Raw genomic sequence first — 288,358 nt, forward strand, 5'->3', positions numbered from 1 at the left:
TTAATGTTAGCATAGTTGCATGTTGACACAGGAAATACACATATACATATCACAGAGGCGCTCGGAGCTGGGGGAAAAGAAAATGTAGACACGAGCAGTCTATGAGTGAAAGTAGCTTTGCCAGGAGATTTCTCTTTTAGCTGTTATACTATTTACTATGATTCCGTTTTGCCACTTTCCATTCATGAAACCACTCAAACCTCAGGGCACTCTGCGAGCTGAACAAAAAAGTAGACGCTTTCTGACTTAGCGATATCAGGCTAAGCAAATTGGGATTCTTACGTAATTGTCATGAGCACTGGAATGTGGATACAGTTATTACAGTTATTACAATGATAGCGAGGAGCAGATGGGAAGATAATGAATGAGAGAGTAAGAGACTCAGTGAGTGCTCCTTCTCCTTTCAGTCTCCAGCCCTTACGGGAAATAAGAGCTGAAGAGAAGAGGAACCAGACAGGGAGGCAGGAAGCTGGAGATGGTGTGTTGCAGGAGATGTGTTAAGTTGGGGGGTTGATATGATCATATTTTATGTTTACATATACAGAATTGTTAAACCTAAAGAAAAAATATGGAATAATATTCTATAGAGAGACAAATTACATTGTTTCTTCTAGAACATGGATTTTTTTCAAGAATTTGTTTAACTGACAGTATCTTAGCAATATTGTACATTAAAAAAGTTTGTGTTTTGTTTTTTAAACAGTCTAAGCAGCAGTGAAGCCAGTGTCCCTGAGTTATGGTAGTAAAAATAATTAATGAAAAAATAAAGCATTTTTTGCAACTCGAGGTTATTCATTTATATGTCTGTTAAAATATGGAGCAAGAGTGATTCTTTTCATTATATGTGGACAAAATAGAAGTCAACTCCTTGCTAGAAGTTTAGGAAATGTGGGAACTAAGATATTAAAGCAACCAACAGCCTCTACTTCTATTACCTATTAGCAAACAGTTCCTCCCAGTAGCTACTCATTATCCCTGAGATTTCTGTCATTTATTCTACAACCGCATGTATATCAAACAAGATAATAATTATTCTATGATACAATAGCAGGCATCTTTTATTTTGAGATAGGGTTTCTCTGTAGCTTTGGAACCTATCCTGGAACTAGCTCTTGTAGACCAGGCTGGCTTTGAACTCACAGAGATCCACCTGCCTCTGCCTCCCAAGTGCTGGGATTAAAGGCGTGCACCACCACCTCCCGGCAGCAGGGAAAATGAATAGATTTAAGCATGATGCTATCCTACTTTGGTTTTCTCTGGTGTGGTAAGACACCACGGCCAAGAGCAGCTTACAAAAGGAAAGGACGTATTTCATCTACTAATTCCCAGGTCACACTCCGTCACTGAGGGAAGTCAGGGCAGACCCGCAAGGCAGGAACCTGGAGCTAAAGCAGAGACCGAAGGAAAGCTGCTTACTGGCTTGATCTCAATGGCGAGCTCATCATGCCCTCTTATGGTACCCAGGACCCACTTCAGGAGTAGCACCGCCCACAGCAGGCTGGGATCTTCAGCATCAAGTAGTAGTTAGAAACGCCTTACAGGCTTGCCCATTAGCCAGTCTGAGGCAAATTTTTAAGTGGGATTTCCTCACCTCTGGTCACTCTGATTTGTGCTAAGCTGATTTAACTAAGCCCACACATACATCCTTGATTTGTTTCACTTACCGTTTTACTTAATATTTTATCATAAAATTATTCAATTAAAAATAATTACTTTAAGGTTCTTATTTTTGTTTCCATGTAGAATTCTATTATATGAATATATCCTACCCATTTTTTTTACTGAACATTGAAGCTGTATTCATTTTTTTACTCTTAAAATTCAAGCTGTGAAGACTATGTAGAATATCAGTGTAGGCCTTGTTAGCAACTGCAGACCAAAGTTCTATGTGTGAGGATCATGGATCAAGTTTTACAACTGTACATAGTGTCCTTCATGAAGTAATCATATTGTTTTTTGAATATGGTTCCATTTGCCATTTTTTTAAACAATATAGGTGCATGCCATCTATCTTAGAGTTTCTATTGCTGTGATGAAATACCATGACCAAAACTCAAGTTGGGGAGGATAGGGTTCATTTGGCTTTGACTTTAGCATCGCTGTTCATCACTGGAAGAAGTCAGGACAGGAACTCAAACATGGCAGCTGGAGACAGGAGCTGATGCAGAAGCCATGAAGAGATATTGCTTACTAGCTTGCTCCCCTGGCTTGCTTGCTCTACCGGTTTTCTTATAGAAACAAGAACCAGCAACCCAGGGATGACACCACCCACCATGGTCTGGGCCCTCCCCTATTTATCACCAAATGAGAAAATGCCTTACAGCTGGATCTTGAGGTGGCATTTCCTCAACTGAGGTGCCTTCCTCTGATAACTCTAGCTTGTGACAAGTTGACATTCAAAACCACCCAGTACACCATCCATTCACAGTCTTCCCAGAGTGTGTTCTGTTTAAAGTCATACTCAGTGGTAGAAGTAACTTGGTTCTGTGATGGCTGCCTGGTTTTCCCTATTTTCGGGTACTAGACCTAGTCTCTGGTATTCCATTCTGCTGATGAGTGGGCTCCCGAGAAGAACACCTCAAAGATGGATCAGAGCCTGTGGAATGGGCAGTCAATTCTGGTGTGCTTTTGGCTTGAGAGCCTAGTTGTCCCCAGCTAGTATGCTGCCACAGGTAGTACAAGGATTCCAAAGGTACAGTGCCAATACAAAAAATATCACAGCTTAGGGACTGTACTGGGATGCAGTGAAGGATGTTCCATCATGCCTAATGTACACACTGAAGCCTTAATCTCTAGGACCTCAGGATGTGACTACATTTGGAGACAGGGTCTTTGAAGGAATAATCGATTAAAATGAATTAATTTCAGTCGTCCCTAATCCAGTATGGCAACAGTGTTCATAAACAGAAAGAACTGGGACACATAGGGAATTTGAGCACACAAAGAGAGAGAATACACAAGGAGAGAGAAGAAGATGGCCACCTGTACACAATGGGGGAAATATACCCTCTTAGTCTGGCTCTAACAGTGACCTTGGTGAATCTGGAAATGTTTTTAGACTATTTCACTAAAACTTTCCGCCCTAGATTTCAGGGCAAAGCACAGGTTTTAACCCCTTCAATGCATTCCTCAGCATTTTAGTTTAAGGAAAGGAGAGGGTAGTTTAGAAAGTGATTCTCCTGAGCCGGTCAAAATAAGCCCCCTAGAAACAGTGAAACATTTTCACGAACACCACACAATTACCTTTGCTTTTTCAGTTTACAGTGTTTAAGAAAGAACTAATCCCCTGTTCTCTTTCTAAGTCCCCATTGCGACAGTATTGTTAATGGTTCAAAATAACAACCTGAATCCTATGATGGCATCTAACCACAGGAAAGTGAGCCAAAGGCAGGCTTATAATGAACCCGTTCTCAGGTATATAGAGACACAATCACTTCTAGATAGCCTGAGCTCATTATAACTTAAATCCTTCCTCCTCTTCACCCCTTAATTTGTCTACTCACAACATGACTAAAACTGCCTGGGACAAAGTTATTCTCCTCGAATGAGTTAGAAGCCTTCAGGGATATTCTGTTAGGGAAGCAAGGAAATGAAAAGCACAGGTCAATAAGGAGCTATGATGGAGTGCTTTATATAGTCTCACAAAAATGTATACAAAGACACAGAAATCCAGAGGCAGCTTCGCCTGTGTCTTGGTTGCTGGGGAGAATTTAAAGAGAAGAAACCTCGAGGCTGTGTTTTGAAGGTGAGAAAAATAAAGGAAGTGTTTAGTTGGTAGAAATTGTTATAAATGAAGAGCCTCATGGTGCAGTCTCAAAACCTGGCCAGGGCATTGAGAGGAAGACTGGACTCAGGAGCCCTGGGCTGACTCGGTGTGGTGGACATACAGACAAAGTGCCCTGTGATCTCAGAGGCAGCGTCTGGTCCCATGGAGCTATGAAGATGAACAATCATTGAATTTTAAGCCTTTTCTGTTCTAGAATAGAAAGCAGGAGTGAAAAACCACTGCCCTTTCTATATCTTAAGACCAGGAGAGATAGATAACTCAAAGTTGGAGGCTGACCCAGTGCTCGGTGTTTCTGCAAGTCCTTCCTAAGCAGAGGCCAGCAGGTGGTTTGAGGGCCATTCTATGCTCGGAAATGCTCTAAAGCATAATGACCGTTTGTGAGTAAAGTACATGTGATCCGAAGACAACAGGTTCATGACCTGTCTCTGCTGCACACACGTCCTTCTCCCACACTGGTTTTCTCTCTCACTGGGGACTGTGAACTCACCTCTTCAGGCCGTCTTCCTGAATGCAGGCCAGGAGAATCCACAGCAGTTACCATTCAGACTGTGTCCTGTCTTGCTGGTGATTTCGTTTTGTGACTTTTCTTTATTACCGGGCAAGGCCTCCGATTGCCAAAGGACACAGAACTCACGCTGGTGTGAGTTCCACCTTAGCATTTTAGTGCTGCTCCGTAGACTTCTGCTCATCTCGGAAGCGGCATGGGGGCCTGAGCTGAGTTTCCTTAAGGCTTTAATACAATGGAGCTGCTGTGGGGAAACTGGGTCTCGTTGACATTTTCCTTCAACGACTTTAATATTTCAGTAGTGGGAGGCAGGGCCATGCAAGACAATTAACTGTTACAAGGCCTTGGACAGGTAGACAAGACAAACTGATGAGTGATCCTAATTAGTCTTAAAAATAAAAACCAGAGCCAGGTATGGGATAAAAGCTAAAAGACGAGAGAAGTAAAAAACCAGCCACAGTCACCTCTCACCTCTCTGACTTCTCAGTCTGAAAAGGGCCGAGATCCTGTCTATGTTCGCCTTATCTCTTCCTGTCTGTCTGTAGAGACTGCTAGATCGCTATGGTTGACTAGTGGTTAGCTCCACCTTCTGATCTCCAGGCAAGCTTTATTTGTCAGAACACAGCCAAAATATCACAGCAGCAAACAATGCATCTTAGGACTGAAAATCTTCCCCAGTTTATGTTTTATGAAAAAAGGAAAACCAAGAGAGTTCAAAAGACAGGAACACTCAAATTCAGAGCCCTCTACGGACTCCTGTTAAAGCACAGAGCCTTTTTATTGCGCTGTCTGAAGATATTGACTGTGCTGTCTCCAAGGACTGGAGTTAAGGGTAGAAATAAGAAATCGTATGGGACTTAAATTACTTTAAAGAAATAAGACCTAATTCCCTTTCTGCTTCCATATTTACCTTTTATAAGAGACCCATTTACTTCAGAGAAAAGCACTATCCTCATCATCTCCCTGGCTCCCACAGGGAGGCTCCACATGGTGAGAAGTTAGAGCACGGGAAGTCGGAGTGAGGCAACCTGATTGCCATTCTGGCTGTGGACTTACAGGGGTATCACAGCTCGGCACTGACGGATCCGCTCTTTGGGAATCAGAGGAACTGCTGACAAAACTAAGTTGGATGGTAGGGAGAAGCTGATTAAAGGTATTATGTACACGACAGAAGCCAGGGATGTGGTTTGTGACCTGAAGAAAAACAGGAGGAGCAGAGAAGAGAATTGACATCAGCTACAAATTCAAAGGAGACAACAAAACTCAAATCGCTCTGAGGGAAACAAGGATGCTCAGTACCTTCAGACAGTCAGGTCCTAGAAGGACGATTTTTGGTGTCAGAATCTCTGCAGATGACTAGAGTATCTCTTAGTGAGGGGTACAAGGGAAACAGGCAGATAAAGTGGCATGTAAACCCGAGCTTACAAAAGAGAAATAAAGAAAGTGCGAATATGTAAAATAAATAACAGTTAAAAGTGAACGTGGTTCAAGTGACCCAAATACAGCTTGAGATGGATGAGAGTGTCACCTGGTTATAAACAGGACAATGTTCTTTGGTGATGCAAGCCTAGGGCTCTGACCCTTTCTTAAAATCTCACACTGTGCCGGAAACATAGCAGCCTGTGCTCCTGGCACAAGTCACTCTGTGGAAGATGCTCACTCTCCAGCTCCCAGCCCACGCCTGAGCTGTGTCATGAGGGGAATGCCCTCTAGATGTGTCACTTGTGAAGTCATCCCTGGCTCCATCATCCTTTGCTTCTGATACCATGATTTGCATCTGTCTTCTTAGAATCCATAGCCAGACATTGGGGGTGAGCTAGGGTATCCCTGCTGACGAGAGGGAGGAAGGATTCTAGGAACCAGGGGCGCCAGGGACATTGCAGGAAAATCCACAGAAATGGCTAACGTGGCTCATTGGGAACTCACAGAGTCTGAATCAACAACCAGAGAGCCTGCATGGGACTGACCTAGGCCCTCTGCATATATGAGTCAGTTGTGCAGCATGGTCTATTTGTGGGACTCTTGGCAATGAGAGCAGGGGCTGTTTCTGGTGCTATGGTTGACTTAGGAACTTTTCCCTCATGCTGGATTGCCTTGCCCAGTCTGAGTACATGGAGAGGTGCTGGGTCTTAAGGCAACTTAATATGCCATGCTTTGTTGATGCCCATTTCTTGAAGAATAAGGAGGAGTGGTAGATTGAGGGGGGAAGAGGAAAGGTAGGGGAGGCAATGGGAGGAGAGGAGGGAGAGAAAGCTGTGGTCGGGATGTAAAATAATTAAATAAAATTTAAAATATCCTATAACGTGGATTATACCATTTGTTTAGTCTTTTATCAAACTGGATTGCTTTAAGTTGAATCAATAATTAAGAAAGCTTCTATGGACAATCAATATGTGTGTGTGTGTGTGTGTGTGTGTGTGTGTAAAATGGTTACTTTCGGTTTAAATGACTAGGAGCCTATCACAGATGCATCTAGTAAGTTGGCATTTGGAAGGAGTTACCCTTTTTTATTCCAGAATTGCTTTCCTACTTCACATTTCCATTGGTAATGTGGGAAAGATCCCAAGCCTCCATATTCTAGCATTTAGTGTTGCCATGCTGTTAATATTATTCTATTCTACTAAGAATAGAGTGAAAACTTCTCATGGCTTGTTTGATGTTTACTTAATAATCATCAACACAAAGCCTCCTTCTTTGTACTCCTAGGCTGTCTCCACACTGTGTTCAATGAGATGCCTCTTCATGTCTTTATTCTTTCTTATGTTTGAACTGTCTTCCCCCCTTTTTTAAAAAAAAATATTTACTTTTGCATGTATGTTTCCAGGGCTGACCAATTAGCATTGGACAACTAGTTGGTGTGATTTTACCAAGACAAGACCCCCTTTCCAACTATGAATTTTCCACAGTTGCCTATAGATTTTTAGTGTAACATTAAGACCTCATAGGCTTTTCCTCATCCACTCCGGCATGTTCATTGATTTCATCCTTTTCAACACACATTTGAGCAGTCATGCTGGTGAGACTTTATAGGTGTAGTTACTGACATTACTAGGATACACAAACTCCCAACAACCTTCCTCGTACTCTGGCCCTTACCATCTTCCCACACCCTTTCCGGCAATGTTTTCTGGGTCTTAGGTTCAGCAGTGTTTCTTTATGTAGATAGGAGTCTTCTGGGTGAGATACAGTGTGCAAACACTTTCTTCCTTTCCTCTTTCATCTTGCTTGAATTGTTTTATGGGGCAAAGGTTTTAAACCTTGGTGTAGTTCAGATTCAGTTGAACTATTTTCCCTTTTAAGTCTTATTAAATGGTACTTTATGTGTGTTCACTTAGGAGAGAACTTCTAATTTTAGAATAGCTTTAGACACACTGAAAAGTTTCACAAGACTGCAATGTTTTAATGTGCCCATCACCAGTTCTTTCTACCAGTAACATCTTATAATACTGCAGTAAACCAGACATGCCTGAAAATGCAAAATTGGTCTTTGCTATGAACTAAACACCATAATTTTACCAACCCTCCCCCTTAAAAAAACAAAACAAAACAAAAAAAGCTTCAGTTTTCCCCTGACCTCACCTTTCTGTACTGGAACCTAAACAATAGTCCTGCAATGGATTTATTAGCCTCATTTTTTATGTGGCAAGTTGTCAACTTTTCTGACGTCCAAAGTAGCTTCACTCTAGCACCGAATGAGGTATTTGGGCCCCATAAATAACATGCACTCTGCAGTGATGGTAGAACAGGTTTGATCTCTTTCTCAGTAGGCATCTCAGCTTCTGAAGTCTGCTTAAAAACTACTGTCTTGAATGTGCTGTGCAGTAACTAACTTTGTTCTCTTCCCAGGACCGAGAGGGTTCTGGTTTTAAGGGCTAGTCAGTGCTTGGGACTTTGGAACCTGTAGAGACTACAAAGGATGAAGCAGGACGGAGACAGCAGGGCAGTTAACTGGAGATAACCAAAGGATTTCAGACCCTGATGAGCTAGGTCTTGAGGTGCCTTGCTCTGGAACAGTTTAATGTGTGAAATAATTGCTGCACAGTACTGTGCTAATTCGGCATTGGTGTATGTTGCTTACAGTCTACTTGTCGCTAAAGATGTGTATGTTGAAACAAGGTTTGATATAAGCATGCATACCTTCGGGGATACAAAGCTTATGTGTTACTTAGAGTTTAGAACTATGTACATCAGAGCATGTGATATTAATGCCTTCTTTTGACAGATCTGTTCCCTGTAAAAAGAACAGATCCATATGGGTAGCAAGTAGTCTGCTGATCTGTCCAATCTTTTATCTCTTTATTCATTTTTATCAGTTGTTGTGTATTGACAGCAGTTTCATACGTATGTTAGGCTCTGAAGATACAAAGGGTGTCACAGGATGTCTGGATCCCTGGAGACTCAGTGTAGGGTAAGTGGTGTCTTCAGCAATATGGCATTGCCATCAAGTTGTGGAGGGTAATCAGTAGCCTTGGCAACAACCTCTGATGTTCATAGAGTGGCATATATGTGAACCCTTTAGCTAACTACCCAAAAAGGTGTAACCCACTCCTTCCACTATATATTTTACTTGGTGATATAAGATGTCTAATTGGGGCATTGTCCACCTCATTACGTGGTGACTCCACTTAAGTTCCTTTCACTTATGTCTATATTTTAGAAGCTTGTATGATAATAGGCTTCAATGTGACTTTTCCAAAGGTCTTTAGAGTTAGTTGTCCCTCCCCATAGTCCATAGACCATCCTTTGTTCTGTCATCCCTTTCCTTTTCTCATTTAAACCTTTTAACCACTTTAATCTCTCTCTCTCTCTCTCTCTCTCTCTCTCTCTCTCTCTCTCTCTCTCTTTCTATCTCTCTCCCTGCCTCCCCTCTTTCTCTCTTGGCAAGGTTTCTCAACAGCTTTGGAGTTTGTCCTGGAACTTGCTCTGTAGACCAGGCTGACCTTGAACTCGCAGCGATCTGCCTGCCTCTGTATCCTGAGTACTGGAATTAAAAGCATACACTACGACCACCCAGCAATCTCTATCCTCTTTCTCTTTATAACACTATATTCTTTCCCCTCATTTTATTGAAAATAGTCATTTCTCAGATAGTATACCTTGGTTATGGTTTGTCCTCCCTTCACTCCTTCCAGTTCCTCCCATCCCTCCCATCTGGATCAGCAACTCACTTTCTGTCTCTCATTAGAAAAGAGTATTAAAATATAGGAAATTAAAATAAATATAGAAAAATAAAATGAAACAACAACTGTCACACAAAAGTCTCCAGGAAAAACCATCAGAAGGAAAAGCTCAAGAGAATGCACAAGAATCAGAGACTCACTGATTTAAGTACTTAGGAGTCCCACCAAAACACTAAACTAGAAGCCATGATGTATATATAGAGGACCTGGTGTAGAACCCTTATAGGTACTGTGTTTTAGTCTCTGTGAGCTCATATGAGCTTTGGGCCTTGTTTTCTTGATGTACTTTATATCCTTTGGCTCCCATACTTTTTCTGCCTTCTCTTTCAAGGGGTTTCCTGACCTTTGAGGAGTGATTTAATGGAGCCATCCTTTTTTAGGGCCAAGTATTGCTATATTCTTTTGTGTTGCTTTTATTTAGGTGTTTCGTTGGATTCCAAAATAGTAGACATTTAACTTTTCCAAGTTGAAACAAATACAATTAGGAAACCCTTCCTTCCTGTTAGGTTATCATTTGGCATCCAAAAAGAAAGCTAATTTTATATACAGCCCTTAACACTTGAGATTTAGAGTTCAATTTCCCGTGTAAAATATATTTAGCAATGGTATCATTGCCTTCAGAAATTACACTTGACTTTATGCTAATGATACCATTCTACAGTTCTTCAAATAGAACATCTGGAAAGCTGGGGAAGCAGATGGAGGATGGCTCATTGATAGATATGCCACCCAGGGCAAATCTCTGAGAGCATCTTCGACTTTTCTTTGTTCTATGTATCTGATGTATTTTAATGCCACTGTTGCTTTAGTTTCTTTCTTTTTTTTAACAAGTAATAAAATCCAGGAGAAATGTTTCAGTGGGACTTTAAAAAAATCTGTGCATTGGCTAACATGTTAAGCAATTTATGACACCTTTTTATGTTTTGTAGGTTAAGGATGTGCAAATTATCATAAATACCTTGGGTTTTTCTTGGAGCAAGGAGGAGTGATATAAATATGTGTGTCACACTGTGCAGAGCTGCGGTATCACCAGTCTGGTCTCCCTTTCTCATATTCTTGTGACATCTGTTCTTCATCAGTGAAGTCTTCACTGTTCTTTGTTCTCTCTGTTGCCTTAAATCCCACAGACATAATGACTCTAGCTGTTGGTAGATCAGTTTCCAGAAGAAGTTAATGCTGTGTATGCAGGCACGGAAACAGTGGTGCAATCATTTATACGTGAGAAAAGCTAGCTAAGAATTTGATTTCTTCAGGTCAAATCCATACTGCCTGGTATTTATATTTAATTTCTCAACTTCAGGTTAGATTAATGCCCTTTGGAAGTTTGAATAGAAACAAGATATCAACAATATGAAAGATCAAGTCAGTAAGTATCTTATCTCCAAACCCTGTCAGTTCTGTAGAAATCTTTATCAATAAGGATTAACCTAGATGAACTCCAAGACACAGAATTTAGAAGAACAATCGTAAACTTCATCAAATGATTCAAGAAGCTTAAAGAAAGCACACACACACACACACACACACACACACACACACATGCAGAGACATGTACACCATACACACACACACACACACACATGCAGAGACATGTACACCATACACACACACACACACACACACACACACACACATGCACAGACTCTCTCCCTCTCTCTCTCACACACATGCACAAACAGATAAATGAAATCAATAAAAAAAGCATAAGGGTGATAAAAACCTGAGCGATTCCCAAGAAAATACAAATGTAAGTATGATGGAAATGATGAGGACAACCCAGGACTTGAGAACTAAATTCAATAAGGAGATAGGGACATTGAAGAACACTCAAACAGAAGTCAGGTTATCAGATTGTAAAGATAGAGTAACAAGGCTAAATAGACAAGGATATTAAATAAAATGGATAAGGAACATGGGGAAAATGTGGGACACAATAAAAATCCAAACCTTTGAATTATGAATCATATATGAGGGAGAAGAATGCCAAGTCAAGGGCATAGACCAAGCCTTCAACATGATCATAGAAGAAAAGTTCCCCAAACTTAGGAAAGACACACCTATACAGATATAAGAAGCCCAGAGAGAACCCAATAGACAAAATGAGAAGAGAAAATCCCCCTGGTCTCTCATAGTTAAAACCCTAGAAAGACAGATCATAGAAAGTGTATTGAAATCTATTAGAGATAAAAGTAAGTAATTTATAAAGAAAAATCTATTAAAACACAGCTGATTTCTCAATGAAAACTTTGAAATGCAGAAGAATCTGAAACAATGAATTCCAAGTCCTGAAAGATTATGGAAGACAACCTGGAATAATACAACCAGCAAAACCATCTGTTATGATTGAAGGACAAAGAAAAACTTCCCACAATTTATACAATATATATCTCCAACAAAGAAACCTAAAGATAATAAAGGACACATTATTTCTGGATTAAGAAAGGAATTAATATTGCACACCAAAAGACTGTGGAAAGAAGTGTGAAGCCGTAACTATTAAAATAAAACCCCAAACACCACTGAGAACACAAAGAGCACCTAAAACAACAACTTGGTGATCATAATTAACACACACACACACACACACACACACTTCAATAATAATTTCCAATATCTATAGCCTCAATTCTCCAGTCAAAACACGCAGACTGAATGGATTAAGAAATAAAATCCATGTATCTGTGTCTCAAAGAAGCAGATTTTAGTATTAAAGGTAGGAATTGCCTTAGAGAAAAAGTACTGCAATAAAATGAGAAAGCAAGTGTGTATTGATATCCCAATATCTGACAAGGGAAATTTTAAACTAAAACTAACCGGAGAGACACTTCGTTTTAATCAATGGGCCAACTGACCAAGAAGACATTACTATATTAAAGAGTAATGCATTGAACTCAGTGGCACTCGATTTCACAAGAAAATCTAATAGTGGAGAAAAAGATAGATATTAATGTCAACCCATTTAATAGTAAGTGATTTCAGTACATCGCTTTATCCATTAGACCAAATCCAAAACAATTCAACAGAAAGAAATAGTAGAAAACCAGAGCAGAAATAAATGAAAGACAAACAAAGAAGACAAAACAAAGCACCAACAAGTCTAAGAATTGGTTCTTTGACAAGACACCAAAAATTGTCAGACCTTTGTCCAAACTAACCAAAAGAATGAAAAAAAGCACACAAATTAGCAGAGTCAGGGATGAACAAGGAAGCATTACAGTAAAAAGTAAAAAAAAAAGTTCAGAACATTGTAAGGGACTATTTTAAAAACCTATACTCCTTTAATTTAGAGAATGTAAAAGAAATGAAAGAATTTCTAGATTCAGCAAAACCACCAAAATTAAACCAAGACGTCAACAATTTAAAGAGACCCATTCAAGAAAGAAAATTGAAATGATAATGAAAAGACTTCCAGCCTAAACAAAACAAAACAAAACAAAACATAAAAACCTCCAGGGCCAGATTCATTCAAAGCAGAATTCTACCAGACATTCAAAATCTACAGCCAATCCTTATCGATATATATCGATCTATCTATCTATCTATCTATCTATCTATCTATCTATCTATCTATCTATATCTATATATATATATAGAGAGAGAGAGAGAGAGAGAGAGAAGGGGCAGTATCATTTTAAATTGCAAACCAGGAAGAGATAGCAAAAAAATGCAAACAATATCCCTGATGAAAATAGACTAAAGAAATTCTCAACAAAAACCTTGCAAACAAAACAGAAAAATAAATAAAAAATTGATCATACACTGTGACCAAGTTGGATTTTCCCTTGAAATTCAGGAATGGTTCAACACAGCAAGTCAATAAATATAATAAACCACATAAATGGATTTAAAGGCAAAAATCACAGAGCCATCTCAACAGTTGCACAAATAGACTTTGACAAAAGCCCATGTGTCATCATCATAAAAGTCCTAGAATGTGTAGACATAGGGGGAACATTCCTCAACAAAATGCAAAGTGTGCATGAGAAGCCCATAGACAACATCATCTGACATAGAGAAAAGCTTGAAGCAATTGCAAAAAAAAGTCAGATGCAATAGATGAATTTCCATTGTCTCCAGTCCATTTTAGTACTGTGTTAGGAATACTAGTTGGAGCAATAAAGCAAGAGAAGGAAATTAAAGGGGTACAGACAGGGAAAGAAGTTAGTACAACCTTATTTGCAGATGAAATGATTTTAGACATGAGATATCCTAAAAATTCTATCATGAATCTTCTAGAAACAGTAAACCATCTCAGCAATAGAAACAGTAAACCATCTCAGCAATGTGCACGATACAAAATCGATGTGCACAAACTGGTAGACTCTATACACCAACAGCAAAACATACAGACAAGGAGATTGTGAACACCCTCTCATTTACAATTGCCTCAAAGAGAATTATCTAGGAATAAAGCTAACCATGACAATGAAAGACCTCGATGGTGGATACTTTAAACTTCTCAAGAAAGAGACAGATAAATACTCTATAGAAAATGGAAAGATATTCCATTCTTGTGGATTGGTAGAATTAATATTATGAAAATAATCATTCTACCAAAAGTTATTTATAGATTCCATCAATCCCAACCAAAATTCCCATCTGATTCTTCACAGAAACATAAACTAACCCTAAGAGTCAAGTGGAGTCACAAAAGACCCCGATGGCTAAACAATATAGTATGCATGCATTATGGAATACTATTTGGTTGTAAAGTAAAATGAAATAATGAACATTAAAGGCAAATGGTTGGGTGAAATAACGCAGACGCAAAATGACAAATATCTAATGTTCTCTCTCATTGGAGGTTCCTAACTCCAAATCTTCAGATATGAGTAAACAGCCTAGAATGATTACATAAATCAGAAGAAAACAAAGACTAAGAGAATTACCGAAATCAGAAAAGAAAATGGGAGCATTTACAGGATAGGGGTATTGGAAAGGCATATAGGGGGGAATAGCAGGGTATGGGAGATCTGTCACAGAAAAGGGAAAGGGGGTCTCTTTAGGAGAGATGTAGGTAAACGCAGAAGGGAAGGTAGATGGAGGATAAAGGAGAATAACAGGATGACTGTGTTCTGATAGGAAAAATTGGGAAAAGGAGGAGGTAAATACAGAGAAAGGAGGGAGGAGGGGTAAGATAAAGAGGATGGCTAAGAAAGCCACAAGGAATCAGGATATTAACTATTTGCCTAAAGAACAAACTTTATAATACATGTAATTGTGTTTATAGATGTATATATACATTTTTAGTGAACTTTTCTCATTTGGTTGATAGTGCTCCCTATCCAAAGACCACTTAACAAAACCACAGTACAGACGATCGTTGCCTTCCATAGTGAGTTCATTACTGTTCTCATCACTGCCACAATGAGGGGTTACTGTGCGCCACCGTCGGGAAGGTGTGGGAAGAGATGGTTTGAATATCTGGGGGCTGCTTATTCATATCTCAGGTAAAGAATACAAGCAGGAAGTAGGAAGGAGTATAAACCTATCTTCCTGGATTCACAATTCTTCCATAACCAGTACTCACTTGACAAAATTTCCACAAATGCAGCAACACCAGGAGCTGGGGATGGAAGGTTCCAGCGTTCAGTCCTGTGACGGATGTTTCTCATTCTCTGACACTTGGTGTCCAGAAACCGAAGACAGAAGACAAAAATCTCTGGGTGGTTCTCGGAGAGAATAGACACTCCTCATAAGTATTTTGTGACGAAGGAAACTCTCTTCAAATGAAGCATTCAATGGAGACAGATTCATTTCTTGCTATAAATCCAAGCATACATCTTTAAAAGTGCTAAAATCACTAGCAGCACTTTTTATTTGCATTTGTAATGATCTCGAACGATAATGAGATGCTCATTTTCACGGAACTGACAGGTTGGCATTTGCACAACTGCTGACGCTGGCACATTGAGAACTGTCTCCAATATTGAAAATAAACATTTAAAACCAATTGAATTAAAGCATGGGATGTTATATTAAGCAAATCTTTCGGAAGGTTCTTCAGAAATCATTTAAAAATTAGCTTTTAAAGGCTCTTCAGTTTCAATCCTGCACAAAAAAAGCAATTTAAAACATAAATACAATTCTTTTTCAGCTCTAGCCATCAATTGGATTGCTTTGGAATGTCATAACTGACTGAGGTATAGATCTGGGCAAAGTGTAGCTTGTATTAAGTACGACAGTAACTCATTTTTAACAACCACCCATCAACAAGGTCCTGCCTCACGGAATGAGCTCTGGTGTGTCGCAGTTTTGTTCGTAAATCTTGGCAGAGGCTTGAGAACAGTCTGGCAGGCCTTGCATTCTCACGACCAAGGTCAAGATTCAATTTACAACCATTCTATAAAATATTTGCCCCTTCTTCAGGAGGAAATAAAGCATGCTTTCTACCCCCGGTAATCTCAACTTCCCCGAAATTTATGCTGGCCACCATATTGGCCACGATTCCACTTGGCATCTCGTTATGTAAATGTCAACTCATTCTAGATACTCAAGACCAAGCAACACTATTTTCATTATTCCACTGAAAGTCATTGGCTGAGCTGCAGTTGCTAGTTTTGAGATCTATAGTGTGAGAGGTAGGTCAAACCAGTTCACCCGTTAGGTGTTGCAACCATGTCATAGCATCAGCTATGTGTATACACCCTTCCTGTGTGGCATTAATTGAGCCAGAACAAGTCTAGACATTGACCGTGGCTGCCAAGAAGATGGTTAGACAGGTGGTCAGACTGAATCAATTTGCACGCTTTCCATCTGCTGTCTGATTCATTCTGCGAAGCTGCTGGAAACAGCAGAGCTATACAGATGACTGTTACTAAAACATGACCATCCGTGTGTTTTTTTCTATCAAAAGATGTCAGTGTGAACAGTGCCATGCTCATGGCTCCAATCCATGCTTGTTAGGAGGCTCAAGATAAACGCCTATAGCTTAATATTTTCTAACAGCGAGGACAGCCAAACATAGGCTGCATACTTCAGGACTAGACACACATTTTTATGGAAGCGTTTATACACTGCCCAAACTGGGAATAGGACTCTTAGATAAGCCAGAAGGCTCCTGAGAGATCTTTCAATGATAATTGTCACACTTTAAAGATGTACGTATTGCTCTAGGAGGCCTGCTAATGAGGTAAACTCAGAAATATTATGATTTTCTCCTTCGGATTGTGCCCTCTGAGGGCCAAATATCCTGAGCAGCTCCTGTAAATGTTAGGACTGTTTCTGCTAATAGAAATTCAACATGTAGACCCCTGGAGACTCAGTCATTATTTAACCCAAGGTTGTTGCTTATTTTACTCAATTAAATCAAAAACCTGTAAGATAAAAATAAAGGATTCCATGACCACATCTATGTAATTAGTTGGGTAAGTCTGCCAAAAGTGCCTTGGGGGTCAATAAGAGCAAAAGAGAATGGTTTTCATCTTTAACCATATAGGATTATGGGGTTTGTAGTTGTGAGCCATAGTGAGATACTGCCTCGCACACCTTGGAATGACCATTGTCACAACAAATCAGGACTAAAATTGGGATATGGAGAAATTGTAATTCAGTTTTTAAATCTTTATGTTTTTTTCATGTTTACTCATATGAGTGCTTATGCCTCATGCCACAGTGCATATGAGGAGTCCAAAGGGAGGCCTCTGACATCAGCACTCAACTTCTACCATGTTAGAGACAGAGTGTCTTATTCTTTGAACTGGCTTTGTCCAGGTCAACTGGCCCTTGAGATTCTATAGGGTCATTGAAATTATGATGTCTGCTATCACTTCCATATTGAAGGAAATTCTGAGGACTTGAATTTGCCACACTCACACTTGTGTGGCAAGTGCTTTACCCCTGATTTGTCTCATCAGCCCTACAGTTATGGAACTGGAATTCTGTGACTGCCCACGGGAAAGTATAAGGGCACAACTTTTGTGAAAAACAAATCAGTGGTCAGTCAACCAATTAAAGATATAATTCCCATGTGATCTCACAGTTCTGCTGGTGGATATTTACCCAATATAACTGAAATTGGAAGCCAAAACAGGTATTTGTATGCTGACACTCATAGAAGTTGTATCCATTATATTTGAAAGGAGAAGAAACAGTTGAGATGTTCATGGATGGATGGATAGATGAACATAGCATAGCATACATATAAAATATTGTTCAGACTTTTAAAATTTAAAAAAGCAAAAAAAAAAAAACAAAAAAAACCCACTGCTTGTTGATTGGAGGTTTCTGTTCTGCCCAGTTCCTGCAATTGTTAGGTCCCAAAGAAATCACACAGAGGTCTATATTAATGATAAACTGATTGGCCCATTTGCTCAGGCTTCTTATTAACTCTTAAACTTATATTAGCCCATTATTCTTGTCTATGTTAGCCATGTGGCTTGGTACCTTTTTCAGCAGGGCAAGTCACATCTTGCTTCTTCTGTGGATGGGTCAGGTCTGCAGAATAAGCTTTCCTATTTCCAGAATTCTCTTGTTCTCCTTGACCAGCCTCTACTTCCTGTCTGGTTGTCCCATCTATACTTTCTGCTTGGCTACTGGCCAATCAGTATTTTATTTAAACTGCTGACACAAGCTACACTGTGGATGAAACTTGGAAACATGTACATCAAATAGGCCAAAATCATAAGCACAAGTTCCATTCATAGAAAATTCCTAGAACAGTCAAGTCTAAGAGACAAGAAGAGCAGGGGTAGCTAAGGACACATGGAAGTGAAGTATGGGTAATTATGGTTTAATGGGTGCAGACTTCCAATAACCAGGATGAAAAATTCTGGAAATGGTTGTTGAGGATAGTTACTTGACAATAAGAATGCACTTAATGTCACTGAATTATACTTAAACAATGACTAGAATAGTAAATTCTATGAAGGTAACTTTTCAGCTCATCTGGAGCCTGAGAAAGAGAATCATCGAGGTTTGGTTTTGATGTTCTAGTTGACTCTGCCTTTGAGTCCATCCTACAGAGACTTTGACAACATTCTGAGTAAGCTCTAGTAGTTTGTTTAGTAAGTTATACATTCTGCATAATTAGTAAAAACACCATTGTTTGCGTCTCTGTTGATAAGGAGATTTTCCATTTGCTCTGGTTTTCCCTCTTTGACTCTTGTCAAGACAACCAAGGAGCAGCGGCTCATATAGAGTGCAGTGAGAGTGTGAGTGAGAGCTGTATTTGGTTTTAAAAGGTGCATTTATTTCTTTTCTTTTCAGTTGTTTTTGTATGCTATCTACTTACCGTTAACCTCCAAGTATGAGATAATCTCTAAGGAAGGGCGCTTGAGCAGTCTTACGCTTCCAGGGGCAGCAACTATAAGTGTAGTGATGGGCTGCAGGCAGGCCTGCTTTTTGTACCACCCGGCTCCCGCACGGCTAGCTTAGCCCCGGAAATAACAATACACAAATTGTATTCATTTAAACACTGCCTGGCCCATTATCTCTAGAGAGCTAGTTACTGGCTAACTCTCACATCTTGATTAACCCATTTCTAATAATCTGTGTACCACCACGAGGTGGTGGCTTGCCGGGAAAGATTCAGCATGTCTGACCTGGTGGCTGGTTCCATGGTGTCTACCTCATTGCCCTCTTCCCAGCATTCTGTTCTGTTTACTCCGCCTACCTAATTTTCTATCCTATCAGAGGGCCAAAGCAGTCTCTTTATTAACCAGTGAAAATGATACATAGACAGAAGGCCCATATACATCATATTAGGATAAAGGGTAGTTCGACTCAAGTATCCTATCACATTTGATATAGAAAAATCAATAAATGTGGAGTCAAAAATACCAATCGTTTATACTTCTAAGAGAATCTAAGATTTGTCACTGTGTGTAAACTCCCAAATCTCTGCAAGTTTATAGTTTCTCTTTCAAAGAAACATGATCAAATATTTTCTATAACGCTAGACCTTAAAAAATATAGTACTGATTTTGAGTTAAATTGTAAAGAAGAAAGACACTTTTCTAAGCTACCAATGATAGAAACAAATTTGATCATTAAGCTATAAAGAATTATATTTCTATTTCTTTGACAGAAAATATCACTAGTCTGCTACATCCACGGCTGTCTCGCCAGTGTAGCAGAAATGCTGACTGGACTGGGCAGGTGTTGCCGGAGGATTGGGATCTGTGCTCCTTGGAGCTGTGTTCCAGGCTGTCCCTTGGCAATCAGTTGTGGTGTAATGCCACCTGAGTCGCCATTTATACTGACTCAACCTGGCTGTCCTTGGAAGCCATATGTGTGTCCTTTTCTTTGTCTTTGTGATCCTTGCATATTGCTAACAGATCAGACTATTCTAGGCAGTTGTGGATGCAAACAAGACTGCTGAGGACATTTTTGAGTTCTGCCCCATTATTCATTAAAGCCTTTAAGGATATAGCCAGTTCTGGAAATAGGGAAGTCATCGTTAAAATAATTCCTTAATGATGTGGAGCAAAAGGAGTTGCTCTTATCAGGAGAAACCTTAGAAGCCTTCTGTAGGAAAACAGCTGCAGCAACACTAGATGTTTGCCTGAGAAGTACGTGCAGGAGGCCTATGCAGCCTTCATTATGGCCAGAATAAACCTAGGCTAATTACAACATCTGACCCTGAGAGTCGGGGAGGGAAGAAAGTTGAGATTTATGGTATGAGACCAGTTTCAGACAAGTTTGAGATCATGTTTTTAAAATTTCCTTGCAGAAAGTTTTCCCAGGAAGATAGTGGCCTTCTCCTCTCACACCCCAAGATATTCTGAGCACAAGGTCACTTAGCCCAGCCAGCTGCCTGGTACAGACTGGGCAAAAGTCCTTGTGCCCAAGTCAAAGCATTTTCAAAGATTCTTTTTGTAAACTGTTTTATGCTTTTTTTATGATCTGATGATGTATGCCTTTGCCAAGTTCTTTGTTTGTAAAAATATAAAAGCCTCGCACTGAAAAAGTAAAATCGCCGCAGCATTTTCAAAATACATTGAGGGTGTCTGCCTGTCATTCCTCTGCCGTATCCTGAAATCTCCTGTCCCTTCGTCCTGTTCCCCCATGGTCTGAGTGGCTCCCCTGAGCCGGTCCATAGCACTAGTCATGGTGGTCTAGGCCTATGAATCTAATCCCTGGAAGGTGAAAGCAGGCAGATCAGGAGTTCCCCATCCTTGGCTACATAGAAAGTTAAGGTTAGTTTAGACTACATGAGATGCCGTCTCAAAAGAAAAATTAAAGAATGAAAAAGAAAATATTTGGAAACTGTAGGAAGAAGGGGTCAAAGAAAGTACAGATGAAAAAAATTGGGGGAACAACTCAGTAGGCAGCTGATTAAAAAAACAGTTTGAGTTTTTAGGAAATTTCCCTATTTGCTTTTGCAAATCATAGTTTTTCTTACTTTTCACTGACATTTCTACCTTGCATGTGATTTTATATTAGAGACTCTGGAGACTGTAGAAAGTCCCTTGGCCTTCTCTTCTAAAGAGAGGAATTTTCTAGATTTTGCTTCTTTAGACTTAAAACTGGATCACAAGACCACTGCAGAGTCCTGGGGTGAGACTAGAAAAAGCAATGTGTTAGAGTTTTTAGAATACAGTACAGGTCCTTTTCCTCCTTATCTACACTCTGATGGTACAAATTCATTCTTTTAACTTTTGTTCCTGGTTGCTTTTCATTTCCTATCTCCTAGTAGTGTCTGAGTTCATCACCTTAACACATTTTTTATATTTGGCCCTTTAATCCTCTGCTCATCCTTGGCTTGTCTTGATGCAGGGAGCAGTCAGAAAGTCTGAATGAATAAATTTCCTAAATGGATCCCTTGGATAAAGTGAAAAATGTCCCAAGACAGTATTTAGTGTTCATAATTTAAGGTCCTGACTCTGATGAGGGGAAGCCATAAGACAGGGATCTAAACTCAGAGGCCAGGAAGGGCCATCCAGCCTTGGGTGGAGAAGTTGGAGTTGTGATGGAAAATCTCCACTAAGCAGGAGGAAACAAAGTTCTTTTGGGGGAATGATCATCACTTGATGCTGGCTGATGTATCAATAAGGCATGAAAATCTTGGGAAGGGGGCCAGATGTGAGAAATGAGTGTCCCGGAGTGCCTTGATTTGGATGTACTTGTTCCCCCTGGTTTACAAATTGGAGGCAGAGTCCTTACCTTGGCATTATCAAAAGGTGGTGAAGCCTTTGGGAGTCAGGGATTAGAGAAGAGTGGTTAGATCATGGAGGCCTCTTCTGTCCTAAGGGATATTTCTTTCAAGCACGGATTATGAAAAAGAACTAATCCATTCGCCATGCTTTCTGGCTTCCTGGCCCTCTGTGTGAGATCTTCTTCTCACATCTGCTACCACAGGGATATGGCTCATGCACCTCAGGAGGCCTTCATCATAGCATGAACACATGGGGGTGTCCAACTATGGATTTCGAGTCTCTATATTGTCAGATAAACAAATGTGAATAGCCTTTCTTTAGAAAACGTTTAGCTTCCAGGCATTGTAAGAATGACAACAAAGAACGTCGGCAACAATAAGAAGCAGTCAAAGACTTGCTGAATTCGGAAGTTCTGAAGAAAATGTGGAAAGAACTTTAGAATCTAACTCTCCCACACTGGCCTCCTTCCGGAACTGAGACGCTTAATTTTGTGTTTTTCTACATTGCTGAGTATGGTAACTAGATATTTATTCAAACATTATTTTAAAAGTTTCTATAAAAGTAGGATTTTTGGTGATGAGATTTAATATAGTGGATTTAGGAAAGAGTGTTTAATGGGGAAAATCTTCACTCAAGTGGTAAAGATCAGAAGGAAAAAAAGAAAGTCGCCCTAACAAGAAAGAATTGTGACAGCAGGACAATGCGCAGCTCTCCTGAGACTAAAGTATTTTGGATTTGCTCACCCTTATAAAAGAATGGACCATTGAAAAAAACACATAACTTTTTATATAAACACACATACATAAGATATATGTATATCTATATATATTTATAGAGAGATATAATATTTACATATAGATGAACATTCAGGACATTTTATCACATTTCCCCATGACCCAATTCAAATGTGAATGGTACAGGCAGAGCAAGGCTGGCACTATGGGCAGTGATTTCTTATATTGGCATGAGTTAAACTCTATTCTAGGCTCTCAAAATACCCTGAACCTTGTACATGCCCACGAACATCTATGGTTATTAAAAAAGACTCAGGTAAAGAGTTGTCGAATTAACCTATCTCCATTTATTTTTTCCACCCTAAGAAAATCAAGCAGTAAACCTTGAGTTCCTTTGTTTCTAAGACCATGAAGGTCTGGGAGCTGTGGAAGGAAGATGAGGACACGGACAAAGAGGACACCAGAAGGCAAGGGGCTGGAGTGGCTAGAAGGTCACTGAGGCAGCTTTGGCTTCATAGAGTCCTGCCCAGATCTTTAAATGGCTTAAAGTACCATGTGAGAAAACCAGTGCTTCTTGGTGCCTGCCTTTGGCCTGATGTAATTTGAAAGATCACACAGGCTAATCAAACCCCAAGTAGGCTTTGGGGGAAGGCTGGAGGAAACATAACAGGCTGGGAGAAAACAAGGTCATCAATCACAGATTGTTGACACCTACAGTCAACAGAGATGACTAAAATGTGCTCGTGATTTATTCTCTTCTTTGAAAAAGTTATTTCTTACAGTGTAAACATAAGCCCCTTGGAAAGAAGTAACTACCCTATTTGTCACTGCAGCTCTAGGCATAGCCTCCACAGGAAATCCAAGCCTCCTGGGGCGGGCGTCTTCAAGTGGAAGACAGTAGAAATTGGGCGAAAGATAAATCGCTGTTCGCTAGACGTTCTGGAGGAGCAGGTCCAGAGAGAATACCAGGGGAAATCAGGTTTCTTGTTCTGGTCCTCTCTGGAAGTGTTATGTGTCTAAAGGCTGTCTGTGGTCTCATGCCTGAGACTGGGAGTCAGGGGAGTACCACATAACCTTCCCCCTTGTTTTCCTTTGCTCGTCCACTTGCCAAAAGTTCTCACCCAAGCTGATTTACTGATTTTGTTAAACATGTGGGAAAACTGATAGGAGAAAGAAAATCACACAGGCTGGAGCAATAAGAAGCCCAGCCATGACTTCTCTGCACGTAACAGAACCTATTGGAAATGACTTTGTAACTTTGACCACAAAAGGTGAATATGGTGTGATTGTCTCAGAATGGCCCCAACAGACTCAAAAGTTTTAATACTTGGTCCCCAGGTTGTTGAACTGTCTAGGATTAGAAGGTGTGGCTTTGTTAGTATGTCACTGGAGGTGGCCTTTGGGGTTTCAAGACTTGCCCCATTCCAAGTTAGTACTCTGCCTCCCACTTGTGGATCAAGTTATCAGCTCCCAGCTACTGTTCCAGCACCATGCCTGCCTGCCTGCCTGCTAGCATGCCCAGCCATGAGAATCATGAGCTCTAACCCTCTGTAAGCCCCAAATAAACTCTTCTTTAAGTTGACTTGGTCAATATCTTATCACAGTAAGAAAAGTAAGTAGGACATATGGGGAAGCAGGACTTATGTTGTAGAGTGATTCCGCCTATGTCCCAACCCTGTCCCTAATAAATAGTATGGAAGCAGGTGAAAAATAAACAAAAAGCAAAGTTATAAAGGTCTCCAGATCTTTGACAACATGCTGCAGACTGACTTCAACTCTTCAGTGTGTGCCTGGATGCATTACAGCTGTTGGCAATTAGCACCCTGAGAAATGCAGGACACTTGTTTCCTGGAACACATTCTCCATCAGCAGCACTCACGAAGGAAAGATGCAGAAGGAGCGTAGCTACCTGGCTCTGCAGACTCTGCATGCGGTACAAGTATCCTGGAGTTAGTGACTGCACCCTAGTGCTTTGTATTTTCCCTGTTCTCTTGGGCATGCCCACCCCTTCCCAGCTCTAAAATCCAAGGTGGGTTTTGCTCATTTAGTGGTTTAAAACAGATAAAACAAATCACTTAATCATTATAATGAAAGGAAAGAATAGTCAGATAAAACTGCTTTGCTGATCGCTTTCTGTGGAACAGGAGTTTCCTGTTATTATCCCCCTCCCCTTTCCATTCCAAAGGAGCAAGCCCAGTGGCTTTTATTTTCTCTTTTTTTGGTCAGACTCAATGGCAGCTACCGGTTTCCTCTGAAATTCACGAGCCTCAGAACATTTCCAGATTGGAGTCTCTCTGCTCCCAGAGCAAGAGTGTGACTCTCTGACAGCCTCTAATTGTACAACTTGTTAAGTATCACAAAGTCACAGAAGAGTAATATAAATAATAAAATGTGGTCTATTATGATGAATATATTTTCAATAAAAAATGAATTGGGGCAACTGAACCACTTAGCTCAGCCAATATTACATATACTCAGAACACATAATTCTGGACTACAGTTGGGAAAAACCATTTTATGATCTCAAGTTCTATTTTGTAATCAGTCCATGGCTGTTAAGTGATGTGTTGTATACTGGACCACAAGCATGGGTATACTTTTGCAGAATAGTAAAGTTAGAAAACCATAAGTCAAGAGCCATCTGTGTGTGTAAGGATATTAAGGAAGTCACAGTATGGTGGGGATTGCTTTAGCTTGGATATGAAAGATCATTATATTTCATTAATTCCAAAGCTTAAGACTTGAAACAGATAACCACGGAAAAGGGAGGCTTGATTTTGTAGTGCCAGTAACTTCAGCAAGTTTTTTGTACTTGGCGTACAAGCACAACAAGTATCCTGAAGTAGCAAACAACCTATAGAGGGATGGAACTTAAACCTGAGGTGGAGATGTGTAATAGTGCTGGGCAAAAGAGCTATGGGGACACTGGGAGGGCCAGTTAACTCTGCTCAAGGACTAGGCCATGGAGAGTGTCAAACGAGAAAAGATAGTTGATGAAGCCTTTAAAGAAGGAAATAATGGCTATAGTCTGATCGTGAAAATTTGACTGATGGCTAAAAGACTAGTGAAGAGAAGACTGTAAACCTAAAGAGGGCATTCTAAGATTCATCTCAGTTACCATTGGGTAAAGAGTAGGGGAGATGGGCAGAAACAGGGAGGAGCAATTTGGATACTAGCTGGTGAGGAAGAGGAGGTGACAGGGCAGCCCTGAGTATCTGAATTTCCTTGGGAAGAGTGATGGCATTTGAGCTTAGAAAGAGAAGCATGCATTTCCGGGTTGAACTGGAGATGGTGTTCCGGACGGTGCCTTGCTTATAGCTGAAAATGCAGAAGTAGAGTTTGAGGGTGGCACGTGATCTTGATGGTAGCTACATAGCTGATATTTAAATTCAGTGATGAATCATTCAGGTGGGGAGAATGAATCATTCAGAGAGTAGGGAGCAGAAAGAATGAATGGGGGAGGGTAGGGTTATTTTGATAACTCTTAAGAAACAGAAGAAAAAGAAAAGGAAGAATAGCAGAGAGGGATCTCTGAGGTGGCTACCAGGCACATAGATCGCTCCCTCTCCATAGAATGACTTCTAATTACTAAAACAACAAGATGAAACTAGAAGGAAGACTCAGTGGCTAAGAGCACATCCTGCTCTTGCAGACCTGAGGTCCTTCTCAGCACCCACATTGGGCTGCTCATAAATGCCTTTTCCTCCGCTCTAGAGGATCCTATACCCTCTTTTGCATTCTGCAAGCACCTACACTCACATGATATGCATTGTATTGTTTTCCCATACATCTCAAATTCTTTTAAATTGGGTCTTATCTTAACATGGTTACCACTGCTGTGATAAAACATCATGGTCAAAAGCAATTTGAGAACATTTATTTTAGTATAGGTCTAGTTCATCATGGAGAAAAGTCAGAGGGACTCATGGAAGAAATCTGGTGACAAGACTGGAAGCAGAGGCCATGGAGGAATGCTCTCTGTCTTACTCCTCCTGGATTGCTCTGTTTCCTTTGTGTACTCTAATAAACCACTTGCCCATCCATGGTATGATGCACAGTGGGTTGAAATCTTCCTTATTAATTATCAATTAAGAAAATAGCTCACTGGCTTGCCTTCAGAGCTTTCTGTTGAGAACACTTCCACAGTTGTGATTCCCTCTTGTCATATGGAGTTACAGACGGTTGCGAACTGCCATGTGGGTGCAACATATTGAACTCGGGTCCTCTAGAAGAGTGGTCAGTGCTCTTAACCAGTGAGCCATCCCTCCAGTCCCCTTGTACTGTATTTTTAACTTGTTTTCTTAAAAAAAGAACCACATGCAGGATGAAAAAGTAGAAGACATTTTCAGATATAATTCCCCAGTCAGTTGATTTTGTGTTAAACGGTAAGTATTTTTGTTAGCCATCACCTAATAAACATTTTTAAAAGATAGTTAACAGGCAGTAACCTCTGTCTTGCTGGCCTTATAAAGGCTGTGATCAAGTCATAAGGAAGCGATTTAACCAACTGCTATAGGTATGTGGCACAAAGCCCTGGGGTTTAGAGGATACACACCAGGCCCAGCTCACACCCCAGCTGCAGTCTTATGAAATCCCAAGGAGCTGAGCTGTGCATTAATTGGTAGTACATGGGTAAATGAGATGAAAAATATATGTTGTGTTGCATGTTGAATGTGTCACCAAATTGTGTAATCTGTTATGTAGCCTAGAACATGAATACACCATGCTCTTGATCTGAATCTCTAAATAGCTTCTCAGAACCTGAGACTGTTGCTAGGGGCTGGCCACTCACTCTGTGGTATGGATAGAGCTGGGAAGCAGCTCAAATAGTAAGTGCCAAGAAGCCGGCAAGAGGTAGTGCTGGCTGGCCCTGGCCCCTAAGAAATGACAGGTATACAACTTACCTGTTTGTATAATGAGAAATCAACATACAGTATAAATAGAAGACAGAAATCCAAAAATACCAATTATTCCCGGGCACTGAGGACAAAAATAGCATCTGTGGATTGCCTGGGATCTGACATAAAGGGCATTTCTGTTGACTGTATAAGAGCATAGGTGACAGGAAGTGAAAACAGATGAGAAATCCCCATTCTTTGCTTGGCCATCTATCTCCATAAAGATTAATTTCCTCTCTTCTTGTTGAGGATATACGGGAAATGTTTCCTGAATTCTGCCTTTGGTGAGATTTTATCTGGGTGAAGAAGGCTGAGTGTCACATGATCTTGCTATGCTAACAGCTCCCCAAACAGCCCATAGATCTGGGAGCTCCATTTAATAAGACATTGGCAGCTGTGGTTCTAGCGTCCAAGGAACGTTCGTCGGTCTCCATCATGCTACCCAGGGCATCCAATCCAATCACTCTTAAGGAGAAACTGCATTTTTCTATTTTAAAGAGAAAGATAAACTAAAACATCTTCATCAATTTTTACTCAAGTTTTGTGAAAGTTTAAGCACTGAGAGAAAATAAAATGTGATTGGGCACCAAGAAATTTGCTAACTTTGTGAATTGCCAAGGTTATAATATTTAACATTTTATTATAGAATATTTGAAATTTATAGCAGAGTAGAAACAATACTATATTTAATTGTATTACGCTTTAAGTTTAAGCCTCATGTGATATCCTGAGAGAAGGCTTCAGGTGTGGCTTTGAGAAGGTCAGTAGAGCTTTGTCCTCATGGATTTCATGCAAACAATGAAGTAAGTGTCTTGAGGACAGGTCTCTTGTGAGCTTAGTGGTTACTGCCCTGTGATGTCATGCTGTTTGACTCTGAGACCCTGGCATTCTACCAACAAAAAGACATCGTCAGATGTGACCCTTTGACCTTGGACCAGAAATTAGATCCAAACTCTGGCTTTTTTCCTATACCTACAGTATTTGTGATTGAGTCTTTTTAACCATGGAAAACAAGTCCATGGACCCAGCTCTGAGCCTCGGTTATTATCAGCTTGTGTCCAGTGCGGTTTCATTTCTCCTTCCCCCATTTTCTGTGCCCTATCCTGAGTTAGAGAATTAAGTTTACCTATTCAATTTTCAATGGTTAGCCATGGCTCAATATTTTTCTTCCCTTGTAGAACAGATTTCAGAATACTCACTAAGCTTCCAATGAGCATTTGAAGGCTTGAGGAGACATGGACCACCTGGACCCCAGGAAAAATTGCTTTTTGTGTTCTGTTTCAGCTTCTCTTCCATATGCCTCTATTTTTTTTGACAAGGTCTTGCTCTGCACTTTAGGGTATCTACAAACTCAATCCTGTTGCTCTGGCTTCCCAAATGCCAGAGTGTTGGGATCACAGGCCTGTACCATGATGCTCACAATGCCTACTAGGCATTCCATGTCCCTATGCCCACTATGTCCCCCATGTCAACTATGTCGCACCATGTCCTCCATGCCCACTATGCCTCACCATGTCACCCATGCCCACCATGTCCTCTGAGCATTAAAGTTGACTATTCTACTTGGGAGACAGAGATCCTCCTGTCTACAGATAAACAGATCCAACAGGGGCGGCGTAAGTAAAACAGAAGAACAAGCTTATTTTCTTTTTTCAAGTAGCGTGTGTGCTCCAGTTTGCTGGGGTCAACACAAATGAGCCACTTGTTCTGCCCAGGCAAGGAGAACCTCTTCAACCTCTGCCTTTAGGATGGCCACTCAGAAGGTGACTCTCTGCTTCCACCTGTGTCATTCTTAGGAAACCAGACATCTTGCTTCTTGTAGCTGAGTCTCTTCAATATGCTCATTTTCTTGGTTTCACTTTGTTCCTCCCTTCTCTCTCTTGTGTGGGCGTGGGAATAGGGTTGTGTGCATGTGTGTGTGTGTGTGTGTGTGTGTGTGTGTGTGTGTGAGTGTGTGTATGGGTGTGTGGGGGTTAGATTAAGTCATGTGCTTTATTTGCAGATCTTCCCACATCCTCGCTAACCATCACACTCTGCCTACATTTTGCATTAGCACCCCTGATCCTTCTTAAGTTAGGGATTGGTTACTGGCTTTAGAATACTCTCTTCAGCCATATTCATAAGTCTCTAAATCTTTTCCAAGCTTACACACCCCTCCTAAGGTGTCAGACTCTACATGGAGAAAGATGCTGTAGACGAAGTTGAGCATACATATCTCATGTGAAATTTCACCGTCTACGAGGATCAGCCTATTTGGAAAAACTAAATGATGCAAATGTCATAGGAAGGAAGAGGAGGTGATATCTGCCAGGATGTAAGACTGTTTATCGCAGTTACCTTGGAGACCATTTGTAAAATGAAGCCTGCAGAGCACTTTCCCAAGTTCCTGATGCATGGACGCAGGAGAATGTGAGCTCCTTTGCTCCCCACTGTCACCATGGCGTGTCTCCCAGAGTCATCTAGCAAAATGGTGGCACTTCTTTTTGTCAAGTCAAGGTCAGTGTTTTAGTTGCTTTCCTAATTACTGTGACAAACTACCTGTCAAAACACACCCAAGGAAGTAAGGGTTTACTGCTGCTCACAGTATGAGGCTGTAATCCGTATGGAGGTGAAAGCAGCACGGCCTTGTCCCCTATGGTGGTAGAAGCATGATGCGGTTGGCCATCTGTAAGTCAGGAAGTCACCTGCTTTGCTGGTTTCCTAATGTTTTCCCTTTTGTTTATTCAGTCTGGGATCACAGGGATTATTCCGCCTACATTCACTGTGGCTCTCCTGCCCTCAATCAACCGTCTCTGGAAACTTAGTGACATGCTAGAGGTGTGGCACACAGGAGCTGTACATCCAGTCGAGTTGGCAATGATGATCAGAGCCAGTTGCAAATAGTTTGGGATTTGGGGTTACGGTCTCTAGCAACCGCTCACTTTCCTGTCGCAGGAAGCCCTGACAATGCACAAGAACTGGCTCTCCTCTCTTCTGGTGGAATCTTACTTATGAAATATTTTTATCATTTAAAAAAATGTAAATATGTGTTTGTCTTCTTAAAGGCCATGAAAGCAGGTAGCTGGCTTGGATTTAGTTTGGGGGCTTCCCTTTACCCATCCCTGATCTGACATCTTCCGATAAGCTCAGGAGTAAAAGAGTGAATAGCTGAGATTCTCTGCTTCTTTAGTTCTTTTTTTCCCTACTGCATCATTTTACCTCTTTAGATGCTGGGGGATGAACTCACATATGATTGGTATACACTTTACCACTGAGGTATACCCCAGATCAGTTATTACAACTTTTAAAAATAGAAATGACCAATTGTTATTCTTTTATTTGAGCAGATAATACACAGGAAAATGCTATAAAGAGATATTAGCTGCTGGGCCTTCCTGCAGTTCATCTGCCTGATCAGTTAGTTAGTCATCCTATGTGGTCTAGGGCTCTGCTCTATGAGTGGCAACCATGCTTTAACGCATCCACATCAAAACTCACTGTTCAATACACATTTAACTTTCAGATCTGTACACTTTACAGGAGACACTTTAGCATCCCTGGACCTTAGCATCATTGAGGATCCTGGAGCTCATCACCTGTAGACACAGAGGGTGCTTTCGTGAAAAACTGATATAAATCCCCTGGAAGCATTGGAATCTCGGTCATTCGGAAGAGGTTCTTCAAGTGTAACTTAGGAAGATGGTCTTTGTGAGTGAGCAGTCCCATGCTCTCTTACACTGCCCACCATTTGCCTTCCATGTCAGAAGTCAGAATCTGCACCCCTTTTGTGGAAGGAGGGTTCAGAATCCTGTTGACACCTGTCTGACTCACTGTTGATGTTCTGAGGGTTTTTAAAAGCTTCAAAACATGGTCGAGAATAACAGTACATAACATGCCGTAAATACACGACGTCACTTTTTGATCTGTAGTTCAGAAGAAACTGTAAACTCATTTTGTTCTTGGGAAATGAGTCAGTTTTGCCTGAGCGGAACCAGTTGACTTTATGCACTAGATGGGTAAACACAAAGGCCAAAGCATTAGTTCTTGGGTAAGGCACTGAAGATCAATCTAACTGCAATGATGACATTTCCTAGAGCTTGTGGCGGTCTCGGAAATATGAACTCATGTTGGCAAACTCCACTCCAACATGAAAGGCATGCTATTTGCCTCATAGAAAGTAATCGTTCTATGAGCGAGATCTATACTGTGTTTGGGCACAGATATTGATTGCTGTCATGATACATTGAGGGTCCTGTGAATCTTCAGGAAATTCATCACCAAAAATAGTCTTCCATACTTGGAATACTGTAGTATGCAGACACATGGACAATTTAGTGGCTTTTACTTAACGTTGGTAGTGTTTGGGGGTAGAACCCAGGGCAACATGCGTAGTAAACACAGATGCACATCAAATCCTGAGCTGTGTAAAAGGATTATCTCACTTGAAACTACCACTTGAAACAACAGGAAAGGACTAGGCACTTTAAGGGAGTCATTCAGAGTATGTGCAAGGTATGTGTGCGGTCTCATCTGCTATGTTGTTCAGGAGAATCAGTCTACAATCAGTGCATCCTCCCCAAGCAAGAGGAGAAGGTTCTAGATTGTGGCCCCAGGAAATACGTTATGGGAGGTCACCACATCCTAGACAGTGCAGGAAGTTTATCTCAGTGAGAGCAGGTTTTAACATATTCAAAGTGTCTCAGGGAAACCATTCTGCCCTTCCCTCTAAAGTGTGAATTCTAGAGAGTCTGCAGCACCCAGGAACACATGTACCATCAGAGATGACTGACCTGAGAAAACTTCCTTTTGCTTAGGAGTTAGAAGTGGTGTAGAAATTGTACATTTTAGAAGGGAAGAGCCTAGGGGGGGGACCCCAGCTCTCAGCTTGACATAGTAGGGAACCCATCTCAGCCCTGTTTTTCTTATGGTTCTTTTGTTGCTTGCTATTCATTTGCTCCTGGGAAGGGAAGAAAAGCACCTCCAACGCTTGCCAGGTTGGGGAAGAAACTTTTGCTGAAGCTTTGCTTCTAGGACTTTACTTTTGAAGGTCAACAGTTAAACTTAATTACACCTTATTACTGCCTCATATCACGGGTGACTTAAAGTTTGTATATGGCGATGCTTCCCCGAAAACCTGTATTCCCTCTTTTCCTTAGCAACCTGCAACCATAGCTTCTACTTTCACGGCTTGCTGAGTACCATGCATGGCAAGATCAATAGTCTCCAGGTTCTTCCTGAGAAAGGTACAGGTTCTAGAATGTTGATGGTTAATCTTATATGTTGACTTGACTGGGTGGTGGTGTCCCGATAGGTGGTTAAACATTATATTAGGTGTTTCTCATGTATAAAGGCTTCTTTCAAAAGCCATTTAGCAGGTGGGCGTGCCATATAAAATCAGCTAAAGGCTGGAATCAAAGGAAGAACTTATTTCCTCCAGCAGAATATTAATTCCATCAGCAGGTAGATTGTATTGAACTAGATCATGGGCTCTATTGGGTCTCCTACATGATACCTTAACCTACAGGGCTTGCACTTTCTGGTCTCCAGAATTCTTCCATCCATTTCTTAAGAGAAAGTTCCTTTTCTATATGTACTTCCATCTGGATCTGTTTCTCTAGATAATTCCCTCTAAGAAAGCTATGTGGACAGCTTGCCATCCTGGGCTACTGGCATTGACCACCACAGGGTTCTCTCTAACTGGGTTGGCTAAGTCACTATGTCAGCATGACTTGTATATCTTGATCTTCATGTTTATTCAACACTTTTCAAGAAAAGAAAAGGTGACTTACACGGCATAATATAAACTACAAAACAGCGAGACATTGGAGACTCTGCTGAGGTAGCTGTATTTCAGTTCTCCGCTAAACACCCAGGGGTATAGTTCCTCTACATTGAACCTTGGAACTATTTAGTTCAGGTATTGCTTGACTTATGATACATTTTTGTCCTAGTGACCCCAGTTGTCAGTTGAGAATGTAACTGAAACCCACAACTGAGACATCTAGCCTCCAGCATCCCCTGCAGTAGCAGGATCTTTCTTCACAGTCAATGCAGGCTGTTACCCCATGACCACCAGCCATGTCGTCTGTTAGCTGCCATTACTTCCCTGCCCAGAGTGAGGAGAGTTTGACCAGATATTGCTAATGCAGGAAAATATCCAAATTCAAACTCCGAGGCACAGTTTCTGCTGAAGGTGCGCTGCTTCTGCACCATTGAAGGAGCACTGCTTATGAACCACTGAAGGAGCACTGATTCTGCACCATTGAAGGAGCGCTGATTTTGCATCAGTGGAGAAACACTGTTTCTGCCCTGCTGAAGGAGCATTGCTTCTCCACTGTTGGAAACAAGGACAATACATTGGTAGCACTCGGAAGGGTTCGGTGGGCAGCAGTCCCTGTGCTTCCCTCATGCCACCGTTTCAGGAGAGCAGAGTGCAGGCTGCTGGGAGAAGTTGGTGGGGGCAGGCAGAGTGGGGAATTGCCAGCAACAGTGCAGGCTGGGCCAGATGGTGCTGAGGGGGAGGAACAGAAAGTCGTCCCTCATTTCTTTTCATCTTTCCCAGGATCTTCTCCCGACTCCCTGGAAAGTGAGAGTCTCCACTTTTCCTCCCAGCACCTGCCATCTGGGCCTCATTCAGCACCTCCCACAACCCACTGCTTAGCCAGGCACAAGCATCTCAAACCAGAAATGCTCCAAAATCTGAAACTTCATGAGTTGTACAGCTAGATGAATTTCCTTTCCTCTTACGTCACTAAGTAGAGTTGAACCGAGGAAGTTTAAACGAACCCCCTACCTCAGCCCTGTGACTTTAGGAACCCCTAACGGTGGGGTCTGGGAACCCAGCAGTGCATTATTAGCCCTACACTGGCCCTATTGAAAATGAGACTTCTTGGGTGGGTTAGGATGATGGTGGATAAGGCTACTCTTCAGAGACTAGAAGGCTGTCTTGTTCAAACCACTGGCACTTCACGTGGACCTGTGCACATGACTTTGGACTTGAGGAGGCTAAAATTCCACCCCACCCTCAGCCCATGCTGCTGCCTATATTTTGTGAATGTGTGTTTAATGATGAGTTTATACCGGGACTGTTCTCTGAGGTCATCTTTCCCAAACCATATTGCCAAACCACTTACCCTTTCTGAATGATAGAGGAGGAGTATGGGTATCAGAGGGGACAGGCAGAGGAGGGAGGGGAAACTATGGCTAGTATGTAGAAAAAATAAATAGAGAAATTAATTAAAACAAAAAAAAAGATGATGGCCTAAGACTCAGGTCTCCCACCTTCACTCTTGGTCAATTTATGAACAAATTCTCCTTCCCCTAAACTATTTTAGTGCTTAGTGTTCTTTATTTAGGTGGACAAAATAGTCCCGGTCTGGTACACAATGACCTTGAAAGTATTCTATACCTATCTCAGGTTATTTGAATGTGTATATGAAACACTCATGAATGTTGTATTTAATTTTGGAGTCACTCTAATAATGCATTGGACAAAAAGGCCCCAAACAGCAACAGCTCCTTAAGCACAAAGGCTTCAGATAGAAACAGTTTGGGGAAAAGGATACCTCCTTGAGCAACAGAATGCAGAGTGCTGTCCTTGACATTGTGGAACACACATTCTGGATTCTACTCATTTCAATTTCATGCAGCTAATCACAGTGCCTAGCATCAAGCAGGCTCTTGGGAAATATGTGCTGGATGAAAGACGGAACACCTGGCATCGAATGGCTGGCATTGAGATGGCAAATGTGAAGAGTGGAATTTATTTGGAGAAAAAGAAGAGTGTATATATATATATGCGTGTGATACATATGCATATATGTACTTGTATGTGCATATATATATTTATTAACATGTTTTGTACAGAAAATAAAGTATGTGTTATTTCATATTAAATGTACAAAGCATCCTGGAGGTCGTGGGGATGAAGGAGAGAAAAACAAAGAGCGTTTGCACATCAGGTGGATCCAAGCTGGAAAGCTGGAAGAACAGAAATAGTCTGAGGTGCTAGAGTCTTAACTTCAAACTGTGTCCAGGAAACTCAGTGCCTAACTCAAGGCCAGAAAGGATCATCCAGTGGCCAGTTCTCTCGGTTGCAGAGCAGAGTTCTTTTCATCAAAGGCCTGTCCTTTGTGACAGCTTCTTCCTTCTGAGCCGCCACAAACAAAAGCTGCCACCCGTTGTATCACAGCCTCACTGCTCTGCAGACCCTAGGCTGATCTCTCTATAGCCAGGTCTGAAACTCAGCAGTTTGACATATCATGAAACAGAACTTTTGCATAAGTAACAATTCAAAAAGTGCAGTGTGAAACAACCTTGAAATACTTTGACAACTGAGAAGGGCAGTTTTTTGTGTGGGAGTGGGGTAGGGGTAGACCCTTTTGTTATTATTGTTATTATTTGGGTTCTAGACAGACCACTGCAATGCTGGAAACACACACACACACACACACACACACACACAGAGAGAGAGAGAGAGAGAGAGAGAGAGAGAGAGAGAGAGAGAGAGAGAGAGAGAGGTTTCTCCCTCAGTGTGAGTTTCATGAAACTCTAATACATACGACCTTCCCAGGCTGTAATTTTATAAATGTGGACTTGGGTTTTTTTTTTTTTTTTACTGATCAGTTTTTCCTCACTTTAAATCCCATTCTAAGGACAGCAATCATCTCTATCTCCTCCCCTCTCTCAGCTTTTTTGCCTCTTCTTTCTTCTTCTCCCTTCAGCCCTTTCCCTTCTCTTCTCTCATTTTTTTTCCTCCTCTACTTTGCTGTCTCCCACTATTTTCCTACACCTTTGTCATATTTTCTTTGCAGTTAACCTATAATTCCGAGAGTGGTGTTGGCATTCACCACACATGTGCTGAGCGATAGAGGAGGGTATTGGTGGAGGGAGTCAGACAGAGATTTCCCCAACCCCATCCCCTGAACTGCATAGCCACCTATATGTTTGTTGATTTCCTCCATGTGGGAGAGCAGCTGGGAGCTTTCAGCTCATCCCTTCTTATCGCTGGGTTGTTATTATGGTTCAGCACCTCACCTCCGCAGGTCGCTGAATTCTCAGCTTGCTGTGCAACTGCCATCAGAGAAGACCTAGAGACACCTACCTCTGGTCTTTGAATGTAGTCACACAGGTAAATGTGACAACAGTGAAGGTGTGTGCTTGGACTCGGTCCGGACATAGACAGTGCCCAGAGGGTATGTCCTGTTGCTCCTGCCCGAGACGTACCCACTCTGCCACTGTGCCTGTGGTTGACTGGCTTTGCTGCGCTTTTGTACCAAGCATTCACTTAGCAGAAGTGGCCTCATAAATCAAGCTGCATGTGACAGGACAGGGAGGAAAGTGACAGACTTGGTATTATCTGCTGGGAGGGATTATGGCAAAGAGCTTAATTAGAAATTGGTAATGACAAGTGGAGGATGCTTGGCTTTGTTATTTTATTATCGTTGTACCCAATATCCTCGCATCCTAGGAAGCCCAGAGACAAGATGCTTCATATTGCATAAAGCCCTGTAGTCCATCATGTGGAGGGGCCAGAGAGAGGAAGACCTGTAAGGAAATCATTCCTGTTTTCTTTTTCAGTTACTAATATGTGGGCTTTTTTTTTGATTTTTTATAAAGAAACATAATTTTGATGTCATTCAGATCTAGGAGGAACAAAGAGGGTGCAAAATGCCTACTCTGATTTGGCGTGTCATTCATAGACATTTGTTTAAAATACAAAACTAAACCTTGACCCTCTGCAAAGGAAATACGATGCAAAGATGTAAAGTGGAATTTTCTTTAATGGGCAGGAAGGAGGAGCAACAATGACATGCAAAAGCGCAGAGCATTTAAGAGGCCCCCACACCACCATCAAGGCAAACTCCCCAGTTCTCCCATGTGCTGGGCTCAAAAAGAACTATGAAGCCTGTGTGAGTATACAGCTTGGGAGTTTTCATCTTTGGGCAGCTATAGGGCAGGAACTCAAGTATTTTTATGTCATCAAAACATGCAAAACACAAGGTGCCCAGCACATCTAGTGATTAAAGACCCTTGCAGCAATGAACAGAAGACAGCCCTTCAACTTCAAAAGCAAAGGATCCTCCCAGTCTGCACTGATGCTAAATCAGCAGAGCTGTCAATCTTGCAAGAACTGGTAAAAATAGCACTATTTTAGGATGAAGGGACCTTGTCTGAACCGGCAGCTCTATTTTGAGACACAGGTTCCCTGGGGGAGGTGTTGGCACACCTAGGGGACATTCAATTACTACTACGTTGGCTGATCATCCGTACTATAGCAATTGCTTTGAATTTCCAGGCTTTCAAACCTGCCTCTTTCAAATGCCAGGCAAGGGCCAAAAGTATTCAGAGATAGCAGCAAGGCAGAGGATGTGTGGTTGTGCTGCTCTTGTCTTTTTGCTGTTTGTTGGGAGTGAAAGACACAATCACTTGCAGTTTGAGACCAGAGGTGGATGCTTCCAAGGTCCCGGCAAACTCTATTCCTCAAACATCTTTATAAAGGAGCCAATCTGGTCCAAAGAGGTGCACACACTGACATCCACTAGTTCAGATGGGGGCTTGCCAAGCTAGGTTGGTGGGACCCTTTATCAGCAGATGAGAAGCACTGCATTCCTGTACTTTCTTCAAGCTGCCAAATGTTTATGCAGAGACAAAGCTCATATGCAGGTTTCTAGGTTGCCTCTGCAGGTCAGGAGGAGGAGATGGATCTGGGACTAGTACAAACTGGAGGAGGGATTCTTGTAAATTTAGCATGTCTGGTAAAAAGGATAGTGAAGCAGAAAGGATGTGGGGCTTTCAATTTTACAAGAGCCAAGTTTTAATGACAGCTCCATTATTTTCAGGCATGCACTTATTGCTGAGTTATATTTATGTTCTTTTTTTCAATTTTCTTTTCTCTCCTTTTCGTGACTTGGAGAGAAAATTGATATTCACACTACATGTTCTTTAAGGACTAAACCACTGAGTAGAACACTTGCCCAGTGACATGTCTACAAGTAGGGACAGCTGCTGTGTAGGGTTATTTTGCCTGATGACACACAGATACTTTAAAAATCTGTCATTTTACCTTGTAGTCTTACTTATTGATTTTGTAATGCGTAATTGTCCTAAGAGAAAGCATAAGTTGCAAGCAAAGGCTAATTTTATAATTGAAATGTTTAATGTCCTCCCTGTCTTATTTTGCTTTTCTTTCTTCTTGGTTATGCTGTTGCATTTCTTCCACTCAGTTATGCAAAGTTCACATTGTTGAAAGCTGGATAGTAAAACTGCTTCATAATTGAGATAAGAATCCCGTGTTCTCCAATCTAACTTCGAATTATTCCCTCAAGCCCAAGGACCTAAAGGACAAACAAAGCAGTTATGAGTCTCTTAGCATCCTGAAGAAGCTCCATGTATTTCATTTTGTTTAAGTGATTCCTTTAAATAGTGGTAGAATGTGCATGTCCTCACTCTTACCATCGTAGTGGTTTGACTGACATCATGGTATGTTGGGAGCATTTGCAGTGCTGTGTGACCGATCATCACTACTGTTCATTCACAGAGCCTACTCATCACCTCGAACACAAACTCTCTACACTATTAAAACTTTGGTTTTCCTCCTCTTGGCCCCTAGAAATACTGTTATGCTGTCCGTCTCAATGTACCTGGCTTCTCTAAGCATCTCATGTAAGTGAAATCATTAGATATTTGTCCATTTGTGATGGATCTATTTCATATAACATAATTGTTCTAAAATTCTACCCATATTGTGCACATCAACACTTCATTTCGTTTTACGGCGCCTGTTAGTCCATTCATTCACTGATGGCATGAAAGTTGTTTCTACCTATAAGTTGCTGTATATAATGCTATTATGGACAATGGTGTATGCATGTAGGTTGTGTTCTTGAGTTCAAATATTTTGACTGTTTAGGTACTCAGAAATGGAACAGTGTGATTCTATGGCAACTCCATGTTTCAGTTTTTAGTTTTACTTTCCTGTTTCTTGAAAGGCTGCACCATTTTAGACTCCCATCAACAAGGCATAAGACTTCTAGTTTCATTCATATTAAGCTTACTGAGTCTTGTCATTTTATGGTTTATCCATGATGGGTATAAAGTAGTAGCTCATGGTATTGTCACCTGTAGTCCCTACATGAGCATCTGTCTACACACACACACACACACACACACACACACACACACACACACACGGGCTATTTAAGTTCTTTGCTGAAGTCCCAATTCTGATTTCAATTGCCCATTTTACATTGTTGAATTCTACGGTTCTTTATATACTCTGTATGCTGTTCTTTGTTGGGTGGAGTCTTAGCAAATATGCTCTTATTCATTGCGCTGATAATATCCTTTCACAAACAAATCATATCTTAGTGAAATCACACTTCATTGTTTTGTTTTCCTCCTTGGTTGCTGTGAGCTATTCTGTTTAAGTGATTAAGGAAATGAAACCAAGGAATTTATTAAAGACTTTCAATGTACCTCTGAGAAAGCAAAATATTTTCTCCAAAGATACTAACATGAGCCACCAGCTGAGCAGAGTGACCTTGCTGACCTGCCATGTGGGTACATCTGGTCTCCCGTGTCCACACCTTCAGCTAACACAGATACCACCTTTTCTTCTCACCAACTGTCAAGAGGACAGTTTCCTTGGTCTGTAAGGACCACTGCTATCATCACGCTGACTTTGTGCTCTTAGCAATCTTGGGCAAATTCCCCAAATGATTCAGTAGCAGATTTAAGATTTGTTTCATTTCACTCAAACAAAGTCAATACAACGAGACCAATTATCACATGCAGAATATGCAGGAATATGTTTATGATAGTTTTTTTATTAATCCTGTTTTAATAAACTCACACAATTTGTGTATTAATATGAAATACTTTTAATATAAAATTTGCTAAGTATTCTACAAGGATAAACATAAAATATTAGCCCACAGTAGCTGCTATAACCCTTAGTGTACATTTGCTTTCCTCAGACAGCATAAGGGTTGTTTTTTTTTCTCCCAAAAGTAGGTCATAAATTTCTCATTCTTCAAAGTAACTAGAATTAGATTACATGGCTCCTACTGTATTATTCTTCAGTTCCCTCCTCACCTGTCAGCACTCCCAGGAACTCTCAGGAATTATTAGTTGTCTTTGTTGATGATTCAGATTCTTTAACACAAAGTTCACCCCAAGGCAGAACCAACTGAAATTGTAAAATTCTGGATTGAATCAAGCAACAAAGTGTCAACTTGGAACAACAAACTCCATTTTTTTTTTTTGTACCTCAGTAGAGCTTGGCCGTGAGAGAGGCGACCTTAAACTAGCACCACAGTGGGAGGAGGGAGGAGCAGGATCACTTTCCATTATGGTTTCCCTGGCTGAATCTGAGGTGTCATGAGACAGAGGTCATGCTAGCTCACGTGCAGAGGAGCTGGCATGGGAGAGTGGCTCCATCTGCAAAGCTCGGGGCTGGTGAATGAGCCTTCTCCTTAGGGTTACTGTGTCGTTGCTCATCATACCATACTGCCAGAGCATAGTTCTAAGGTCAGGATGTCAGTACGCCTGGGTTCTGATGAAGACCCCCTTCTGAGATGCTGACAATTGTCTTCTTTTCTGCTCCCATGGAGTGAAGATAGCCAAGGAGCTCTCTGTTGTGTCTTTGACAAGATACCAATCTAGTTCTGGTTCTTTTCCTTTTTCCTTTCCTTTCTCTTTTCTTTTTCTGTTTTCTTTTTCTCTCTCAGTGCTCCAGCTGGAACCTAGGACCTCAGACATGCTGTGTAAGTACTCTGCCACTGAACTATATCCCCAGTCCTTTTCAAACATTTTTTTTTGAGACAGGGCTCCACCCACAAGTTGCTCTCTAACTTCTAGTTTTCCTGCCTCCTCCTCCCAAGTAGTTGGGGTAACAGGCACCCATCCTTCCTGAGGGTTCACATACTTCAGGCACCCATCCTTCCTGAGGGTTCAAATATTTCAGGCATCCATTCTTTCCGAGGGTTCAAATATTTTGGTCTGATTCTTCCCTGACAGCATTCCATCCTGTTGCCTTCACTATGGAGGTGATGACATTAACATTGGGTTTCAAGGGACCATCAAGGTTTATTTCACAGTATGCATCAAGAAACAAAGGAAGAACTTAAACTTGGACTCCCTGATTGGAATGGATCTTTTTTGTTTTTGTTTTTCCCACTTCCAGTTAGCCGGGACTTCTTCAGAAAGCTTCTGAGATCTCAGAGCTTGTGTCTGTACATCTGTGCTCTGGAATTATACCCTCCACCCGAGTTGCCATAATATTTTTTAAATGCCACTTTAGAAATGCATCCCACTGCAGAGGTAGCTTCATAAAAAGACAACAGGGCTCAGGAGCATCCTGGGTGGCCCCTGAAGGAAATTGGGCTCTCAGCTGCTTTTGAAACATTATTATGATGACTATGCAGTGGGAACATCTGTTGCTGGTGGGCAAAGATACATAATGGAGAAAGGAGGAGGCTTAAACATCCTTCTATGAAATATACATGTCGTTATTTGTGACTATAGTTATGAACGTGTTCGTTAATAAATTATTTTAAACTTTTATTTGTGGACATACTGTGTGTTGAGTCTATTTCTCATCACACCCACTGTAATAGAAAAATTAAAAATTGCTGCAGGATCCCCAGAGGCAGCAGGCAGTAGAAATGCTGTAGGTCCCTAAGCAGTGGTAGCGGGCCATGTGGTGGCAGGCAGCAGGCTCTGAGAGCAGTCAGTCCCAGGCAGAGATGGCTGCCTCTCCCCGAGCAGTGGCTGGTCCCAGGCAGAGAGACACGTCGTGGGTGGGCAAGAGACAGAGACATGGATAGGCATGCCATGCAGTGTGAGTTTGGATATTTATTCAGGGGTTTATGGAGGGGGAAGGGAGAAGAGGAGAAGAACAGAGAGAGAGAGAGAGAGAGAGAGAGAGAGAGAGAGAGAGAGAGAGAGAAGAGAGAGAGAAGAGAGAGAGAGAAGAGAGAGGGGAGAGAGGGGAGAGACAAAACGACAAAACGGGTAAGGGGAGAAGTGGGGAGAAGCAGAAGCTGCCTCTCCGAGAGGAAGATGGAAGAGAGAGGGAGAGAGGAAGAGAAGGAGAGAGGCTGCCTCTCTGAACGGAGGATAGAGAGAATGCAAAGTTGGGTTGTCCAGCTTTTTAAAGGCTGCCTAACACATGCTCACAGAGGGAAGACATAGTTACGTCACATGCTGATGATGGGCGACCCATGCCTTGCACATGTGCATAAGGGGTTTGCATGAGTGTTTCACACACTGATAATGCAGATGATGGGCGTCACATGCCTGCTCCCAAGGGTTTGTGTGAGTATGTCACACGTTGATGATGGGCAACCCAGAAGTTCAGCCTTATGGGTGGCTGAATAATTACACCCACCTCTTCTCTTTCTCCAGAACTCCAGTTAGCCTTCTTTGTCTTCCTAGACAATCTAATTCTTCTCTCTCTCTCTCTCTCTCTCTCTCTCTCTCTCTCTCTCTCTCTCTCTCACACACACACACACACACACACACACACACACACACACTTTTATGAAACTATATATAATTAAAAATTTTTTGGTTTTGCTCTTTCATAGATAGAAGCTAATATTCAATCAATGTGTTTTCTTAGTATGTTAAATGTTCTTAATCAAAATAGAATTATATCACTTCTCTTTTATTCCTCCATCTCCTCCTAGTTACCCTCTTTTATACCTCTCCTATATTAATAAAAGCCGGTTAATTTAAGTTAAAAGAACTCATGGAACAATCTTAAGCTAAGACTGAGCTTTCATAGCTAACAGTAAGTCTTTGTGTTTTTATTTGTGAGCTGATGGCCCAACGAATAGTCCAACTACTCTCTCTCTCTCTCTCTCTCTCTCTCTCTATCTATCTCTCTCAGAGACAGAGAGAGACAGAGAGACAGTCTGCAGAGTTTATTTTTATTGTATGGTTTCAAAGCTGCCTGCTGTGCACTGACAGTGAATAGGAGGCTCATCCCTGGGAGAATTCTTTAAACAGTTAATAATCACTTGTAGTTCTTTGTCTTGGGATGGGATCCTGTGAACTTTTTCCCTTCCATGCTAATGTCTCCATTGGTTGTTTCAGTCTTATTTATGCCAATCTTGTTTATAGAAAAAAAATTTTTCAAGCAGATTTTCTGATATTCTGGCTCTTAAAATCTTTCTTCACCCTCTTCCTTGATATTTCCTGTTCCATAGATGTATGAGCTATGATTTAGGTATTTGGGCTTAGCTACCCATAGTTTGTTTATCTCTGTATTGTATCCAGTTGTGGTTTTCTGAAATGGTCTTCATCAACTATAAAGAGAGGCTTCTTTGATGATTGATGATAGTTGCATCTTATCTTTGTATAAAGGTAAGATTTAGAATATAGTAAGGAATTAAGCTGGTCTAGCAAAATGACAGTAGTAGAGTCTTTTCTATGGTCCATAACCCCACTAGCCCCACAAAGCTGGCTAGGTTTCCAGTATCAGGTATGATTTCCCTCCTGTTGAGTGAGCCTTAAATTCAATTAGACAGCTGTGGGTTGCCACTGACATGAGACACATTTGGTCTTTAATGCATATCTTATCATACCTGAAATATGTGTTGTAGTTGCAGCTGGGTAGAAAGAACTGTTTAACTGCTTCTCTCACTTCACAGCTTGCACAATATTTTCTGGTACCATGAAATCTGGACCACAGCAGAGATGCTTTCAGGTCAGATCCAGCTTTGGTGATCTGAGTGGTCTGCCCTACGTGTGTGGTGTCTTCAGCAACAGGACCCTACTCTCAACCCCTGAGAGGGACTCAGGAATACACTGATAACTTACTTTGTATTGTGAGTCATTTGAACTACCCTGACCAGCTCTTTGAGACATGTTTTCTTGTGTCTGGTTCTAGGTTCATGTATGGTTCTTGATAGGGGCAATATTACCCCAAGTCACTTAACTTCCTTTAAGATACCCCAGTGCTTAGCTTATATCTCTCTCACCCCAGTCAACTTCTTCCTGGTCCTCCCAATTCCTGCTTCCTAACAAATTCCTTTTCCACATTCAAGTCATTTTGTGAAACACTGAATTTTGCCAGGTTCATCTGTGGGACCAGATTTGGAACTACCTATTGGAATCTAGTATGCTCATCAGTAGGCACTTAACTGAAGGCATTGACTTTCCTGTGTCTAGAATCCATCATTAGCTGCTTTATCCAAGCAGAATAGGGCTTGGAGCACTCCTCCCCAATCCTTGATTGACTGTTGTTAGGTTAAGTCTTGGGAAGGGCCTGTGCAGACAGCCATATTTGCACTGAGAAAAGGATGGGTTATATTTTTACATGTCCTAAAGAAATGATGAACGATGTTCCATGCTCTACCAAGGCCCCACTGTAGACAGCAACTGTCAGGAGGTCTGGTTGGGGAATGAAATCCACCAAATGAGGGAATTTTGTCTTTGAATGATGAAAAGGAGATCCACAGAGCCAAATCCTTAAACATGCAGCTGCTCCTTCCTCCAATGTCTGCCGTACAGGAAAACTTGCATTAGACCCGGCACTTAAGCCTCATGCATTTATAACATATGTTTTCCTTTGAATAAACAGTAAAGTGTTTATGAAAGAGGCATTCTTTTTTTCTACAGTAGAGTGCTAGTTTGAGATACTGTCACACTGTTTGCTTTTTAAGCTTGAAATATATAAACCTGAAATCTTGTTGAAGTGAATTGACCTGGATTGGTTGAGATTCACACACCCACACTCGCATTCATTTTAATATACTGTTCCCAAGAAGTGCTTTCGGGTTTGATTATCCTTCAGTTTTCAGAAGGTTTACTGCTTGTCCATGAACTTATTTCTTTCATTTTTCTTCCTCCTCTTCAGCTGCATAGAGGTTTTCATCTCCTGGAAGACATCTAGAGTGCACTAGCTCTGGGTCTATTGGGAAGTGGGGTCTGCTGGGTGATTAATCAGAGCTATGATCTGTTTATAGCTAGTGACAGTTAATCATGTGTGTTGCAGCCCTGGGAAAAGAGGAATCCCCACTCCCTCCATCTATCTCTTCTGCTCCGAAGCAAGGGTCAGTAAGCAGCATTTCACCGTCCCAGTGAATCTGCTCAACTTTACATCAGGAGTCTGTTGTGGTTAATGCCTAACATAGCAATAATGCTTTGATCAACACAACATTAGCCATCGGTGCTTGCAGAGATACAGTATCAGGAGATTCCATTAGGACATGTTCTGGCATCAGATAGAAATAATCAGTTGCGTGTCTGGAGCGAGTAGCTCAATCTGCCCTGGTGGAAACAGTGCTGATTCTCTCAGGCTTTAACAGCCTGGTAAACAGAGTTTTGTGATCCTGGTCCAGGCTCAGCTCAGCGTATGAGAACAGAGTGCCAGATGCTACATCAGGTAAACCCATAAATTTTATGGAATCACAGAAGAGAATTTATCACTTATCTAAGAAAAATATAGTTAATGTTTTGGACTTTGATCCATGAAGTCATTTGGGGATCCAGGGAGGGAGGGAGGGAGGGAGGGAGAGAGAGAGAGAGAGAGAGAGAGAGAGAGAGAGAGAGAGAGAGAGAAAGAAAGAGGAGAAGGAGAATATTACATCCACTTTCCTTTCTTGACCTTTGTCTCATTAACAACCAAGGAGACCACAAAAGCAGCAGGGATATGGAGTTTGGTTGTGTATCCAAAAACAATGGGAAAGAGCTTTGGCACACAAATTCCTCTTCTTACCAATATGTGAGAACCACAGACAGCAGTTACCCTGCAATGATCTAGAGGGAGAGGCGAGAGAAACAGAGGAAGACATCCAAAAATAATTACTTGGAAAAAATGTACAGTGCTGACACTAGATAAGAGGGGATGAGAACAAAGAGATCTGTGTGCTAAATTAAGTAGGAGAGTGTTTTCTGGCTATGAGGCTGGCCATCTGCTATAAAACTTGGAGTTCTCTTAAAGAATAACAGGCAGAGAGGAGGAAATGGGACAGTTCAGAATATTTTATTTCCATGTTCCAAACTCTTTGGTGGTTTTCAAAATGTTCAAAGTTAAGCCTAAAGTTTCCACCCATGAAGAGAGACAGGCACTGTCTTCTACTCTGCCTCTTGACCATTTTCTTATTTGTTCCTTGGTCTTTGGTGCTTTTAATTCCTTCTAAAATAAAGACATGTCTCCCATGAAGTCCACAGGCTATGTCCTGACCTTGATTGAAGCTATTTATATATTGGCTCCTGAAATGGGCCTTTTCAGTCCATCTGTCCAGAAGGTCCCACCTAGAACATTATTCAAACCATCATGATCTTGATGTTTGTCTGTGAAGATGACCTCTGTAGAAAATTTGTGCTTTTTCTTATTTATTTTATCTTTCACAAGAGTCCATGAGGGCTGAGACCTCCATCCAATGTATCAGGACTCTAGAAGGTATCAGCCATGACAAACGCTTTGTGGACAAATGCTTTGGTGGACAAATCAATGAATAATGTATTTTGAGAAGAATTCAAAAGGTATTCAGTCAGAACTCTGAACTTACATAACATACTAACTAAGACACTAATCTTTGCAGATCTGGGAACTGTTGGAGCCTCAGAAGCGCTGCGGTGCACACAAAGCAAGAAGACTTGGAATGATGGTGCCACATTTCCAGTTGAAGTAGATTTTCCTCACTTTTGGGCAGAGACACAAGATTTGGGAATCCTAGGTTGTCTCCCCTGAAATGATTCAATTATGTCTCCACTACAGAACTCTGAATTCATCACACTCCGTGAAGGAGTCTGATCTGCATGATGTCTTATGAAGTTTCTAACCAAGGCAACTCTGAGGGGAAAGGAAACCACTCAGGTAGACTTTGCAAAATGGAACCTGGAGATAGCAAGAGGATTGTACGCTCTGCTACTAAAGACCAAATTAAAGTATGTCTACAGAGAGGAAGCTGAAGTCAGAGTTAATTTCTTGTTCCTCATTACCTATTGGATGGGAATACTTGGGAAACTGGTCAGTAAGAACACAAACTATCCTCCTATCCAAGTATTTTAAAGAATTTCCAAATGAAAATCCTCCATTGCACATTCCTTAAGAATATTATTTAGGGGTACCTTGGATGAAAACAACCAAATTGCACATTTTTTTTTTACAGCATGAAAACCATGTTGTTGTTTTATCAAAACTAATTAGCAACAAAGTGTTTTGGAGATAGATACAACACACTTATTTCGGCATTCATATACATATATCAATACATTACAGTGTATTCTGTAAATAGAGATTCAATTTAACACCAATTAAAATTTAAAATGAAAAAGTCAGTTGAGAAAAGCCAGTTATGATAAAATTTTAACTTATTTAATGGATATTTGTCATTGTGTATTTATTCTTAGAAGTTGAACTACTACTTGGCAGACAAGGAACCTCCTATCTAAGATCAGTCCCTACGGGTTGTGGGGCCTGAACAAGCAGCCTTTGTAGGCCTTTGTCTTTGAGCTGGTGCCAGATCCTGAGGGACATAAAGCAGGTAGGAGGAAAGAGGGCCACAGGGCAGGAGAGAGTAAGCACAAGCTGGAGATAGGACAATGAGCTGCGCTCGGGTCTCCTACCCCATCCTTGCTGGTGTGTGCTCTGGAGGGGAGGTCACACCGTCTGTTCCAGACCTAAACACATACTGGTCACTATGTCAGAGCAACTGAAGGAGGGTCAGGGGAAGGGAGTGCAGCTCCAGCAGCACAGCTATCCCCCTCAAGCCAGTGTTGTGATCTTGTAGATAAATGGCCCTGTGTGTGAGCCATTATACTGACAGTGGTTTGACCTCTCCTTCCCTGTCCTGCACTGCAGGGCCTTCTGTGGTTCTCTTGAAGCAGAAATGTAATAAAGAGACTGACTGCTTTTCTGGGTCAGCTTGATACAAGCGAGAGTCATCAGGGAGGAAGGAGCCTCAGCTGAGAAAATGCCTCCCTGCGATCCAGCTGTAAAGTATTTTCTCAATTAGTGATCAATGGAGGAGGGCCCAGTACATGGTGGGTGGTACCATCCCTGGGCTGGTCCTGGGTTCTGTAAGAAAGCAGGTTGAGCAAGCAAAGGGGAGCAAGCTAGTAAACAGCACCTCTCCAAGGCCTCTGCATCAGTTCCTGCCTCCAGGATTCTGCCCTATTTGAGTTCCTGTCCCTGACTTTCTTCAGTGATAAACAGCGATGTAGAAGTGTAAGCAGAATAAACCTTTTCCCCTTGAACTTGCTTTTTGGTCATGGGGTTTCATCACAGCAATAGAAACCCTAACTACAATAGGATTTCAAGTTCCACAATGTAGCCTAGCAGGTGACTTGTTACTTTAAGAAGTAAGCATGTGACAAGATAATTTCCCAGTGTACATGGAAAGGAACCATATCTCTATTTTGTAGGTTTTTGAATCTCTGGATAGTATAATGATGAGATTTACACATGGGCAAATATAATATTGCATGTTTATATTTAATTCCACTTTCTGCTTTGATTTGTTTGCGTTAGATGCTGGGGACCACCATACATAACCAAGAAGGGGTAAAGAAGTAATGTAGTCTGCTCCCCATTAGACAATTTAAGGCAAGGTGTGTTGGCTATTTTTGACTCTTAACTTGTCACACACAGAATCACCTTAGGCCCTTTTGTAGTAAAGATGTTTAAGAAAGTATCTTGATTTTTTTTTTTTTGTAGGAGCACTCAGTTAAGAGTCTTTGGAGTTTTAAGAAGCCTTTGAAATAAAAAGCAAAAACAAAAACCAAACTCAGACAACAACAAAATAACTTGGTGGGGGAAACCAATGACACAAAGCCTTTTAAACACAGCATGACCTACACACGTATGAGCGCAAACAGAGAGACTGTGGCAGCATGCATAGGGCCTGCATGGGTCCGGACAAGGTGGGGTCCTAGAACTGAAAGGAGACGTGGACGCATGGCTCCATCCTTAACCCAGAAGGTTGTCTCCAATTGATAACCATTTGCAAGTGAAAATTTAGGGAGTCTCCCTGGGGAAACAAACTACTCCTTTTTTTATTGTTGTTTTGTTTTTGTTTTTGGAGATAGGGTTTCTCAGTGTAGCCCTGGCTGTCCTGGAACTCACTCTGTAGACCCGGCGGCCCTCGAACTCACAGAGATATACCTGCCTCTACCTCTCAAGTGCTGGGATTAAAAGTGTGCACCACCACTGCCTGGTGAAACAAACTGCTCTCGTGGGTAGGCTGTGAGCCCAGCAGTAAATGGTCAACAGAAAATGAAGTCATTGGTCAATGGCACCACAAGGTTTCTTGTCTCATAACTTTGTGACAGGCTTTTCTTTTCTCTTGAAAATTTTATTTTTTATTTCATTCATTTATTTTATCCTATAGGTTCTTTATTTATTATGACTTCTGATTTTGTGTTTTGATGTGATTTCTGAGTGTGCAAACGAGTATATCTCTGTATCTATATGTATTTTTGTGCCTTTGGGGGGGATCTGTTCCTCCAGTTTGTTCATTTTTCCTATTCCAATTTGTTTTTATCTTATTATATTTTTTATGATCTTTTAGATGTCTGTTTGTTTTCCAATGACAGATAGAAATGGGATAGACAGATGGGATGGGAAGAAGGGAAGAACTGGGAAAAGTAGAGAGAGGGGAAAATTATCAGAGTATATTATATGAAAAAAGACTCAAATTTTAATAAAAGAAAGAAATTCTTTATTTAGGGTGAAGAAAAGGTAGCTGGGTGGGTTTCTGCTCTTGGAGAAGGCCAGAGATTGGATTCCAGCCTTCCTTAAGAGACTCACAACTGCATGTAACCCCAGTTCCAAGAGATTCAACACCCTCTTCTGGTCTTCGTGGGTACTGTGTATGGTTATCTGTGTATGTTTCATGTGTGTAGGTGACTATGGAATTCAGAAGAAAGAATCAGAGCCCCTAGAGCTGCTATTACAAGTGGTAGTGACTTGCTGAAGTTGGGTACTGGGAACTGAAATCCAATTCTTTTCTAGAGCAGCAAGACTTCCTAATTGCTAAACTGTATAAATCATAATCGTATTTTAAATTCTGATGCCCACAGATGAGTGTGTCCCTCACCCTTCCTTAAGGAAACTTCATTTTGCAGTAGACAGAGACTATTGCAGAAAACCACATAGGCCAAAACTTGTCACAGCTGGCTTCAATGTAGAGAACAATCCACTGTGGGGTTCCACCCACCCACAACCCACACATTTCCAACACAATTGTTATACCTAAGGCTCTGGGAGCATCATAGAAGAGGGGATGAAGGAGTTTGAGTACCAGAGGACCAGGATATATGCTGTGAGATCATGTCTTCTGAACACAGAAGTTTCAATCATAAAATCACAAAGAGATGATTCTCTATTCAAGATCGAATGACAACACTATAAGTTAACACACCAATGTGTATGGGGGGAATCTCACAAGGTTGCACTCCTAAATGAATAACTATAGACAATTAATGACTCCTGAGAGAGGGAGGCTTAATCATCCCAGATATAAGCCCCTAACTGGCCGTATAATTCCAAATGCTAAGCCCTGAAAATATATACATATAAGCAACACTAATAAGACTCAGGTTATGTTTATAAAATTATTCACACATATGTGAAAATAATAATTATCCAATAATGATTTAAAAGAAAGTAGGCCACGAGATTGAAATGTTTGGAGGAGGGTAATGATGTAATTTTATTTTAATTAAAAAAATAAGAGCGAATCACATGTGTAACTTTGTAGGCTGCACTCTGCCTAGCTCTGGGGTTTGCTATTTCTAGGTGCTGAAAGAGCTGGCTCCTAAAATAGAAGTGGATATAGGGCATGTGGGATGGGATCAACATATCAAACAAGGGAGAGGCATTATTTATCAGAAAGATCACAGAGGATGCTCAGCATGGGGTGGGGTCACCCCAACAGGCTCTTCCAGGGATGAAGTTTTTTTCCTTCTGCTAACAAATTGAGAATCAGGCTTTTGTTGGTTTCTTCCCAGAACCTGTTGCATGTGGAGGCAGATGTGTTGTGTGTGAAGACCTGTCCCTCTTGTCAGCAGTCCTTATGTCTACCTGTGCAGTCAGTTACCCTTGCAAATTCCCTTCCCACCCCTCTGCCTCCTGTAGGCTTTGGCTTACCACCCCGATTCACCAGTTATGTTGTTAAATTGTGTTATCAACAGGTTAGCTGTGCAGCCCACATTTGACTTACTGTATTGATGATCTTTACACAAATATGCATAACTCTCTATGCACTTAAAACATGTAGCATTATTCTGACAATGTCTTAAAATGCACTGTCAAGAATTAACGCTCTATTGTCATTTTCCATTATCAGGTAGACAGTCCATTTCAGTCCCATGTGAAGTCCAGTGGTATAGGACTCCAGAGAAGTTAAAATTGTGTTAAAGCAGGTGAACCAACCTGATCTGTAGACCCCCCACAGTGGTGGAGCAACAATTTCCCACGAGGGTGGTTCAGCACAGGACTTTATTTTGGTACACATGACTGTGTCTTGCCTCTCAACAGTTTAGAGTCTTCATCCATTTCAAGGCAGGTGATAAGGGGTTGAACATGTTTCTGGTTGTGTAACTGTGGCATCCTGTTTTATGACATACAGCTCATTTTTCTACGAACTCTATGGAGGTTGAGTGTGGATATCAGAAAACTCAAGGTTAAGTGATATGAATTATAAAATCGTGTGTCTCTCATCCCAAGTAAGCAAGAAGACAAAGGTCATTTTAAAATCCTTGTTGCTTGATTTTATTCTTGGCAATTGAACTTGGAGTACATTCCTTTCTAAACAAAAACAGACAGGTACTGAAACTCATTGTCTAAGATGTTCTTCAGTTGAGCTCAGTCCTAAGGATCAGCTAACTTTATGATAGAGTTGTCTGTAAAGGCATGGCTTCCATACCACTTACAAGTTGATCAGACATTTTCTGGTTTTGTAGCTCAGTCCTGTGTGTTTAATTTTGTCCATCTTCTTTTTCTTCAGTTTGATCTGCTATTGACAAGATCTTCTTTGGGACCACTAGAAATCCTTGAATGAGAAATTCTCTGTGCATTGCCACATATAGAATTCATCTGGTATACTACAAAACACTTCAGGAACTTACTCTGAAAACTGTTGTCCTAGGTAAGTATTCCAAAGAAGTGACATGGAGCCAATGTGTTTCCTGAGGGTGGGAGCAAGGTTGGAGGTAATTTACAGGTCATAGATGGAGAGAAAGAGAACAAAAATGTATATTTTGAATAACCCACCTCTGGATAGTAGCCATTTCCTCTGTGGAAGATCTTGGATTTTTAGAAAAAGATGGGAAAGAGCAATTAGAGCTAAATATGAAGTGTGTCACTGTGTGGCTTTCTAGAGTCTTGGGGACAGTGAAACCCTATGATCCTTAAGGACACTCATCAAAATTGAACCCAATCTAACAAATAAGCCTGAAAAACCTAACATCTTTCAGAGTCTGATTGTTTGTACTGTGTGTGTGTGTGTGTGTGTGTGTGTGTGTGTGTGCACGCTCACAAATAAAAATACTGTTATAGAGTAAGAAAAGTAGTAATAATTTCAAATTCAGGGCCGCAGGGTGTCTGGCTGATGATAATAGGGAGTAGACAATGAGATGGTGCAAATGTTTTGGTTAATTCTAATAGTCAAGCTTTGTTAAGTATTCATTTTACTATAATGAACACTTCTGTCACATATCAAGTTTATATATAATATACATTCTATTATAGGAGCTGATGTATTTATTATCTATAGTATACTATAATATGAACACAGAATATAAATAATATGGATTATAGTGCTATAAAGCCAGCATATACACAAGCATCAACTATTATGTAAAACATTTTACTAAAAAAAAATCCCAGTCTCATGGTCTAGCATTTGTCTAAGGAATGTTTGAGTGGCTTAACATTAGGCACCTATTTATGTAAATCACTATATTACTCATTAAGAGACAAAAAATGATTAGCCCAACTGATATCAGAAAAGCAATTAATGAAGTGCCACCAGGATCATTTGCTGTAAAATGTGAACTGAGATTGCAAGAAGGAAATTTCCTTCCTGTCATAAATCACTCACCAGAAAATGACAGCAAACGTATTGAGTGCTAAAATCTGAGCACCATTTCCATTAGAGACTGGAATAAGGAAATATTGTCCACCATCAGCATTTTAATGAATGTTCAACAAAAAAAAGGAAGGAAGGAAAAGTAATGAAATAAAAGAAAATTAGTCTAATTTGTAGACAATCAGCAATCTACTTAGAAATTACTAAGGGAGATATGAAAAAATATTAAGTATGATGGCTAAATCAAAATTGATATCCAGAATGTGGTAGCTTTTTACACTTGAGTAGTAGCCAATCTGAAATATGAGAGACAGTGTGTCTCACTTCACATAGCAACTTGAAAATTTAGATAATATATTTAAAAGTGTGTTGAAAGGTCAAATGAAAGATAATACATTTTCAATGTCATATTCCTGAATGTAATGCTCAACATTTGTCTATTGAACAAATGTTTAACTTATCCCATACTACTTGTCAAACTCTTTTCTACAGTTTAAGAAAAATAATTCTTAAACGAGGAGCATAGGCATTAACCAAAGACACACAAAAAAGCAAAATACCATGCAGTGATAAGCATTATGGACAAAAACGTTGATTGGAGAAAGAGACAGGCAGGACAGGGTTCCTATGTAAATGGAATGTTCATGAAAACACTCACCTTGGAACAGGGCATAGAGTTCAGTGGTATAGTGTTTAACTAGTACCAAGTTCCAGGTTCAATTCCAGCTCTGGGAAAGCATTCTTTATAAGGGAAATTACCATTTTAGTCATAGTAGCTGCTGGGAGGAAGGCTGTGTAGATAGGGAATCCTGTCTGAGGAACAATGGCAAGCCAGGGGCCTTGGTAAGAGCCTGGGAGACCTGGCATGGAGCTGTGCAGGCTGCTGTTAAGCACTTGGTTTGCTTTGGGGAGGGAATGACATGAGAACTGATAGGACTTCACTTGAGGAAGAGCTGTGCTAAGGGCGGTGACAAATGACACACAGAGTTAAGGGTGGGTCAGTGAACCTGAGCAGGAGCTCAGGGGACAATGATCAGATCCTGGGACTACTGGGGAGATAGAGAGGCAGGAAATCATTTGAAAATGGAATGTGCAATGTGATGAAGGGGAAGGACAAGTAATGAAACTAGTGACATCTTAGTCGTAAAAGATAGTGTTGTCATTTTCTAAGGAAAAAGCTATGGCAGACTGGACATAAGTAGGAGCAGCCTTGGTAAGTGGGATGGATAGCAATTCTCCCTAAATTAATTCTTAAATTCATTGCAACGCCAACATGGATTTCCATAAAGCCCTCTATACAACCACAAAGGCTTTCACTGAAATTCAAGTGGTAAATGAAATTGAGTCCCTATCTCACTCTCCATGCACATGCACATACACAGTCCAGGTGAAAGGAAGATGGCACGATCACAATAGAGCAAATGAAGTCATTTCTAATGCTAATAAAAGGTACTGGGTTAATATGCAAAGTGTACAAACTAAGTCAACATATAGCATGGAGTGCACAGTGGTACCAATATCTGCACAGTTTGGTGCCTTGTCTCTACTAAAGGAAATGAAGGAAGAATGCACATTAAAGAAATGACAGATAAATATGCAGAATAACTGGGGTCAGGTGGGCTGTGCATGCTCTGGTAGGGCAACATCACCTACCACAACTAGAACCTCCATGTGTTTAGTAGGTATAGCACAGAAGGAAGGAATTAGTTAGTCTTGGTAGAAGATCTCTAGGTGAGTTAGTCTCAGGCGTCAAATGTCCAGGAGGAGGAAGATGCATTCACTAGTTTTGGCACACACTGACCAATCATTCATACATACTCTTACTTAAGACTAGAGGAAGGCTTTGTCAATTCTTACCCTATTCTGTATTCACTCATGGTATGCTATGCCGAATGATAAGTTGATGAGGTAAGTTGTAAAATTTTTAAGATTTAAAACATCTAAGAATAATTTGAGAGTCTACTTAATTTTTCCTTGATTTGTAATGCTTAGTTAATTGATATTTTTAGTATTTGTTATTTAGTAAAAGCGAAAATTTGTCTCCATAATATTTCATCTTATTCTACACAAATTCTGCAGTTTCGTAAATTGCACGTTATGACAGCTATTCACATCTGCATCAAGGGAAGACAGAGATATCACAAATAGCCACTCACTTGAATAATGTTTTCCATATAAGTTTGGTCACTGCTTAGAGAAACTGAGTGTGTTGCCAGAAGTTTTGAGGCTGGAGAATACTAAACATAGTTAACCAGTACATACCCGCTTTAGGACCAGGAGGTTCCTATGTGAAACCTCTCTATTTTCAAACACCAATATTTGGTGTGAAATGACTTGAAAGTTATACAATATTGCTTCCTCCAGCCTCAGCCTGCTGGGACAACTGATCATTTGTCAAGGTTTTTGCAACACTGAGTTGGGAATGTATTTACTGGAGACAATGAGTTCTTGCTGGGTTACTGAGTGTTCATTTAAGGCCTATGGCTGTTTCTAAGCATGCCATTATTGTCTGTTGAGGTTGTGCAGCTTGTCACCTGTAATTGGATGTCACATCCATTAAGTGATGGAAATTGTCTTGTCTGCGTGTTACACGTCTAACAATGTTTTAAAGCCAGTGCATGCAGATCTAGTCTTAGTGTTGACAATATTTGCTGTCAGGCCAAGGTTCATCTCTCAACTTCAGGTTGTATCTTGTGTGTTGAATACTGTCCATCAGGTTGAAGTATCTAAAACTTTTCTGAAATCTCCTAGCCCTACCTTTTAGAACGTTAAGCGGATTTGTCCAAGTGACATAATATTTTCAGGACAGTAAGGGAGCTTAAGCAGCAAACTAACCATGGAAGTTGATATTGACAGTTGTAAGTCAATAGTTATCCACTTCTATGGCATTCCTTATTCTAAAAAATCAATTAGAAGGTATCTTATACACAGTGATTTGATCCTTCATATACACACATAAAAATAGTTAGGTTTAATATTCAGCTGCTGAATTTTAGTTTCAAAGACTATTTCATGTGTCACATTGCAAAATATTATTAGAAGATTCAAATGAAAAGTCACAACCTTTCAACTCAAGGTAGTCCTCTCTAAAATTGTTATGTTAATTGTTATGTATGGTAACAATACATGGCCCTTATCTGGACAGAGAAAATAATTTACTTTAACAGAAATATGAGGAAGTAGAGACCCGGGGATTGGATTGTGGGATATACTGTAAGCCACAACACTCTGGAAATACAGGTTATGAATAGAGGCATATGGATAGTTTACAAAATATAAGATTTCCTTAGCAAAAAGATGCAAAGCCCAGGGAAGTGATGTGAGATGCCCTTCTGTATGTGTATTGCTTTTATTGTTTAATGAATATAGCTATTTTGGTCAATGGCTTAGCAGAGCAAATTCACTTGGGAAATTTGAACAAAGATATACAGAGAGAGAGAGAGAGAGAGAGAGAGAGAGAGAGAGAGAGTGAGAGAGCAGATTCAAGGAGATGCCATATAACCATCAAAGGAGAAAGATGCCTCCAGATGTTGCTGGAAGCTTTCCAGTAGGCCACAGCCCCGTGGTGATACACAAAATAATAGAAATGAGTTAATTTAAGATGTAAGAGCTAGCTAGCAAATCATTGGCCAAGGAGATTTTATTAATATAGATTCTGTGTGATTATTCAGGTCTGGGAGGATAGAAACAAAAGGGCAGTCTGTTTACAATGTAGACAGAACATTCTCAGGTGAAAAGTCATACATGTTGTTGGTGATTCTAAAACAGCTTGACTAAAATTAAACTCCTCCTTGTGGCTTCTCCCAATGTAGACTTTTCCCAGGATTAAAGAACATTCCTGTTTTGTATAGAGGGGACAGCTTTCCTTGGAGAACTCTTTAAGAGACTGGAAAATGTCAATGCTCTGATATACAGACCAGATTCTGCTCACAGTAAATTCCTTTTTGTGTTTGTAGACTTGCATGAGTCAGAAAAGGATAAGAGAAATCTCTTTTGAAATCAACCTACATGCTAATAATAGAAGAAAAATATTCAAAGCTATAAAGTAGAAGACAAGACTTTTCAACCTATTACCAAAGTCTCACATTCTGTTCCAACTTTAACATACTTACTTATGATACTTGTTTTTGAATTTTTTTGTAGTTAGATGCTTCAAGGAATGGATCCCATATTAACAATCAATATTTGCCAGTAATGAATCAATACCGCTGACCCTTTGTTGATTTGGGTGCCTGAACCAGGGTCTAACACAAGATCACACAGGCTGTCACTTAACGATGCCTTTAATCCTCTGGCTCTGGATCAATTAACTTTAGACAATGTGGCAACTGTCTACAACATATGGAATTAAATAAAACCTAAGCAGCTGGGCAAAACTGTGTGGGATTTTTTTTATTGATTGAATAATTTGTTGTGGGAAGACACCCTAATTTCAGATAATATGAGGGGAAGAAGACACACCCTGAATCAGGGCCACACATTATAATGGTAGTCCACAAGAAAGGAATGGAAGAAGGAAGATTTTGATTTTCCCTCACTCTTGATGGCAAATTCATTTATTCTGATCCTGGGGTGTTCCTTTACTGGTGTCAGAATGTAGTTCTTAAAGATTATAATGTAGACTGAAGGCTGGCAGTCCTCTAGAGCTTCTCTGGGACTTCAACATCGGATTGGGACTGCTGAGACATTTTGTATCATGGACTGAAAAACTACTGTATTCTTGGCTCTTCCAGGAGACAACCATTATTAGACTACTCAGTCAGCAGCCTGGAAGCCGATCTCATAAATCTTGTGTGTGTGTGTGTGTGTGTGTGTGTGTGTACGTGTATATATAAAGTTCTGTTTCCTTACAGAACCCTGGCTAATGCAGACAGGATTTATTGACCCTGTACTATGAAAGATGACACATAAGATTTACTTATAGAGATACTCTGTCCTGACTTGGGTGCCTTTAGAGCCATAAACTGCCTGTCTCCTTTCCTAAATCACCATGATATTCCGCTTTATCTCCCTTTATTACTTTTCTGACTGTGTGTCCTGCATTGTGTGGGGTAAATGCTGGACAAAGGTACAGCATTATCTCGTCCTGTGCAGATCCTACTTGTTTTTGCCCCAATTCTCTTATATATCTGCTGATTTCACAGGCATGGGGTATGCACGTGAGGAATATGCATATAACCCTGCCTCAGTTTGGTTCCATTTGTCTCTTCGGGTACCTGACCTATTTGTGCACACTGTACTGTTATTAAACCTTGATTATCATGGCTCTGCAGTGTCTCTAAATATTCAGAAAGACAAAGGCCACCATGACTAGTCTTTTTTAGAACTGAATTAGGTGATATTAGCATATCACAATAATACCAAAATCAAGTCGAATCTCCCTCGCAGATTTTTAGATGTGATGTTTAGTTAAGGTCACCATGGCTGTGATGAAATACCATGTCAACTTGGGCATGAAAATGTTTATTCAGCTTACACTTCCATATTCCTGTTCATTACCAAAGAATGGCTTATGCTTCCATATCAATGTGCATCACCGAAGGAAAGCAGGACAGGAACTTAAACTGGGAAGGAACCTGGAGGCAGGAGCTGATGCAGAAGTCATGGAGGGATGCTGCTTAATGGTTTGCTCTTCATGGCTTGCTCAGCCAGATTTCTTAAAGAAATCAGGACCACCAGTCAAGAAATAGCACCACACACAGTAGGCTGGACCCTTCCCCATCAGTCAATCACTAACTAAGAAAATGCCCCACAGCCAGATCTTATGAAGGTGTTTCCTCAATGGTGGTTCTTTCCTTTCAGTTGACTCTAACCTGTGCTAACTTGGAATCAAACTAGCCATCAGAGAAGATAAAAATGTTTCAGATTGAATTGATGAAAGCTGACCCCCTAATACTGTGAAGTAGCTTTTCCTGGATATGATTTAGCAGAGCTTACATCTTGCCTCTATGAATCTCAGGACTTGCTATCTTAAAATTTCAGTTTCTCTGCTTTTTAGTTCTGTGTTTATCATAGTAACATCTTATTTTGCTTATGTTTTCTAGTCGGTTAAACCTGGCATAGGAAAAAATGCTGTTGATTGTGTAGGATAACATTTACCAGTCAGCCTGTGGTAATCTCTTCTAATCTAATTTTCATAGTATAATTTCATGCTGCTACATAAAATTATAGGTATATATCTCTTCTTTCTCTCTACTTCATGTTTGTTTTTCTTTGCTTATAATGTTCAGTAATCTGCTCTCTTAGTTACTTTTCTATTGCTGCAATAAGATATTATTGCCAAACAAATCTGGAGGAGAAAGAGTTAATTGGGATGGGAGTTCACAGTTTCAAAGGGCAGCCCATGACCAACATGGCAGCAGGCAGGTATGGCAGGATACTAGAGTGGCAGCTAAAACCTTATATTCTTGTCTGTAAGCAGGAGCAAGAGAGAGAGAGAGCTATCTAGAAATGTTATAGACTTTTGAAATCTCAAAGGCTACCTCTAGTGACACACTCCTCTAATAAGGCCATATCTCCTAATTCTTTCCAAACAGTTCCACCAACTGGGGACCAAACATTAAATATATGAGCCTATTGGGGGCATTCTTATCCAAACTGCCACACCTACTGTAATCCTTGTTAAATGTAAGACAAAAAATAATGTTTCAAAAATGTATATTTATTCCTCATTCAGCATGATTATTATTGTAAGAGTTAATGTAAGGGTGTTTTGTACTATTCTTAATTGGCAATCCTACTTTTAGATGACAGGTATCTGATGTTATGATAGTCTATTTATAGGCAGTCACACATTGTTCTGATCATCATGAAATGATGAAAATGTTGACTTAATGACTCTCCACTTATTGATTTTTTTCACATTACCAAATGTGCTTATTTATGTCTTGCTTAGAATCTACACTCTTCCATTCTCCTTTGCTTGGGACTTATTAAATTAAAGATTAAAGACAATAATTTATAATGTGTGATGGTGATAGACAGAATATTTGCCGTGGAGCCACATGTTAAGTTTGGGTCCTCAAAACTGGTCAAATGTAGAATTCAAAGACTAAAGTAAGATTATTTCTATTTTCTGTGTTTTCCAATTGTGTAATATCATTTTGTCTTTTAAATTTCTCCAAGGTTATACAGCACTATTTTGCAATGTGTTTTATTTTCCTTGATTTTTTAGTAATAGTTTAGTTTTATGAGACACTCAGCATTACATCTCCCTTCCCCCCCGAGACAGTTTCTCAATATGTAATCTAGGTTAGCCTTCAGCTCCCTTTCCACCTTCCTTAACCTCCAGAGTTCTGGGATCATTGATATGTACCAATTTTGTTGGTACATAGAATGAACAATTGCTTTCATGTCTTAATTCTTTTATCTATCTATTCAAAGAATGTATGTTTTTCCATTGGAAATATTTCTCTCATTTCCATGACAATAATAAGACTATGAAGTAATGAATATATTAATTAAATCAATTTAAATGAATACATATTCAAAATATTAGGTTGCACATAATAAACATTTAGTTTTCACTTGTCAAATAAGTGAGTACACAAAATTTTCCTACTTTTCTCTTCCCCCTGCCATGTGTGTGTAACTAGTCAGTCTAGTCAAGTTGACAGCCAAATAGTTGGTTGTTGAATTGGGGAGCTATCTGGTCATCTGCCTCTCTAGTTTATAGACAGCCTTTGGTGGACGTCTTGGTCCCCATTGTGTAAGATAATACAATAACCTCCCTTTGTCTAATTTATACATACATTTCTATTGGTTCTGATGTTACAGAGAGCTCTAATACAGTAGAAATAGACAATTTTGACATTTATTAAGTTATTCTGTATATAGGCATGGGGCCTTTTTTCTAACACAGTAAGATTTACAATTAATTTTTATATTTGGAAATGATCATTCTACATGGTGACAGAAATGTGTGTGTATATTTTTGGGTTCTTGGGATTGTATTATTCTCTTGTAGAATGTGAAAATAACTATGTTCCCAGGAAAATCATTAAATGATGAGATGCATCTACAAAGTGAGTTTGAGAAGATTAGCTGAATTCCAGAGAGCCTAGTGGAGGATTACTAGTCAAAAGTTGTAAATATACTGATAATGAGGCCCAGCTCATTAACTTCTCTGGGACTTGCTTCCTGTGATGGTTAGGGCTAATCGAGAAAAAAAAAAAAAATCTAGGATTATCTCAGAGATGTGCCTCTGGGTGTTCCTGGGGGTGATTATCTTGCTTATGTTAATTGATATGGAAAGATCCATCTTAATGGTGGATGGGACTATTCCCTGGGCAGAGGATCTTGGACCTGCATAAAATACAGACAGGAAACTGAGCAGTTGCATGCAATTCACCCCCGCCTCTTAGTTCCGGATTGGGGGTGTGATGGGACAGCTCTCCCCAGATTCTGCTGCCTCTATTCCCTGCTGTGCTAAACTTCACTCTGAGATAAAATATGCTCCTCCTGTCTTAAGTTGCTTTTGTGAGCAAGCATGTTTTGTAACATAACAAGAGGAACGTAACTATGAATGCTTATAAATGGTTCTAAGATCAGTTATGCTCGATTTGCAGAACTGATACTTTTGAAAAATCCACTGAAATAAATGCATTTCTCTCCCCCAAAAGCTCATAAAGGGGAAATCCTTCCATCCATATTATGTATATACACAGGAGTTTCACACAGAAAGAGATATACCATGGAGGTAGTCACTATTATATCACTTGAATGGACAGTCACTTTTTGTTGGCAGTTACAGATGGAGGGAAAATGGACTAATACTCCAATGATTCACTTCTCTAGAAAGGATTACTTCTCCTCCCCCAAAGTTTCCACAAACTTCCAATACAGCGCCACTCATTGGGGACCTAGTGTTCAAACATGTGAGCCTGTGTGGGGGACATTTCACACTCAAACCACACAACTATGTCAGGATCTGTCTTGCTTAGGGCCTTGTATCCAAGATTGTGTCATACTTCTGCTGCCTCATTCTGTCCCTGACATGATGATGTCATTTCTTCTTAAAGTGCTAACCCTAAAGTTGCTAGCATTCCATGTGGCCTCCTCTTGTTCTACCCCTCCAGTTCCACTTTTTCACTTGTCTTATTGCTTCCTCTCCCCACCAGACTGTCCCCCTGAATCTTAGAAAGGCATAACCTGGTAAAAAAATATAAACATGAGTTAAATGAGTGATTCAAATGGGCCAAAGCATACAGGAAGACATAAGAACCACATATGGGTAATGTGGGGTCTTTGAACCCCTAAGATTCTTTTATTCTTTTGGGAAATCTGACGGTTTAACTTTCTCAATGCATCTGTCACCCCAGGTGTTAAAGTTTAAAATGGAAAAATAATCCAGTCCTCTGTTCCCATGTGCAGGGACTTACTAAATTTATTGTATTTGTTTTACCATTTTCCCCTGAGAAATTTTTATGTGACCCCAGCTGTAGAGATGTATAAAGCATACATACAACTCAGACATTTGCTAATAGCAAGACATTTTAAACAATTCTTTGGTGCACATGTACGTTTACTATTTATTAAAGGTTAAGGGACATTTGAACAGCAGTGAGATGATGTATTTCCTTCTACATCATGGCCTAAGTCTTGGCTGAACAGTTGATGTTACAGGATGTCCTCATAGGGCTTTTCCAGTGTTGACTGGCCTTTCCATTTATAATATTCAAGACAAAAAGCAGCACTTTCCACAAGCATGGACATGCTTAGGGTCACCAAAAATTGTTGAGAATTTCATTTTAAATACTTTGATATAAAATTCAAATCAGTTACTCAAACAGCATTAAAGTTGTTTTAAGAATTACATTTATCTGTCTATTTATTTGTGCACATTGGCCTGTGAGAGTCAGCACTCTCCTTCTCTCATGTGATCCCCAGAGTTTGACCTCAGGTTTTCAGGGCTGACAGAAAGCACCTCTACCTGCTGAACCATCTCCTTAGCCCTCAAACTACAATTTAAAAAAATAAAAAACCATTTTAACATAACATAGCAAAGGCATATTAATTTGGCATATGCTTAGAAATGATGACTAAAGGCATTAAAAATCATCGCTCTTTATAGTGTGTTACTTTGCTAAGAGCGGAAACCTTGTATGTGCAGTGACTACTGCGCTTGATAACATACAGTGATCTGGAGTCTGGCCAAGGCCTTTTAGGCAGCATCACCCACATTCTGTGCCATGATATCATGGGCAATGCAGAATGCAAGTGCCCTGTGCTCAGAGCCATGGCCGCCGTGAAGCCGCATGATGCAACACAGGTGAGCACTGCCAGAGATACTTTGGGTTGAATACATATTTTATTTAAAATTAACTTTTGGTTGTTGGACCTTTAGAAACTTTTTATTATTGCCATTTTTTTTCTCCCCTCTTCATTTTGCTAAGCTATCTGCACATGGGCCCACAACCTACATGCTGAGGAGCTGTGGCTTGGACCACTCTTCTGATCTTGTTACCATTTGCTTACGTTTTTAAAAACTTAGTTCTGGCTAAATAATTTTGGATGTATGGGAAAGAGTTGAGGAAACAGACAAAAGAGGTTTAAAGATGTTGAGTGATGTGGAAAAGAAAGGAAGGATTTCTCCAGAACAGCACACTCGCTGGTTTTCAGGGAGCATGTGAGGATATAAAGATAATGCCTTTGGACAGAGACAGGACTTCTCTGGACATGGGGCTCTTGGGGTGAGTGATGCAGAACATGATGCAGCAGTAGGCCTTTCTTGAATATACAAAACTACAAACTCAACATAATTTAGAGGAAAGTCCTCTTCCTGCAGTGGGTATCAAGTGGGGCACCCAACATTAAGAGATACCTGATTTTTTTTTTTTTGCTTAATCTTGTGACTCGTACCTTGCTAAATTCAGCTCATATTCATTTTTGTTTCCTTTCTTAGTTTCCCTTTGTGTGGTATGAGAGTATCTTGGCACACAGTCTGCATGTTTTTATAAGAATGACCTTCTGCTTTCAATGCCAAAGCCTTAAAGTTTTAGGTAACTCACCTTGTCACAGAAGTGATAACAGGAGAAAGATGAAGAGCTGGGGAGTAATTGGCTTCAGGGGTGCAGACCGAATGGAACCCTTGCATTTCGGTGCCCCCAGAAGAGCCCCATTGCTCTGAAAACTGTCCTTAGAATAAATATTGAGATATAAACACAGCAGCAGCAAAGCAAAGCACTGTAGGATCCAAAACTCTATCATGCTTCTGGGAACTAAATCACTGCCATCCTTCCTGGGCATCTCTACTCACTGTTTCTTCCAAGGAAAGGAGAGAGTGGGGTTTGTGTGAGTTTAGTGTACCTTTGCTCACTCAGCTCTGCGCTTCAGGGCAGGGTAAGAGTTTCCCTCTTTAATCAGACATTGATTATAAAACAACAAAACAACGACAACAACAAAGCACTTGACGTGGAAGTCTTGGAATGGGCAATTTTGTCATCGTCATTATTTCTTCCTGTCAAGAGGAATTCAACTTAATAGCATTCCTCTCACTGGCACGGCCATAAAATATGTCTAGCTGGAACATGAGAAAAGCTAGAGGTAGGTACAACTAATTGCATTTATGTCAGGTGTCGAGAATAATCGATATGCCCTTGCTTTATTATTTGCATCTGGTCCAGCAGATACAAACTTAATGTTCAATATTACTCTTACTATGTTCTCATCGGTGGAGTTATAGAAAGATGACCCAAATAATTTAGCACCAGATATAGAAAACTGTGCAACTGTCTTCTGTAGCCACAGTTTAGCTTGCTTTCTCCAGATAATTCTTTGTTCCGGAGCCCTTGGCCTCAGTTGCGACTTGAAAGTCAGGTTACCGCTTTATGTCTTCAGAGGAGACTCACTGCCCATTCTGGGGTTTTGGCTCTCAGAATATGGCATATTTCTCAGTAGTGACCTGCTATTCTCTTGTTTTGGTGTCAGTAATCTGAAAGCCTAATAACCCTTTTGTCTGACTCCCTGGGTTTCTGTATGCCTAAGAACCTGTCTGTGTGCTTGCTAATAACCCATTTGTCTGACTCCCTGAGTTTCTGTATGTCTTAGAACCTGTCCGTGTGCTTGTTTCTGAGGTGGCAATGTCTCTTAGTTGACTTCTAGGTGGTCAGGATGATTACCTGAGTAGTAGGTATAATGGTCTGTCCTGTCCAATTAAGAGACAAGCCCTGCCCACTCTCTCCCCCATCCACCAAGGCAAAGGCTTCCAGCCTGAGTTCTTTCTCCTTTCTGTAAAAGAGGTAGCTTCTCTTCTCCCCTCCCCCCCGTGTCTCTGTCTGTCTCTCTCTCTTTCTGTTTCTCTTTCTCTCCTTCTGCCTCTCGCTGCTCTTCCCCCTTCTCCCCTTTCCCCTTTCCCCTTCCCTTTCCCCCCCATAACCCAGTAAATAAATATCCAACCTCACTCTGTATGGTGTGCCTATCCATCTCTGTCTCTCACCTGCTGCGGCTCTTCGTGGGACAGGCTGATCAGTCAAGCCTCTCCTTGCCTGGTGCCCACTGCCCCTCATGGTCGGCTGACCCTCGGAGAACTGCACAGCTTTTATTTTTACCATTACAGTAGGTGTCCATGAGGCCTACCCTTGACAGTGAACCTATCTCTATTCTCCCATACCCTTCTTTATTTCCCTAACCTAGTTTCCAGCTTGTCCAGTCCTTCCAGAGTCCTGCCACTCATGCCTACCATTAGGATGCTTCTTAGTTGCTCTGATGCTGCATGGACAGTGACATCTCCCTTTACTTCTAGGCTTATCAACATCATTTCATTATTTATGACCAGGCAATGCTTAAGCATGTATGGGCAGCCCGTTTATGGTGATTCTCCAGTTGTTTCTATCCTGGACAGTCCTAGATGTCTGTGTTACTGTTATACCCAAGGTTCTACAGTCTTCCTTAATGCTGTCTATCCAGTGTTTTGGGGCCTTCCTTTTTGCATTATCCCGTGCACTCCTCCAAGCAGTGTTATATTCAGATATCTATCATCATTCTTTATCATAACATGGCCAAACTATCTTAAGTGCCACTGCCCTATCTTGTAGTTTACTTGCTTCTGTAGATGGAGATGCTTCTTAATGTTACTGTTGCACAGCCTGTCTCTTCACGTGATGTCTAAATCCTCCAGAGACATTCCATCTCAAATACAGTCAGCCACTGTTCAAAGGAGTTTTTCATTGTCCAGGTTTCAAAGTTATAAAGAAGGCAGCTAAACAAAAGTGTCTCATATACTTTTAATTTTGTTGTTGTTATGTCTCTTGCTGACCAGACCTTTCTTAGTGCCTGGAATGCAGCCCTCACTATCCCTTTCCACCTCTTAACATCTGAAATAGTTTCATCCTTTGAACTGTGGTTTCTTCCAGATAGACAAAGTTTACTGTTTGCTTGAGGTTCTGTTTCTTTATTATTATTGTTGTTGTTTTTTTAAAAAGAAAACAAAGCATCTTTTTTCATTTTACATACCAATCCCAATTCCCACTCCCTTACCTCCTCTCATTCCCTTCACCTTCCATTACCCCACCGCCATCCGCTCTTCAGAGAAGGTAAGGCACATTGTTTTGGAGAAGGTCCAACACCCTCCCTACTATATCTAAGCTGAGAAAGGTATTCATATAAAGAGAATGGGTTTCCAAAAAGCCAGGACAAGCAGTAGGAGTAAACCTTGGTGCCACTGCCAGTGGCCCTGCAGTCTGCCCCAGCCATATAGCTGTCACACACATTCAGAGTGTCTAGTTTGGTCCTATGCTGGTTCCTTCCCTGTCTGTCTGGAGTTGGTGGGCTCCCATTAGCTCAGGTAAACTGTTTCAGTGGGTGTACCCATCATGGTCTTGACAACTTTGCTCATATTCTCATTCCTCCCACTCTTCAACTGAACTTTGGGAGCTTAGCCCAGTATTCCGATGCCGGTCTCTGCCTCTGTTTCCATTTTTTCTGTATGAGAGTTCTATGGTGACATTTAGAAAATTCATTGATCTGACTACAGGGCAAGGCAGTTCAGGCACCCTCGCTTCTGTTGCTTAGGATCTTAATTGGGGTCATCGTTGTGGATTCCTGGGAATTTCTCTAGTACCAGGTTTCTTTCTAACCGCACAATGGCTCCCTCAATCTAAATATCTCTTTCTTTGCTCTCATCTCTGTCCTTCCTCAATCTCGACTATTCCATTCCCTCAAGTTCTCCTCCCCCTCCCCTTCTCTTCTTCTTCTTCCCTCCTTTCTCCCTCCAACTCCATGCTCTCAGTTTTGTCAGGCAATCTTGTCTATTTCCCCTTTTCAGGTGGATCTATATGTTTTTCTTAGGGTTGTGGTTCTGATTCTTTATTACAATGTTAAATAAATCTATCAGCTTCTCTCATCCCGACTACTCAGGTTTATCATCTCATACCAAGTCATGGATCAAATATAGAAGAAGCAAGAATTTATGTTTGGTTTGGGGCTGTGAGGAATTTATGTTTGGTTGGAACAGAAAGTGTGGAACTGCCTCCCTCCTCAACAGAAGAATGATAAACAGACCAGATTTAGAGTCAGTCCTTGACTTCTCCCTCCTTCTTGGAAGCTGTTGTTGAAGAGTCTCCATAGTGCCAGGGCCAGCAGTTGTGAGTACTGTTCCACCCTGGCTAAAGGTCAGAGAGTTTGAGTTTAGTTTTGCTCTTTCAAAGTTGTTGACAACAGGTGTGGCTACAATAAGAGATCCTGACGTAGGGAGCGGTGGTGGATACACCACCTTGACCAATGGTCAGAGAATTCAAGCCTATCCCTGTCCCTTCAATGAGATTGGCAGGAGGTCTATTTCTAATATCATGTTAATAAAGTCTGTGGCCTCCACACTCTTCTTCTGGAGTGAAGTGTATAAGCATGTGGAAAATAAACATGGGCAATTTTAATATTCAGTGCATTTTCCTCCTGGTGCTGTTCTGTGTTTCTGTCTTTATTTCTCTTATGTCTCTGTTCCCGTTGCTTAATAATTCTAATCCTCACACCCCTACCCTGGGACATGCAAATCCCATTGAGGATTGACCTCTACAGATGTTACCTCAAGAAATCAAGTGTGTTCCTAGTAGGAGTCACAGATCGCTTACATGGCTCATGGTGATGGACAATATCATTCATAACCACTGTGTTTTCTGTTGGCATGTTCTGGCCCAGAAAACATTGTAATGTGGATGGGATTCCTTGTAGAGGAATCTCTTCCTCTTGCAGCCATATCACAGCCAATTCCTGGTTGCCAGTGTGAGACCAGTCCACCTGTGTCCCTCAGAATCACCGTGCACTCTGTCCCCATTACAACTTGGCAACACTACAATGCCACTGATGCTTTTGCTTGTTTCTTGTTGCCAGCTGGTTTTTGTTTTGTTGTGGTGGTTTACGAGCATTGTTCTCTTATGAGCTCAGCAGCTCTGTGAGGAAAATGAATCGAACTTCTGTTAGCAACACAAGCAGTTATGGATCATAGCAGTGACAGGATCTGTTCCACTGAGCATCTACTAAATGACAGCTTCTATTCTAGAGTTGGCCCCTCATTCAGTCCTCAAAACAGTGCTAGAAGACAGACATGATTAACATATCTGCTGTGCAGAGAAAGAAACTAAAGCCAAAGAGCTCAAGTAGATGCCCAAGGCTACCCCGAGACATCAGCATGGGGGGAGATTTGATGTTTGGTACCTAGCTGGGCTCTAGACCCCTGCACGGAAGAAGTGAGTTCAGGCTGAGGGCAAATAATATATGGTATTCAGGGCAATTATCATAATTCAGGACCTTTTTCTCATGGTCCTGGGTCACTATGCCATATCCAATGCACCTCTGTCTGAGTCCCTTAGATGTTCCCACACAGAGGACAGATAAGATGTCACCATATCTGTCTTCTTGTCACACAGGAAAAAAAATAGCTGTTTATTACATCTTTTCTGTACTCAGACTTGTGAGTATTTTAAAAAATAACTAAATACATTTTTTTAAATTTTCATGTATACATTTGTGGAAATATGTGTGTGCGTATATGTGGATCTGTAGGCATAGACACCATGTGTGCATGGCAGAGACCATTCAAGAGTCATTCCTTAGGAGCCATCTTCCTTGTGTTTTGAGACGGAGTATCTCATTGGGGTCTAGGAAGGCTACTGGCCAGCAGACCTCAGAGGTCCTTTGCTCCTCCCATCCCTAATATTGAGATTACAAGTGCACAGCTCCATGCCTGTCTACTTACACGGCGCTGCTGACTGAACTCAGGAACTCATAGCTGTGTGACAGGTACTTTACCCATTTACTCTCTCCCAGGCTCAGTTATGTCAGGTTCTAGTTCTAAAGTTAGGTGGCATCCCCGCGGAGTTACAGCTTGTGGAACTGTATCTCCTAGGAGTTTTGTTGTTATTTGTTTGTGACATTTCTGAACACTTGACAGTTGCCTTATATGTATCCTAATTTTGTGGTTCACTTATCTCTATTTTCCTTTTAACAGTCACCCTATTCGTTTATTAGAGATATTGTAAAAATACATATGATCAATCATACTTTCTAAAACATAGCTATGATGTTAATAGTGTAATGATTAAAGAGCTTTGGATAAGTCTAACTGAGCTGGATTTTTATAACCACTTAAATAATTCTTCTTCTTCTTAATTAATTAATTTTTTTCATCCCAATCACAGTTTTCCCTTCTTCCCTCCTTCTTTCCTCTCCTCCCAGTACCTTCCCCAACTTTCTCTCTCCTCCCCTCCACTATTCCTCCTTTCAGGTCTCCCATGTATATCAGCCAGCCATGGCATATCAAGTTGCATTGAGACTAGGCACCTCCTTTCCTATTAAGGCTGAAGGAGGCAACCTGGTAGGAGGAAAAGGTTCCAAAAACAGCCAACAGAGTCAGAGACAGCCCTGTTCCCACTGTTAGAAGTTCCACAAGAAGACCAAGGTACATGACTGTAACATATGTGCAGAGGGCCTACATCTGTCCCTTGCAAGCTCTGGTTGGCCATAGTCTCTGTGAGCCCCTATGAGCTCAGGTTAGTTGATCCTGGGGGTTTTCTTGTTGTGTCTTTGACTCCCACAATCTTTTCTCTGGCTTACACAATCCTTCTTCCCCCTCTTCCACAGGATTCCCAGAGCTCGGCCTAATGTTTGGCTGTGGGTCTCTGCATATATTTCCACCAGTTGCTGGACGAAGCCTCTCTGATGGCAATTGGGCTAGCTAGCAATCTATGAGTGGAGATTATCATTAGGAATCTTTCCATTTACTATTTATTTTTTTTATTGCTAGTCATGTTTGGTTTTATCCTAGGTCTCTGGGCTGTCCAGCCTCTGGGTCCTGGCCTTCCAGGCAATATTGGGGTGAGCTCTCTCTTATGGTATGGGTCTCAGGGTGGATTAGTCATTGGGTGACCACTCCCATAATTTCTGCACCACCTTTGTCCCGGCACATCCTATAGGCAGGACAAATGATAGGCCAAAGTTTATGTGACAGGGTTAGGGTACTTCCTCCATTGGAAGTCTTGCATGGTTACAGGAAATGGCTGATTCAGGCTCCTTACCCCTATTGCTCGAAGTGTTAGGGTCACCCTCATATATTCTTGGGAGTTTCCATTGCACTAGGTTTCCAGCTTACCCCAGAGATGCCCCCAGATTCTGGTTGTCTCTCCTAGTACTCTCTTCCTCCACCCACTCCCCATTTGATCTCTCCTGTTCCCATGCCAACCCCATCCACCTTTGATGTTTATTCTATTTCCACTTCACAATGAGATTTATGAGCCCTCCTTTTTACCTAACTTCTCTGGGTCTGTAGACTGTAGTGTGGTTACCCTTTACTTTACAAATACAACCCACTTAAAAGTGAGTGCATATCATGTTTATCTTTCTGGGTCTGGGTTACCTCACTCAAGATGATCTTTTCTAGTTCCATCCATTTACCAGTAAATTTTATGATGTCATTGCTTTTAAAAGCCGAGTAACACTACATTGTGTAAATGTACCACATTCCTTTGTCCATTCCCTGTTTGGTGGACATCTAGGTTGTTTCCAGTTTCTGGCTATTACAAATAAACATCAATTTATTTTAGAATAATTGCATGGTATTTTGGATACTTTGATACCATTCTTGGGGCATTTTTATTATTTATTACTAAGCAGAATTTCTCATGACTTTAATTCATTCATACTGCAGAGCTGACTGCTAATATTAATGAATTTTCACTGTCGTCTGCTCCAGTTCTATAATGCCTAGTTGGATGTGAAGCTAGGTTTGTCTAATTTGGATGCTCCAAATCCATTCTTTTTTTGGTCATTCACAAGTGCTATGGGTTACTGTGTGCTCTATCTAGTCAGTGCATCCTTCAGCCAAAATTGCAGAGTCCAGGGTATTTAAGCATTTAAACATACTTCAGCTGACTTATTCCCACAGGACAGAGGGAATGGGAGATCTGCCCCTTGATCGCTGGGATACGGACCCATATTTCTGCTAGATAACCTATATCAGCATCCACTATGGCCTTTAGATGCACTATGTACACCCTGTGGGTTTTCTTTAGAGTCCTTATGTTTGGGGCACACTGTCCTTGTTCAACAGCATCTTAACCAATCGAAGATGCATTAAATAATGGTTTCATTGGTGACTTCCCAGCTCCGATACATAGCTAACCAACCTGGGGTTGATTATAGGAGGGAGTTTCTGTCTCAGAATCCACCAAGCTATCACTACATCTCATTGCTCCATATGAGTGTTATCAGGTGGCTCCCAGCTTCCCATGTTGGAGTCAGTATTTGGATATTCGAATAGTGTAAAATATGATGAACTTCGGTAGATGCTGCACTTGCCGTTTTGAATTTGGATTTTTCCCCCAGGTCAGTGATTTGTAGACTAATCCTAAAACATGCTGCTGGACAGCAGCAGTGAGCCCAGCTCCTAGTCAGTGCAGAAAGCTGTGGGGAAGCAGCTGAACCTGTACTTCCTTGTTGCCAGGCTTCCTTTGGATACAAGTATTCAATTAATTACATGAGAAATCAGACACCCTCCTATAACATAGCCTTTGCGTCAGAAGATTTTTACCGATCAGCTGCGTATGTTAGTAAATTAGGATCATTCAATGCTTTCAGGACGTATTCAATTTACAACGAATCAATTGAGACATGACTCCACTGCAAATCAAGGAGGAATTCTACTTCAATGTGTGTGGTTATTGTTGCAATTTCGTGACAGCTATACAATATTGCATCTCATGATTTTGAGAGGCTGACGCAGGAGGATCACAAGTTCAAGGCCAGCCTGAGATGCATACCGTGATTATGTCTAAAAAAAAAAAGTAAAAAAATAAATAATAAAATCTAACAAGCAAAATTGTGTGAAAATGGTGGGCTGCTCATTGTCCACCTCCATATGCAAGTGTGCTGATGGGGGAAGAGCTAGGAGAGCTAGGAGAGGAGGGCTGGACTCAGCAGAAAGCTTACAATGTGTTTTCGCATACAAATTTAATGAAGAGTTTTTTCTCATGTGACCTTCAACTCTGCAATTCTTCTACTTACCCAAGGAACCAAATCCATCCTATTCAGACTTCATCCTCTCTTCAAGCTAGGGCTTGACTTTGCAACGCTTTCCACAGCAACCAGGGCACCTGTGTGAATGTGCCCTTTGAAAATCGTAATCCCGTCTTAGGGAGCTTGCTTCAAAAATCAAAGAAAAATGTTTAAACAAAACTTTGAGATTTCTATCATTGCTTACAAGATAAAACGATGTAGTTAACTTGGCCTGAGAGGTTACATTCTTTCAAGCTTATCCAGAAAACACTTCCTTTTGAATGAAAACCGACGCATGCAGGCAGAATAGCTGGTTTTCTGAGTTGTCATTAAAAGAGAAAGGAACAGAGGCAGAAGCAAGGCTGTGGAGACACCCTCACCAGGTCTTTGATATAAAAGTAATAGAGGAACAAAAAAAGATATGAGATTTGGCATCCAAAGAAAAGAACATTATAATCTTCAGAGATTCCCTGGATAAGAAATAGGCTTTTCTTTTGTGGCTTTGAGCAAAGTTAAGCTGCAAGGGGGAAACTGTAATGAAAATTGATTCTTTGCATCTTTTGCTCTCTTTTGACTTTCTGTGTTTTCTTTCCCTTTTCCTAAGGAAAGACTGTTGCAAATTTCAAACTTTTGTGAGTTAATAGCTACAGGGACTGTTTGCTAGCTTTTCCCTATGGGGACTGCTTTGCTTGACAAGTTAGAGGAGCTGTCTTCAAGCAGAGGACTGGGAAGCTAGCTGGCAGGGTCTGCAGTTGCCACTGAGCCCTGAAGCTGCCTGGGGGCACTGATGCATCAAGATCCCTAGCACTGCCTTTGCATGTCTGTGAACTTGCACTTAGATGTCCAGTTATCAAAGAGCTGTAGGAATTCTTTCTTGTACTCTAGACTCTTGAACCCTCTCCTTCATGTCAAAGTATACCATAAAAATAACATTTCTTGTACGCTGTCTCTAGGTTGGGAATGTTTAGACTTAAGCCTGTACATTTAAGGCTCCTTGTTGGGTGAATTTTCTATGAGGGGTGAAGGGCAGTGGAGGCCAAAACACCCTTTGCAGTGTCTGAAGGACACTTGTCTTGGCACTCTCGCTCATGAGCAGAAGCGGCGCACAATGGCTAGGTTCTCTCAGAGTAGGATGCCAGTCACACTGGCACTTCAGAAGTTTGGGAAATAATAAGTTGCTACTGTAAGCTCACCTATAACAAGGGGGGACATGAATGCTTGTTTCCCAGGGTGGTTGTGTTTCACGTGGAGTAGTAGGTTAATCACACTGCGCGAACAATTAAGATTTGGCACAATCAGCAGGCTCAACCTCCTGACTTTGGCCATAGGTTCCAAGAGGGGAAAGAATTGATGATGCTTCATAGTCCCAGATCTCCATGACAATATACACATTCTACATATTTCCCTTACATCTTCCAGTCTTTACTCATAGTAAACTCAGCATTGACCGTCTTATTTCTAATTCTAAGCCCCTTTTTCTTCATGCAACAAACTCCATCTATATCTGTTTCTTCCTCTTGTCCTACTTTATGTAACCATTTTTCATTTTTTTTAAATTTTGAGATTATCACATAATTACATTTCTCCCTTCCCATTCCTCCCTCCAAACCTTTCATATTCACCTCCTTTTTCTCTTTAAATTCATGTTCTTTTTTATCAATTGTTATTTGCATATGTATTCCTAAAGTATAATCTTCTCAGTCTGTATAATGTTACTTCAGGGCTGATCATTTGATATTGGAAAACAAATTGATGTGCTCTTTCTGGGGGAAGACTATTTGTTCTGGCTCCCTCACTCCTCAGTTGCCTTTAGATTTTCTCTAGGGTTGAGACTTTGTGGACACTTCCCCTTGCACTTTGGCATGTTCATTGATGTCTACCTTGTTCATTTCAAGTTTGAGGAGTCATGTTGGCCAGACTTTATCTGTACAGATTCAGATATTACTAGGAGACACAATCTCATAGCAAACTTGTTAATGCTCTGGTCCTTGCAAACTTTCTGCTTTCTCTTGTTCAATGTTCCCTGAGCCATGGATGCAGAAGTGAACACCTGGCAGTTTGTAGCAGTGACAAGGGTACCCTTGTTAAAACATGGAAGTTATCCAGGGCTATCTAGATGAGCATTTATCTTGACAGACCTAAAAAGCAGAGATCTTCCTGTGGCTGGAGTCAGAGAGAACTTGGAAAGGGAAAGCTGCAGTAGTTGGTAGAGTGAGGATGATTGTACTTGGAGAGAAGAGGTTCACAGAGAGACCTTGTGGAGCAATGAGGGGGCGGGGGTAAGGACACCACTCATATAGACAAAAGTAGGAAAGTTAGTAGAAGACCAACCAGGTCTTTTAGCTGGATTCTTGCTCATTATCTTGTAAATACAAGGCGCTGAAGACCCTTCACTTTTAGCCTTGACGAACTTCACTTTAGGCAGCAGAAGGAAGTACTACTCCATGCCAGCCCAGACAGCTGTATGGTCTGCAGAGGTTCACAGAAAATAAATTTGAATTGTTTTAAGTTGTTCAGTTTATGATGATCTGCTATGACAGCAATGTAATTTTCATAAAACATGCAGTTTACTTGAAATGAATGAATTTTATAGCATGCAAGTCATCCTGCAATAAAGCTGTTTAAAAAGACAAAACAACTGTTTTTGCATTTCAAGAGTGGACATCATGTCATGAAGGTAAAAGTAACCTATTATACTTTGGAGAAGATTCTGGAATTAATAAGATGGTCCAAGAGGCCCACTGTAATTCCAGAATGCCCTTGGAATTTCTCAAATAAATGCATGAACATTTATGTACTGTTAATGTGCACATGTTTATAGAGGGAGAAAAATGAAGTTCCTCTTGGAATATTCTGAAAGTGCTGTCTTAATTTTATGAGTCAAGGTGGAAAAGCTGAAATCTATGGAAGGGAAAAAACAGCAAAAAAAAATAGGTATTAGATTTTAGTTGTTGAAAAGCAATCAGGTCAGTGGCCCAAGAAATACTTCCTGAGATTCAGCTTCAGAAGGCCATTTTCTTGACTCCACAGTAAGGAGCAGAGTTTTCCTCAAGCTAGCACCCAGGAACCGCCCCTCCCCCCCGTCATGTGGTTTTGTTAACTAAAACTCTTTACTATTAAGGGTTAGATCTGGGCAACCAGGCTCACTCAGTGCTGAGCCGAGGACCTGGCTGTCAGTCATTGGGAAACAGAAGTTTTTCTCTTTGAGATGTTAACCTTCAGATTTTTATGTTTCTCATTTCAAAGTGAGGCCGCTGCTCAATTTGATTTTTTGTGTTATTGTTTTAGGAAAGATCTGGGCATCTTATCAGGGGCATCTATCCTGATAAGATGGCTGACAATTCTTTAAGACGATGGTTGATTGAGGAGAAATCTCAGCTACTGCACCAGAAAAATAGACATGGTGCTTTGAAGATAAGGCTTGACCTAGTGGGGGACCCAGTGTAGAAGGAGCGGTGGGCCTCTTCCCGCTACCCGCCTCCCAGCTAGCTTTACCCCTGAAATAATTACACGGAAACTGTATTCTTTTAAACACTGCTTGTCCCATTATCTGCAGCCTCTTATTAGCTAACTCTTACATATTGATCTAACCCATTTCTAATAATCTGTGTAGAACCACAAGGTGGTGGCTTACCAGGAGGATTTTAATCTGCAGCTGTCTTGGAGAGGAGAATCATGGCGACTGCCTGCCTCTGCTTTCTTTCTCCCACAATTCTGTTCTGTCTACTCCACCCACCTAAGGGCTGGCCTATCAAAAAGGCTAAGGCAGTCTTTTTATTAACCAATGAAAGTAGCATGACCCTTCTCCATCAACCCAGGGTGTAAACCCAATTTGTTTGAGAGGAAGGGGCTTGAAAAGATGGAATCTTCAGGAACCCTTCTCGAAGCAATTGCCTGCGGAAGCATTTTCACAGCTGTGGTCATAAACGTGCGAGAAGCTGATGCAGCTGTGGTCTGAGGGTGAGGCTGTTTCTCTAGATGGCAGAGTATCAGCATCATCCATGTGTTACCAGTTTTTCAGTCAAAGATGCAAAGATGCAAAGATGCAAGAATGAGGAAGCATGGAGGCTTGCACTAAGATTCCAGAACAGCTTCCAGAAAAGATACAGCAGGACCGGATTCCTTGCAAGGAGACCTTGAGTAGATGTTCCTTAATGTTGTATAAGTGAAGACCAGGTTTTCAGTGGTGATGTCAATATATGGGAGATACCAGAAAGGGGATATGTATGAAGGGCAGTTCAGGTACTGAGTAGATCTAGTCCAAAAGAGAAGTCACATGTGTTCTATGCCCCAGAGTCAGAGGGGTGAGGCTTTTCAAGCCAGTTAGAAGCCAGATGATGACACAGTGAATCCTGGATATGCGTCATGGAGCCGCAGTGTTTAATATTTGCTAAATGTTGGCTTTGTTTGGTTCCAGTATTTCCTTGATTCTCCCTATTCTTCCCATTGTAATGGGTAAGTTTACCCTGACTACACTGGGAACATGTCGATTGTTTCTTTATTTGACAAAGGACCACAATGAAAAGATTGCCATGAGTCACAGAGGGATTTTGAGTTTGGGCTTTTGGACAGGGTTAGAACTGTAACCCACAAAGAGTTTTAAAGCAAAATAAATGTGTTTTATATTATGAGGTAGCCATGAGTCTATGGAGGTTGGGGGTGGAATGCTGTGGTTTGAATTTGGAATAGCTATCATAGGTCCGTAGATTTGAAAATTTTATGCTCAGATGATTACACTGTTTTAGGAGGGAATTTGATTAGAGAAAATGTGTCACAGGGGTCGGGCCTTGACCTTGGTGGCTTTACTCAGTGTTCAGACTTTTGTTTTCTCCTTTGTGACAGAATGAATTTCAAGTCATGAACCAAATAGAACACATCTCCCCTACCTCTTTCTTGCCAGGCAGTTTGTTACAGATAAAAATATACCTAATACAAACAGCAATAGTATTTACTATAAGGTGTTATTGTCCTCAAATGTGACCATAAATGCTAAATACTTAAGAAGAATGGAAAATAGACCTCAAATCATTCTTTTCTTGTCCTTTCTGCCAGTGATGTCAAGGAGATGGTGCTCTCCTCTTTCATGGGTTTTACTAAAAGCTTTAGGACGCCACAGGCATAGGGTAGGATTCTGGTCCTGGCAATTAACTACTGAGTGTTCATTGGCATGGTAATTAGTCCAACAAGTTCAGACTTCTTGATTTATGCCAAGAAGATTAATTTGTGGCAACTGCTTAAATTAATGAAGTTTCCCTTAGCTGTCCCCAATGTCAATTCAATGCAGGCTCCACTGAAACCAATTTTCTAAGTGATAAAATAGTTGAAATCACTGATCATCAAGAAAATGCCAATCAAAATTATAATGAAGTAGCACCTCTGTACAGCTAGAATGACTATAATTAAAAAAGATAGAAGACAATAAATATTGGTGAGGATGCAGAGAAAAGGGAAGTTTTGCACATGAAAAGATAAAATCTTATTGTTAAAGAAAGGATGAACGTAGAATACATCACAAATACTGCATGACCCCATTCATATGTGGAATACAAAATGTTGATCTCAAAGAACACAAACACAGCTTGACTCTAGATGGGTTCCCAGGTGTCCACGGGGATGTCCCCAGCTAGAACCCTGGGCAGTAGAGGAGAGGGTGCCTGAACTGGCCTTGTCCCACAGTCAGACTGATGACTATCTTGAATATCACCATAGAACCTTCATCCCGTGATGGATGGAGATAGACAGAGACCTACCCCAGAGCACTGGACTGAGTTCCCAAGGTCCAATTGAAGAGCAGAAGGAAGGAGAACATGAGCAAGAAAGTCAGGACCATGAGAGATTGGTCCACCCACTGAGATAGTGTGCCTGAGCTAATGGGAGGTTGAGAAAAAACAGGATGAAGGCAGGGATGGAGAGAATTAGTTAACTGGTTTACAGTTGTATGTTAGAGGAATAAGATCAGATGTGCCACAGCATGGTAGTGGTGACTCTAGAGTCAAGCCTCTTGCCAATCCCAAAATGGCTCCCTTAATTAAGATATCTTCTTCCCTGCTCCTATATCTGCCCTTCCTCCATCTCAACCATCCCACTCCCCCAAGCTCTCTCCAATCCTCCTCTTCTCCCTTCTCTCTCCTCCTCTCCCCTCCCCCCACCCTGCCACCCTCATGCTCCCAACTTTTGCCAGGCTAGCTTGTCTGCTTCCAATTTCCAGGAGAATCTATATATGATTTTCTTTGGGTTTACCTTAGTACTTAGCTTCTCTAGGATCATGAACTATAGGCTCAATGTCCTTTGTTTATGTCTAGAATCCACTAATGAGTGAGTACATACCATATTCATCTTTTTGGGTCTGGGTTATCTCACTCATGATAGTGTTTTCTAGTTCCATCCATGTGCATGCATGCAAAATTCAAGATGTCATTGTTTTTTGTTTTGTTTTGCTTTTTGTTGTTTTGTTTTGTTTTTCTGCTGAGTAGTACTCTTATATGTAGATGTGCCACACTTTCTTTATCCATTCTTCCATTGAGGGGCATCTAGGTTGTTTCCAGGTTCTGGCTATTACAAATAATGCTGCTATGAACATAGTTGAACAAATGCTTTTGTAGTATGATTGGGCATCTCTTGGGTATATTCCCAATAGTGGAATTGCTGGATCCTGAGGTAGGGTGACTCCCAATTTTCTGAGAAACCACCACATTGATTTCCAAATGCACAAATTTGCATTCCCACCAGCAATTGATGAGTGTTAGGATTTGGAACATTTCATCACAAAGAAATGCTGATTAAAGGAGAATAAAGAGGGACACCTGACAAAGTTTGTCAGAGGAAAAGGAAGGGGGGAAGAGGAGCATGATATATATTTTCTAATCTCAAAAATTAAAAAAAGATTAAAAGTAGAAATGATAAATATTTGATCTGATATGCTAACTACCAAGATTTGCTCAATGTAAAATATACATGTGTATTAAAACATCACACAGTAACTCCGAACTTTATGTAACTAGCACAAACAATTAAAAATATACAATTGGTTTCTCTTTCCTTTTGCTTATTCTTTTGTGCCTGTGTCTTCTCTGGAACACTTGCATTTATTTGTTTAAAATATTTTTATGTTGTAAAATTTACTCTTGAGAGCATGAAGCTCCTTGAATTTCAACATACGTAGAGCTTTTTATAGTCAGAATGTTTCAAACAACCAAATTCCCCTGTGCTACTTTAGAGTCCAAACTGACTCCACTTCTACCTTCTGCCAAATACACGTCTCCTCTTACTTCGCATGGCCTCTATCCTTTGAGACTGACTTCTTTTACTCGGCGTGTTTCCTTGGCATATAGCTACATTTTAAAAAACGTCAATAGTTTGTGTTTTCTTTTGTGGTCTGTTACATGGAGTTTATGCTGCTACTTGTTCAAGAACATTTTAATTTGAGTTTAAATGATATTTTTGAACGTGTTCTCTCTCGCTCCCAGGTCCTTGCGCATTATTATTGTGGAGAATAGGAATGTACATTCCTCTTCTATCCCCATTTCTCTCTTTTGCGTGCTGCTGAGGACCTTAACTGGTATCATATAAAGAGAAAGGGAGAGACGCTGTTTAGCTATAAGCTCCATTGTTTCTTCACTGATCCCCAGCAACAGATCGAGCATTTCCCAACCCCCACTCCCATTTTCTTCATGGTTACTCTGAGTCAATTTTTTTTTTCAGTGCTGTGACAAATATCTGAGAAAATCAACTTAAAGAAGGAAACAGGTTTTGGTCAGGGATTCAAAGTTTCCGAAGGTATCAGTTTGTGGTGGACTTAATTCCTTGTTTTGGGCCCGATGTAAGGCAGAATATTTTTTCTGATATTTTACTGATAGGAACATAGGATTGAAGTAGCTTCTCAATTCATGGTAGCCAGGGTTGAGTGTGTATGTCTGTCTCTCTGTGTGTGTGTGTGTGTGTGTGTGTGTGTGTGTGTGTGTGAGAGAGAGAGAGAGAGAGAGAGAGAGAGAGAATAGATCTTCTCATGATAGACTTTTTTCCCCAACTAAGCCCTACCTCTCAGTTCCCACCACCTAACAGTCTATTTGACTATTATTTTTGATGATTATTGCTCAGGTTTTGGGGTGTTTGGGTTAGAAGGCTAAAGGGAATCTTCAGCTGCTTCACAAGTAAAGGTCAAGTTCTTCAAGTTTTCAGGTTTCTCCTGCTGGATCTGGGTTTTGTGTTCATGTTTGTTTATGCATGTACACATATAGAGGAAAAGTGGCCTAACAAAAAAAGTTTGTGTGTTGCATGATTTTGCTAGTAATATTCCTTGGGTTGTCTAAGCTATTTTGGAAATACATTGGTAACACAAATCCACAAAGGGCAGACATAGAGGATTTATCTGCTGATCTGGTGAATCCATCATCTTGTCCTCTACTCATTCATTCCTGCATCCGCATGCAATCAGCTTCAGTCGAAGAAAAATGGTGAACTCCTCAGGGTAGCTCAGAGCATCTCAGAAGGCGACTGAGGGTGAAATCCCATTTTTCAGAGGACTGATTGCTTGTGCCCAGACTACTTTATTCTAATCTGGTACTTTGCTTTGACTGTAGATATCTAATCAGACCTCATTTGGGGGTATTAATTACACAAAAGGGTTGCAGAAGTATTGAAAAACCTTTCCAGACCCATGGCTCTCTGTTTCTTTTTCCTTTCAAGCACTCATGTGCATTCTCCAACTTAACAAATGTCTCTTTTTATTTCTGGTGGTTTTGTGGCATTTCTGGGGCACTTTGGGAAAACTAGCTCTACTCCTTGTTTTTCACAATGCTTATGGTGCCACAGATCTTAGGGGTGTAGAAGTTTGGGAGGAAATCCACCGGTGTTTGCTCAGCTCCTGATGCATGGGAGGCACTGAATGGGAATGAGCCATCTGCTCTCTGCATCCTTCTCACATCCATCCTGTTGGGAAACATAAGGGCGTCTGCTTTTCCAGTTGAGGAGACAGGTGTTCGGAGAAGAAGCAATTCTTGTTGCCAATAGCTGCAGTATGAGGATTTTGGTCCAGGTCTGTTTGACTACAAGGTGTGCCCCTTTCCTTGGCAATTCCGACCCTGCTTTCTAGAACATGAGACAAGTAGCATCAAGTAGACCATTGACATTATCTAGTCTTGGAAACAGAACATTTATATTTTGGGAGAGTAGAGGTTTGTCTTGGAGAACGCTCACCCATCACATCCCCAGCACATTATGTTTCATGATCCGGGTGTTGCAATACTCAACTCCTGCTGGATGAGGAATGAGATGCAGCAGAAAATGGTTCATGGTGAGCAGATTATCCATATTCATAGTAAGCAAAACCCTCAGGAACTTCCTTGAAGGCACAGAGCACCTAAAGGCCTTAGAGTTGCAGTGGAAATAATTGTAGAACGTCAGTGTAGCTTATCTGAGAAACCCAAAATACGTCAAGGAGATTATACCCATTTGCCACTTTGCCTTCTACTTACGTTTTAATATAAATGCTACTTAATGACTTTATTTGTGTACTTTTGTTTGAACTCACAATTCCCCCACTTTGGAACATCGGATTCCTGAGTGTTTCTAAAAGTCTGGACTTATACCACTAAAGAAGGCACCATTATTATTGAAACAGAGGAATCATCACTGCTTCCCAACCTCTTTCTTTGATATCTATCTGCTAGGCTCAGAATGCAAATGCAAGAGTGTCATAGTGTTGCTAGGAAACCCATTTGTCTTAAGTCTTGAAGACAAAGGATCAAGCACAGCTGAGAGATGTGCGAGCAAAGTTAAAGGACTGAGGAAGGTTCAACATCACTTCGTATTCCCCACATATCTCTTTCCCTCTCCCTTCCATCCAGCTAGCTAATGAATGATGGGGCTGGGCTGACTTTCAGACCCTGAAAACAGTTAGCTTCTGGAATTTGGGATGATGTATGGAGGTTGCTATGGACTGAGAAGGCAGTATTGAGAATGGCAGGGATATAGATTTTCAGCATCAACCTGGACCCAGCATGGGTCATCCTGGAAAAAGAGAGCAGGTGTATTGTGGTTTGTTACATTCTGTTAAGGGCTATAAGCTTACTTGTGATCTCCAATGTCTATTCCTCACCTGCATTTGTTTTGGATCTTTCAACCCATAGAGAATCACTGTAATTTATAGGTTGGATCATGTGCAGGCTTCTTCTTCTTCTTCTTCTTCTTCTTCTTCTTCTTCTTCTTCTTCTTCTTCTTCTTCTTCTTCTTCTTCTTCTTCTGTTGTCAACTTGACACAAGTTAGGATGATCTGATGTTGAAACACAGTCAAAAGAATGGCCCATGGTGAACAAGGCCTTGAGGAACTGTAAGGAAGGTTCCGGGAGAACAGAGCCTTTTATCTCAGGCCATTTTGTTCCCTGGCTTGTTCTTGGGTGTGATTTCATACATCCTGTGACATTTACACTTATCTTAAGACGCATGTTTATTCTTGAATATCAGAACACAGCTACAGAAACCAATCAGTGTACCCTGAATCTGAATATGTCCTTCTGCCTGGCCTTTGTGCTTGCTTCCCCGATAGAATCTCTAGTACGTGCCTGACAATTGTGTTTCAATTGGTCTGTCCTGAGAAAGTCCTGGGAAAGAGCTGCTCTGTTAATATTTAGTATGTGCTTACTGGGTTCTATTTGCTTGTTTCGCTGATCACGTTTTCCTGAACTCAAACAGCCTTCCTTACATCGCTGCTTTCTTTGTTTCATTCGTGTGTAAAAGTACACAGAAACTGAAGTAATGTTGTCCACAGCATTAGACTAACCTTTCAGGTCCTCAGATCCCAGGTTGAGATCTGCACAGGTGGGCTGAAAAGCCAACAACCTGAGAAGAGGAAAAGTTACTTAAGGCTGTGTCTATCACACTAGCCTGCAGGCAAGTCTGTAGGAAGTTTTCCCAATTCATTAATGCAGAAGTGTCCAACCCAGTAAGTGGTCTTGGGCTATTTGAAAAGGTAAGCTGAGCAAACTGGGGAAGAAAGCCAGTAAATTCATTCCTTCTGGCCTCTGCTTTAGATCCTGATACTAGGTTTCTACTTGAGCTACTGGCCAGACTTCCTTTCACGATGGGGCATGATTAGGACAAAGAAGTCAAACAAACGCCTCTCTCCCAAGTTTCTTCCGGTCATGCTACTTGTCACAGCAATAGAAAACAAACAGAGACAGCCTGGCTTCTTAAATAGGAAGCAGTTTAATAATGGCTGTCTGCGAGGGGGTGAGGTAGCAAATCCAGAATGATGGATACCTCCACAGTGCCAACCTGACACAAAAGGCCTTTAGAGAGGAACTCTATGGAAAGTGGCCTGTTTTGAGTTCATATTAAAAGTCTGACAAAGCAGGACTCTGATGTCCAGAGAGAATTGCACAGAAATAGGCCCACTTGTTAAGGAAGAAAGGGAGCTTACACACCCTAATGCCAGGTTCCATTTCTCCAACTTTTCCATCAGGGCCTCCAGTCTACTGAATGGTATCTCCAGTATTCATGATCCTTCCCGTTAGTGACTGTCCCATCTGTCAGACCTCCCTTGAAATGCCCACACTGACTCACCCAAAGTTTGCTTTGATAGTTCTAAACCTTTTCACTCCAGTCACATAACTATCAAGACCCATGCTCACATTCCCAAATCTGCTTCCATCCGAGTTGGGGGTCCTCTTTGAGTCTGCCTTTGCTGTATCATTCACATCAGCTGAAAAATGTTCCCATATGGCCCTGGTTTATTTTTAGAGACCGATTTAAATGATCTCTCTCTCTCTCTCTCTCTCTCTCTCTCTCTCTCTCTGAGAAGTTTGTATTTCCAAAGATCACCTTCATTTGGTGAAAATATATAGGAAGGACTCTCTGAACGAATAATGATGCAGGAGACATGGCATGAACTTTTGAGCCAACCACACCCCCACCTTTTCAGGACTTTCCAGAAATAAAATGCACAGGGCAGCTCAGCTTTGAACAAACAGCTGGCTGACCCACGGACACATGGACACCAACCCCTCACCAACATCCTACAAAGCGTTCACCCACTGAGTCACTTGCCGATCCAGAAACACCGCTCAGTGTTTACTACTTCTCAGACTCTGGGGATTCTACAAGAATACAAATGTGACCTTGTCCTTGGGAAGCCTATGGTCTGGGAATAGAAAGACGTGAACTTTATTTTTGTTACATTCTCAGAAAATTGGGGGTGAAGTCACTGCGGACAACACTCCAGACTTCAAGCAGCTGGGGAGGTCATTTAGTTGCTTTCTGAGCTAAAAGTCTTGATGCCTGTGGTGATACAAATGGGCTGGCAGGCAGAAGGGCTGCCCCGAATCAGGATGTCATTCTTTTGCATATGAATCAGAGCACTGGGAGTCACCTATCCAAGGGCAGAGGTTTGGTCTGCAAAGTGGCTGCTATTTATAGAGTTCTTAGCCAAAGCAGAAAGCCAGGTATATTGTCATTACCATCATTACCACTGGGAGGAAACTATCCACCCAGCAGTACCACTGATATGTACTGACACTGGTAGTTGCTGATTTACTTTCACTTAGATGTTAACTGCTCTGTATGCCAGGGCATCCTCTTTCTCTGAATAGGTAATAGCATATCTGGATTCCAATTTTTCTTTCATGTCTCCAGCTAAGAAATGTATGCTGGTTTTAGACAAGTATAGCTGACCAGTTGCAACAGCCTCATGATTCCATTCAAGGTAAGAACAGGCTGGTGAAGTGAGGCTGTGGAATGAGCATTTTTTTCCTCTGACTTATTGTTCAGATGGACTACAATTTACAGCATAGTTCAAGGTCTTTACACTTATGGTGAGAACAGAGGATGGAGTATCTGCTTTTGCCTGTGAAAGTTCTGGAAAAGCTTAAATAGGTGAAGGACATAGAAGAAGCAGGTGCCTTTCAAGGAAGAGGGAACTACTCCAAGGTTAAAGAGAGGTTTGGGGTCAGATAGAGTCCAAATTGTAGGCTAACTTTGTTGCTTGCTAATGAATTGGCCAAGGCATGACATTCCTAGAACCCTTGTTTCCTTCCCCTACCAAGTATACACCTATACTTATTTGTCAGACCAGATTTATATAATCCTTACTTACAGGAGGCAAGGTAACTAACTACACTATAAGTAGCTACATTGAGGGCTGGTAACAGTGTCTGTCACTATTGAAAGGTTCGGAGGCCAAAGGTCGGACAACATAGTCAGCCCAAAGGCTTTATATTTTCAAGAGTTTGGAATCTCTAGGGATGTCTAATTTGGGTTAAGTATAAGCATTTATAGGTGATGGACATCAAGATGGCTCAACAGATAAAGACACACATTGACAAGACTAACAGCCTCAGTCCAAGACCCAGAAGTTACGGAGTAGAAGGAGAAAACCAACTCCATATGTTGTCTTCTGACCTCCACACATTTGTAGTGGTACAGGCACACACACACACACACACACACACACACACACACACACACACACCAACCAATCAGTCAATGACAAATAAGTAAACATTAAAGAATAAAAAATATGGCTGATGAGATGTAGACAGGAACCCTGGTGTAGACAACCTCAGTGACTGGTTTAATCTCAAGAGAGAACCTGGAAAAGGCAAAATTGCAAATCTTCCCCTGGGTAATTTCAGAAGTCAGGAACTGGAGAATATCATGTATTTTAACAGCTTTAATTTGAGCAAAAACAAATAATCTGTTCAATAGACTGTAATCGTGTTTATTTGCTAAACAGACCCAGTAGGACTGGCACTTGGCAGCATGTTATCAGGAGTTAGTTAGTCTGAAAGATTCCTTCTGTATTTAAAGCCATAAGACTCTTTCTTAAAATACTTGATAATTTGAGTTTACTGCTAATTTCTCTCAATTAGGTCTAATTAGTGTTTCTTCGCTGTGCCATATGTAATGTTTGCTTAGCCTGGCAAGGTGATAAATTACTTTGGTTTAGTATTTTGTCTCAAGGCTATTTATAAAGAAAAAAAACGACACCCCACCAAGTATCCTTTTAATGAATTAAGGTTCCATAATAAGGGTAACAACATCTTAACAAACCTTTAAACAGGGATGTAACAGCACAGGTATGATTGACATCATTCGTTTTTTTAATGGATATTCCTGGATTAGAATTTGTGATTTTAATATAGATAAATACTTGGAAATAAGCTATTTAACAAATAAGTATATCTATCATATGACACCATTTATGATTATCCATCAAAACATCATGGGGCAGGAATCATGTCTACATGATATAGAAATGAATGAAACATATTCGTTCTTAGTAGGCTGATGTAGGAGAGTCTTTTGTATTTCTGTTACTTTCATTGGTTAATAAAGATACTGCCTTGGCCTTTTTGATAGGCCAGCCCTTAGGTGGGTGGAGTGGACAGGATAGAATGCTGGGAGGAAGAAGGCAGTGTGGCAGTCGCCATGACTCTCCTCTCTGAGACAGATGCAGGTTAGGATCTTTGCTGGTAAGCCACCACCTCGTGATGCTACACAGATTACTAAATATGGGTTAAAGCAAGATGTGAGAATTAGCCAATAAAAGGCTGAAACTAATGGGCCAGGTAGTGTTTAAAAGAATACAGTTTCCGTGTAATTATTTTGGGTAAAGCTAGCCGGGCAGGCGGTGAGAAGCGGCCCACCGTTCCCTTTACAGTAGGTTTTAGAATCCTCTGAAGGCTCTGAGGTACATCAAGTAGATCTCCTGTTGTATTTTAAGAGGTTAGGCTAGATGCTGAAGGACTATAGAGAGGCTGGTGTTAGGGTTCAAGGGCTTGGACTGGGTGGTGAAAGGTGACCATTTTCTTGGGAAATCTTGGAGATATCAAATTTGAATAGGTCTTGAAGAATAGATGAGATTGGTACTCTAACTGTGGTTGACATAGATTTTGGTTTTTACCTCTCTACTGTTTTCTTACTTGTAGTTTTTTATAACTTTTCTTTGGAAAATAACCAGACTTGCGTGCATGTTGGAAAACATAATACAAAGAATCAGGACAAAATAGCACAGAGACAGACCAAGTCATCCTTGGTGGAGGATGGTTCCGACCCCTTGTAGTTACTAAGATCCATGGCTGCTCAAGACCCTTACATAAAAGGGTAGTATTTATGCAGATCCTGTGACCATCAGCCAGACATCTTTAGATCGTTGTAATACCTAATTTAAATGCAATGCAAATAGATATTCTGCTGTATTGTTGTGGGAAAGATGACAAGAAATAAAGTCTCTGATTGCTCAGTACAGTTACTACCTGGCTTAACTACATAGAGGACAGATCAGCTATGAGGCAAACAGTTCTTAACCTGGAGCCCGAAAATCTGTGGCCTGTATCTTAATGAAAATGAAACACTGTAGCTGTATCTTACTGCCACTTCATCCCTCTAGATTCAAAATAACTAGAGCTCAAACCAGAGAAAATTCAAGTTTTCTGGAGCATTCTGGAATTTTCATATTTCAAAACTTTTCAACCCAAGTTGTTGGATCCTTAGAGGAAGGGCTTGTGAAGATAGATGACAAATGAGTGCTTTATGTAACCATCCCAAATATGCATACAATGTGAAAACAAATATTCACACAATACATCTATGCATTAGTACCCAATCTCATTGAGCATTATGTTCTGCTGCAGGGAGTGAGTGAGGTCGTGAGCGAATTTGCATTGTTGACGTGGCACAGACAGGTCAAGAAGCCCAATGTTTCAACCCCATGGGGATGACCAAGCCTTCCCTATGTGATGCTAAGTGGAATGGCAAATCCCTTCTTTAGTCTCAGTACAAATATTAACTGTGTTCACAAAAAACATCGATTTCTCCCCCTGAATGTTTACTGTCTGAAAACTGCTCCAGTACAGAGACTGGTCCTGCTGATGAGCTAAACCTGCCTCCTTGTGCAGCTGTATATAATAAACACTCTGTGCTTCTGGCATGCTATGACTTTTCCACCCAAGAGCACCTGCTCCCAGTCTTTTGTAAGTGTGTCTGTCATTTCACTAGTGTCTATCATTGTTTTACATCCTTTCATTGCCCTGAGTCAAGGTTCTGCGGCACAAGCTATAGAAGATCACTGCATTCCTCCTTTTTACTGTTTAAATAGCATCATAATTAGCAACCTACATAACACGTACATGCACTAGTGATTTTTTTGCAAGTGTTGGAAATGAAAGGCTTTCAAATCAAAGGGTAAAAGAACATTTTAAGATGATCAGGTAACATTCCAGAGTCATTGTAGCCACCCAAACCCTTGACGCGTTTGTTAGAGAGCACATCCTTTATGAGAGTTGCTATGAGACGCAATGTTTGAATTCACAGACTGGTTAGGAGAAACCTCAGCTTTGCTTGGGTACAGTGAGAATTCTAGAAATTAGGAAGCGAAAGGCAGAGATAAACAAGGAAAAGAAGATATGGTGGAGTTACTGTAGTAATGGAATCACTCTACAAGATCATTAAGTAACTTCAGGATGGTGGAGAAATAAGATTTATCCAGAAGCTGTGTTGCATGAGTGCTGAGCTGCTTGTTGGTTCTTGATCACCCAGCTGTCTTAGACCTGAAATAATCACATAGAAACTGTTTTAATTAAATCATTGCTTGTCCCATTAGCTCTAGCTTCTTATTGGCTAACTCTTACATATTTATTTAACCTATTTCTATCAATCTGTGTATCACCACGTGGCTGTGTCTTACCAGCAAAGTTTTGGCACTTCTGACTCTGACGGTGGCTCTATGACTTCTCTCTGACTCTGCCCTTCTTTTTCCCAGAATTCAGTCTAGCTTTCCCTGCCTACCTAAGTTCTGCCTTGCTATAGGTCCAAAGCAGTTTCTTTATTTATTAATGATAATCACAGCACACAGAGAGGACTCCCACATCAAAACTGTATTCATGAGGTAGCATGGTTATCACAAAGTGTTTGTAACAGACAAATACACATTATTATACTTTCTTTTTTTCCTGTATATGTGTTGCTTTTTATTGATTTTATTGAGCTATACATTTTTCTGTGCTCCCCTTCCTACCTCTCCCCTCCCCTTCAACCCTCTCCCAAGGTCTCCATGCTCCCAATTTACTTAGGAATTCTTGTCTTTTTCTACTTCCCATGTGGATTAGAACCATGTATGTCTCTCTTAGAGTACTCATTGTTGTCTAGGTATCGGCGAATTAATCCCACATCAGTTATGCTTTAAGGGGTTATTTATTTTGGGGGGTAAAACTTACATACATCATAAACTGTCAGGAAGGGAGCCTAGTCGCAGGAGCCGGGAGCAGGAGCCAGGAGCAAGCATCGGAACCAAGAGCCGGAACCAAGAGGGCCTGATCCGGATATGCTTTTCTTTTTAAAAGAGAAATATACCATGCCCCAGTGGGCTGGTATTTTAGCAGCTATTGGCTGACGGAGCGGAAGTCGCTCCCCGCTGCACTGTGGGCTCGTATTTTAGCGACTATTGGTTGAGGCAGCGGAAGTTACTCCCACAACATCTCCCCCTTTTGTTTAAGTAAGAGAGTTTTAAGCCTACCATGAAATTATATACAGTAAGTATAAACCTATATAATTATATATAATAAATATAAATATCCTATTCTAACTAGCTTAAGTCTTGTATAAGAAATAACTTGGCCACGTCATGAAAAGAAAGTAACTACGTTTATATAATCTTTAATCCCATCAAAGATCTGAGAAGGGAAATAATGTTACCTGAGTAATTAGGAAGTGTAATCAAACTTTTAGAACATGTAACAAATCACATAGACAACTGGCTACCTGGGCAAACTTCCAAAATCATGTTTGCAGTGTTGAAGCAACCAACTTTGGCTAAGGCCTAACGTAATTGACATACCATTTTTAAAGGCAAGGAACTTTTTAAAACTATCTTATCCTGTTTTGGCAGGATATGACAGTCCTGTTTTATCCATTTACGGATACTCTGTAATTCTGTCAGTAGTTGAGGTATGGGCATTTTTTTACCCAAAGGCCAGTTCTGCCAAGAAGAAAGGTTCCAGGTGGAGTGTCTTTGGTGCTCAACATTTTCTCGGGAATAGATCAGTGTTGTCAGGAGTGATTGTGTCTCCCTACCACAGAACTCTGAGTTAGATTAAAGGCCATTTTTTACAGCTCTTTGAAGAGGTTGAAGATTATCTATCTATATTGAATATAATGTCTATGTATCTAAAGAACCTGATTAGTCTCATTATAAATGACAAACTTAGATGACTATTGATCTATATTATTTTCAATATCTATCTAACTTAAAGATTGAAATAGTAAACAACTGTGTAATAAATGGGGACAATATGGCCTCCAAATATAAACAATGTGCAAGTATATATTGCAATATGGTAAATATATATATCAATATATAAACAATATATAAGTATCTTAATCAGAGGTAGAAGTGTACAATGCAATATGGTAAAATATACATATATTAATACAATATATATGTCAATACATAAAAATGTTTTAAACAAAGGTAGAAGCATGCATGCCTAAAATAGTCAACATAATTTAAGTTTGTATCAATATATAAGAATTAATACCAATATATTTGTCTAAAAACAATAACTCACAAGTACAAAGCTATTATCCCATAATCCAATTATCCTTTTTTTTTTAATCTGTCTATTGTGTTATTTTCATTGGTCAATAAAGAGACTGCCTTGGCCCCTTGATTGGACAGAAAATTAGGTAGGCGGAGTAAACAAAACAAAATGCTGGGAAGAGGGCTATGAGCCAGATGCCATGGAGCCAGCCACCAGGTCAGACATGCTGAATCTTTCCCGGTAAGCCACACCTCATGGTGTGATACAGATTAATAAAAATGGGTTAATATCAAGATATGAGAGTTAGTCAGTAACTAACTCTCTAGAGATAATGGGCCAGGCAATGCTTAAATAAATACAATTTATGTGTTATTATTTCTGGGCTAAGCTAGCTGTGCGGGAGCCGGGCAGAATGAAAAGCAGGCCTGCCCGCAGCCCCTCACTACATCTAGGTTCTCTGGGATTGTGATTTGTGGGCTGGTTTTCTTTGCTTCATGTTTAAAAACTACTTATGAGTGAGTACATATGATAATTGTCTTTCTGTATCTGGGTTACCTCAGTCAAAATAATGTTTTCTAGCTCCATCCATTTGTGTGCAAAATTCAAGATGTTGTTATTTTTTCTGCTGTGTGGTACTCCATTGTGTAAATGTGAAGAAAGGTGGAGCAACAACTGGCTCTGTAATTGTGACTTACTTTAGGAAGTGGAGTTTCAGGAGTCTGTGCCAAGGTTAGCACATGATAGGCACAGATATCTAAATAGGATAAAGAAGAGAGAATTCAATGGAGAGTGTTTGTAAAGATTTAGTACCCTGATAACTTTGGTCTGAAAACTAAGTCTTTGGAAGCCAGGAAAGACAAGAAGAGGCATTAGTCATAGATGATGAATGTAAGAAAATGATGGCAGGAAGACATGACTCTCAGAGACTTGTTCCATCTGAGTACAAAACTCCTGTTTTTTAAGAAACTGAATTCTTTCCTTTCCATTCCTTGGTGCACAGCATGCTCACCAGCACACATTCATCTCAAGTTCACAAGAAGGTTGTTAGGAGATGTGGGGTGCTGGCAGGTTTGCTGGACTTAGGGATACGCAGAACTTCATGTGGTGACCTTACATTCTGAGAGCCTGAGCATATCACAGCAAAAAATCTCAAAGAGATGGTAAGACAGTCAATTTAGAAGTGAGGAAGCAATGGGGACAGGCACAAAGTCCCAAGTAAAACAGTCTCTAAAGCAGATATTACTGTAAGAAGGTTAATTTATGCCCAAAATGCTACTTGGAGCTAAAATTTCTCTTATACCTGTTATTTGGAGTGTCTCTGCTCTCTAGAGTTCTTTGGAAGAGATTTCTGAGTGCAAGCTTCAGCCCCCACTGAGCTAAAATAGAGGCTATAGCTTTGGAGTTTGAATTAGAAGGTATTGGTTCAAGGAGTCTTCCTTTTCCTTCTTCCTCACTCTTCCTCCTTCTCTGGGATATTAATTATGTTCATTACAAATTAATTAATTTAACATAGTCTTGGCCATGTAATCCTGTCCAGCCTTGAACTCATAAACCTCCTGCCTCAGCCTCCCACATGCTGAGACTACAGGGACTGGCCACCACATCAAAAATTTGTTTTGCTTTTTAATTAAATATCTTTGAGACAGGGTTTCACCATGTAGTCCACATGGCCTTGAACTTGAAATCATGATGCTCCTGACTTGGCATTCTGTGTGTTGGGATTAAAGGCATTCAGTAGTATGTAAGGCCAGGGATATTCATTTTTGATGTAAAGATATGAACACATGCATGCAGGTGTGTGGGGGTGGGGTGGGGGGATGGGTGCTTGTACATGTGTGCCTGTGTATATGTACAAAGGAATCATTGTCTTTATATTTAAATACATATAAGGCCATTCATGGGGGGGAGAAAATGGCAGTGTTTATTAACATCCTCCTGGACTTTTTAATTACTGTGGAGAAACTTTGTCAAAATGTTTTATAAACAGAAAGGAATCATAGCTAACGATGAACTTCAAGAGCAGGCAAAAGTTAGTCAGGATTCCTGACAGTGAGTGGTCTCATCACTGGTTGGAAGGATTTTGGGGCTGTAATGGACACAGTGACAGAGCAGTGTTCAAGCTTCAAGCACAGATTCAGATAGGCTTTGTTTTGTCGTCAGTGAAAGCCTTGTTTAATGGAGCTAAAATGCCATGCAGAAAGTATCATTTTGTAGACATTGGAAATGGGATGAAAGAAATGGTATTAAGCAAGAGCAGTATATCATGCACATTAAAATGTATGAAAGTTAAATATGTTTATGCAGCACTGACTGAGTTCGAGTGACTACTTAATCAAACTATTGTGGTCAGTACGAAGCAATAAAAAGTAAGTTGCTTCCTGATATTTAATGAGGCATGCTTATGAATCTCCTAGACTTCAATTCATAACTTTCAAGATATTACAATAATTAGGTACTGTCTGCAGGCTCCATCTTATGTTGGGAGAGTTTTCCGATTGCTTGTCAAGCTTTGAAAATGTTCTAGAATTATTCTGCCATTTGTTTGAATCCCGAGTCGTCCTGGCAGTGGAATCAATTTGTTTTCCGACAGCAGTGCTCTAGTTACTTTAAGTAGTAGTTGTTGCTACTATTTGTGAAGTTGGAGTTGAGATTTCAGCTGAAAATCTACAGCTTGTTGTTACTCACTCATCCTTCTCCAGGTTGACTGTGGGTGGACTGAGGAGTGTGATCCTTGGAGACGTTATGCGACACCATTAACGTTCAACTCCCTGCCAACGTAGGCCAATGTCTATGAAATTCCCCTGGACTTCCACAGACAAGCGTTTATGATTTGAGTAGTAAATATCAACACCCAATAGCTTTACTGCGGACTTGAAGGTTCATGGATTGCCTGATGTTCCTAGATGTCCAAATAGCCATTATTATTTTACGAGACACACAGTGATCTCAATACAACTGAAGTAGTATTTTCATCACGTATAGACAATGCTTAGAACAATTTATTTTCTCTTAAGAGATCTTCGCTTAAGGTTAACCTTCAAACTTCCTGACTTTAAACTTCATGAGTCTTTGACTTTTTCCGTGATGAGCCAATTCCGAGACTACTTTGTATGCATGCCACTTTCAGAAACTACTAGTTTTCAGGCATATCACATAACAGAAATACAAACTCACGATAGCATTTCATTAGCAGCAAGTCAAAAGTGAAGCAGGCTGTGTTTCCTGCTGTTCTACATGAGAGTGTTTCACTAAATTTCCAGGTGGGAACAATAGCGATGCTGTTTAAAGTATGTGGAACATGTGCTTGAAGACATGCAGATGGCACATTCTAATGATTCCTGATAAAGTAGGCTATAATTTAAGAGAATAGCTATAGACTATAAGGCAGAGGAAGACAGGGCAGAGCAGAATCAATCCGAAAATTGTCCCATCTCTTGTTTAGGTGTTATGGCCTATGGCTAGCAGCTCAAAACATACCGTGCTTTATTATCATGTAAAGCAAGCCTACCATAGATGGGAAGTGCAGAGCACCAAAGCAGAAAAAAAAAAAAACAAACAACAACTCAGCAACCATCCAGATTACTGAAGCCCTTAAAAGTAACAAAAAATGTATTTGTCTAAGCTTGTAGGGTAGAGGAATGGATGTGGGAGTAGGGTGAAATGGCTAGGTAGAGGGAAGGAGAGGAGGGGAGGGAGTAGGAACTGGGATTGGTGTGTAAAATGAAAGAAGATTGTTTTCTTTTTTAAAAAATTTAAAAGCAAATTACAGAGCGAATTAGGAGTCTAGAAAGACGACTCTGGTTAACATTGTATACTGCTGTTCTGGAGGACCCCGCTTTGAGAATAATATCCATGTTGAGTGACTCACAGCCACTTGTAACTCCAGGACTAAAAAAGCTGATGTTGTCTTCTGGGCACTTAAAAAATTGTGACATATGTGGACACATAAACACACAGACATAAATGAAAATAAACCTAAAAAGCAGAACAGATTAGAAAATCTGTTACAGATTGTATAATCTTAAATACTCAATGTAACAGAAAAGGGTGAAAATAATATCTAAATATCTACTTAGAAAGAATCAGAAACAAAACAAGAAAAGCAACCCCTCAAATGATTGAGCCCAACACATATAAAAAAACAATAAAGATAAACAGATATTAATGAAGTATGAAATAAACATTATTAGGGCTATCAACAAACCCAAATGTTATTGCTTTTGAGAGCTTAATCACACTGATAGTACTATGTATTTGTCAAAACGGCATGAGAAAAATACCCACAAGTCAATATAAGATTGACATGAAAGAACATTAGTGCCTACACCAAACTCCCAGCTATTGTGGGTGCTATACAAAGCAATACACAAAATCATAACACATTTAAACCTTTAGATAGCACAATAATGTGGACTACTTTGTAGCTAAAATTTTAATTCACTGTGAAAAACATTTGCAGAAGGAAATAGGAAGGTCAGCTTCATTCACAAATTATATAGATGTTAAGGTAAGGGTAACTATAGTACTTTGTATGTCTTCCACAATATAGGAATAATTTAGATCTACTGCAACTTCTTAGATGAGGAAAGCAATGCCGTTTAAGGCAGTTAACCAGCATCTAACATGACATAAAATAGAATAAAAGGTCAATTTTATCTATCTAAAATGTATGCATAAATTCTAATAGAATAGCAAGCTAAATTTAGTATTACACAAAGAACAGCATGTAATGATTAAGTCACATTTTTTAGTAGTAATGCTAGTTTGCTTAATGTTCATTAATTAATCAGACATCTGGAGGTGAGCCTCTGAGGCACCATGTTGTTGTTTGCCCTGTAAGGTCAGGACACTTGCTAAGATTTCATCCCCAAACCACAGGTCAGCCTTTGAGGAAGTACAGTGCATGGCCCTTCAGCTCCCAACATACACTGCCTTCAAAGGTCAGCCTGTGTGGTTAGACATTGGTTTCCATCACAGGTTACCCTGTGAGGATGAGGGAGAACACTGAAGAAGAACAGTGAGACCTCAGTGCTCACCTTCCAGGTTCAGGAAGCCTGCTGAACCTGGGCCTGACGGACTTTCACCGAGTTTTCATCCCCTCTTTAGCTATGCTTTATTTATATGCTATCCAAAATGACTACATCAGGTAACTCTGATAGTTGAACCTCTTCTGCTTCAGAACCCCTTTCCCCCTTCCTGGGAAATAGTTTGTGTTCTGATTTAAAGGATTCCTGTAATTCAGTATCTGGAAACATGAGAGTCTGCTTTCAATCAAAACTCCATCTCCAGTATAACCTTGTCTCTACTGAACACTGAAAATACCTCCACTGCAAGATAAAGATGACCTGAATTTACAATAACAATAAATGTACCCAGTAAGCTAGCTTGTGATGGGAGGATTTCATGATAAAATTACAAGTAATATGAACAACTAAGGTCTCCTGCAAAGACACCATTCCTGCAGTATTAGTAAATGAGAGCTACTTAAATGAAACTCTAGGCAAAGAAGTTAAGTAACACTTCTTAATATTTTTAAAGAAGTAAGACAAAAGGAATAATATGAATGAATTCCAAGAAAACACAAATAGCTGAATGAAGTAAGAAAGTTAATTGAGGGTGTGAAAATAGAATTCAATAAATAGAAATAGTGAATAAAACCCAATGAAACAATGATGGAATTGGAAAAAAATCAATAAATTAAATAAAACATTCAATGAGAAATATTCAGCAATAGAATGGAGGATTCACCAATAGAATGCATATGAAGGATGCACTATCAGGACGTGAAGACAAGGAAGAAGACCTGAATCATTTAGTTTAGACCAATGATGTATTTAAGAAATGTGCAAATGGAACATGCAAAATATTTGGGACACCCTGAAAAGACAAAGCAAATTATAGATATAAAAGGAAAAGGATTTTATGCCCAAACAGAAAATACTATCAATTAAATCATAAAAACAAATGTCTCAAAGCTAGGAAAAGAATTGCCTATGAAACTCAAAAGACACAGAGGACACCTAAAGGACAGGAACAGAAAAGAGACTCACCAAGTCTATCCTAATTAAGTCACAGAATTTTAACATACAGTTTAAAAAGAGAAAAGGGTATTGAGCTAAAAGAAAGAATGACAAATCACATACAAAAGCAAGCCCATCTGAGTAACAGCCGTGTTTTTTTTTAATTAAGATTTTTTTTTTAGTACAATCTTTTCTCATTTTACATAGCTATGGTCATTCCGACACCCTCTCCTCTTCCTGCCTGACCTTCCCCCACTCCCTATCCACACCTCAGAAAGGGTAAGGCTTCCCATGACTGACTGAGTCAAGCATCCCTCCAAAGAGAATGTGCTCCAAGATGACAGTTCAATACTGAGAATATATCCCGGTCCCACTGCCAGTGGCCCCACAGATTGCCCAAACCTTACAACTCCCCCACACCACACACACATTCAAAGGGCCTAGTTTGGTCCTATGCAGGTTCCCACAGGTTAAAAGCCAGAAAGAACTTGCAAAAATTTGTTTCAAATTTTGAAATGTAACAACTGTCAAAGCATCATACAAAGGAGATAAATACATCTAACAGGCTACGGGGAAGTAAACAATACTAACATTATGTTTAGCAGAAGAGAACTGAGAATTAAAAAAGACTACAATTTGTTTTAAATGACAGAAATTGATACACAATGTTCATTAATAACTCTGGATATAATGGTCTTAATCCCATTCCAAGCAAATGGAAGCAGGAAATAATTTTTCATCACTGTTTTAATATCTGAAAAAATAGACTTCAAGCCAAGGCTAGACAGAAAAGATAGGCACGTTCATTTCATGTGATCAAAGAAACAATCCATCAAAATGACATTGCTAATTCTAAACATAGGTATATCAAACACAACTGTGCTCAATTTTGCCAAACAAATGCTCCTACATATAAAGACACACACAGGTTAATCCAAACACAGTAATAGTGGTGACGTTCAATGCTTGACTGACTTATAAAGAAGTCACTGAAACAAAAATAGAGAAACACTGGATTAAATAAATGACATGATAAATGAAATGGACCTAACAGACATCTGTGAAAAGTTCCATTCAGATGCTAAAAATATACATTCTTCTCAGCAGTCTATGGACCTTTCTCCAATATTGATCTCACATTAGTACACCGAAAAAGTCATAACAAGTTTAGGGAACTTCAAGTAATACCCTCTGATTTCTTGGATGACAGTGGAATAAAACTGGATAGCAATATCAGCAGAAGCTCAGAAAACACACAAACTCATGAAGATTGAAAAACACACTATTGACTGATGAATAAGCTATTGAAGAAATAGAAAAAAATTCTATAACTTAATAAAAACTGAAAACACAATATACCAAATTCTTTGGGATGTCATAAAAGTAGTACTAAGAAAAATTATATAGTTGTAAGTGCCTACATTAAAAAAAACATAGCTCAAATAGAAAGCTAGCTGGCTCACAGAAAGGCATTTAGAAAAGAGCAAAAACAACAAAAACTAAGTCAAAAGTAGATACATGAAAGAATAATTAAGAAAAGGCCACAAGTCAAAGAAAAAGAAATGATTAACATACTACAATGAATGAATGAAGTATTTATTGCTTGAAAAGAAAAACAAAATTGACAAAACCATAGCCAACTTTACTAAAAGAAAGCATTAAAAGATTCAAAATAGTAACACATGGTTTTGGTCAAACTGGATGTCAGAATGTAGAACAATGCAAGTAGATCCTATCACCCTGCATAAAACTCAAGTCCAAGTGGATCGATACACTAAACCTGATAGAAGAGAAAGTGGGAAATAGTCTTCAATACACTGACACAGGAGTCAACTTTGTGAACAGAACATCAAACACACAGACAATAAGCTCAACAGTTAATAAATGCGACCTCATGAAACTGAAAGACATCTGTAAAGCAAAGGATACTGTCAATAGGGCAAAACAGCAACTTACAGAATGGGAAAAGACCTTCACCAAAAGCCCATCTGACAGAGGTCTGATCTCTAAAATGCATAAAGAATTCGAGAAACTAGATATTAAAAAGCCAAACCAAAACAAAACCAATCCTGTTGGATGAAGGCCGCTTGTTTGTTTCCAGCTTCTCAATCCCAAAATAATCACACAGAAGCCGTGTAATTTGCAATGCTGTTTGGCCAATAGCTTAAGCATACTTCTGGCGAATTCATATCTTAAATTAACCCAACTCCATTAATCTGTATATCGCCACGAGGCTGTGGCTTACTGGGTAAAGTTCCGGCATCTGTCTCCAGTGCAGCTACATGGCTTCACCATACTCTACCTTTCTCTCCCCCAGAATTCAGTATATTTTTCCTCACCTAGTTCTACTCTGCCCTATCAACAGACCAAGGCAGTTTCTTTATTAACCGATGGTATTAACATCAGACAGAGGGGAATCCCATATCACAATCCAATTATAAGCGGGGTATGATTCTAAACAAAGAATTCTAAACACAGGAATCTCAAATGGTGGAGAAACACTTAAGTGTTCAACATCTTTAGCCATCAGGGAATTACAACTCAAAACAGCTCTAAGATTCCATTTTACACCTGTCAAATGGGTAAGATAAAATACACAAGTGATAGTTCATACTGGCAAGGATGTGGATAAAGGGGAATACTCTTCCATTGCTGTTGGGAGTGCAAATTTGTGCAGCTACTTTCAAAATCAATATTCCAGCTTTTCAGAAATTTGGGAATTGCTCTACCTCAAGACCTAGCTATACCACTCATGTGCACATAGGCAAAGGACACTCTACCATACCCAAAATACATGTGATCAACTATGTTCACAACAGCTTTATTTGAAAACAACCTAGGTGTTCATCAACCAAGGAGGGATAAAGAAAGTGTGGTACATTTGCACAATGGAGTATTACTCAACTGTTAAAAACTACGACATCAGGAAACTTGCAGGAAAATGGATGGAATTAGAAAGGATCATCCTGAGTGAGGTAACCCATACCCAGAAAGACAAACATGGCATATACTCAATTAGAGATATATATTAGCCACAAACTAAAGGATAACCATGTTACAATCCACAGACCCAGAGAAACTAGGTACTAAGGAGGCCTAAAGGGGTAGGAGGGAACATTAATTTCACTGTGAAGAGGAAATAGAATAGACATTACAGGTGGACAGGGGTGGGTGGATGAGCATAGGATCGAGGGAAATGAGGTGTGGGTGAGGATGGAGAGAGAGAACACTGAGATAGACAACTGGAATCAGGGGACAACTCTGGGATGAGCTAGAAACCCAGTGCAATGGAAATTCTCAGGAATCTATGAGGGTGACCCTAGATAACCCTCCTAACAATGGCAACAAGGAGACTGAATCAGCCATTTCCTGTAACCAGCAAGTCAATGAAATGTTTCCTAATGATATTCTGCTAAATTCGTAGATTGTTGCCTAGCCCAATTGTCATCAGAGATGCTTCACCCAGCAATGGACAGAAACAGAACAGAGACTCACAGTCAAACCTTAGTCATAGCTCTGAGAATCATGTGGAAGAGGGAGAGGAAGGATGGTGAGTGCCAGAGGGGTCTAGGATACCACAAGAAAACCCACAAAATCTATTCTGAAATCATAGGGGCTCACAGAGACTAAACCAACAACCACAGATCTTGTATGGGTCTGACCTAGGCACTCTACATATATGTTACAGTTATGTAGTTGTATACCTTGGTCTTCTTTTAGGACTCCTATCAGTAGGAACAGGGGCTGGCTCTGGCTCTATTACCTGCCTTTGGAACCCTTTCCTCCCACCTTGTCCAGCCTCAAAAGGAGAAGAGGCGCCTAGTTTTACTGCAACTTGTTATTCCATGGCTGACTGGTTTACATGGAAGGCCTGCCCTTTTATGAAGAGGAAGGCAGAGTAGTAAATGGGGCGAGGGAAGAAAGGAGGTTGAGGGGAGGGACTGAAAGGAGAAGAAGGAGGAAAAATGTAAGAAGCTGTCTGGATATCGCCATTACAAGATGGCACTGGCGGTCCTGAAGCTTGGAGGTAAACAAGTCCTTCTTTGGTATTGCTGTGTGGGGCTGAGCACCCTTTGCTTGTGCATGCGCAATTGAGTCTTGTCCCTGGCCAATCCCGAGGCTTCGGGCATCAGCAGACTGGTATTCACCAATCAGGACAGTACCCGAGTCCCTTCAACCTATATAAGCAGATGCCGCTTGGCTTTCTTTCTCTCTCGCTCTCTCTTGCTCTCTCTCTCTCTCTCTCTCTCTCTCTCTCTCGCCTTTTCTCTCTTCTTGTTTGCTTTCTCTCTCTCTCTCTCTTGCTTCCCGCTCTCTCTTCAACCAAGAGGTTCCAATAAAGTGTGATGTGAGAAGAATCCTTGACTCGTGGTCGTTTCTTCCTTGCTGGTCAAGGGGTCCGCCACAACTGGTGCCGAAACCCGGGACACCAGACAACGTATTGGTCACCGAGCGAGAGGGCAGAGGATTCAGAACTCGACACACGGAGCGGCGACGTCGGTAAATCCTCCAGAATCGAGAGGATCCAATCTGGATGCCAGCAAGGCTAACCAGAGAAGTGAAGGATGCTGCAAAGGATGAAGATGATCCAGTGGATGCTGAATGCCCTACTGTGGACGATTCATGTGGAAGCAGCAAGGATGACCCTCTGGGCGGTGACAAGGGTATGGCCCATACAGATACCAGTTCATGTTAACTCATCCCATTTGCCCACATTATTTTCCACCTCCTGTGACATGAGTGCACCATGTATGCCTACATTATCACCTTAAGCAGCACCCGTGTGCAGCCTCTCACCTTTGAGCAATTTTCTGACTGGCTTTCTTCTGCCTTTTCCTTCTTTAAGGAATGGGTGGGAGTAGGGATATTTTTGACATGCTGCCTAGGTGGATGTGCGGTATGTCTGTGGTTGGTGTGCTGTCTGTGAGCCCAAACGAGGAGGGACAAGGTCATTGTGGCACAAGCCTTGACTGCCTTGGAATGTGGATCCTCACCCCAAGTTTGGCTTTCAGCCTTAAAGAGCTCGTAGGCAATATGCTATGCATAGCCTTTGCACCCTCAAGGGACCTGACAGTCCCATTGCACAGAGGAAGGTATGCATAGAGGAGAGTGTGTAGATACAGCCCTTGCACTCCCAGGGAAGTATTTTTCCCATTGCACGGGGAAGGTGTATCTTGCTTATTCTTTTCCCTCGATCGGTTCACACATCATGAGGTGGGGACCAGATTGGGAAATAGTTTTGCCTTATTGCTCTTAAAAACAAAAAGGGGGAACTGTAAGGAGCCGTCCGGATATCGCCATTACAAGATGGCGCTGGCGGTCCTGCATCTTGGAATTAAATAAGTCCTTCTTTGGTATTGCCGCGTGGGGCTGAGCGCCCTTTGCTTGTGCATGCGCAATTGAGCCTTGTCCCTGGCCAATCCCGAGGCTTCGAGCATCAGCAGACTGGTATTCACCAATCAGGACAGTACCCGAGTCCCTTCAACCTATATAAGCAGATGACACTTGGCTTTCTTTCTCTCTCGCTCTCTCTCGCTTTCTCTCTCTCTCTCTCTCTCTCTCTCACCTTTTCTCTCTCTTCTTGTTCACTTTTTCTCTCTCTCTCTCACTTCCCGCTCTCTCTTCAACCAAGAGGCTCCAATAAAGTGTGATGTGAGAAGAATCCTCGACTCGTGGTCGTTTCTTCCTTGCTGGTCAAGGGGTCCGCCACAGAAAGGGTAAAACAAATTTTTCAGGGAAAATTAATCAATTAATTAAAAACAAGATCCACATCTTTTCCCTTGGTGCAGGGGAAAATGGCTGTCAGTCACAGGAGAATGAAGCTAGATCTGCATCTTTTCCTCTGCATGAAAATAATGACCAAAAGAATCCTGACCTTAACAACATAGGAAACGGAACTCAGAAGTTGCTTTGTGAAAAATTCAGGAATACCTGTCAAGATATAGAAATAGGTAAAGGTATAGGAATATATATATGTAAGAATAATAAGAATAGGAACAGGATTTTGGGCATTTAAGGATCCCATTGGAAAATAAGATCACAAAAGTTAAAAAAAGAAACTGTAGCAAAGGAAACTGCCAAGTGAGAGTTTTCAGAATGAAAGGAACGCTTTACAAACTGAATATCTGACACAGGATTAGTGTCTAGAATATTTTTTAATATACAAAAATATCCCACTGAAATCAAGGAAACAAACAACCCAGTGCTGGTGAGATGGCTCAGTTGTTAAGAGCACTGGCTGCTATTGCAGAGGACCCAAGTTTGATTCCCAGAACATAGAGTGGGTCACACCTCTCTGTAGCTCCAGTTCCAGGGATTGAACCCCTTTCCGGCCTCTTCTGTCACGGCACACACACGATATACAGATGTACAAATAGGTAAAACACTCACATCCATAAAGAAATAAAATAAACAAATCCAAAATTATTTAAAAAAATAAAATAAACAACCCAATTGCAAATGATACATGAAGCTGAATAAAAGAGTTTTCAAAGAAAAAGCTAACTTACAAGTGGCTAGGAAGTATTTTTTACAAGTTATTCAATACCCTTAGCCATCATAGAAATGCAAGTTAAAACTATGTTGAGATTCTGTCCCATCTAAGTCAGAGAGGTTGTGATAAAAAACAAACTACAATTGTGGGTAAAGATGTGGGCAAAGGGGAACTCTTATTCTCTGTTGGATGGGATACACAGTGGCATAGCCACTGTGGAAATCAGCATGGAGATTCCTCAGAAATCAGAAAAAGATCAGCATTGTGACCCACCCATTCAATTTCTAGGCACAGACCAAGGTCTACATTCTATGGCAGAGATAATAGCATACCTGCAGGTCCATCTTCCCTGAAGCTCTGTTCACAACAGTAAAGACACAGAACAAGACTAGAGGTCCATCAAGTAAGAAATAGATGATGAACATACATAGCTACAATATAATTTTATTCAGGGTAAAAGAAAATGAAGTTATAAAATTTGTAGGAAAATGAACGAGACAGAATAAAAAATTATACCAAGTAAGGTAACCAGGCCCAGACAGACGAATGTCACATTTTCCTCTTATTTGAGGATACTAACATTGAATTCTTAGACTTTTGTGTTTAACTTGGAATGCCTGTAGTGAGATGGGAGCTGGAAGGGGCCATTAGAAGCAAGAAAGGATACAAAGGTGGTTGTTTGGGAGAGACCTTAACAGAGAGGAGGTAGCAGAGTACATGAGATATAAAAACAGTGGGAAGAACACTGAGGGTTCCTCAGTAAAAACTTAAGTGGGGATAGAGGTTGGAGTACAGGGAAATGTGGAGATGACTTCCCAAAGACTAAGGCTATATGGAAAAGCCCTATGGAAACCTATTGTTTTCTAAGTTTATTAAAAATGTAATTAAAAATATTTGATAGAGACACCCTGTAGGGTAGCTAATGCCCTTCCCAGGAGCCAAAGTTATTAAAGGATCACACCCCAGTATTAGCTGTGGAATTCTTACTTATGAGTTATTGGTTCAGGAGGCCCCTGAGATTCCCAACATTACAGGCTGTTACCATTGCTCTTCATTGCCCCCAGACCCGTTTGCATGGACTTGTTGCTCCAGGGCCAGAGAATAGCCCACCAAAGAGATTTTACCTCACAAAATTCCTACTGCCTCCCAGTAGTGCCACCAGACTTTTACCACAATGGTCTTGAGATTATTCACAAGTCACTTCAGAGCACAGATACACTATCATACTCTTGGGTGCATACAAGAGACACCCCTGGAATCACTTAATCTGTTGTGTGACTCTTGTCATGAAGATTTTATTTTGGGAGCCCCCCTACTTATTTCATGGCTCTGTGTGGAAGCTATTTAGACGTTTCACGGAATCTTCTGGCTAATGCTTTGACAAGGACAGCCTTGAAACATATAAGTCAGCTTCCTGTCAATTTGAATTGTACAGAAACCATTGCACACTGGGAAGCAGTTCCCCCTTTCAGTGTGAACATATTTCCTTCCTCTGTGACTATTCTGTTATCCAAGTTGATTTATTCAAGTACCAAGGTGATAATATTCTTGAATTGGTACAAATATTGAATTAACAGAATCAATCAAATGCATTCGCCGGAAAACTTGAGTTAGAACAAGCTTGATGGAGCTTCAAGGTCTCTGTGGTATTAGACATTTCATATACATATTTCATGGAGAAGATGTATTACAAAGCTTAGAATGCATTTGGCAAGAAGGGAACATTTTCCTAACACAGTTTTCTAAAGCTCTTTTGTTAAAGGAGCTACAAGATCCCAGACTTTCCTGTGAAGACCAGGAATAGAGTAGTCACGTTAACACCAGCTCCAGTGACTGGGCTACCATTCACACCTAGGGCACTGAATAGATATTAAGTTTCTTTAATAGATAAATTTAATTAGGTTTCTTTAATAGATCAAATTTCATTTTGTACACATTTCGCTAAATAATTGTCTTTTAACCACAACATTGGAGAAACACAAGTTTGGAATCGCCCTGATGACTCTTGTCTTACAGTCTTGTCTCAGATACTGACTCTTACTTAATGTTTTTCTTCCTCATTGTAAGAAAAAGAGGAATTGGCAATGGCCAGTTCTGCGTAGACATATGTGGGGAAGGAGACCTAATAATGTTTATGCACATGTATGTATGCTCCTTCTCTATTTTAATCTTTTTGCTTTTCTTCTTTGCAGATTCTCAAAGCAGTCTATCAAAGCTTCCTCTTGCTCACTAAGAAGTTGATATTTCATCTCTCTTCTTTTTTGTTAATGATTCTCTGTTTGAGTTTGTTTAGGCTCAAAAAACTAAATTGATTGTGAATCTCAATTTCATCTTTTAAGGATGAAGCTGAATAGAGGACTATCGTTTCTTCAAAGAAATGAGTTTGGTTTTGCCAAAGTACATCTCATGTGTGGAAATCTGAATTCTGCTTGTAAATATACATTGAAGACTCAGTAAAGAATCTGTATTGTTTAACCTTGTAGGAGCCTAGAGGAATACAAGAGAAGGTCTCTGTGATCACAAATCATGGAATATGTGCACACACGCATAACACTAAAAAGTAAAGCAGTATATACATAAAAACATAGAAGACAGAGAATGATGACCAGGGTCATCAGCATAAAGAAAGAAAAATTCCTGGCAAGGCAGCAAAGTTTAATAGTAGAACTAACACTTGGGAAAGACTCTACAGTAGAAATGATATTGCTGGACAAAGAGAAGGGAAGGCATGAATGTCAAGTATGGTAGGGGCACTCACATACCCTACAAAATGACTCATTACTTAAGTCTTTTTCCTTCACAGAATTTCAAGGAAATGTCACTTTAGACTGTGAGTCAAAACATTAAGGATGTGAGATGTGACTTGACTGATACCCAGTTTCAGGAACACTGAGAATATAAAACAAGTTAAAAGCATCATCTAATAGATGCTCTACAACTACCACTCCATCTGCCAACTCTGGGGTTTTACTTTCTATAATGGCTATCTGGATCAGCTAACGAATGTACTGCAATGATTTGTTCAATGTTCCAATCGCACATTTCCTTACCCTTCAAATTCAGCTGAAAATTCTCTTCCCGGGTAGTGTCTTAAGCCCCCAAACAATGCCAGGTGTCCCTCTCCTGCTTCTCAGAGCACCCTGTGAGCTTTTGCCTCATGATACTCCTCCTCAGTTCTCTTGAAGGCATTCTTTATCATGTTCCATCGTTCATCTTTTCCTATAGCATGTATATGTTTAACATACAGTACCACTAATTACTCCATGCATTAGATAATATGATGTGTTATATCCTTTATCTCCTTTAATCCCCACCAGCCTATATGTTATTTCCTCTTTTTATATGGATCTGAATCTAGATTGGGAAATCAATGCATAACAAATGAAACAGCTTGATGGAGGTCATAGCATTGTTAAGTATTGGAGAAAAGACCCGGGCACAGACATCATGGTAGAATGTATGCTCTTAAATATTGTACCACCAAATTTGCCATTCATTCATGCATGACAATTATGTTGTAAATCAGGGGTCAGGGAGTTAACAAATTATATGATTCCCTTACAGTTTGAGAGATCAGTGAGAGAGACATGTAAGTAAATAACCAATTGTCAGTTGGAATTGGGAAGACATTAATAAAAGTACTGCAGAAAGGGGTTGAAATGTCACTCAGTGGTAGAGTATCACTTGCCCGAAATTTGAGTATTTCATCATGTAAATGTGAATTGTAGTTGATTGCCTAAGATAGTAACTGGCAATAGATATGGGGAAAATCAAGTGGCTTTTGGAAATATTATATTAGGTACAAGATTAATTGATAATTGATTGTGTAGGTGATGCTATGAGGGATGGAGATGACTGAAGAGTTCCCCAAGTTTTTATCTTGGTTAAAGAGATGGTAGATGATAGTCAGGAAGTCAGAGAATACAACAGACAAAACGGAATGTAAAAGGGAAGGAGTGTGAGACTATATTCATTGATGTTCTATTGCTGTGATAAACACCATGACCAAAACCAACTTGGGGAGGAAAGGGTTTATTTCATTTCATAATCTATCAGAGAGGAAAGCCAGGAAAGAAATTAAAGGCCGGAACACATACACTGGAACTGAAGCAGAGGTTGTGGAGGAATGCTGCCAACTCGCTTGCTCCTCATGGCTTGCTCAGTTTGCTTTTTTATAGAACCCAAGACCCTTGGTCCTCCCAATCAATCATCAATCAAGAAGTATCCAAAAGATTTGCCTACATACTAGTCTTATAGAAGTGATTTGTGAGTTGAGGCTCTCTCTTCTGAAATGACTTTAGCTTGTGCCAAGTTTACAAAGAAAAACAAATTAACAAAAAACCAAATAAGCAGAAAAAAGAGAAAGAAACCAAAAACAAAATGAAGGAAAACAAAAACAAAAATACAGCAGAAACACAGGGACAGGCTGAATTCCAGAAATGAGGAAATTTGATAGTGCATTTAAGATGGTGACTAAGAATTTAGATTTTAAACTTAAACTCTGGGACTCAAATGCTATGCCCCCCCTTTTTGAATATTTTGTTTTGTTTTGCCTTTTGAGACAGGATTTTTTTTCATGTATCCCTTGGTGTCCTAGAACTAGCTCTGTAGGCCAGGCTGGCCTTGATCTCACAGAGATGCACCAATCTCTACCTCTCAAGTGCGGGATTAAAGGTGTGCACCACCATCACTCAGCACTACTTTCTATACCATGTTGAGAGTCAAGGACTTGTAAGTCATTTTTGTGTAACTCCAGGATGATTCAAGTCAGAGAAAGACAGGAAGAGAAACAAAGGTTGTTGAGGGTCAGAAGGAAGGAGGTGATGAGCTGACCTGGGACCAGAGGATGATGAGAGAAGGCATCAAAAATCCTGTGCATCTCTTGACTTAGAGTTAGACATAGCACTGCCACTAAATCAAACAATGATGGTAGCATTCAGGTCAGCCTGATCTCCTCCCATGGTCCACGATCTAACCATAAGGAACAGACACAATCCTTGCAGATCAGCCAGAATGTCCAGTTCTATGGATGCTACTGTCACAGTAAGCAGTGCTATTTCCACAGAGGTCACAACAATGAGAGGTCACTAGCTCTTTCTTTTTCTAAGAGTTTGGTGGTCTTAGAGGGTGGAATTAGCTATTGAGCCTGTGGCTTCATATGTTTAGGGGTATGCAATCCTGTCGGGTAGCAATTAAGTGAAACAAACATTGGCGGATGTTCCTTCCATATTGAACTGACACTAAAGACCCAGGACAACTCAGGAAAAGTCTCATCAGGACCCCATGAAAGAGAGCTAAGTGAAAGCACTTAGCACAGTTAAACACTATCACAGGCAAACAGTGTTCAGAGACTTCTTCAGAAATTCTGACAATGCGATCCGTACATGAACCTAGACATCATGATACTCGGTAAAACGATCCAGGCACAAAGGGAAAACACAGTGTGAGTTCACTTCTATAAGGGTCCCGGAGAAATCTAAGTCATACAGATGGAGAACAGACTAGGTATTGTGGCTTAGAGGCGCAGGCAAGGGTGGGTTATGATGCAGTGGCCGCAGGATTTCTGTAGGGAGTAAAGCAAGGCTACGGATTTGGATGATAGAGATATGGATACAAAATGCCCTTCTACTTTGGAATTTAAAAGATGGTAAATCATATGACATATACATATATATATATATATATGTATATATATATATTGTTGCAACTAGACTTCTTTACTTCATAACATTTCCAGAATTATTTGACCATGATGTGATTTTCCCTTGAACTAGTGGTTGATGATTTAAAAGGAGTCCTTTTTGTTTCCTTTTCTTTAAAAAGAAAAAAAGTGTGTGTGTGTGTGTGTGTGTTTCTGTGTCTATGTGTCATATGTGGATACCTACAGAGGCCAGAATGGGAGGTAGATAGATCACTGGAGCTGGTCTTGCTTGCAGTTATGAGCTCCTCAAGGTGGATGCTGGAAACAGAGCTCCGGTCTCCTGGAAAAGCATCGAGTGCTCTTAACCATTAGCCATTTGTCTGACCCCATAAAAAGCTCTATGAATTGAACGTAAATTCTGCTTTTATAGCTCTCTTACATACAACCCTGCCTTCTAAGCTGTGTTTATCCTAGCCTGACCTCTCTGAGATGGGGTAACTTTTTGTAAAATGTATTTTAAGATTGGGTCTCTGTTATTCAGAGTGGCTTTGACTTCCCATTCTCCAATAATTCCCCTGCCTCAGTCTCCTGAGCAGCTGGAACTGAACTCTTCTGTGTTGGATAATGGAGTTGTTTATGCTTGTGACTCAGAGTCTTCACCAGGCACTTGACAGACAGATATTCTTGGGAGTTTTCAGGACTTCACTCATTCCTACTGAAACACTCCATTGTCACTAACATTTTAAAGGTACTGGCTGAAGTCCCTTTGAAGAATCACACACTTCTATTCCCTAGCCAGCTGCTCAAACACCTTTCCACTTAAAGTAGCAGCTAATAACTTGTGACCATGTAGTACAATGATCCTACGTTGAAAATTCATGCTAGATATTACAAAACAACTGGAGGACCTTTGTACCATTCATCATTATTTGTAAAAGTATTATATGGGGGCATTTCATTCTTTCTGATTCGGATTAAGATTTAATTTTACTTATTTATTGTGTGTGTGTGTGTGCTCATTTATATGTGGGTGACCATAGAGACCAGAAAAAAGCAGCACATCACTTTTTGCTAGAGTTATCCACAATTGTAAGCAGCCCAATACGGGTGCGAGGAACTGAATGCAGATCTGTTGGAAGAGCAGCAAGTGCTCTTAGCCACTGGGCCATTCCCAAACTCCTGGATTTTGTTCTTTTTCTTTTGTTTTTCTTTATCCATGTTCCAAGTACCAGATGGATCCAGGTGCGGAGGTCCTTCAGTTTATGTGTTGCTTTCATTGGTTAATCAGTAAAGAAACTGCTTGGCCTGATAGGGCAGAACTTAGGTAGGCGGAGAAGATAGAACTGAATTCTGGGAGGAAGAAAGCAGAGGCAGAGAACCGCCGTGGAGCTGCCAGAATCAGACATGCTGAATCTTTCCTGGTAAGCCACCACCTTGTGGTGACATACAAATTATTAAAAATGGGTTAAATCAAGATGTGAAAGTTAGCCAATAAGAGGCTAGAGATAATGGGCCAGGCAGTGATTTAATCAATACAATTTCTGTGTGGTTATTTCAGATATAAACTAGCCAGGCCGCCGGGACAGAACAAAGGGCTACTCTCCTCGTACAACAATACCAGCCATCTCAGCTGTCAGGTCTGCTGGTTGCACTTGGGCAGACCTTCACTCAGGCCTACTCTGGCTCAGGATAGTGGTGACTCATGTAATTCTAGTGGCGGAACTGGAGTAGGCCAGGATAGGATAGATATTTTCTAAAGAAAAGGTGGAATGAATCATTGAGAGTGTTTTTCAACCTCCTAGAAGGCTTAGGGAGAGCTGGGTTGGTGGTTTCCTTACCTGGTGCTGCTTTCTTTGTTTCTCTTCATTCTCTGGGTTAGACAATAGTCAATCCCACTCCAATCCAGCTGCAGAAGTGAAGGATGGCAGGGCTGTCCCAGAGGGGCACAGGGTGATTGCATAAGGCAGGGACACCAAGGAAGCCTTAGAGTGTTTATCCCATTTCCTCTTCGGCTAGTCTTATCATCTTATAAACAAGTCATATTTTATGAAATTATTTTTAGATATTGATAAGTCATATTAAATTCAAACAGAAGAATCCAATATGGCTATTTTAGTCTACTAAGTTTTACTTAGTGAAAATGTTAAAAAAAATAGCAAGAAAGATGACACCCAATAAAATGAGTATTAGAGGATTCATGATAAAATAAAGCAAGGCAAAGCAAAACAAAACCACCTGAACTTCATTTTGAGCTTTTTCACCATACCCAAATCCTCCCTTTTCTTTCCTTTTATTATTCCGTCTGGTGACAAGGCATTCTATGATTTCTTTTTGTCCATTCACTTTTATTTTTAATTTTTTCCTTTAATTTCTATTGCTAGAAACATCAAAGAGGAAGTTGTAGGGAATCAAAGGCTGGGATTACATTTAAGCAGATGGGCACCTGGGCTTTTGTGCACCTCCTGAATCAATTTTATTTCAGGTTGAGAACAAAGCCAGAAGATATTTATTCAGGGCTCTAGAGCTGCAGCTAGGAGCTCGGGCTCAAGCAGTCTTGGGTTTACACACTGATGCTTTACTGAGTGAAGGCTGTAGGTAAAATGTCAAGTCATGAAAGGAGCAAGCATTGTATCATCTCATCATAAGGGTTTCGGATTGGTGCTGAAGAAGCCCATGTGGTCTGTGATCTCAGTAGCTGAACACTGGGTGACTGTGAACATCCCCTGGCACATTGCTTGCATAAGGTAATGGAGTAGAACAACAAAAACAAATGGTCGATAGAAGGCAGCTATGGAGAAATGGCTCCATGATGTCGCCTTCAAACTTAGTGCATGGGTGTGAGCAGCAGAGTCAAAAGGATGGATGCAAATATGTCTGAGACACTCCATTTCAAAAACCCTACCCTGAAATCATTTCCACCCCACCCACCTAGAGAAGAGAAGTGTCTTCCTATGGGATCCATGCAAGGGAAGAGTTTACACTGCAATTATTCCAACCCCATTCACCTAGAGATGAGAACAGAATCTTCCGATGGGGTCCAGGCTAACCAGGGACTTAGATGTCTACTGCTCCTCGAGTTCTGAGATTACAAGAATCTAGCAGCTTGCTCAGCTTGATTATATTTCTTGATACATTCTGCACAAGAAGCGAAAAGGATGGGAGAGCTATGAAGGAGAGAAGAAAAGAAATATGCGCTTGGTTGAGTGCTGGTAGCATGGATGTTATGAGGAGAGCCTGGTGAAGACTGTTCACAACTACAGTGATTTGAAGTAAAAGACTTTCTTCCCAGGAACAAAGAAGAGCATTCTGGGCACAGATGATAACCTAGTTCTCGTTCCTCAGAGAAAGAGACACCACATGTCTACCTGCTTTGTCTACCTATCGCCTTGGGATGGACCAGTTGTTGGGCTCTGTTCTTCTTATTTTAGTAACAAGTATTGCATTTTCTTCACACTTTTCTTTTGAAATCTAGGTTTCTAACAGGGATGCCACCTGGCCTGGCATCACTCCTGCTGTCTGCTCTTCCTAGTCCTGTGATAGACTCAGCTAGGCAAATGCTTCTCCACAAAGAGCAATCATTTCTCTTCTTTCCTAAAAGAGCTGACAATGAAGTGGGTGTGAGAATGTGCCGTAAGAGGCTAGCTCACCTAGGGAAACTCAGGTCTGTACAAGAGACACAAATGCTCAGTTATTATGTACTTTAAATGAAATTTAATATGAAGTCATACAGTCACATGCAGAAAGAGAGACAGAAAGGGAGAGAGGGAGATAGAGAAGAAGAAGAAGAAGAAGAAGAAGAAGAAGAAGAAGAAGAAGAAGAAGAAGAAGAAGAAGAAGAAGAAGAAGAAGAAGAAGAAGAAAGAGAGAGAGAGAGAGAGAGAGAGAGAGTTGTTGCCTGGCTTAAATCACTTTTAAAGAAAGCTGATTATGTTCAAACTTGAATTTGCCATTACTGTGTGTTCTTGTGTCATCGTCATTGTCACAGTCATCGTCATCACCATCATCGTCATGGTCCTCCTCCTCCCTCCTCCTTCTTCTTCCTTTTCTCTTCTTTTTGAAAATTGCTAATTTGTTGTAATGAGGCTGTTGTTGATTCCCAGCTGCTCAGCCCCAAAATAATCACACAGAATCTGTATTAATTAAACCACTATTTCACCCATTAGCTTTAGCTTTTTATTGGCTAACTCTTACAAATTAATTTAACCCATTTTTATTAATCTGTGTATTGCCACATGGCTGTGGTTTCCCGGCTAAAGTTCCATCATCTGTCTCCGGTGGGACTACATGGCTTCTCCCTGACTCTGCCCTTCTTTCTCCCAGCATTCAGTTTAGTTTTCCATGCATACCTACATTCTGCCCTATCAACAGGCCAAGGCAGTTTCTTTATTCACCAATGGTACTCAAAGCATACAGAGGGGAATCCCACATCATTTATTTGAGAAATAAAGTAAAATAATTGAGATACACCTAAGTGTTCAGTATTCTGCTGGTTATTATTGGAAGAACCACCGTATTTGAAACATGATCCTAACCTGTGTTATTTTTAATATGAAATAGGCTCATTAAACAGAAATCCACAGAAAGGTCCAATGAAAAGAAGACTTTTCCCCCAGAGGATTTTTTTTTAATCAGATAATTTGCAAATTGGCTCATTTCCTTCTGTGGCTTTCTTTCCTGGTACTTACTAGATAGGCTCAGTAATATCCCAAAACCATTGATTTTCTTTGGTTCACTGTGCTGGTTGTTTTTTTGTCAACTTGATACAAACTGGTGTCATTTGAGAAAAGGGAACCTCAACTGAGGAGGTGCCTTCATTTTCTTGGTCTCTAAGCATGTCTGTGGGACAGTTTCTTATTTGCTAACTGATATAAGAAGGCACTGTCCACTGTGGGTGAATGGTCCTAGGTCGGGAGGCTTGGGATGTCTGAGAAAGGCAGCTTAGTAAGCCAGTGAACGGTGTTCCTCTGTGATCTCTGCTTGAGTTCTTGCTTGGCTTTCTTTGATGATGGACTGTAAGCTATGAGTCACCTAAACTCTTTCCTTCTCCAGCTTGTTTCTGTTCATGATGTTTATCATGACAACAAGAAGCAAGCTAGGACAATCTTACTTTAGATGTCCTATTGCATGTTGGGAATTACATAGAGGCCCTGAGTGATGGCATCGCTCTAAGTATGCATTGAGAAACAGAATGCTGTAATCCAGCATTTAGACTTTTTAAATCTACCCCTAACTCTCTCTCTCTCTCTCTCTCTCTCTCTCTCTCTCTCTCTCTCTCTCTCTGTCTCACTGTCTCTCTCTCTCTTAACCTCTGTGTATGTGTGTGAGGTATATATGTGCATTCATGTGTGAATGCCAAAGGAGGGCATCTGGTGTCTTACTTTATTATTCTTTGTCTCATTTACGGAGTCAGAGTTTCTCACTTAACCTAGAGCTTGGTCGGCAGCCAGCAAACCCAGCAAGTCTCCTGTCTCTGCCCCAAAAGTGCTGGGTAACAGGGTTGTGATTGGCCATGCCAGATTTATACATGAACGCTGGGGAACTGAACTCAGGTTTTCACATTTACACAAGTACTCTTATGAATAAGCCATCTCCCCAGTCATCATGTCATGTATTTTAGAAAAGAAATTAGAAAATAAGAATTGTTAAAGGAAAATGGTTTTCTTTATAGTGTGGTCAAATGGAAGGGAACTTTCTTTCCTACCCATGATGATTATGGTCATCTTTCAACCTAAAGAGCACCATGTGCCACAGTATATGCAAATTTAACTGTGAGATTTGCTAATTGCTCCTTTCCCAGGGCAAGGGGACCCCAGGTTATGTTTGTTTATTTCAGGCTTAGGAAAATGGAATCTTAAAGAGCCACCATTTTGAAAGAGAAAAGAATTAACTCTCAGGGGTGTAGGCTATCCACTCAAACCGTTCTGTTGAGAGATCAGTACACCTCTTTTTGATCTTGTCTTTGGAGGTCAGTTTCAAGATCCAGTTTCCCATATTCCTGCTAAACATACCCATTTTTTACAAAGGCAAGCAGGTCAGAGTCTCATGGACAAAGGATGGACACAGGTATGAACTCATTGCTTCTTGGCAAAGATAGTTCCTAAGAGCCTGTTTCATTGCAATATGTATGTAATCTCAGTTTCAGGGAGCTTAGATGGTTTTGGAGGGAAAAAGCTGTAGATGCAACTCATGTGCACAAATTAGGGAAGAATTATTTCTGACTATAGAGAATGAACACAGCCATGGATGAGTTGTTGGGAGGCTGCAAGACCACTGGAAGAATGGCAGGGAGTAGGACAAGGAAGTGAGGATGTTTGGGGACAGCAAGGGCTGAAGGAAACCCACAAATGACCCCAAGGGATGTTGCTATGGGTGCTAGGGAAGTGCCAGTTGCCTATTTACATTAACCTGAGTAAGAACCTTGCTAACATTTGTACACTTTCCTATTTTAGACAGAAGTTCTCTTGCAAGAAAGGCATTTGGAAGAGTCTAGCATTTCCAGAAGCCTGTTTGGAGAAGCAAGGCTGCAGCTGGCATGATAATGAAGCCATTTCAATAGAACAAATCCCATTACTATTAATATTAAGCAGCCATAGAATGATTCATGAAGCTCTTTGGAAATTTCAAAAAAGTGCTTAATCAAAAGGAGGGGGAAGAGGAAGAATAAACAGAAATCATATCAGAAGTGTATTATTGCCGGCTCTCTTTAAGCCAGAACTGCAGTTGCTCAGGCTGACTGATACTCAGGTGCAGAGCACTGACTTATTATACAAAAAATTCATTTTGGCTGATAAGGTGAAACCCAACACAAAATCCAAAACGTCCATGCTTTTGATTGAGTCTTGCAGGACACACAACTGGCCTAATGTTGGAAGTCTGTTAAGAACAGTTGAAGAAGTAGAAAGCATGACAGCAAGATGAGTTCATGAAGATATTTGGGAAGGCTTCTCTTGCAGGATGTCCAGCATGTTTTCTACAAGTGGCACGTGACTGTTCTGTTGAAGCCTCTCTTCTGTCCCTTCTGTCCCTTCTAGGATTATTCTCTAAATTGTTCTGGTTAACATTTTGTTTTTGTCAACTTGACCCAAGGCGGGGTTTTCTGGGAAAAGGAACCACAATTGAGAAAATTCCTTTATCAGATTACTTGTAGGCAGATCCATGCAGCATTTTCTTCATTAATTACTGATATGGGAAGGCCCAGCCTACTGGTCTTGGGTGGTATACAAAAGTAACCGGAGCAAGCCACGAGCCATGAGGAGGAGGCCAGGAAGCAATATTCCTTTATGGTCTGTGCTTCATTTCCTGTCTCTAGGTTATTGCCCTGGTTTTCCCTTATTATGGACTATAACCTGTACGCCAAATAAAAACATTCCTCCCTGAGTAGCTCTGGTCAGTTTTTTATCACAGCAATAGAAAACCTAACTAAGGCATAAAGCTATATGTACTGCCTTTAAGGGATGCTGGGAACCACACTAACCACTTCTGTAGATCCCACCTCCATCAGAACACAGACAACATCCAATCCACGTCACTCTCTTCTTTTTGTCTTTTTTGCAAACTTAACTGGTCTTGAATTTAAGGTTGAATTTTTTTTTTTAGAATGTCAACCAAAATAAATCATCCCTTTTTAGTTAACCTATCTCTCTCTACTAGATTCTGCCTCTTTCATGATATTAATGCTGCTTGATTTTCCTCTTTCTGTATATTTACAGTGGCATTGTGGAGTCTTAAACAACATGTAATTAGTCTCTTTACACATCTCATGGGTCACCAACCAAGTGGTGTTTAACTCATGGTCCATCAGAGATGTCACTGAGTATCTGCAGGGGATGCAGTTCTACCAAGGCTCGGTTGTGAATGATGAGTGTCCCACTCACTGTGGTGGGTGACAGACCTGAGTAAGTATTGCCTACAAATATAGACATCACTTTGTTGACACATGGACCCCTTGTAGGTCACATCAGTGGCAGCTTGCTTCCCTCTGAAGGGAGACTGCCCTGCATGGAAGTCATCATCTTTTTGTGACTTAATCTTCAAAATCAACTTTCTTTACCTTTGATGTAATACCGTTTATTAGAAATAAGCTGTCATGTTGAGCTCGCATTCAGGCTAGAGGATCAACCACATGAATAGGATGGGGACCATCTGGGCTATCTCAGAAGTGTCTATTTCACTTACTTGGAAAACTCTGTGTTGTAGCAATGACCAGCCCTGCAGCATAATGCACTTGACCTTCTCTTTTTGAGTCATCATTTCTGGGCACCAAAATACAAACAAACATTTTTCACAACACCTTGAATGAAGTAGGCGAACATTCTAAGGCATTCTTGGCCCAGAATCACCAGCGAAAACCTTTTGTTAGCTACCTGCTTTTCTCTCTCTCTTCCAAAATCTTCCTTGATTGAATGATATAACTGCTGCTGGACTGCCTGTGACCTTATGGTATCTCTGCTTGTTTGTACATCATCTATTGTTGTTAATTGAGACTCTCTTGCCTGATCACACAAGATTTTTTTCTGGATTGCACCCTACACAGGAGTGTCAACTAAGTATTTCAATTTGCCTTAAGTTCAGATACATTTAAAGAGGTGAAGACATTCAAAACAAACCACAGAGTTTCCAGCAGTGATCATTAAGTAGTTTTGTCCTTTGTTACTAATCTGCTGTAAATGGGAGGAACCACTGTTTCTCCTGCACAGAGAATACGACATTCCTTCCCAATCATGAACTCCATCTACTCTGACCCCTCATCAAAGGTCCTTTCCCAATCCACCTTCCTATTCTTGAGTTTTTCTTTTCCACAAGCTCATCTCTAAATGTTCTTTTTCTTTTGATTGTTTGTGCTTCTTTTTAATTGCTCATCACAAGGGTACAAAAGAATTATTTTCACAAAAGGCAAAATTCTTTGTATGGAATAAGGAATTAGAAACATATAGAGAAAGAGTAGAGATGACTCTTTGGGAAGATTCACACATATTCACCCATTTTTTTTACAGCTCTGCTTGTCCCATTTTCTAAGAACTTGTAACGGTTGCATCAGTCCCTGTTAGACAACTAGCCCTGTCTTGATTCTTTTAACCTAAACAAAGGGTTGGTTAGGTCTGTAGATATTAACACACAACAAACAAGATGATGTAACTAAGGTATCAGTTCTGCGGCGGTGATGAGGCAAATCTACCAGGAGTGAAATATGTTTGGAAAGGCAAAGATTAAGTCAATCCAAGTAGGTTACTAATAAATGCAGATGCCTAGCACCCCACGTACTCAAACTCCAGCAGGAACCTGCTAAATATAAAGTATGCATATTGTATATTTAGTAATGTATATAGAAATGCAGTGACAATACAGGAAGGTAGATTATTGGTGGATAATGTATGCTTGCAGGAGGCGTGGTGAATAGACCACATTTATGAGGAGCAAGTCTTCAGGAAAGGCTTTCTATTCTTTATCAACAGAGGACCAGAAAAACTGCCCTATGATGCCATCAAACTGCAAAGGGAAAGAGGAAAAGAAGGAAGGGCAAGTGGGGAATTCCTCACACACATTTTGTACAGTACACATTCAAACTCCTCCAGGATTGTACACACAAGTTTCTAAGATGTTGGCAAGCGACTTTCCCAAGAGAAGCCCTCATTCATATTTCATTGTGTCTGATCCATTCCTGAGTTTTCTTTCCATTAATGCTCATGCTCAAATATGCTTAAAAATACCTTTAAGTGCCAGTGTTGGTTCATACCAACTTGCCTTGACATTCTCTTCTGAGATGAAGTAAGAACCCTGCCTCACCTGTGCAGAGTCTCTGAGAAGAGTACAAAGAGTGTAGCCAGCAGCATGGGACTGAATTCTGCTATCTACACTTTGCTGCCACCTGCCTCTCTGTCTCATCTATACAATGGAAGGAGACATAACTTGATGGCATGTGTGTTTGAAGAGACAGAGGCACACAAAAGACAAAGAGTATCACTTTAAATATGATACTCACTGGTGTTTATTGCTACTAAGTGATTTAATGCTACTTCTAAACAAAAGAGTGGACTTGTAGAAGCTCACAAGGCCAGGTAGGCAGAAGGGCAAAGAACTATGTGGATGTGAACATCCAAACATTTACCTGCATTTCATTCTGTGTTCTGATGTCTTCTAGCAGCTAGGTGGTGAGATGAGATTTCTCCGTTCTATCTGAGACAGACAGAGCCTCTGTCTTTTATAGTGCCTCTTTTGAGAGTTGACATAAATCTTCCCATAAACTACATGGCTGTTTGCATTTAAAGTAGGCTGACCTTTTTTGTTTTAAATAACCCTCACATTTATAATTTAGAGACCAGACCAGTTTTATTATATTTCAAAGAACAGTTTATTCATGGATTTCTTTTCTGTCCAGAACTCTGTGCATTTTATTCTAGAATATTTAACTATGGAATTTCAGATTTGTCAAGGTCTGTAATTATTTCCATCCTGGCAAGGTGTGATTTGGGAGACAAGACCTGTGACTATCAGATCTGTAGTCTAGTGGTTATCCCCACTGTGCGGGAGACATTGTTTTGTAACTTGCACACTTCTTGCCTTCATTTCTTTTCCCCTTTGTTTACAAAGAAAGAATCTATGTAGACAATCTTCAGGGAGTTTTGATTTCCTGTAGGGTTTAGTGTAGGAAAGAGTCACCTCTACATTCTGACTATAATGCCAATGGAGACAGAGTTTTTAACTTGCAGCATCTTTCCATGTGGAGCAAAGTGCTGTTATAGGGAGGGATCTCGGAACATCAGCCAGACAGCACTACTATAGAGAAACATGTGGATTTCTTGCATAGTCTGGAATCCTAGCAACAGGAAGAGAAACTAAGACTTATGTCATCATCACGACTTGATTAGAATCAATTCAGAAGACATAAAAAGAGAACTTTATGTGTCCAAGTGAAGAAAGGTTCTATAGGTACAGTGACATGCAGGAAACAAAGTCAACACTGCGACTGTCTAAATTAGGGTTTATATGGCTATCATAACACACCATCACCAGAAGCAACGGAGGGAGGAAAGGGCTTATTTCAGTTTACAGTCTATCAGGAAGGGAAGTCAGGATAGAAACTCAAAGCAGAGACCTGGAGGCAGAAGCTGAAGCAGAAGACAAAGAGGAACACTGAGTACTGACTTGTTACTCATAGCTTGCTCAGCCTGAGTTCTTATATACCCCAGGACAACCTGTCCAGGGGTGATATCACCCAAAGTGATCTGGGCTCTCCCACATCAGTTGAGAAAATTTCCCACAGATTTGCCTACAAGCAATGTAAGGGGAACATTTTCTCATTTAAGATTCTCTCTTCCCAGATATGTCTAGGTTTGTGCCATATTGACAAGAACCAACCAACACATTTACATAAGGATGATGTGGGATGTTCTTCTGTATATTTGCTGCTTTTACTGGTTAATGGATAAAGCTACTTTGACTTATGGCAGGGCAGAATATAGGCAGGCTGCAAGGGGAAGAGAGAGAGAGTAGGCGGAGTCAGAGAGACGCCATGTAGCTGCCTAAGAAACAAGAGGTAACAAACCACAAGCCTCATAATAAAAGAGAAAATAATAGAAATGGGTTAATTTAAGATGTAAGAGTTAATTAATAAGAAGCCTGTGCTAATAGGTCAAATAGTGTTGTAATTAATATAGTTTCCATGTGGGTATTTGAGTCTGAGCAGTCAGGAAATAAATGAACAACCATTAATGATTTGCATGCCTGCTGCTGTAGTCAGGGCAGCTGTGTCGAGCCCTGCTAAAGTGTGATGAGATATAAGTTTTTTATTTTTATTTTTATTTTTATTTTTTTAAGCTCAGTACATGTTTTTTTTGTTGTTGTTGTTGTTCCAGGCTGGTAAAAATAAGGCTGAACTCAGTGCAACTCCTCTAATAGGAAGCTTTGTTCTTACGCTGACACAGCACTCTTTAAGCCCAGACAATTTGGAAAGGTGCTTGAGAACTGAATACCCTCGCTTGTGCATTTGTTTGTCTGATACACTGCAAGATATGGGGGATCAGGCCAGACAAGGAGAGCTGGCTCCCACATGAAAGGCTGGATGTGTAACACACTTCTAGATCTAAGATCTGAGATTCCCACCGTGAAGATACAAGCTGGTGTTGCTTTTTTGGCTGCTTTTAGCACTCTGAGCACTCTGCGAGCCTGGGTCAACTCGTGTGGAAGCTGTGTGGCTTTTTGCTGGGAATAGTATAAAGAACGTGTTAGCCTCATGTAGGATTTTAGACTTTCATTGTTTCTGACACAGTTTCACCCAAATACCCAGAATGGCTAAGGAGATTAAATATTTATCCTGAGGATGATAGAGGCAGGAAATATGAAATTACTTTTCATATATATGAAATGCCTTTGAAGTGGTAAAAAAAATCCTGTGCATAATTTATAGTTTAACCCTGGGTGCATTTGTGTTTATTTTGAAAAGTTTTGCTTAAATTCTTTTGGTGTAAGCACCACAAATTTACTGGAATCATTTATGCATGAAAAAGCAGATTGGGTCGAGGATTCTCACAGGGTGCAAGGCTGGCTTCAGCAGAGGAACTCCATTTTGCTGGCACTGGGAAAGGTCCCTGTTCCCCCTCTGCCCTGCCTGTCCCCTCTCCTGGGCCATGAGCATTTGCTTTCTGCCACATATGTGGGCTTTCCTAATGTTTGAATTCCAGTATTCAGTAGCAAATACTAAGGCCTCTTTGCTCATGACTGGAATGAAAAGTACATAGCTCAGGTTGTTTCTCTCAAGCCAAAGGACTTCAAGGACCAAAAAGGCAGTGGCTCTTGATTGCTTGACACATATGCGGATTTCATAGGAATAATGGGAGGAGTAGTTGATGGACAATGGGAATTTAAATACAGTTGATGGACAATGGGAAGTTAGATAAAGACAGCAGATAAAGGCAATGTCCCTCGTGCAACCACTTTGGAAATCAGTGTGGTGGTTTCTCAGGAAACTGGGAGTCAACCTACCTCAGGACCCAGCAATTTCACTCTTGGGAATATATCCAAGAGATGCCCAATCATACTACAAAAGCATTTGTTCAACTATGTTCATAGCAGCACTATTTGTAATAGCCAGAACCTGGAAACAACCTAGGTGCTCCTCAATAGAAGAATGATTAAAGAAGGTGTGGAACATATACACATTAGAGTTTTACTCAGTGGTAAAAAAACAATGACATCTTGAACTTTGCATGCAAATGGATGAAAATAGAAAACACTTTACTGAGTGAGGTAACCCAGACCCCAAAAGATGGATACGGTATGTACTCACTCATAAGTGGATTCTAGCCATAAATAAAGGACATTGAGCCTATAATTCACGATCCTAGAGAAGCTAAATAAGAACATGAACCCAAAGAAAATCATATAGTTATCCTCCTGGATATAGGAAGTAGAAAAAGATTGCCAGGCAAAAGTTGGGTGCATTGGGGTGGGGGTGGGGTGGGTGTAAGGGGAGATGGGGAGAGAGAAGGGAGAAGGGGAGATTTGGGGAGAGCTTGGGGGAATGGGATGGTTGGGATGGTGGAAGGGTGGATATGGGAGAAGGGAAGTATATATCTTAATTAAGGAAGCCATTTTAGGGTTGGCAAGAGACTTGACTCTAGAGGGGTTCCCAAGTACAAGGAGATGTCCCCAGCTTGTTCCTTGGGCAGCAGAGGAGAGGGTGCCTGAACTGGCCTTGTCCCATAGCCATACTGATGAATATCTTGCATATCACCATAGAACCTTCATCTGGCGATGGATGGAGATAGAGACAGAGACCTACATTGGAGCACTGGACTGAGCTCCCAAGGTCCAAATGAGGAGACAAAGGAGGGAGAACATGAGCAAGGAAGTCAGGACTGCAAGGGGTGCGTCCACCTACTGAGATGGTGGGACTGATCGAATGGGAGCTCACCAAAGCCAGCTGCACTATGAAAAATAAAAGGAAAAAAATCACCAATCTCTTCCCTATAGTAAGCATGGAAGTAGTTAAGGATTACGGTTAAATTCTAGATTTCTGTATTGTCATTTAGTGCCTGATGAATGTAATGTTCTTCTAGTGAGAACAGATTTTATTATTAAAAGTAAAATAACATTTGCCAGATAAAGCACAACTGATTTTGATGATGTGTTCTTTACATATAGGTCAAAAATAGAAAAAAAATTAAAAGTAGTCCTTAGATTTAGAAGCATTAAATAGAATAACTTTTCAAACTTGAGTTAAAGTTTTGGCAATAACCAATTGTACTATTGTGGTGTAATAATTACATAATTTTATCATGTCAGCTTGCTTAAGTGTTCAGCTCAGTGCTATTAAACACGTTTATGTGTGCATGATCATCACCAGTCTTCCAGTTTCTGAAACTCTGATCACCGACTGGATTACATTCCTCCCTCTACCCTTACAGTTGTAAACTGTGACCCCCGTGGACTAGTACAGTCTACACATTTCATAGAAGCAGAATCGTTTGGCTTATTTCACTCAGTGAACCCAAGGCTCATCTACACTGTGGGATCAAAGAGAACCCAGTCTTGTAGAGGCTGAATGACAATCCAGGCATGCTCATGCACACCCCATTTTCTTTGTTCACGCAGTTGTCATTCAAAGGAATTCTGGTGGTTGCCTCCTCTCAGATGCTGTGAAGACGGTGCTATGCACAATGACATCCCTCACTTCATTTCTGTAGTACAGCTCTGGCAATAAAATTTTCCATCATAAGGCAATTTCCTTGTGGAAACTAGCTAACTGCTTCCCTTAGCAATACTTTTACGTTGCAGTTGTAGCAGTGTGTGCAGGGCTCTGACCGGCTCCAGGTTCTTACTGGCACTTATTGTCCCGTTTTCTATAGCTGTCCCAGCAGCTAGGAAGTAACATCATCTTATGCTCTTGGTTTATATCCCAGTGCTGGTGAATAGTGTAGGGCATTTGTATGCATGTGTGGGTTATTTGTGTGTGCCCTTTGGAGAAATAGCTATCAAATCTTTTCCCTATTTCTAAAACTTGCCGAGGTGTAGTTCTTAGATATCCTTTATGCTAAAACCTTAGCATATCTGTGCTACATTTTTTCTATGGTGTGATTTAACATTCCCCCATGTAATGCCTTCCTCGGTGGTTGGAAACATTTTTATTTAGATGAATTATAGTTTATATGTATGTCTTCCTGTTCCTGTCACTGCTTCTGTTTTGGTTGCTATATTTTAGAATCAATTGCCATATTCAAGATTGTGAAGAGTTTCCTCTGTCTGTGTATGTGTGTTTTACAGCTTTATGCTTTTCTATTTAGATTTTAATATGTTTTGTGTATTGTACGGCTTTAAGCTTTCTGATTTAGAACTTTATATTGTGTGTGTGTGTGTGTGTGTGTGTGTGTGTGAAAACTGTGATGTATAAACACGCATGGGTGGGGATGTATGTACTGGTAAAGGACAAAGGAGGATGCCCAGTACTGTGCTCCCATATCCCTATATCCATGAAGGCATTGGGGTTGCTCATGACAATGTTTAGCTTTTGATTTTCTTACTTGAGTGCTGGGGATCTGAGCTCAAATGTTTATACAGCAAGTGCTCTTAACCATGGGACCACCCATCCAGTCCGAATTTAAGTCCTCAATGCATTTTGAATTAATTTTTGCATATTTTCCATGGTAAAGATACAAACTTCTTCTTGTGAAAATTCATGTATTCCAGATCAATTTATCTCTAATCTTTCCATTTTGGATGCTCTTGGCATACTTGTCGAAGTTATTTGGTTTTATTGGCATACAAACCTTTGCATATGCTATACCACAGTTACTGGATTATCATAATTTATAGTGTGCTTTGAGAAAAGCACTATCATTCCTACAACTTTAACTTTTTCCAAGTCTTTTTCCTATTTTGTGCAATTTCGATCGCATGTGAATTTGAGAAAAGGTTTCCACATTCTTCCAAAAAGATGTTGAATCCTATCAATGTTGCCATCTTCACACTAAATTTTTGGTGCATAAACACAGTTTTTTATTCACTTTTCTCAAATGTTTTTCCAGCAAAACTTTGTAATTTTTATTGTAATATTTTTATAGAGAAAATTTATTCATATATGCATTTTATTTTTCTACAGACTATTGCAAGCAAATTTAAATTCTATTGTGCAAAAATATAACCAAATTTTTTGTGAGCTAAACTTTTGTTCTGTGAGTCATTTAGTTCTTTCAGGTCAACTGTGTGCTTGTGTGTGTGTGTGTACTTGCATGCACGAATGCATTTGTGCGTGTGTGTGTGTGTGTGTGTGAGAGAGAGAGAGAGAGAGAGAGTCAGAGACAGAGACAGAGACAGAGACAGAGAGAGAGAGAGAGAGAGACAGGGAGAGAGACAGAGAATTCATTTGAGATTTTCCATACATAGCATCATGTCATTTGGGAGTAGAAAGTTTTACTCCTTCCTTTCCAAATTATGTTTATTTCTTTTTTTATTGATTTTTATTGAGCGCTACATTTTTCTTTGCTCCTCTCCCTACCTCTCCCCTTCCCTTCAACACTCTCCCAAGTTCCCCATGCTCCCAATTCACGCAGGAGATCTTGTATATGTCATTTCTTCTGTGCCTATATTGGCTATTTGTTCCTTTATAAAGCTCCTGGCTGCTGAAACTATACATTGGAATGTAATGAAATAATCTATTAATATTTTTAAAAATAATGTAAACAAAGCTTGTTTTGTTTTTTATAGCAGTATTATGAAAGCTCTACAGCTTGGTAAACAATGTAAAGTAGTATACGTCATGTCAAAAGTCAGAGTTTCGTTTTCTTTATCTTTTTTAAAAAATGAGTTGTTAAAAAATGCATCCTATTTTAAGAGAATAAATATTCTTAGCCATTTTTATATTTTTGGTTGTGAGCCTAGCCTTTAATGGCTGAGCCATCTCTCCAGCCCTATTTTTAGCCATTTTTAAAATGAAATTTGTCTGCTTGTTTCATGACTTCTGCAAAGACTGCCTCTTTTGTTTGTGGTCACTGGAGTCTTTGTTTCTTCAGAGCTGTTTAACTAATCTTAATTTATGTGATATACGTGATGCTTAACTAGTATTTGGGCAGAAACTTCATTGAATGTTGAGTTTAAAATTAGTAGCTGTCTTTTGCTTTCATTGAGTGGATCCTGCATGCTTCAATGACATCAACCAGTTGTAAAATCAGGGATACTCAGGTCTGTCTACAAGCAGGGACCAGGCCCCACGCTGGAAGCACAGGTCACCAGCTTTAATATTGATTTAAGAAATGAACAGGAAGAAAAAAAGAAAATCCCCAAAGCTGTTATTCTATTATCATTGTGCCTTTTCAAACTCTAATCACTCTCTCTCTCTCTCTCTCTCTCTCTCTCTCTCTTCCCCCCCCCTGTTTCTGCTATTCTAAAACCCTGAAAAAGTTCTGATAGTATTGCCTTGGACAGCTTCTGTTTGTGGGTACCCTGAGGAGACAGAACTTGAAGCTGCTGCTCTCATATTTTACTCAGGTTGTTCTACATTGATTTAGTTTTTCTTCCATTTTCTCAAGAAAAGATGATTGAGTCTGGGTTACCTCACTCAGTAAAGCATTTTCTCTGTTCATCCATTTGCATGCAAAATTCAAGATGTCATTGATTTTTACCGCTGAGTAAAACTCTAATGTGTATATGTTCCACACCTTCTTTAACCATTCTTCTATTGAGGAGCACCTAGGTTGTTTCCAGGTTCTGGCTATTACAAATTGTGCAGCTATGAACATAGTTGAACAAATGCTTTTGTAGTATGATAGGGCATCTCTTGGGTATATTCCCAAGAGTGGAATTGCTGACTCCCAGTTTCCTGAGAAACCGCCACACTGATTTCCACAGTGGCTGCAAAAGTTTGCATTCCCACCAACAATGGATGAGTGTTCCTCTCACTCCACATCCTCTCCAGCATAGGCTATCATTGGTGTTTTTAAGTTTAGCTATTCTGACAGGTGTAAGAGGGTATCTCAAAGTGGTTTTGATTTGCATTTCCCTGATCGCTAAGGAGGTTGAGCATGACCTTAAGTGTCTTTTGGCCATTTGAATTTCTTCTGTTGAGAATTCTCTGTTCAGTTCAGTACTCCATTTTTTAATTGGGTTAATTAAGTTTTAGTATTGAGTTTCTTGAGTTCTTTATGTATTTTATAGATCAGACCTTTGTCTGATGCGGGGTCAGGACCACGAGGGGGGTGTCCACCCACTGAGACGGTGGGACTGATCTAATGGGAGCTCACCAAGGCCAGCTGGACTGGTACTGATGGAGCATGTGATCAAGCGGGACTCTATGAACGTGACTGTCAATGAAGGCTGACTGAGAAGCCAAGTACAATGGCACTGGGTTTTGATTCTACTGCATGGATGGCTTTGTGGGAGCCTGGTTTGTTTGGATGCTCACCTTTATAGACCTGGATGGTGGGGGGAGGACCTTGGACTTCCCACGGGGCAGGGAACCCTGACTGCTTTTAGGATTGGAGAGGGAGGAGAAGGGGGGATGGGGAGGGTAAAAAGAGGTGGGGAGGAAGTGGAAATTTTTAATAAATAAATAAATTTTAAAAAAGAAAAGATAATTGTCTTAACTTTGAAAGCAGCAGTGGACCAACCATGTAGCTATCACAAGGCTTAAGCCTACTGTCTGTTGTACCAACTAAAACTTTATTGTAATAGCCACACAATATATATATTATCTACTGGCTTATTGTTCATGTTGTAATAGTAAAGTTAAATGACCTTAACAAAGTCCGGGGGGTGGGGACTGAAGAGTCCACTACTTAGCTTCTGCGCTTTCACAAAAAAGTTAGAAGAACCCCCACTTTAAAATTACAGCCATGCACTTAAGCTGTTTTATATTGATATGTCTAAACATAGTTGCGAAATGGGTCTTTGTACCTTCAGCATTCATAAGTGTATGGAACAAAAGCCAATTTCAAAAGTAACCAAAAAAATCAATGCCATTCAAATTAACAACCTTGACTTTAAGTGGGGTTTTCTTGATGAGAGGCAATTCATGATGCTCACTCTGAGCAGAGAAATTATTTGCCTCATTTTAGATCTTGATGACTTGATTTCATTTTATTTTTGATTGTGAAAATAACTCCTTTGAATCATGGCTATTATCATTTTATTTTATTATTTTCCTCTTTGGGAATAAATTTACAGGTTGTACTTGCAAAGATCCTTGACTTTGAAAGCCAACTGTTCAGATCATGTCTCCTTCCATAGTTTGTGCCCCTTGAGAGAAGATTCCCAAGAAAAGACATTGTATAAGAAGTATTCTCAGAACACTTACGACACCAGAAGTATGGAAGCAGGATGGGGAGGGCAAAAGTTGAAGGAGGTCTGAGTTAGGAAGTTTCAGCTTAGTCTGCTGCTGCAGGTGGTGCTGATCTGTAGATCTTACAGTCAGTGGAGAGCAGAGGCCAAGAGGCAGGGCTTTGCTTCTCACAGAACGATTCAGACTCGGCTTCAGCATGGGTACCATGTTCCCTGTGGGTATGGACCAGTGGCCCTAGTATCCTGAGAATATATCTATTAAGACAGATACAAGTGTCATCTCTGAATGGCACAGTACACAAGGATAGCGGGATGTGTTCTGAATTCCCCCAGAAGTCTTAGAAATAGACAGAATACCATGCTTGCTTCATACTTCTAAAAGTATGGAAAGTGAGCCCACAACGAAAATGATCCATTGCCTATTTGCTGTTTTCTAGTTGTAAGCATGCATAAACAGAAGGTCATGATGGCCTGCAATGTGTACAGATTTTCAATTTATTTTAGGCTTTCCAGGCTTCAGAATTCAGGTTATCATGATGGCTTCACACTCTTTTCTATTCAATATAAATTACACAGTCTTGGGTGTTTTGTTATAGCAACATAACGTACTAATAAAATTTCCTTTATTTTTATTTTTATTTTTTGGTTTTTGAGAAAAGGTTTTTCTGTGTAGCTTTGGTGCCAGTCCTGGACCTAGCTCTTGTACACTAGGCTGGTCTCGAACTCACAGAGATCTACCTGCCTCTGCCTCCTGAGTGCTGGGATTAAAGGTGTGCACTACCAATGCCAGGATAAAATGTCCTTTAATAAGTAAACAAAAGACATAAAAATATTAGTGTTGTGGTTTGAATGAAAATTCCATAGGAGTGACACTTTTAGAAGGTATGGCTTTGTTGGGGTAGGTGTAGCCTTGACGGAGGAAGTGTGTCATGTGGAGTTTGGCTTTGAGGTCTTTTACCCTCAAGTTACACACAATGTGGCATTCAATTCATTTCCTGTTGCCTGTGGATCGAGGTGTAGACCGCTTAGCTCCTTCTCCAAGCATGATGTCAGGCTGCAAGCTGCCATGTCTCAGATTAAGGACTAGACCTCTGAAACTGTAAGCCAGCTCAGTTAAATATTTTCCTTTGTAGGAGTTGTCATGGTCAACTTCACATGCCAGCAATCCAAACGCATGAAAATAACATATTTATTTTATATGTGTAGACAGATGTGTGTATCTACAGATTTCATTTTCCTACTCAAGACCAAAAAGCAATGACCCTCAGTAGAACAAGCTTTCTCAGCCTCCAGTCTTGGTTCCTAATGTCATTTTCCGTAGGTACCTGCACAGGTGAGAACACATACACACACACAAAAACATACCACACACATACACAATACACTGTACATACATACCACACAAACAGCGCACACACACACACACACACATATATACACACACCACAAGCACACTCACACACACTGCACACACATATACCATATACACACATATCACACCTTCTACACACATATACCACACCACAACCACACACACACACACACAAATGTAACATACACAGACCAAAAACACACCACACATGTAGTATACCCCACACATCACACCATATACACCACAATACCACACACATATAACACATACACAAACCTGCCACACACACAGGTATATCACACACACACACACACACACACACTACATATCATCCCACACAGACAAACACACCACACACACACCATCCACACACCATATACAGCAACACACATGTACATGTTCATGACACACACAGACACTCACACTTATCACATACATCACATACACACAGATAGACAGACAGACACATATACCAGGCATATAATGTGAAAAGCAGATGAGTGTGAGATCAGACCTGGACAGTATAGTGAGTCCCGGTTTCATAAAATCACAAACCAAACAAGCACAAGGCCTACAAAATGCAAATATTGATTCCAAATGAGAGGAGTTGGTTGATATAGAACTTTAAAAATAGTTTTTGACACTCCTTGATTGGCCAAGACTCTGAGACTAATTAGGCCATGGATGTAGGGGAAAATAAAATATTATTTTTCTGCTAAAGGAATGTAGCAATAAAACAATTTCTAACAGGAATCTGCTACACCCATAGGTCAGTGTCTCACACTTAAAGAAGGCCCCACGGCCAGCAATAGATGGCCAACACAAAACAAACTCAATACTATTTTTGGAAATGTTTTGTCTCAAAGTGATTTGTTTGGACATTTTTTTAAACCTTACTTGTCTTTTGTTTATCTATCACAGTTTCTTTTCTGGTTTTGTGTGTTTATGGTGTGTGTATGTGTGTGTGTGAGTGTGTGTGCCAGGCCTGTGCTGTGCATGTATGTGCATATGTGTGTGTGTGTCTGTTACTCTTGCTTTTTCTTTGTTTTGTTTTTACTGGCCTGTTTGTTTTCCATTAAGAAAGAGAAAGAAGACCTGCTTCACATTATTCTATTAATATGCATAGATATGATAAACATGCAACATTGAATATTAAAACAAGGGACTTTTTCTTTTAACAGTTACCTTTGTGGCTTTTCTTATCACTGTCACATAATTCTGACAGAAGTCAAGTCTGACAGAAAGGGTTTATTCCAGCTCCCTGCTAACGGGGTTATGATGGGAAGTCATAGCTATGGGAGCTGATTGGTCTACTGGGAAAGCAGAAACCTACAAGCTCTGACCCACAGTGGCCTATGTAATCACCAGTGATAGAACTCAACACATATGGAATGCAGAAGAATTAGGTAAAGAAGGGACCAGGGGCAGAGCTAAATGCAAAATTGCTTGCCTAAAGGAGGGAGGGTGTCTTTACTACTTGGTTATACATGCATGAAGTCGTTGTATTTAGAGTAGTTTACGGGGACTGACATCCTCAGTGAGGGATTTGTAATGTATTTAGATATTTCTTTAGAGGCTCGAGAGCCACCATATGTTAAACACCTCTAAGCTCAGGTTCAGGTTCATGATAAAGTAAACCTGTCACAAACCATATCTCAGAATGATAGCAGCTGCTCCTTTCCTTCAAAGGAATGCAAAGTGCAGGAAACATCTCCAAACTTCTCTACCATTCTGTCAATCAAATAATCCAGAACAAATTTGAGGCTCCCCATGCCCTTGATATCGTTGCTTTGACAATTGACTAGAAGGCTGAGGCTACGCAAGCAGCATGTGCAAATGGGTTGTTTTTGTCATACCAGCTAAAACCACACAGCAAAACCAACTACAGCCCAGCTCCAGGAACTGCCCCACAAGGCAACTCCAGGGACCCTGATGTTGCTGACTGGTGACTTCAAGGTATCCCTGGTACCTGATATGGAATTATCTCCCTCTTATGACCTTGATGTGCTATGTGTTGGGGGGCATTCCCCAGGGCTATGCTACAGATACCTAAAAGAAGCAGCAGCATTGAACCCCTCTTACCTACTTTTTCTCTTTCCCAACAACCCTCCTTTTCCTGTTTCTATGATGTACCCAGAGCAGGCCAGTTTGTGAGCATTCCCTGAATGGCTCACAACTCAGAGACTTTTCAGAGGACCTGAGTTTAACTCTAAGCGCCCTTGTACAATTACTTGTAAGTTCACCTCCTAAAGGTCCAATGCCCTAATGTTCTTTTCTAGCCTCTGTGGTAACCTACATACAGTGGCAGTGCATCCACACAGACATTCACACATACACATAAATAAGGCAAAAATAAGCATTAAACAATACTTTGTTCACGTTCTCTTTCCTTCTACTTCTCGTTTGGACCTAGGGAGTTAAGTCCAGTGTTCCGATGTGGGTCTCTGTCTCTATCTCCATCCATCGCCAGATGAAGGTTCTGGGACTTTTGTCTATTTCCAATCTCCAGGCAGATAGCTACATGATTTTCATCAGGTTCACCTTCTTATTTAGCTTCTCTAGGATCATGAATATTAGGCTCAAAGACCTTTAATTATGGTTAGAATCCACATATGAGTGAATACATACCATATTCCTCTTTTTGGGTCTGGCTTACCTCACTCAGTAAAGCGTTTTCTATTTCCATCCATTTGCATGCAAAATTCAAGATGTCATTGTGAGCAAAGAAGGCAAGATCAGAGAGAACCTTCATCCGATGATGGATGGCGATACAGACGGAGACCCACATTGGAGCACCGGACTGAGCCCCCCAAGGTCCAAATGAGGAGCAGAAGGAGGAAGAAAATGAAAAAGGAAATAAGGACTGCGAGGAATGCGATCACCCACTGATACAAGGGGACTGATCTAATGAGAGTTTACCAAGGCCAGTTGGACTGGGACTGAACGAGGATGCAATCCAACCAGATTCTCTGAATGTGGCTGGCCCGGAGTCTTTCTGAAAAGCCATTGACAATGGCACTGGGACTTGTTTCCTCTGCATATACTGGATTTTGCGGATCCAGTCTGTCTGGACACTCACCTTCCTGGACCTGGAGGGATGGGGGAGGAACTTGAACTTCCCACTGGGCAGGAAACCCTGACTGCTCTTAGGGATGGAGAGGGAGGAGGAGAGGGAGTGGGGGGAGTGGGAGGGTGGTGGGAGGAGGGGCGGAAATGGAAACTTTTATAATTTAATAAAATTACTTTAAAAAAATAAGACATAGAAAAAAAACAATACTTTGCAAGACTTCCCTTTTTTATAATTTTGAAAATATAGGATCTTGTGGATAATCAGTTACGGACATAAATATTTCGATAGAAATATGCATATACATAAAATGATTCATAAATTTTTAAGTAACATTCCCTACAACCAAATATTGCATTCTTGTACCATAGACTCCCATACTCAATATGCAGTTGTCTTGATGCAGTATCTTGGAGACAAAGACTCACCCCTTCCCCAATGAATATTTCAGTCTGTTATCCCTGGGGCGCAGAGAGCAATAACTAGAGAGATCTATTACCATGACGATCTCTGAAAAGGCAAGTCTTCTGAAGACAGCATCCCAGAGAGAGGTTCTGATGCACATGGCTCCCTCATCAGCTTTCCAGGTGTGTTGGAATGTCTCCTCATTAAAGTGTCTCAGGGAAGGTGAGGTGTGCGCAAGTAGCATGCTAGGCACCGATAACCTGAAAAAGCAGTCCAGGATTGTGAAGAAAACTCCCTAGGTAGAAAAATGTCCTTCTAGAATGTTCTTAGCTAGCTGTTTCCATCATTTGTGCATAATTCCAACAAAGTGAGCAAAATACCTTCTTCTGAGAGCGCATCAAAGACTCTGAAGAGAATTCCCTCATCGATCAATTCATAATTTATAGTTCATGGTAATAAGAAAGCAGAAAAGAGCACATACGCTCAATCCTGCCTATAGGTCTTTTTAAATCTGTCTTCAGTGTCTAGCTTTCTTTCATTTTATTCTTGTATATATATTTCTATGTTTCTGAGGAAATTTAAAATAAGCTTTTTTATTGATGGAAATTATATACAGGAAATCACAAAGACAGCTCTCTATATTTTTTTATGAAATGCAGATATCCTTTGAAGTCCAGTCAAAAACAAAACACAGAAAATATTAGAATATTCTCTGCCTCGTTGCTACCCACCCACCCTCTTCCACATAAAGTCAGGTTAGCCCACATTTATGCCTGGAAAGATACATTATAAAGTCTATTCTGTCAAGCTTCCTTTATCCAGTGATATGTCTGTGATCTTTATTCATGTTTGTAGGTGTGACAGTAGCATGTGTTTGTTCTTAAGTATAGTGTTTCAATTATATTACTTTTCTATTATTCTACTAATGGAAAATTGTGACATTTCTAGTTTGCACTAATGCAGCTATGAACATAATGTGAATCCCCCTGGTTGAGAATGAGACAATTACCACAAATTAAAACCAAAATCGAAGCAAGTTTTAATTAAATACTAGCCAGGTGTATGGGCTCTGGCCAGATCCATCTCTAGGTTTCTAGAACATAGCCCCAAAATCAGGGTATACAACAACTTAAGTATTTCCCATCAGGTCCAATCAGGGGCAAGCAAACATCCTGACATACCACCAGCCTACATTCAATCACGAGAAAGAATACATCACAATTGATTTCCTGCCTGTGAACCTGTCCACATGTAATCAAGCACATCTGGTACAGATGGGTCAAACAATCTTGTTTAGGGGAGTGAAAAACATGTGTCTTGTAATCTCCCATAAGCAATAGCTTCCAGCCTTTTGAGAACTGTCTATCCTTAAGCAAGAGGCTTACAGACCAGAGACATTTTTTGTTTCATGGATCTCTTAAGCATAGTAATTAAAACTTAAAATGCACCTTTGGTTCTCACAATACTAGCATGTCTTTTGACGAACATGGTTATGCAACTTTGCGGGATATATTCTTAAGATAGAATTGTGTGAAGTAAAGTGTATGTGTAATCATTACATATATATGTGTACAAATATATGTATGCATGTGAGTCTGCCTGAAAGGAGAAAAAAATAGCAGCACTATTTGTAATAGCCAGAACCTGGAAACAACCTAGGTGCCCCTCAATAGAAGAATGGTTAAAGAAGGTGTGGAACATATACACTTTAGAGTTTTACTCAGCAGTAAAAAACAATGACATCTTGAATTTTGCATGCAAATGGATGGACATAGAAAACGCTTTACTGAGTGAGGTAACCCAGACCCAAAAAGAGGAATATGGTTTGTATTCACTCATAAGTGGATTCTAGCCATAATTAAAGGTCTTTGAGCCTATTATTCGTGATCCTAGAGAAGCTAAATAAGAAGGTGAACCTGAAGAAAATCATGTAGTTATCCTCCTGCAGATTGGAAGTAGACAAGAGTGCCAGGCAACCTCGGGTACATGGGTGGGGTGGGGGAGTTGTTAGAAGGGGAGAGGGTTAGAGAGAAGGGAGTAGGAGAGGAATGGGGAAAGCTCGGGGAATTGGGATGGGGGGAGGGAGGAAGGATGGAAATGGGATCAGGGAAGTATATAGCTCAACTAAGGGAGTCATTTTAGGGTTTACAAGAGACTTGGTTATAAAGGGAATCCCAGGTCCAAGGGGAGACACCCAGATTATTCTCTGGACAGAGGAGAGGGTACCTGAACCAGCCTTGGCCCATAACCATACTGATGGATATTTTGCATATCACCATAGAACCTTCATCTGGCGATGGATGGAGATTGAGACAGAGACCCACATTGGAACACTGGACTTAACTCCCTAGGTCCAAATGAGAAGCAGAAGGAAAGAGAACGTGAGCAAAGAAAGCAAGACCAGAGGGAACCTTCACCCATTGATGGATGGAGATTGAGACAGAGACCCACGTTGGAGCACTGGACTGAGCCCCCAAGGTCTAAATGAGGAGCAGAAGGAGGGAGAACATGAACAAGAAAGGCAGGACCGTGAGGAGTGTGTTCACCCACTGATACAAGGAGACTGATTTAATGAGAGTTCACCAAGGCCAGTTGGATTGGGACTGAACAAGCACGTGATCCAACCAGATTCTCTGAATGTGGCCGGATTCTCTGAATGTGGCTGACACGGGGTCTTTCTGAAAAGCCAGTGACAATGACACTGGGACTCGGTTCCTCTGCATATACTGGATTTTTGGGATCCAGTCTGTTTGGACGCTCACCTTCCTGGACCTGGAGGAAGTGAGGAGGAACTTGAACTTCCCACAGGGCAGGAAACCCTGACTGCTCTTAGGGAGAGGGGGGAGGAAAGAAAGTGAGGGGAGTGGGAGGGTGTTGGGAGGAGGGGCGGAAATGGAAACTTTTATAAATTAATAAACTTTTATAAATAAAATAAAAAAAAGAAATGATACCCTATGGAGAATCCAAACCTTTGACCTGCCAATCATCCAGAAGTATGAACGTGGCATGTTGGACCTTTAATTGATGCAGCTGTTTTAGTTTTGTAGTTTTAAGGTAGAATTTAAAGGTATTTATTCCTAGACATACCTTTAAAAATGGTTTGGAGAATTGCATGCATGAGTTTAAATTATTTCTCCCTTTGTTTTCCCTGTCCAACTGCTCCCATGTCTCTACTTTCTCACATTCATGAACTTCTTCCTTATTATACACATGTCTATATATAAGTGTATAGATATACAAATGCAATCTGTTGAGTCTATTCAGTGTTGTTCATATATTTAAAGAGATGGACCAGTTAGGGTTGGTTACCCTATAAGCTGGCTCATTCGTGAGGAAGGTGGGTTTTCCAGATAGCTCAGCAGCAATTGCCTGCACTTCTTCAGCTAAGGATGGGGCTGGCATGGAGACTCTTGACGTTGTGTTGATCTTATTTAGGCAGCCACGTTTTTGAGATTTCATAGGTGCAGTTTCCCTGCCATATATAAAAGGCATCTCATAGCAGACATCCTGGTCCTCTGGCTCTTACAGTCTTTCTGCCCCCTTGTCTGTGATGTTGCTTATGCATTAGTTATAGGGGCTGCATTGGAGATGGATCAATAGGAGTTAGGCACCTCACAGTCATTTGGTCTCTGCCTTTTTAATCAGCTGTGGATTTCTATAATTGTCTTTGTTTGTTACAAACGACGTTTCTATGATAAGGAGTGAATTAGGTGTGGGTGTAACACTTATGTGTGGGTGTAAGGATAAGTATTTAGAGTGCAGTTAGAAAAAAAATAAACTGGTTCTTCCTTGGGCCCATGGCTCCAGCAGCCATTGGTAATTGGGTAGGTTTACACTACCAGTCATAAATTCCCTCCTACTCAACAGGTCTTAAATCCAGCCAGATGGCTGTTGGTTACCCTCAGAATATAAGTGTCAGATTGAAAATTTTATTTATTTATTTTTTTTTTGAGAAAGAGTCTCACTATGTAGCCCGGGCTGCCCTTACACTCACAGAGATCAGCCTGGCTCTGTCTCCTGAGTGCTGAGATTAAAGGCCTGTGCCATTATGTCCAGTCTTTTTGACAAAGTGACTTAAATCTGCAGTACTAAGGATCTCAAACAGTGGTGAGTCAGGTGGGAAGACCAGGGCTGAGAAATAATGAAGAGCAATAAGAAGATGAAAGCATTTGCTGGGCCCGAAAGGTCTCGCATGAGCTGATGACTTATGCCAAGCAAGTTTATTAAGGAGTACAGCATCTTATACACTATTAGCAGGGGGAAACGGCCAAGGTCAGCAGGGAGTTCAGTCAAACAAGGCTGCAAAGGGAACTCAGTATTCTCAGACAGAGCCGCCTTAGGGCTGATAACCACAGCCTAGGGGGAAGGGGCATGTCCCCAGAAGCTGCAACTTTGACTCCTCCAAGGACCTGACTCCAGCCTTATACCAACCTTGCCTCCTCCACTCCTGGACAAGGACACAAAGCTAAAGATCCCTTTGCCCTTTTATCAGGGACTCTAACAAAGTCTTCGGTCAGCCAGACTCCCTCTATATATAGAGTTGCCCAGTCTGACCTTAAACCTAGAAACCCAAGACTTCCAGTCACATCAACATCTCACGTAATTGGGAATGCATGTGTACGTCCCTTTATACCCACACCTGGCTTTACAGTTGACACAGATTAGCGAATGTATAATTGTCTCCCATATAAATATATTTGTGTTTTGATAATTGTCTCATCTATGTGTAACAAATTCGCTAAAATTTTGTGCATGTGCTTGACATTGCCCTTTTATAGGTTTACCTTCTTTGTCACCAGAGGAGACTGACTTCTTCAGTTCTCCTTCTCTGCTCTGCATTAGGTTTGTCCCATCGCTTTGTCAAAATGCCTGACAGGAGCAAATAGAGGGAATAGATTTACGCTGACTCACAGATAGAGGTAACATAACTCTGTGATGGGGAGGAGTGGCAGCGGTCACGACTGCAGGAGGGAGTGACTGGGGCTCTGTGCATCCCAACAGCACACAGGAAGCAGAGATCTTCTTCAGAAAATAGATATGGCTGTCTCTCCAAGGGTCTACTCTAATGGAATAGGCTAGCCCCTGTTTTCCAATGATTCTACAACACTTCTCCATCCCCCTCCCCCAACGGTGTTGTGAACCAGATATTCAGGCAGGAGTACTTACAGAGGATGTTGTACATCTAAATCCTAGCACCCACCTTTGTTTTCCCTCAATATTTTAGGTCCCCACTAAAAAGTGGCCATATAGCAAACATAACTATGATTTTATATAAAACTGCTTGGTTTGTAATTATTTCCTTTCCTGGCTATAAAGGCAGTGTGGAAAGTTTAGCATGGAAGTTGAATAGCACTAATTACTTTAGGAAGAAGTTGTAAAGCCGTTGGTTGTTTCATTTTAATGATACACACACAGTGGTAGCTTTGCAAAAAGCGCTGTCTATATTTAATCATATCTTAAGTGGTTGGGTAGAGATTTTGGCTTAACAACTAACATGCTACATTCTTTTTAAAACCTATGATTATGGAGAAAGGTTTCTAATTTACATTTTTGCAAAGAGTGTTTGAAAGGATTAATGCTGCAAAATGGGAGATGATTCCCTTTTAAATAGTCCTCTCTGCTGAAATGAAACTTGCAGATAAACAATTTATCCACATCTCTTAATTCTTCACTTTTTAAAAATTAGTTTTTGGTTTTCCATCCCAAGGCATCACCAGAACACTGTTTCAAGCTCACAGTTTATTATTCCTTGTAGGTCGCACGTCTACCAATGGATCACTGTCAGAATAAGACTGTGTAGAGGGAGGTGTCCACTTAAAGGAGTTTTTATATCAGCCTTTACCAGATAACCAGCATTCCATCTGTGTTAACTTGAAGAGGACAGTGTCTGCTTCTCAGGCTGAAAAGAAAGGTCGTAACACTAGGTGTGGCTTGAGGAATCCGGTGGAAGAGTGGGAAGACAGATAGGAACCAGAGTGGTCCAGGACACCAGGAAAACATGGTCTACAGAGTCAACTACGCAGGGCTTGTGGGGGTTCACAGAGACTGAAGCAACAATCAGAGCCTGCATGAGTCTCTACTAGTTCTCTACATATATTATGGTTGTGTAGCTTTGAGTGTTTGTGGAACTCCTGATAGTGTAGGACAGAGTAAGGGTGTCTCTGACTCTTTTGCTTGCTCTAGGGACCCTTGTTCTTCTACTAGGTTGCTGTGTCCAACTGCAATATGAGGGTTGTCCCTAGTTTTATCCTAACTTGTATGTCACGTTTGGTTGATACCCTGGAAGGACTGCTCTTTTCTAAAAAGAAACAGAGCAGGAGTGAATCTGGGAGACAGGGGAGATGATGGGGAACTGGAAGGAGAGGCAGGAAGGGAAAGTACATTTAGGATGTATTGTATGAACAAAGCATAAATAAATAAAAAAAACCTAAAAGAAGGTTCCTAGCCATCCTACCACGCTCGGTTCTGCTCTGACACATGATGCTGAGCTAAGCACTGTTTTCTGAGAGGACGACCTGGGTCAATCTGCAGAGTGTTTGTACTTGGTGCATTGTCAAGCTCTCAGGTCTCTTTTGCCAGCCTTTGAATTTTAATGTTGACTCCTCTTTATTTCACAGCTCCTTGAGTTGTCATAGGAGGCCACTGCCAGTCCCAGGGTTCACTTTAGACAGGTCATTCTATCTGTGGCCCACATTCCTTGCATCATCAGATGGAAGTCGTGGGCAGTGTGTAGAAGTCATAGACAATAAGGACATACCTGTGCCCCTATACTAGTGTTGGAAAGAATGGGCCTCTTTGCTGGTTCATACCCCTTCCCTTATTTTTAGTTGAAACATCACAGTTATACATATTTTACAGTACATTGATCAACTCTCTGTGTTTGGAGAACTTTCTTTATAAAACACATTCTTTACAAAGCACATAGTCAGTTGTTTACTAAGTATAGTGATCCTGTAAATTAGACAAGTGATATGACGTTACTACTTACGTCTTTGTTTCCAAGGTGAAGGGGAACAGTAAGGTTAGAATCATAGGCATGAATAAGAAGAACACTACATTTTCTCCAAATCTTCTCAATCTTCAAAGACTGAATGGCAAAGACTCAGGAGAAAGTCACTGCAAATTTTTTTCAAAAAATTCTTTCTAAAAAGAATGTGGAGCATAAAAAATCCTGTTTAGGTACTGTCAACATTTACAACTTGTGGGTTTTGGATTAATTTGGGAGACAAGATTGTTTTAAAAAATTTAAGCAAACAACAAATCTGAGGCAATAAAAGAGGGATTGAATTCTGCATAAACAATTTATTTTTCTAGACAGCATATGTAGGAAGCCACCTGGAGGCACAGGTGGTCCTGCAGTTTGGAGGTATACAAGTCCATACCTGGCTTAGCCGTGTGGGGCTGAGCACCCTTGCCTGCACCCTTGCTTGCACATGCTCAGACCAGCAGAATGGCATTAACCAATCAGGACAGCGTTCAAGCCTCTCCACCGTTTAAAAGCAGCTGCCTCTGGGCTCTACTCGCTCTCTCTAAGCTTTCTCTTGTCCCTGCTCTATCTTCCCTTCCCCCAATTTTCCTCAATCAAATGCTCCGAATAAAGACGTGACCAGGGAAGAAATTCTCGTTTTTAGTGGCGTTCATTCCTGCTGGTCAGGATGCGCGTTGCAAGCATAAATTATAACGTAAGATAGTTACAACATTTATATGACAATGTTTTCATAACTAGTTCTCTTGATTCTATACTGCTAATGAATCACTCCTCTATTAATGTACCCAGTCTTTCTTTATTGACCAATGAGGCCATAACCAAAGTAGATGCATGAACCCAGTGATGTTAACACGTCAGTGAATCTAAGTCACTGGGGAGAGAGAAAGAGAGAGAGAGAGAGAGAGAGAGAGAGAGAGAGAGAGAGAGAGAGAGAGAGAGAGAGAATTTAGTTCTTTGCTGTATATCACCTTCCCCCAGTTGTGGTCAACATTTATGACAATTTAATAGAAGTAGAATTTAGGAAACCAGAGTGCATGAAACTTATCAAATGCTGTGGAAAATACTAATTGCAATTTCATCTCATAGATAACAAATATAGGCTAAGAAAGGGAAATGACTTATCAAAATCAGGTGACTACTATGTGGCCTATTCATCAACTGAAATCACATTTGGTTCCGATTCCAAATTTTCTAGAGGGTTTCAAATTGCCCCCAACAGAACGTCATATTGTAATTTACTCAAGCAAGAAATGAGTGTCAGTCATGATACTGTTTCACAGAAGAAAGTCATTAAGCTATTAAATATTATATGACAAAGGGGGATCCTCTGAGACAGGTCAATGCTACCTTGGTTACATGTGTGTGTCAAGTGATATTATGGAAATGGCTACCTCTGCCACAGCTAGACCCATGTTAAGATATAAGTTAACATATCTGAAAACCAATCAGCAGGTTTTTTGTTTGTTTGCAACAGAATTTCTTGGTGTAGCCCTGGATGTTCTGGAATTTTCTCTAGATCAAACTAGCCTCAAACTCACAGAGATCCACCTACCTCTGACATCTGAGTGCTGGGATTAAAGGTGTACACCATTATCACCCAGCATTTCTATTTCGCCACAATTATTTTTTTAACATTCCTTTTTTCTACTTACTCTTTCTTCCTCTTATTCTTTTAGTCACTCATAACTGTTCTGTTCTCTCTTCACTTGTTATCTTATTTGTTCCTACATTTTAGATACTATGAAAAGCATTATTACAAAAGACAATAGAAATTCTGAAAAAAAAGTAATTTTGCAATGCTAAGAATGTAGAAAGGCTGCCTGTGAGGATATGGTATTGGGATGTGGGCTGGAAGAGACAAGGTGAATGCTTTATATGACAACCTGGGGAAGTCCATGTTCTGAAGCAAAAGGTGGGCAAGCTGGAACAGTACCCTACAAAATGATGTCAGAACTATGTTCAAACAGTGCCAAGGAGAATAGTGAAGAAACCATGAACTGGTTAAGTACTAGGGGGGAGTGGTCTCCAGTTCTCTGTGCTGTGAGTTCCTTTTGTGTAATTGAAAAGGCAACTCATATTTTTAGCAAAGTTCTGTGAACACCTCACTAAGTCTGTTCTGTGAAAATGCAAGAAGCGAAAAACCTTTTCATTTTCTTGAAACCAATAAAATAGTGAGAAATAGTTACACTCATGAGTAGATGTTAAATCTAGGGTACATTCGTGCCAAAAACATAGGGCACTTGGCAAGCTCAGACTAGGGTTGTTAAATATGAGAGCCTATTGCTGAATATTTATGATCTGCACCATTCTTGAAATGGCATAATTTGAGTGTCCTCCAACAGTTTACGGCAGGTATTTCTATACCAATCATGAACCCGCTGGCGGGTTTAAGCAGTGGGGATGTCAGTACTATTTTTGTACTGATTCATTTTCAAGCTCTCTAAGTAGCATTTGTATGCATCTGAAATGAACAGTGTACAGAATAGATAGTAGAAAGTGCTATTTTTCCAATCTCAAGTCATTTTACCTGGAATTAGTTTTCTCTTTTGAGGAATATTCTACTTATACAACAAGATAAAACACTTAATCTTAAATAGTGCCCAAATTAATTTCTAGCATTGAATCTCCCCAAGTACTCTCTTTTTCTTTTATATGATCCAATCTTTAGTTTTGACTCATTGGGTGCCATAATCAGGAGGCAGGAGCATCAGGGTATGATTTGGACTTATTCTTGTTGCAAAAGGAAATGAATTTGGGGCTAGAGAGCTGGCTTAGTGTTTCAAAGTAATTCCTGGTCTCCCAGAGGAGTCAGGTTCAATTCTTAGCATCCATGTAACTGCTCACAACTGTCTGTAACTCTAGCTTCAGGTGATTCAATGCTCTCTTCTGAGCTCTGTGGGCACAACGACACTCACAGCATCCAACCATTTATGCCAACAAAATATCCACACACATGAAAAACAAATCCAAAAAGTAAATCAATTTTTTATCTAGCATGTTTCTAACATGTCCGTTCCAACTCTTACTTTTCCAAATAAAAGTCCTCCCTAAGTAAAGTGTGTAATCTTAAGGTGACAGACTGAATTTTCACAAGTTATTAGCTATGGTCCTTGGTCAAGTTTCTTAAATCTTCCCACCTTAGTCTCCTTGCACAGAAACAGGATCAATAGTACCCCACTAGGAAGATCAGCAGAGGAATTGCTGAGGCACAGTGTTATCCATGCTAGGGACAGTACTCCAAGGACAGATCTGACTGCTTTTATCCCAGAAGTCACCTCTCCTGTCCAAATCAGCCCTTCATATCCTGTCATGGGAGCAAAATGAAATTTCATTATTTTTTTAACTTCAATCCTGTTAAGGTAATTTAAATGCATATTATAAAAGAAAACTCTTTCCAGTAATCTTTTTAGTCCAGTCACTTTTATTCCATTTATTTGTTTGTTTGCATATTTATTTCTTATTTATTGTGTATGTACCCTGCATGTGATGGAGGTCAGAGTATCACTTGTAGCTTTCACCATGTGGGCTTCAGGGATCAAGATCAGGCTATCAGGCTTGATGATCTTTACCCACCAAGACATCATGTCAGCCCATATCCCAGTAATGGTTTCAAAGACAGTCAATACCTAATGCTTGCTGGAAAGGATCCTCTAACGTGTGTAAAGGATAACACTCAGACCACTGAGAGGAAGGACTCATGGTTGTAGAGTTGTGTTTTTCACCCTGACATGCCCTCTTCTGGATGGACAAACACACACACACACACACACACACACACACACACACACACACACACACACACACACACCCTGCTATGTTGCCAGGATTCCATTTCATGCCAAGGACATAAACATATTCTTGTCAGCCCATTCTTTATGTCTTTGATACCAAGAACTCTCCCATTTATTTGATGTTTCAATAGCTGATTAAACCTGAAAAACAGTTTCACTGGTTTCCTGCATTTTACATTTTAAGTAGATATTGCCCCATGTGGGAAATGTAAATTCAGAAGAAAGTAACTCACTACTACTTACTGTGACTTCTTATAGATCTTATGTCTTCAAAATACATTCACTTCAGAGCACTTCAGCATCTGGGAGGGTTTATTGCACTGTGGTCCAAACACATATGCTATTTGTTAGCAATACCTCTTAGTATTCACTTCCAAAATGCCTCTTCTACAGATATGGAAGTGACTAAAATATGTTTTATATGAGTTTCAGGAGTCAACATGAAATGGTCATTAATGGGGTCAATTTTCTTCTGTCCTTCAGAGCCAGAAATGAAGCTATTAGGTTACTGGTGGGTGGCCTAGCTCTTGATAGCTTAATGTTTCCATGGACCCGTCTAAGCATGGCAGTATATTAGTTTCTTTTTTATAGCTGTGATTAAACACCATGATCAAGGGCAGCTTACAGAAGGAAGAGTTTACGTGGGTTTAAGTTTCCAGAGAGAGAGAGAGAGCTCCTAATGATGGGGTGGCATGACAGTATGCACCTGGAGTAGAAATCAGAAAGATTGCATCTTCAACCATAAGTATAAATCACAAAAAGTGAATTGAGGAAGGACAAGGTTAGAACTCTCAAAGCCTCCCCGCCCCCCAGCAGCTCTCTACTTTTTAAAGGTCCCATAACCTTCCCAAACAGCATGACCAGTCTGGAATGAAATGTTCAAATATATGAGCCCATGGGGGACATGTCTAATTTGTACCACCATAGGCCCCGAGGTGGAAAGAAAGTGTGAGAGGTATGTTAGTGGGTAATAAATGCAGGGTGCTGAGAAGGGAACATGTGTATCCTCTGGACAAATTACAGAGTGGCAAAAATGAATAAAGTGTACCTGCTATTTCCTTTTGCCCCTCAATCCAAATTTTGACTTCCAGCTTCACTTTATTACACACTGTTTGTTCTTCTTTTGAAAATATCTAGCAGTCTGTGGAATATAGAGCTATCACAGATTATAAGAGCTTCCCTAGAAATATTGGAAGCTCTGCAACTGATGTTAGGAAAGAAGAGACCCTAACAAAGATGACTGAAACGCTTTTCTATCCTGAGCTAATAGGAATGAACTGCATGTGGATGGAGAAGCCTGGGCTTCGGTCAGAAAGGTTTTAATGAAAGACTCCGAAGGACGGAAAGAGCAGATGAGCCCTGATATCTAACAATCACAGTTCTAGGTGGTCTGCTTCGGTTTGATGTAGGACTCCAGCCAAAGTCAAGGTTGAACTCAAAGACTTGGCAAGAACTCAGTGCATTTGTATTTTAACTGTAAATCTTAACCTTAAAAGTCAGCACTGCCCTCCACACATGCACATTTGTTTTAATGTAAAATGTACGAGTGTTCTGTCATAGTTATTAAAGCAGAACATTGCATGTCTATATCACAAAACAAGTACAACAAAAGACTTAAAGGATCATACTATTTACTATATATTTACCTAAAAGTAACACACACATATGGATGAATGTGTGTATGTATTATATATGTGATATCTATCTACCAATATCTATCTAGCTATCTGTCTGCCTGCTTGCCTGTCTATCATCTATATGTCTGTCTGTCTATCTACCTATCTATCTTCATAAACATATATTTATTCTTGGTCTAAGATTGAGGCCCTAGTGGGATTAATTCCTTCCATGTTACCGTGTGTATTGGCATTCTTCTCATCCAGGTCCTGTTCAGACAGTCATGTTGATAATCTTTCATGGGTGTAGTTTCTTAGACATTTCTAGAAGACATAAGATCACAGCAGGCTTACTTTTCCTTTGACTCTTACAGTATTTCTTCTCTTTCATCCACAATGATTCTGAAACATAGATAAAGGAGTTGTGTTATAGATGTACCAGTTGGGAGTGCGAACCACATAGTCACTTGTTACCTTCATTTTAATCAGTTGTGTTTTTCTGAGTTGATCTCCATCTGTTGCAAAGAGAAGTTTGTTTGTGGAGGGATGAAAACCACACTTATCAGTGTGCATAAAGATAAATATTAGAAATGTAGCTAGGAATTGTGTTAGTTAAGCAAAGTTGGTGGCTGTGGATTTTCTCCAAGATTTATGACTTCACTAGTCCTGGATAGTTGACTAGATTTCCAGTACCAGACACAATTTCCCCCTTGTTGAGTGGTTCTCAATCCAATTAGCCAGCTAGAGAGATGTTGGTTACTGCCAAGGTATGCATGCCACTATTGCACTCTTATGGCTATTGTTCAGTGTTGTTCATTGTTATATTTCATAGGAATCAGAGCCAGATAGGAAGATAACTTGCTTTCCTCCCTTAGAAATTCAAATGACACTTTTATGTACAATTAAAGCTAGTTCTCAGGGAGGAGTCTTTCAGGACAGATCTAATTTAGATTTTCTGGGTACTGTGTCCTAAGTGAATGTTGTCTTCAGCAATAAGGATCAACCTCTCCACTATATCCTCTCCAGCATTTGTAATCAGTTATTTTGTTGATTTTTGTTGTCCTGAGTGGGATAAGATAAAATCTCAACATTTCTTTGATTTATATTTCCTTAGTTGCTAGGGACAATTGATATTATTTGAGAGACATTCCTTGGCCATCTTTATTTCATCATTTGAGAATCTCTGCTGAAATCGCTAGCCCATTTTTTTTGAATGGATTGTTTGCTTTTTTTCTGATTTGCTGATTTTTTGAGTTCTTATATATTTGAGATATAAATATTATCGGTATTTGTTCATGGGTGCATTGCTCATTTGTTGATTTGTTGATTGGTCTATGGTTGATAAGGACTCTCTTAAATTCTGTTTGATGTCTTTGCCCAACTTAGGTATTTTGATGCCCAGGTGGGTAGGTATATGGTGGCTTATGGTTGCCCTCCTCTGTGTTTCCCGATAGAGTGAGTGTTATGTGCAAGACGTCTTTGTGATTTGATGAGGCTCCATAGTAGGAGATTCCTATGTGTAACATTTATTGTCACCACCTGAAATTCTTCACATTTAAAGAGGCTTTGACTTCCTGTTTTGTGGTTGTCCAGCTTTCACACCTATTGTTTTCTGCTGCCCCATCACCCTCTGGTGTCCCCACTGTTTATTATTATAAAACAGAAATTTGACAACATGTCTGTGCAGAGTCCATAAGAGTTAAAGTCACCTGAATCATTCTGACTTAAGCTTGAGTTCATTTGGACAACATGATGTTTAAACATCTGAGAATGGCAACAAAGGTAATGGCAAGTTTCAGTTGTTATCAAAAGTTTGTGACTTTCTGCACAGAAAGGCTGTGCGGGACAGCATGGTATCTTGATTAATAGCAGGCACTATTTACACCAGCGCCGTGCTCAAGGTACTTTTGCTGAAATTCATATTTTGGTTCCTGGAATGCAGGTAAAATAAATGATGACAACAAAGAGGGAATTGCAGCGAGAACCAGATTTTGGTACTGTTTTTCTGTAACACGGTAATTCCCCCTTAATTGTGGTGTTTGTGATTCTCTGGAGGAAAAGAGAACCAGAGAATATGTCAAGCTGAGTAACTTTTCTCAAATAAATAGCCAGTGCTATCCATCTCTCCCATCACGATGAGCTGCCAGAGAATACTAATGGCTGAGAGTCCCACATCATTGATCTTCATCAGGCAAGTGTATTATCCCGAGTGCAGAGCTGCGAGGTCTCGCTTCTCCCTACACGCTTCTGCTTCCACTTTCTCTAGCCCACAACTTTCATTTTAACCTTTGAGTCATTAATCAAGGCAGTGACCTTGACTATGAAAATCTAAATTTGGTGGGTAAATGAAATGGAAATCTTCAGAGGCACAGCTCCCAGAAGTCAGAAGCGATGTGATTTTAGGAGGTTGTCTGTCTGAGCAGAAGCTAGCCTTGAAGGAAGGATAGCGAGTCCACTGTAAGGAGGAAATGTCAAGTACCTGCAGAGGAAACAGTTTCATGCTACACCCAAGGGTAGGATTTAGAAAATTAGTATTAGTTGTAAATTCCTTTTATTATTTCAGTTTTAAGAATGACTGATTATAATGATTCCCACAAGAGATTTTACATCACAGTGTGAAATGACACCCCGCTTCTCCCATCTCTCCTCATTCTGGAAGCAGGATTCTGTTGTGTGCAGTGCAGTGATAAGGTTCAGATAGATGGAGATTTTAATTCCTGAGAGGCCTAACTGATTCAGACCAGTGACAGGGACTTCCCAGGGGACACTGCGAGCAACTTACCACCTGAATCCCTGTCATTTGGCAAATTCTCCCAAAAGAGTTAGTGATTATGAAAGAGCCTATTTGCTGGGCAAGCACACTTCTTGTAACTTCGTGGCCTATCTATCATTCAACATGCCACCTTCCATAAATCTATCTCATGTGGAAACCATGAACAACCAGTGACGTTGGCTAGTTTTTAATGTCTATGTTTCAAATTAATTTCAACACATCTTTTGTTCAAAATCCTTACTTTAGAAGTCTTCTCTAAAGAATGGCAGAGGTAGCATGCACGGAAGTGCCCCCACAATGTCAGAAATGGGCGCATGTGACCCTACCTGTAATTTGGAAGGCTATAGAACATTCACCTATCCTCAGAGATAGCTTTTATAGCATTCACAGGTGACACAGCATACTTCATCAGAACTGTCCCATTGTACAGAGAATCCTGAATGCTCCAGTTTATGGCATTGTGTTTTCGAGTGAAATTTATAGCATCATTAATAGGAAGCATGGAACAGAACTCGTTTGGCAATTATCAAAGATATGCCCATAAAAGTCCTTTCTTAGAAAACTCAAGGTTGAAGAGGTTGTATGCATTACGGGAGAATGTAATTTAGAAGACCATGGGTAAGAAAGAAACTCACAGCTCCTTTAAAAATAGTTTGATGTTTATTGAATTGACAATGGCACACTAACTAGAAGCTATCAGTAGCAATCCCCATTCCTAAGATTGGTGTTATTGGATATTAGAAATTAAACACATCTTGACTGTCATTTGTTCTCTGTGTTATCTACCTGGAGAACCTATAGAAACAATGGCTTATTTAATACATTGATGAGGTAACCACACTGATGAATATCTTGCATATCATCATAGAACCTTCATCTGGCGATGGATGGAGATAGAGACAGAGACCCACATTGGAGCACTGGACTGAGCTCCCAAGGTCCAAATGAGGAGCAGACGGAGGGAGAACATGAGAAAGGAAGTCAGGACCGTGAGGGGTGTGTCCACCCACTGAAACAGTGGGACTGATCTAACGGGAGCTCACCAAGGCCAGCTGAACTGGGAGTGATGGAGCATGTGATCAAACCGGACTCTCTGAATGTGGTTGTCAATGAAGGCTGACTGAGAAGCCAAGGACAATGGCACTGGGTTTTGATTCTACTGCATGGACTGGCTTTGTGGGAGCCTGGTTTGTTTGGATGCTCACCTTTATCGACCTGGATGGAGTGGGGAGGACCTTGGACTTCCCAAGGGGCAGGAAACCCTGACTGTTCTTAGGACTAGAGAAAGAGGGGAAGGTGGGGAGAAGGAGGGGAAAGGGAGTTGGGTAGGAAGTGGAAATTTTTAATAAATAAATAAATTTAAAAAAATAAAAAAAGAAACCATACATGATGGCCTATGATATGACTCGAGGAATAAAGGCATTTGCTGTCAAACCTGACAGCCTGAGTTCAAGCCACAGAGAACAAAAAAAAAAAAATACATTGATGAGGTGCTTCATTGTGTGTGCCATCCTTGAGGCCTTTCTCATAATGTTCTCCACTATATATAAACGTCAAATGCCACAATGAGCACAAGTGTCCAAACTGCTGTTCAGGATTCTAGTTTCGTTTTTCAGATCTGCCCCTAAGTCTTCCAGTAATTCTTTCACTTTTTACCATGGCAGATCCCCATTTTATCTTTCTAACAATTGTGACTTGACTTAAAATGTCAATTTCTTCACCGCCATGCCAACACTTACTTTTTTTGTTTTACTTTGTTATTGGTAGTGATTGTGCCAATATGCATGGAAAAATAAGTCCATAAAATCGCTATAGAAACCAATGCAACAAATGTTTTATGTTTTATTTTGTTTTTGTAGAAAACTTTGGTTTTATGTCTTCTGTTTCTAGCATCATATGTGTTTGTGTGTGTGTATGTGCATGCATGCATGTGTGCGTGCAATCATATATATCTTCACCATATATACATACCATACACACACACACACACACACACACACACACAAAACACCCCCGCCTCTTTCTCTCTCTCTCTCTTCCTCTCCCAAACACACACAAATGTATGCATGGTAAAATGAAAAAAATCCACATTAATTCTCTTGGATGTGATTTTTCCCAGTTCTTTTTCAGAACCCATTGTTGACAAGACTATTTTTTTCTCATTGTGTGGCACTGATACCCATTTGTAATAATATATATGTGTTGATGAGCTTTTTGTTCTGTCTCATTTGCTTAGATATTGTTTTTATGATCATGGATACTATTCTATTCTGAGTAACACCGTAATATACTATGAAATTATGAAAAGTGCAGCTTCTTTATTTGTTGTTGCTTTCTCAAAGCAAAATTTATAATTTAGATTCCTCTGAGAATCACCTAAATTTTAGGATTTAAAAAAAGCACAATGCAAACTATATTATAAGAAATTTCATTAGCTGAAATGTCATTCACTTTGAATACTGTGGCTACTTTTAGAGAACTAACTTTCCAAAGTCACAAGCTATCACCCTTTATTTATGTCCTTTTTAACTTTTAGCATTGTTTGTAGCTCTCAGTTTGACTCCATGTCTACTTGGTTACAGTTATTCTAAAGAATTTAATTTATTTTTTGAGGCTATATTAAGGGATTGCTTTCTTAATTACCTCTTAAGTATTTTTTATGCTATGAAGCTGTTGAATATACCTAATAATATACCTAATGCTCTTTTTGTGTCAACTGAGATGATGGCCGTGTGACTTTTGCTCTCTGTTGTGTTCATTGGGTGTATTAACTGATTGATTTTTTTCATACACACACACACACACGCACACACACACACACACACACACACACGCACAATTGTAAATCCCACTCTGTTAGGATGTATAATAATTTTGAGCTGTGGAGTTTTGCATTGATATTCATTAGGGATCCTTGTCATTTTCTCTTCTTAGGGCTTCTTTGGTTAGCTTTGAGTGTTGAATAAGGCTATCTTCATATGGCTGGTTTGGGCTTGGTGTTACTTCTCTTTGAATTCTTCAATGAAGTCATACGATACTGGCATCCCATTATTTGTGAGCAGCTACTGACTACAGACAAGGTCAATTCTCTTTATGCTAGTGAATCTAGTTGGAGGTTTGCTTTTTTCCTGATTCAATCTTACTGTTTCTTTTCTTTGAGCATACGTAAACTAGTTTCTTTAAGTGTTTAATCAATAATTTTTCTTCTAGCTCTTTTGAAAAGTTCATTAGGTTTACATAGGTGAGAAAGAATTCCATTAGAAACTACATCAAAGCATGTCTTCTAGTATAAAATACTAGGCGAACTTTGATTTTGATGATGAAGTGGAAAAATTTCAAACATTCTAACTGTTGACAATAGGTATAATTGTAATTATTTCTTTTCATTTAATGGGGCAAAAAACCAATGCATAACAGTACCACAAACTTAACATGACTTTCCTACTCAAGATTGTAAAGTCATTTGGCAATTCGTAGGTTTAATAAAATTGGGACCCACTATTTTTATCTTTTATCGCCTACCCCCACACTCCAGGTCAAAATTTAGTTATCTTTTCAAACTGTATTACTCAAAAACAAACCCTCTGAAGATCAGCATAATCTTTTTACTGTAATTTTTTAATTGTCATCTTAAATTTTGTGTATTTTCTATAGAAATACCAAGTAAATGTGAGCACAAATTATACAGATGTATGTGACGCCCATTTACTTTTCACAATCTGCTAAAGATTTTATTGTCATGAGGTGTACATGGCTAATCTCTTTTCACCCAGGTACTTTTACAGTTCCATAATGTACAGTCATGCATCACCTGATCACTCTGCTGCACACAAATGCACCTTCAAAATTGCCTCCTGCAATGGCCACAGACAACATCCTCTATCTCTGTTCTTGGTTTGTAATAATTGGTGTTGATGAGTCCCTATTTCTCCAGTTCCAGATTTGATACTTTTTAAAATTTAAAAATGACATGGTTAATAAAGAAGCCAGAGCAATGGACAAAGCCCTAGACTGCTCTAAGTAAATGTGGAGGCGTGGATATACTGTTTAAAACCTAAAGGCTGATTTGAGTCACAAATTTATTATTGACTCTAGAACTCCTTGCCTCCAGTGTCTTTCCAATAAAAATGCATACAGCGAGGATTCAGGGGTTTTGGTGATTGTCAACGGGGAAAAAATTCAACCGTGACACATGACAATTCCCAGATCTCAGATCTCTTATCTTCTCTACGCTGATCCTTCTTTCTCCTTCCCTTTTTGTATCCACATGGGCTCTGCTTACATTGCATATCCCCCATGCACTGTGATAGGATATCCACAGACATGATGCACAGCTGCCCAGCTTCCACATTTGTGCATGATTTTGTATTGCACACATAAGCATAAGCAGAGTTGCTTGCTTATGTGTCTTCACAAAGGCTTGTTGTCTGATCTCCCTGACTGGAATTGAAGGGAGATTAACAGAGATGTTGGATACAATGAATCAGTCGAATACACCTGACTTCTTTACAGCGTTTATCTTTTTCCTGGCTAGACTGTGAATTTTTAAAGGAATCAAGACTTTATCCATTTCTCAAAATCTTGTTCCCCAAACTGTATTCCTTTTACTCAGTCTTTCATAAGAGCCACTAGAACACCTTCTCCATATGAAAGTTACCCGATAGGGCATTCTTTTCTTACTAATCAAGAAACTGATTTGGCTATATTTGTCAAAAGCCAATAAATATCCAGCCTAGAGGATCTATCTTACTATGTTTTTATTTGCTGCAGAACAGGGCTTTCCTGTGATGTCCAGGAACAAAACACTCACTCTTACTTAAATGGTGAAAAGAAGCATTTGCAATGTATCATTTCTCTTCTTTTCAATGCTAATTTATAGACCTAATCATTATCGTATGTCTATACTCATGACTAATGATTTCCTTGTTATCCTTTAACGTGGTGTTGAAAAGAAGATAAGGCATTGATTTTCTTGTTTCATGAGAAAAGACCCACAGCGATCATTCACAGCAGACATGTGAATGGCACTGTAGATGGAATGCAACAGACACAATGGCTGTGTTTCTTCTCCATCCTTGTTGTCAGCCTGTGCCTTTTGGTTTGCCCTCCACATCTTACACAATCCATTTGTAACTTACTATGTAGGGTTCAGTAAGTTAACTTTGTTTTTTTTTTGCCTCTTCCCATTGGTGATGCCATCCATTCAGCTCTGATTACCAGGACAACTTAGCACTATGGCCTGTGCTGACTCTATCTGTTTTCATGCCTCTTCACGAGGAGCTTCTAAGCTTCAGTGGTGCCAGAAACTTAGCTCACTAGGTGACAGAGGGACTGGGATCTCATTTTAAGCATTCATTTGTGTCATTCTGTCACCAGGATTGGAAAGGAAGGTTGTGAATCATCCCTGAAGTCTAAGAGGAATTTTATTTTTCATTGTACCCGTTCTCAGCTAGAACTGACACAAGGTCACAGAGGTTGATTTAAGGGCCAGGCTTACATTCAACTATTGTCTTCATTTTTTTCTGTACACACACACACACACACACACACACACACACACACACACACACACACACACACACTTATGGGCATGCCTTCTACCAGAAGTCATTTCTTTCTTCTGTCTAAAATTTAATTAACTTTAGTTATAAAATCTTCAAGACAGATATTTGACTGATAATGCCTGTTGATAGAGGTTTTTGACCCACCTGCTCCTGCAGCCATTTAGTCCCAAAGAAATACACACAGAGATCTACATTAACTAAAAACTGGTTGACCTATTAGCTCAGGCTTCTTATTAACTAATTTCTCCATATTAATCCATAATTCTTGTCTGTGTTAGCCACGTGGCTCGGTACCTTTCATCAGTAAGGTATTCTCATCTTGCTTGCTCTGTGTCTGAGTGATGACTGTGTCAACTCCAGACGTGGAGTATACGCCTAAGAATGGTGTAGCTGGATTAATGCCCATGCTGTTGATCTTTTGTTCAGAAAACCCTCTTTTATGTCTATATGTTCAAGTCTATTCCCTACATTCTGTTCTACCATATTAAGGGTAGTTGGTCTTACATTGGAGATCTTTTTTTTCCATTTGGTGTTGAACTTTGTGCAGGGTAATAGATAAAGTACTATTTTCATTTTTCTATCAAGTTTGACCAGCAATATTTATGGAAGAGTCTTCCTTTTTCCAGAGTATAATTTTGGCTTTTGTTTTTGTCAAGAATCTGTTTTTTTCCATATGTTTGTAGAATTAAGTCTGGGTCTTCAGTTCGATTCAATTGATCAACATGTCTGTTTTTATGCCCTTATTATGTTATCGTTATTACTACAGCTCTGTAATACAAGCTAAAATCATGGATTGTGATATATCCAGCAACTCTCTAATTATTCAGGATTGTTTTTGTGATCCTGTTCTTGTGTAGTGAGTATGTGTGTGTGTGTGTGTGTGTGTGTTAATATGAAGTTTAAGATTTTTATCAGTTTCTGTGAAGAGTTATGTGGAAATTTTGACATGAGTTGTATTGGATTTGTAGATTGATTTTGATCAATTAGCCAAATTCATAATATTAATCCTACCAATTCCTAAGAAAGGAATTCTTTCTATTCTCTGGTGTATTCTGCAATTTCTTTCTTCTTAAAGTTGTTATCACACAAGTCCTTAACTTGTTTGGTTAGAGTTAATGCAAGGGTTGTGTTTTTCTCCTTTTTTCCCCAGTTATAAAAGGTAGTGTTTTTCTGATTCCTTCCTCAGTCTGGTTGTCACTTGCATAGAGTAAAGCTACTGGACCATGTGCTGGGGCAGAATGATTTCTTCCTTGCCCTCTGGTATCTTTGTCTTCAAATTGTAGGCTCTATCTACTGTCAAGAGCTACCATACTGCTTTTGCCTTGACCTTCTGTGGTGCTCATGAAAGCCTTGAGACCCACTCTGGTGGAGGCTGAGCATGTTGTCAGTCTTGTTTTTAACACTTGGGCTCTGTTTGCTGTTGGTGCTGTGGTGAGCCGACTGTGTAAAGCATTGTGTGAACTTTGCTCTTGGGAGGTTGCAGATGTGTGAAAAAGGGGTAAAAATTGTAAGGTGCACATTTCATAGAGCAGGACATTGGCCTCATGCTAGTTGCAAGTCTGGCGTGTGAGCATTGGATAGGTCTGGGTTTCCCAACTCTCTTCTAATAAAATCAGTCCTAGCAGGCAGTGACCTTGATTTGGGACCTAGCTTCTCCCTGAATGCCATGTATCCTGAAGCTTGCCTATACTATAGACCTCCCTGCAATTCCAACAAGCAGAGATTGAAGTATGTGTACCACAGGTGCCTCTGATGACTCTAGGTAGCCTCAATCCTTTGGAACACACTTTCCTGAGCCCATCAATGCTCAATGGTAACCCTCTGTAGCAGGAGTATATTTTATTCTAGAGGGAGAGGGAGTCCCAAAACAGCTGGCAAATCCAAAGAAGGCTGAAATTACAAATTACTCATGGCCTGGGAAGCTGTGAGGAAAGGTAATAACACATGATCCTTCCCAGTCACAGAATTTGGTATTTTCTTACACTATAGACCTACAGCAGTTTATGCCAATTGAATGAGTTCACACCAGAAAATACATTTTGCCTATGTCTACTTTCTGATTCAAGATCTGGCCCAAAATCATGCTTCCATCATGTTACCTCCCTTATTTGAGACATTCCATCACCTCTCTCACAAGTTTAAGTTTTTGATCATTATCTTGGGGACAGAAATTAGACAGTCAGAACTTTCCCAACCAACATGCTCACTCCATTGTTTCTTCTTAATCAAAGAACAACTATTGTGAACCACACTGATCTTTAGCAATTAGTTTTTCCCTTGGGAATCCTGATCCCTACTTGGGTTGCATAATAACACTGTTAAATATGAGCACTTCTGAGATTTACATGTTTCACAGTAACAATGTGTTTTTATTGTCCTAGACACCAAAAAAATTAAGCTCCAGATTTTTTTTGAACATAGTACCATTTGACTTTTCTCATATTCCATGTTTTTTAAAAATATATTCTATACCTGGTGGAGGAGTGCCAACAGCCACCCAGAATAGATCCATTGAAGTGTGACAGGTAAGTTTCCACTACGCTTTAAGGCAGTTGGCTCAGTTTTGCCAGATAGCAAAAGTCACAGAAAAGTCTCTTCTGTGGTCAGTCTTTCTTTGGAATGCTAGCTTTCAAATAATAATGGCATGGAGATATTTTATTAGTCTGAAAGCTTAGCCTTAGCTTAGGTTTGCTCCCAGCTAGCTATTATAAGTTAAATTAACCCATTTATATTAATCTATGTTATACTATGTGGTGTTATCTCTCCTTCATACTGTATGTTTGTTTGCAAATCTACCACCTCAGAATCTTCATAGAGTTTCTGTCTCTGTCCAGAAGTTCTGCCTATCCTTTCCTGCCTAGTTATTAGCCATGTAGGTCTTTACTAAACCAATCAGAAGGTGATTTAGGCAGGTGGGGTAAAGCAGAGACACATCTTCACAGTGTGATCAAGTATCCTGCAACATCTTGCTGAACATCATGCTTTCTGGTTAGAAGTTCTAGGCTAATTTTTTCTGTCCTGGTTAGATTTTTGTCAACTTGAAACAAGCTAGGATCTTTTTGGATGAGGAACCTCAATTGAGAAAATGCCTCTATCAGATTGGCCTGGATGCTCATCTGTAGGGCATTTTCTTGATTGTTGATCAGCAAACGAGGACCCAGCCCATTATGAGTTTTGGGTTATCTGAAAAACAAAACAAAACAAAACACAAACTAGTAAGCAGTCTTACCACAAACTCTGCTTCCCTTTGTGACTCTGGGCTCTTTCCTGGACCTCCTAACCTGGGCTCCCCTAAGGATACACTGTTGAGTGTATACCAAAACAAAGCATTTCAGACTCAAATTGTTTTTGATCAGTGTTTCATCATAGCAGCAGAAAAGCAAATATTGAACCCCTTAATAATAAAGAATTGTCATCATAACTTTCTTAGTTCAGTTTTTAAATAGCTAAAGGCTCTATCATTTTCTCATGAAATATGATCTGATATCTATAATGCACCTATTTAACTAGACACAATTAATAACAATGGAAATATCAGGTAACATGGATTGAGGGTATATTGTGTGGTGTGGGCCTGCTAATGACTTCTCATGTTTTATCTTTTTTTTGATTTTTGAAACAGGGTGTCTCTGTAGTTTTTAGTGCCTGTCCTGGAACTAGCTCTTGTAGACCAGGCTGGCCTCGAACTCACAGAGGTTCGCCTGCCTCTGCCTCTTAAGTGCTTGGATAAAAGGTGTGTGCCACCACCACCCCGCATTCATGTTTTATCTTACTGAGTCTTTGGTGCCCTGTTCTGAGGACCTAGTCACCAAGCCTGCTTTGCACCAATGTCTTTATTTGTCAGTGTGTTTTTTCTGAATACAAGGAGCAAGAAAGTAGAGGATGAGGTTTTTTCTTTTCTAGTGCTGATTCTATAACTTCATTCCTCAAGATAGGGTTTTAGTTGTAGCAAGAAGGCCACTTGTTGGTTTCTGTCCACTTAGCCCAAAATAATCATATAGAAACTGTATTAATTAAATCACTGTGTGGCACAAAAACTCTAACTTCTTATTGGCTAACTCTTACACATCAATTTCACCCATTTCTAGTAATCTGTGTATCACCATGTAGCTGTGGCTTACTGGCTAAAGTCCTGGAGTCTGTCTCCAGCAGGGCTACATGGCTTCTCTCTGACTCTGCCCTTCTTTCTCCCAGCATTCAGTCCAGTCCTCCCTGCCTAGCTCTGCTCTGACTCGCCCTGCTCTGCTATAGGCTCAAAGCAGTTCTTTATTCATTAATAGTAATCACAGCATACAGAGGGAAATCTCCCATCATTTAGTACCCTACCCAGGAGCTCACTACATACATCTAACGAAACTGTGTTCTTCACTGCCTCTGGCCAGTATGCTCATTGTCAGGCACTATATTGGGATCATTTTACACACATTTCTAAGTTTGAATCTGGTGTATGATCTTTTTAAAGACTTGGACAATGAAGGCTATAGTTCACATTGATGTGGCAAATTACAGGTTTAAAGATGGAAGCTCACCTTCCCAAGGCAGTTTTAGAAAGCTGTCTGCTGAGCTGTCAAATTGATACAGATAAAGGCACCAGAAGCCGTCCGTCACCACACCGTGTGAACATCCTCTTATTTTCTCAAGAGAGATTGCCACCCCTTTAAGAGTTTCTTTGAGAGTGTTCTTTTGTATTACCCATAATAGTAATATACCTGTAATATGCACAGAAGTGCCCTGGGAGCAGGTGCTGAGAAGTCTCTGTTGATTTGAGAGAGCAAAGGATATAACATCCTTCCCTATGTTCTTTGTTTTACATGCAGAGAAAAGATATTGACTCAGTTTCTTGCTCAATTTATGCACAGAAGAACAAGGTGGAAAAAAAATAAGTAATTTACTAGCTTGGGTCAGTTTTTTCAGAGCCTGAGTAGTCTTGTTCCTGCTGAATTAAATGCTTGTTAGCATTTTAACAGAAAAGAGGGGTGCTAATGAGGAACTAATCACCCCCACACCCTTTTAAGCAACTAATTGTGACTAACAGCTACGCATCTATATCAGCTTTTAAACCTAATGAATTTGCCCTTCTGAAGAGAAATGATTAATGCATATGGTCTGTGTGTAGCTTAACAAAGAAAAGGTCATGGTGACTATTGAGAGTAAAAGTTGAAAATGTTGCAGACTGGAGAATGGTTTTATCCTAGTCTGTTACTTGAAATAAAATAAGATGTCGTCCTGTCTCACTTTTATAAGCAATCTGGCGGTTCAGGCAGTGCTCTAAAGTCACAGGGCCAAGTAGACTTTGGAAATTTTCAGCACTCTCCCCTAGGAGTGGTAGAGGAGGTTTTCTTTCCTTCAGTGGGGTGAGCACCTGATTTGCAAGTTTTCAAAGAGCTTGCAAGCTTGAAGAATTTGGGACTCCAGGGCAGGACTGAGGCAGGATCTCACATCTGTCCCTGTTGGTGCTGATGTGGAGATTTGGTGCTGGTTTAATGTCCTTTTCTCAAATGACTGGCTATGTACCTGCCCTGTGGCTAAGTATTAACTGTTTTTATCCATTCTACCACTTCTCTGGGTTTCAGCTTCAAGTTCCTGTTTAAGTTTCTCACAGTGTTACTGAGTGACAACAGGGAAAGCACAAAATTAATTGGAAATTATCTTTTAAAAAATCAGGTACAGATATTCTTCTTTTAACATTTCATTCCTTTTTAGAAACTTCCTCACCATGCTGGTCTTGAAACATAGTTTCTACAGGGGGATCCGTGTACATGCCCACAGCTCCCAACACTTCATTTACCACATCTCTGTTCAGTCTGTAGCCATTTGATTCTACTCAGTCTTAACTACTAATGTGGTTTCCTCATTCCTCACTGTATGGGTTTCCAAAGAGGCACATTTTCTCATCTGTTTATTGGCAAGGTTTTCATTCATGCACGGTATCTTTGTGTGACCCAAGCATCCATGTCATATTTACATGTGTCATTCCAAGGTGGGGGACCTCTACATGCTGAAACTATACGGTCAATGGCTTCTGTTGAAGGGACAGAAAGTACCTCTGCTTTTGGGTTATACTCATGAGATGCCAGGAAAGCAATAATTTTGTGTGTATGTGTCTTGGTATGATAAAGAGTCTCTGCTCCTTTGGAATTGCCTCTTAGAGTTTCTCTCGTCAATATAAAAATACATAACCATGTGACTGAAAGAAGAAGGGCATGCAGAGAGCCTAGAGGTAGATAAATGTGGTCATACTACTTCTCAGGCCTGGATCTTTCCCCAAGTACCAGAATCTATGTAACCCAGGCTAGCCTGAAATATGCAACCCTTCTGCCTCTATTTGTCAAGCACTGGGATAGCAGGCACGTGATACCAAGAAAAGCATGAATTCTCTTTCCACTAGGGCTAACAAGTACCCAAGGAACAACCCATAAGACAGCTTTGTGCTGTCTAACCCAGGAAATTTTCATTCAAAAGCACTTCCTCCATGATCTAGAAACCACAATTTCCAGATCAGATGTTTTTCTACTGCAAGTATGCCTTTACATTTTATTCCTTCTCCCCTTTTCTGTGTGTATATCATGTTCATGTTTGTGTGCACATGAAATTATTTTCTGTCATCCTTTCCTCTTTCTTTCTTTCTTTCTTTCTTTCTTTCTTTCTTTCTTTCTCTCTCTCTCTCTTTCTTTCCTTCCTTCCTTCCTTCCTTCCTTCCTTCCTTCCTTCCTTCTTTCCTTCTGTTCTCTCTTCCTTCCTCCTCTTCCCCTCCCCTCCTCCTCGTACTCCTCCTCCTCCTCCTCGTCCTCGGCCTCCTCCTCCTCTTCTTCTTCTTCCTCTTCTTCTTCTTCTTTTTATTGTGTAATAGCTTCAACTGTCCTGGAACTAACTCTGTAGACCCAGTGAATCTCGAACTAATAGAGATCCACTTGCTTCTGCCTCCCAAGTGCTGAGATTAAAGGTGCGCCCCACTACACAGTTGAACATGCCATTTTCTACTTGTAAATTTAATCTTTTCTTATTATTTTTTTGAGTAATTTGCAAAATAATGAGATTTACTATTCAACTTTCATATATGTATATAACATATGCTACTCATATGCTTCCATTATTGTATCTTCCATTATGAACAGATGATAGAGAAAATGTTTTACACACACATACACACACATTCGCAATGGCGTTCCATTCAATCATAAAGAATACAGTCATGTTATCTGCAAAAAGTTGAATGATTTTGAAGGCCCTGATGTTAAACAAAATAAAAGCATGATTATCTGTGCCATATTTTATTTTATATGCTGTAGATGCATATTTTTTATATAAAGACATAAAAGTCGAAGACAAGGGCATACAGAGAGAGTAGAGGGGTGCAGTAGTTAGGTTTCCTGCGATAATGCTTAGGTCACATATTATCATCAGTAATTTATATGTAAGTCAACTTGAAGGTACTTACATTCACTGTAGTGGTCAGAATGGGGAAAATGTTTAGACTAATTGTAATAAAGAAGCTTAACTAAATCCACATATCTTAAAGAAGTCTAACTCCCCCAAACTACATGGGAGTGTAGGCAAGGGGGATCAGTTCAACAGAGTTCTCCTTTCTTCTCAGTTCTATGGATACAAGTAATCATTAGCCAGACAAGAAAGCTGCAGGGAAGCACGTCTCTCTCACCTTAGAGTGAGACATTCATAGACCAGACAACCTGGCCAGCAGACCCTGGGCTGTACCCTAAGCCTCTTTCCTTCTAGAATTTCATTTGCTATGCCCCAATCAATCTTTCTACTTACAAGTATATTATTGAAAACTGAAATATGGGAGTACTTCAGTGGAAAGTTGTGTCTTTTTCTATCTTGTACTTTATCAGGCAGGATTGGCTGCTGTTTTCCTCCCATGATGTATTTTCTGCGTCAAAGCCACGAAGCCACAATCCTGGAGGTCCAAATAAGCAATCTACCTTGAAAAGAAAGCCTAAAATAATCGACTTCTTTTGGAGCAAAATCAGTAGAGTGCAGCCTAATATGTATTTTATATCTTAGTTTAATCCATCTGCTGATGATGTAAACCTTTAATCCCCAGCCCCCCTTTTGTTTAGATAGAGTTTGTAGAAAGTCTTCCAAATCAAGATTATACAGCCTAATGTTAAAAGCGCTCAAAGCACTTAGCTATTTGCACCATGAAAGAATTGACTTGTGCTAAATATGCTTTAGGAGAAAGAGCCCAGTGATGTGAGCTATGTTTCATTGGGCGGCAACAGAGAAGTTTGGTCTCTGCTTCTCCTGGAGGCTCCACTTGCTGTCGTTTTAAAAGACTTTACCATCTGAGAATTAATGTGGCAGTTTGCAATATTTCAGCATCCAGTATTCATCCTCCCAGATTAAAGCAAACCATCAAGACAAACCCGTTGGGGTCTGCTCTGTGTCACAGGCGAAGCGTCCAGAGTCTCAAACTCAGCACCTTCTAGCGTCCCACCAATAATTTCATAGTACCAACTTGAAATGTTTGGGCTCTTTTGTTTGGAATTATTCATCGCGGAACATCTGGCCCTCTCATAAAAGCTTTTAGTTTCAAATAACTTTCCAGCCTCAATTGTGCTGGCTGCATCAGCGTTCCTTTTGATGGTTAATATGATGGACAAGTTTCTTATTGCTCAGTGCCAGCATGGAGGAGCTGTTCCACATGATATTTGTTCTCAGTATGTCTAATGTTGCATCCATGAAGGTCTCTTTTCTCCAAGGAGCTTTGTATCCCCATTTGGTAAACCTGACAGGGGTCCGTGGGCCTCGTGATTCTGACATCTGCCTGGAATTACCCAATTCTGCATCAAGCTGTTTCAGAGCTTCTTGTAAAGTCTTTTGCGTTTGGATGCTGTTTTCATAGATTGTTATAGTTATTATTATTGTAAAGCCACAAAAGGGAATCTGTGGTGGATTTCAATCCAATACAAAAGCAATAGAAGCTAAATGCACAAACTTTGATGTAGTTTGAAAAGCAAATCATTTTTCTGTGACAAAATGAGCTCTGCAAGTTTGGGAGTGAATCTTTCAGAAAGAAAGCCACCGAACTTGTGATAATGTGCATGATAGGGAACTTCAAAATATTAACCATATATTTGTCCATTTCTTACCTGCCAACCCCCTCAAAACTTTATTGAGTCATTTTAAAGAATATAAAATAAGGAAATCAAAATTGGAATATAATGTGGGGAACAAAAAAAGCTATGAAGAAAATGAGCATTTTTGCTGCAATTGCTAAGTAGTAGCTACAGCCGAGCAAAGGCCTACATCTTATATTTTTTTTTTTAGATTATCTATCCATAATGACTAAAGAGAAGGAAATGAGGATTCTGTTTTAACACGAAAGGATGGTGTTTTTGAGACAGAGAAACATAAAGAAGTTCAGGCTGACATGGAACTCGCTATCTTCCTGCCTCCACCTCCAGTGCTAGAATACAGGTATAAGTTACCATCTCCAGCTTCTGTTTCTTTAAAGAGAAAACATTAGTTTTTTTTTTCAAAATTAGCTTTATACTTCCACTGAGAATTTAAGTCTTGTGAAATATATATTCATAAATCTACATATTTTATTCATAGATTTATCACTCATAAAATAGTAGCTTCAATTGCAAATAGCAACCGAGAGCCCAGGGTATTTCACAGAGGCTAATTGAAACTATTTGGCGTATAATATTTCATTTTTAATCTTCCATGTAAATTAAGTGGTAAGGGTTGATAGTTACAATATTATCATCTAATTAAGGCACACTTTCTGCATAGCCATTATAATAAATATGTAAATATAGTGGCAATTACAGTGGTAAACTTGGGTCATAAACGTGTGTGAATTTATAGGGAGTGCTTGGGCTAATGCACAGTGGAGAACCTAGTTTCGACTTAAAGGTGGATATCAGCTATAACATGATAAGAAATCAGGCAATTGGGCTTTATGCACACCCTGAAGTTGTAGGAGCCACATCTGAGTCCATGTAACATAACCACGAAGAACTTAGACTTCCTCCAAATTATGGTCTCGTGTTAAACACTCATCCTGAAAATGAGGGTTCCATCCTGAGTTGGTATCTTAGGAGGTGGAGCTCTGATGACCAGGAAGCTTTGGAGAGAATGCAAAAGAAGGCAAAGGAGTGAGAGCAAAAAAAAAAAAGACAAAGATAAATGAAAGAGTACATGCACGCACACACACACACAAACACACACGCACACTCACACGCGTGCACGAGTGGGGTTTGTGTGGATGTATCAGAACTGTTTTTGTGATGAAAATGAAGTCATTCACTTTATTTGTATTATTCTCTAGTCAAATGTAGTAGGAAAACCTAGACTTGGTAGAATTGTGAGCCGAGAGATTTGCCTGGGGGTGTGGTGGGGAGTGTGAATGTACACACTCCTCTAAACTGCACACACTGCTACCCAGAATGCCTTTGAGAAAACAAGACCAAGATTACATGGTGTTCAGGTTCAAATTTACTCATCTTGGATTTAAGCTTCCCATGGGAAAAAAGTTTTCAAAATTATTGACATTTGATAACCTGGCATTTTCTGTTGTCAAAAAATGGAAAACATAGAGCAATAAATAATATTAATTATTGAAACATATGTTCAAAGTATAGGGATGGAGGAAGAACATGTTTTTGTGAGAGATTTTATTCTTGATTTTATTTGCATCAGGATCTAACCAATTTTCATTAATCGTATTGGATTATTGATTTAAATATCTTTAAATCAGTGGTTTTCAAACTGTGGATCACAACCACCTCATGGGTCAAATGACCTTTTCATAGGGTTCACATAAGATCATCAGAAACTACTGTTAGGATTCATAACAGTACAAAGTTACAGTTATAAAGTAGCAACAAAAACAGTTTTATGGTGTATGTGTAGAGTGGTCACCATAGCATGGGGAACCGTATTCAATGGTCACAGCATTTAGGAAGGTTAAGAATCATTGCTTTAAATGATGAAGAGCCTTAAAAAGGTACTCATCTTATTATTCAAGGACTCGGTGAACAAGAGATTTCCCAACAAAAGCATATTGAGACTGTGCAAACTCCCCACCTGATTTCCTGGGCAGGAGGCTGGCATCATTAGGATTAGTAGAGAACTGGCAGAAAACAAATATTGGCTACAGAGGCATTTTCTCTGGGAAGCAGGAAAAACTGTCCTGGGACCCAGCTGAAGTAGGACTAAACTAGGCAGGCTAAGTCTGAGGGCTGACTCGTGCTCTTCAAGTGGAGTTGTTGTGACTCACATGCCCTGTGATTCAGCCCTGTGAACTGAAAACATGAAACATTTTTGTGATGATGTTTCATTAGCACACAAGACTAATAGACATTGGTTTAAGACCTAGGAGGAAATATGTTGTCTCAAGTGTGTTCATCTTCAAAGTCCTGAACGGTGAAAGAGGGAGGAGGCTCATGCTGATGGGAAGTGGGTTGTGTGAGTTAATGTTACAGACAAGTGTGTGGTCCCATTGTGTGTCAGCAGTATCTGGGTGAATGCACAATGAGGGTAATTCATTCCTTTCTTCTATGTAATTAAAGAAAAGTGAACTCTAGAGGCAGACAAACGCATTATGCATTTTTAAAAAATGTGGTACCAAAAATAACTCTGGAGTAACCAAACACTGCAGATAAAGAATGTTAAAAATTCAATTCTCTTCTCCCCACATAGGTTTCATTTATTAAAATTAGAAGAGAAAACTATACAATTTTTTCTGCTAATTAAAACTTGTTGTTTTAATTGCACCAAAGGATATCAAGGGAAAGTTGAAGGACTAAGAACCTTACATGACTTTATAGTGTAATCTGAACCTCACACAAATGTTTTAAAAGCATTTAGTGAGTAGATTAATTTGCCCTTGTTTATATACTCAAACATGCGCTACAAATCTCAGTGGAGTGTATTTTCTTTTCAGGAAATAGATTGTTTCATTATTTAATACTTCAATAAACAGATTTTTTAAATCTATTTTATTTATTTAATAGCTTATTTCTTTTCATAGTATGGTCACTGTAGAGAGGAGAACTCTGCTTAGAATGCTGGTGAGGGGAGATTGATACTGTCCTGTGATGGGTTAGGATGCTATGATGGCCTCCCGCTGCCACCATGACTATTCTCTGGGCAGTGATAATGTGGTTGTGGGAGGCATGGGGTACTAAGCTCAACAACTGATAAACCATGTTTCTCCTGCCAGCTTCTTGTCTTACCATTTCTCCATCTCTTTATTTTCACCACATAATTGAATCACTTTGCTGCTACATCACTTTCTTGTATGTGCTCACTGGGAGTGCTTATTCTAACCTAAGACCCAGTGGTCCTGCCAATCACAGAGACACCTGCACAATTGCACTCTGATCCGTTGTGCTAGATGAGACAAAGTCCCACAACTGGACACTCACCTAACTTGATTTCATGAAAAATTGCATTTCTTTGAAATGGATAATTTGGTCACTATGTAGCATGAGGACCAGCTTGCTTGTTGGGGTATCTGTTCCACCCGGTACCCCACAGCCGGCAAGTTCCAAAGAAAATCACACAGAGTCTACATTAGGTTATAAACTGATTGGCCCATTAGGTCAGGCTATCTATTAGCTCTTATAACGTATGTTACCCCATTATCCTTATCTACATTAGCCACATGGCTCAGTACCTTTCTCAGCTGGGCAGGTTACATCCTGCCTCTTTGGTGACCTATGCAGGAATGGAGGAATGCGTTTCCTCCTTCCTAGCCTTCTTCTGTTCTCATTGCCCCACCTCTACTTCCTGTCTGGTTGACCCGCCTATACTTCCTGCCTGGCCAATCAGCGTTTTATTAAAATACATGATTGACAAAATACAGACAATTCTCCCACACCATTACAAGAGAGAAACACCAATTGGAATCAATTTGTTACATAATAATGCAACAAATCATTCTAGAATAACTGATTCTGTTTGTTACATACTGTTTAATGTTCTGTTTGTTACATACTGTAACCTGGAGTTATTATGATACATAGTGATAAGTTGAGTCAGAATTTTGTTACAGTTCATGTCCCAGGAAAATGTCAAAAGCATTGTTACTACAGCCAAATAGAGCCTAGATTTTGGGCAGCCTAAGGCCACAGGGATGCACTGGAAAAATAATAGCTTTTTTAAGTTATCATTGCATTACATTACAATCTGCTGTTGGGCCTGACTCCAAAGAGAACAGCTGATTTTGTCCCTACTATGTCCCAACACACTGTCAAACATGCCAGTAGTTTGCTTTGTATGCCCTCTGAGTCAACAATTACAAAGCTAACCAAACAAGTAGCCAGAGTATTTGGAACAAACAATGCCATTGCCAAGCATATACATATTTCACTCTTGAAATTTCTCTCTAAACAGTAACGTAGAGCAACCAATTCCATGCATTGACATTGTATTATGTATAAGCTGCATAGAGACGATCTTTGCTCAGTGGAGATGTGCCTAGCTTCTGGGCAAATGCAGTGACACCACCAGGATTATAGTACCTGAGGGGATCCCAGAATTCACATCCCCCGGATAGAAAGGGGTGACTGTTCTCCATTGTCTCTGCAAGGTCATAATTAGACATTTCCTAGATGAAAGGCTGCTGTAGTCATGTACTTAGGATTTCTGAAGGCCTAGATTATGTAGTATTAGAGAAAAGAGGAGTTAAGGGAATAGAAAATGTAGAGAAAAGTAGTAGAGAGGAGAGAGGAGCAAAGGAAACTCTTTAAAATCTTGGTGTTTTCAGTTTACCTTTGATTTTATATAGCCTCAGCCTGAATCAGAGACCTTCTTCTGTACTTTGGGTATTCAGTGCTTTCCATCCTAATTTGAGCTCTACTTCCCACCTGACTATTTATCCTCATGACTTTCTTTTACTTAAAATTTCTATATTATTAGTGATTTTATTGTCTGACTAGCATTTAAAATGTCTTTCAATCCTATCCACATTGTAGCAAATAACAGCATCACATACAATTTATGATGGTAATATATCACTGCATATATGTACCCTGTTTTCTATATGTATTTACCTGTCAATAGGCATCATGGTTTATTCTGCTTCTTGAAATACTGCATGCTCTTACTCAAACATGAGCACTCAAATGTTGACCTTGTAAGTACAGAATAGAGTGACGTTTACAAGAGGCTGGAGAAAGTGGGGAGAAGGGGGATGGACAAAGCATGGCCAGTAAGTTCAAGGACAGATTAGGACAGAAGAAATGGCTTCCAGCTTTTCACACAACAGCAGGTAACTGGTTGATAACACTTAGTGTAAATTTCATAGGAACTAGTAGACATGATTTGGATATTTCCAGCGCCAAGAAATGATGCGTGTGTTGGATGATGATTTTGCCAGTTATATTGATCTGATTATTACAAATCATACACACATAATGAAATGTATATAATTGTTATGTTACCTGAATGAAAACAATCAAGGCATACCTCAAACAAAGAAGTGTTGATAATAACACCAGGAACAATAGAAGAAAATTTGGGTGTCGGAAGAGTGGGATCTGCTTTTATACCTGCCTTGTGACATGTACTGGCTGAGCCATCTGAAACTGGTAATGCCGACATTAACTAGAAGAATTTACAAACTTTCAATTTCTGAAGTAGGTGCTCCAGAATAACAGGAGCTACTTCTTCACCATGGGACATAGACAGGTGCTTGGCAAAGACCAGGTGCTCGATAAATGCCTTTTCTGTCTTATCTCATGTGGTGTTTGCCTCGCCATAATATAGAAGATTCAAGGTAGTCGGCATGGGCACACTTGTCACTATCGGAGGAATATTGTTACCTTAGAAAGTTGTTCTTTCCCACTGAGTGTTAAGTATTTTTATAGTGATGTATTCTGTAAAGTGACTCATTCCTTGGGGGAAATCTGTCAGATATTATGTGGATATCTGATGGCCTTAAAGCTACTCCAGAGACTAGCATATTTTCTCTCCTTGCCTCTGTAAGGTATACCTGTCTGCTGGAGCAGGGACTAGTCAATTTTTGTCTAGACTGAGGGTCAACTAGTCCTGTAGGCGTCATCAATGTGTAAAATTGAGGAGAGGCCCATCACACAACATGGAAAACATGTCTATCTCTGTCTATCCTGTCTAGACTGTTGGCCCATTGTCCTTTTGGTGGTCAGGGCCTCTGCTGGACATATGTGGTAAGACTTCTTACAACCCGGCCTTTCCATGGTGGGCAGCTTAACTGGAGAAAAGGAGACTTCTGGAATCACTGACTTCAGACCACAAACCCATGTGTCAGCAGCTCCTTATTATTAGCTACAAGGCTCCTGCTTGTAGGTTCAAATGAGTTCATGTTGTGGGCGGTACTGAGCAAGGAGACAAGAAAAAGTGACTTTGCAAGGATGTTATGGCTCTGCCTCCACAGAGTATATGCTTGCTGGACAGCATCTCTGGATGAAACATACCAGGCAGCAGCTGGACACGGGCTCTGTGATCCTGGTGAACCATCATATCCAGTTCCTTCATGAAACTGAATGTAAGCCATAGAGAAAACAAATTTATTACTTGTTTTCCTGGACTAAGGAATGTCACCAGATAGTTATGTATTGGGAAGTGTTGGCGGAAGCTGCTCGTTTGTTCCAGGCTGCTCAGACGCGAAATAATCACACAAAAACTATATTATTTGCAATACTGTTTGGCCAATAGCTTATGAATCTTTTTAGCTATCTTTTATATTCTAAGCTAACCCACCTCCATTAATCTGTGCATCACTACAATGTCATAATCTACTGGCAAAGCTTTGGCAGACTCTGGTGGAGGCATCTGTCTCCTGTGGCAGCTACATGACTTCTCTCTGACTCTGCCTTCTCTCTATTTGTATCTTTTCCAACCTGGATATATTCTATTAAGCCTTTGACCAAAAGCAGCTTCATTATTCATTATCAATAAAAGCAACATATATACAGAAAAACTTTCAACACCTGGGAAGGGTGGGAGCTCTTGAGGGGAGATTCCAAGACACTTTTCCTACTACATGATGCCTGTGGATGGGGTAAGAAGCAAATTTCCTATCTAGGAGGTCCCTGCTTCCCTGATTCTTTCTATATTCTCACAGGAGATCACATTTCTGTTTTGGTCTGAGGAAGCCAAACTACAATCAATGTTTGTTCTTCTATGAATCAGTGGAGGTCTAGCTCTTTTTCTATGTCTTCTTTTTTATGTTTTAAGTTACTTTTTCATTGTTTGAGAATTTTGTACATGCATGTATGTCTCTTGATAAGTTCCAAGGCCCATTCCCTGTGCCTCAGTTCCCTCCTTATCCCTCAACCACTTTGCTACACCCACAACTATATGGTTTTTTTTTTAAGCACACTGAGTCTACTTAGTGCCGACTTACTTGTCTGTGTGCAGAATCATCTACTGGAGACTGGCTACCTCTCTGAGATCACATTCTTGAAAAACAAAACTGTGAGCATCCATCAATTGCCACTAGCATCATGAACCTCTCTCCTATACTTGCTGAGATTTTGGCTAATTTGATCCTAATTTGGTCCATATACTCACAACTGCTATTAATTATTCTATGCAATGATACTACTGTGTCCTACCTAATATAAATACTGATATGGAGTAGTAGTAATCCACTAACTCTGGCTCTTACAACATTTTTATCCTCTCTTCTGCAATGAACTTTGAGCCTTGGTGAGAAGGGGCGTGATATAGATGCCACAGTTAAAACTTAGCACTCCATAGTCTCTTTTCCTCTGCATGTCAAATGAGCATCCATTGCAGAAGGAAAGTTCTCTGATAACCGTTGAGAGATGTATTAATTTTGAGCATAACTATATGTACTTAGGGAACACTTTATTATAATAAACTTTTAGTACAAAAAAAGTATAATGTTCTCCTGTATGACTTAAATTCACCTTGGGACAAAAGGGGTAGAAAAAGGTACTCTAAGAAACAGTACTAAGAAGAAAACAGGCATATTTATTTCATTATCTGAAAAAATAGTCTTTAAAGCAAAACTAAAAGAGATAAGGTAGATAACTTAGTACTCATTAGAGTAACAAAGCATAAAAAGGACATTTTGTTTCTAAACATACATAAAACCTGGATGAACCCAACTCCCACACAGGAACCAGAGGATCTGTGCTAGATCTGACCTGAAAGACTCCTCTCTGGCAACTAGCTTTTGTGATACTAGATGTTACCATGCACACTTACAAGGAAGGAAATCAACCAAAAGTTGCTATCCAACAGTAATGTCACAAACCACAAATACTAGCATGGTGTGATAACCCCAAGAATATAATTTCGGCATGCATATCTTGGTGATAACCAACAGCTCTGTAATTGGACAGAAAGCTTCCATAGCAGGAGGGAAATCATGCCTGGTAGTGGAAATCTAGCCAGCTACCCAAGGCTAGTGAAGTCATGGATCTTGAGAGAACTTACAGTTGCCACTTATGAAAGCAGCATGATCTCTAATTACATTCTAAATATGTATCCTCACACTCAAAGATAAGTGTAGTTCTCACAACTCATCAAGCAAATCTGTCTTTGCCACAGATGGAGATCATTACAGAAAACCACAGCAAATCAAAATGCAAAGTTGTAGAACTCAGTCCCAATGGATACATCTACAAAACACTCCAGCACCGACTGGTTATCCAATACCAAGTGCTCAGTTCTGAAATTTTATATAGAAAAGTAACATTATACAGTCTGAGAAGGTCGTATTTACATATTTTGCAGTGTGTGTGTGTGTGTGTGTGTGTGTGTGTGAGAGAGAGAGAGAGAGAGAGAGAGAGAGAGAGAGAGAGAGAGAGAGAGAGAGAGAGAACAGTTAAAGAAAAGACCATGATATTAAGAGAGAACATGTAGGTTACACAGGCAGGGTTGGACGGGGGTAAGTGATGTAATTATATTGTTAAATAAATATTTAAAAGTTATAATACAAAACTGATATTTTTCTCTGTCTCCCCTTTCCTCTCACTATCCAGGATCCAGATACATAAAGACTCTTATCAGTGGAATACTGTAGAGAGCTGCGTGATGCCATGCCTTACAGGTGGCGCTGATTCCCACCTTCCACCTTTCCAATGGTGAGTGCTCTCAGATGTGTAACAACTCCATGTATGGCTAACGCTAAGATCTGGCTTGCTTCTGCGTTTTCTGGACCTATCTGCGTTTCCCACATGGCTTGCTGGGGTTGGCTACCCAGAGGTTATTTAAGCTGCAGGCTGACTCTGCCTGGGGCGAGAGGTTGAGAAGCAGCAAGAAGTAATGAGAGATAGTGAGAGGGTGAAAAGATTCTGAATAAAACCGCAGTTAAGAAGAGTTCGGTGTTGCATCTTCATTGCTGATAAGACAGACGCGACAGAATACAATATGAAAACATATGTCCTTAGATGAAACTTCATTACTGTGTTGATACGGGAGAATTGTCTGTATTCTGTCAATCATTTTAATAAAACGCTGATTGGCCAGGCAGGCAGTATAGGCGGGAAAGCCAGACAGGAAGTAGGGGTGGAGCAAAGAGACTGGGAGTATTCTGGAAGTAGAAACTCTCCCACCACTCCTGCGCAGAACACCGAAGAGGCAACATGTAAGCTGTCACACTGAGAAAGGTACTGAGCCCATGTGGCTAACATAGATCAGAATAATGGGTTAATATAAGTTATAAGAGTTAACAAGAAGCCTGACCTAATGGACCAATCAGTTTATAACCTTAAGGAGTCCTGTGCGCGATTTTCTCTTTGGGGCATGCCGGCTGAGGGGTACCGGGCGGGACGGAAACCCCAACAAGCCGGCCCTCATGCTACACTGTGTTAACCTCTTAGCTGCAGTCACAAAGACCTAAAGGGTGATACTGCTTTGTGAGCCAGTTTCTGTCCTTTTCTCCTTTTCTCTTTCCTTGGTCCTGTGTTTTACCATGCTTAGATGACTGTTCTTCATTCTAGATGGTGTAGCGTGAAAGTGTGGAGGCTATGAATATGACTTTCATACTTCAGAGAGGCTCTGATCTTTCACCAGAAAGACAGACAGATATGGAGTTGTTACAATTTCTGTATAGAATGCCTGCCCCATAAACTTAGGTTTGAACGGTTGGTAACAAGCTAGCTGCCCTATTTTAGCAGTTGTGAAGTCTTTAGGCGGTAGGGTCTAGATGGTGTAAGTGGATCAATAGAGTTTGGCCTTTACAGTTTATAGCTGGCACCTGTGTCCTGGTTCATGCTGATGCTCAGCTCAGTCTTTCTCAGTGTGAATGACAGCCACTGCATACTCTCACCTCCAGGAACTCTGCCACACCATGTCCCCCATGATGTTCTAAATGTCTGAAACCATGACTCAGAATAAACATCTCTTTCTCTCGAGGTTTTCATGGAAGTTGTCGTAACAGTTCCAAATGAGCTCATACAAAGCTTGACTTAATCCAAACAGAACCTAAGCAGTCTGAGACTCACCTTTTGGAGACCACAGCTACTTCTGACTCATGATTGTCTTCTCTAGGATTTCCAGCCTTGATCTGAGATAAACATGAGGGCCTCATCTCTTTGGGAATGAGCTCCTTAGTACATGAGACCTGTAACCTACTGAACATACTCAAGTTTCCAAAACAGCAAGCAGTTATTTCTGTCTATAATAGCTCCTAATTAGGTCTTGCTCTCACATGTCCAGAAGCCAGCAAGGCATCAAAAGTGAGTCTCTCCTCTGTGCTGTTTCTCTTCCCTTAAATTTAAAATCCACCTCCAGGATAATCCAGCCTTTTTTTGCTCATTTAATGATGCATTTTAATTTGATGAGGGGAAAAGTTTCATAGGACAAAATTCTGAACATTTAGATTTATGGTTTTGTTCCTTGGCTATAAGTAGCATTTTCCATTGTGTAAAATGAAGCAATGTTATTTATATTCTTGTCATATGGCTGTTTTGAGAAGAAAATTAGGTCATATATATTTATATGTGTGCTATGTAAAGTTAACTGCATCTGTAAATGTATGTTGTTATTAGTCTTTTTTTAAATGATTTGAGAGATTGCCAGTACATGGATGGGGAAATTCAAACAGATTCCTACTTGGGCATTTCTGACTCAGAAACTGACAATTTAGGGTAAAGCAAAAGGAGACTCCATGACTATGTCATGACTTGGTGTAAATAGCTTCATGCCTGATGCTTCTGGTTTCAGAGGGGCCACGGATGCTTCTGCTCTTAGGTTGGGTCCTTATTTCTCCCCCATTATCCCAGTGAGGTGATATGAAGAAGCATAACCTACACATGGAAAGAATTTGCAGGCTTCTCCCTAGTTATCAAAACTAATGATTGTCAACTACTGTGTATTAAGCACGTGGTTCACAACAAGCCCATATGTAAAGGCTTTCTTGTTTTGGTGAGAAGCTGGTAGACCCTTTGGAAGGTGAAGCCTGCTGAGAGGAAGCTAGGTCCCTGGGATATGCCTTTGGAGGGAATATGAGGTCATCTGCTCCCCTCCCCTCACTTGCTGAACTGCATGAGATGAGCAATTTCCCTATCACCTGCTCCCACTACTTTAATGCCTTGTCACAGTCATAATGTAAGGAGTCATTTCTTGATTGACTGAAGCCTTCAAAAGTGAGGACCCAAATAAAACTTTCCTCTCTTTAGGATGACTTGAGTAATGAAAACCTGCTCAACAAATATACTAGTTCTGCCAATCTCTGCTGATCATTTCATTAAAATCAACTCATTGATCTTTGAAATAACCCATAATCTAATAGGCTGAGTTATGTCCTTTAAAATACATACACCAAAGCCCAAACTCCAATGACCTTAGAATTTGTGTGCAAATAGTGTCTATAAAGGGAAATTCACTGGAAAAGGTGTCTACAGGGTGGGTACGAATCCAACCTGATTACTATTCTTATCAAAAGGGGAGAGTGGGACATAGTAAAGCTCAAAGAAGGATCATGTGAAGACAGAGGAGGAACCATCTACAAGCAAAGGGGAGAGAGGCATCAGAAGAAACTTAGCCTGCCAATCTTATGTGAATACAGGACTTCAAGCTTCCATATCTGTGAGACCATGGGCACCTGCTAAGTCAGTCTATGGTGTGTGAGCAGATCTGTAATCCAGAACGCTATGGATGGTGGGGTTCACACTCTTCATCTTTGAATAAAATACGTGTCTTAGAACATGTTCAGATTTACAGAAATGTGAAGCTCCTACACTTACTGTATTCACTATATATCAGTGATATTAAATTTTACTTTGTAATGAACAGTTTTTATAACTAGTGAACCAACAATAATATTCTACTGTTAGATGATATTCATAATTTAGCCCCATATTATTACTTTTTATATGATGATCGTTCTCTGCCCCCAAATCTGAATCAAGACAACACTTTATATTGAGTTATCAGAGCTCTTTATGTTCCACTGATGTGGTTGTTTCAGAGAGTTTTGCTTTTGACAGCCTTAGCAGTTTAAGGAATATTGGACCTGTGCTCTGTTGAACATTTCTCAGGCAGGACTTCTCTGGTGTTGTACTTCTGTTTAGTGTGGGCAAGTAGGGAAGGCAAGTCTTTTTGGCCATCTCCTTAAGTATGAAAGTTTGCATAACTTCATATGCAAAAGCATAGATGAGTGTAACCTGCAAATATTTAGTGGGAGAAACACACTTTTGCCTTTTCTACTCAGCTTTTCTCTTCCTAAATGTGTGACGCAATGCATTTTCGTTGTGAAACTATAAGGGATGTGAACTCTAATAAGCAACTGGTTATTATTGACTACTAGTTCTGTCCTCATGAATGCACTACCCTATTCGTGTTACTGGTAAAATGATGGGCTAATAGGTATCTCAGTAAGAGTCTGAGATAAAAGTCTGAGATAAAAGTCATAACAGCCAAACTTCTTGTTCATTTCTATAGGTTACTGTTCATGGTGTTGAGGCTTGACCAACAAGAAATACCATCACTGCATGTGGACTATGGACCTTGAACTAGGTCCAAAAGCCAAAAAGTACCTCTCCCCTATAGCTTACCCATTTTGCTGTGTTGGGTCATTTTAATCACAAAAAGTGCCTTAAGAAAAACCTCTGACCATTTTATGAGACAAAGTCTCACTATGTAGCCCTGGCTTACTTTGAACTCCTGAGATCCACCTCTTGCTGACTCCTGAGTGTTGGGGTCAAAGGTGTGTGCTGTCACATCTAGCCATCGCAACTTTATTTTTTAAGTGTATGTACCTGTATTTTTTTTAGGAGAATCAAACTTTCAAATATGTAATTTATTATATGTTTATCATATGTTTATTTAACATTTATGGTACATTTAGTATATAACTACATATGACTTAGTGTAAAGCATAGAGTTAGTACAAGTTAGTGTGGAAATGTTGAGAAATGGAAAGTCTGCAGTGTAGTTAGTCAGAAGAAAACTCCGGGGGACTTAAGGCGCAGAGGCTGGAGATTCATTGCCAGAGGATTTCGTCTTGCTTGGGGAAGCTGCTGTTTCTGTTCAACTCAGGCCTTTTATTGACTGACCAAGGCCCACTCACAACTTTGGAGAACAATCTATTTTATCAGCCACCAGCAATTTAAACCATAATTTTATCTACTTAAGTCCTTCAAAAACAAAACAAAACAAAACAAAAAAACTGCCACACCAGACATAGAGGCACCCAGCCTGTAGGAATGGATAATCTTCATTATCATCAACTTGATATTTAGAATCAGTGAAGAGATACACTCCTGGGTATGTTTATGAGAGTGTTTTCTGAAAGAGTTAGTGGAAGAGTCTAGACCCATGTTTAATGTGTCTAATTAATGGTACCATCTGTCATCATGAGGTCTAGGGTCAAGAATGAATGAAAACGAGAAAGCAGGTTGAGTTCCCTTATCCATCTCTCTTTCCTCTGGTGGATGCAGTGTGAATCCACCTGCTGCTTTCCATTCCTGCCACCATGCCTTCCCTGCCATGTTAGACTGTAACACGTCTTCAGTGTGAGCCGAAGGTTCCAGGTTCTTGTCAGATATTCGGACACAGACAACAAGGGAAGCAAACAATACATCTGTATCATCTCCAGAAACAAAAGGAAAGTCTCCATATTTCCACGTGTCTTGCCAACAGGAGCCCAGATCCCCTGGCATTGGTTTAGTTGCACCTGAGAAGAATAGTCTTGAGAAATTCAGGCAGCTTTTACTGGTGTCTTGTGTTCTTATGAAGAAAGAAAATACTTTTCAAAGAAATGAGCATTGCCTTCAATATGCCTAAGCAGCTGTGGTTTCTATTCTTAGCAAACAAGCAGATAATTTGCTAAACTAAAACCCATCCCAGCATCCAGGCATCTATTGTGTGGCCCAGCATCCATGCAATGAAGGCTTACAGGGATTTTTGCATTTGCTATTAAGTCATTAAGGAAGGTGCCGGTGGCCTCAGTGTCCCTGCTTTCCTGTGTTCTGAACCTGTAATGACAGATCTCCTTAGAGATCCTAGTAGATGCAGTTACCCTGCGACTTTTACTCACTTTGCAGGTTGATGAAAATATTCAATTTCCCAGAGACTCAGGGTGCAGCTGACAACCTGGTATGCTAGAGGTACTCTGAGTCCTGGTGAATCAAGATCATGGCTGCTGAATGAATGATGTCAAGGACCCTGTCTACAACCACATCTGCTCCTCTCATGGGCAGAGATCCAGGAGGAGCATACTGACCTTCCTAGGCTTGTTTATGATGGCAGAGGTTCAATGTGGCTTAGAGCTGACAATTGGTTTTATTGTTATTTTCTGGGAGTAGAAATATCATGGATGTATAAAAGCAGAAGATAATTTAAGAAGCCATCACCAGCTGCAAAAATTCACATCCCCTGTCTTCTTAATTCTTTAAATTCTTCTTGATCCTCCGTGCTTAGAAGCACTCAAAAGTACAACGCAGAGACATAGCACTTTATTTCTGAATGCTGTAGTGTATTTTAAGAGAAAAAAATTTAAAAACATATTATTTCCATATCTAACAAAAATTAATTCCTCACACCTTTCTGCATTTAGTACATGTGTGAATTCCAGTGTTTGGAAAATGCCCTTCAGAGTTGGTTTGCTTGAATTCGGGCTTCAGTGTGTTCTATGTAGCGCTGATGGAACTCTGACCAACCTGCTCCCCTCTGTTCCTTTTCTAGCTCCTGTCCCTCCAAGCTATAAATAGCATAGCTGAAGGGAATTAGGATTATTGAGCAAAAGAGAACCAAGTATTATTCAAGACATGACTCACTCTTCTGATTTGATTTAGAGACCAGCTGAGGATGCCCTCCCTAATTTTTTAAGACAGGAATTCATCTGAGGTTCCTGAGTACTTTCCATTGTATTACATCATGAATTCCAGTGCTGGCAGACTAATCCACTATTTTGAAAATGCCCATTCGAGGGGATGGCAGACACTTAGGATATTATTACAAGGCATTCTGGAAATTGGTGGTTTCCTAAGCTCATTACTTAATTATTCTCTAATCAAGAATTTCTCACTCTCATTACATGGGTATTGGAGATATATTTAAGTAGTACAGGAAAGGTGCAAAACTGGTTCATTTCCATTACCAGTTTTCAAATAGTAGGTTGATGCCTGTGTAGCATCCAAGAAAAACTGATAGTTGTTTTTCCAGGTCTTCATTTAATGTCTTATTTATTTATTTATTTCATACCCAAAAAAGCTCATCTGGATTGTAGGGACCTTTCTCAGACTTGTTGTTGGCAATATCTTGGTGACAGCTCTTTTGCTTTCAAGTTGTCTATACTACTCTGAATCTGTCTTGGATATTTCTCCTATTATACTCAGGGCTTGCTTTAGTGGGATAATCTTTGTGCCTCTGTTGATGTCACCTTATTGACACTTCTGTAGCCAGGATGTTCAGATGGATACAACTAGGAATTATTGTGTTTTGGAAGAATAATGCAGCAGTTCATAAGCCAGACGTGGTATCTCTAGATCAAGTTAGATAGTTCTTCTATCTGTGACTAAGTCTTTTTTTTTTTTTTTTTTTTAATTTTTTCGAGACGAGGTTTCTCTGTAGCTTTGGTGCCTGTCCTGGAACTAGTTCTTGAAGACCAGGCCAGCCTCGAACTCACAGAGATCCACCTGCCTCTGCCTCCTGAGTGCTGGGATTAAAGGCGTAAGCCACCACTGCCCAGCCTGTGACTGATTCTTATACTTAGACTTGTTCCCTTACACAAAGGTACTGTTCTTCACTGCTCAACTACCCACTTCTTCAATACTGTAATAGTGCTTTTCAAAACCACATATTTTCTCATATATGAATGTATTAATTTCAAAAAAGAGTAATGGTATTAACAGTGATAATTAATAAAGTTTAAATTCATATATATATAGTCATGTGTATGTGTGTGAGAAAGAGTGAGTGACTGAAAGATAGCAAGAGAGAGAGTGAAAGAAGGAGAAAGAGAGTTAAGATTTGCTTTTTTCCACTTATTTTGTAAGCTGTAATTTCTTTTCTATCTCAGGAGGTGGTGATGGGAAAGGCAATATTTTTTCAGGCAAATCTTCTGACACCAGAAATGAGACCAGGGTTTCTAGGTCCCCCTGAGATTAGAACTGCTTCCTACCTAGGCCCCTGGGTATGGATCTGCTGAGATGCTTGAGGTAAAGCTGGGCCAGGCTCAGTACAGATTCAGAATTTTCCAATATTGCGTGTACCTAGTATAAATTATTTTTAATATTATTCCAAAGCTCATCACGTACCTATAATATCCTATTCAGATAAAAAGTTAAGTTTTCAGTGACCATTCCAAGCCTAACTTTTCTCAGGTAGCTCTCCCCATTGCTTTGCTGTAGATTTCTGTATCTGCTTTCATCAGTTTCTGGTTGAAGGTTCTATGATGATAATTAAGGTAGTCATCAATCTGATTACAGAGAAAGGCCAGTTTAAGTTTCTTCTCCACTGTTGTTTAGAGTCTTAGCTGGAGTTATCCTCGTCGACTCCTGGAAATTTCCCTAATGCTGTTTCTTGAGAGCCTTTTATTTGGCTCCCTCAACCAAGATATCTCTTTCCTTTCTCTCCCTCACTGTCGTTCCCTTTTCTTGAGCATTCCATTCCCTCGTGTTCTCCTCCTCCATCCCCTTCTCTTCTTCCCTCCCCTTCCACCCTCCCTTATTCTCCCCCCGCTTCTAATTTTCTTAGGAAGTCTTGTCTGTTTCCTCTTCCCAGGGGAATCCATGTATATCTGTCTTAGGGTTCTCTTTGTTACCTAGCTTTTTTGAGATTGTGGACTATAAGTTTGTTATCCTTTGCTTTATATCTAATATCCACTTACATGTGAGTACACACAATGTTTGTCTATCTGGGTCTGGGGTTACCTCACTCAGGATTTTTTTTTCCAGTTCCATCTATTTTGCATGCAAATTTCAAGATGTTATTGTTTGTTACAACTGAGTAGTACTCCATTGAATAAACATACCACATTTTCTTTATTCATTCTTCAGTTGAGGGTCATCTAGGTTGTTTGCACGGTCTGGCTATTATGAATAATACTGCTATGAGCACAGTTGAGGAAATGTTCTTGAAAGAGGAAGAAGTAATAATATGAGCAAAGGGGTCAAGACCATGATGGGAATACCCACAGAAACAGCTGACCTGAGTTAGTGGGAGCTCACTGACTCTGGACTGATAGTGGCAGAATCTTCATAGGACCTTATTAGGCCCACTGAATATGGGGGACAGTTGTGAAGCTTGGACAGACTATGGGACCACTGGCAGTGGGACCATAATTTATCCCTAATGCTTAAACTGGTGTCTAGGAGCACATTCTTTCTGGAGGGATATCTTGCTCAGCCCAGATTTAGGGAGGAGGGCCTTCGTCTTGCCCTGAAATGAATTGTTAAACTTTGTTGACTCCCCATGGGAAGCCTTACCCTTTCTGAGGAGTGGATGGAGGGAGGGACATGGGAAAGGTGGGGGGAGCAGGAAGAGGGAGGGAGCTGGAACTGGGTTAGCTGGGATTACAACATGGTCAGTGCTGGTCTTAGGACTTCTTATCCCGAAGGGAGGAGAATGTGGATCCCTCCCACCATGTTGATCCCTTAACTCTGTCTGTCAAAGGACAGAGGTTGATCTCTTTTGTTGTCTGTATAGAAATCTAATGAATTTCCACCAAGGATCAGTGCACAGCCTCAGTGTCCTAACTGCATTCTTTGCCACGCATACCCGATGATCTCTGAGGCCCTAGGACAACTCTGACCTAGCATTCGCATGAACCTTGTGAAAACTGTGCACTACTTGACAAGGGAGGACCACAGTCGTATATCTGAGTACTCCCCAGACAGTGACAAAAATCCATATGCTTTCAAAATCTTCAAATCTCTTAAGCTTTTTTTCTTTTGCCAAACATCAAAATCCTGTGTGATAAACAGTCCTTTAAAAGTTCCAGCTCCTGTGATTCATATCACAGGAGAGTAAGGAGCCCCTGTGGCAGTGCCAACTTCTGCAATGGATGCTTCATTTGGCCACAGGTAGGAAACATTTATCACTTGTTATCGCTGGATCCTCTCTTTCCTGCCCTGTTCTAGAAATATATTTCGGCAAAGAGTTGTCCAAGTAAATGGATGATATTGCTCTGTATTAAATTTATGGCTCAATTACAGTCAATCTTACACTATCCGTTTCCAGCGTCTGGATATAATTAATACAAACAAAGTAGTGAGCTATCATCTGCAATGCCACCTTGCTTTATGCTAGAAAAAAAAGAAATGGAATTGATGCCTAGTTTATAAGAAATTGGTTGCATCATGTCATGTTATCTTAGATGGTTCAGGCAGGCATAATGGTAATGAAAATTATTTTTTGTACATATTTATTTAGGTTTTGTGAGTTTATAAGTGAAACACATCTATTAACAATTCAGATTAGTGCCTTTTCGATGCATAGATACTATCATTTATGGCAGGTGAGCTGAATCAGGGAAAACAAACCTATAGAGGTCAGCTTCTAGAACTTCCACCCCTATTATGGAAAGAAAATAGAGTGTCCTGTTTAAGGTACAGAATGGAGTCACTATTCACATGAATACAGTCAATATCCTGTGCCATTATGAATGGATTTCTGTATTTACTACACAACTATTGTGATAAATTGTCAAAGCAAAGCCATGTAAACCAAAAGAAGCCTGTGATTTAAGCCAACTAAAAAAGTTTTCTTATTGAAATGGGGCCATTAAATTAATAGCACATAAATCACATAGAGACTTCTTTTATATATATAAACATATGTATATAAACATATATACAATGCACATGTATACACACATATATTTATATGTATATACACATATCAATACATACATGCATATTGATAATTATACACATTGTGTACAAGTTATATGTACATATATTGCATGTATTACACACAGCATATATATACACATATGTACACACATATATGTATACACATATACACACATTGTGTATTTGTGTATGCATCCATCCTAGATTAGATGCAATGTCAAGTTAGATGTTTATCATTTAAGTGGCACTTAAGGGTTTGCTGAAGACACTGGACCTAACTTTCTCCACTGAAACATTACTAAGTGTCATTTTATTTTACCAGATAGATATCTATATTTCCAGATTAATGTATTAGGCATTTTAAATCCCAGAAACACAGTTAACTGCTCGGCAGAAGTTTCAATATATGCCCAAAGGATTATCAGAGATCTTTGGAGGGTATTATGTGTGTTTGTCTGTTTGCTCTGCAAAAAGTTGAGCCTTACAGCAAATCTTTATATGTAAAACATAGGAGAGCTGATCAGTGTTGGCAATGCTCCAGCTCTCTGATAATAGGTGTCACCTTGGCACTTCATTCTGAAAGTTTTTTTCAAAATGTATTTGCTCCTGAAATTAAATTGCTGAAGTATATAGGGTGATCATGTTCATGTTGCATTAAGAGACATGCTTAATGATGGGGCAAGATTAACTTTTAGAAATTTTATTTAGAATGTATAGACTTTTAATCAGACAGAACCATGATATATTTAATGAAATAAAACTAAACAATTTATACAACATAGCCATATGAAAATGGAAGTCAGATGAAAAACCTGGACCTGACTGGTGGGGGAGAATTGTCTGTATTCTGTCAATCATGTTTTAAATAAACACTGTTTGGCCAGGCAGGAGGTGTAGGCGGGAAAGCCAGACAGGAAGTGGAAATGATGCAAGGAGAGCAGGAGAATTCTGGGGAGGAGGAAGTTAATTCCTCCCACTCCTGCCCAGATCACCGAAGCTGCAGGATGTGAGCTGCCCCACTGAAAAAGGTACTGATCCACATGGCTAACATAGATCAGAAAAATGGGTTAATCAAGATGAGAGCATTAGCTAATAAGAAGCCTGACCTAAAGGGCCAATCAGCTTTATAACTTACGGAGTTCTGTGGTTGATTTTCTCTGGGACTAAACAGCTGTGGGGTACTGGGAGGCACAGAAAACACAAACAAGCTGGCCCTCATGTTACAGAATGGCACCCAACAGAAAAACCCACAAACAAGCAGGCCCGACCTCTTCATGTTACACCAGACTGTAACATATAAGCCTCATGTATTGTGTTTCTGACAAATGAAAACCAAACATGTAAACTACGCATATAATAATAATATTTTGGATGGAAACATGAGGTGGTATACAAAATCAATACAAAGTAAAATAAACATATGAAAAACAGATTCATTACCACCAGCACTGAAGGAAAAAAGTGGTAGGGATGCCACTTGGGAAGCACAAGGGAACACACATCTATATGCTTACAGTTGATGATGGGGACTGGAGAGCTCCTGGGTAGCAGGCTCTGGGCACATAGTACAAACTCCAAGTTTTAAATATCAGTTTCTGAATAACAAACTCTGGGTATTTTCTTGGTTTGCCAACTAAGCAATATCACAGGTTTATTAAAAGTATTTTATCCCATTGAATTTCAAAGGAAAAGAAAAACAATCTGATGGGTTATTGGTCCAACAAACTATTGTATAATGTAGATGGAAGTTTCTGTTTTGCCTGGTCCCGTAGTCATTAAGTTCCAAATAAGTGCACAGAGGCTTATATTAACTATAAACTGTTTGGCCTGTTGTTCAGGCTTAACACTGTCTAACTCCTAACAACTTAAATTCACTCATAATACTTGTCTATGTTTAACCATGTGTCTTGGTACCTTTTCTCAGGAAAGCATTATCATTTTGCTTCCTCTGTGCCTGTCTGGGTGACTGACTCTCTGTCTTTTCTCTTCCCAGAATTTTCTTTATCTGGTCTTCCCACCTGTAATTCTTGCCTGGCTCATGGTCAATCAGCATTTTATCAAACTAATGTGAGTGACAAATCATTACAGTGGACAAGAGTATTATCCCACAACATTTCTCCTGTTTTTGTCTTTTTAAAAGAAGAACTCTAAATCTGATCTCCTTCATTTAGACTTTTTTTTTCTGACCATTACCAATAACAACCTGTAACCAGCTCTTACAACTTAAATTCACCCATAATTCTTGTGTATGTTTAGCCACATGGCTTGGTACCTTCTCTCAGTTAGGCATTCTGATTTTGCCTCCTCTGTGTCTGGCAGGTGACTGGCTCTCTGGCTTTCCTCTTCCCAGAATTCTCTTTGTCTGTTCTCCCTGTCTATACTTCCTGCCTGACTACTGGCTAAACAGTGTTTTATTAAACTAATACGAGTGACAAATCTTCACAGTGTACAAGAACATTATCCCACAGGAGTGTAGTCACATAATAGGATAATAGCAAGCACTGAAACAGCCTATATAAATATTTCTGTATACTTCATTGGAAAATGCATTATAAAATTGATCTATAGTACAAGAAGTTTAAAATAAACTGTAACAAAGAATATTTTTAAAAATCTAAAGTTGTGTGTCATCCTTGTAGTAGGCTCAAGGATAGACTATTTTCTGCATTTGGCTTATCTCTGTGTGCTCTTCCTGCCTCTCTGTAATCAAAGAACAAGGATTACACTTGAAATATACAACATTATTATTTTAAAACAGGATGCATTTACTGAATGAGCATAATCTCATTGTAACCTTGATAAACAAACAGCTCATGACTAATAACAAAACACATATATTTCTCTTCACTAAAATTATGGTTTATATTAGAAGAGGCTCAGAATGTATCAGTCTTGCTAAGAAGAACACCAGTGTTTCTTATTTCCTCTCTTATTAATTTCAAGAGCACCCTGAACCCTGGAATAATGTGTATACCTGTCTTTGTAACAGTAGAACTGCAGGCAACCACCAGTAAGAAATACTTCATAAGCTCAGGATATGTTTTTGAGGCCATATATTTTTTTCCATTAGTAGAAGGGGAAAATATTTAGATTTTGTTTTAAATAAGTTACGCTTCTAGGCTCTTGAAGAACAAATGCTGAGAATATAGCTTCATCTTTATTCATTTCAATATTAGTGTCTTTTAGATCATACAAAAGAAAGTCAAATAGTGCCATCCAAGCAGTAGTGGAGATATAATAGCAGTAACTGAACATAGGGCAATTTGGAACATGCAAAGGCAACCAGAACACATCTGTTACAGATAAAAGACGAATAAAGTACAGTTAGTGATCTTTCACTGACTGTATGTGTTTCTCTGTGGCAAGTGTTTCCACAATCTTTCTTAATCTCCTTGATGACCCTAAGAGGTAAACAGTACACCCCTCAATTGATGACGCTCAGAGATTTCCAGTGGTTTGTTCAGTGTTATAGCATAAGAACTGGCAGAACTGAGATAGGTCTGATGCCAGTGTTCTTGATCTTCATGCTACATTAACCTGGCAGTGAGGAGGGAACAAATCAAAACAAGCCTAATACGCAGCATTTCTCTTATGAAAGTAAGTCCTTTTAGGTAAAAATTCTGGGTTTTTTTTCTTGGTGTTAATCACATACACAAGAAAATGACAGATAAGGAACACCAGCTAAATTATTTATATTGCAAATGTTTCCACTTCGGAAGGGACCCAGAATGTCAATTATTTGTTATATACATAATATTCTACTGTACTCAAGAGAATTATATTTATGTACACAAAATTGGGCTACTACCTATAATCAAGTCAGAAAAGTTTTAATCAGCTGAAGTGACTATAGCTTGCAATAAGATAGTCAGATAATCTTCTGGGTGGGTCCCTATAGAATACTCATTTGATTATTCTTCTGCTTTTGTATTTAAAACCTTATACACAAATTGCAACAATGCTCATTGGTGTCATTTCATCTGGCTGTGAGCTTTGTGGAGTTAAGTCCACAACTTCTACATCTTATATACTGCAGAAAGTCCTATCTCTTTCATTTTCCAGACTTGGTGAAATGTTAGATACTTCCATATTTTAGGATCCTGTAGGAGAAAAACAGGGGAGAATGTGTCACAATAGGAAGACATGAGAATAACTCATGCTCATGGGAAATATGAGTGAAATCAGTTGAGTGTGTGGATCAACCTTTCTGGGGGAGGCTGAGGGCATATTGTTTGGGATCATTGAAAAAAATATATCCACAATTTAGAATTCTCTTACATGTGCTCTGCATGGAAACACATGCTCTGATCCTTGCTGGCAATTTTCAGATGCAACCACAACTGAGCCATTCATCAGTGAGCTTAGGTCAGTGTTGTAGTTTGGACCCAGAATGGTGCTGTATAAATTATTCCAAGATAAACGCCTCTGCCATGGATTTGTTAAGCTTGTTAAGACACAGGATACTCTAAAAGGAGGTTATACATTCTATCCTACAGGAAAGCTGCTTCAGTTCAAGAAGAAAACAACTCAAAGGCTTTAAGAGGTCCCAAAACTGTATTCACTAGGCACCTCTAAGCATATCAGCAGCAATGACTGCTGAGAGACACTCTCTGAGTAGCTAAGCTGCCTTGAAGATGCTCAGTCCACTTGGAATATGCTGAGAAGACAGTTTCCCTTTTGTTGAGCATGTATTTATAAGTTTTTCAGTGAGTTCCAGGTTTCCAGCGTCAGCTCGGTGGACTTTGGTGTTGCAGCTGTTCTGAGTCATACATAACCCCTCATTCATATTCCTATATCTAACCCAAGTAAAACTCATCGGTTCAGAAAGTCAGTCATTGGTTCGATTTGTGCTTTGATCTGTGGTTGGTTCCAAATCATGGGTGAGTAGATTTTTTACCCATATTTCTCCAAGAATGAGGTCACACCACAAATGCCACTCAGCAAATCCCCATATGTTAAAAGTCTGGTACCCAGCCTGGCACTGAGTGGGAGCTGGCAAGCCTGTAATAAGTTGGATGTAGTGGGTCTTCAGGTCACTGGCACCATGATATTGAAGGAAACCTTGGGATTCCAGAGCCAAACTTTTCTACTCTTCTTGTTTCCTGGCCTATAATGAAATGGCCCTTCTGAACTGAATGCTTTTGCCATAATGCATTGTGCTGACACAGGAACAAAGAAACAAAGCCCATTCGTCAAAGACTAAACCCTTCAAAACTGTGCACAAAAAGAACCTTTCCTCATTTTAAGTTGATTTATCTCAGACATTTGTTACAGTAATGGAAAGCTGACTAAAACAATTACTCATGGCCCGTTAGTTCTAACATGATCATTACAAACACATTGATTTACTCTTCCACTCAGTGGATATTTATTGAGTTAGCTGACCTAAGCTACAGTCAAGGCTGCAGCAGGACTTTCCTGAGTCGGATCAATGTTACCTCTAAAGACCTTTATTTATTTTTTTCCATAAAAATAAGTTGAGGTTACATACCTACATTGATATTAAGGTGATTATAAGCCACCGTTGATTTGTATCATTAATTCTGTATTGTCTTTTGCCCTTAGAGTTTGAAGGAAAATGTAATGGAATGTTTTCATGGACATTAAGGCTGTGGAGGGTGCCAGGCATTGTACCCCCTGTAACAGAAATCAGCATGCCACCTTGTCTGGTTTTATCACCCCACACATGGTATCTAAACCCTTATACATTCAGAATATTAATACATGAGTGCATTAGCTCCCTGATGAGTGAATATTTAAATTACAAAACAGGTCATTTTAAATGTGAACCTATTCTCTTCCAGTGCTTTTGGGACAGCTATCCCCACTGGTTTGTCTACTTGTAAGAAAAGTACATTAAAACAATGTATTTTTTTAATGTCACATGTGTGTGTTTGGCTTGCATGTGTGTCCGTGTGCCCCGTGCGGATAGCACCTATAGAGGCCAGAAGAGGGTGTTAGATCCACTAGAACTGAAGGTTTAGGCAGTTATGAGCTACCATGTGACTTCTAGAAATCAAACTTGATTTTTCTGTAAGTAAGTGTTCTTAAACAATGAGCCATCTCTCAATTCCCAGGAAGTAAACTTTGTAAAGGTAAAATTAGGATCAGAATTTGACAACATCTCTAGCACTGAGCTTTCCAGGACCACAAAGGCATGGCCTGATCACGCAGGTCATGCCTCAACTCTGCATTGCCTCATCAATAAGTCTGATCCCTTCACTGCTGGCAGAGACTCTTGTTAAGGAAGAAAACACTTTCTTAATCCTTTCATGCTATTAAAGCAAAATATTACAAGCAAGGTAACTTTTAGAGTTGAAATGTATTTTCTGTTTACACAGTTATAAGTCTAATCCATACACTCATAGGAAAAGTCCTAGCAAGGATGATGCTTGTTAGGGGCGCAGTGTGCACTTTGAAGTGTATACCTTCAATGCTGCTTCCTCTGGAAGGAATAAAAGCTGCATACTCCTCACATGGCAACAAGATGGGACTCACTCTCTTGAGTCTCTTATAAATCATTGATCCTATCCATGAAGGTTCTGCCTTATCAACATATAAAGGCCTTCATCTTGGTAACATTATAAGTTAAGGTTCATCATATGAACTTGGATAGTATATATCATAATGATAACTTTATCCTGGGGACTAACTTTGACCTTAAAAACTCATAAAAAGCTGTTATAGAATCTAGATAGTCTCCCACTCCATCATATTGATCTCTTCCAGTGTTGTGATGAATTTATCCATGAGTGGTCATAATTACTTCTCTAGTTGATATTTTCGCATAGAAATATCCATTTCTGAAAGTTGTACAACATGTAAAAGCACTCTATACATATGACAAGTTATTAATAATTATATAGGGACTCTATGATGTAGATAGTATATGAAAACACATGTGGAAAAATTCTTTCATGTAATCTGTATAGTTCACTACCTATTAAACAAGGTACTGTAAAATATACCTTAGCTTCTGGAACTTTTAAAATTCAACTTTTCTCCATTTCTGTGGAGCTCCACAGACTCCATGCTATTGAAGTTAAGGTGGCATGAGAGGCAATGATTCTCACCGGGCTTAAAACAGCGTATTCAGAGGTGATCTGCTTCAAGGTCAAGGTTATAAATTATAGTGCTCTGCAAGAAGACAGGTGTTGATTGCAGGAACCAACAAGGGCTGTGCTTCATTTCACAGTACATTCAAAGTCAAGCAGCCTAAAGAAAACCTTTCTCAGTCTGTTATAGTTTTCAGTGAAGGACAACACGGTCTCACACATGACTGTGCTGGCCCATTATTAGCCTTAGAAGGACAGAGAAGGATAGGGAGAACCTGAAAAGGCAGTTGTTGGGATAGACTCTGGAAAGAAACGGCTGTACTAAAGGAAGTACAATGCTCTGAGTGTGGGGATGATTCAGTAGTAGAAATATAATGCACAAGCCACAGGGCAGGTGCAGGACAGATGTGGCATCTGGGCGGGACAAAAGGATTAAGACAAAAATCTGCCTTAGAATCAATACTCGAAAAATAACAACTACCGGGCAGACAAAAGCGCAGAAAAGACATCTCAGTGAAGACCAGTTACTATTTCAATCCTTTGATCTAAAAGACAATTTTCTTTTTTCTGCTAAGCCCATCATGGCATGGAAGGCGTGAGTGTGGGACCATGTTACTCACAACTCAGTGGGTATGATAAAAGAGAAATCAAGTGGCAAGCAGGACTGAGCTATTATCTAAAACCCTGTTCCCTAGCAACCTACTTCCTCAGCTTCCCAAGAAGTCGGTACCTGGAGACCAACTATTCAAATACATGTGTACATGGGGGAGGGCACTTCATATTCAAGCTGGATCATTGCTATCAAGACTCATATGCTCATGGACATCTCACAATACAAAATGCATGTTAAACAATTTCTATAGTTCCCATAACGTAATAGTCCAAATACTATTTAAAAGCCCAAAGGCTCATCTGAGAATGAAATACATTCTTAACTGTGAACCTCATTAAAATGGAAAATAATAAAAACAACTTTCATTTTTCCAATATACAATGATGCAGAGTAAATGTTGTCATACCAAAAAAAAAGAAAGAGGAGTAAAGAAAGAAAAGGCAAATCAAAAGAAGGATATTCCTGGCAGGGAAACCTAGATCCTGTATCTCCATGCCCATAATCCACAGCACATAGTGACATCATCTGACTTCCAATGGCTTGGGTCATCTTATGTGTGAGACTCTGTCATCAGCTGCATCACAGGCTCTCTCTTGTGCTGCCTCCAGTCAGTGACTAAATTTTCAATGAAAATTGTTTAAATTTGTGTCTGGAATCGCCATCATCCTGAAATCTTCACCAAAACTTTGACTTTGTCTTCACATCTTCAACTATCACTTGGTCAAGAGCTAGTTGACTTGGCCAGTCAGAGAATCTGAACTTTCTACAGATTTCCTGGTTTTGCCAAGTATATTTTTGTAACTTTTTTATTTATTTTTGTATCTTTCACATCATGCATCTCAACCCCACTTATCTTTCTGTCTTTTCATATCCGCCTTCCACCCTTAACCCTCCCCACCAAAATAAAATGAAATAAAATTTAAGAGAAGAAAAGAATTAAAAAGAAAAAAAGATCCCATTTTGCAAGTGTTCATTGCAATGAATCATTGTTCTGATTTGAGGCCTCTGGTTTCTGCTACACCATTGATACTGGGCCCTCACTGGGACTCCTCTTGGGTATCCTGTTGATGCCCTGTGTTGTAGAGATCCCGTAGCTTTGGATCTGCGGGAGTGGCCCCTTCACATGCCCCAGCAGATCATAGATGGGGCAAACGTTGGAGTGGGCCAAGTTACCACCCTAGTCCTATGTCTGGGTAGTTTCAGGTTTGGTCAGCCTGCCAGCTCTCCTCATCTTCACCTTCAGAGTGAGTTCTCAGATATTTCCCAGGCTAGTTCCTGCTCTGCAGTCATGAACAAAGTTCAGGGCTGGCTCCCCTGCTTTCTTGTCTTTAGGGTTGCCTCACCCACACCTTCACCCTCAGGGCCAGCTCTACTATGTTGCCCAGGTGAGGAGCAGGAGTCACTCTCCTGAGCGCTGCAGCTGGTTAGGGACAGAGACAGCACTCTTGCTCTTAAGGCCTTAGGGCCAGCTTTCTCAACCACCACAGGTTGCCTGGAGTGGGAACATTTCTTCTTCACCCATATCACCATAAGGCAGATGAGGGGTGGGATCAGATCTCCCAAGAGGAACAGGGCCCACTTTCCCGAGTACCGCAGTTGGTAAGAGGGAGGGTCAGCCCCCTTACTTGTTCCAGGGGGCATGGGTACGGGGACAATATCTTTCCCTTGCTCTCATGACCACATGGCAGGTAAGGGGGCGTGGCTAACTTTCCCATTCTCATGCCTCCAGGATTGGCTCACCTGCATTCCGGTCAATAAGGTCAGCTCTGCTGCACTGCCCAGGCAAGGTGCAGGACCACTATTCTAAGTGCTTCAGCCGATTAGGAGGAGGGTCAGCACCCTTGTCTGCCTCAGAAAGCAAGGGGCATGAGGTAAAGGGGCCCTCTCTCCCTCACCCATGCTGTCTCATGACAGATGAGTTGTAGAGCCAACTCTCCCACACTCACGTCTTAAGGGCTGACTCACCTACCCCCCCTGCCAACAAGGTAGTATCAACTATATTTTAAATCTTGATACACACCTCAATAACCCAGTCTGCATGTGTGCTGAACAACACCATAAAGACAGTGCTAGATTCTGCTTCAAATTCAGGGTATAGCCTGGGATCCTTCTTTCAAAGGTGTAGTTCTGTTTGGGTGCCTGAAAGCCACTAAATTAGGGGAAACACATCCATAGGCAGCCCTGTTGGAGCTAGGCACCCCTGAGGCCGTGTGTGCCCTGGACAGCCATGTTGGTACAGGACATCTTGAGGCTGTGTACATCCCTACACAACCTTCTTGGTTCAGGAATTCTTTTATCAGGTATTCTTATTTTAAACAAAAATTAAATAGGTTTGTTTGTTTTTGCAGTACTTGACCTTTTAAGGGAAGAATTCTCAAACTCAAGGCACTGCTCCTGACACCCCACCAATAGAGGGACAAATGTTGGTGTGGGCCAAGTCGCAAAGTTCAAGGTTTCTCTTTAATGGTGTTAATCTATTGAACAAATTGTGCTTCATCTGCATCAGCCATGTGCTTAACCTCTCTCCAAACTGCACATCTCTCTGCCTCATTGTTTCCTCTAAAGTCTCACTATAAACTTGGATAAATGCATCAAGTAATAACTACACCACAGACTAACTGTTATGCTGCCTTGAAATTTCCTCATTCTAAGAAACTAATCAATCGTTTTAAAATTTAATCTCAGTTAGACTTTCAGAATTCAATTTTTTTCATTTTTGGCAGTTTCATTATATATGTGACAGTAACCCTCATGTATATGTTTTGTGATTGTATTCACCCCAGACCCTGATATTGTCTGTCAAACCTGCCCTACTCCTGTAATGAAAGAAGTTGGCCAAGTTGCTTTCCTATTAATGTTGGAAAAACTGAGGTGGGAAAAATGGGACTTGAGCACTTGAATGCAATTGTATGACAAGACTCACTTTTTTTTTTAAATTAGAACTCTTTGATAACAGAGTTTACAGTATGGCAGGGAAGCCTTCTTCACAGCCCAGCTTATTCAAGGTAATATAAAGCACAATTTCAAAAATAATATTTGCTTTCAGAAAAAATGTTTGAAGTAGGGGAACATCATTTACCCTTACTATTCTCTAGAAATTGAAGAAGGTCACAGACACTTCTGTGTTCCTTCCTACATTTGCTGGCATTCCAAAAAAAAGCTTCTTAATAGTTATCAATATTGGATGTTCCCATCTCCATGTTACAAATGCAATATATACTCACATAATCTTATTTCAAACCCCATCACTGTAGCTCACCTTCTTCTTTGCAACTAACCCTACTTTTGTTTTCTTGGTGTACAGGTCTTGTGTAGGTAGTCAGAGCTGCTTTGTATTCATAAGTGCAAATGGCCATGTTCATTTAGGAGGCATCACTTCCTAGCCTTTTCACAAGCCTTTGAGTCTCACAGTGTTTCCACTTTGACTTCTGCGATGTTTTCTGGGCTTAGATCACTACCGTATTTGCCAAAATGTAGGAAGAATAGCTGCTAGCTCAGAGAAGACCTTGACAAGCCAGGTCTTCTCTGTCCATATTTCTATTAACATTCTGGTCTTGGAAACTCTCACAAAACAGTCCATTATGTTAAGCCTAAAGCACCCTAGGAATTCTCTTTTGATAGCTTCAAATATTTCTCCAGCAAACCAGATCCTCAGACCTAAGAACAGCATGGCAGGGTTTATCACAGCAAGGACCTCACTCCTGATACCAACTATCTTTGTGGCCATAACTACATACTTCATAGGTGTAAGTTAAAGGTAGAATTTATTTTGACGTTTGGTTCAAAGATGCAAGCTGTAACATCAAGAACGAACTGATGGTGGGATCATCTGACATAGCTTGCTCTTTAACTCAATGGTTCTGTAAAAGGACAGTTCAGATTCAAGGTAGAGCTGAGGTTAAAACCCTCAAGGTCTCCCCCTGAGAAATTCACTTATTCCAGTTAGGCATCATCTGATAATGTTTAGCAACCCCCTTCCCCACCCCAGTAAGCACAATTAACCAGGGACCAAGTATTCAGACACATGAGCCAGAAGGAATATTTCATAAGCTGTAACACTCTAAAATTTCTAGATTTTGTTAAATAAGGAATTCTCTTCCCAGGACAAATGAACAGAATGGTCATCACTGGCCCTGTGGTACAGATGGACTAAATATAGGGGGTGTAGGGCAACTTTATGAAGTTTGGGGGTAGGATCCTTACCTAGTTCCCCATATCCTTTCTGATCATTGCTCATAACGAGGACACTTCAGGGTCTGCTGGCTTCTTATTTCTCTTATTTTTCTGTACCAGTTGAAGTTCTTGAGGCTGAGAGAAAGCTTCTGTATTAAAGCACTCAGCAAGGTCAAGGGTCTCCAGGATATATATGATGGTCTACTCAGTTACAGGAGACTGAAGAACATGGTCTTATGTGGCATTTCCATTGCCCACTGTGAGTCTGCCTGAAAGGAGAAAAAAATTACAGTTTCCAGTCCTCACACGTATTACACTTTCAAATCACACTTACCAGTGAGTTTCCAAAAATGGTTCACATTTAAATATTGCATGTTTAACACTACCTAAATTTCCTTTAGAATAAATATCCTTCTTTAAATATATACTTGGTAAAAATAGAGATTATGTTGTCCAGTATTTGACATCAAACTATTTTTTTTTTAATTTGGAGAGAACTATATGATGTGGGAGGTAATGGACCAATATTTTCCCTTCATGTGATAAAGTCAAATTCCTCTGATTACTTCATGTTTGCAAAAAAATGTTCACCCATGGTGTAGTGGTTTGAATGAAAATGGCCTCCACAAACTAATATATTTGAATGCTTGGTCCCCCATTATTGGAACTGTTTGAAAAAGATTACAAGGAATGTCCTTGTGGGAAAAGGTGTGATACTAGTGATGGGATTTGAAGTTTCAAAATCCTCTGACAGGTCCAGTCTTTCTTCTTGTTGTAGGTCACTTTCTCATTCCCAGTCACCCAGACCTGAAATAATCACACAGAAAATATATTAACTGCAATACTGTTTGGCCAATAGCTTAAGGGTATTGCAATCTATCTCTTATATCTTAAATTAACCAATTTCTATTAATCTGTGTATTGCTATGTGGTTTTGGCTTACCAGTAAGGTTCTGTCTGGTGTCTGTCTCCTGCATCTGTATCATGCAGCAGCTTCATGACTTCTCCTTAACTCTGCTTACTATCTCTCTACATCACTATTTGAATTTCCTGCCTGACTTCACACTTTTAAGCCATTGACATAAAGCAGCTTCTTTATTAACCAATGGCAATAAAAACATATTCACAGCATAGATCGCCTCCCCCTGTCACCTCCCCTTTTCTGTCTAAATAAAAATGAAGGTTTTAAATTTAACATAGTAAAATTACATATAACAAAACAGTTATCAAAGAAGAATTACAATATTTATATCTACTTTATCTTTTATGATAAGTGACGAAAACTATAACTATCTATTCTTCAACTTCATCAAAGACCCCAGAAGGATATAACATTCATTTCCTAAGTAAATAGGAAGTGCATTGTAAACAACTTTCAAGACTCTAGAATTGACTGAGATATGTTGCTGCCTGGACAGTCACCCAAAGTTCTTCTGTATCATTGGGAGAACCCATCTTCAGCCTATAGGCCCATAGGATCCAGCAGATTTTCTCATGAAGCAGGCAGTTTGAAGATCTCTTAAGCCATGTACGGGAAAAATTTATCAGTTGCTTTCTTTTGCATTCTGGAAAATACCTGTCAGACTTTTTCATGTAGCAGGAACCCCAAAGGATCATCTCACCTTTAAACAATTTCAGCAGTATTTTTTCTGTGGATCCTGCAAGTTCAGTTCAAACAGTATAATATCAAGCAGTCCAGGCAAGAGCAGTTTCTTGCCCAAATGGAGAGCAAAGTCCATAAGGAGCCTCTTTGATGCTCATCACCCTCTTGAAGGAATTGGTGCTGCCAGGAGCAGATGTGTCTCATTGTCATGAAAAGTCCTAAGTATTTAAAGTTCTTAAAACATTTTAAATACCATATTGTGTAATCTTTGAAAGGTTTGAAAAATACCTGTGCACCTGAAATATCTTTCTGTACATCTAGAAAATCTAACTATCATGACTACAAATTGTACTACTATGGATGGCTATCTATTAACCTGTATTTATAAATTATACATTACATTTTAAATGAGCTGTACAAACACAATACCTTAATCAAGAGCAGAAATATACATTTAACAAAATTGACCTTAAATTTGTATCAATAAACCAAGATCCACACAAATACAAAGTGTTCATCTCTATATCATATACCCATTTAAATGTAAACAAACATTTATAAACAATAATTTAGGGTATTTGGGCATAGTTCTCTCCAAACTGCTTACTGCTTTTTGTTGGGTAAAATAATTTTAAGGGTTCACAGAGACGTTTTGGGTGGTTTTGGACCATTGAACCACCTTAGACTAGAAGGAATCCACAGTTTCTCATCTTCTGTGGAAACAAAAGAACCTCTTTTCCAAAGCAACATATTCTTTTTTATAAATCCAGATATTTTATTTTTATTATTTTTTTAATTTATAAAAGTTTCCACTTCCGCCCCTCCCCCCAATACCCTCCCACTCCCCCCACTCCCTCTCTTCCTCCCTCTCCAGCCCTAAGAGTAGTCAGGGTTTTCTGCCCTGTGGGAAGTTTAAGTTCATCCCCCCTCCCTCCAGGTCTAGGAAGGTGAGCATCCAAACAGATTAGGATCCCAAAAATCCAGTACATGCAGAGGAAACAAGTCCCAGTGCCATTATCAATGACTTCTCAGACAGTCCCAGTGTCAGCCACATTCAGAGAATTCGGCCACATTTAGAGAATCTGGTTTGATCACGTGCTCGCTCAGTCCCAGTCCAGCTGGCCTTGGTGAACTCTCATTAGATCAGTCCCCTTGTATCAGTGGGTGAACGCACTACTCACGGTCCTGCCTTCCTTGTTCATGTTCTCCCTCCTTTTGCTCCTCATTTGGACCTTGGGGGCTCAGTCCAGTGCTCCAGTGTGGGTCTCTGTCTCAATCTCCACCTATCGTCGGGTGAAGGTTCCCTCTGATCCTGCCTTCCTTGCTCATATTCTCCCTCCTTCTGCTTCTCATTTGGACCTAGGGAGTTAAGTCCAGTGTTCCAATGTGGGTCTCTGTCTCTATCTCCATCCATCGCCAGATGAAGGTTCTAAGGTGATATGCAAAATATTCATCAATATTGAAGTCAAGATACATTGAAAATATATGTATTGATTTAGCTTAGTAGTATGTACTATGAAATGTCTCTCTGTACCTACCTCATTTACAGTCAAAAAATTCAAAGAAAACATAATAACATACATAATCTAGACTCTCTGTGCATATTTCATCTTTGTGTGGCTTATATTTCTTTATTCTTTTTAATCTATGACTGTCTGTACTCTGTCTCTTTAAAGACTGTTTTATTTTTTAAAACTATTTACTTCTTTTATAATTTTCGATACTCTTTTCCCCCTCTCTCTCAAGCCTACATATATTTATTCAACACTGTCACCCATTTAGAGGTCTTTTCCATCTGAATTTGTCTTTATTGCATATCTGTAATCCTTTTCTAAACAGGACAGCTTCTTAAAATGCTATGTGACATGGTTAGTACTAAGACTGTATTGCCTTTTGGCTTCACCTAGTCCAACATGGCAGAGGTATGTTTTCTACCTCTGCGAGCTATATACACAGCCCCAGTTCCAGGTCTGCAGCAGGCCTATGATGTGCCATTGAGCAAGTTGTAACACTGTGCTCACAAATCACATTCAAATGCTTGGTCTTCTGAAAGAACCAGAGCTGTTTGTGCAGGTAGCATAAACCAGGAAACTGGTTTTAAAGGAGCTTCACAGGGTTTTTTTTTCCTACTAAATCTGAAGCAGGAAACCTCTTAAGGGAGCTTTGCCTCTGCTTGCCACCAGCAAACAGAGCCTACTTAAAAAATATGTGGCTACCAACAAAGTCCAATTGACTCCCATTTTTGTGAGTCTACAAGATTTCTTTTGTTAAAGCTCTTTTAGGCCTTATGTGGATCTATGCCCCAGATGGTAGACACCATTCTGTTATCATAGGCTGCACATTCTCCATTGCCCAGCCCTGAAATAATCACACAGAAACTATATTATTTGCAGTACTATTTGGCCAATAGCTTAAACGTAGTGCTAGCTACCTCTTATATATTAAATTACCCTATTTCTATTAATCTGTACTGCATGTGGTTGTGGCCTACTAATAAGGTTCCATCTGGCATCTGTCTCCTGCTGTGGCTCCATGGCTTCTCCTTGACTCTTCCTATTCTCTCTATATATCTCTGTTTGGATTTCCCACCTAGATTTACTCTGTTAAGTCATTGAATGAAAGCAGCTTCTTTATTAACCAATGGCAATAAAACATATTCACAGCATAGATTACCTCCCATAGCACTCTTTGGCTGCAGATAAGGATGTAAAACTCTTCATTAATCCTCTATTACCATGCCTTCCTGCTTCTTGCCATAAAAATTATGTACCAAACCCATGAAATTACAAGCAAACCCTCAATTAACTATTCTTGGTTATGGTGTCTTTTCAGAGTACTAAAACTGTAAGATACATGGCATTCATTGTTCAAAGAATCATGAAGGTTGGTATATTTAGTGTTTGATTCCTTCTCAGTCACCCCTGCATTGCTAAACAAGCTTTTTCAATAATGCAGATGGAGGGCAGTCACATATTCTAAGGAAGTCTAAAAGGCCTTGAAGACATATGACACACTATTTCCTGAGAGACCTTTACCCTGTTTTATGACTTTGTTTTTCTAATAGGTGAACATGACCTAAACAATGACATTTTTGCAGTCGGAGTGAGGAGGAGGGTCCTTCTCTAACCTCTCTATTATACAGTTCAGCCTCTTATGCAATGTCCATCATTTCTTTACAACCTTACCACAGATGTACAGAATCACAGGTACTTGACATGTAAGTGCACATTCAATTTCTTTTCTATTATCACCTACATTGAAAAAGAAAATTCTCATGATTATTTTCAGTGGCAGTGGATCAGAAGGATCCTTAGCTTAGCTAGATCCTCCTCTGTGATTCAGGCAATCTGCTGATATATGTCCCTCTTTGGAATGGAGAATCCTTCTTCTGAGCACCACGTGAGGAAAGATTCCTTCTCCCTGCTCATTTTGGGTTATGACCAAGGCTCTCATAACAAAAGACAGATAACAGAGAAAGTATACAGGGTTATTTAACATTTACATGAAAGGGAAACCACCATAAGGAGATGGAGAACTGGCTAAATGGTCAAAGTCATGGAACAGTCTTGAAGCAGAAGTCATGGAGAGGTGCAAAGTAACAGGAAAGCATGATGTAGTGGTGGTAAAAATGCAAGGTCTATTCAGATTTTCTTTGTAGCTCTGTATCCTCAGAAATAAGACATCCAGTTTCTCTGGGCATAGACATGAAATCTTCCACATAAGGGTTTTGTGAATTGTTTCAGAAAAAGAATCATTCATCAGTTTTGTGACCTCCTTCACAATATTAAGAAAAGGAAGTGGGAGAGCAATTTTACACCTTTGTCTATTTTCTAAAATGCTACATTACCAGCTTTGGAGTAGCTTGTTCAGAATCTCTTAAGAGCACACATCAGTTAACAACACACCATACACTTCAGAAATTCAGAGCAGAATTGATATTAAAAATCTGTACTGAATCATCTCTTACTCTAGGTTGGGAAATCAAAGAGAAAACATTTTAAGAAACTAGAATCATTATCGTCATCATCATCATCATCATTATCTCAGAAGAACAAGGCTAAGAATTCTCTTTAGAAAACATATAAACAAAAGGAAGCTCTAACAAAATATTTAAAATGTTGACAAAAGTATGTCCTAATGCTGTACTTTAGGGATGCCTATAGCTGCTCTGGTTTTCTTTCTATTGATATGGTAAAATGCTATGGCCAACAGGCCACTTGAGGGGGAAAGGGTTCATTTCATTTTATAGGTGTCAGGGTACCATCTATCATTGAAATAAATCAGGGTGGAAATTCAAAACAGAAACCGGGAGGCAGGAACTGAAGTGGAAGTCACAGAGAAATGCTGCTCACTTAATTTTTCCAGAATCACCTGCATAGGTATGGCCCTACCCACAATGAACTGGATCCTCCTATACGAATCATTAATCAAGAAAATATCCCATAATCAGACATACAGGCTGATCCAATGGAGGCACTTCTCAATTTAGGTTTTCTTTTCGCAGATGATTCTAGATTATATCAAGTTGACAAAAAAAACTAAGCAGCACAGCAGTAAAAGTAACCTTCAAAAGTAAAAGAAAACAAAGAATTTCTTGAGTGAAAAAACAATGGGAGTTTATTGCCTTAGTCCTGATAGTTTTGTATGTTAAGGAAGAACAGGGAGAGAAGACAGGTGCTAAAGATCACAACTCAGACTTACAAACAGCCTTGAAGTAAGAGAGATGAGGGGAATTAAAATCTTTCATTAGTTTTTCCCTTTTGGACAGCAGATGTTTGTTCATAATAATTAGAGCAGCCATATATTGGGTGATGCTGATGCGTAGGCTAACAGAACAACAGCGATGTGCATGGACCTGGAAGAATAAAAAAGGGGTTGTTATAAAGTGTGTGCACACTTTATATGGTGTTATACATCCTTATTTAAAATTGGATTGATTTAAGTAGTAAATGTGCATTGTATACTGTAGGGCTACCTGAGAAGATAGACTCTACATTAGTCAGGTTTCTCAATCGGAACAGAACCCATGGAGTGAATATATATATATATATAATATTAATATTAATATATTATATAATATAATATATAATATTATTATATATTATATATAATATATTATACTATTATAATTATAGTATTATACTATAATTATATAGTAAATATTATAATAAATATGCAACATGTATATGTATAGTCTATGAATTTGTTGAATAAGTTTTAAAACAGAAGAATCACACCTGAGAGGTGTGAACTTGGTAATGACTTGGTCTTTGAGGTTGAATGCCCCAGCAGTTGGAGTAGTCCCACAATGGCTGACTGGTTTTCACTATGGCAGGCTGGTCAGTTAACAAGTAGTAATTCTATAAGACGGGAACTTTCAATCTAGCATTGGAAGTCACAAGCTTCCTAGTCAGCTGCCAGTTCCTCTTCTACAACAGAAGTCCAGAAGTGCTGGTTTTGCTATCAGTGAAGGAATCAGCAATAGCAAGACAAGGTGAAATAAACTCAAAGGCAAGAGGGAAGGACAAGCGATGAAAAGACAAGAGTATCTTTCTTCTGAAAAACTCTTTTTACTAGAACTGCTACCAAAATATGTTGCCCACAGTCAGGGAAATTCTTCCCATATCAATAAACACAACCAGAATACTTCTTCGGACCAATTTCCTATTTTGGTGCTTCTAATTTGTGGCAAGTTGTCATTAAAACTAATAGAGTCACATAAAATGCTCTATTCAAGTTAGATATCAAAAGAGAATAATCAAATCGAAGTAAAGAACAAATAAAAATTGTGGTGAACAATTAACAATAGGGTAGATTTATATTTAAATGTATTAACCACTACTATCAATATAATTTTAATACACCAAATAAAACAGCAAGTCTATCTATTTGTTTTAAGTTAATGTCTTCTTATGTAAACAAGGGTAACCTTGAAAGAAATTCCCTCTGGATCAAATGACAAGACAGATTAAAATTGAAAGGACAGAGAAAAGCTTATCATGACAGCATTAATATAAAGAAATCTGGAATAGATATATGTATGTTAGACAAAGCCAATGTCAAAACACAGAAACTTATCAGGAATGAAAAGAACCACTACATTAGGATATGAAGGTCAGTTTTTCCAGCTGCAGAAGGACATGCAGACATCTGTAACAAAGCCTTAAATACAGGACTCAAGAACTGAGAATTATAAAGAGAAAAAGGTGCATGCACTGAGTCTACTGAACACCCAGTATCCTCTGTCAGAAATGGATATTTAGGCTCCAGTCTCTCAGGTCCCACCACCAACAAGAGTAGTAAACAAAAACTGGCATCAATACTCAAACTATTCCACGACACAGAAGAATATATAACATTTCTATATTCTTTGATGAAATTAGTATTACCCAATACTAAAAGTAGACAAAGACCCAACCAAACAATTTTTTCAGCAATATTTCTGATGAATCTAGATCCAAAATTCTCATTTCAGTATTTGCAAATTTGAACACATTACAAATAGTGTTCAACATGATAGAGTCAACTTCATTGAAAGGGTGGTACAACATACAAAAAACAAAAAAAAATTGTTCACTATACAAATAGACTCAAAGACAGTAACCATATGGTCATCTCATTTGATTTTTTTGTTTTGTTTTATTTTTTTCAAGACATGGTTTCTCTGTAACAGCCCTAGCTGTTCTGGAAATAGTCATTTGATTCTTAAAACTGCTTAGACAAAACATAACATCCTTTCTTAATAAAAGTCCTGGAGAATCTAGTAAGACAGGAGGCACATGTCACTTTATCAAACCCAAGAGCCAACCTTACCCCACTCTATAAGATAAAACCCATATGTAGCACCATTATTGGAAACAGCATCCCATAACTGATGAAGTGATTGGGATTCCCCTCTGTATGCTGGAAATAACACTGGTTACTTAAAGAAGTTGTTTTGGGCCTGAGATAGGGTTGAACAAAGCTAGGTGGGAAAAACTAAACTGAATGCTGAGAGAAGGGAAGTAGAGTCAGAGAGAAGCCAAGTAGCTCCTGCCAGAGACAGACGCCTGACAGAACTTTACCTGGTAAGCCACAGTCACATGGCAATACACAGATTAATGGAGATAGGTTCGTTTAGGATATGAGTTATCCAGAAATACTCTTAAGCCCTTGGCCACACAGCTTTGCAGTTAATACAGTTTCTGTGTGGTTATTTAAGGGCTGAGCAGCTGGGAACAAACAAGTAGCCTCATACAATAAGAGAGTCATAGGTTCAAGGGGAGAACATACAAGTTCTAATTATTCTACTGAATATTTATAATGGTAAACTTACTCTTAATGACTTATTCTATACCTGTAGATTAGTGAGTATCTCAACTGTTTCCAAAGATAGTTCTATTTACAGTATGTAAAGATTAACGCAGAAATTCACAGCTGGCCATAGTGTAGAGATTAAGAGAATGTATACTGATGTGCTCTATATATGGCAACTTTTCCTTCCTTGGTTCATGGATCTTTGCAGAAGATGAGGCAGAAAAAGTATAAAAGTCAGAGGTGGTGGACTTCAAGGAAACAGTGATTTCCATACGTGGCAGAACTGAGTTCACAATAACTGTGACAGCAAGCACTAGACCAACACAAGCCCAAACCAGACAAAATCCCTGCATTGTAAAGGAAGGAAGACACCAAATCTCACCCTTACCTGAGGAGGTATTGACAAGTGATGTCTTAATTTTCACTTAGTTCTAGGAATTTCAAAATTTCTTTCTTGATTTCTTTCATTATGCAATTGTCGTTCATTAATATGTTGTTTAGTTTCCACAAATTTGTGTTCTTTTTGTGGCCTTTATTATTATTGATGTCCATGTTTATTCCACTCTGACCTGATAGAATGCACGATATGATTTCAGTTGTTCAATCTTTGTTGAGATTTTCTTTGTACCTAATGTGTGGTAGGTAGATTTTGAAGAAAATTCCATTAGCAGCTGAGAAGAACGTGTGTTCTTCAGGTTTGGATTGAACTGTCTAGATGTCTGTTAGATTGTTTTAATTTGTGAAGCCATTTAACTCCAGATTTCTCTGGTTAGTTTGTTTCTGGATAACCTGTATATGAGTGAGAGCACTGTATTAAAAACATTTACTAGCACTGTGCTTAATTCAATCTGTCATTTCATATTTAATAGTGTTTGTTGTTGATTTTATAAAATTAAGCATTCCTATTTTGATTGAATATGTGTTTGGGACTGTAATATCTTGCTAATAGATTTTCTCTTTAGTGACTATGAAGAGTTATTGCTTATATCTTTAGACTAGTTTTGCTTTCAAATCTATTTTGTCAGATTCCTTCTTGTCTTTTAGTTCCATGAACTTGGATACAAATTTTCATCCTTGTACCCCAAAGTGGTGTTTATTATTTTTTGTGATGTGTGTTCCTCGGAGGCAGCTAAAAGGTGGATCTGATTTTCTAATTTGTGTGGCACTCTTGTGTGACAACTTCACAAATTCTCATGTTAAAATCTTACTGTCACCACTGATTATAATAACTCAAAAGTGATGCAAACTAGAAAATGTGGTTTATCTAAAGTTGTTTTTACTTTGAAGAAATATGTCTCATTTTATCTTTTCAAGTATATTCACAGCGCAATAACTCCTACAGTGTTTATTCAACACTAATTAGACCAACTATGGGAAACTGGGCTGGACTCCAGAGTCAGGATTGAGTCAGTCATGGTCCTTGCTCTAGGTTTCACACTCTGCTGAAGAAGAAACTCATGTAAACCAGTTACTTGCTTATTAAATGCCTAACACTTTCTTCCCTGCCGTGTCCTTAGTCTAATTAGACTCCCTTTGCCCTCCACCAAAGCATTAACCATTAGGCAAATTCATGGGCTACTGAACTGTTACTTCTACTTTGAACACATTGTTTCCTTAGTCTGATTAACTAGTTGATACTTGGTATGTATACAAGCTTATGGGATATAATGAAATGGTTTTGGTCAAGTATGCTTTGTATGATAATAATGCTCAATAAGTAGCATATCTATGCTGTTAATTATTAGAAATTTATTTTGGTGAGAACATTTAAGATCCTCTTAGCTGTTTGGAAATGTTATTTTTTAGCCATAACCTGTTACTGTATGATGAAATACCAGAGAGAATTTTTCCAGTAACTATAATTTTAAAACCATGGCCCACGCTCTTCTGATGTTGCTAAATTTTTGGACTTTAAGCATTGACTTAAACTTTGTAAATACATTTTAAAAATTAAGTTTCAATCAGTGATTGTTTCTTAGCTATTTCCCAATATTTAAAGAAGTGTCTGACCTGTATTAGCTCCTTCTTTTAGTTGGGGTTTTCTGGAAGAATATCTTATATAGAATGGATGAAATGGTTTGGTTTTGTTTTTCTGGTTTTTTTTGTTGTTGTTGCTGCTGTTAACAGCTTTGCTAACAAATCAAGGCCCAGGCAGACAAGTCATGATCCCAATACCTATTTGGCAATAGATGATGAAGGAATTTAGGGAATAAAAGGTCATCAGTCTACATTGGAAGTTGAAAGAAGCTGAGCTTTGATATCAAAGGATTGCACCAGTAACAGGGTAAATGAACTCACAAGCTAGGGACAAAGGCAGGAAAGTGAAAGCAGCATTTTTTTTTTGTAGATTTATTTAAAGTTGGGTTATCACTAGTGGCTGCTCTTTGCTCTGGGGGAGTTTTTTTTTTTTTCTAACCTCAGTTAGTTCTTCCTGGAGATTAATCTCACCAACTTATCAAGAGTCTCTTAGTTGGATTCCTATCCATATACCAAGATCAAGCATCACAGCCCCCATTGTCAACTTGATATACAAGCACATACCCTACGGTATTCCCAATTTCCAAATAAAGAATGTAATAATGTAATTCACAACAATACCAGGTATAATTGAAGCATATTATTCTTTTCCAAATAGACAGAAAATTTCCTTGAATGCTTACTCATTTACTATCCAATAACTCAAAATGATAATGCGCATTTATAACTGTTAAGTGCTGCAATTATTTCAATCAATTAATACATGGTAAATAAATTGGGGAAATAAGACACATATATTCATGTAGTGTGTGTGCATATGCTTGTTGCTTTGAAGAAAGAAAATGCCCCTCAAAAGGAGTAGCACTATCAGGAAGTGTGGCTTTATTGGAGTAGGTATGACCTTGTTGGAGGAAGTGTATCACTGTGGAGAAAGGCTTTGAGGTCTCAAAGAGGCTCAAGCCATGTATGCCCAGTGTCTTTGACCAGTTGTTATTGTCTGTGAGTCAAGATGTAAAAACTCTCAGCTTCTCCTCTAGCACCATGTCTGCTTGCATACTGCCTTGCTTCCCACCATATTGATAATGAACTGAACCTCTACTGTAAGTGAGCTACCACATTTAAAATTTTCCTTTATGAGTTGCCATCGTCATGATGTCTCTTCACAACAATAGAAACCAAAGACAGTATGCAAACACATATTCTTAAAACATACTTTAGAAACACTCACATCAATTACAATTTTTATTTATGTAGCTAATGAGGTAGACCTAGATGGGATTTATAACTACTTAAACCTATTTTATGATCCCTCTGCCTTCAACAAGCACCATGGTTCTTTACCTAAAAGGATGTCTCATAAATTCAGTCCTGAAGGGTTTGAAACATTTATCATTCTGTTTGTATTTGTTTGTCGTGGTTTCTTTTGACTTTAATCACAGGAATTGATAATATCCAGGGATGTCCTAAAGGTTCTCCTGCATTCTAGACATGTTCTTTACCTCAGTAGGAAATGAGTCATGGGTCTTAAGAAAATGTTCACATAATACAAAGTATTTTAAGCAAGGGAAAATGTTTTGTTACTGTAGACTGGTATACAACTATGCTAAATCAAGCAGGTAAACACGCTCATTGGGGGGATTTTTTTTATTACTAACACTCAGAATGTACTACACTCTGAGTGATAAAAGTCTAGCTTCACATTCTTACATGATTAGATAAATCAAAATAGCACAATTCTGCTAACATAACTTAGCAATGAAATGACTCTCAGTGACATACTGCTGCACCCATAGATCAGAGATGCTCATCCCTCATCAGAGAAGCTTCTTGTAGTAAATGAAAATTAACACAGAGACTTACAACTGACAATGTGCAGCATTGACTTTGGAGCACTCAACCCCAACCCTAAATGGGATGCCTTCATCAAGCCCTGCTCCTCAAGGCTCAGGAACCTAAGGAAAACAGCAGGTGGAAAGATGTTTTTCAAACAAATTCTATCTATTCTATGTGTTTTTCACATCATGTATTTTGATCCTATTCATTCCCCATCCTTTCACATCTGCCCTCTGCCCCTGCACATTCCCCTGCTGAATAAAACAAAATTCAATAAAACAAAATAATGAAGAAAATAAAAAGAGAAAAATAAAAAAAGGGGAAAGGAATTACAGATCTTGTCAAGAAAGCTGCAGTGCGACCCAAGTCCTGCTGTATGCTCCTTAGTTCATACATTTCTATTTGCAAATGTTCATTGAACAGAGTCATTGGTGTAGCTTGAGGTCCCAACGTGTTCAATGCTGGACCCACACTAGGACTCTTCCTGGATATCCTGCTGCTGCCCTGTGTTGTGGAGATTCTGCTGCTTTAGGTCTGCAGGTCAGGTCCTTTCTCATGCTCTACAAAAATGGGGTAAATGGAGGTGAGGCAGGCCAAGTCATAACCCTGGGTCAGAGCCTGGGTAGCTGTAGGGTTGGTCTGCCAGATGGGAAGTAGGGGAAGCTCTCACATGGTCACAATTTCAGGACGGGTACACCTACATCTGTGCTAACCATATTTTTGCATTGTGCTGCCCTGGTGAAGTGCAGGGCCCAGTCTCCTTAGTTTTGCAGCTGGTGGGGGTCAGGGACAGCTCTACCATTCTTACGACCACAGGTTCAAATCATACAAAATCCCAGCTCTGAGAAGGGGCAGTGGATATGATGTCCCATCCCTAATCAAGAAACCAATTAGTGGCTGCTGGGAAAGGGTAAATCAGTTTTTCTTTAATAGAGTGTCAGTGGGTATATCAACCACACTCCAGGCAGGCCACATGCTCTGGAGTAGTTGCTCAACATAAAACAAACTCCATGTTTGGTTTCTGTGCAGAGGGGCAATGTGTGCACCTGCAGGTGCACTTTTTGTTTTTTTATTGAATTTTAAAATTGGTTTGGATTTTAATTGTTTGTTGATTTCTTTTTTGAGAGAAAGGAAAAGAACATGAAGTTAGGTGAATAGGGAGCATCTTGGGGTGGGAGAAGGAGGAGGGGAAAATATAACCAAAATATATAGTATGAAAACTTTTTGAATAAAATTATTTTAAAAATAGCACAGGTAACTCATCCTCTGAGTACAGAATCCAACCTAGAATGCATATTTTGACTTGGTAGAAAAATTTGTCAAATGGTAATTTTCAGTATTCTTTTTAAAATAGTGCTTTTCTTGTTTTATTTAAACCTTTGGTTAAAAAAAAAGCAGAACATTTCTTTCATGTTTCTCATCTATCCATTGTGGAGGGGCACTCAAATTTTCTGCTGGTAATCAGGATAAACCAACATAATCATGATCAATACTGCAAATCTTTTTAGATTATTGGTCCAAGGGCATCTGGAACCCAGTGAAGCCAGTGCCAAGTCTTATTTTCAAGTTCAGTTAGATATGTGTTGGTTTTGTTTCTTTCTTTTTCTTTTTGCCGAAAGTAAAACTTCTAGGCTAACAGACCATAAGGTCATAAGAATAGGAAGCAACAATTTTGATAGCAGGTTACTAAGAGTGGTGGTGAACAATATCACTCTTATTTCTACTCCTAATTGTTAAGTTTATGATCCTGGCTATGGGAGAAACAGTACCACAGATGACTTATTCAAAATACACATACCTGATGTGGGATTCCCCTCTGTATGCTGTGAATACCATTGGTTAATAAAGGAACTGCTTTGGGCCTATAGCAGAGCTAGGTGGGGAAAACTAAAGCAAATTCTGAGAGAAAGGAAGTGAAGTCAGAGAGAAGCAATGGAGCCACCATAGGAGACAGATGTGCTGATACTGTGCTGGTAGGCCACAACCTAGTGGTGATGCACAGATTAATGGAGATGAGTTAACTTAATATGTAAGAGTTAGCCAAGAAGAAGCTAGAGCTAAGGGGCCAAGCAGTGATCTAAATAATACAGTTTCTGTGTGATTATTTCGGTTCTGGGTGGCCAGGACAAACAAGCAGCTCCTTTCAGCACATACCTTTTGGAGGGACCTGTCTCAGGTCTCCAGGTCATTGTCCCGGTGCTGATACTGTAGCTGAGTCACTATTCCACAAAATCTGCTGCAACAAGACAGTAAGAAAATGGTAAGACTAGTGAATTCCATGAGCATGGGTCACTGCTACTCTCTTTTGTTTGTGAGATGAGTTCCTCCATTAGAGAAGCTGTGTGAATCATTTTCCAAGAAAGTGCTTAAGGCATCCTGTAAACCCATGGATGCTATTTTTGAGAAAATCATTATGTATAAGGAAGGCAAATTAATATCCAATATAACAATCTGTCCCAGTAAGGACAAATTATGGCTTATTCACAACAAAAGTGGCCCAATGTAGTCAACTTTCCACCTGGTTGGTCACCATAGAAATTGTGACATACTGGTTGTTTATGTCTTCTGTTGACAGATTTGGCACCCAGCAACCTAGCTGTGGTGACTGCATGTCCATGTTATTGAAGCCATGCATACTATACATCCTTACCAATGTGGCCATTTTGTTTCATGGGACCATAGGCAATGATACAGCTGGCCAGGAAAAGAGATTGGCCATTCTCAAGAGAACTGGTCACTGTATCTGCTTGATTATTGAAGTTCTTTTCTTTCTGATGAACAATATACGGGACACAAAAATTTTTACAACTTTGCCCATTTTAAAAGATTTATTCATGTCCAAATTTCCACTGATAACTTGCCCTCCATAGCTCCTATTTTGACTGAAGAGCCATAATGTTCTATGGAGTTTCTTATAGAACAATATCATTTAAGAACTAGTGCGTGATTTTTTTGACCCACTGTACAATTACACCAGAAATAGGTGCAAGTCCTTTTGGAGAAGAATGAGGGAGAAGAGAGGTTAATATTAGAAGTAAAAGATTATGTTCTCCCCCTAGAATCTCTCTCTATCTGTGCCACTGTGTGAAAGTGCTGCTCACGGTAGGGACAAGTCTTTCTTCACCAAATAATCTTTCCTGGATATATTCTCACAAATCTTGCAGGGGAGTGCCACTTAGTTGACTGAAAGTGCAATTATGTTGACAGTAATGATTAACCACCTCAGTCCTTAAAGAGAACCCTTGAATGAAACATCGTTTTACTTCTATAACAATTCTGACTAAAAATTTTAGGCTGTTTTTCCTCTGTGGAAGATGCACAGGAAATATTTTTTCTAGTCCATTTTGTTGATGCTTCTTATGTAGCCAGATGCCTAGTTCTGTGAAGAAAGTACCACTTGAGCTGTAATTTGTTGAACTTGATGAACTCTATTTATTGATCTCTAACAGGACTGTTTCTGGCAAATACCTGGGTGCTGTTAGTTAATCAGTGTTCACAGGACCTTGGGAAGGGATTGAAGATTTAAGTCAGTGGGGAAGAAGTTATTTGGGGAAAGTAAAAGCAAGTGCTGATCAGGGTTGATAGGTGAGAGGAAACTATATTTCTTTGTGTTCTTCAGGGAAAAGTTATATGGTCCTATGAATTGGCTTCCTGTTCCTGTCTCTGTTAGTTTCCTGTCAACTTGACACAAACTAGTGGCAATTGGGAAGAGGGACTGTCAATTGAGAAAATGCCTCCATAAAACTGGCCTGTAGATGAGTCTTTAGGGCATTTTCTTGATTAGGGATAGATGGGAGAATTCCCAGTTCACTGTGGAAAGTGCCAACCCTCAGCAAGAGGTCTTGAGCTATGTAAGAAAGCAGGTTGAGCAAGATATTAAACTCAACTCAGTAAGCAGCATTGCCCTATGGCTTCTGCCTCAGTTACAGCCTATAGGTCCTGCCTTGAGCTAATGCTTTCCCTTCTATTGTTGTTAGACAGCTATGTGTAAGTGAATGCTGAAAAAGCCCTTTCTGTCAAAGCTGCTTTTTCGTTAGATACAGAATGAAACACAGCTATAGAAACCCTAACTAAGATAGAAATTAGTACCAGAGAATAGACTATTTTTGGAATGTACATTACCACGTTTTAGGATTATGGAAGGACTTTGGATCTCTGGACCAGAAAACTCACTGAGTGCTCAGGGCTTAATGTTTTGTTTGTAGGAATTTAGAAGATATTGCAGAGAGCAGTTAAGATGACAGAGGTCTGGTTTGTAATGTTTCAGAGGAAGCAAAAAACTTTATCAAGGTCACTTATGTGATAGTTTGAATTAAAACCTGCTGTGGGACAATGGCTTGTAAACTGTAAAGATTTGTCACTTGTACTGGTTTAATAAAATGGTAATTGGCAAGTGTCCAGGCAGGGCATATAGGCAGAGTGAACAGAATAGGAGAATTCTGGGACGAGGAAAGACTCAGCCTACAGTCATCACTCAGACCAAGAGGAAGCAAGATGAGAATGCCTTACTGATGAAAGATACTAAGTCACATATCTAACAAAGGCAAGAATTCTGGGCTAATTTAAAATGTAAGAGTTAATAGGAAACCTGAGCTAGTAGGCCAACCAGTTTATAATTAATGTAGGCCTCTGTGTGCTTTTTTGGGACTGAATGGCTGTGCGACCAGGCAGGACAGAAACCTCTGCCAACAAATGCCACCAACATGGACAACTATATCCACATAAAACCTGAGAGAGCTTGGGAAGTAGTTCTAGACACAAAAGAACAGAGTTAATCATAGCTTCTTAGTAGCAGCATTTTGTCAGATGGGCTCTGTTTGCTAGAGGCAAGCATGTCTCATTTAAGAGAGGCTTCTTGAGTCAACTTTAGCTGCAAATATCTTGTAGCCCCTTTAAGATGCTCTGCCACAAAGCACTTAAATGGTGTTTATAAATAGCCAACAGAACGCTTCTTGGTGGGGGCAGGGACCTTGAAACTCCAGAGAGTTTCGGCAATAAACATGGCTCCTGCCTGTACATCTGCCATGAGGCTAGACTCTCAGAAAGCTAAGGAATGGAGTCGATACAGCCAGCAAAGCCATGGTTTTAATCCTAGCCATATGACTTAGCAAATTAAAGACTCATGCAGTCAGAAAAAGAGATATACACTAAAGGTAGATACAGACCAAAGAACAAGCAAACAAACAAAAAAAACCTTTAAAGGGTTTACAGTGCTTTAAAAAATATATGTAGGTTTGGGAGAGAAAAGAAAAAGAATAAAGTTCTCAAAAAGAAAAAGAGTAGTTGCGTGTGGTGGCACACACCTTTGATCCCACAACTTTGGAGGCAGAGGGAGGCAGATCTCTCTGGGTTTAAGGACAGCCTGGTTTACAGAGTGAATCCAGTACAGTCAAAGATACACAGAGAAACCCTATCTCAAGAAAACAAAAAATAAAAAGAAAAGAAATAGAGCTGAAAATAAAGCCATGTAAAGATGGAAAATACACAGAGAGTCTGGGTACTGTATGTTATTATGTTGCCTTTAAATTGTTTGATGGCTGAGGAAGGAGCAACAGCTGCTAAAAGACATTTGATTATAAATGCTGCTGAATTAATCCAACCTATATATTTTGAAAATGCCCTGACTTTAAAATTTAAGTCAAAATATAGGTTACTTTGGAGAAGAGGTTTTGCTTTTGTTTCTACAGGAAATGAGGGTCTATGGATTCATTCTTGGTTAAGAAAAATCATATTTGATCAAGGAAGATCCCCTGAAAAAATCTCCAATAAGAGTTGATGATGGTCCAGATGATCCAACATTTCAGAGTACCTCTTTTAGAGTTTTCCATGAGTTCTGCATTTAAAACAGCCTCAAGATTGCTGGTCGAGATGATCAAGCCTCACAGAATATTCCAGTCAGGACTTGGCCATAATCCTAAATTTTCTTTAGGTACCTATAAGATTAACAGTACTCCAATCAATAGGAAGTAGCCTAGAAAACTATGCCCATATTTCTAAAAAATGGGTTGTGGATGTTTGTCTTTGTTTTGGGTGTTGGTTACAAGTTGTTATAGATAATAAGCAGGAAAAAAACTAAACAAAGAAGATTAGATTCAGAATTTTATTTTGTAAAAGGGTGGGAGAAGTGCTGTGGAACAATGATCTTATAACCTGTAGAGATTTATCACTTGTACTGATTTAATAAAATGCTAATTAGTCAGTAGCCAGGCAGGAAGTATAGGCAGGGTGAACAGAACAGGAGAATTCTGGAAAGGAGAAAGGTTCAGTCTGTAATCATCAACCAGACCAGGAGGAAGCAAGATGAGAATGCCACATATCTAACACAGACACGAATTCTGGGCTAACTTAAAATGTAAGAAAGAGTTAATAAGAATCCTGAACTAATGGGCCTACCAGTTTATAATTAATGTAGCCCTCTGTGTTTTACTTTGGGACTTAATGTCTGCATGATCAGACAGGACAGAAACTACTCTCAACAATAACCCCAAAGTGAAACCTATCCTTTCCTGGAACAATTGAATAGTCATCTCTGATTAAGAAAAATCCAACAACATTGAGGTGATATCTTGTGGGAATTGTTTTCTCAATCAGCACCTGGAAGCTGTGTTCCACTGGGAGTTAAAGCTGTTCCTTGTACTGGCAGTCAGACTTGATAATGTACAAAAGTCTTCCAGTTTTTTTAAAGCATAAAGTGGTCATGGAGAGAAGCTGGGGTTTGGCAACATAAAAAACCAGGAGAGGCCAATGGTGGAAGTGTAGCTTCAGTTGGAATAGAAGCACCAGATTTAAATGGGTCATGGAACAAACTTTAGTCTTGAAAGAGTCAGAATCCCTAAAGAGAACACAAGAGAATCTTCTGGTAAAGATGCAGTCCAGTTGCAATGCAAACTACTACATTTTGGCAATGCCAACATTATGGGAAGACAACCAAAGACAGTAGCAGCTATGGAGTGGAGTTGGCCTAAGCCTATGAACCAAAGTATGTGTGCTGAGGATGACAGAACCAGAGAAGTTGCACAGCCAAGGTCCTCTGGTGCCAGAGGATCTGGAGAAGTACTTTAACTATGATATGTTTGTTTGCCAAGTTGACAAGGGTTCAGTTATATTGGCTAGAATTTAGTTAATTTGACACAAGCTAGAGCCATCTGAGATGAGGCAACTACAATCGTGAGAATGCTCCAATAAATTAGACTAAAGGCAAGCCTGTGGGAACATTTTCTTAATTAATTACTGCTGTAGAAGGGCCTATCCCACTGTGTGTTGTACCAACCCTGGGCAGGTGTCCTAGATTTTTTAAGAAAACAGAATGAATGGGCCATGAAAATGAAATTAATAAGCTGTGTTCCTCCGTAGTTTCTGCTTCAGTCCTTGTTTCAAGGTTCCTGTCTTGAGTTATTTCCCTGTCTTCCCTTAATGATAAACTGAAATAAACCCTTCCTACACCTGTTGCTTTGGTAATGATTTTTTTTATTAGTAATGATTTTATTATCAGTAGAACCCCCAAATTCTACCATAAGTATCTGAGCTATATAAAACTTATAAAAAAAAAGCTTCATTGTGGCTCAGAGCTTGGGTTATTTTAGTACACAATCAATCTGCCTGGTTGATTATAGATCGGGGGAAGGCAGAGCATCATGGAAATGTGCATGGAAGGACATAATATTTATTTCATAATGGAACAGGAAGAGAGTGAACCTAGGGTTCCAGTATGCCCCCTCGTGTTAGATATGCACTCAATGATATGGTCTCTCAATAAACCCTATATTTTCAAGGTTCCACCACCTCCTCATTGCAACATAAACTGTAGATCAAGTTTTCAATACATGGGCCTTTCACAGGATACTTATTGAAACCACACCATTAATTAGAATTCTCATTACAAATAAGAAGACTTCCTTCTAATTAGGGTAGCTTCCACACACTAAAATGCTATTTATTCATGTACCTTATATCTTCTCTCTCTCTTGGTTGTTCATGGATAGAGGAACACAACTTTAATGTGCTGGTTTAACCAATATAACAAGCAAACAGTGGATAGTCAATATGTGTTAATAAAACAATAAATGACATGTACAATTTTTTAAAATTGGAACATCAGAATTTTTAATAATTGGGACATATCATGTGCATGCTGAAAATTTAACTTAAGCCCTCTTTACAAAAGATGCTCTTAACCACTGATCCATCTTTCCAGCCCCAAATCCCATTATTCTTGACTAATTACAAGCTTTTTGTTTTTGTAGTTCTATTTATAGTTGGGCCCCACAAAGCATGAAGACGCACAGCTGTGCATCTTGGTTGACAATTGTTGATGTCAAAGTGTGCCTCTCTGTACTGTATTTGCCAGTTTTAAGACAGCTATTATGAGAAACTGCTGATGAACTTAACTCAGGAAGACTGTGCCTTTGTAAAAGAAGAACTCTGGAGAGGAAACTGACATGAGTAAAGCAAACATCTGGCCATTGCCAGTACACATTTCTAATACCCCACCTAAGCCTAGGGAGATTTTCATGCGAGGAAGAGGATGGAATTTAACTCGACCCAATCAAAAGTTGCCACAGTTGCCTGTAATCTGAAACCCTTACCTACATATTTTCACAAGTCCTGCTCTCTGGCCATTTCTCCCTTTAGTATTATTCTAAATCTACCACTTTCCCCCTTCCCCTAGGACCTTGACCGCTGCTTGACTGCATATATATATTTCAATTATATTGCCCTGTTTGTGTATCCTGATGTGTATTTCCTGTGCTTGCGTGTACTAATATGTTTGTTCCATTTTCTTCCTGCTAATCTGTATATTGACAGTTTATTTCATAGAACAAAATTATTGAACTTTCAGAATAAAAAGAAAAATTTAAATTTCCTTGAATAGACCATTCATGAATTCATTACGTTGTACATCAGCATGAGTACAAATGGCAAAAAGGACAAAGTTTTGTTGAAATTAGCAGAGATTGGATTTTGGAGCATCATCAATTTCTCTAGGTCTCTTCCTCCTTTCTTCATATAATCTGTTTTATCTGTGTACTTCAACAGATGGTACACACTATGTCCAGTATTTATAAGAAGCCACCTGCTATGTCCAGGCACCTCCGCATCTCTGGATTATAGATCAATTACATCACAGTATCTGTTCTGCCTCAGAGTAAAGGTTGCAGACATCGTACCATCCCATTCATCATTCATGGGTGTAGGCTGGTCCCTGGGGTTGAGTTGCTCGTAGAGATTAGAGGACTCCTGAGGGCTGATGACTAGGTGAATGACATTTGTGGTGAAGTGTCTGTGTTTGACCAATCACAGTTCTAAGAAAAGGAATTACATTGTGCCATGTGCCCTCAGAAGCTGTACTTGCAGGCGATGTGTGTGCTATTGGTGAAAGACCATGTGGGTCCAATGCACACTGTAACAGCTCTGTGCGCATCTTACCATGTCTCGTATCTGACTGAGAGTCCTCTTGTCTTCTCGCTCACTTGCCTCCGCACCAGCTCCTCTTCTTACTCCCAGGCACAATCTGCTCCTCTTAGCACCATGTGTAAGCTGCCCAATTATGTGACAGATCATGGTGTCTGCTAAGAAGGTGCTATATTTTAATTAATACAGCCCAGAAGCTCATTATTATTTTTGGCAATCATACCTCATCAGTGACCTGTATTAGAAACACAAAGTTTGTTCCCCTTTACTGAAGTAAAACAATGTTTGTTCCATTTTTTTCATTCCCAAAGTTATTTTTGTACCCAAAGGCAGGTCATGTCATTTTTTCCAATTAAATTTCAACTTGTCTGATTTTGCCTAACATTTTATTCTGAGAGCTCTGATTCAATCAACTACAGAAGTACTATCTTGTTGAGCTTAAGGAAGAAAAAAAAGTGATGTCATGATAAAGTCTCTAAATTTAATCAAAACCTTTCTACTTATCCATAAAAACTTCCTTCCAGATGGAAGCCAGTCCCTTAATCGTTGTAGTCATCTTTATGGTGACGAAGCTAGCTGTGGTTCACTTCATACTGTCACATAGCTCGTGCACCTTGGTCTGCTCTTAAAATAGCACAGAAGAGCATTTTCTATTAAATGCTGAGCCATCACCATATCCTGCTGACAGCACTTCTACAACCTGACAGTGTAAAAGTGTTGAAGTGAAACCGGGTTAGTGTGACATAACATGGGGGTTTCTGTGATAGTCTTCCCTCCTCTAGACACACAAAGCTCCTGGGAAGAAGCTAACACACCATTTCCAAAGCTTCCCAGAAGCAGCCACATCAGTTTATCCCTAGTTGTTCTGCTTCTTTCATCCGTCACCCTCGGTAGTAGGGTCACTGAAAGCTTCTTGATAATTTTATTCATAATGCCCTCCATTACGGTACGTAATTCATTTTGTACAACAAGCATCATTCACTTAGGGGCACTTTGCTCTCTCTTGCTCTCTCTCTCTCTCATCCACACACACACACACACACACACACACACACACACACACACACACAGAGAGAGAGAGAGAGAGAGAGAGAGAGAGAGAGAGACTCATCTACACATTTTTCAGTTCACTTTTATGACCAGTTATTTCATTGCTTTTGTGGGAGAAGAAAAAACAATCTATCTTTATTTCTATATACTTAACTGATGTGCATAACTGCAGGCTGATGCTGATCAAGTAGGAAATACAACTAAATATCAGCACTGGCACATCATATATCCACAGAAGATATTCAACACCAATGTTAAATATCAAAGAAGTGACATAGCTCTCTGTCTATAGACCATTTTTAGTTTAAGGAGATGAAGAATGTTCTGGAGCATATTAGAAGTGGTAGGAAAGGGACTATGAATGAGAAAAGTCCATTCTGTGCATTTAAGCGGGGCCCTTCTCCATTCATAAGTCTTTTGTAATTTGTTCCTTTCCTAGTACAGACAGGGAGATGCTCCTGAAAATAGGTCCACTTCCCTCACAAAAGAATTGTCTCTGTGTTTGGAGCTCCTCCCACACCCACCATTTCTTAAAGATAGCTAAAATAAGCCTGTTGTTAAAGGGGTGTATTTTGTTAGGTTTATTCTGACATCGATCTATCATCTGTAGACACGCAGTCGTGTTCAGAATCTCGGAAGACACAGATTTCCCTTGTCACCAATTAGGTTGCTTCTAATGGTTAAAGAGCCTCATTTTGCTACTCCTGGTGATACCCAGCAAGGGAAAGTGCACAACTATACCTCGAACTAGTACTATAACACTGGTTTGAAAATAACAACAGCAACAATATGCGAAAGCAGACAGTGAGCTTCTCTGTGAGAGCAACTGACATGAAGGCCACCAGGGCCAAGGAAGGACTTGAGCAGGGACTCAAGTTTGCCTGTCAAGCCAGCTGGGGGAAAGTGTTAATAGGAAGGAGGAGGATGTAGTAGTTTGAATAAGAATGGCCCCTACCCATTCATACACTTGAATGCTTAGTAAATCTTTGGTGAACTGGATGGCTTTGTTGGAGGAGATGTGTCACTGCGGGTTAGCTCTGAGTTTTCAGAAGCTCACATCAGGATACAAAGCTCTCAGCTCTTTCTCCAAATCCATAGTATAAGGACACTTTCTTTCTCTTGTATTATTTTTCTGTTTCCCTCTTCCTTTTGGGCCATGTGTAACATTTATTTTCTTCTCCAGCCAAGTTTTTTCCACAGTTTCAAATCTCTTTTGGTTTGTCTTCTTGGACCGGCCAGTAGACTTCCATGTTGGCATCTTTTTCTGGCTCCCACCTACACATTGCCCAGCTGTAAATAGCGCTTAAAGGTACAGCATGGGGAACTAGAGCCCAAGAACAGTTTAAACATCTTGTTTCTAAACAGTAACTCAGAATACATTGTTTTTGTGCCCTCTAGCTATGACAGGGAAGCTACATTCATGACATCTCAATAACGTGACAGCCTAAACAAGTCCTAAACAATTTCAAAATCACACAGTAAGCTCATCTTCCCCTCTGCTTTCTCCAAAGCTTACTGACCCCGGGGCTCGGAATCCTGGCTGAGAACAGACCTCTTCCACAGGCTTTCGGCTTTTTCAGGCATCTCGAAGCATCAGGGTGGGCAGTCAGACTAGAGGCAGGCCAGGGAAAGCACTGTTCTCCTGCTCCAGCGGAGAAACAACAAAACATTTAAAAAAAAAATCACACCTGAACATAGATAGAAAGAATTTCCTGGGCACTCCCTTAGTTGAAGAACTATAAACAAATAACAACTGTTAGTAGAGGGAGATTTGGAATTCACCAGGGAGGAGCCTCCTGATTGATAATCTAATATTAAGTGGTCAGCCACAGAAACATATGCATGCAGGCAACACTGAACGGACTCCATAGGTTGTATTGACATGTTCATTCACCTGTATGTAGATACAAATATCAATGGTTAGAGAAGAGGCAGTGAACTAGAGAGGGGTTAACAGGAAAGGGGCAGGCATGTGAAAGGAAGAATAGACAGGAGGGAGCTGGGAAAGGGTAAATGTTGTGTTCACTAAGTATTTTTAAAAGATGCTCTGGCTGATCTTGTGCTCACAATCCTGTTTCAGCTTCCTGAGTAGCTGGGGTTGTAGTACTGCAGCACCAGGAGCTGCAACACATTCGTTGTATTTATTTCCTGTTTCCTAGTGTCCTACAAGAAAATGGTGTACACATTCATCTATTCAGATCGCATGATTCCTCATGAATTAACTTTGACAAGGAACTAAAATTGATGGGATCGGTCAGCATCTATTTCTCCTGCATTTGTGCAAGTACGCTATTGCTTTTGACTCATGTTTTTGAGCGATTGGAGGCTTGTGGGACAACACAGAATCACAGGTGATATTCCATTAGTGTTATTCAAACCATTTTTAAATATTTATTTATTTATTTTTATTAAGCTTAACTGAGCTAACTTCCTTATTAAGAAATGATATATCAGGACTGGGACCTTTGAATACACATTCACAAAGTAACTTGTATTTCTACGGAAGAGTATGGACAACAGCAGACAGCATACATTAGCACATGCCGAGCTTTCAAAACTGCTAGTTCATGCAACAAGCCCCTCACTTTGCCAAGTGATTTCACATCTTGTGAGTCCCAGGATTTTATTTAATGAAACATGCATACAGTTTCTTTGACAATGTACTGGGGCTTCATATGATGAAATTTCTGTTTGAGGTTCTATCTTGTGTCACTTATGATCCTTAATAGAATGTTTACATGTCATAAAACAAGAGTTGAATGTGTTATGAGATGTTAATGTGTATCACAACCTACTTTTGTATCTAAAGCTGTGTTGCAGGCAGACCTGAATACTGTGGCATCGGTTCACGTAAAGATAAGGAACATGGGCCAGAATCTCAATCAGCATGCTGTTTACTTCATTACATTAGGAAACCTGTACTGTTGTTAGATATGCTGTCAGAGGCCTGTGATTCTAAATATTCAAGAGTCTGTAGTAGGAGGATTCTGTGTCCAAGAGCAGCCTGGACTGGACCACAAAGTGATTTCAAGGTCAGCCTTGATTCACTGAGACATCATTTCAGGTAGAAAGATGGCTAGGCGTGCAACTCAGAATTAGAGTGCTTGCTTGGCATATTTAAGGCCCTAGATTCAATCTCCAGTAACACACACACACACACACACACACACACACTTCACTATTAAAAAAATGTCAAAATGAGTTGTGATAGGATTGCCTTTGACAATTATTTTGACCTTATTGCAACTTAAGCCCAATTATTAATAACTAATGGTAGAACAGTTATCTGTGGTTCATAGTAAGATATCAGTAGAATATTTATTAACATATTTTAATTAAGTAACTTAAAACTTACATGCCTTAAGACATTCAGCCTGTTAACAGGTGTATTTTGATAGTGCTAAAAATAGTCTGTCATCATAACTAAACAATAAAATATGACATTTGTATTTCTGTAGCTAGAGATCCTCAACAATATGAATTTCACCATTTTACATCTGGGTTTGCTTATGATTGTCCCATGAATAGTGTTACTAAGTATAGCAAATAAAAATACAAGACACCCTGTTATTTCTGTATTTCTGTTATATCTGTTATATCTGAATTTCCGTGAAACAGCAAATGCTTACTGTTATATGCAAAGCTGTGCACAGAACTATGAGCTGGCTCTTCAAGTGACATCATTTCAAAGTTGTAAGTGCTCAGCAACTTCAAAACCATTCTTGTTCTCTGGTCCAAATCTGTGACTCACTATCCTAGGTCAACAGTGAAGATTAATTATTTGATGTTAAGAGTTGAGAATGCAGCTGGACATGTTAGCCCTCAGAAGTCTGAGGCAGGAGGATCTCAAATTTAAGGTCATTGAATTTTATCTGCTTAGCTAAATCTTACTTGAGAAAACAAAATCAAACGAATGAATGACAGGAGCAATTCCACAACACAAAGACAGCTGAACATGACGAGAAAACTCGAATGAGATCTGATTCACTTCTTTATATCCAAGAGACTTGAGATCACATTTAACTAAAGAAATTCTGTGTCAACAATTATTTGAGCCTGAAATGGGAGCGCTGATCCACAGCTGAGGTAAATAATGCTTCTGACTGCATAATGAGTCTTGGGCATATTATTAATGACCCTTTTAGTTACATTAATTAGAGAAAATTTATTTTCTGTGTTTCAAAATAGATAATAAACTTTAATATTTCCTTAATTAAAAGTCTACTGAATGAAATATTAAATATAGATTCTTATGCAGGACTCAAGCTGATAGAATCTGTCAGTCATAAGGAGGAGAATTGAAGGGAGACCACTTGCCCTAATTTACTTTTATATTTAAACTATCTACAGGCTGCCAGATCATTTCAGATGTATCATTTTACTTGAAATTCATTATGACATAGGAAATGTGAGCAGCCGCTGTGGATATTGGAACTGGATATCCCTGGTTAGGGTCACACCTGAGATGCTTACTCTCTGCGTACTTTGCCTTGGCTATGACAGTGCTGGTTTGGGGGTTGCTATGGACACAAACAGTTTTCGTCTGCTTCCCATATCCCTGTACTTGCCCACCTATGTTCCTTAGCATCTCTTCTGCTCACAGTTCCTGTAGTCATCTGTGTCTCCATTATTCAAGTCTGTCTTTGAGTTTGACCTTGGAAAAAGTTATATTCTTAGAAAAGCAAATTAAAGGGGTTCTAGACCAGCATGGACTACATAGTAAGACCCTATTTTAAAATTTATTTTATTTATGAAGTTTTAATTTATTATTTGTTTGTAAGAATTGCTATATATATATGAAGGTTTGGTCCTCAAAAGTGTCAGTTATAAATCATTGTGCACAGATAAGACCTCTGTTTCTCACCTTATTGCCATGTATATCATTACCGGGTCAATGTTAAAGACAGGCAATATCAATTTATTTATTTAGGTGTAAAGATTTTGATATGTCACCTTTACGTAAAATTTTTGCTCTGGAAATTTTAGGTACCACTTTTGTCAAATTAAGAAAACTTTATCAGTATTGTTTCCACAAATATTTGAAAAAAATTGTTATTTTCTCCATTGTCATGTAACTGTAATGGATTATATATTTTAACTGGGACTTTGAATTTAAAGAATATTTAGATTAAAATTGTGAGATTGTTAAGTATTTTGCAATCATGTTTTAGAAATCACTTATGTGGAAGCTGCGTATCACTGACTAACACCTGAGGGCCCTGTGCTAGTTGACAGCCAATCTCTCAAGGAGACAAACTTTAGTCAGCATGATAATGAAGTTCCTCTGCTTTGGTCCTCAAAATAAATAACCAAAGCAAACAAAAGTAAACTTTTCTTAGCCCATGAATTTTCATTCTATGTGTTTTCTGTATATGTCTTACAAGGAAATTATGTTTGAAGTGATTGGTTGATTTTAATTCCTTAAGAAATTTTTCCTCCTTATTAAACCATCTCCTTTGCCCTGCTCATTGGAACATAGAGGACAGAGTAGCATTTTGTAGAATTAATAGTGTCTGATTGTTCAGGAACATTGTTAAAACTCGCTTTTCTGTCTTCTGATGCTTCTAAATTAGTTGTGATATACAATTCCTTCTGCATTACTACGTATTTAGTTTGATATTATTGGTAAAACGAGCAAGCAAAAATCTTTTCCCATCTTTGACGTAGATTCATGTGTTTTCAATGTGGTTGTGTCTCTCTTTTCAGTAGTTATGTCAAGTTTATGCCATACTCACAACAAGCTGAGAACTGAGGCTTTCTATTCTATCTTCCAGATAAGCCTGAGAAAACCGGAGATTAGATCTCCATAAAGTATGGGGCAATTTATCAATAAAAACAACTGGAGTATCAGTTATTCAATATTTTAATAGACCATCTTTCAGATTTTGATAAATATTGTTAATTTTTTATCCATTTTAAAAATTCACAAATCAGGCATATGATGTCGTTCATATTATCATTTCTTTTTACATTTTAAGGTTAAAAGGACCAGATAATATTCAGAGTGAAAAATAAGTTGTATTCTACAGACTATCTTCTTTACATAATGTTTTATTTTGTCTCAGTCTCATTCACTCTTAACAAACTACCTCATCAATATTATTAGATCCATAAATCACTGATTTTGTGTTCTGTTGTTACACATTTGCTTTTCTTTTTGTTAAACTCTAACCTTCATTCTAGTTGGTGATTCAAAAGCAAAGCATCTCTCTTGAAATACAACTACAGCTACACTTATCAAGTTGTGAGATCACATTTTTGTCATATTTCACTTCAAAATGTTTTCTAATTTTAACTCTAAGATTGTCTGACATATGAATGATGTGAAAGTGAATTAACTGGTTCTTTTCAATAGAACCAGAAATTTTTACAATATGCAAAGGTGAGCATATGAATGATGTGAAAGTGAATTAACTGGTTATTTTCACTGTGGTCAGAGGTTTTTACAATATGCAAAGGTGTGCTCTAACACTGGCCTTGTGACTAGCATAGGGTCCCTTTTGGTGTGTTAATCCCAGCCGGGAACTTTGCAGTAGCTCTATTCCCTTTGTACAGTCCTCCCCATTCCTGTCTGTTAGCTATGCTTCAAATCTCTATGTTCTTTTGAATTTTTCTTCCTTGCTTTTTTTTATATACTAAGAGATGCATGGTCAAATTGACTACTCTAATCATTAATTTATTCATTTCTTTTTATTCATTGAATATCTGCTCAATAAATTCTATAACCATACAATTAACTGTATACAAATCCAGAATTTTTATTTTGTTTATTTACAAGGTTGATTATTTACAACTGTAAATTTCCTTATTTTTCTTTCTTTTTTTTTAAGTAAATTTTATTAAATTATAAAAGTTTCCATTTCCGCACCTCTTCCCAACACCCTCCCACTCCCCCCACTCCCTCTCCTCCTCCCTCTTCGTCCCTTAGGGCAGTCAGGGTTTCCTGCCCTGTGGGAAGTTCAAGTTCCTCCCCCCTCCCTCCAGGTCCAGGAAGGTGAGTGTCCAAACAGACTGGATCCCCAAAATCCAGTATATGCAGAGGAAACAGGTCCCAGTATCATAGTCAATGGCTTTTCAGAAAGACTTCAGGCCAGTCACCTTCAGAGAATCCGGCCAAATTCCGAGAATCTGGTTAGATCACTTCCTCGTTCAGACCCAGTCCAACTGGCCTTGGTAAACTCTCATTAGATCCGTTCCCTTGTATCAGTAGGTGATAGCATCCCTCGCAGTACTGATTTCGTTTTTCATGTTCTTCCTCCTTCTGTTCCTCATTTGGACCTCGGGGGGCTCAGTCCGGTGCTCCAGTGTGGGTCTCCGACTGTTTCGCCGTCCTTCGCCAGATGAAGGATCTATGGTGATAAGCAAAATATACATCAGTATGGTTATGGGCCACGGCCGATTCAGGCACCCTCTCCTCTGTCCAGAGAACAATCTGGGGGATCTCTCCTTGGACCTGGGATCCCATATATAATCAAGTCTCCTGTAAACCCTAAAATGACTCCCTTAGTTGAAATATATTCTTCCCTGATCCCATATTCATCCTTCCTCCCTCCCTCCCCCATCTCAGGCCACCGAGCTTTCCCCATTCCTCCCCTACTCCCTTCTCTCTAACCCTCTCCCCTTCCATCAACCCTCCCACCCCCCCATGCACCCGAGGTTACCTGGGACTCTTGTCTATTTCCTACCTCCTGGTGGATAGCTAAATAATCTTCATCAAGTTCATCTTCTTATTTAGCTTCTCTAGGATCACGAATAATAGGCTCAAAGACCTTTAATTATGGTTAGAATCCACTAATGAGTGAATACATACCGTGTTCCTCTTTTTGGGTCTGGCTTACCTCACTCAGTAAAGCGTTTTCTATTTCCATCCATTTGCATGCAAAATTCAAGATGTCATTGCTTTTTACCGCTGAGTAAAACTCTAATGTGTATATGTTCCACACCTTCTTTAACCATTCTTCTATTGAGGGGCGCCTAGGCTGTTTCCAGGTTCTGGCTATTACAAATAGTGCTGCTATGAACATAGTAGAACAAATGCTTTTGTAGTATGTTAGGGAATCTTTAGGGTATATTCCCAAGAGTGGAATTGCTGGGTCTTGAGGGAGGTTGACTCCCAGTTTCCTGAGAAACCGCCACACTGATTTCCACAGTGGCTGCACGAGTTTGCATTCCCACCAACAATGGATGAGTGTTCCCCTCACCCCACATCCTCTCCAGCATAGGCTATCCTTGGTGTTTTTGACTTTAGCTATTCTGTCTGGTGTAAGATGGTATCTCAAAGTGGTTTTGATTTGCATTTCCCTGATCGCTAAGGAGGTTGAGCATGACCTTAAGTGTCTTCTGGCCATTCGAAGTTCATCTGTTGTGAATTCTCTGTTAAGTTCAGTACCCCATTTTTTAATTGGGTTAATTAGAGTTTTAGTGCCTAGTTTCTTGAGTTCTTTGTATATTTTGGAGATCAGACCTTTGTCTGATGAGGGGTTGGTGAAGATCTTCTCCCAGTCAGAAGGCAGCCTTTTTGTCCTACTGACAGTGTCCTTTGCTTTACAGAAGCTTCTCAGTTTCAGTAGATCCCATTTATTCATTGTTTCTCTTATTGTCTGTGCTGCTGGAGTCCTACTTAGGAAGAGGCCTCCAGTGTCTATATCTTGTAGACTACTTCCCACTTTCTCTTCTATCAGGTTCAAAGTGGACGGATTAATGTTGATGTCTTTAATCCATTTGGACTTGATTTTTGTGCATGGTGATAGATATGGATCTACTTTCATTTTTTTACAGGTTGACATCCAGTTATGCCAGCACCATTTGTTAAAGATGCTTTCCTTCTTCCATTGTATACCTTTAGCTCCCTTGTCGAAAATTAGGTGTTCATAAGTTTGTGGGTTAATATCTGGGTCTTCTATTCGATTCCAGAGGTCGACTTCTCTGTTCTTATGCCAATACCAAGCTGTTTTCAATACTGTAGCTCTATAATAGAGTTTGAAGTCAGGGATGGTAATGCCTCCAGAAGTTCGTTTATTGTATAAGATTGTTTTAGCTATCCTGGGTTTTTTGTTTTGCCATATAAACTTGATTATTGTTCTCTCAAGGTCTGTGAAGAAGTTTGATGGGATTTTGATGGGGATTGCATTGAATCTATAGATTGCTTTTGGTAGAATTGCCCATTTTTACTATGTTGATTCTCCCAATCCAAGAGCAGGGGAGGTCTTTCCATTTTCTGGTATCCTCCTCAATTTCTTTCTTCAAAGACTTAAAGTTTTTGTCAAATAGGTCTTTCACTTCCTTGGTTAGAGTAACCCCAAGATATTTTATGCTATTTGTGGCTATCATGAAAGGTGATGTTTCTCTGATTTCCTTCTCTGCTTCTTTACCCTTTGTGTATAGGAGGGCCCCTGATTTTTTGGAGTTGATCTTGTATCCTGCCACGTTACTAAAGGTGTTTATCAGCTGTAGGAGTTCTTTGGTAGAGTTTTGGGGGTCACTTATGTAAACTATCATATCGTCAGCAAATAACGAAAGTTTGACTTCATCCTTTCCAATTCGAATCCCCTTGATCTCCTTATGTTGTCTTATTGCTATTGCTAGAACTTCAAGCACTATATTGAAGAGGTATGGAGAGAGTGGACAGCCCTGTCGCGTTCCTGATTTTAGTGGAAAGGCTTTGAGTTTCTCTCCATTCAGTTTGATGTTAGCTGTCGGCTTGCTGTATATTGCTTTTATTATATTTAGGTATGATCCTTGTATCCCCAGTCTCTCCAACACCTTTATCATAAATGGGTGTTGAATTTTGTCAAATGCTTTTTCAGCATCTAGTGAGATGATCATATGGTTTTTTTCTTTCAGTTTATTTATATGATGGATTACATTGATAGATTTGCGTATGTTGAACCAGCCCTGCATCTCTGGAATGAAGCCCACTTGATCATAATGGATAATTTTTCTAATGTGCTCTTGGATTCGGTTTTTCAGTATTTTATTGAGAATTTTCGCGTCGATGTTCATGAGTGAGATTGGCCTGTAATTCTCTTTCTTGATTGTGTCTTTGTGTGGTTTTGGTATTAGGGTAACTGTAGCTTCATAAAAGGAGTTAGGCAATGACTTTTCTGTTTCTATATTGTGGAATACGTTAAGGAGTATAGGTATTAGCTCTTCCTGGAAGTTCTGGTAGAATTATCATTGAAACCATCTGGTCCTGGGATTTTTTGGTAGGGAGATTTTTGATAACAGCTTCTAATTCTTCGCGTCTAACAGGTCTATTTAGATTGTTCGCCTGTTCTTGGTTCAACTTTGGTATATGGTACTTATCTAAAAAAATGTCCATTTCTTTTACATTTTCCAACTTTGTGGCATATAAACTTTCGTAGTAAGATCTAATGATTCTCTGAATTTCCTCTGTGTCTGTGGTTATGTCCCCCTTTTCATTTCTGATCCTATTAATTTGCATCTTCTCTCTCTGCCGTTTGATTAGTTTGGATAGGGGTTTGTCAATCTTGTTGATTTTCTCCAAGAACCAGCTTTTTGATTCATTGATTCTTTGGATTGTTTCCTCTGTTTCTATTTTGTTGATTTCAGCCCTCAGTTTGATTATTTCCAGTCTTCTACTCCTCCTGGGTGAATCAGCTTCTTTTTTTTCTAGAGCTTTCAAGTGTGCTGTTAAGTCTCCAATGTGTGCTTTCTCAGTTTTCTTTATTTGGGCACCTATTGCTATGAACTTTCCTCTTAGCACTGCTTTCATAGTGTCCCATAGGTTTGAGTATGTTGTGTCTTTGTTTTCATTAAATTCAAGGAAGTCTTTAATTTCTTTCTTAATTTCGTCCTTGACCCAGGGGTGATTTAGTAGTTGACTGTTCAACTTCCATGAGTTTGTTGACTTCCTGGGGGTAGCATTGTTGTTGAATTCTAATTTTAATCCATGGTGATCTGACAAGACACAGGTGGTTACTAATATTTTTTTGTATCTGTGGAAGTTAGCTTTGTTACCGAGTATGTGGTCAATCTTCGAGAAGGTTCCATGAACTGCAGAGAAGAAGGTATATTCTTTCCTATTTGGGTGGAGTGTTCTATAGATGTCTGTTAAGTCCATTTGATTCAATACCTCCAATAAATCTCTTAATTCTCTGTTTGGTTTCTGTCTGATTGACCTGTCCATTGGTGAGAGAGGAGTGTTGAAGTCTCCTACTATTAGCGTGTGTGGTTTGATGACTGCCTTGAGTTCTAGAAGAGTTTCTTTTACATAAGTGGGTGCCTTTATATTAGGGACAGAGATATTCAGGATTGAGACTTCTTCCTGATGAGTTGTTCCTGTTATGAGTATGAAATGTCCATCTCCATCTCTTCTGATTGATTTTAGTTTGAAGTCGATTTTGTTAGAAATTAGAATGGCCACACCCGCTTGTTTCTTATGTCCATTTGCTTGGAAAACCTTTTCCCAACCCTTTACTCTGAGTAGGTGTCTGTCTTTGTGGTTGAGGTGTGTTTCTTGTAAACAGCAGAATGTTGGATCCTGTTTTCGTATCCAATCTCTAAGTCTGTGCCTCTTTATAGGTGAATTGAGTCCATTGATATTAAGAGATATTAATGACCAGTGGTTGTTGACTCGAGTCATTTCTTTTTTTTTTTTTTGGGTAGTAGAGTGTATGTGTTTTCCTTCTTTGAGTTGTGCTAGTGAAGGGTCGCTAGATGTCTGAGTTATTGTAGTCAGTGTTGGCAATGTTGGATTCCTTGGGATGTAATTTTCCTTCTAATATTCTCTGTAAGGCTGGATTAGTAGTTACGTATTGTTTAAATTTGTTTTTATCCTGGAATATTTTGTTTTCTCCATTGATAGTGAACAATAGCTTGGCTGGGTATATTAATCTGGGCTTGCATCCATGGTCCCTTAGTTTCTGCAGTACCTCTCTCCAGGACCTTCTGGCTTTCATGGTTTCTATAGAGAAGTCTGGTGTAAGTCTGATAGGTTTACCTTTATAGGTTACTTGACCTTTTTCCTTTGCAGCTCTTAATATCCTTTCTTTAATCTGAATGCTTTGTGTTTTGATTATTATATGGCGAGGGGATGTTTTTTTCTGATCCAGTCTATTCGGTGTTCTGTATGCTTCTTGCACCTTCATAGGAATATCCCTCTTTAGGATGGGAAAGTTTTCTTCTATAATTTTGTTGAATATATTTTCTGGACCTTTGGTCTTCAATTCTTCTCCTTCTTCTACTCCTATTATTCTTAGATTTGGTTTTTTTATTATGTCCCATATTTTCTGAATGTTTTGTGATGAGAATTTGTTGGATTTGCTGTTTTCTTTGGTCAGAGCATTTATTTTCTCTATGGTGTCTTCATAATCTGAGAATCGTTCTTCTATCTCTTGTATTCTATTGGTTTTGCTTGTTCCTGAAGTCTCTGTTTGTTTACCTAGATTTTCCATATCCAGCCGGTCCTCGGTTTGTGTTTTCTTCACTGCCTCTATTTCAGTTTTCAATTCTTGAACTGATTCCATTACCTGTTTGATTGTTTTTTTCTTGGTTTTCCAGGGTATCATTTACGAATTTACTTATTTCTTCAAACTTTTTGTTATATTTGTCTTCCATTTCTTTACTCATTTCTTCCATCTTTTTGTTATATTTCTCTTCTATTTCTTTAAGTGAGTTATTCATACCCTGTTTAAGAGACTCTATTGCTTTCATAATGACAGTGTTTTCCACTTCTTCCGGTATAGGGTGTTCAAGTCCTTCTGTCATAAGATCGCTGGGATCTGGTGTTTTCGTGTTGTTTTTCAGATTGTTGGAGGAATTCTTGCCTTGGCGCCTGCCCATCTCTTCCTTCAGATGCTCTCCAATGGCTCTTCCCTCCCCTGGGTCTTTTGCTACTGGATTAGTGCCCCTTGCTATCCAGGAATCACTTTGCCTGCAGCCTTAGCTTGCTGCAGGCAGGCTATTAGAGCAAAGGGATTTCCGTCCCTTTGCACTCACCGCCTGTACGGCCCGCGGTGCCCACCCCGGCTGAGATGGAGGAATTTAAGCCCCGAAAAAGGGAGAGGGGAGGGTATGGGTTCCAGGCAGAAAGCTAGGATGGCGTAGCAGGAGAGAGGGATTAGCTGGGGGAAGCTGCCCCTTTGGAGTATCCAGGGAGATAAGGCTAGCGGGAATATTGTGTGTTCCCTAACCGGCCTTGTGTGGCGGTCAGGAACAATACACTTACCCCTCCACAGGATCAGAGCCCCTCGCTGGTCAGAGGTGCCCCTGCCTGCAGTCTTAGCTTGCTGCAGGCCGGCTATCAGAACAAAGGGACTCCCGTCCCTTTGCACTCACAGCCTGACCTGGCCCGCGGTGCCCACCCCGGCTGAGATGGAGGAATTTAAGCCCCGAAAAAAGGAGAGGGGAGGGTATGGGTTCCAGGCAGAAAGCTGGGATGCCGTTGCAGGAGAGAGGGATTAGCTGGGGAAGCTGCCCCTTTGGAGTAGTCAGGGAGATAAGGATGGCGGGAATATTGTGTGTTCCCTAACCGGCCTTGTGTGGCGGTCAGGAACAATACACTTACTCCTCCACCTTATTTTTCTTTCTTAATAACTCTTCCTTTATTATTCAGCTGGTTTCAAATTCATTTATAGCCAGAATACTTTTCTTCCTCTCTCTTTCCTCTTTCTTTCCCTCTGTGTTAATAGGACTTAAAGTTAGAGCTTGTGCTTGCTCTAACTCTCTATTATTTGGTTGGTTATTTTATTGGGTTGAACTTTGATCTTGAGAAAACTTGCATCACTTTACCAGCTATCTTTGATTGACAGGTTGCATTTCCCTTTCCATTTCTTCTCCTTCCGGCCTCCATCTTCACAGTCGCAGTCCTAGTTCCAGATATTTGAGAGGAATGCCATCTTCCTTCAGTAGTTACCTTTCAGGGGCAAGTTATATCCTACCTCATCCACTCCTACCCCTGCCTGCCACAATCTTTATAACCAAACAACTAGCACCAGACTCATGGCCACCTTTGCCTAGTGAGTTGTGTCTTCTACCTTCCTATCTTTTCTCCCCAAGTTTTCATTTCTGCACTCACAGGCCTCACAACTGACACACGGTTTTGAAGTCATCTTTGCTCAGTCCTGTTAAATAGCTATTGCACCAGCTTTTTTTGTCTTAGCTCTCTAGCTGTGCTTCTCCTGCACTGACCCAATCTAGGGCAGCTCAAATTCCCACATCAGAAATACAACCAAAGAATGAAATCCACATGCCTAGAACACATCACTTAAATAAAAGCAATATGAAAAGTCAAAACAACATGTTGCCCATCAACCCCACTTGTACTATAGAAATGTACTCTAGTAAGAATTATCTAGATGAATCTCAGACACAGAATTTCAAAGAGCAATTATAAAATTACAAAAGAATTCAAAGAGTTTAAAGGATGTATAAAGAAACACTTCTCTGGAATTCAAAAGGATAAGAACAGATGCTTAAATAATGTTTATTGAAATAGCAATATGTGGATGATGAAATTACAAAGAAAATTTAGAATTTGAAATAAGAAGTCAATAATGAACTAGACATTTTAAAGAAAACACAAGTTAAAAATGGAATTGCAAACCTCAGCAATCCAACAAGAAAACATGAGGGAAAGCTTTGCAGGTAGAAAGAAGCCAGTAAATAATAAAACAACAGTTCTGGAAGATAAAGTAGAAGAAATAAACTGCGCAAAAAAAAACCCTTATAATAAATAAATAAATAAATAAATAAATAAAATCATGGAAAAGGAACACCCAGGAAATGTGAAACAACCCTTGAAGACCAAATCTTCTAATTATATGTATAGATGAGAAAAGAATCCCGGTCAATGGCATAAACTTTGTCTTCTATATGATCATAGAATAAAACTTCCTCAAACAGAAGAGAGTCATACACATACAGACAAAAGGAGCACTCAGAAACCCAATTAGAGGAAACCAGAAAAGAAACTTTTCATAGCATATAATAGTTAAAACACTACTATACAGAAGAACAACAAAAATTTCTTTTAAAAAACTGCAAAATGAAAAAACACAAGAAAATATAAAAGGAAATCCATTTGAATAACAGCTGATTTATCACTGACAAACAACAAGAAACCAAAACTACAGATCAATATCTTTGATGAACATAGATTCAAGAGTTACCGATAAAGTACTGTCAAGTCAATTATAGGCATGTGTTAAGAAGATCATCCACCATTGTCAAGTTGGCCTTATCCCTGACACTCAGGAATGGTTCAACATGCATAAGTCAATAAATAAGATAAATCATATAAGTGGACTTAAAGTAAAAAATCCACATCACCATCTCAAAAGCGGTGGAAAATAACCATTGACAGAACCCAATATTCTTCCATGATAAAAGTGCTGGAGAAAGCATGGCTAGAAGGAATATACTTCAACATAATCAAGACTATATATGACAAACCCACAACAACATTATCCTAAGAAAAGACATGAAGCAAACCTTTAAAGTCAGGAAGGAGGAAGGACTATCTACTATTTCTATTTTCCATATAGTTATCAAAGCACTAGCTGGAGTAAGGTGGCGAGGGAAGAAAATTAAAATATATAAATAGGAAAAAAAGAAGTCAAAATAACCCTAATTATAGACAATATGGTATCCCAAAACTTTCTAAAAAAATCCATGAGAAAATTTTTTGGAAATAGTAAACAATTTTAACAAGTGACAGAATACAAAATCAACTACTTAACTACTTAAGTAGTTAGTATATTTTTCTCTATACCCTCACAATAATGCTGTGAAAAGATCATAGACATACTCCTATTTACACTAAGATATTTTGGAATAAACCTAAACAAAGAGATGAAATATCTCTACAATGAAAACTTTAAAATCTCTGAAAAAAGACCTTATGTCCATGAATCAGTAGAATGTGAAATAAACATCATGTCAAAATCAGATTATAGCTTCACCACAATCCCAACCAAAGCATCTATTCATTCTTCAGACAAATAGAAAAGAAAGCCTAAAATTCATATTGAATCCATAAAGTTCCTGTAGAAACCAAGCAGTCATGAACAAAAGGCACAGTACTGGAGAGACTGCCTGTCTAGATTTTAAAATGAATTGTAAAAGTACAATAATAAGAAGTCATATGGTACTAGCACAAAAACAGACATGTAGACCAATGGAATAAAATGGTACATTAAAAGAGGAATACACGCAGATTAATGACCTAATATTTGACAAAAAGAACAAAAATATACACTTGTGAAAAGATAGCATCTTCAATAAATGATGCTGGGAAAACTGGGTGACCACACGAAGAAGAATAAAATCACCATGAACAGAAATTATCGCAAGCAGATCAAAGACCTCAGTTTAAAACCAGAAATGCTAAACTTCTGGAGAAAATCATTGGCACCACCCAATAAGAGAACAGTGTAGGAAAGGTCTGTTTGAATCGAACTACAGTAGCTAAGAAATTACTGTTAATAATGGACAAGTGGGAATGCCTAAAACTAAATAGTGTCTGACTAATGAAACAACCAATTAAGTAAAGAAGAAACCCAAGAAGTATGAAAGAATCTATGCCAGCTACATATCTTACAGAGGACCCAGAATATATTAACCTCAAAACCACAAATGAGTCAAGAAAAATAAACAAACAAACAAAAAAGGCCATGGATCTGAGCTGAAAGTTCTCAAGAAAAGAAATAAAAATGGCAAAGAAATATCTCAAAATGTGTTTATCATCCTTAGCAATTAGGGAAATGAAAATTGAAAATAACTCTGGGATTTCATCTCACCCAAGTTGGAATGACTAAAATGAACAAAATAGCTGACAACACATTGACAGTAAATTAAATGCTGAAGAAACTGTGGTGAGAGGAAAACATTTACTGTGGATGGGAATGCACTCTGCAATTAGTATGGGGAAGCACTAAAAATCTGAAAATAAATTGCCCAGATGACTAAGATATAATGTCCCTTGGTGTATAACTGAAGGACTCACCATCATATCCACAGATTTTTTGATCGACCATGTTTATTCTTGCTCTATTTGCAATGGCAAGGAAATGACATCAGCCTAAATATCTTTCTACAGGAGAATGGAGAGTGAAAATATGATAAACAGAAACAATGGAATACATTGAGCTGTAAGAAAAATAAAAATCATAAATTTACATGAGAATGAGAGAAACTAGAAAAGTCATATTGAGTGGGATAACCCAGAATTAGAAAGATTACACTACATGTTCTCTTTCATGGTTCTATGGTTCCTAGCTCCAAATCTTCATAATCTAGTACATTGCATGGAGTAATCATAGAACCAGAAAAGCCTAATGGATCATGGTGTGGAAACTTCAGAGAAGAACAGATTACAGGTGACATGTAAAAAGAAATGGGAAAAAACATGGTGGCAGGTTATAATTGGAGAGGGCTTAGGAAAGTCAACACAGAAGGAGAAGGAGAGATACGGGACAAATGACAGGCAAGAGTAGAGTTTTCTACAGATTCCCAGAGTGCTGAGACAAACACCAGCCGTGGCCAGTTGTTGGTGAGAAAAGCTTTCTAGGGGACAGGAGAGAGTCCTGGGGAAAGTATGAAAGATTCACAATAAAGTTCCTCAGCCCTGAGCTTACTGTGTCCTGGTACCCCAAGAATGCCTTGAATGGAGCTACCGACAGGCAGTAGGAGCACTGATAATAATATACTTCCTTAATAAAATGCTGGTAACACCAGGATTCACCATTCATAAATATTCAGCAAGCCATACACTTAGGAGGCCTCTCATTTTATTCTATCTTAAATGTGTATGGGGTCTATGTTTGTGAGCATGTGGTATTTATACAAGTGGTATGTTTTTATTTATGTATACTGTGTATGTATGTGGTGTATGTGTGTGTAATATACATGTGATATATATGTATTGTACGTATCTGATCTACACCGATGTGGATTTTCTTTTTTACTTAATTTTATTTTAAAAGATATACTTTAATTAAAATATAATTACATCACTTGCTCTTTCCCTTTTCTCTCTCCAACCCCTCCCATAACACTCTCAAATTGAAGGTCTTGAGTTTTTTTAATTTTTAATTTTGTTATTATAGTTTACATAGAGATGTGATACAAAGATATATAAATACAACCTACTGAGTCTGTTTTTATTGCTTGTGTGTATATGAATTTAGGCTTGACCACATTGTGTGGGTTAAACAATTAGGAACTTATCCACGAGAGAGGCTAATTGTCTCTTTCTTAGCAGATACTAGTTACCTTTGTGTAGATGTGGGATTTGACAAGATTTCCCCCTTCTTCAAATTTATTGATATTACCTTGCTCAAATCCTGTTAAGCAGTCATTTCTATGCAACATCGTTTCATGTCAGACTTACTGATCATCCAGCATGTACAATCTTTCCACCCCTCTTCCATTGTGTTCCCTGAGTCTTAGGTGCAGAGATACACTCTTAATATATCCCTTGGAGCTCAGTTCCTCAGGATTTACTGGACATTACAGAGTATCCCATTGTAATGTTCTTTAATGGTCTCCAGTTGCTGTAAAGAGAAGCTTATTTGATGAAAGGTACAAGCTACATTTATATGTGGGTATAAGGATAAGTATTAGAATGTTAAGGACTATGTTACTCTAGCAAGTAGCATGGGATTTTTTCTAAGATTTGTGACTTCAAGGGCCCTGGAAGTTGTGAGTTTCTAATGCCATGTAAGCTTTTCATAGTGTTGAGTGGCTCTTGAGTTCATTTAGATAGCTATTGGATGCTATCTCCATATGAGATCCACTATTGTACCTTGGGGGTTATCTTTTCATGCAAGTCATTGTTAGGATTCTTAGGTATCATAGTTGGGAAGGGCGACTGATTTCTCTTTTCTCCTGGCAGCCAGCATGGTAATCTCTGGTACTGTAGAACACAGGAAGAAGGCTTTCATGTCTGATCTAACTTGAATCTTCTAAGTCCTGCGTCTGAAATGTATGATGTTTTCAGCATAGAGACTCACTCTTAACCTCTGAAAAGACAATCAAGGCAAACAGTAACAGCTTCTATTGTTTTGGGAGTGACTTGTTCTAACATCACATCAACAGAAGGGGTGGGGACAAAGCAGATGACCATGTTAATGGAAGCAGAAGGGTCTGTGAAATACCTCAACACCCTTTCTTCATAAACTGCTCAAGGGTCCTGGAAGGCGCCTTGATGGGCCTGTGTGAAAAATTCACAGCACTAAATGGTGAGAGACTAAAGGATATGCCTCTACAGTAGTGAGCAAAAGGAGGAGGATAACGCCGCCACTGCGATGCAATACAGTATCAGAGACTGTTGTAAAGAAATATATAAAAATGAGCAAGAAAATGTAATAAAGACTTCTAAATTGAAAATAAAGTAGTAAAATGATCTCATCATGGGTGATATAATTCTTTGTGCGGAAGACCTACATTCCACTAAAAGCCTTTTATAGTTGCTATATTCAGCAAAATTGCATATATGAAATCAACAACTGAAATTGGCTGCGCTTATGTATACTAACAGTAAATAATCTGAAAAAGAGTTTAAGAAAGTGATATCACTTGAAACAGCATCAAAATGATAAACTCGAAATAAACCCAGCCACGTGACAGAAAAACTTATCCACTAAAATATCCCATACTGGGGACCTGGGTTCCGTTCCCAGCAACCACATGGTGGCTCACAAGCACCCATAGTGAAATTCTGTGTCCTCTTCTGGTCTGCAAGTATACATGCAGGCAGAAAACTGTGTACATAATAAATACATAAATCTTCATAAATTAACTTCCAGATATTACTGAATGAGTCTAAAGACACAACTACATAAAATAAGCACCTTGTCTGAATTGATTGGAAGACTTTATAGTATCAAAATTTGTCGGTGCTACTACTTACAGGGAGTAATAGATTTCATGCAATCCCTAACACAATCCCAAAGGCATTTTTATTACAGGAAAAACAATGACTAAATTCCTATGAACCATAGGAACCCTAAAGAACCAAGAAAATTTAAAAAAAAAATAAATAAATAAAAAGAAAAGAAAAAAAACAGAATTCAATTTTGGTCTTATATTTAGTGACATCAAAACATATTTTAAATCTAAAGATCAAAACTGTGATAATGGAGTCATGGTTCTGAGAAGATTTGATACTCACATGCCAATAAGTGTAGTTATATTTGTATCTTGTAGAATTATTCATAATTCTATGAATAGATGTGATAAGATTCATAAAAGAGGAGGAAAAACTTTTTTGATCTTGGTTTTGCAATGAGTTCTTGCATTTAACACCGAAATCACAGAAAATTTGTATGAAATTAGACTAACGGGATAGCAAGAGACAGAAAGTAAGAAGCGCTGATGGGGATGGGGAGACAGTGGAGACTTGTGCAATGTTGGAGATGATAGAAAGCTGTACAGCCACCGTGGAAAAGAGTGTGACTAGTCTCCAAATGAAACATGAATCATGATTGTACTGGCTAGATTTATGCCAACTTGACACAGAGGATAGTCATCAGAAAGGAGGAATTCTCCATTGAGAAAATGCCTCCATAAGATCAGGCTGTGAGCCAGCTGGAAGAGCATTTTCTTAGTTACTGGTTGAAGAGGGAGGGACCAACAAAGTGTGGGTGAGGCCACCCCTGGGATGAAGGTCTTGTGTGCATTCTATAAGAAAGTAGACTGAGCACAGTGTGTGGAGGAAGCCAGTAGGTAACACCCCTTCATGGCCTCTGGATCAGCTTCTATATCCAGTTTCCTGCCCTGTATAAATTCCTCTCCTACTTCCTTTCATGATGAGCAATGATGTGGAAGTAGAAGTCAAGTAAACCCTTTTCCCCCCAACTTAATTTTGATCATGTCGTTTCATTGCAGCAATAGAAACTCTACCTAAGACAATGATTGTGTCTATCTCAGGGACGGAGCTTGACACATGCATACATGTCAGAGCTCAGCCTCCTTTCTGCACACGTATGGTACAGGACCCTGAACCCCAGGGAATGGTGTCATCCACAATGGTCAAGTCTTCCTACCTCAGTTACTATAATTAAAGTGATCCCTCACAAACTTTCTCATAGGACCTCAGGATTTCATAAAATAACTATTAAAATTAGCAATGAATCATGATTTCTTTCTTTTGATTTCTCTTTCTTCTTGTGCATCAAATACATCGGTAAACATCACCTCCTCCATAAAAGCATCTCTAATGGAAAATTTTCTATATCCTCAGGGCTAATTGGTATACCAATTAGCATTTAATGCATTAGTTCTTAGTTGTAGTTATTTATGTCTGCCTTCCCTTTTAGAGGGTAAACAATGTTTCCTGGCTGTGTTTTTCAGCCACTGAGAGATTTCTGTATTTCACATTTCATTTCTTGCAACAAAGCTATGTGAGAAGTTTTAATATTAAGTTCATTTTACATGTGTAGAACCTAAGATCTATATAGTCTAAATAATTTTCTCAGGATCAAATAGTCAAGGAAGTTTGAGTTCTAATTTAAACATCTCTTGTATCTAGCTGCAAACTTTAAGCGTCTCTACACTCCTAACTGTCTGAGGGTTACACCTTTGTGCATGCCTAACTCCCAAAGTCCAGTACGATTGTTTAGTAAGAGAAAGTCCTAAGTGTTCATTAAATCCTAAACTCTTAAGGAGATGAAACATACTCCTTCACATCCTAAAAGTTTCCCACGACTTTATCCTCTGCTTCAAAACTATAATCTAATCTATCCTACTTACATACTAGATTAGTGTCAGATGGTAGCAGGAGGATGTGGTGTGTCAGTGCCCAGTATAATGTCTACAAATACTGCATGTTTCAAAAATCTAGAGGAAAGGATTTGAGCATTTGTAACATGAAGGGTTGGGAAGAATCTGCACACGTAGATGGGCTTGGCCCAATTTGCCCATATAATCAAGTATGTATGTCTCAAAACATCAAATGATATCCCATATACATACATTATGCTTTCCTGTATCCTTTAAATAGAACTATAAATTAAAAGTTTCTAAACAGGTGACAATTTAAAGTAGAATTACTGTGGCTTTATCTGCCCACATCTGTGTATATACCCAAAGAGGTTTAATGCCTGATCTCTAAAAGAATACACACACCTATGAAAACAGTATTCATGATACTAAAATGTAGAAGCAGTTCGTCAGTTTAACAAGGTACATGGAATTAAGCATTCTGTGAAGAAGGATGCAGTAGACTATGAGTAAGCTTTAGAAAATAAGAAAATCCTACACGTTAGGCACCAATTGTGGCATGAATAATAAAAACCCAGAGATAGAGATTGGGGTTCAACTTGAAGATCAGAAAAGCAAAGCAACCAATGAGCTGCGAGAAGCTGGTAGAGGTTTGGGCGTGGGCTTACTAAAGAGAGATGCACCTGAAGCGGGCCATCTAGCAGCACTGGAGAGAAGGAAGGGATGACTGCAGCATGAGAAACAGGTGGAGACAACCTGTGACGTCAGAAGTCAGGGTTGTATTCTGCTCTGTTGAGTAAGAAGTAGTGGCTAAAACCGAGCCATTGTTGTGCTCTTCTGACTGCCTTTAGGGAAAGGATGGGTTTTGCCCATTTACTCAATGGTGCAGTCTAGGATCGGAGTGGTTTTGGCGGAAGGGATGCACTGATGAATGAAGATGAAAGGTCATCCCAGTGTTAACAAGGGACTAAGCACATCGCTTCTTAAATGATTTTGAGGGTAGTATTTTATTTTAAAATTATGGAAGGTCTGGCTAAGTAGTCCAGACTGGCTTCAAACTGAGATACTCCTGCCTCAGCATCCAGGGTGCTGCTATTGTGGGGGTAGGACATAATCTCTTCTGCAGCCTGATAGCGCAGTGTGTGAATACAATGGATAAGGATCAGCTACACCTGTTGAGCAGTGGAAAAGCAATTAGAGGATCAAGAGGTCAAAGCTGCAAAGATGGCAAGCAGCATGCAACCCATGTCGGCAGCTCTCTATAGATCAGCTCCTCGCTTACAGTTTCCAACAAGTTCACAACTTGTTATACAATGTTCCAAGTGCTACAGAAGAGTTCAGAGTGGGCTCATTAGGCAGGACTCTGAGTCACAAGGACAGAGATTTGTAGTAGAAGAGGTGACCCTCCCCTAATTTCAACAGAGCCCACTAACCTGGTAATTATTTTGGTCATATTCAGCTCATTTTAATGACTGAAGTAGCAATGCAAGTTCTCCATTCTTTTTCTCCATAGAAAGCAAGATTCTAGTGATTACACATTTTAGAGATTTTCTTTCTCCTCGATGGACTAGGAAGGTGGTTGCAGCCTCAATTCTTACCATTTACATAGGGACAGAGGCTGTTACTTGAAATATAGGTCATGTCTGGAAATGGAGAATTCAGCTCGAAGATCACTAAAGGACATTATTTTCGGCAAAATGTTGGTGCGCCCTATGATTTCAATCTCAGCATTCATTTTGGCTTCCCAAGACATTTCCATCTCACTTCCAGAATTAAAAATCTTTGCTGCCCTCATGATAGTCATTCCCAGGGTCCCTTTCCTGAACATGCTTTTTCTAAAGTATTTTTCTTCTTGCCTTCATCCTCAGTTCCTCCTCAGCAGTGTCCACCCTCCACCCAGCGCTTTAGTCTGTGAGCGCCCACCTACTGGGCTCTCCTCACGGTTGAGCCTTGGCATATACCCCTGCATGAGTGACATCTTTAAATCTATAGGGGGGGCTCGTCTTTATGCAGTTAATTCTAAGTGCCCAGAGCCTGGGGACAGCTCTCAAGATCATCCTGGGTTCTTTATATCTGCATGTTAATCCCTTTTCATTTGTGGTTTTCTGAATTTCACAGAACACATTGCACAGTAGCTTCTTATTTTTCCAGAATCCAGCATGAGCTACTCCCACTTTGGGGGAGTATTACAGGCTCACAGTGTTCCAGTGGGCCGCTGGATACACCATGGGCACATGTGCATCACTGGTGTGGTTGATTGTGCTTCCCCCCATTCACAGTTAGGAGCTCAGTGACAGTACTGTCATTTGCAGGTGCATTTTTATAGTGTTCTGTTTTATTCTTGCCGGGTGTGTACAGAATCTAGAGCAGAGACAATGGGAAAAATATGTGTTTTCAGATTGAACTTTCTTGTGGAGCAAGTGTCTTGCTCTGAACTCTAAGGGTAGCTTTATTTCGGGTCTTGACTTCTGTGGGAACTTAGGCAAATTAGCAGGGCATAAAAATGCTGAGCTTTCCTGCAAATCTCGCTGAACTCTCAATCCTCACTAAAGTCACATGCTGGGACTATTATCTGCCAAAGGATAAAAGCCTTTAAAGCTGAAACTCAGCCACGATTAGTAGACTTTATCGTTAAACAGAGGCGAGTGTCACAGGACTCTCCGGCGCCAGAAGTTTCCCACACCAGTTACAAGACAATGTGAAGCAACTGCAGAGGCAATGGCTCGCCAGGGAAAATTCCTTCTCCTAAGAAGGCAATCCTGCCATAAATGGGAAATTTAATGGTAGCGACTGTCAACCTAACAGGATCTAGATTCACATAGGAGACAAACCTCTAGGCATGTTTGTGAGAGATTTTTCTAGACTGACTTGATTGGGATGGGAAGTCTCACCCTAAATGGGGCGGGAGGGGGGGTGCCACAACATGGACTGGCGCTCAGGAGAAAGCGAACAGAGCATTGGTCAAAAGAGAGCACATGCCTCGTGCTCCTGCTGCGATTCATTTTCCACCATGATGGAGTCTGCTTTTAAACTGTGGGCCAAAATGAAGCCTTCTTTTCTTCCTTAAATAACATCAGGATTTTTGTCTCAGGGATAAGAGAAGTAACTAACACAACACTGAAACACAGGTTGAATGTATGTGAGTCAACAAGGCCATACCTTATATTTAGCTTGTCCAGGTCACATTACTTTCAGGGTTATGAATGACATCTCAAACATACCCACGAATAAGCATCCATGAAAGGAAAGAACACACAGTGTCAGCTTATCAGGACTGGCTAATTGGAAGAAAATTACAAAATGCTTTGGGAAAATGGTCTCAGACAGGTGTGGAAGATTGGCTATGCATCGCAGGATTGCTGTGATGATATGCCAAATCAAAAGACAAACACTTGCTTACCAAACATCACCTGATGCCACTATTTAGCCTTCCTGAGGTGCATGAGTCATAGGACTCATGCCTAAGGACGTTACACCTGTCTCTGGGATGATGACGGCTCATCATCCATCTCTGGATGGCTTCTGGGCAGGCATGCAGATTCACAAACAGAAGCGAAGTTAAACTGCTTTATTTCTAGGCCTTTGTGAGAGCCATGGTTTGGCTACAGACAGCATCTCAGCTAACATGCCCATCTGTTTACGCTGATGTCCGTGTCTCTGCTGTCTGCTTAGCCTCAGCAGAGAGGGCTAACACTAAACTCTGAGAGGAAGATTGGCCCTGCCTCAAGCGGGAGTCTTTCTCCAAAGCCTTACTCAAAGCAGAACCAGTCTCTAGATTCAACTGCAGAAGATGCAGGGCTGTTTCAGGAGCCATGGATAGAACCAAGGTTAGTCTCTTTCATGTCACACAATGTGTGACAGCTCCTGGGCTCTTCACACTATCTGTGATAGTAGGGCTATAGTGAAAAGGTGCGAAAGCCAGGAATTCCAGAGCCAGCGCCTTTCCAAGTCTAGAGCTGGGGCTAGTTTTGAGTTCACTGATTATGTACCTGGTCTTTACTACTCCCCAGACCCCTTATAGGTTTTGGGATCCATTAAAAGTTTTGTTTTCCCTAGATCCCAGGGATCACACAAAAGTATTTCTGTCTGTGATTGGCTGCAAAATTATCAGTGCTGATTTATTTGAGGTGAGCAAATTCCTAGTCCATCATCTTGTAGCCAATAGAGTAAGTCACGTGGTTACACTCATCATTTCTATTGATAAAAATAGACATGATTCATTGACAGAAAACAGAACCATTTTTAAAACAAATTTATGGTTAATTTTATTTTATGTGCATTGGTGTTTTGCCTGCATCTGTACCTATGTGAGAATGTTGGGTCCCTTGGAACTGGAGTTACAGACAGTTGTGAGATTCCATGTGGGTGCTGGGACTTGAATCTAGGTCCTCTGGAAGAGCAACCAGTGTTCTTAACTGCTGAATCAACTCTCTAATATGAAAATAATCATTCTTAACAATGACAAAATTTTACTAGCCTCAATAAGAAAATCACACTTGTAATAGTATAAAAGCCACCAGCTGAAAGCTAAGTTCTAGACACTCAGCCCCAAAAATGGAAATCAGTGATTTAGTGGTTTCTTTCTTAACAGTTAAACTCCTTTTTCTTGGTTTTTATACTTTTAAATGAAGATTTTTTTAGTGGAATTTTAAGTTCACAGTGAACTGAGGGGAATGTGCAAATGTTTCCCATCTTGAGCCCTAGCCACATTCGCAGCCTCATATTTTTGCTTGTGTGAGATAAGGTCTCACCATGCAACCTTAGTGTGCCTGGACCTTGCCATGAAGATCAGGATTGCCTCAAACTCACAGATATCTTTCTGCCTCTATTTTTCAAGTATTGGGATTGAATACGCATATCATCATACCTAGTGAGATTTCTCAGACATTTTTTCCCTATTTGCCTTTTATTGATAACAGATTTTCTTCATGCAATATATTCTGATGTTTTCCCCTCCCTCAATACCCCTGAGATCTTCTCCACCTGCCCTCCCATCTAAATCTATACCCTTTCTGTTTCTTTTTTATAAAACAAACAGCAATGTAAAAATAACAATAAAATAAAATAACATCAATCAGGGATATGACAAAACAAACACACAGAAAAGAAGAGCAAAAGAAAAGAACATATAAAAGCAGACACAGACATTCATATGCACAGGAATCCCATAAAAACATAAAACCAGAAGTCATAATAAATACATAAAGGAACTGTAAGATATAAAATGTAATTGAAATGCCCTGAGAACACATTATGAGATGAGGAACATCCAAAGATGCCACTGAATTTGTTTTGGTTTAGTCATTTATTAGAGGCATGGGGCCTTCTCTTAAAAGTGGTTTGCCTCCCAAGGGGATTCCATCAGAGAAAACTAATTTTTCATTTGCAAGTGCTTTTTAGATGGAGATAGTTTCTGGGTTAAAGATGGAGGCTTGTGTACACTTCTGTCAAAGCTGAGAATACATTTGGTGCAGAACCCTGCAAGTTTCATATACATTGTTTTCTTGGTTTCCTTCATCACCTCTGGCTCTTACACTCTTCCTGCCTCATCTTGTACAAGGCTCTCTGATCCCTGAGGGGAAGAATTTGATAGAGACATCCCTGAAGAGACAAACACTGAAGATTAAGTGTTTCAAGGTATCTATCTGTCTGCATACTGTCTATCCCTGGGTCTCTGCATTTGTTCCCATATACTCAGGAGGACAAGGCACTCTGCTCTATGAGTAGAGTAGAATATCCTTAGGAGTCATTTTATTGCTACATTTCTTTAGCAGGAGAGCAGTATTCCTTATTGTTGAGTTTTAAGAGTTCTTGGATAACTATCCTCTATCAAACACACCTTTTGCAGACACCTTCTCCCAGTATGTGGCTTGGTTTCTCATTTTGTTTTCATTGTCTCTTATAGAACAGGATCCTCTAATTTCAATGAAGTTCAGCTTGGTAGACTTTATTATGTCAGTGGTAATGCCTTTTCTTAAACTTTACACATGGATTCATTGCAGCACTTGAGGTCATGCAGCTTTCCTTCTGTGTCGTCTTTAGGAGTCCCATAGTTTTGCATTTTCTATAGAGGACTTTGATCATTCTCAGTAATTTTTAAGGAGAGTCAGTTTGTCATCATATTAAAAAATGTGGATGCTCATTTATTCAAGTACCGTTTTTACACAGACTATCTTTGCTTAACAGAAGGTCCCTCTCTTCTGTCAAATAAATGACTTAATGAATCTACTTGTGAGATCTTTACTCTGTCCTTGATTTTCTAATTTATAGTGAGCCTTGGATCAGATCACAGCAGTCCTGCAGGTTTCTTTACTGTTTCAAGATCACACTATCATAAATGTTGCCTGTATATAAACAATTTTCCCAGTTCTATTGAATGACTTTCTGGGAAATTGAGTGGGATTATATTGAGTATATAAAACAAGATGGAAAGTTCTGCTATCTTGACAATTTTGAGTTATCCTATTTTCTTAATTTTGAAATTCCTGTATAAGGACATTTAAAGAAGTCCTTATACAGATATAATGCATTTAAAAAATTGTTTTCTGTCTGTCTGTCTGTTTGTTTGTTTGTTGAGACAGGGCATCCCTGTATAACCCTGACGATACTGGAAGTCATTCTGTAGACCAGATTGGCCAATCTACATCAAGAGTATGATAGGCATCAAACAGGCTGCTTATGGAGGTTGTTAGCTATTTGGGCAAAAAACTTCTCTTGCCTTAACTGTTTGATGTTATGCTGTATGAATTGGATATGCATGACCCACAGAAAAAATAACAACTGAAATTGCCTAAAGAAGGTCAGACAGTCCTTCAGCGTTTCTGTTTCATGAAAGAGTGTGCCAGACATTTTGCAGGACACAGAAAAAAGCAACTGATGAGCTTTGCCAGTACAAGACATAAGAGATTGTCAAGTTTCTTCCTTCATGGAAAGGTGTGCCAGATACTATGGGCCTGTAGGCTGAAGATGATTTGCAAAGATTCAGCAGAACTTTGGGTAACTATTCAGGCAGGGAGATGTCTCTGTCAATTCTAGAGTTTTGGAACTTGCTCACAATGCATCTCTTGTTTATTTAGTAATATTTTATCCTTCTGGATTCTTTGATGGAGCTGAAGAATAGATAGTTATAGCTTTCCTATATAGTTTATATAAGATAGATATAAATATTGTAACTGTAATTCCTGCTTGATAACTGTTTTGTTATATACAATTTTACTATGTTAAAGTTAAAACCTTCCTTTTTATTTAGACAGAAATGGGAGGTGATATGGGATTCCCCTCTGTAGGCTGTGAATACCAATAGTTAATAAAGAATCTGCTTTGTGCCTATTGCAGCACAGTATAGGACAAGGTAGGAATTCCAAGCAGATAGAGAAGGAGAGGGTAGGAGGAGTCAAGAAGAAGCCATGTAGTTACCACAAGAGACAGATCCTGGATGCTGGACAGAAACTTACCAGTAGACCACAACCACGTGGCAATGCAAAGATTAATAGAAATGGGTTAACTTAAGATGTAAGAGCTAGATAGCAATACACTTAAGCTATTGGCCAGACAGTATTTTAATTAATACAGTTTCTGTGTGAATATTTTGGGTCTAGGAAGCTCAGAAATGAATGAACAGCCTCTGACTACAGGCCCATGTCATCTAAGTTATCAAATCCCTGAACATGGTACTTTGTTGTTCTTTAGAGTATCTGGAGTCTGTAGTGATAGCTCATCTTCCACTTCTGCTCCTAGTTATTTGTCATTTGTCTCTAACCGCATTTTGATTTTATTGACTATCTCCTTTCACTTCCTATCTTTTTTCTTCATTGATGCCTATTCGTCTGTCCAGTGTATGGTTTTAAATTTTGTTTTGTTTTTCTAGTTTCCTACTGTGGAAACTGCACTATTATTTATAAAAACTTCTTTCCTAAGACTCACCTTTAAGCTCTATATTCCCCTCAGGCTCTGCTTTGCAATATTTCAAAATTTTGAGAAAGCTGTATTTTCATTTTTATTCAGTTTAAATTATTTAAAACTTTACCTTGAGGTTTCATCTTTTACTCATATCACTTAGATGCATATCGTTTAATATTAAGGTATATGAGGACTTTACAAATTTTATTGTTGTTGATTTCTAGTACAGTTCTCCACTGATAGATATTAGTATCTAGTTTATGAAGTCTGTCCTATAGGTGTAGCTTGACTGAGGGCTCCTGGAGATATGTTAAACTCTTTTCAGTAAAATATTTCTTCTAATTGATAGTAAGTATATTTTGTCTTAAATAACACACTTTTACTATATAATTTATATGTTAAAATTGGTCTGTAGTTATTGAAATTTCCAATAACGAAATGCCTTAGCTACTTTCCTATTGTCATGACAAAACCCACTGAACAAAGAAACACAAAATAATGCAATTCATGTGCAACTCGAGGTTCCAGGAACATGGCCCATGACCATCATGGTGAGGAAGGAGACTGCAGGCAGACAAGTATGGCACTGCAGCAGACGATGAGAATACAGGTCTTATCCAAAAGAACAAGTATACATAAGCAGAAACACACACATAAACAAAGGAACACACACATGTGCATACACAGAGACACAGAGGAAGAAAGAGAGAAAGTGAGAGAGCTACAGAGAGAGATCCAACTAAAAATGGGTCTTGTCAAACTCCATCCATAGTGACAAATTTTCTCCAAAAAGACCTTACCTCCGAAGCCTTTCCAAACAGTTTCACCAACTGGGAACTGTATCCTCAAACATATGAGCCTATGAGGACCATTCTCAATCAAACTACTACACTGAACTTTGAGCAAAAGTTTGATTATAATTTTAACAGTGATATCAGCTGCCTCAAATGTAAAATCAGTTAAAATAAACAAATACATTCATTTTTAGTGCAATTCATGAATCTAAAGACAATACTTTTCCCCTTAAGGATTAAATATTTACCATAATTTATGAACACTTTGTAAATTAAGTTAATCATGAACATAAATGATAATGTTAATTTGTGATTGAATTATGTATGAAAAAAATATTGAAACAGCAAGCAAGAAAGAGGCCATCAGACAGTACACATTTATTCTGTGCACTGAAATAAATCCTGTTGTTTTCCAAAATTGTAGAACTCTAAACATTGTCAAATTGACATATTTTTTGGTTTAACTTCATATTTGATCAAATTAATCAAGTAATTAAATAAAACCTCATTCTTGAAGTATAAATTTTGCTGCTTATCAAGAATCAAACTTTAGAAAATGTTTTTCACGTGTTACAGAAGATTTTTTTGCAAATGGCTCTCAATGCCCAGCAAGTTGAGTATATTGGTAGAAACAATAACTATGTACTACTTTTACTATATTGGACACTGGATAAAAGTCATTCATTAAACATATGAAATGCCTTCATGCATTCACTTTTTCAGAGTTTTTTGTACATTCCCATTGAGAAGAAAATTTGCACACTGAAGAAATCGTGCTTTATTTTTACAAAATAAAGCTCAAAGATGAAAGCAAAACCTATTAGCATTCAGGTGGGTGCGGTGGGTGATGGTGGTGTGGATCCACTTTGAAATACCTTTACTTGTGGGAGAAATGACATTCCTATTTTTAATAAAAAATATATTTGTAACTACCATATAGTAAAAATGAGAAGTTTTACATCATGGATCCCCTCGTTGAACACTATTTCCCAGGAAACATTAGGAAAATCTTTTGTTCTTTCCCCTTTATAGCAATATTTATTGAGGAAATGTATTTAGAATTGTGTCTCTTTTCATATGAAAATAATGTTGAGACTACATATTATTTACTAGCACATGATCTGAATTTATCAGAAGTCCCAACAATTGGTAGAAAATCTTTTATTTCCTTTAAAATATTTGGTTCTCAAGTCATCTGTGTACCTGATTTTAAATATAGTACTTGTAGCTTATGTGGAAGAACCATGTGAATAACTTAATAAAAGCTACATAGTGTTCTATTGAAACTACTAACTTATAAAGGTACAGATGGCACAGGAAAGAAGAGACATATTTAGAAACTGATTAAAGTGTTTCAGTGTGGGGATGGAGAGAAGACTCAATGATGAAGAGTGTGTGCTGCTCTTGCAAAAGACCCAGGTTTGGTTCCCAGAACCCACATGGGTTGGGTCACAGCTGCATGGAACTTTGGCTCCTGGGTATCTAAAGGCCTTTCTTGGCCAATTCTACAGCATTTACCTTGGAAGTGAAACATTTCTTCCTAATTAAAACATTTCCTCCAGGAGACCCCAGAGAAAGGACATAAATATCGTATGTCTAAGGGAACAAAAACTTGAAAAATTCCTGAAGTTCCCTTTCAACACTGTAAAAGATAGTAAACAGTGGCCAGGGGTGGGGACACTGAGCTGCGAAGCTACAGAGAGAAAAGATATTCAGACTGTGGAACTGCCTGCAAACTTCATATAGAGCCCAGGGTTGCAGTTTTCATTTATGCCAGGGCAAGGTTTCTAGTGAGGCAGCTGCTCTTGAATCACCCCTGTTGTTTGTAGGCAATACCCCCATTAACACAGCAAATTTGTCACCAGTGAACTATTACTTAGGTCTATCTAGGCCTCCAATTCTGGTGTAAATATACATGTGTTTGTTGCCAACCTCCAAGAAAAGTTTGTCACACATCAGGCCTTCAGTCATGTGCACATGTGTAGAATTATACACACATGCACATAATAAAAGACAAAATAAAATCACAAATAGTTCAGAGTATCCCAGACTTTGCAGATCTTCACATACATATAGAAAGACAGACAGCTAAAGATACATAGGCAGATAATAGATGGATGACAGACAGACAGACAGACAGACAGACAGACAGACAGATAGATAGATGCCTATGAGCTCTACAAGATGAGTTATTAAAAGATGCAGCCCAATATTCAGTGTTTTATGTGTTGCTATGGTCAACAAACTCTGAAGCAAATAAGATGATGACTTTGAGCCTAGGCTTTTGAAACCATGTGCATGTTTCTGTTTTTCTTCCTAGAACTTCACCATCCACTCAAGAGCAAGCCTGAGCCAGCCCTCAAGATGAAGAGCACAATACAAAATGGAAAGAAATTGTCCTAAACAAATTCATCCTAGCCAGGTAACTCCTGCTTAACCTTTCTGCTGGTTGTGGATATATGAACAAATAGAGCTTGCTCTGTGCTCAACAGAACTATACAAACAACTTCAGACTCATTATCAAGTCAATATTAATAAAATAATAAATGTTGACAAATGAAATTGCTGTATGATTCTGCTATTCTAGTAATAGGTGTATATCTGGAAGTCATAACAGCATGATCTCAATTCCACCTATTTTCTACAAATATTATCTTATATTCTTTATGGCTGAATACAACTTATTGTGTATATATGTCTATGTAACAATCATATATATATATATATATTACATTACATTTTCTTTATTAGTTCATATAATTTTGCTTAAGTCCCAGGTCTAGAGAAGTCATTAACTGGAACCATGAATTTAATCATTTTATAATATCGATGACTTCTCCACAGGCCCAAACAACTCCTGTTCCAGAAACAGCTACGAGATGAAAGAAGTAAGAAAAAGAGTAAGTAAAAATATATTTAAATATGATCAGCAATTGTATAACCACTGGATTTGTTAAGTGTGAACTTAGCTAGCCAAAGGAGCCAAGTTACAGAGTCGAGACAGATGAATAAAGGAAACGTGGATATTTACACAAAGTGGTGCTCCACATAAAAAAGATGAAAACATGTCATTATAGGAAAGTGGTTGGGAATGGAGGTCAGAATAAACTACAGACTGAAAAGGATGAATATCATGTTATATCTGATAGTTAGAATTCAGCTTTTGATGAAATAAGGCATGGGAGTGAAAAGGGAAGGGACTATTTTTGGAAGACTAAAGAAACAAGCAGGAAAGGAGGTCAACTATGGAAGATATATTACTTGGTGTTCTTTCAAAGAACAGAACTAATAGAATGCATATACAAATATAAATGGATATGTGTATAGACATTTGTATTTGTCAGATTGATTTATAGAATGTGGTCAAGACTCAACAATGATAGTCTCACCCTGGAGAAACTGAAAGTTCTATGGTCCTTCACTAGGTTGGATATCTCTTTAGTTTCAATTTGGCACTGAAGGCTTGGATGATTCTGAAATGTGGCGGTCTTCAGACTTTGTCAGAAGACCAAATAGTTGATAATATTTGTGAAGCCATGTCAGGGCATCAAAGTAGATGGGCTTGCCAGCAATAGTGAAGGCCACTAGATAAAATAAGAAGTTTTTTTTTCTCCACATCCTTTGTTTAGGCTGTCACTAGAAGTTGCAGGACACATTTTAGTTGGGTCTTGTTGCTTTAAATGATTTGATAAGTATAATTCCTCACAGGAGTGCTTAGTGGTTTGTTCTTTAGTTGATTTCAGATCCAGTCCAGTTGACAAGCAGGATTAGCCATCACAGAAGGTAAGGTAGATGAACATGATCAAAGTTAGGCTACATACATCTGTAAAAAATCTCATAATGAGACCCATTATTTGGCAAAATTGATATAGGCTTTATGTAAATGAACATAAATGAATTTTGGGATTTTTAGGTTCTATCCAAAGATATCTCATGGATTTGCAAATATATTCCAAAATCACATGCCTTTAACCCCAGCACTTAGGAGGCAGAGGCAGGCAGATCTCTGTGAGTTTAAGACCAGCCTAGTCTACAAAGTGAGTTTCAGGACAGGCCCTAAAACTACAGAGAAATCTTGTCTTGGGGGAAAGAAAGAAAATTGCTAAATTGCTAATCTGGGGGGCTGCTGATGTATGAGATTTTTGGTTTGACTGAGATAACTGATGCCGAAGGCCTGTCATGGGCTACTAACTGTGTTTATAACCAGTGAACAAAGGATCTTAAACTAACTTGCAAAATAAAGTTGTCAACTTGTAAAATAAGTGGGAGACATTTTTAAAAAATCACTTTTTAAAATTTATTTTTTAAATCATCTTTTCACAATTTACATACCTAGCCCAGTTCCCACTCCCTTCCCCATTTTTTCATAGCCTTATAATGGCTCCCACAATCAAGATATCTCTTTCCTTGCTCTCCCTGTTTTTACTTTCCCCAGCTCAACCATCCCATTCCTTCATGTTCTTGTCCTCCCTCCTGTTCTTCTCTCCATCTCCCCTCCCACGCTTCCTCACAAGTTCCTAATTTCCTCAGGAGATCTTGTCTATTTGCCCTTCCCAAGTCTAAATTGAAACAGCCTTCTGCTTGGGAAGCACACATTCACTGTACATTCTCTGTAGGCATTGGTCATGCCCTCCTAAGGATGGTTCAAACAAACCTTATAGGTGTGAGAGGGTAGCCTCATGTGTGCATTAAGCCAAGCCTCTGAACGGAGACAGATGTGTTAAATGAGAACAATGAGGAAAAGGACACAGAGATGAAATGAGAAGACAATGGCTTGTATCACTGTAAGGGATGAGGAGCTTTCTTGGAACAGAACTGAGCATATGGAATGGAGGTCTCATTGAGCCATACAGGTATTGGTGTTAGGCTTCTTCATTTTTATTCTGCTTGTAGGAAGTACAGGCTACATCCTACTTACACAGGACCCTACAACACTGACAATCATTTGGGTAGGCCTTATGAGGTAGGCCCATTTTAATACCCCAGTATTACCAGAGAAGAAATAGATTGCTATATAGGTGAAATCCTGATGAAAAATTCAAAATTCAAAATCTCAGATTTTTGAGCACAATCACAACTCCACGAGTGGGAAATTCTACAACTGACTTCATATGATGGTTTATGGGACACTAAAACACTGAAAAATTGTCAGCAGGCAATATGTATAATGTACTTATGAGCGTAAGCAGAGTTCTTGTTTAAACTTGGGTCCCATTTGCAAGATACATCCTTATGTGTAAATACTCCAAATCTTAAAAGAACTCAGAATCTCATACATTTTTAGTTTCATGAACTTCAGATAGGGGACTTTTGGCTGTGCTTAGGCACCACCTTGAAAGTCAGGTGGCCCATGAGTGCTTGTTATAATTACAGAACTGAACTGAAGTCCAAAGTGGACCAACATGAATGCTTGTTCTGTTTCCCTCAGTCATGGCTTTGAGCCCAGCCTGAATCGAGGTCAAGGTTCTAGTCACAGAGAGTAGAGTGTGACAGGGATGTTGGATGTGCCAAACAGCCAAGGCAAGAGCTGAGAAGAAGAGACATGTGTGTGATGAGATACAAGAAAACCTGGCACTTGCACACAGGGAGGAATCTAGCTGTGGTCAAGGGAAAGAGGAGTAAGTCTCAGATCCAGAACCTCCATGAAAATGGAGCATCTAGTCTGGAAGCTTGTTCACAGAATGCTATTGAATATCTGGCTTTCCTTCTTTCGTATTACAGCCCGTGGATTTTAGGTTAGCACCTGCTGGCCCCGAGTAAACCCTGCATTTCTAAGCATGTCTTGTAGCTGTATGTTGCCATGCACTTGAGTATAACACATCGTGTTCTTTATCAGGTACTTTTAGGTGAGCAAACATCGTTTTTGTTTGTTTGTTTGTTGCTTTCTCTTTTCTGTGTGTTAGAATTCAGATATGACAGCTCAGGCACAAGAGGTCATACTTTACTATGAAATGTTGTATAAAGAAAGTGAATAGGTGCAGCAAGAGTCTATTTCTAAAGGCATATATCTTTGAATCCCCTTTATCACGAAGGAAATAAGATGTATCACTAAGATGTCTGAATGTGTACATTATATTTTAGGAACGTAATTCTAACTTAACCGCTGAGTCTAAAACGTCTTTGAGTTTTTTTCCTTACCAAATCAGTAGAGCATGAATATGAAGCTGGGTAAATGGTGCTGAGAGCTGCACATGGATGCTTCCATTATCATCTTGTCTCATTTCAATGTTAACTTTCTCTGAAGAGATGGTTTTAAAAGCTGGAGGAATTGATTGAAACCAAAAACACTGTCCACAGGTGGTTCTCTAAATAATTTAATGAACAACATTAAAGGCATCTGGAGAGCGTTGTAGATATTAAACAAAGATTTAAATAGTAACCATGAAATCTGATCATGCATTTTTCTTTCAGCCCATCAAACGCCAACAACTCATTTTAATCTCCATCAGCACCTATTAATCTGAACCACAATTTAAGATCATCCCTGTATGCCAAGCATGCCACCATAGTTAGCAAAACTGAAAGCATAGCCCTTTTGCACCTTTTCTCCTTCTTCTTGAGGGGGTGGGGATGGGGGAGGACTTAGAGTCTTTGTGATCAAGATGAAAAATGCTTTGGTATTTGTTTCCCTCTGGCTCCCGAGTCAAAAAAAAAAAAAAACCTATGTACTGAGATCCACACAATTTTGACACAGAATTACACTTTATAGACCCCAAAAGGCTCCACTATTAGCCACTTGCATAACTTTCATAGGAGGACTAACGCCTCCCAAACTCCATATCCTTGAGTGTAGAACTGGAGAGGGAGTTCTTCATTGGTACCTTGAGACAATCAGACAAAGAGCAGAGGAGGCACTAGCTTCTTTCCCTGTCTTACAGACAAGCTATAGCCACACCCTAACGGTAACTAATATCTCAATGACTGTGTAATTGCTATACCAGACACCAGAGAGGGTGGAAGGCTGAGGCCTATTCTTTAAAGGGTTCTCAGGGATGGCATTATCAAATACAGAAAATTTTAAAAGACTGAACTCCAGTGTGCTAAAGCTCATTCATTCAACCTGAGTGTGACACACAACGGCCCACAAAGGAGAAAGTGTTTTGAGTTTCACCTGGCTGGGAACTTCTCTCCATCTTTGATTTTATGTTAATTTCAAGCTATATCTTGGCGCTTTCCAGATTGGTTGGTAGCTCACTGTGCAGTTATGGGCTCATTTGTTTTGTCTTCATGTTACAGTCTGTGGGGCAAACGCCACTTCTCAATTTTTATTTTGACTATCTGACTCTGCTGAGTGGGAGTTCTAGCTCCTTAAATAGCTGCCTATTGGATTTGTTTCCATGCATACATCAGGGTAAATAGCAAAGCTCAGTCACATAAATTAAGAGAGAGCGGAAAAAAACATGTTGTTCATGGTTACTAAGCCAACCCCATTTAGCATGTCATTTATGATAAATGCTAATGACACATGTTGATTTTGGACCAAACCATGCCTCAGAAAGTCCTGGTTTAATTTTATATGCTTCCCAGGACTCCCCGTTTCCTTGCTTCTTGCCACAGGGGAAAAAAATTATTTTCACACAAATATTTGATGTCCTAAACAGATGTAGCTAAAGTGAAGCCAATTGATTGACAAGATCTTTTCTCTCATGTTTCAGAGAAGGTGGAAGCTGCATATAAACACACATTCTTGAAATGAAAATTCTTCCCGATGAATAGGTAAAATCAATTAAACACGAACCTACTCTCAATTCATCTTTTTTATTTGGGTGAAATCACACACAAACAACAAAAAGGCCGAGAAAATAAACAGTGAATTTAGAGAGAAATATTAAATCATTGCAGAGTTTTAGAACCTAAGGGTTAGTTCAGGTTACACACATGAGTTTGTACTGCACAGAGAGAAAAGGTGATGTCTTCATACACAGAGAGGCTACACGGTTAAGAAAAAAGCCTACAAAACTGGAGCTGTAGGCTGTTCTCTTGCTCCTCTTTGGATTGTTGTTTTCTTTCAGCAAAAAAGTCTTAGAAATAAGGACTCTGTATTCTGTAGCTGCTCAGATGTGAACGAGGCACTTTAGTGGTAGATTGATTATTGTTATTAAGACTATATAAGACATTTGCTTAATGGACTGAAAGATGTTAGACAGACTTCAGTTATGAAGAAAGACATGTTACCGATGAATTAACATGTACATAGCCCTTATCTCCACAAGGAGGCATTTTCCAAATATTTGTTTGTACTTTCTAATTTCAATATTTCACATATTTACATACTATGTAAATATTACTGTGCAGCCCTCTTTTCAAGAGAGAGTGGAATTCACTGCAGATATGAAAAACTCTGACAAATGAACAACATGACCTCTGACGTTTTCTTTGTAGCAGACTGGCAGGAAAGTTTTTGTAATTCACTTACATTTTAGATTAGTGAAAATATGAGCATATCATATATGGTCCTGAATAAATTAATGAATGCAGGAAATGAATTTCGAACTAATATTTTGCTTTGAAATATTGGGTTCTTAGGTTTAACAGTTTTGAGATTTGAGGTCAAATGACTCCTTGCTGCGGGGTAGCCCCATACATTATAGGACAATGATTTATATTCTCTGAACCCAGCAGCTACGCAGCACTTGCTGATCCAGATAAAACACTTAAAACTTATCTTCAGATATGACCAAAAATCTCTGAGATATAGAATCATCTCTGGTTAATATCCACTGAGAATGAGTTTCCTCTCAAACTGAAAGAAGGTATTTCCCTTGGAGGTGACTTTGACTTGTTTATAAAAATTGCAAAAAGAAACCAAAAAGTGATGTTTCAGAGATGTTGAGCTAATATGAGCCTCATGTGCCTTCTCTGGCATGGGATCTCTGTTCCCTTTACCAGCCTGTCATTCCAGCTGGAAATGGTAGTAGTCTTATCATATGTTCTGTATGTAACTGAAAAGTTGCTCATTCATTTCTCAAGGACAGAAGAGGTATCTCAGAGCTAAGCAGTGTCATGGATTTGTGCTTCTATGTCTGTTTCCATTTGATAATATTTACGTTGTATTTTATGTGTATTAAATGCACACAGATTAGAATCGCCTTTATTCTTTTTTTTAAGTAATTTTATTAAATTATAAAAGTTTCCATTTACGCCCCTCTTCCCAACACCCTCCCACTCCTCCCCCTCCCTCTCCTCCTCCCTCTTTGTCCCTAAGGTCAGTCAGGGTTTCAAGCCCTGTGGGAAGTTCAAGATCGTCCCCCCTCCCTTCAGGTCCAGGAAGGTGAGTATCGAAACAGACTGGATCCCAAAAATCCAGTATATGCAGAGGAAACTAGTCCCAGTGACATTGTCAATGGCTTCTCAGAAAGACTCCGGGCCAGCCACATTCAGAAAATCCGGCGACATTCAGGGAATCTGGTTGGATCACGTGCTCGTTCAGTCGCAGTCCAACTGCCCTTGGTAAACTCTCATTAGATCCGACCCCTTGTATCAGTGGGTGATAGCATCCCTCGCAGTCCTTCGTCATTTTCTTCGTCCTTCTGCTCCTCATTTGGACCTATTTTTTGTTCACTGTTTTTATACTTTTCATTGAAAATAGATTGTTTCCATACAGTGTATTCTGATTATGGTCTCTCCTTCCCAACTCTTTCAAGATATTCACCACCTTTTCTCTCATCTGAATCCACACCCTCCAGAGATGTCATTGATTTTATTTTGCGTTGGCCATCTATTGCTGGGCATGTGATAGTTATTGAAATTAATAGCCTCTACATTATCAAATTCAAAGTTACAGTTTACTTTTACTCTTATTCTTCCAAAAAGGTAGAAAATATTGTCATATTTACCCTTCTACTAAATTCATGCTTTATTTATATTTCTTGCTATTTGTTGCTTGTACTGGCAATTAGTTTTTGACCCATGTAATCCTCTGTGTATAATTAATGATTTCTTATCTATTGAGGTGCTATATGTGAAAGGTTGTGAAGCAACTGTGGTGCTGAAAGCAAAACTAAAGATAAAGATGGAAACAGGGTGGGAGGAAATACTTGCCATTTCTTCCAACAGAAGACAGTTATCCAGAATATAAAGACTTTAAATATTAACTACCCCCAAACACATGGCCCATTAAATGAGTGATCTAATTCTGTTGGGAGCTGTGAACCCCCAGATCCTGAATCTCTTGTAAACAACTTGTTTTCCCCTGATCTGAGTGCCTACAGCTGCTCTGGGCATGAAACCCTCAGGAATTCCTGATGGCAGGGGAGTGGTTTCTGGTGAGTTTGGCTGGGGCATGGCTAGCCCTATATAAGCTGCCCCTGGACACAATAAAGGGGACATTCTTGGGGCATTCCTGTTTCAAGGAATTTGGCATCAAGGATGACCTGTGTCTCTATCTGTGAGTCTTTGTGTGTTTCAATCTTCAGCTCCTTGTCCGGCTCGCAAACTGTATGGTAGCGCATAGAGCACAGACGGGTGTCATGTGCTACATAATTCCCTGACTAATATTCGAAGAAGAATAAGAGACCAACAAATACATAAAACTCTGGTCAACATCTCCAGTAATCTGAGAAATGCAAATCGAAACAAATATTTGAACCCTCTTCTGAGAAAGTTGCTATTTGCTGTAGATTGTGATGACCACAGTGACCCACACTGGCCAAAGTGTAGAGAAAGAAAGGCTGTAGATTGCTCAGCCCTTAATGGAACCACTATACTACACTGCACTCTTCCAAGGCTCAGAGATATTTTCAGAAGAGGGGAAGGTAGGACAGAAAAAGGCAGAAGAGGTGAGAGAGCGGTATCCTTCAGACACAGCAGAACAACGGCACCTGTAAACTCACAGCAGGTATAACAGCATAGGGACACCCCAAGCAAGCTCAATGTAGACCAAATTCCCATGTGGAGAAGGGAGGTGGACATCAAATCCTATGCCCAGCTCAAGATCAACTAGTAGCCACTGAAATGGGACAGTCACTTTTTTTTAAGAATATTGTCTCTGGTAGGTCAGTCACGCTCCAGTGGAAGGCCACATCTCAATGAATGTAAAGGAAGCACATTTTGAACTCAATGGATGTTAACAACAAAAGAGGGTACAAAGGGTCATCAGGAAAGGTGGGTGTGGTTCTGAAAGAACCGAGGATGTGGTTTAAATATGGTTAAAATTCACTTTCAGAAATTCTCAAACAACAAATTATAATAATAATATACAGATTCCATTTCGATCTAGTCAGAATAGCTATTGTCAAGGAAACAAAATATAATAAAAACTAGAAAGGATGCTAGGGGAAAGAATACTGCAGTTTGGTGGATAAATTCATCTAGCTACTATGGAAAGCAAAAAAGCTTTTTACAAAATGAATATCAATCACTATAAGGTCTTACTATATCTAACTATAGTTAAATATATAGTTAAAAGAACCAATGGTGGCAGACAATATAGACAATATTCATATTTATTATAGCAATAATTATAATAGCTGAAAACCATGCAAGGCATCCCTCATGGATATGGGAATGAATGATAGGAAATATGGTATATATGCATAGTTTAATATTATTCAATCCAAAAAAAGAATGAAAACATATTTAGAGGAAAACAAATTAACCTGAAGATTATATTAACAAATTATCCAGCCTCACACAAGCAAGTACTGATTCCTTTCTCCCATAAATAGGATTTAGATTTTCATAAAGTACATGACCGTGCAAGTTGGAACTTAGACTATTTGGAAGAGAAGTTGGAACAGATGAAAACGAGAGGAGAGGAACGAGTAAAGGGTGGAGTGAACCTGATCAAAAGATATTTATATGCATATGTGGTGGTGTCACAATCAAACAATTGTTTTCCTATAGCTAATATATAGTAACGAAAAGATACACAGGATCTGATATTGCTAAATGTGAAGTGAATAATTATCATGTGAATGTGTGTCTTACGGTTTACTATTGCTGTGATGAGACACTATGAGCATGTCAACTCTGATAAAGACTACACCTCATTGAGGAGGCTCACTTACAGTTTCAGAGGTTCAGGACATTATCATCATGAAGTGGAGCATGACAGTGTACAGGCAGATGTAGGGCTTGAGCTGAGAGTACTACGTCTTGCAGGCAACAGGAAGTCATGTTATTACACCTAGTGAAGCGTACGAGGCTTCAAAGTTTGCTCCCACAGTGATAACTTCCTCCAACAAGACAATACCTGCTCCAACAAAGACACACTTCCTAATGGTGTCACTCACTTTGGGGGCCACTTTCTTTCAAATCACCACAACGTGACACTTTTGTCTATTATAGCAAATATTGTATGCCGAAATGTTCACTAGGTCTACCAGAACACCAATTGATGTAGATAAATTTATATAATAGATAATGCAAGAAACCCTAGTTTAATATACAATGGTGAGTGCTGTATTTCATAATAATGTCTCATCCTTGGAAATTTTGTTAAACAAGTGGACTGTAGCTGATTTTAGCATGAGGCAATTGTTCATTTGAAGTAATGGAGCCAATACTTTGTCCCAATATTATCATCATTCGACTGTATATTCATGGATTCATCATAAAATACCTTGTTTTTTGAGTTACATATATACCCTAAAATTTATTTTTAAAAAGAAACTCATGATGTCTCAGATCTGTTTTCTTTTGTGTTCTTTATTGATTATTTTCTATTATATTTATATTTATACTTTGACACAATTTGAGACTTACAGATGGGTGAAAGAATTCAAATAATGGCCATCTACTGGGGCTGGAGATATGGGCCAGTGGTTTAGAGTGCTTGCTGCTCTTCCAGAGGACCTGTGTTCAGTTCCCAGCACTTATGTTGAGCAGCACACAACTGCCAATAACTCTAGCTTCTGAGGGTACCTGAATAAATGTTTCATATACTCACAGAGACACACACAGAAATAAATAAAACTATTTAAAATATTGCCAAGTATCTATCATTATTTCTAATTTTTATACAATTACTTCACTTGCTTCAGTCAATGGTTTATCCTCTGCTTTCCCATTCCCTCTTCTTCCCACCCTTTATCCCCTAACACATCAGTCTCCTCTCCTTCTTATTCTCTTTCCCCTTCTCCCTCTATTTGCCTCTCCTAAAACACACTTTCTTCTGAATTGTTAGTACATAAGCCCATGACTGTTCATTTACTTCCATAGACTTTATTGTTATCTTTTCAAAATTTTATGTAGTGTGTGTGTGTGTGAGAGAGAGAGAGAGACAGAGAGAGACAGAGAGAGAGAGAGAGAAATATACCAATGTAACAGAATTTGTTCAAATATCAGTGAATCAAGGGAAGGTTGTCCACTCTGTTAACCTTTCCATGTCTCTCCAGGTATCATTTCTCCCATTTGTAAGAGTAGTCTCCACTGTATCTTCTACTTAGAGAATCCTATTTTCTCCACCCTCGTGTGTTTTTTCTCTTTATATTTCATGATATTAATCACTCTGAAGATAAGAGCCCTGTCATTCCCTAGATTGTCTTCAATTTTGTTATTTTTGTCTTTTCTTAAGTCTTACCAAGTGGCCCAACCTAGTCTAAAGCTCAGGTTCATCCTGTCTCAGCCTCCTGAGTGCTGAGCTCATAGGCAGGCATCAGCAAAGAGTATCTTTAGCTTTCAGAGTAGCTGAATCCTCTACATGAGAATAGAAGTGTGTCCTTCTCATCAGAGTTCATGGTAGTCAGTGTTGCACATCCTCTCTCTGTCACCTTTCATGCCAGGTACCAGTAGTTCACACTCCTGAAGGAGGAAACTTTAAGGCCGTGCCTAATGGTATTGATGAAATTTCTCCACCACGGGGTAATAGCTTGCCATCTGGTACCTGAGAATCACATAAGGAGAGAAAACAAAGCCAGGAAATACCTGATTACTCTTCAAACTGGAAAAGCCTAACTGGCTTTGCCTGTGGCTCAATGATTGAGTTCTCCCAAATAAGCATGAAATCCTATGATCCATCGTTAGCACAACGAAATACTAAGATAACAAAAAAGTATCAGAGAGTGGTCACAGGCATTATGGAAGTCAACAGGCTGTGGAATATAACTGAGTATTGATTAGAAAAACTGTCAACTTAGTATTCTTTAAACTCTAAATATCTCTGAGAACTAAATATGAAAAGTCATTTTTTTTAAGAATAAATGAGGACAGCGAGAACAGCTAAGCTGCACACCCCACTAAAGAACCCTTGCCACACCCTGGTTCCCACGTGCCACACATCCCATTCTCTGCAGTTTCTGCTTATTGCAGGTGACCAGCATGTTTCTAATCCTGTGCCTCTCACCTGGTCTTTAGTGCAATGTATTGTGCGTTGTGCCTTTCTTATGTACTGAGATTCTGGTGGCCTAAGAATGGCCCCTGTCCCATTCAGCAACCTATGGCTACATTGCTTATGCAGGAAAATTTGAAATTTGACATCTGTCATGCAACAATTCTTATTAATTAAGCAGAGACTTTGAAGCATCCAGACTCTGGTAACACATTAATTGAGTATTCGGAACTCTGTTCTTCAGACCCTATTTCCAAAGAACTGTCTAAATCTTTCTCTAATAAGTGTCATATTGCTGGAGGGTCCAGATGGTTGATGATTTAATTCAGTTGGTAAACATGAAGGAAAAAATCTTTAGTTTATGAGCATTTGAGATGAAGAAATTTCAATTTAGAAATCAGGCTGATGCCCTTAAAATATTTCAAACACTTTGGTGGGCATGATGAGATCACTGCTTCTCATGACCCCACAAGACAGGCAGTTTTTCAGAATATGTGGTTAAGGTGGAGCCTTCTCAGTCTCTCAGTTCTCCTTACAGTAATCCCATATTTCCTGAAGCTTTGCATGGTAAGATTTTAAGGCACTGTTGGCCCATGTTTTTCCATTTTATGCGAGTTGGGAACTGAATGCAGGTGACCATGATGAGACAGTGTGTGTCTGCCTCTGCCTGCAGTTGTTTAGCTAAGTCAGGGGCTAGAGTGGATGGTGTCCCCAGTGCCTTCCCATTCCTCATTCTATGGCTTAAAAGTGTCTAGCATCCAATTAATAATGCATCTGTTTATTTACAACAAAAAAGTTTATATGTGCAGTTTTTCTTATGAAATGAGAACTGGAAGATGAATTAATTCATGATGACTTTATTTAAAATGTTGTTCTCTCCACAGACACCTACCAATTTCATAAGGCAGAACAGTCAGTGTAGAGATAAGATGACAATCCTTAAGCCAAAGTGAAGTATCATTTTAGTGCAGTACTTCACGTGGAAGCTCATTCATCAGCATTCAGCGTCATGAGAGATATTAACAATGTCAAGCCAGAAGTGACAGGGTAGAATGCAGCTAGATTTAGGTTTTCAAAATTGATTAGCAGTACAGAGCCATGGGAGCAATCTGTGTGGCATTTTCACTTTCGTAGTTGCTAAAATTGATTATCAAGTTAGAGGAAGCTGAAGCAAATTGCTTTGCTAATCAAGGAAAATTAAACCACGGAATGGCTTGATCAGTAAACTCTGTAAATGTCTCACAAAGCCAGGTTGAAACTCTCCTCTTTCTCTTTGATTGGCAGATTAATTTTGGAGCTTTTTATTCTTTCATCTTGACTGTGGTGTTTGTGTTGGTTGGGGAAAGTCATTCCCAATGGCTTTTACTTCCATGATTTTTCTTTATTTCAGCAAGAATATCTATCACTTGAGAAGATTCACACATCTATACTGTTTTGACACCAACTATTTGACCTTTGCATTTACCAGTATGGACTAAACTTTCCTTTTCATGGTAAACATTGCCCCTAACTGCCTGGGGTAGCAGAGAATTTGTGGGTTACAGTATAGACTGCTAAAGAACCCCCTTCCTTTTTTGATTAAACTCTTCACTATTTACAAAGTCAAAATGGACAGGATTTGCTATTAGTAACGGTAGGTTCTCTACCATCACTGTCTTGGAATTTAATGTTCATGTCCTTACGATATGTAACTGAAATATTAAAGGTTAAACTTAAAATCACTCTATGCATGAATAAATTAGGGTTATGTTAATTCTATCAACAGTTCAAATCACATTAATAAAGAAAGCTTAGAGCTCTGCTGTGGTACATGCCTTTCATTCCAGTACTCAGGAGGAAGAGGCAGGAGGATGTCTGTGAGTTCAAGGCCAGCCTGGTCTACAGAGCTAGTTCCAAGACAGCTTGTGCTATCGTACAAAGAAATCCTGTCTCAAATAAAAAATAAATAAAAAGAAAGAAAAAAAAGAAAAGAAAATTTAAAATATCTGTATATTTGTGTTTGCCATTGAGCTTAGTCTCAGTGTCCCCTCCCCTGCCTTTTTTGAGATTTACTGGACGGGCTATAGAGATATTAGTCATTTGTAAAACATAAAGTAAAAGTACAAGTTAGTACAAGTTATAGAGAAGGGTAATTTCAGATCATAGCAAAAAAAAAAACACAAAGAAAAACAACAACAACAAAAAACCCCAAAACCAAACAAAAAAAACCCATAAAAAACAAATATAGAGAAATTCACCTCAAAAGACTTCTTAGAGAAATTGGCACTTAAAGGTGGGGGTCACTGACAAGTGTATTCAACTGTAAAAAAAAAAAAAAGCAAATCATGAACCTTGCAGTTAAATGAATGGAACTAGACCAGATCACATTGAAAGAGGTAACCCAGGCCCAGAAAGACAAATGCCTCATGTTCTCGCTCATCAAAGACATCCAGCTCCAAATCTTCAAATTTAAATGTAGTTATCAACCTTCATCACGAAAACATCTCTTTGCAACAGATGGAGACCTTCTTAGTGAGGTTTCTATGGCTGTGAAGAGACACCACAGCTATGGCAACGCCTAAGAAAGAAAACTTCTCATTGAGGCTGACTTACAGTTCAGAAATCTAGTCCATTATCATCATGGCGGGAAGCATGTATTCAAAAATCATAGCTTCATATTTGTTTTTTCCATCTTAAAATTCTTTTGGATTTTGCCACATTTGTGATACATACCCATAAGGATTTATCTTTACTGTCTAAGGGAAAACATTCCTGAAGCAAGCTACACAAGAATGGGTCTACTGTGACAAGCAGGGTTCTAATTTTTTTAGCTCTTGCCCTTCCTGAGACCATTAATGGACATGAGAAAATTCTTTTTTTCTTAGACTATATATTTTCAGTCTCTCTTTAAGGTTTATGTCTTCAATGTCTAACAGTTCATTAAATTGCTTGTGACAAAGGAATTCTCTCCAATTTTGCTGTAGAGGGGACATAAATTCTAGGTAGAATAGGAAGAGAGTTGTCTTGTCTTTCTTAGATGGCAACTACCCTCTATCCCTGTATCACGATGGAAGGACTCACAAAAGGCTGAGTATGGTCCTTCCCTAAACAGATTTCTGAGGCTAAAACTCTCAGAGATAGTTGTAAATGAAAATCGATGGAAAGTGAGGTCAAAATAGCGAAGGAAAGAAAAGAAAACCTGGAAACCTTTTCTTAACAAGGTTGACATAGAACACACATAGAATATACACGACAATGCAAGACCTAGATAAGGAAATATAAAATGTCTGATTGAGACAACACAAGTGCCACTGAGTCTTAGCCTGTTCTTCCCAGATCAGGTCTGCTTTCTTCCTTAGATGTGCTTTCTTTCGTAATAAACCATAGTTACTATTGTTGGCCACATGTTACTTATCTAGGTTCTTGTTCTAGATCACAAGAATCAGGAATCCCAGCCGGTGATTCTTGAGCCTCAATTCCCACCTAAAGCATATTCAACAGTAGTGTCAATCACCCTTATTGTTTGAGGATGGGGTTCGGGGTCCTCTCTAATTGGTATCTTAAAGGAAGCTAAACCATCCCTGAGAATGATATTTTTATTCAACAACTTTATAATTTTTGAGTATGCCTTTACTCACCCATAGATGATACCTTATTTCAAACTCTATCTTCTAGTTTTACCTTTTTTCCATATGCCTTTCCAAATCCATAAGACATTTAGGGATTAGCATTAAAATACTTTGAAAAAGAAAAACATTTTAAAGTTGGTGAGTTGGCTCTTAGAAGATCCACGTTTGTCCATATCAGCCAAGCAAAAGCAAATTAGTCTCAGGAGTCAGCAGGTAAGGTGATACTAAAGGCAAATATTAACATGTTCATGGCTGTAGTCAAAGACTCTGCCAAGATGTATGTTAGCAATAACATGAGTCAGAGGTAATGATTTCTTTAGTTATCAATACCCTACAGTCATTGTCTATAATCTCTTCTGACTCCTTATTGTGGGGTACTGCAATGACACCATTGCCCATCTTTCTACCCTTGTCAGGATATGTGGGACGAGTCTAGCTTTCTAAGCCTGGCCTAAGGCTAATGGACAATAGGAATGTGCTTCTGCTTATTACCTAAATTGGATCTCCATACCTGACAGGTTCTAGACTGGCTTTTTACCTCTCACATGTCAGAATCTGCTGCTGAAGAGAGTTTCAGGCCAAGGAAACAATTTCTAGTCCAAATATATTTTGTTGTTGTTTCTCCCAGGGAATAAATGTCCATAGGATAGTGCAGGGGTATAGGGTTTAGCTTAGCACTCCAGGACAGGCTAAGCCTTTTTCATTTGCACGATTTGATATCATTTATGCCATCTACTAAGTTTCTAGGCTTCAAAACCTCCCAGAAACTCATTAGTCCAGTCTTAGGCTCCTTATTTTCTTCCCCAAGACCAACAGTTCAGTGCAAATTTTTCCTTACGTTTTTTAGAGTAACACAAATGACCACTTTGTCTAATTTTCCCTTCTCTAATCTCCTCTTATTTGTTTTAGTATTTTATGGTTCCAGAGAGATGGAATTTTAAGGGCCTAAATGACACATTTGTCTAAGTCACTGAGATATGCCAAAACCTCCTCTACTTCAGGAAGATCATGCTTCATCATCGAACTCAGAAAAGTCTCTAAATTTGTATAGTTAGTCTCTAGACTGTTGCTTATTTAAATTCTTTTTTAACTCTCTTGTGAACATAGTCTTATTCATCCTGGTGAGCATCAAACACCCATTTTCTGTTGCCCAGTTCTTTTAGTAAAGCATGTTCCTCCTCTGTTGCCTTCCAGTTCCCAATCTTCATGGAGATAGGAAGGTAAGACAGTGATAATCAAGCATCTCTAATGGTTAGTATGAGATAGCTCATCAAAACCTGATCTCCCTTATATTGTCTGAAATGATATAATCCCTGTGATGAGGAGTTGCATTCTGTTTCCATAGCATTCACATTGTTCCCACATGTTCCTGTACTCTGTAGCCCCATGAATTAGACTATGAGAGGTTCTTATACTTTCACTTAAAAGTTCTACCCAATTGATATAAGGAGTTCAGAGACACAATGCATGACATTCATATATTCAATGTTTCCTAAATATTAAGCCCCTACTTGCATGTTCAATCAAGTATTTTCCTTTCCTCTGCATTAAACATTTGTATTAAAGGCATATCTTCCATCACTTTTTATCTTATTCTTTCCCTCTTCAGTGTCTCTTCTAATGGGTTCCAAACTTTTGGATTACAACAGTGGCTCTTTGATGCATATCTAATTTCTATTCTTTTAACCCACAGCTATAACAAATGATAAGGCTGAACCATGATCTCCACTTATTGTATTCAACTTTTCTTCCAAATCAGAGGCTAATATGGAGAACAAGAGCATATGTTTCTTTCACATTGACCATATTAAATATGTGGGAAAAAGCAATACTAGAACAAATGGCTAGTATTTGAAGAAATGAAAGTGTTCATTATCTTCATTTGCTTATTGCATGTGGTACAAATGTAAACAATTATTACATTATGCTTCATAAACATGAACAAATGTCATACCTCAGTTCAAATCTAAATAAAGGTCAATTTTGGAAGTTGAATGGAGCCTTTAGAAATGCCACAGAGTTAAGGAAAATTTTTAGTGAATGTTAGATGCTCAGAGGGAAAGGAAAATATCAAAAGATTTATTAATAAGATAAATTCAGAAAATTAGGGTGTACTGCCAGAGCTGAGAGTTTGCAGTAGGAAATGATATTGAACATGTGAGTCAGAGAAGGTTAGAGAGAAACTAACTGGTAATAGGGTCAGATATAAATCATAGCCCTGGACATTAGGTCTTGAACATAAAGCTATGGCTACGAAGATTAAAGGCATTTATACTGAGTAAGAATGTTTCTGATCTTGATGAGCAGTCAGAGAGTAGAGTTAGATCCAACTATTCTGAGAATGATCACATTCACCGCAACCTGAATCATTACTCTCTAGGTATATTTCTAGCTTCAGTAAAGGGTCAGATGTTGTGTTTTATGAGCAGATTATCTGTATTTTCATGAAGTCTGACTCCAAAGACAGATATAAGTATATATATCACTGAAGATTAACTTTGGACCAATTCTACTACCAAGCAGAGAACTAATAACAGATTCAGGGAGCCATGGTTCAAGCAATTGCTGATATTCATGGTGAGGCAAGCAAATACAGAAAATAGTTTAGCTACCTGAGATTTGTCTTGGGCTATGTATACACCTTTCTTCTAACAATGCATCTGAGAAACCAAGACTTTTGTCTGCATGTACTTCACATGCGTGTGCACACACACATGCACGTACACATATGTACACACATACCTACCTCTTCTAATAATATATTTGTCAATGTGTTAACAGCCTGGGCTCTCTACTTGCCTTGAGCTGCACTAATTCCTTCTCCTATCATGTCTCACCAGATATGTCTAGATTTTGGTCAAGTTGACAAAAACAAACCAGCATAGAGTACATGTAATGCAGATTATGATATTTAAGTAAAATTTTACAGAGACCGTCCTATTTACCACTAACTTTTGTATTTTTGTTTTTAAATAAGACAGCTTATTGGAGGGACATATGAAGTGACCAACAACTTCTATAATCTAAAATATCTTAAACGAAGTAGAGAACCAGGGTTAGAGTTCAGCCATTAAATGGTACGCTCAGAAAGAAAATGTAACAATAGAGAAGCAATGATGTTGCTAGTAACAAAACTTCTCCTTTGTTTATCATGAAAAGAAGTCTAGGTAATAACTCTTAACAGTGTTTCTGATATATGATTGCTTTGTTTTTGAATAAAGTTTGCTTGCTGATTTGAAAATCTGTGTGTGTGTACTTATATCAATTCATTGAATACAAATCCTCCAACATGGAGAAACCTGGTCCAAAGCCCCACGACTAGCAACAATGCAGTGACTTCCTGTAAGCTGCTTTACCACTGTAATATCTGCTCAATCTGCTGTTTAATAAGGAAAATACTATCACTACTCACCTTGCTGGGTTCTAGATCATTGAGTTAGACAGATCATTGTATAAACTAGCACCATTCACCTGACAATTGGTTGACGATGCTTAACCCATCTTGAAAATAGCCAGAGCCTCTTTTTATGGAGCAGATGCAATGAGCTACTGCTAGTCAAGTTTCTTGATATCCAGAGTTTGAGGAATAAAGTGTTGCTGACATAAGATTCATTTAAACTTTGAAAAATGAAATACATATGAGATACCTTAGGAATTAGAACTAAGAATAACCAAGGAGTTAATTCATAACTCGTACTCTATATACACTGTATTTTCTATATCACTTATATAATACAAATACAAATAAAATATTTTATATATTAAACAGGTGGAGAGTAAGAAATTGTCCTCTGTGGTACCACGTCATTACTCAAAACTTTTGAACATTAGAAAACCTCAAACTTTGGATTTTCAAACTAGAGGATCATGGACCGTGGGCTGAGAAGACAGATTGAAATCTGTGTCACAATCCATGCTTGTTTTTCACAGCTCATAAAATGGGATCTCAGAGATTCCACCCTTGGGTTCGAGCCCAGGCACACATTGCCTGACCTAGTTGATCTCTGAAACTGTGAGGGAATAATCTATAATCCTCTCAATCTTGTATCTTTCTTATCTTCAAAACCATTTTCAAGTGGACAACACTCCCAAGTGCTGCTTATAGTTTGGAATGGAAGCCTGATCCCCTTTGATCACAGATCCAGCAATTTCTGTATGCTGAAGCTGGTGAGAAGTTTGCTTGTGTATTTGTCTTACAGCATTAGAAACCCTTTAGCTTCTCTCCGTTCATAAATTGGAGCCTTAACTGGGTGGAGTCTCACACCTTCTTTGCAGTTCCAGTGAAGAACCAAAAGCTTCTATTTAATGGCTCTAATCTCTTTTAAAATTGTAGCTTTTTCAGCCCCAGACTTGACCAAGAACTTAAGTTTCCTAGTGTTATTTTCCTTTCCAAACTGTACATTTTTATACTTCTTCTGCCCAACTTGTGCTTTCTCTTTGTAGACCTATATCTGTGTGATCAGTGGTGACTCTGTAACAGAGTCAATGCTACACTGTCTTGAAATTTCCTCTGCCAGACAAACTTGTCTACTACTTTCGAATTCAGCTTCACACAAATTCTCACAATATGGGAAGAATAAAGCCAGAATTTGAGCCAAAGTACCATTACAAACAGGTCCTACTCCTGGTCTTGATTGAGACTTTGCTCTCGTTTGAAGCCTCATGAGCTTAACCTCTGCTGTCTCAGTAACAGTGAGACTGAGTTGTAACTTGCACAAGAATGGCCCCTTAATCCATGCCCAAAGTACTATATGGCTCTGATAGCCTAAAGTTTCAAATTCTTTCACAGAATGGTCACCACATAAAAGTCACATGGCCAGATTTAGCACAGCAGCAGCTCTCCTCTTCCTGTTTTTTTTTTTAATTTAAATTTTTTCATTTTACGTACCAACCCAAGTTCCCCCTCTCTTCCCTTTTCCCACGCTTATCCCCACCTCCCCGCATTGCACCCCCATCCATTCCTCAGAGGAGTTAAGGCCGTTCTTAAGGAGTTAACTAAGTCTGTCATCATACAATGTGAGGTGGCCAACCTCAGTAAAGGACTAAGTGGTGCAAGGTTGTTACAGCATCCTTTTCTGTATGTCTGCCTAAAGCAATCTGGATTCTTGTCTGGCTCTCTCCAGATCTTCATTCCAACCTTCTCTGGCTTTTGGAGGCCTTGGAGACCAGAGTCCCAGATTTTGTCATTCTCACGCCAGACTACCCACCATCATCTTCGATCACCTCTTGTCCTCTAGGTGTCCACTGCTAGTCCCGCCCCAGCAACAACTTTTGTTCCCTTTACATTAAGTTTCTCTCCCACTTTCTCCACTTTTGGGGTAGTGGTTCGCCGTGACCTCACTCCTCTAATGAATCTAATGAGAAGAGAATTCTATTTAGATTTTTCAATGTTTGTATTGTACTGAGGATGGCAGTGTTGACGTTGATTCATAAGCTCTACTTGGCAAGCCCCAAATTATAAATCTGTAAATTCCTGGTGTTTTTGTTGTTGTTGCTTTATAAATAGTGGCAGTATATGCTCTCTTCTGAACTTTGGCTGAATGTTGATGTCATCTTGGACGTTTTAGCAAACTCTGGCATGCATAAGTATGCTCACTAGTCTGTGGTACAACGTTGACAGCTTTGAGGTAAGGCTAAAGAGAAAACAGCATTGAGATGCTCTGCTATAGAATGACCATGCCATGACTGGGAACAGACATGTGCTTTCCAGTGTGCAATGTGGTATTTGTTCACTGAGATGAAGGATGTGTCCTGAATGCTGAGAGACCACCTTCCTTCCCTTGGCCAGCCATGCCTCCCTCAATGCTCAGCAACTTCTTCTGTTAATGTTTGTGATTGCTCATGTGCTTTACTAAACCTGATTTTTAAAAAAATACCTGATTGATGGTTCAAGCTATGTGTTTATTGCTGAGTCCATGATTTTCTTCTATGTTCTCAATTTTATTGCATAATCACCATTTTATAGTTTCTTTTTGGTCTATGAGATCTCCCATCTCTCAGCTCTCGACCTCTCAGATAAAAATTTATGGGAAAAATAGAGGTCTCTTCTCAATATCAAGAAAACTGCTTCATAGGAAATGTTTGCTGTACACTATTGATAGTAAAGAGTGATTCTCCTGTCTTGTTCTCTTAATTGAATATGAGTTCTTCCACTTATGTAAGTCAGCTTTCTGGGCTGTGACTAAACACTTGAAATAACTCAACTAAGAAGAATACTTTCATTTTGGGTCACAGTTTTGAGGTCTGAGCCCATGTCCAGTTGTTCACATGGCTTCTGGGCTGTGTGGAGGCAGTGCACCTGACGGACAACACGCGCTAGAAGAGATCTGTTCGTTGTGATATGTCTGAGGCACAAACAGAAAGACATGAAGAAGCTGAATTCTTAAAACCCCTCGAAAGTCACATCTCTAAGAACCTAATTTCACTGTACTTGGTATTTAACCCAACTCCTAAAGATTCCAATATTTTTCATTATCCTGGGGACTAAGTCTTGATTGCATAGTCTTTGGGGGACTATGTATCTAAAACCATCACTCTAGAAGTTGATAAAACAGCATGAAACAGAGGGTCAGAGGTCCAGTCATCCCTTTACTAGGCAAGCAGCAGAAACTTGTCCAGTAGGCAATCATTAAAATTGTATAAATCTGTTTTATGAATATTTCGATTATAACCAAGTCCACCACTTTTCATTACCCCTATTCATCATTCCCACATGTCAGGGATGCCCCATGTTTGCACCTCAAAGCACAACAACCATTTGTCACATGTGCCTAATGAACACAGACAGGTTGCAAGCATGGCAGAAAAACTGAATTTCAATTGCTTCTCACTTCAATAGTCACACATGACACATAGTAGTTATTGTATTGGACAGTAGAATAGATAGTTGCAGAAAACATTTTCCTTCAGTGTCTCAAAATTTATTAGTGTTTTTCTTCTCATTTCTCTGCGTGAGCACATTTCTCCACTCCATGGTATAGTCCTTTTTTCTATTTTCTACTTATAATCTTAGGGTCAGTGTTTTCCTTTATTTTGTTGTATTTGGCCTCCTATTGTCACAGTGTTTCTAATGTGGAAACTGTTCTATTCAGAATCAATGTCCCATCTCACATCTATTTCTACACTACCCTTAAAAATGAAGGTTGAATCATTTATTATTTATTAATTTTAAGAGTTGACAGTTTCAAAAATGCTGAGCATTGCTAGTGAAATTTACCAGCTCATTATATGACTATACTTCATACTAGAGAAAAATAAATTGTTGTTAATTGAATATCATGTATTATATAATAGTGTAGCTTTACCAAATCTGTTTATGTGTGTTCATGTGTGTAAATGTGGGTGCATATGGCATAGCATGCATCTGAAGGTCATATAACAAGCTGTGGTGCTGGTCATTGCCTTCTACTTCTTCTACTACAGGGACTGTTGTTTGTCACTGTGTATTCTAGGATGATGAGCTCATTAGCTTCTGGATTCTACTATCTCTCTCTCCCATCAATCCTCTAGGAGGTACCACCACATCTCATGAAAGTTCTGCAGACTCACGTTCAAGCCCTTAGGTTTGTGCCGCAAGCCTGTCATCATTGACCACTCCACATCCCATTGGCAATCAGTTGTATAGTTAAAGCTATGTACCCATTACATTCAAACTCTATCTGGATATAAGCAAATCCACCCCAAAGCTAAAGAACAACCACTGGGAAATGGAACTGATGCTTACAGATAGTGGACTGAGTGAGGAGGTTTTTTTTTTAAGCAGATTTCAAAAGTGTGGGAAACAAAAACAAAAAGAGATGGAATTACATCAAAATTAAAGGCTGTTGTTGAGCAGTGTATTCAGCAGCAGGGTCGACCTATTTAGTATAAAATATTTGTAAATGATACACATAACAAGGACGTGATAACCAGACTATTTAAGTAACTCAAAAACATAATGGCATAGGTCGAATGACTCAGTTTGAAATTAGGCAATAGGAGTTGTGCAGGCCAGTGCAAGTTAGCAATTATTGTATCAGAAGTTCAGGCATGTGTATCACATGTTGGAGCCTTTCCTGTTTAAACAGTATGACTCTATCACAAGCAAGTAGATAAACAAACAAACAAACAAAAAACCTAGCATATCCCTAAATGGACATTCTCCTGATCAGACAGATAAATATTCAAGAAGAATGTGCAAAGTGTTTCTAGTCATCATGGACATGCAAACCAAAATTACAATGAGATTTTACCTCACCCCAGTAAGTGTGGATGTTACCAAATGCACAAAAGATAACAAGTGCTAATTAAGATTCAGAGAAAGGAGGCCTTTAAACTCTGTTGGTAGAATGTAAATTAGCTGTGTGTCTTAGTTAAGGTTTTTTATTGTTGTGAAGAGACACCATGATCATGGCAACCCTTATAAAGGAAAACGTTTAATTAGGGCTGGTTTACAGTTCAGAATGTTAGTCCATTATTATCATGGCAAGAAACATGGCAACATGCAGGCATACATGGTGCTGGAGAAGAAACTAAGAGTTCTACATCTTGATCCACAAACAACACAAATGAATTGTGTTCCATATTGGGTGTAGCTTGAGCATGGGGACCTCAAGGCCAGAGTGACACACTTACTCCAACAAGGCCACACCTACTTCAACAAAGTCAGCCCTCCAAATAACACCACTACCATTGGGAGCCATTTTTTTTCAAAGCATACACTGCCATTATGGAAAACAGCATAGAGGTTTTCTTTTATAAAAAACAGTGGGACTGCTATAGACTTCAACAACTCCAACACAAGGTAGCTATCTAGAGGAAATGAATCAGTAATTTAGGGAAACATCAGCACACCAGTGTTTACCGCAGCCCTGATAACATAAGCAAGAAATGGAAACCATCTAAGTATCCATCAGTGGGAAGCTGGATAAAGAATATGTGGTGCTTAAATATCATAAAATATTATTTAGCTATCAAACAAGGAAGTCTGCCATTTGTGACACTTGGGTGAAACTAGGGATCATGATAATAAGTGAAATAAACTAAGATCAGAAATTGAAATACAACATGATCACACATGGATTGAAATAATTGACCATACATAAGCTATGAGCAGATTTCTGGTTTCCATGACTTAAACAATTAATTAAGCAATAGACTGAGGAGAGTTCATCAGAATCTACTAAGTAGCTCTCCACTATGCTATACAGCTGCTGAGGTTGTCCACAACTCTTATTCAGTCTAGAAGACCTGTAGAAGTCTGTGTCTTTGTGTTCTTTTTTTCTTCCAGCTCAGTATACAGCCAGGTCAAGTTAGTATCATAGAATCTGCCCTTGGGAGCACATGTCCCACAGAATTTAACAGAACAACAAATCAAAGATGCTTCACACGGGTGAGTCGCACATCACTGTACTGTTTTGCTCTGAATGCAAGTCACAATTGCACAGATTATGGCTTCTCATCTTCAAATTCCCCAATTAACTCAGCATTACTGCAGTACCCTCCCTGATGTATATCTTTAAATCCAAAGATTACTTTCTTTTAATGCATATTATGATTCAAGGGGCACTCAATACCATTGCCTCTTTGTACCAGTTCAGAAGTGGAAATTAAAACTTTCAGCACCACCTAATTTCAGTCCTTTGGGATCTCAGGTTCTCAAGAACTGGGAAAGCCAGGTTCTCCTCATGATTTTTCATTAGAGCGTGAAATGAACAGCCTGTCATTTAAATTACCATACTAAATACCATTCAAGGCAATGAAGGTTAAAATCTTGCATTTGGTAATTGTCTTAAGATTTTTCTTGTTGTGAAGAGACACCATTCTGACAGCAACTCTTGTAAAGAAAACATTTAATTCAGGTGGCTTACAGTTTCAGAGGTTCATCCCATTATCATCGTGACTCATGGCAGGGAGCTTGTCAGTGTGCAGACAGGTGTGGTGCTGGTTACATCTTGACCGGAAGGCAGCAGGGATTCAACTGAAACACTCATCAGTGTCTTGAGCCTTGGAGACCTCAAAGCTCCCTGCACACTGGCACACTTCTTCCAACAAGGCCATATCCACTCCCACAAAGTCACACATATGGATAGTGTCACACCCCATGAGATTGTGGGGACAAATTACATTCAAACCACAACAATGATTGAGTACAAAATCATTAGGAAGCAATAAAAAGCCAGGGCACCACTTCTGGGGATTGTATCCATTTCTGTCTGATTCTTCTCCCTTCTCCACTCACACATATTTGCTTTGCTCTCTCTTTTTAACAAAGCCATCTGTGAAATTTCAGACATTGAGCAACAAAGCCAGTTGGGTTTTAATAGAAGTGATGATCTATTGGCAGGCTATTGGTTCTGGTTTGTTGAAATGTTTATGTGGGGTTATTTCTAATAAAGTAAGGTCAGAATCATTCCATGCTGAAATTACCACCTTTGATTTTGAAAGTAATGTTTACAGTACAAAGTAGTGATGGAAAAGGTGCTATACAATATATGTATATATATACATTTATTTATCATATCATATTAAGTGAAATAAGACAGACTCAGAAGGAGATGGTATCACGTATTTTCTCTCATACACGACTCATAGATTAGAAATTATATATGTAGATATAGATGCAGAAAGTCATATGTGTATGAGATGGGGAGCAGAGGGATAAAGAAAAGGGTGAAGCATATGATAGGGTCCATGACATAGTTGAGTAAAATCATCTGAAATCTATCACCAATAAAGGAATATATAACAATAAAACTGCCATAAAGGCCCTTGGTGGCTTCAGAGGTTCAAAGCTAAGCAGCTTTTGGGGTGGGAAGAAGTTTCTTTTTCAAACTTTAAGTTCTTTGGTTCCTTGAGGTATATAGGAAAGGGTTTGGTGACTACTTGTTGAGAATTGTTTCTGTATAGAAAATAGAAAGATAAGCTAGCTAAAATATCTGACCTACCCATAAACATCTCTAAAGGTATTGATCTCAAGGGTGGGAAACAGGGAGACAGAAAGCAACAGTAAGAACATTTAGCCTAAATCCATGAAGTACTTACAGCAGATGCATCTACTTTTGTGAGGCAAATAGTTATGTCAGGAAATAAAACACCTGGATTATAATGTTAGTCTGACTTGTGGTTTGGGCTCTGCCATGTGACCTTCACTACATCATGTGCTCTCCCTGAGCCCTAGTGTCACCTTCTGCAAATTGGAGATAACAGCTTCATTACCCAGGCCTGCAGGCTGCTGGGAAAAGTTCTCTGGAGTTCTTTCTAAAGTGCACTTAAATTCTAAACCCTTATCAATAGTTTGGCCTCATCTGCTGGAGGCATATTACCCAGAGAAAGAAGGGAATTTATTTCCAAGGGTTTGGAGCAGTGATCCTCAATATTCCTAATGCTGCAACCTTTTATACAGTTCCTCACGCTGTAGTGACCCCCAATGATAAAATTATTTTTGTTGCTACTTCATAACTATTATTTTGTTTCTGTTATGGATTGTAAGGCAAATGTGTGATATGCAGATGGTTTTAGGTGACCCCTGTGAAAGCTCATTTGACACCTAAAGGGGTCATGATCCACATGTTGAGACCTGGTGGTTTAGAGAAATAATGCATTCTTTGAATAAGATTTTCTACGTGACTGGATTGGTTACTGTTGGGAGGAGTGACTTGGATGAGTTCAGAGCAAGAGGGTGGGGAAGTTTAATAGCAAGTATAGCAAGCGCATTAGCCAAAGAATAAATTTCTTCTGGGATAGTTTGATGAATGAATATATGATTTGCCATCTGGAAATCTGGTTTATTCCCTTGTACCACACACCCACCCCATTCGCACCATCAAAAAAAAAAAAAAAACTTCACAAAAGTAGGTTGTTGCTCTCTATGCAAGGTCTCATGGGAAGTGACTTCTAGCACCTCTCTATAAATTCAGGCAATAGGAAGCCGGAGATTGTATTGAAGTTACATTTGTGAGCAAAGCCCTAAAGGAATGCACATCTCCACTCAGGTTTAATGCAGAGGAGTGAGTACCACATCCGTGCGCTACATCTGGAGGCAGTCAGAGAACAGGCTGGGCTTTCTCTCTGAGAGTTACTCCCAACTAATTTGCTCTACATGGGATCTTGGGAAAGTGAGGTAATGGCCTGCTTTTGAAAGGGGAATTTTATTAGTCCTTTTCTCCTGACAGCTGAGAGGAGAGAATGCAAGGAAAGCTACACGCTGAGAAAACGAACGCTACACCCTCTCCTGAGCAATGGGTGATTGGACAGAAATATTCAGTTTGGAAGATTGCCAATGCAGTCTGAAAACAGGCTGTTTAAATACCTGGTTAGCCTTTGGTGGTCTGAGCTGTGGAGAGGGTCTGAGTTAGGTCAAACCCAGTCATTTATTGCAAAAGGTGAGCAGCACAGAATCCAGAGGGTGGAGGCTTCCTCTTGGGAAAGGTCTGTGAGCACTGAAACTCAGTGCGCCATTGGCAAATTCTGTGTATCTCAGCACTGCCCAGAATTCAGGAAAATCATTTCCCACTTGCCATGTTTCAACATTTTACATTTTCTTGTTGATTGGAGATCTTCTCCAGCAGGCTTCCCCTCAACAACTGCAGGTATATTCAGCCTCCGCCAGCTGACTGTTGTCATAACAATGGCTGCCAACCGGGGCTGCAGGTCCTAATGCTGCACCCTGCTGGAAGGTCCAGCACAAACATCTCTAAACCTTTCTCCAGAATGCCAACAACTATAGAGCTCAACGTTCTCCTGTGGATCATCAAAGCCGAAACAAAAATGAGAAAGCACTGGATCTTAGAGGACTCATTTGTAGATACCACACACATGCACATGGATGACATATACACACAAACACATATATGCACACCCTACAACACATGAATTCATCACTTAAACACGTTTACAAACCCTTAAATTTGACTCTTCAGAAAAAAGAGGGACTCTATCAGGCATGATTATTAAGTACGGGTACGGTACATAGATCAATTCATTTTTTTCAGTGACAATATGGTAATCTCAATTTTTGGTGTCTTTATGTTTTGAGGCAATATCACTAACTAGTTTAGGCTGGCCTTGATCTTATAATCCTCTTATATCAGCCTTTGAATGCTTAAATTACAGGTGTGTACCACACACCGCTAATCCCACCTGTCAGAATAAGACCATTATCAAAATTTTGAGCCAAATTTAAAGCAAGCTTTGCTATGCCTGAGTTCAAGGACCCCCAAGAAGACCACCACGGAGCCATACTTCTGAATGCAAAAACAAGGTTTCGTTTATTAAGTACAGGCTAGCGTGAGTCCCCTGCCTCACAGTCTGGCACAGCAGATGGAGGGAGAAAGGGTTTATAGAGACGAAAATCACAAAGCAGTCACAAAGTTACAGTCTCAAAACACAAAATAACATATCCTACACCATAATTGACTAAAGATTAGGTAAAGCTCAGCTGTTAGTTCCTAATAGACTATTATTATCTGAGGGGAATAACAACAGCCCCACTGGTTACATCATTCAGACATCTGCTGACCTTTTGCTAACCACAGGGACTGTTTGAAATATTATCTAGCTGATAGAAAAAGTTGGGTGGTCAACATTCTCTGTATGACTATGGGTGGGGGAATGGGCTGCAGTCAACAACTCTGTGTAACTTAGGTTTCTTTGTTAGTTAATACTTCCATTAAAGAGGGATCCTACACCCTTCAGCTTATCCTGGGGACTGGGGTGTAGTTCAAGGGCCCAAAAGTGTCCAACACAGAAATGGAATCTTCCAGTCTCACATTTCCCCCTAGAAGTTCTAGATGGAGTTCAATCCTGAACTTCATTTGTACTTTTTTGTTTAACATGGGTGTTTTGAAGTTATATTTTAGGTTTCAGTCTCTGTTACATATATGTAGCTTCTTACACATGTTATCACCATTTATAAACCTGTGTGAACCTAGGCCAGTCCCACGAGGGGCACTTATTGTGCCCTAGGTAAGTCCTGAAGAAGTTCTTTTTTGGTTTGCTTTAAAAGTTGTAGTTCTCTCCTCTGGATTGGAATCTGAAATCGATTTCAAATTGATTTTTTGGGGGGGCATAGTGTGAGGTAGGGCTCAATACTATTAAAATTTTCTATACACATATCCAATTAACTCAGCATCTTATGGATTCCATCTTTGTTTTGCCATTGTTCTGTAGTGTAAAACATGCAAAACCCACTGTAATTGTTGGATTGAAAAAACAGCAGAAAGTGAATTGAGCACATACACATTGATTGCTCTCTGCTTTCTTGCTTCACGTGCATCAAGAACAGCTTCCGCAGACACCTGTGCCATGACTTTTCTGCCATGATGAGCTTCACCTTTCACCTGGGAGCCAAAATAAGCGCTTCCTTCCTTAAGTAGCCTTTTGTCAGGCATATTGTGATGAACTAAACAGAAAATTCATTCTTATAATTGAGGCTGGGACAGCAATAAGCGTTACCATGCCATTCCTAGGCCACTGAAACAGGGTTGTGGAAGAAATGTGGAAGACTTTGGTACTTTGATCCGGGAAACCCCTGGCATATTAGAAACAGAGCTTAGTGGGCCTTCTGGAGGGAGTTTGGAAGACAGAAATACTGAGAGAAGTGTGGACAGTGGAGGCCTAGCCCATGATGACTGAGAAGGGAATAGAGACTCAGGAACTACACTAGGGCCATTTATTTATTGTTGTTTTAAATAATCTGCCCATGTGTGTCTGTGTCCTGACAAGCTGATTGTGTTTGAGTTTAATGGTCATGGACCAATTCGTTTGGCAGAGGAAATTTCAAAGCAGAATAGCTGTACATGGTTTTTTTCCCTTCTCTCATCCAGTTCCACAGTGAGAGAGAGCAAGGGGTGGAGCAGAAGCAAAAGAAGTACGTGAAGTTTGGTGACGAATCTGTATGTGTGGAGGAGAGTTGGTCCAGGAAAGATGCTCGCTGTTGTGGGAATGGAAGATTTGGAGGTACAGAACTATTCAGATATTTGGAATCTAGGTGATTCTATCACTAACCACAGATATCAGATCCATAATTGAAGAATTCAGGGTCTATTGAGCCTGTTTTGGCCTTTCTTTAGTTCAGTCTTTCCCTGTGATACAACTGTTCCTCACTCTGAAATATTTCCTCTGTCCCATCTTATATGGAAATACGTCACATGTTTTTTTTTTTATGTTGTGGGTGCTCACAGATAAAAGACTGCCTGAATGTGAGAAGAGATGCAGCAGTTACAGTTTTGCACAATGTTGGAACTGTCTGGGGCACTGGAAACATTAGATTGGGACTGAATGTCTTTTGCATTGTGAGAGGGACATGAGAGGTGAAAGGTTATGATGTAAATACAATATGTTTCCCCATAAGGATGACAAGGGATGGAAGTGTGAGGGTCTATATTGCTTGTCAACTTCATCGGATGTACAATCACCTTGGAGACAAATTTCAAAACATTTCTGTGAGGGATTTCTATATTAAGTTAAATACTAGCGACACTGAACTAGTCTTGGGTTGTGGATCCCAATTCTGTAACAGTGAGATAGTGAGTTAAGCTGTAGCATTCATCTATCTCTGCCTCCAGGGGAAGGGTGCAATGTCATCAGCTACATCAAGTTCCTGCTACCATGGTCCCTTCCCTATGATGGACAGTAGCCTCACATGATCTCTTATCTTGCTTCTGTTAGATGTTTTGTCATAGCAGCAAGACAAATAATAAGACATAAACACACACACACACACACACACATCACTGTTTTATTCCTATCTATCAGGATTCTAGGTATTGGTTTTGCTCTGAGAAGGATCAGTGCTGCCGCACTGTTACTATGATGTTCCTACTTTCTGTACTGTGAGTCAGATGATGTAGTACAGGTGTCATAGCCTCTGCGATGTGTGTGTGTGTGTGTGTGTGTGTGTGTGTGTGTGTGTGCGCGCGCGCAGGGAGTTTCTTGAGTTGTGTGAATGAGTTAACACATTCAAGAGAAGGAATGCTAAGATTAGATGAAGCTAGAAACTGATTGTGACTGTGGTCATCAACAATGGTTTCAGCAAAGCCTCCAGGCAGAGCTGATAGCAAAGAACTTAAGAGTTATGAACTGAGGATCATTCATCGACATACCCTTAAGCGACCTTGGGCAAGGTGCCTTCCTGCAACAAAGAAAGCTGGACTTTACCAGCACACCTGATGACTAGGGGTTTGAACTTTAGTCCCGTGGGACTCTAACAATCCACCTAAGCATCCCTCTGTGTGGATACTTTTCTCATTGCTATGACAAAGGCAAAAATGCACCTGACATAAACAGCTTACAAGAGAAAGTATTTTCTTTTGGTTCATGGTTTCAGAGGTTTTACTGCACAATAATATGGCTTTGTTGATTCTGGGCCCAAATTGTGTCAGAATATCATGAAGGTAGCAACACATATTAGAGGAGACTCACCTTATAGATCAAAAGAAGCAGCCAGAACAAAGTCCAAGACAAGATAAACTTTCCAAGGATATGCCTACAGCCATGATAGTCACCCAGCTAGACCTTATTTTCTAATGTCTCTGGAACCTCTTGAAAGAGGACGAACACGAGGATATTTAGGACATGAGTATTTAGAGGGGATAGCTCATATCCAAACTATAACATCCACCCTCAGAGGTCTAAACCTCCAATTCATGTATCTAAAAGAATTCATGGAAAAACTGAATAAATGTCCATTCAGAGAGTTTACATTCTGTTGGAAACATTTTTTTCCCTGTCTGGAATTTATTTACACCTATGTATTTTCACAATAAGTGTTCCAGGCATATAGTCAGATGTATAAATGACATTTCACTCTGACAACTGTGCTTCTGTATTCTGTCTCTTCTTTGTGTTTTTGATCATGTGGTTTAATATGCTGATTGATTTGACTGCTTCATTCATTCATAGGGAATCTACTCTTTCAAGTATTAAGTTCATATTCAAAGCTCCACTGTGATCCTGAAAATCCCCTATGCCTTTTCTACCCGATGTCTGGGTTTGTTCTGTTTGTTGCCTCGGTGTGCTGTGAAAGCTCCAAGCCTTGAAGAAATCTCCCTTAGGTCATGACTGCGACGTGCCTGGGTCTTCTATCCTCCCTCAACCCCTGTCTCCAATGAAATCACTCCTGCAGTGTAAGGAAACAGTAAAACACTGGCAAAGACAATGACCATCTATGGGTACTGATGATGTCTTGGTACCCCAGGAGAGACAAAAACGGAAAAAGAATAAGAACATGGGTGGCATTGTTTATTGCACCCACACCATGCACCCATACCATTTAGCTTGTTCAGTTGAAAGTAGCCTAGGTCGGAGCTCTTCTGACTAGAGTAACTGACCCGTCAGGGTTGAGAGTGGAGCTTAGGGCTAGATAGAGTGTTTTCCCAGACACAGAGGGTCCTGGTTTAATTTTAGCAGCGTAAAAGCTTAAAGCTAAGAATTATTGATGTATCAATATAGAACTTGCCTAAGCAAGGCATTATCCTAAAGACTTCAGCAAACTCTAAAGCAGTGGTTCTCAATCTGTGTGTTATGACCCCTTTGGGGGTCAAAGGACCTTCCACAGTGATTGCCTAAGACCATAAGAAAAAACAGATATTTATTTATATCAAAACTCATAACAATAGCAAAATTACAGTTATACAGTAATAACAAAAGTAGTTTATGGTTGGGGGTCACTATATCTTCAGGAACTGAATCAAAGGGTCACAACGTTAGGAAACTTACAAACCACTACTTTCAATTATGGACTTCAAAATTGCAATGCTTCTGGTTCTACTGAGAAGATTTGCCTGTGATCATAGGACCAGTAAGCAGCAGGTTGAGTATTAGCCACACTCAGGTTGATTTTAAAGACTATGATGATTATATTTTTGTTCTACCATACTTCTCTATTTTGAACACATCTATGACATATTCTACCAGTGCCTTGCCACAGTAGGCTTCAAAATATCCTCTTTTTATTTTTTTTTAAAATGTGTTTGTATGAGTCATGTTTGTGTAAAGATGTGTTTACATGTGTATGGTTGTATATGAAAGTCAGAGGTCAGAGGTTAGGATATTGTTCCTCTGGCACGGTTAACTTTCTTCTTTTGCTTTTTGGACAGGTTTCTCAAGTTTATGCAACTTAAGCCTGGCTGTGTAAGGAGCCATTGGTATCCTGTCTCTGCCTCTCCAGGGCTGGGGCTACAAATATATCACATCTGATTTCTTTTTTTAAATATTTGTTCTGAGGTTCAAATTCAGGTCTCCATGCTCCCATGGTAAACACTTTACCAGAAGAGATATCTCTACAAAATATACATTATAAAAACTGATAAAAGATTTTTCCATGACAAAAACAACAAACCCTTGAAACCAGTAACAACTTTGTAGCTAGCATAGATTCTGAAATTTTTTTATTGTGTTACATACCAATCATTTCAACTGATGATTTTTCTCATTAGGTAAGTTCTATGACTATTTGTCATAGAACATTTTAAAATAATGATAGAAAGGAGAAAACTCAAAGCCACCAACTGCATTATCTGAAATGTTTGCTAGTTTATTTATCACAGTTCTACACCGGCTTGGTTTCCATAACTGGGTTTCTCAGCCCTCACTGCTCTAATCAGTCCCTTACCTTACTTCCAGTTATATGAGGAACATATATTCTCATCGATGCCCTTGAATTCTTTTGAAATATTAATAAAATACTGTAAAAATAAGGAACGGCAGGCAGCGTTCCCGCCCAGATCCTGGCTAGTTTACCCCCAAATAATTACACTGAAACTGTATTCTTTTAAACACTGCCTGTCCCATTATCTGTAGTCTCTTATTGGCTAACTCTTACATATTGCTTTAACCCATATTTAGTAATCTGTGCAGCACCGCGAGGTGGTGGCTTACCAGGAAGGATCTTAGCCTGCGTCCATCTTGGAGAGGAAAGCTATAGCATCTGCCTCATTGCTTTCTTCCCAGCATTCTGTTCTGTCTACTCCACCCACCTATGTTCTGACCTATCAGGCCAAGCAGTTTCTTTATTTATTAACCAATGAAAGCAACAAAAATACATAAGACTCTCCTACATCAAAATACTTCATATGTAAATACGGCGTCTTTATTTTAGTATCTCCCTAGTAGTGAGTATTTTATCTTTTTGTGTATTTCACTACCATACAATGACTTCTGATAAACACAGTAGCTCACAGATCCTTAACTGTTTTCACTGGGAATCAAGCCAAGGCATCTGGGGAATGTAGTAAGTGATCCATGACTGATCACATACCCATCCTCCATTTCTGCCTATTTTCTAGGGATCATTGCCAACTGAGCTGTCTATGGCTAAGATAATGGGCATTGCTAAAGATCCTTTGCTTTTGAGGCCAACATAATCTTCTTCACAGGGGCCAGAGGTGAACCTGTGGCCTCCCCTCAGTGGACAGTAGTTTATTGTCCATCTAACCAGGTGTACACCCATGCTACAAGATCAAAATACGAAAAGCTAAAATAAACAATACAGACTGTCTTACAGTTACTGATGTTGTGGTAAAATACAATAACCAAAAACATCTTGCAGAGGAAAGGGTTTTTTGTTTGTTTGTTTGTTTTTTGCTTTTTTGTTTTTGTTTTTTTGCCTTGCATATACAGAGTCACAGTTCACTGAGGGAAGCCAAGGTAGGAACTCAAACTGAGCAGCAACCTGGAGGCAGGAACTGGTGATGGAGAGACAATGGAGGGGCACTGCTTCTAGCTTGCTCAGGCTGCTTTTCTCTAATACCAATAACTACCTGTCCATGGTAGTTCCTCCCACATCTATCATTAATTAAGAAAACATCACATCTGTAGTAGCATTTCAATTTTATTTTAATAAATAAAGACTGCCTGAAAATCTGAGAGTAAAACAGTCCCACTGGTCAGCCTTACAGACAAGGTTATGGTAACACACACCTTTAATCTCAGTAGACACAATAACACATAACTTTAATCCCAGTAACCACAATGACATGCTTCTTTAATCCCAGTAGCCACACTAGTTGTCATAGAAATCAGGTGGTGCATCCATTTAATTCCAGTGTTGCACACCTTTAATCCCACTCCTAGAAAGAAATATAAGATGGGGGAGAAGAGAAGACAGCTCTCACACAGTCTCATTCTGAGATTCCGGCAGGCAGAGTCACCATTTCAGACTGAGGTCGAGGTAAGAGCCAGTGCCTGGCTGTTTTGTTTTCGGATCTTCAGGTTGAACCCCAATTTATGACCCTGAACTTTTATTAATCTTGCTTCACTCATCCTTCAGTCTTGCCTACAATTCTGTCTTATAGAAACATTTTCCTTCTCTCAGATGACTTATTTTGTATTGACATAAAATTATTCAGCACACTGGCTATTTAAAAAAGAAAGTTTTCTGCTACCCTTATTATATAGCTATATAATTCCAGTACCCAAGAGGTAGAGGTAGGGAATTTCTGTGTTTGTGGTCAACCTGAGCCATACCATTAAGATTCCGTTTCAAAAAGCCAAAAGCTGGTGATGTCACTCATTTGTAGAGCTGTTGCTTTGCATCTGCAAGGCCTTGGACTCGATACTAAGAACTCACAGCAAAGGAGTGGGGCAACTAGCAGTGTCTCAGCTGTAGTTTTGTTGCTTTGACAAAATACTGACCTAAATCAACTCAGCAGGAAAGGTTTTCTTTCACTGACTTACCAGATGGCATTCCATCATCCAGGAAAGCCAAGGCAAGAATTTCAAGCAGAAATTTGGAAGCAGGAATGAAAGCAGAGGCCACAGAGGAACATCCATAACTAGCTTCTTTCCAGCTCACATTCATCTACCTATTTTACAGCGCTTGACACCCACCACCACCACCACCACCACTACCAACACCAACACTACCATTTGGGGATGCCACTGCCCACAGTAGGTTGAGTCCTTCCCTAACAATTAGCAATTAGGAAATGCCCTCCACAGAAATGCCACAGGACAATCTGATGGCGACAGTTTCTTTCCTGAGGTTCACTCTTCTCAGGTGACTCAAGATTAACATGAAGTTGACAGCTGAAGCTTATGAGGACACTTTTGGAGACTTACAAGGTGTTTGAAGGAAGTGCTAGTAAGGAAACCAAGGTGCGCCCCATAGGCTTGTGTTCTGAACCCTTGTTCTTTGGTTGGTGGTGCTGTTTTGGGAGAGTCACAGAACTGTTAGTGGGTGGGGTCCGGTCAGCAGGAGTCTGCTACTGTGGGTGAAGTTAGGAAAAAAAAAGCTTGTCTTTTTTTCCTGACCCATGAGAGGTGATGATCCTTTCTACCACAGCAGGGAACTCCACCATGCTTTTTCTGCCAGGATGGACTAAAAACAGAAATTATGGGCAGAAATGCACCTTCCCTTCCTTAAATTGTCCCAGTATTTTCACCATAGCAACAGGAAAGAAAATACAATAGGAAGAAAGAAAATGCACAATTGTTATTAAACTGCTGAAGGATAATGGGTATTTTACATTTATTTTCATCAAGCATCTAGTATCAAGACTAGAAAAGTTCCTATCTTCCCAGAAAAATCAAACCTTGGAAGGTAAACTCCTAAAGAGCTCTTTAAAAAAAAAAAAGAGTAAAATCGTAATGTGTGAAATCATTCAGAAAAGATGAGGGCAATGCAGCTCATGCATGAAATTCTTAATTAACTTTTATTTTTGAAAAGACAGCATACAATTACAGCCTGCATAATCACAGCATGGTGACAGGGGACTCAGCTCACTCATTAGGAGTCAGAGGGTTGATGGATGCTCAGCAGGTGAATCCTTTTGGAATGTTGTGTTTTCCTGTGGGTCAAACCGAAAAACCACATGCAGGAGTTTGCAAATACATAACAAAGTGAAAGACAGCATTGCCTGAAGAAAAAAAAAGACAGTTAACATTGCATGTGCTTATTATATATAACACACTTCTATGAAGGATGTGCATATATATGTATTCACAGACACATGTATAATTTTTACACATGCTATGCATTTAGTATAATTTTACCTTTTTGGCGAATGGTCTTAACACCCATCTATTTATATATTGTACATTTTTGAAACAGGGTCCCTTTATGGAGCCCAAGCTGTTCTCAAACTTCTCATCCTCCTACCTCAGCCTCCTGAGTGCTGGTATCACAGGCACACTGTACCACACATGCCTCTGTTTACATTTTTAAAGACTATGCTGGCTGTGGTGGCACATGTTCTTAATCCCAGCACTTGGGAGGTAGTGGCAGAAGGATCTCTGAGTTTGGGGCTAACCTGGGCTACACAGCAAGTTCCAGGACAGCCAGGACTACACAGAGAAACCCTATTGTGAAACATCATTTAAAAAAAGAAAATTATTTATTTCCTGTTGGTGGCCATATCAGAGGAACAGCAGGTGGCAAGTGAAGTTCATAGTGTCAGCCCACCCGGAGCAAACTCTTTGATCAGTGAATCATGCTTAGGCAAGGCCATGAGACTATAAACCCCAGAATATTGTTTGCTTCTGCTGTGCCACTTACATGCTTGTTATTGCAATATTTCTTCTGCATCTAGCATGATATGAGTGGATATGTTACTGCTTGTAATATAATATGTTGATCTCTTGGAAACAACCCATTCTACTGGGTATTTTTATTTGTGGATTGTCAGGAAGATGATTTTCCCCAAACTGT

Source organism: Myodes glareolus, chromosome 18, assembly GCF_982192425.1.
Source record: "Myodes glareolus chromosome 18, mMyoGla1.1, whole genome shotgun sequence".
Lineage (NCBI taxonomy): Eukaryota > Metazoa > Chordata > Mammalia > Rodentia > Cricetidae > Myodes > Myodes glareolus.